General features: G+C 34.5%; 4 protein-coding genes across 5 annotated transcripts; 2 read left to right on the forward strand and 2 right to left on the reverse strand.

Moving 5' to 3' along the window:
• Window positions 1-115389: 115389 nt before the first annotated feature.
• On the forward strand, window positions 115390-115860 carry LOC142317553 (uncharacterized). The gene has a single exon (XM_075354112.1). The coding sequence runs from the start codon at window positions 115390-115392 to the stop codon at window positions 115858-115860; it is 471 nt and encodes a 156-aa protein (XP_075210227.1).
• Window positions 115861-127155: 11295 nt separating this feature from the next.
• Window positions 127156-127758, reverse strand: LOC142317554 (uncharacterized). Its single transcript, XM_075354113.1, has one exon. The coding sequence runs from the start codon at window positions 127756-127758 to the stop codon at window positions 127156-127158; it is 603 nt and encodes a 200-aa protein (XP_075210228.1).
• A 1517-nt stretch (window positions 127759-129275) lies between these two features.
• Window positions 129276-130739, reverse strand: LOC142317555 (uncharacterized). The gene is made up of 2 exons (XM_075354114.1): window positions 130105-130739; window positions 129276-129924 (listed from the first exon to the last, which is right to left on the reverse strand). The coding sequence occupies exons 1-2, from the start codon at window positions 130737-130739 to the stop codon at window positions 129276-129278; spliced, it is 1284 nt and encodes a 427-aa protein (XP_075210229.1).
• A 5943-nt stretch (window positions 130740-136682) lies between these two features.
• On the forward strand, window positions 136683-241482 carry EMC1 (ER membrane protein complex subunit 1). Of its 2 annotated transcripts, XM_075357308.1 has the most exons (17): window positions 136683-136844; window positions 149807-149922; window positions 160951-161119; window positions 166042-166209; window positions 169736-170090; window positions 177929-178124; window positions 183304-183420; window positions 188660-188683; window positions 195148-195326; window positions 199335-199499; window positions 200546-200600; window positions 209064-209296; window positions 213845-214031; window positions 221844-222041; window positions 231674-231799; window positions 234421-234645; window positions 241076-241482. In XM_075357308.1, the coding sequence occupies exons 1-17, from the start codon at window positions 136753-136755 to the stop codon at window positions 241234-241236; spliced, it is 2766 nt and encodes a 921-aa protein (XP_075213423.1). In that variant the 5' UTR covers window positions 136683-136752; the 3' UTR covers window positions 241237-241482. The 2 variants fall into 2 exon arrangements, with proteins under 2 accessions (XP_075213423.1, XP_075213432.1); XM_075357317.1 differs by lacking the exon at window positions 188660-188683.
• Window positions 241483-256648: the final 15166 nt, after the last annotated feature.

Below are 256648 nucleotides of genomic sequence, written 5' to 3' on the forward strand. Positions count from 1 at the left end.
AGAAACAGCCATACAAAACGCTTTCCTCAATCGGCAACACCTCGTCGCTATCTTCTTTGATATAAAAAAGGCGTATGACACAGCCTGGCGACGTGGTATTCTTAACACTCTCCAAAATGGGGAATCAAGGGCAATATGCTTGCTTTTATCCGGGGATTCTTAAATCACCGAACGGCTCGTGTTCGTGTGGATGATTCGCTCTCAGATAGTGTCATCTTGGAGAATGGAGTGCCCCAAGGTAGTGTATTAAGTGCCACCTTATTTTCTGTAGCCATAAATGATATTACCAAATGTGTTCAGGCTCCTGTCTCATGCTCTCTATTTGCTGACGACATTGCTATCTACATTGCAAGCCGTTCGGCACCTACAGCAGAGAGACTACTGCAGAATACTATATATCACTGGTTTCACATTTTCATCCGAAAAAACAAAATGTGTAGTTTTTTCTCGGCTACGAAACCCTTCTATTCCGCAAATTTTTCTGAACGGTGAGACTATTACTATCTCTAATTACGTTAAGTTTTTAGGTTTAATTTTTGATAGTCGTCTTACTTGGGTCAAACATTTAAAAGAATTGAAAACAAAATGTTCCAAAATTTTAGATATGATGCGAGTCCTTACTAACACCAACTGGGGAGCCGATAGATCATGTATGATACGTTTTTACTATTCCTTTGTTCGCTCCCGTTTAGATTACGGTTTTGTGGCCTACTCATCAGTTCGTCAAACCGTGCTTAAAATGCTGGATAGTGTACATCATGCTTTCCTTCGGCTTGCCACAGGCGCGTTTAGATCAAGTCCGTTCGCAAGCTTACTTGTAGACTTTGGTGAACCATCACTTTGGGATAGACGAGACCAGCTCTTATTATCTTATTTTGCTCGTCTCAGAGGACAGCCAAATCACCCGGTTCTTGAGTCAGTCTTTAAAAATCCTAATCTAGGAAAGTATGAGGATCATCCACGTCGTACTGCACCTGTAGGTGTCCGTACCTGGCGTCTGCTGCAGCATATAAATGTTGACACACCGTCATTCTTTCCTATGTACCCTTGCTCATATCCTCCATGGAGAATAAACCTCATAAATTTTAATTTTGAGCTGACTACATGTAATAAACAATCAACACCATCTATCGTCTTTCAGCAGATGTTTCAGTGTGTTCTCTCCAAGACGAAACCAAGGCTCTAAACATCATTAACCCTAAATATAGAAAAATTCTTATTTGCAGTGACTCGTGTAGTGCTCTCCAAGCCTTAAAGAACTTTTATTCCAAACATCCTATCGTCATTGAAATTTACAACGCAATCGCTGAGTTGAATAATCGCAACACAGAATTAAGTTTTTGCTGGGTCCCTAGCCACGTAGGGATTCCAGGTAATGAACATGCAGATTCCACTGCCATAGAAGCATGTAACCAGCCTCCTTTCACCACCCGAGTTGCTACTTCAGATTTCATTAACTATGTAAAACAATTATTAAGAACAAGGTGGCAAGGTGATTGGACAGCTACTGTTGATAATAAACTCCGTCAGATTAAAGATTCTGTGTTACCATGGAACTCCTCATACAGAAAACCCCGGCGTGAGGAAGTAGTTCTCTGTCGATTGCGGATAGGACACACGAGAGTCACACACGAGTACCTGTTTACAAGAGGACAACCACCTCTATGCGCAGGATGCAACTGCCGGGTGACTGTGCGCCACATACTCGTGGACTGCATATGTTATGCGGCATTGCGTCGTAAATTTAAATTACGTAGTAACATCCGTGGTATCTTGCGTGACGATAAGGAGGTTTTAAACCGGATGTTTATATTTTTACATAGTATAGGGTTAATGCAAAAAATTTAATAAGTATGTGTTCTTTCGTAATTGTATGTATTGTCCTATGTATTGTTTTTGTTATCCGAGTAGGGAGCCTGTTACACTCCCTATCGGATTTTTTTGTTTTTTTTGTTTGTTTTTTAAATTCGTCTGTGATATTACTTATAAGATTTTTGTGATATTAGTTTTAAGTTTTATCTCCTTTTTTAGTTTTAAGTTTTATTTATTTTTAATGTGATAGTTTTTAACATAGTTTTAAGTTTTATTTATTTTTAATGTGATAGTTTTTAACAGAGTTTTAAGTTACATATTAGTGTTTTTGTTATCCGAGAATGGGCCTTTTACACCCATTCCGGATTTTGTTTCTGTGATAGTAGTTTTAAGTTTTAATTTTACCTAAAAACCTAAAATTATTTTTATTTATTTATCTATTTATTTATTTTCCGGGCGATAACGTTCAACCGTTTTTCGCCCTTAAAAAAAAAAAAAAAAAAAAAAAAAAAAACATAAAATGGTAATTAAAAAACGTTAATATTTTTTTTGTAAATGTACTGTTTTTTTATTTTTTATTTTTTATAGTAGTCAATATGTACTAAAATTATTCTGTTTCTACAGGTACGTTGCAGCAAATGTTGAATTGATGAAGCGGACACAACTCGAAGACGAAGTAGAAACAACATATACCAATTTGTATTTGCATAGAAAAACTAGAACGGTGATAAATTTGGACGATAACACCGACGTTGTTGAAGAATCATGGATAGAATCAGTGGAGAAAATTATAGACACTGACCAAATTCATCAACAACGGCAGCGGATGGGTAATGAATAAAATAATTTATATTGATTTAAATATTATCCGTTACCGTCCGTTATATGGCGCCTCTAGTTCATTTATAAAAACACCAAAAAAACTTGTAAAAAGAGAGGCAATAGTTAATGTAAAAAATCCGCATGATGAAAAATGTTTCCTATGGTCCGTACTAGCATACCTGCATGACCAACCGGGTCGTCACTATCGTCAGAGTTGGTATGCACGCTTTGAACATGAAATTAACATGAACGGGATATCATATCCAGTAAAGGTAAAAGACATTGATCGCTTCGAGGTGTTGAACTCCACAATAAGCATCAATGTCTACGGCTATGAGGAAGATAACGATCGCGTGTACCCGGTACGTGTTACCGAAAACCGCGATCGTACCCACTGCATACACCTATTGCTGCTTGCAGGGGAGACGAGAGATAAATTTCACTACTGCCTTATAAATACCAAACCTGGTATGAACGGGCTATCTCGTCTCCTTTCAGGTCTTATAAAACATCGGTGTAGCAGCCAATATTGCCCTTACTGTTTGCACCGTTTCAGTTCATCAGACCCACTTGTCGCTACACAAAACCTAAACCAACATTTGATCGAGTGTAAGCGACACGGTGCACAAAGGATAAGAGTACCCGATGATATGCTGTCCCCCTATTTGAAGGACATAAAGAGATGTCCCGTAAAGAAATTATTGACTACATTGTACGACAAACAAAAATACGTTTTACATTACAGAAACCTAAAGTTGTACACTCGACTAGGACAGAAAGTGAAAAACATTCACAGAGTTCTGGAATTCTCCCAGTCGCCTTGGTTGAAACCGTACATCAACTTCAATACTGAAAAGCGTGCACAAGCACGAAACAGTTTTGAAAAGGACTTTTTTAAGTTGATGAACAACGCGGTGTACGGCAAGTCCTTAGAAAACGTACGAAACAGAATAGACTTCCAACTGGTCACTAACGAACGTAAATTGGATAAGGTGATTGCAAAACCGAGAGTTAAGGCTTGGTACATCTATAACAAGGATGTCGTTGGGGTAAGTCTGAAGAAAACGGAGATATTTCTTAATCGTCCGATCTACATCGGATTTACCGTATTGGACATTAGCAAAATGATCATGCACGAATTCCACTATGACTACATGGTGGAAAAGTACGGTCATAATATAAATCTTCTAATGACCGATACGGACAGTCTGATGTATCATATCGTGACCGATAACGTTTACAACGATATTCTTCACGATATCGATCGGTTCGATACTTCAGATTACCCTCGCGATCACGCATGTTTTAGTAATACCAATAAGAAACAACTTGGTAAATTCAAAGACGAAATGAATGGAAAAGCTATTCGTGAATTTGTCGGACTTCGTGCTAAGATGTATAGCATTCTCGAATTCGACAAGAAAGAGAAGAATGTAGCAAAGGGTATTCCTAGAGTATCCATTGCAAAGGATCTTAGACACGATCTGTACAAAAAAAGTCTTTTTAATGATTCCGTTACGTATACAAGCGCGTACGGAATCATAAGCACTTTGCACAATATATTTTCCATTAACAAGTCAAAGAAATCGCTTTCACCTTACGACGATAAACGTTACATATTAGAAAATAAAATCAACACAGTTCCATACGGACATTACAGTATAAACAAAAAGAAACGTAAACTCCCACTCAACAATAACGACAACACTCCGCAAAAAAGACCAAGAACCGTAAACGAAACCCTAATAGCCCACGACCATGACTATTGTTAATTTTTTTTATCATGCGGATATATATTGCCTTTCTTTAAAAAAAACTATTATGTATTATTATAACTAAAAAAATTATGTATGTAATATAAAATAAATTATTGTATTATATTATGTGTTATTTTTTTCTTAAGTAAAAAAAAACCCTACATACCTCCTCATTAAACTTCTGAGCATTAATACTTTGAATTCCATTGTGGTGTTTCTTGATAAAAAAAAATTTAAAATAAATTTGGTTAATACTCTAGTATTGTTATGCCGAAATTCTATTAATAATCTTCAGTAATCTTCTTTGAAGAAAACTGCTGCACCAGGTCGTGATTGTGACACCCTAAATAGAAAACGTAAATTTTCCAAGATTCTATTTGAAAAAAAAAACAACCTTAATCTAGAATTATAATTTAATGTACTTACTAGTAGCACCATCCATCGCTGATGGAATCATCCTTCCACCAGTTGCGTACCGTTATATTAACAGTAGATCCATTTTGTAATTTAAACTCGTGATTAATATAATCCATTTTACTAAGATGTGTGGTCAAATGTAAACTAGCATACGTTATGTTTGAAACATAACCGAATGGACTGTTCACATATGGACACACATCACTCAAATGTACTATATTTACCCCACGTAAAAATAAATATAAAATGGTATCTATCGGAAGATATTCGGTGAATAATCCGAAGAAATTATCTACTGTAACTCACAAACTAATACGCATATGGTGATCTTGTGAATTATGAAACATATGTTTCAAAAGTATCATCTCCTCTTTTGAGGGTTGTGATATTATCGACTGTTTTAGTATCACCACCCACGACATGTAAACCAGAGATGATGCTGATGGCATTTTGAATAACTAACTCACTTGGTACTCGATTATAAATGCTGTTTTAATTACTATACCCCCTCCACCCTATTCAATCCCCACCATACCCAATCAACACCTAATGTTTAAAAAAATACATAATTTAAAAATATTACATACCTTTCAATTCCACAGTATGATGATATTTCACGCCGACAGAGGGCACACCTTCCATCGTTTACGATCAACATTCCTGCACACCCGTCGCAGTACCTATGGTTGCATCCTTCAACCTGAACAGATACCGGTTCTGATAAACAGACCGGGCATCTGTTTAAGTTGTCAACAATTGATCCAGCGACGGATTGCAGACTTTCTTGTACCATAAATGATGCCGAAGATTGTGCTTCTGACGACGACGTAGGTAAGGTAATGTCAGTATTGCTGGAGGTGGTCTAATGTGTGGTCGTCTTGGTGGAGACGCTGTAGGTAATGTTAGTATTGCTGGAGGTGGTCGTCTTGGCGGAGACGCTGAAGGCGGTCGTCTTGGTGAAGACGCTGTTGGCAATGTTAGTATTGCTGGAGGCGGTCTAATTAGTGGTCGTCTTTGTTGAGGTGATGGTGGTGGAGACGCTGGTGACGGTAGCGGTGTTGACTGTTGAGATTGTTCTTCCTCCATCTCCCTCATTATTCTATAACACCTCCTTTTAATTCGGTTTGCTGAATTAACAATATCTTGACACACGAAGTATACCTCTTCACCGTCGTCAGTGTTTCTTAAGAGCCTCACACAGGCATGATTAATTGAGGCTCTTGCTGATGAAATTTCGCGGATGTTCTCCATCTTAACCCAGTGAAGTTTTAACAGCGAATGCTATACATAACGTTTACTTCAATAATGTAAACTTGTTATCTCTGTAGGCGTTTCCGTTAAAAGCACTAGTATATTATATGTTAAACTCATTATCAATTTCAGTAGTTTTAATTGCAACTGCATTTTTTTTATCGTATATAATTTATGCAGTTATTAAAACGCAATAACAAGGAAAATAATATTATTTTCCTTGTTCTTGATATTATTTTAAAATAATATTATTTTAGTATTTTTTTTCCTTGTTCTTTAAAATAATATTTTTTTAATAATTTTTCCTTGTTCTTTAAAATAATAATTTTTTAATATTTTTTCCTTGATCAGTTTTAATAATTTTTATCACTGTTGTTCCAACTAGTATTTACAATGGATGTGTTTTTTAGACTTAATACTTTTTACACTATTACAAGAATTGGTAATAAAAAGATTTTTGTTCCAAAGTGGTCAAGTAAATTATCTACTGTACCGATTCAAACGCCTAAAAAACTAGCCTTATTAGGCTTTATTTATGAAGGTGATGGTCTACGAGTAAGATGCGTAGATTGTGGTGTATGTGTAAATATGTGGGAACAATTTGATAACCACCAAACACATAAAACTTCTTGTAAATTTTATTAAGAAAAAAAAACACTTCTATAAATTTAAAACGGTCCTTTTCAGGACCACCCTAAACCCCCCGATTCGATACTTGAGAATAAATTATTAACTGATTTACAGTATTGTAAATCAATTAATGATTTAACTATTTTATCGATACGGCCGGTGCCAAGGCCGGGATATAAGAGTGGTGAGGTGGGTAAAAAAAAAAAAATAAAGAAATAAAGATCCTTTTTTTTTTCTTCCTATTCCTATCCAAATACACACACACACACGAAATACGGTCACAGTACAACAATGAACGTCAAGACGTCAATAGCTAAAGAGCTCCATCGACAGGCGCGTCGAAACTACCCCACAAGACGCGTTGAACTTAAAGGTATTTCAGACCTATATCAAGCTGACCTTGTTGAGATGATACCGTATGCTAAATCGAACAAAGGTTATCGTTACATACTGACGATAATAAATTGTTTTTCTAAACTAGCATTTGCCGTACCGATTAAAACCAAAACTGGTACGGAGATCGCTAAAGCCCTCAAACCCATATTGGATAAACACAAGATGCGACATTTTCAAACCGATTTGGGTAAAGAGTTCTACAATCCGTCGGTTAAACAACTCTTACAGTCGTACAATATAAATCACTATTCCACACATTCGGATAAAAAAACGTCGATAGTCGAACGATTTAATCGAACACTGAAAACGATGATGAGGACAAAATTTACCGAACAAGGAACCTACAGGCGGTTAGAATTACTACCGAAATTGATCGCAAAATACAACAACACCAGTCACCGCACTATCGGAATGAAACCGAAAGATGTAAATAAGCGAAACCAAGCCGCTGTTTTACAGCGGTTAAATACGGTACTCTATCGAAAACCTACTTTACTGAAATACAATGTCGGCGATCGAGTGCGTATAAGCAAATTTAAAAAGACATTCGCCAAAGGATATCTACCGAATTGGACGAATGAAATATTTATCGTACATAAGGTACATGATAATACGCGTCCGTGTACTTACACGTTGATCGATGATCACGGTGAGGTGGTGAGTGGTAAATCTTACGCTGAAGAGCTCACTAAAAGTAACGTTACAAATAATGTGTATTTAGTCGAGAAAGTCTTACGAAGAAAAGGCGATAGGCTATTTGTAAAGTGGCAAGGGTTTGATGGAAAACACAACAGTTGGATACATAAGGCGGATTTGGTGTAGTGAATCGATCAGTCATAAACATGAAGTTGGAACGTCAACAGGTCGGTAATATTACGCTAGAGAACTTCGACGATTATACAGGAGCCGGGTGTGGAGAGGGGAAAAAAGTCTCGTCATGGACCTCTTCTACCGAATACAATCAGATGTATTATCTGCGGACCGTCTAATTGCGGAAAAACAAATGTCCTATTCAACTTGCTGTTCTCACCGGTCGGTTTACGATTCAGTATATTTACGTGTTTTCCAAATCGCTGTACCAACCGAAATATAAGTTTCTAGAACATGTCATGACCGGTGTTCCGGAGATCGGCTATTTTGCCTATTCTGAAAACGATCATGTAATGGCACCTGACGAAGCGGAACCGAACTCGATAATGATTTTCGACGATGTAGCTTGCGAAAAGCAACATAATATTCGCAAGTACTTTGCAATGGGACGACACAACAACATCGATAGCTTTTATTTGACACAGACATATTCTAATGCCGGGAAGCACCTTGTACGGGACAACGCAAATCTGCTTCTTATATTCAAACAAGATGACCTCAACTTACATCACATATATCAAGATCATGTAAATACCGATATGAAATTTGATCGGTTTAAAAGTCTGTGCGGTGTTGCATGGGGAAAACGACATGGATTTTTGGTTATGGATAAGGAGAGTGATATCAACGGTGGACGGTATAGAGTAGGCTTCGATGTTTTTGTAAAAGAAATCAGTTGATAGTCGGTAACAATGGGAAGCATACACACTTACGAGGACGGTATACCGTACGCTAACGCGATACATTTTAGACAAAAGCCGCAAAACAACTTGTGTTCCAAATATTTTAGCGCCCGTCAGAAGTTTTGCGGCAACTACGTTTGTCGCAAAGTGAATTACTGTGAAAATAAAGACCGACGTTGTTGGCGACATGTAAAAAGAATGAATCGTGACTATCCGTTGGTCATTCTGTTGATGATTACTAGCGAAGGTAAGATTTTCAATAAGCGTATATGGTTAAAATTTTTAGAAGAATGCGACAAGTACGAGATGCCTATCGAACTGGTGGTTTACGATAAAAACATGTTCAACACAACAGTCCGACACGGATGGAACTTTATTTCAAGATTTAGACCCTCTCCGTTCGTGTACAAAAAGCCTTTATTGGAACTTCGAAACCGTCATGCGTCTATGGACTATACAAACGTTTACATGCACATGTTGGAATACGGTAGTCGCCTAGAAGGAGCGAGATGCTGTATAGTGATCACGGAACGAACTATTCCGATAAGATCGTCCAAGACGTTGTACCGCTTAGGGTTATCATACGGTAGAAAATGTTTTGTGGACACAGCTTACGGAGTACAATTTACCGACCAAGTACCGGAAACATTACCGATAAGAAGAGGAGGATTACCGTTTGACATCGTGAACAACAGGGCGCAGGCGCTCTTTTCTGGCGAATTTCTAAACGAAGCGCTACCTACGTTGCGATTATACGCAGATTCGTTCGGATTGAGGTACAACGAACGACGCGAACTGTTTGAAATCCAAAACGAAAACCTGCTGCGAAAGTGGTGCGAATATGCAGGAGCGAAACCGGACGAATTTTGGTTGTTGAATAGCTATCTGTTGCATTTACATTCGGAATGTGACCGTCATCCGATCAGACGACTTTCCACACGGTACTTGACAAAGGTACCACAACGCGATCACTCAACAGTTGTGGATATTCCGCTGTGGGTTGGAAATGTAAAAAGAGCAATCGTCTTTAGAGACATGTGCACGAAACTCATGATACCGTCTATTGATCAGGGTGTGACACAATATTACCGCGAATTGTGCAATACCAATCGTCGTCCGGTGAGAATGAATGTTTCGTTAATCGATGTTATACGTTTCCTACGCAGAACCAAAAAACATGCAGTGTTCTTTAGATCGGTGGAACTAGGATGGTGATGTGATCGACTGTTTTCCGATCATCCGTAACCACGATGTCGAACAAGAACGAGGTCGATATGCCATCCTCGTTGTCGTCGTCTGCGAAGTTGGTAATGGAAATCGATAGAATACGAGATTCGATTAAACGAAAACATCGCGCTATTACGCAAGGAATAACGGAATCGGAACAAGTTATTGAAAAGCAATTTAAGCCTATTGTCGAACCGCTCCGAGAACTTAATCAATCGTTTAAACAAAAGTACGATGTTAAAAAAGAACAAGAAGAGAATGCAAATGGAGTGGTTGAAAAAAAGGAGGAGGTGGTGGTGGAAGAGACACCGACAGTTATGAGAAGACTCTTAAAAACACCGACGTCGGAAAAACAGTTCGTGAAACCTGTAGACCCGTCGACACCGAAAACGATGGGATTTCGTGCAAAACATTTCTTGGATCTTACCGTAACGGATAAAGGTAAAAAAATAGACAACGTCTACGGAGTTAAAAACATTGACGATCAATGGATGATCGGTACAAAACCACTCCAGTTCAAAGGAAATAAAATAGTTATCGACAACAAAACGTATAGCGGTTCCAAAGGTTTATATCAATTGATTTTTTTGAATGAGCCTGCAGATTATACAAACAAAGATTTAAATAACTATAAGAAAATATTAGAAACTACTGAGGCGCATAAAAGTCAAAATACCGGTCGCATAATTTCCAGTCGATCGTTAAAGTACAAGAATATTATCAAAAGACTGTTTCCTCGTACGCACCTTTCGTCGGAAAGCGGTCATGACGACAAAAGTCCAATAACCGGATCGGGTCTGTTGATGAGAGCGAAGAAAACGGTTAGACCGGATTACGTTTACTGGGACGATCCGAACGAACTGTGCGATAGACTGCGACTTTTATTGGCTTCGAAACGTGCAGGTCATACTGGTCATAATAACGAAATCGTGTCCATTGTAGAAGAATTGCAAGAAAGTGGATACATAAAAGAGGGTAGAGGAAACATTTTATTTTAATCAGTCTAAAGATGAGTATCGACAAGTTCGGACGTTTTCGTGGAGGAGCGATCGGTAACCGACCACCACCTACGCGGGTTATCGAAACGTTTGATAAAACCACCGATGGAAATTACAATATTAGAAAACGGAGGTTGTGCAACGTGGGATGTCCGATAGAGGATGATGATGCTACCACTTTCGGTTTTACGAACAAGATTTACGTAAAGCAAAGTGATTTGGTAAATCGATACATACCTTCAATCAACAACAACAACGACGACGAAATTTCCTTTTCAAATAAGCGTTTGTGTGATGTTGGTGAACCTATCGAAAAAACCTCAAATATTTATATAACAACCTGTTTGGTGAAAAGAATATTATTGATATGAAAGGAAGCGTCCTGATGAATTCTGGTGAGGCGATAAGAGCAAAGGATCTTGTCACAAGGTGGTATGTTGATCAAAAGGAGTTTCGTGTAAAAAAAGATATCGATGATAGGTGTTTGTTTAGGAAAGATGGAATAGTAGATGTGAAAGGAAGTGTTGTTACCAACGCTAGAACTCCAGTAGAGTCATCAGATCTAACTACAAAAGAATACGTTGTGGAATGTCTGTTCAGATTTTACAGATTGATAATGGAGTATGTAGAGGATGAACTTCCTAATTATCCGAATTATCATAATGTTGATCGAGACGTCTTTATGCAACTTTTAGACAAAGTCAGTGTGCCAAGCAAACAACAGTCTAAACAAGTTTCAGATAATGTTAAAGTGGAGTTACAAAAAGACCAACCGAACACAGATCTAGAAAGACGCATTGAAGATAAGGAGAAGGAGGATCTGACTAAGAATGAGGTTCGTCTACCAATCACAGATACAACAAAGGAGGACGTGAATAAAAATATGATACACCCTCCGATCTTGGATTCAAAAACAGATACGACGAATGAAGATGTGTACAAAAATATGATACGCCCTCCGATCACGGATTCAGCAACGAAAGAAGATGTGTACAAAAATATGATACGCCCTCCGATCTCGGATTCAAACAAAGATGATGCGTCGAAGAAGAAGGAGGATGTTATTATAAGACCACCGATCACGGAACCAATGTAAGATGGTGGAACATTGTAAACGGGTTCATTGTCTATCCGACATGGCAAGAGTGAGGAGGTCAAAACGTTCTCCTGTTCGAAAGGGTAAGGTGAGAAGATCTAAACGAATAGCCAGTCTTAAACGAGGCGGAGGACTGTTAACATCTCTAACGACAGGAGCTGCTGGTGCGTTAGGATCTTATATCGGTGATAAGGCATTAAAAGGTGTCAAAAAGGTTGTGGGTAAAGTTTTAAACAAAGGAGTCGATTTATTGCCGGTAGAGTTACATATTCCAGACTATTAGTACTGCGGGCCGGGAACGAATTTAAAAAAACGATTAAAGTGAGGTGACCCTGGTGTAAACAAGTTGGACGCGGCTTGTAAAAAACACGATATCGCATACGCTACGTACAGTGACAACGAAAACAGAGCGGTTGCGGATCGTAGATTAGCCGATATTTAAATACGAATGGAGTGTTTAATTCACCAACCGAATCACCAATGTTTAACGATAATACTTCTATTTGTATCTTGTAACGTTGAAAATGGTTATTATATGATGAGGTGAGAGACACCGAGCGGAAAGATTTTGCTAGACTATTTGCCACTTCCGAGGATGATGAAAGGAGTTCTCCTTCATCAATAAGACCGCGAATAGATTGTTTCGGTGATCAGAAAATTGCACGAATTTTCTTCCATACAGTAGACGTGGGAGTACTGCGTGAGATAGTGCTCACGTATTTCATCCATGAATTTCTCTTAGCGTCCAAGAATACTCGACGGCACATCGCTCTAGCCCTACGGTATAAATTTAGATGTTCTGTTGTGGGCCTACGATTAAATTTACGTAGTGTCTGCCGTCGATTCCTAATAGCAATTTTGCAATCATCATTCCACCATGGAACGAAAGGACGTCTATGATTACCCGATGTTTGTGGGATATATCTGTTGGCATTCTCAAGTATCATGGACGTAAAAGAGGAATACTGGTCAAGGATGTTCGTTCCATCGTCATACTGCGATTGGAAAGCTTTATGGTATCCATTCCAATCCGCCTTTTCAACAATCCATCTCCGTGGCCTTCTTTTAATCTCGCAGTCTACATCAAAAACAATAATAATTGGTCTATGATCACTGCCGTGAAAGTTATCACAAACAGACCAATTAAAATGAGGGAGCACATTCGGTGAGCATATGGAAAGATCAAGGTTAGATACAGTACCAGTTGATAAGGACATGAATGTGTGTGATCCATTATTCAGTAGGCAAAGGTCAAAATCTTGTCTCAATCTGTTTATCATATTTCTTCGAGTGGAGCAGAAGGTTGAGCCCCAGGAAATATGATGGGCATTGAAGTCTCCTACTATTAACGATGGAGGTGGTATTTGCGTGAGGAGATTTGAGACATCTAAAGCACTGAACTCAGTGTTCGGTGAGAGATACAGATTGCAGATATGCAATTTGAAGGGAATAGAGACCTTCACTGCAATAGCAGGAATGACAGTGGTTAGTTGAATTCTTGTAGCTGACACCCCATTCTTCATGAAAATCGCTACTCCACCACTCTCCCTACTGTCTACTAGGCAGTCGTATGTCTCAGAGAAGTATCCTCTGAGTGTAATTGGGTCATGTTGTAGAAGGTGAGTTTCTTGGAAACACATGATTAGTAGATCATGTGCGTGCGCTAGTACTCTTAATATCTTCAATGCGAGACCGAATACCTCTAACATTCCACTGAATAATGTTCATAAGTGTAAAAAAATAAATAAAAAAATTAAATTTCGGAAATTATATAAAAATTAGTTGTACGTGATTCTGTTTTTCTTTTTTGTATTCTTTATTTTAAGAACTCCGATGCCCTAGGGTCGGGTGGTTCTTCAACCATATCCTCCAGTAAATGAGGTGATGGTGGAGGAGATTTATTTGATTGGGATGCTGCAGTTAACATCCCAGAGGTGGTGGTTATGTGGGTCCCTTTACGGGGAGCTTATTAGGTGGCTTACTGCCAGCTGTGATAGTCGCTACTCGTGCTGGTACGACTTTGGGAGCAGGAACTTTCGTGTGTATCACACGTTTCGACTCACTAACTGCGACGAAAGACGTTTTCTTCATCTTTGTCAGCTCTAAGATAGTGGCTGTAAGTGATGCTACTTGATCAGAAAGCATCTGAACAAGTTTTTTAAGCTCATTGCAGGATCCGCACTGCTGATTATTAGCATTTGTAGGAATTTCTTTAGATGTAGCGGTGGCAAAAGATCCATCTGGTTTAACCAGGTTCCGTGAATTATTTAACTTTTTGTATTCTCTTCGTGCGGCCGGGAAAGATAGCTTTTGCTCCGTACAGATTTTGAGAATTGCCTTTTCTTCTTTAAAGATTAGGCAATCTCGGGAGCGGGCTTATGTGGACCACTGCAGTTTGCGCATTTTTCACTTTCTTCGCAGTTAGTGTCATTGTGACCTTCTTTAGCACATCGAGCACAGATCTCAGTTTTTGTACAAGATGTTGTAGTGTGACCAAAACCTTGGCATCTGAAGCATCGCCGTGGGTTGGGTATGAATGGTCGTACCCGAACCGACAGGTAACCCACTTTAATCTTTTCTGGTGGAACCGGGAGATTAAATGTTATATAGAGACGGTGTCGGTTCTTCTGTTCCGTTCTGCCGTTTCATAATACGTTTCACTTCAACAACATCTTGGTGGCAGAGCTCGTCAACTATTTCATTGATATTTATATCTGAAAGGTTTCGACAAAAAATTACACCCCGGCTCGTATTTAAAGTTTTGTGGCTTTCAGCACTTATATTTGTACTACCCATATTACGGAGACGTCGACTCTGTTCGTCGTTGAATATTTCAACCAGAATCGATCTGCCGCGTAATTTCCTGATGTTCTTCGGGGAGCCACTTGCACCTGTTACAGTTTTGTTTATTAGGAAAGGTGAAACCTTTTGTCTAGTTTATATAGCATCAACATTCGATTCGTTATGTAAACACATATTTAATATTGTATCATTTGGTTTAATATTATCGTAAATTAACATGGAATTATATCCTACTTAAGTTAAAAATAAATAAATAGTTTCTTGGGAAATCGGTTCAAAGGTTTGACCTTTGATATTATTAACGGCAACCACAGCTTTAGCCGGTTGCTGCATAATCATTGATATTGGTAAATTTTTTGATATAGACGAAAACTTTAAACTGTGTATGAACTTATATCGTCGATAAAGAAGTGCTTCAATTCGAGAGGAGTGAAAAATAAATTAACATTTGGAACGTACGACATAAACTGTTTGCTATAGACGTCACCGATAATATAGAATCGTAAATATACAACAATATAAATGTATTTATTTGTTTCAACGATGAAACATCTTTTCGTTTTATATAAAAATTACTTAAATACATACCAAAAGCAACACGATATTCGTCTTTACCTTTTATATAATTTTTTTCATATCTACTCTCGCTTTATACTATATCAAACAATACGCCAAAATCAACTTGCAAAGATGTTATAGTTAACATGGCAGATGATAGATTTTCGCCCGCGTTTTTAATTTCTTTGGTGGAAATTGGAGATATAAAAAATAAATCATTATCCGTATATCTAATTTGATTAATATGTATACGTTTTGTATGAGAAACTCTACGAATCGTGTTTATAATATGCTTAATATTAATAATTTTATAAGATTCTATAGGATTATAGATACATTGGTATTTGTCGTTTTCGTAATTAAATTTATTATTATACATTGTAAAAGTCAAATTTCCAATTATGAATAAAGATTTTAATTTTTCAACATCTGAATGCTTTTTTTTCGAACAACGTTAAAACTCGTTTAAATATACTCAATTTGTTGCGTATTGTACTCAGTTTGTTGTATTTTAGCATTTTCTTCGTTGCTCTTGATTAGCATAAGATATGACAACCAAATTGGTATCTATATTTAATGTTTGTTCCATTTTATCATCTACAACGTTTCCTCGTGCAGTTTTTCTTGTTACCGTATTTATATTATTTATTGATTTTTCTGTTTCACACGCTAATAAATTAATACACCTATTCCAATTTGCATGGACATTTTCAAAATTTTCATCATTATTACTACAATCGATCTGTTTATTATCTATTTGGTGTTGAAGTGTATTTTTAGTGGTTTCGTTTTCAGTAGAAGCTACTAATTTACCATTACTATGTGGTGTGATATCATCAATATAAACTTGAGTTTGAATTGATATCAATTCTGAGTGTCGATATTATCTTTATGTTCAATGTGACATTCCACATTTTGGGTGTTCGCCTTTATCCGTTCTTGTTTTTTTTTTTTTTAAAATGAACCCTTGACTAAGGCGGCAAAATTTTTCTCCATCAGTATATTGTAATTTTTATGCCTAGTTTCATAATGATTTATTCCGGATAAATTAGTTTTTTCTATTTTTGAAAACATAACTATTCTTCATAACATTCGATGTATATTGATATATTATTATGACAATCTAAAACAGAAAAAATTTAGATTAGTAAATTTATAAAAGAAATTTAATTTAAATTTACAGATAAATTTGATTCATCATCATCATCACCGTCGTCTTCCTCTTCCTCTTCCTCGTCCTGTTCTATTTCATACTTATTTGCTACTGATGATGATGGTTTTGTATATATAATTTCATCATCATCTTTATTAAAAATTGAATTTTGCTACATTTTCAATATTAAATCGTTTATTTTCCAACGATTTAATATCTACTATAGGATTGATATTAATACCGTTTAATTTGTACAATTCTATTAAAATGTGCATATTACTTTTTGTCTTATTTGCTAGATTTTTATTTTTATTAAATAAATGATGAAATAGACTTCCTAAATTATTGGCTTGTATTCCGTTTTCTACCGTCATTAAATCTAACCGATATTCACCAATTTTAAGCTCGCGTCCCGCATAAATATTATGCACGTTATATCTTAATGGCGCTATAAATATTCGAGCATCGTCGGATATTGCTAATCTTTCGGACGTAAACATTTCATATATTTGACTAACCGTTAATCTACCCATCACGGAAATGGGACTAAACATAACTTGTGGATGACAAACCGTTCCATATCTATTTTTACATTTGTATTTGGATAAATCTTTAACCGCTGAAATTACAGATTTCTGACCTTGTAAATCTGCCTTCGTATATCCTTCTATATCGCCAAAAATCGTATATAATTGCAGTTGCGAGTGTTCTTTATACGAAGAATCCCATTGGTGGTTAACGTTTGTTGCAGATTGAAACGATTTAAAAATACAACTCGATATATTTTCAACGCCTATAAGATCGTCATACGAATAGGAAACAAACGATTTAAAATTAAAATTATCCAACACTTTAAAAATTTTACGCTGAACGTCGGTAAATTCGATTTTATCGGTTTCATGTTCCACTAATTGTAATTCATCATAACGGTTTACTTCTAATTCCTTTTGTCTAGTTTTTATAGAATCAACATTCGATTCGTTATGTAAACACACATTTAATATTGTATCATTTGGTTTAATATTATCGTAAATTAACATGGAATTATATCCTACTGAAGTTAAAAATAAATAAATCATTTTTTGGATAATCGGTTCAAGGTTTGACCTTTGATATTATTAACGGCAGCCACAGCTTTAGCCGGTTGCTGCATAAAAATTGTTTTTGGTAAATTTACAAACATTACCAAAAAGGAAGATATAATGTGACTAGGTTGTGAAAATAATAATGTGTGTTTTAAAAAAGTTTATTTCGAAAATCTAAAAAAAGACCTGTAAATAAAAAACTTAAAGGACTTAAAAGAAAATATAAACATTATATGCAACGAATAAAACTATCAATTCCTGCAAATATTTTTAATTATTCATTTAGAATATTTAAAATATATTATAGATAAAATGATAGGTCAGATGTTATTAAAAAAAATATTTGAATATATTTCTTATATTTTAATAGATAATAAGTATTGAATTAGAAAAGACGATATGTATGTTCAAAATGAATAATAAATTACTTTGTTATCTTAAGTACCACGTAATAACCTTGACTCTAAACTAAAAATAAGTGTTATCATTTCAATCGAAATGTTACAATGAATAAAGATAAAAGATTAAAATACAACGTACATTGAATAAAATACATATATATTTAATAATAAAACAGCATACGTCTGTAACAAATAAAACAAAACAATTAATATTCAAACAATTAAAATACATATAATAATTTGTAAAATTTTCTATAATACTATCTCTATTATAAGGGTTGTATTTATTAAAATAATCAAATACAACTGAAAAACAGATTGGATTCGGCTTTTTAGATTTGTATCCTTCTAAATTTGCCGTAAAAGACCAATTTTTTTTTTTATAACGTCTAGTAAAGTTTTCATCTCTTGGCAGTACATTATTATTGGACATAACTTTTACTGGGGCTGGGGTCTTCGTAACTGTCTCTGGCGACCTCATTTTTATGTTAGCAGAAAATGTGTCGCCGGCCAATAAAGCTAATATATCAGTATAATATGCCGGATCTAATCTCGCTTCATTTAATACAATTAACTTACGGCCTACACAATTTTGAAAAGGAAAACGTTTATTTCGAGTAGGGTTTTTTGCAGATGTCCAACGTTCCAAAGGAAACCTGACAGACAGTCTACAAAGAAGTTTTTACCGGAGTTGGGTGGTCCTTTTATCCATAATGTATTTAGTTTACCTGTTTTTTTATTTAAAAATGACGTTAAATAACACAAAAAAGATATACATTATAACGTGTTTTGCATTGATGTTTTAAAAGTTTAAAATAATCTCAATTGAATCAAACAATGTTAAATATGTATTTTCTACGGTCTCGTAGTCCGTATATTCAAAAAATGGGTTAGTTTTATGTAACTTACAAAAGTCATACGCAGTGTATTTAGCGATTTCTGATTTAACGCACGTAATAGCCATATATATGAGGGGGGACTGCTTATATATAGACAGCGATATCACTGCTATACCACAATTCGGTTTTGGTGATATTCTCCAACGGTAGACAGAAGGCCTACTTCAGGAGCGAGATTATCTCTTCGAACCGTGCTTTCTTTTTCATTTCTCGTCTCGAACGTGTTCTTTTATCCGCTTTTGACAGTATTGAAACATCAACCTCATCATGGGATCTTCTTTCGATACCGGAACCTTCGCTCTCAACGACGCTACACGCCACCAGTCCTGCGGTTTCATTGTTAATATTTCTCTGATCGGGTAGCACCTCAGATCTAACAGAAAGTCGCCACCACTCATTTCTCGTGTAGCCGAAAAGTATTTGTCGCCGTCCTCCAGATAGATAGTAGAGGATATTCCTCCTGAGTTGGAGGGATCCTGAGTTGTCTAATTCGCCGTACTTCTGTCATCTGAAGATGTGTCAATAAGCTCTCTTACCATGCTAGTACACTCGCTTGTGTTTCTAACTTTACATACGTCAAAGATAATTGTTTTAGCAGTGGTTCGTTTACACAGACCCTTAGCGGCCTCGTTGATCGTGTAGATTCGTTGGAGGCCAACGAGTCCGCAAACAAGGAGCCCCAGGACTTTATTATCGAAGCCAACACTTTGTAAACCGCCGACGTCGGGCTTAGCGTTGTATTGTTGGTGAATTTTCTCGCCGCTGTCGGGTAGTCGTCTATCCTCAACGGTGTCGATAGCATCGTTAATAATTGCAGACAGGTCAAAGTTGTACGATCGTCTAACAGAGTTTTCATCGTACGGGATCTCTTCTGCTGTACGCCTTCCAGACGCGCCAGCTCCGGCCTCTTGTCGAACAGTATGGACTTCCTTTTTCTCGTCTGAATCGGATTCGACGAGGAGGGGTCGTTCGTCGCCGCAGTCGTCGTCGTCATCGAAGGAGGAGGAGGGGCACGGTTGATCTCTTCCTCTAACGTCGTACTCTGTTCCTGACACTCGTCGTCTTTTTCCGTACATTCTTCTGTTTCCTTTACGGTAACCTCGTCGGACGACTTGGAATCATTATCGGATTCCTCTACGTTGAATACGGATGTATCGAGGTCGTTAAGGTCGTCTTGCGTACCGGGCGGTAGTTCGGTATTACGATCGAGATAACCGCGTTGAGATGACATAGTTATATACAGTATAACACGAAGTATGAATGAAAAATTCAATACGGGTCCTTATATACAACGCTGTGTACTGATAAAGTATTTGCGATTTATGTGTTAAATAAATAATCTGGTTTATAATTACAAAGAGTTCATTGTATCGCGTTATCATATACAAGTGGTTTTTAACGTTCAATAGGTCACGTAATTCATCTGCAGTAATTAAACAGAGTAAGTAGTATACAGTGTCTGTATAAATATTATCTCGTTTATTATAGCTATTTCACCACCTTCCACCAGACATGCCTATGTAGAGCATCCTGATTACTTGGTGCCCAGCTACGCTGGGTGACACCGTCACACTCCTACTGATCGCAGTACTTTTAGCTTACGATACTTTTCGCGATCGAACTTACCAAACCGCCTCCTCTTTTCTTACTCGTTACTGATTACTGGTTGATAGTTTTCGACTGTAAACGTGATACATATAACCTGTAACATCATCCGAGGATCATACGTAGCCTGAGAAGAAAGTCAGATAATTCACGAACTCTTTCCTAGCGTTGGACGCGGATATAAGATAGTCGAAGTTCCTCACAGCGTCATTTACCTGCCCTCCCCCCGACGGGGAGTCTTATTCTTTAAGACTTTGGGGGTTGGCGTCCCCACGGGCCTAGCCTCTGCAGCTATTCTTCCCATTATACAGTGAGCTGCAGAACACTTTACATTATACACATATACTACACCAAGAACACTACATAAATTACAACATACACACTCACATAATTACACAACAACATCCTACACTGATATTTCTTACATTAACACTCGGTCGTGTTGCGACATCTTCCGAAATGCAACCGTAACCCAAGGTGGGAACAAATCGTGCCGATGGGTGAATGGCTCTACGTAGTGAGTCTTGAACGATGTCCTCTGGGCACCATAGCGAACCCAGTTGTACTTAGCTCTAGCTCCAGTACGCGTGCGCTCTGCTGGAGTGGTCCATTTTTCGCCGGTACTCGTGGGACGAAAATTTCTGATCCTATATTAAATCCCAAGATGGTTGGTGGTCCATCTGAAAAAACCACCAAATACAGTCTTGTGAAGAGACCTCGGTCAGCTTTGTCTGACGAGGATAAAAGTCCTACTGAAGAGAACCACAACTTGTTAGAATCGAAATATAAAAATATTAGATTCGTTGTTCTCAGAAATGGTCAGGAAGGTGGCTCCCTTCAAAAGGTTTCACCTTTCTTAATTAACAAAACGATAACAGGTGCAAGTGGCTCCTCGAAGAATATCAGGAAATTACGCGACGGATCGATTCTGGTTGAAACATTCAACGATGAACAGAGTCGATCTATCTTACGTCTCCGTAATATGGGTGGTATAAATATAAGTGCAGAATGCCACAAAACGTTAAATACGAGCCGGGATGTAATTTTTTGTAGAGACCTTCTAGATATAGATATCTCGGAAATAGTTGATTAGCTTTGCCACCAAGACGTTGTTGAAGTGAAACGTATAATGAAACGGCAGAACGGAACAGAAGAACCAACACCGTCTCTTATATTAACATTCAATCTCCCTGTTCCACCAGAAAAGATTAAAGTTAGTTACCTCTCGGTTCGGGTACGACCATTCATACCCAATCCACGGCGATGTTTCAGATGCCAAGGTTTTGGTCATACTACAACATCTTGCACGAAAACTGAGATCTGTGCTCGATGTGGTAAAGAAGGTCACAACGACACTAACTGCAAAGAAAGTGAAAAATGTGCAAACTGCAGTGGTCCACGTACAGCCCGCTCCCGAGATTGCCCAACTTTTAAAGAAGAAAAGGCAATTCTCAAAATCTGTACGGAGCAAAAAATATCTTTTCCGGCTGCACGTAGAGAATATAAAAAGATAAACAACTCATGGAACCTGGTTAAACCAGACGTATCTTTTGCCACCGCTACAACTAAACAAATTCCTACAAATGCTAATAATCAGCAGTGCGGATCCTGCAATGAGCTTAAAAAACTTGTTCAGATGCTATCTGATCTAGTAGCTTCACTTACAGCCACTATCTCAGAGCTGACAAAAATGAATAAAAAGTCCTCCGTCGCAGCTAGTGAATCAAACAGTATGATACATGCGAAAGTTCCTATTCCCAAAATCGTACCGCCACGAATAGCGACTATCACAGCTGGCAGTAAGCCACCTAATAAGCTCCCCAGAAAGGGAACCCACATAACTATCTCTTCTGGGATGTCAACTACAGCATCCCATTCAAATAAATCTCCTCCACCATCACCTCATATACTGGAGGATATGGTTGAAGAACCACCAGACCCTAGGGCATCGGAGTTCTTTAAAATAAAAAATACAAAAAAGAAAAACCGAATCACGTACAACTAATTTTTATATAGTTTCCGAAATTTATTTTTTTATTTGTTTTTTACACTTATGAACATTATTCAGTGGAATGTTAGAGGTATTCGGTCCCGCATTGAAGATATTAGAGTACTGGCGCACACACATGATCCACTAATCATGTGTTTCCAGGAAACTCACCTTCTACAACATGACCGAATTACACTTAGAGGATACTTCTGCGAGAGATACGACTGCGTAGTAGACAGTAGGGAGAGTGGTGGAGTAGCGATTTTCATGAAGAATGGGGTGTCAGCTACTAGAATTCAACTAACCACTGTCATTCCTGCTATTGCAGTAAAGGTCACTATTCCCTTCAAATTGCATATCTGCAATCTGTATCTCTCACCGAACACTGTGTTCAGTGCTTTAGATGTCTCAAATCTCCTTACACAAATACCATCTCCATCGTTAATAGTAGGAGACTTCAATGCCCATCATATTTCCTGGGGCTCAACCTTCTGCTCCACTCGAGGAAATATGATAAACAGATTGAGACAAGATTTTGACCTTTGCCTACTGAATAATGGATCACACACATTTATGTCCTTATCAACTGGTGCTGCATCTAACCTTGATCTTTCCATATGCTCACCGAATGTACTCCCTCATTTTAATTGGTCGATTTGTGATGACTATCACGGCAGTGATCATAGACCAATTATTATTAGTTTCGGTGTAGACTGCGAGATTAGGAGAATGCCACGGAGATGGATTGTTGAAAAGGCAGATTGGAACGGATACTGTAAAGCATTCCAATCTCAGTATGACGATGGAGCGAACATCCTCGACCAATATTCTTCTTTTACGTCCATGATACTTAAGAATGCCAACAGATATATCCCACAAACATCGGGTAATCCTAGACGTCCTTTCGTTCCATGGTGGAACGATGAATGCAAAAATGCTATTAGGAATCGACGGCAGGCACTACGTAAATTTAATCGTAGGCCCACAACAGAACATCTAAATTTATACCGCAGGGCTAGAGCGGTGTGCCGTCGAGTATTCTTGGACGCTAAGAGGAATTCATGGACGAAATACGTGAGCACTATCTCACGCACTACTTCCACGTCTACTGTATGGAAGAAAATTCGTGCAATCTTCGGATCACCGAAACAATCTATTCTTGGTCTTATTGATGAAGGAGAACTCCTTTCATCATCCTCGGAAGTGGCAAATAGTCTAGCAAAATCTTTCCGCTCGGTGTCACTCACCTCATCATATAATAACGATTTTCAACGGTACAAGATACAAATGGAGGTGTTGTCGTTAAACATTGGTGATTCGGTTGGTGAATTAAACACTCCATTCGTATTTAAAGAATTGTTACATGCACTTAAAAATTCACGGGACACTTCCCCTGGACCGGACAACATTCGCCTTTCCATGCTTTCACACCTTCCTAATTCGGCACTACAACAACTTTTGAATATTTTCAACGGTTTATTCTCCGAACAAGTCTTCCCACCCGGCTGGTCAGAAGCATTTATTATACCAGTACTAAAACCTGGTAAAGACCAGACGAACCCCTCAAGCTATCGCCCTATTTCATTAACAAGCGTGTTGTGTAAAATAATAGAGAGAATGGTAAACCGCAGACTTACATGGTACTTGGAGAAACGTGGCTTTCTATCTCCAGAACAGTGTGGTTTTCGACAAGGACGATCTTCCATTGACCATTTAGTGTCACTAGAAACAGCCATACAAAACGCTTTCCTCAATCGGCAACACCTCGTCGCTATCTTCTTTGATATAAAAAAGGCGTATGACACAGCCTGGCGACGTGGTATTCTTTACACTCTCCAAAAATGGGGAATCAAGGGCAATATGCTTGCTTTTATCCGGGGATTCTTAAATCACCGAACGGCTCGTGTTCGTGTAGATGATTCGCTCTCAGATAGTGTCATCTTGGAGAATGGAGTGCCCCAAGGTAGTGTATTAAGTGCCACCTTATTTTCTGTAGATATAAATGATATTACCAAATGTGTTCAGGCTCCTGTCTCATGCTCTCTATTTGCTGACGACTTTGCTATCTACATTGCAAGCCGTTCGGCACCTACAGCAGAGCGACTACTGCAGAACACTATATATCACCTTGAAGCTTGGTCCAGGATTACTGGTTTCACATTTTCATCCGAAAAAACAAAATGTGTAGTTTTTTCTCGGCTACGAAACCCTTCTATTCCGCAAATTTTTCTGAACGGTGAGACTATTACTATCTCTAATTACGTTAAGTTTTTAGGTTTAATTTTTGATAGCCGTCTTACTTGTGTCAAACATTTAAAAGAATTGAAAACAAAATGTTCCAAAATTCTAGATATGATGCGAGTCCTTACTAACGCCAACTGGGGAGCCGATAGATCATGTATGATACGCTTTTACTATTCCTTTGTTCGCTCCCGTTTAGATTACGGTTGTGTGGCCTACTCATCAGCTCGTCAAACCGTGCTTAAAATGCTGGATAGTGTACATCATGCTTTCCTTCGGCTTGCCACAGGCGCGTTTAGATCTAGTCCTGTCGCAACCTTACTGGTAGACTGTGGTGAACCATCACTTTGGGATAGACGAGACCAGCTTTTATTATCGTATTTTGCTCGTCTCAGAGGACAACCGAATCACCCGGCTCTTGAGTCGGTCTTTGGAAATCCTAATCTAAGAAAGTATGAGGACCATCCACGTCGTACTGCACCTGTAGGTGTCCGTACCTGGCGTCTGCTGCAGCATATAAATGTTGACACACCGTCATTCTTTCCTATGTACCCTTGCTCATATCCTCCATGGAGAATAAACCTCATAAATTTTAATTTTGACCTGACTACATGTAATAAACAATCAACACCATCTATCGTCTTTCAGCAGATGTTTCAGTGTGTTCTCTCCAAGACGAAACCAGACGCGGTTGTATACACTGATGGATCGAAACAAAACGATACGGTTGGGTGTGCTTTTGTTGTCAATGAGAGAACTTATATGTTTGGTCTCCCCAGTATTACGAGTGTGTTTACCGCTGAACTATATGCTATAAATAAGGCTCTAAACATCATTAACCCTAAATATAGAAAAATTCTTATTTGCAGTGACTCGTGTAGTGCTCTCCAAGCCTTAAAGAACTTTTATTCCAAACATCCTATCGTCATTGAAATTTACAACGCAATCGCTGAGTTGAATAATCGCAACACAGAATTAAGTTTTTGCTGGGTCCCTAGCCACGTAGGGATTCCAGGTAATGAACATGCAGATTCCGCTGCCAAAGAAGCATGTAACCAGCCTCCTTTCACCACCCGAGTTGCTACTTCTGATTTCATTAACAATGTAAAACAATTATTAAGAACAAGGTGGCAAGGTGATTGGACAGCTACCGTTGATAATAAACTCCGTCACATTAAAGATTCTGTGTTACCATGGAACTCCTCATACAGAAAACCCCGGCGTGAGGAAGTAGTTCTCTGTCGATTGCGGATAGGACACACGAGAGTCACACACGAGTACCTCTTTACAAGAGGACAACCACCTCTATGCGCAAGATGCAACTGCCGCGTGACTGTGCGCCACATACTCGTGGACTGCATATGTTATGCGGCATTGCGTCGTAAATTTAAAATTCCTAGTAACATCCGTGGTATCTTGCGTAACGATAAGGAGGTTTTAAACCGCATGTTTATATTTTTACGTAGTATAGGGTTAATGCAAAAAATTTAATAAGTATGTATTCTTTCGTAATTGTATGTATTGTCCTATGTATTGTTTTTGTCATCCGAGTAGGGAGCCTTTTACACTCCCTATCGGATTTTTTTGTTTTTTTTGTTTGTTTTTTAAATTCGTCTGTGATATTACTTATAGGATTTTTGTGATTAGTTTTAAGTTTTATCTCCTTTTTTAGTTTTAAGTTTTATTTATTTTTAATGTGATAGTTTTTAACATAGTTTTAAGTTTTATTTATTTTTAATGTGATAGTTTTTAACATAGCTTTAAGTTTTATTTATTTTTAATGTGATAGTTTTTAACATAGTTTTAAGTTACATATTAGTGTTTTTATTATCCGAGAATGGGCCTTTTACACCCATTCCGGATTTTGTTTCTGTGATAGTAGTTTTAAGTTTTAATTTTATCTAAAAAACTTAAATTATTTTTATTTTTATTTTTTATTTTTATTTATTTATCTATTATCTATTTATCTATTTATCTATTTTCCGGGCGATGATAACGTTCAACCGTTTTTCGCCCCAAAAAAAAAAAAAAAAAAAAAAAAAACAAAGGATAAGAGTACCCGATGATATGCTGTCCCCCTATTTGAAGGACATAAAGAGATGTCCCGTAAAGAAATTATTGACTACATTGTACGACAAACAAAAATACGTTTTACATTACAGAAACCTAAAGTTGTACACTCGACTAGGACAGAAAGTGAAAAACATTCACAGAGTTCTGGAATTCTCCCAGTCGCCTTGGTTGAAACCGTACATCAACTTCAATACTGAAAAGCGTGCACAAGCACGAAACAGTTTTGAAAAGGACTTTTTTATGTTGATGAACAATGCGGTGTACGGCAAGTCCTTAGAAAACGTACGAAACAGAATAGACTTCCAACTGGTCACTAACGAACGTAAATTGGATAAGGTGATTGCAAAACCGAGAGTTAAGGCTTGGTACATCTATAACAAGGATGTCGTTGGGGTAAGTCTGAAGAAAACGGAGATATTTCTTAATCGTCCGATCTACATCGGATTTACCGTATTGGACATTAGCAAAATGATCATGTACGAATTCCACTATGACTACATGGTGGAAAAGTTCGGTCATAATATAAATCTTCTAATGACCGATACGGACAGTCTGATGTTTCATATCGTGACCGATAACGTTTACAACGATATTCTTCACGATATCGATCGGTTCGATACTTCAGATTACCCTCGCGATCACGCATGTTTTAGTAATACCAATAAGAAACAACTTGGTAAATTCAAAGACGAAATGAATGGAAAAGCTATTCGTGAATTTGTCGGACTTCGTGCTAAGATGTATAGCATTCTCGAATTCGACAAGAAAGAGAAGAATGTAGCAAAGGGTATTCCTAGAGTATCCATTGCAAAGGATCATAGACACGATCTGTACAAAAAAAGTCTTTTTAATGATTCCGTTACGTATACAAGCGCGTACGGAATCATAAGCACTTTGCACAATATATTTTCCATTAACAAGTCAAAGAAATCGCTTTCACCTTACGACGATAAACGTTACATATTAGAAAATAAAATCAACACATTTCCATACGGACATTACAGTATAAACAAAAAACGTAAACTCCCACCCAACAATGACGACAGCACTCCCCAAAAGAGGCCAAGAACTGTAAACGAAGTGCTCATAGCCCACGGTCATGACTATTGTAGACCATAACCGTAAACGAAACCCTAATAGCCCACGACCATGACTATTGTTAATTTTTTTTATCATGCGGATATATATTGCCTTTCTTTAAAAAAAACTATTATGTATTATTATAACTAAAAAAATTATGTATGTAATATAAAATAAATTATTGTATTATATTATGTGTTATTTTTTTTTTAAGTAAAAAAAAACCCTACATACCTCCTCATTAAACTTCTGAGCATTAATATTTTGAATTCCATTGTGGTGTTTCTTGATAAAAAAAATTTTAAATAAATTTGGTTAATACTCTAGTATTGTTATGCCGAAATTCTATTAATAATCTATAGTAATCTTCTTTGAAGAAAACTGCTGCACCAGGTCGTGATTGTGACACCCTAAATAGAAAACGTAAATTTTCCAAGATTCTATTTGAAAAAAAAACAACCTTAATCTAGAATTATAATTTAATGTACTTACTAGTAGCACCATCCATCGCTGATGGAATCATCCTTCCACCAGTTGCGTACCGTTATATTAACAGTAGATCCATTTTGTAATTTAAACTCGTGATTAATATAATCCATTTTACTAAGATGTGTGGTCAAATGTAAACTAGCATACGTTATGTTTGAAACATAACCGAATGGACTGTTCACATATGGACACACATCACTCAAATGTACTATATTTACCCCACGTAAAAATAAATATAAAATGGTATCTATCGGAAGATATTCGGTGAATAATCCGAAGAAATTATCTACTGTAACTCACAAACTAATACGCATATGGTGATCTTGTGAATTATGAAACATATGTTTCAAAAGTATCATCTCCTCTTTTGAGGGTTGTGATATTATCGACTGTTTTAGTATCACCACCCACGACATGTAAACCAGAGATGATGCTGATGGCATTTTGAATAACTAACTCACTTGGTACTCGATTATAAATGCTGTTTTAATTACTATACCCCCTCCACCCTATTCAATCCCCACCATACCCAATCAACACCTAATGTTTAAAAAAATACATAATTTAAAAATATTACATACCTTTCAATTCCACAGTATGATGATATTTCACGCCGACAGAGGGCACACCTTCCATCGTTTACGATCAACATTCCTGCACACCCGTCGCAGTACCTATGGTTGCATCCTTCAACCTGAACAGATACCGGTTCTGATAAACAGACCGGGCATCTGTTTAAGTTGTCAACAATTGATCCAGCGACGGATTGCAGACTTTCTTGTACCATAAATGATGCCGAAGATTGTGCTTCTGACGACGACGTAGGTAAGGTAATGTCAGTATTGCTGGAGGTGGTCTAATGTGTGGTCGTCTTGGTGGAGACGCTGTAGGTAATGTTAGTATTGCTGGAGGTGGTCGTCTTGGTGGAGACGCTGAAGGCGGTCGTCTTGGTGAAGACGCTGTTGGCAATGTTAGTATTGCTGGAGGCGGTCTAATTAGTGGTCGTCTTTGTTGAGGTGATGGTGGTGGAGACGCTGGTGACGGTAGCGGTGTTGACTGTTGAGATTGTTCTTCCTCCATCTCCCTCATTATTCTATAACACCTCCTTTTAATTCGGTTTGCTGAATTAACAATATCTTGACACACGAAGTATACCTCTTCAGCGTCGTCAGTGTTTCTTAAGAGCCTCACACAGGCATGATTAATTGAGGCTCTTGCTGATGAAATTTCGCGGATGTTCTCCATCTTAACCCAGTGAAGTTTTAACAGCGAATGCTATACATAACGTTTACTTCAATAATGTAAACTTGTTATCTCTGTAGGCGTTTCCGTTAAAAGCACTAGTATATTATATGTTAAACTCATTATCAATTTCAGTAGTTTTAATTGCAACTGCATTTTTTTTTATCGTATATAATTTATGCAGTTATTAAAACGCAATAACAAGGAAAATAATATTATTTTCCTTGTTCTTGATATTATTTTAAAATAATATTATTTTAGTATTTTTTTTCCTTGTTCTTTAAAATAATATTTTTTTAATATTTTTTCCTTGTTCTTTAAAATAATAATTTTTTAATATTTTTTCCTTGATCAGTTTTAATAATTTTTAGTGGTCAAGTAAATTATCTACTGTACCGATTCAAACGCCTAAAAAACTAGCCTTATTAGGCTTTATTTATGAAGGTGATGGTCTACGAGTAAGATGCGTAGATTGTGGTGTATGTGTAAATATGTAGGAACAATTTGATAACCACCAAACACATAAAACTTCTTGTAAATTTTATTAAGAAAAAAAAACACATCTATAAATTTAAAACGGTCCTTTTCAGGACCACCCTAAACCCCCCGATTCGATACTTGAGAATAAATTATTAACTGATTTACAGTATTGTAAATCAATTAATGATTTGACTATTTTATCGATACGGCCGGTGCCAAGGCCGGGATATAAGAGTGGTGAGGCGGGTAAAAAAAAAAAATAAAGAAATAAAGATCCTTTTTTTTTCTTCCTATTCCTATCCAAATACACACACACACACACGAAATACGGTCACAGTACAACAATGGACGTCAAGACGTCAATAGCTAAAGAGCTCCATCGACAGGCGCGTCGAAACTACCCCACAAGACGCGTTGAACTTAAAGGTATTTCAGACCTATATCAAGCTGACCTTGTTGAGATGATACCGTATGCTAAATCGAACAAAGGTTATCGTTACATACTGACGATAATAAATTGTTTTTCTAAACTAGCATTTGCCGTACCGATTAAAACCAAAACTGGTACGGAGATCGCCAAAGCCCTCAAACCCATATTGGATAAACACAAGATGCGACATTTTCAAACCGATTTGGGTAAAGAGTTCTACAATCCGTCGGTTAAACAACTCTTACAGTCGTACAATATAAATCACTATTCCACACATTCGGATAAAAAAACGTCGATAGTTGAACGATTTAATCGAACACTGAAAACGATGATGTGGACAAAATTTACCGAACAAGGAACCTACAGGTGGTTAGAATTACTACCGAAATTGATCGCAAAATACAACAACACCAGTCACCGCACTATCGGAATGAAACCGAAAGATGTAAATAAGCGAAACCAAGCCGCTGTTTTACAGCGGTTAAATACGGTACTCTATCGAAAACCTACTTTACTGAAATACAATGTCGGCGATCGAGTGCGTATAAGCAAATTTAAAAAGACATTCGCCAAAGGATATCTACCGAATTGGACGAATGAAATATTTATCGTACATAAGGTACATGATAATACGCGTCCGTGTACTTACACGTTGATCGATGATCACGGTGAGGTGGTGAGTGGTAAATCTTACGCTGAAGAGCTCACTAAAAGTAACGTTACAAATAATGTGTATTTAGTCGAGAAAGTCTTACGAAGAAAAGGCGATAGGCTATTTGTAAAGTGGCAAGGGTTTGATGGAAAACACAACAGTTGGATACATAAGGCGGATTTGGTGTAGTGAATCGATCAGTCATAAACATGAAGTTGGAACGTCAACAGGTCGGTAATATTACGCTAGAGAACTTCGACGATTATACAGGAGCCGGGTGTGGAGAGGGGAAAAAAGTCTCGTCATGGACCTCTTCTACCGAATACAATCAGATGTATTATCTGCGGACCGTCTAATTGCGGAAAAACAAATGTCCTATTCAACTTGCTGTTCTCACCGGTCGGTTTACGATTCAGTATATTTACGTGTTTTCCAAATCGCTGTACCAACCGAAATATAAGTTTCTAGAACATGTCATGACCGGTGTTCCGGAGATCGGCTATTTTGCCTATTCGCAAAGTGAATTACTGTGAAAATAAAGACCGACGTTGTTGGCGACATGTAAAAAGAATGAATCGTGACTATCCGTTGGTCATTCTGTTGATGATTACTAGCGAAGGTAAGATTTTCAATAAGCGTATATGGTTAAAATTTTTAGAAGAATGCGACAAGTACGAGATGCCTATCGAACTGGTGGTTTACGATAAAAACATGTTCAACACAACAGTCCGACACGGATGGAACTTTATTTCAAGATTTAGACCCTCTCCGTTCGTGTACAAAAAGCCTTTATTGGAACTTCGAAACCGTCATGCGTCTATGGACTATACAAACGTTTACATGCACATGTTGGAATACGGTAGTCGCCTAGAAGGAGAGAGATGCTGTATAGTGATCACGGAACGAACTATTCCGATAAGATCGTCCAAGACGTTGTACCGCTTAGGGTTATCATACGGTAGAAAATGTTTTGTGGACACGGCTTACGGAGTACAATTTACCGACCAAGTACCGGAAACATTACCGATAAGACGAGGAGGATTACCGTTTGACATCGTGAACAACAGGGCGCAGGCGCTCTTTTCTGGCGAATTTCTAAACGAAGCGCTACCTACGTTGCGATTATACGCAGATTCGTTCGGATTGAGGTACAACGAACGACGCGAACTGTTTGAAATCCAAAACGAAAACCTGCTGCGAAAGTGGTGCGAATATGCAGGAGCGAAACCGGACGAATTTTGGTTGTTGAATAGCTATCTGTTGCATTTACATTCGGAATGTGACCGTCATCCGATCAGACGACTTTCCACACGGTACTTGACAAAGGTACCACAACGCGATCACTCAACAGTTGTGGATATTCCGCTGTGGGTTGGAAATGTAAAAAGAGCAATCGTCTTTAAAGACACATGCACGAAACTCATGATACCGTCTATTGATCAGGGTGTGACACAATATTACCGCGAATTGTGCAATACCAATCGTCGTCCGGTGAGAATGAATGTTTCGTTAATCGATGTTATACGTTTCCTACGCAGAACCAAAAAACATGCAGTGTTCTTTAGATCGGTGGAACTAGGATGGTGATGTGATCGACTGTTTTCCGATCATTCGTAACCACGATGTCGAACAAGAACGAGGTCGATATGCCATCCTCGTTGTCGTCGTCTGCGAAGTTGGTAATGGAAATCGATAGAATACGAGATTCGATTAAACGAAAACATCGCGCTATTACGCAAGGAATAACGGAATCGGAACAAGTTATTGAAAAGCAATTTAAGCCTATTGTCGAACCGCTCCGAGAACTTAATCAATCGTTTAAACAAAAGTACGATGTTAAAAAAGAACAAGAAGAGAATGCAAATGGAGTGGTTGAAAAAAAGGAGGAGGTGGTGGTGGAAGAGACACCGACAGTTATGAGAAGACTCTTAAAAACACCGACGTCGGAAAAACAGTTCGTGAAACCTGTAGACCCGTCGACACCGAAAACGATGGGATTTCGTGCAAAACATTTCTTGGATCTTACCGTAACGGATAAAGGTAAAAAAATAGACAACGTCTACGGAGTTAAAAACATTGACGATCAATGGATGATCGGTACAAAACCACTCCAGTTCAAAGGAAATAAAATAGTTATCGACAACAAAACGTATAGCGGTTCCAAAGGATTATATCAATTGATTTTTTTGAATGAGCCTGCAGATTATACAAACAAAGATTTAAATAACTATAAGAAAATATTAGAAACTACTGAGGCGCATAAAAGTCAAAATACCGGTCGCATAATTTCCAGTCGATCGTTAAAGTACAAGAATATTATCAAAAGACTGTTTCCTCGTACGCACCTTTCGTCGGAAAGCGGTCATGACGACAAAAGTCCAATAACCGGATCGGGTCTGTTGATGAGAGCGAAGAAAACGGTTAGACCGGATTACGTTTACTGGGACGATCCGAACGAACTGTGCGATAGACTGCGACTTTTATTGGCTTCGAAACGTGCAGGTCATACTGGTCATAATAACGAAATCGTGTCCATTGTAGAAGAATTGCAAGAAAGTGGATACATAAAAGAGGGTAGAGGAAACATTTTATTTTAATCAGTCTAAAGATGAGTATCGACAAGTTCGGACGTTTTCGTGGAGGAGCGATCGGTAACCGACCACCACCTACGCGGGTTATCGAAACGTTTGATAAAACCACCGATGGAAATTACAATATTAGAAAACGGAGGTTGTGCAACGTGGGATGTCCGATAGAGGATGATGATGCTACCACTTTCGGTTTTACGAACAAGATTTACGTAAAGCAAAGTGATTTGGTAAATCGATACATACCTTCAATCAACAACAACAACGACGACGAAATTTCCTTTTCAAATAAGCGTTTGTGTGATGTTGGTGAACCTATCGAAAAAACCTCAAATATTTATATAACAACCTGTTTGGTGAAAAGAATATTATTGATATGAAAGGAAGCGTCCTGATGAATTCTGGTGAGGCGATAAGAGCAAAGGATCTTGTCACAAGGTGGTATGTTGATCAAAAGGAGTTTCGTGTAAAAAAAGATATCGATGATAGGTGTTTGTTTAGGAAAGATGGAATAGTAGATGTGAAAGGAAGTGTTGTTACCAACGCTAGAACTCCAGTAGAGTCATCAGATCTAACTACAAAAGAATACGTTGTGGAATGTCTGTTCAGATTTTACAGATTGATAATGGAGTATGTAGAGGATGAACTTCCTAATTATCCGAATTATCATAATGTTGATCGAGACGTCTTTATGCAACTTTTAGACAAAGTCAGTGTGCCAAGCAAACAACAGTCTAAACAAGTTTCAGATAATGTTAAAGTGGAGTTACAAAAAGACCAACCGAACACAGATCTAGAAAGACGCATTGAAGATAAGGAGAAGGAGGATCTGACTAAGAATGAGGTTCGTCTACCAATCACAGATACAACAAAGGAGGACGTGAATAAAAATATGATACACCCTCCGATCACGGATTCAGCAACGAAAGAAGATGTGTACAAAAATATGATACGCCCTCCGATCTCGGATTCAAACAAAGATGATGCGTCGAAGAAGAATATATCGTCGATAAAGAAGTGCTTCAATTCGAGAGGAGTGCAAAATAAATTAACATTTGGAACGTACGACATAAACTGTTTGCTACAGACGTCACTGATAATATAGAATCGTAAATATACAACAATATAAATGTATTTATTTGTTTCAACGATGAAACATCTTTTCGTTTTATATAAAAATTACTTAAATACATACCAAAAGCAACACGATATTCGTCTTTACCTTTTATATAATTTTTTTCATATCTACTCTCGCTTTATACTATATCAAACAATACGCCAAAATCAACTTGCAAAGATGTTATAGTTAACATGGCAGATGATAGATTTTCGCCCGCGTTTTTAATTTCTTTGGTGGAAATTGGAGATATAAAAAATAAATCATTATCCGTATATCTAATTTGATTAATATGTATACGTTTTGTATGAGAAACTCTACGAATCGTGTTTATAATATGCTTAATATTAATAATTTTATAAGATTCTATAGGATTATAGATACATTGGTATTTGTCGTTTTCGTAATTAAATTTATTATTATAAATTAATTAATATTATATTATTATACTCAATTTGTTGCGTATTGTACTCAGTTTGTTGTATTTTAGCATTTTCTTCGTTGCTCTTGATTAGCATAAGATATGACAACCAAATTGGTATCTATATTTAATGTTTGTTCCATTTTATCATCTACAACGTTTCCTCGTGCAGTTTTTCTTGTTACCGTATTTATATTATTTATTGATTTTTCTGTTTCACACGCTAATAAATTAATACACCTATTCCAATTTGCATGGACATTTTCAAAATTTTCATCATTATTACTACAATCGATCTGTTTATTATCTATTTGGTGTTGAAGTGTATTTTTAGTGGTTTCGTTTTCAGTAGAAGCTACTAATTTACCATTACTATGTGGTGTGATATCATCAATATAAACTTGAGTTTGAATTGATATCAATTCTGAGTGTCGATATTATCTTTATGTTCAATGTGACATTCCACATTTTGGGTGTTCGCCTTTATCCGTTCTTGTTTTTTTTTTTTTTAAAATGAACCCTTGACTAAGGCGGCAAAATTTTTCTCCATCAGTATATTGTAATTTTTATGCCTAGTTTCATAATGATTTATTCCGGATAAATTAGTTTTTTCTATTTTTGAAAACATAACTATTCTTCATAACATTCGATGTATATTGATATATTATTATGACAATCTAAAACAGAAAAAATTTAGATTAGTAAATTTATAAAAGAAATTTAATTTAAATTTACAGATAAATTTGATTCATCATCATCATCACCGTCGTCTTCCTCTTCCTCTTCCTCGTCCTGTTCTATTTCATACTTATTTGCTACTGATGATGATGGTTTTGTATATATAATTTCATCATCATCTTTATTAAAAATTGAATTTTGCTACATTTTCAATATTAAATCGTTTATTTTCCAACGATTTAATATCTACTATAGGATTGATATTAATACCGTTTAATTTGTACAATTCTATTAAAATGTGCATATTACTTTTTGTCTTATTTGCTAGATTTTTATTTTTATTAAATAAATGATGAAATAGACTTCCTAAATTATTGGCTTGTATTCCGTTTTCTACCGTCATTAAATCTAACCGAGATTCACCAATTTTAAGCTCGCGTCCCGCATAAATGTTATGCATGTTATATCTTAATGGCGCTATAAATATTCGAGCATCGTCGGATATTGCCAATCTTTCGGACGTAAACATTTCATATATTTGACTAACCGTTAATCTACCCATCACGGAAATGGGACTAAACATAACTTGTGGATGACAAACCGTTCCATATCTTTTTTTACATTTGTATTTGGATAAATCTTTAACCGCTGAAATTACAGATTTCTGACCTTGTAAATCTGCCAATTTTTTTCCTACGCATAACGGAGATAAAAATCGATAGTTGCATATTATTATATTATTGATAGAATCATAATAACTGAACACGCTAAAATCGGAATTTATAATCAACAACTCTAAATAAATATAATATTTAAATAATATTGATTTATTTTTTTTCTTCAATTCATCGCTTTTAATGGTGATATTTTTAGACGCTTTTATATACAATTTGTATTTTGATTCTATAATACCGAAAAATATTATATCATCTATTTTCTTATTGATTGCAATATATTTAATTTCGATTTTAGTGCTGTTTAATTTAAATTTCTTTCCTTGATAACAATATTTATCACCTTCTATAAAATTAGAACATCGTACATGAAAAGTGACAGATTCTAAAAATTTTGGACCACGATAAAATACAGATTCATCCAGTATAATACCGTCTTCATTCGTATATCCTTCTATATCGCCAAAAATCGTAAGTACTACGGAAATGGTGGTACGGCGTCAAAAATGACCTCATTCCAAGATGGCGGCCGTCCGCCATCTTGGAAACGTCACTTCTGACGTCACTAATTCAAGATGACTGTACTCAGCCATCTTGGATTGTGACGTCATTGACGCCGGTACCCCGTCAGTGTTGCCAACTTGATTTATTTTATGTCGACAACGAGTCAGTGTTGCCAACTTGATTTATTTTTTGTTGACATGTTTATATATTGAAGAAATTTTTCAAAGGTTGGTATCACTGTTGTGTGGCGGTCGATTTGAATTAAATAAATAATATTTAAAGTGAAAAAAATTCTGTCGGCTAGAGGATTCCAACCCGGTCATGACGGGACGCGACCGACTGACGCCTTAAACCAATCGGCTGCGGTGACTCCCTGATGTAATGAGTGAAAAATGTTCTACGTAAGCTGTGAATTTTAACGTAACATCAGTCTGTACACACACACACACACACACACACACACACACGCACACACATACATATACACACAAGTGAATATAGACGTACCTCGAGGATGATCCTGGTCGTTCAGGCGATGGCGTCGGGAGGCGTTACCGCGACGGAGAGAGGTTCTCGTCGTGGATCTTGCACCGGGAGGCGGTGGCGGTTGTGTTTGCGTGCGTGCGTCAGCGGAGTGACGTAGAGGTGTTTACCGTGCGAGATGCGGCTCTCGACTGAAGAATTGTGGGACCGACGTGGTCTGAAGTTGTCCGATTGACCAATCGCAGTGTTGGAATTCGAATCGGCGCATGCGCACTAGCCGGTAGTGCGTACGTGCGAACTCGAACGTCGTCTCTAATAAGAGCGGATGCGATAAGGAAAATGTTTATTTTAATAATTATCGGATCACTAATACAAAAGTGAATTGAGTTGTTGTAACTGGTTAAATCCGGTTGTGTCTGGATCTGTAAAAGGAAAAAAAAAAGTTATGAAATGAATTTATGTGTTGGAACACTCTCCTCACCATTCGCAAGTGTAATTCGACAACAGATGGTGAATCTGACATCGGATTACACCGCAGGCCTTGGAACCTTCATCCAGTAATGCCGATCGACTAAATTTTATTTCTAAAAAATAGTTTTACATTACTGTATGGGGGTTTAGAGTGTTGTTGCATTTCCACACCACCCCAGAGGTAGCAACCGCGGTGCGTTGTGATTTTTTTTAGAGTGATATCTCTCCTCAGTAGGCCTACAAAACACTCGACTATATATATCTTAAGAAACGTCTTCATGATACTTCTTTACAAGAAAGAACATCTATGTTAAACAAAAAAAAATCCCAAGATAACTCTAATTTATGTTGTAGTCATTAAAAGGACTTATTTAAACATCGTAGAAATTAAAAAATTCGTTTACGGTTTTCTTTATACTCTTCTTTGCGTTTCGTATTCTTGTATAAAATAAAATAAAGAGAAGCGATGTGACGTCCTTTCATATATCGATTGGTTTTAACGTAATCGAATTCTGAATTTTCATTTGTGTCGTACGCCACCAACAGCGGTTGGGTATCATCGTCACAACCATCGGCAGAACAATCTACCTCATCACGACCTCTGAAGAAAAGTCCTCCGTCCGTCGCTACATTAGCTGTTACTCTTCTTCTTTCGTTTGCAGCAAACACGTTTACAGCGAGTACGTTATTTTTTCGATGCGACGTATTGAGATTTTTTAACACGGACGCATTCAACTTCATATTCGACGAACGATTTAATTTGAACGCCTTTACGTTACCGTCGTCACCGTAGAATGTAGAAAACAGTACTTCTTTGCTGTGAATAAGTGCGATAGCTTGTTCACCGCATTCAAATTCGCAATAATATTTTCGTCCATATCCAAAATCATCATCATTGAAAACCACTCTTATGGTCAAGTTATCACCGTTTTTATCAAAATCATAATCAGATAAATCGACAATATATACGTAACTGTGTTTTAATTTGAAACACATAGTCGTCAGTTGTTGGTCACCAACGCGCACGCGTACATCTTCTTCACTAAACTGAATCATGTTTACAACTCGAACGTTTCTCAACAAATAAACTGCTTCACTCAGTTACACTGTATTTATAAGCTCCTCCCCACCACCACAATTACCACACCCTACTATCAACGAATCAGAATGTCACAACCTCCCCTCCACAATTCGAAAAAAATTCATCTGATAGGTATGGTGATATCCTGACAAGTGCATTTTGTATGATTTGAAGCTACAGTTTTTCAATTTATTGTTAAACACTCTCCTTACCATTTGATAAATGGTAAAAAGATGGTAAATAGATAAATAGAATGGTAAATAGATAAATCTATTACCAGATCGTGTCGCGGGCCTTGGAACCACTACATTCAATAAACGTAACTAAATATCGTTTTCTATCTTATTTACTTTAAAAGAAAACATTTTTTAAAAAACAATAATTAGTTACAAATTTATTGATGGGGGTTTAAAGTGTTTTTTGTTTTGTGTATGTATGTGTAATTTTGTGTTGTTTGTTTAATGTGTTGTTGTCCTGAAAAGGACAGTTTAAATAGCTACCTGGTATTACTCGAATGCTACATCGAAAGCTTTACCAATTAGTCCTTTATATACGAGTTTTAATTTCATAGATACCATTTTTTGTAATTCATCCTCATTAAGCATTTCGGTAAAACGTCTTGGTAAATAAACGTTAAATGGTTGTTCTTCTTCACCATCTCGTAAACGACATACTATGCTCTTCCCATAACGTGTAGCGATTTTCCTTAACCATACAATTTCATAAGGTTTACCGATAGTGAGATCACCAACGCTTTTTGTTTCGAAGTTGGTAGCAACAAGTCGCTTATTCAAATGATGAATAAAATCTTTTCTGTTACCGTCAGTCATGATGATGTTGTTTGTCCAAGAGTTAGCTTTAGAATGAGACTAGGGCGATTACAAATGGCTATTTATACCCACACATCTGCTTATCAACATCCGCAATCGGTATTCCAAGAATCGACAATTAATATTTATTTTAATTGCTTAACAACATCTGGTTGAGCCAATTATTTTTTCTTATCAAAGCCATAAATTATTTTTATTTTAAGTTCTTATCTACTAATCACATCCGGTCGAGCCAATTATTTCTTATCAACGCTATAAATAATTTTTTATTGTTATCGTCACGATAAATAATCCCACGTGCCAATTAAAATTATCGTCATGATAATTAATTCCACGAATTGAACCAATTATTTTTTTGTATCAAAGCCATAAATTATTCTTATCAATATTTATTTTAATTGCTTAACAACATCTGGTTGAGCCAATTATTTTTATTTTAAGTTCTTATCTACTAATCACATCCGGTCGAGCCAATTATTTCTTATCAACGCTATAAATAATTTTTTATTGTTATCGTCATGATAATTAATTCCACGAATTGAACCAATTATTTTTTTTTATCAAAGCCATAAATTATTCTTATCAATATTTATTTTAATTGCTTAACAACATCTGGTTGAGCCAATTATTTTTCTTATCAAAGCCATAAATTATTTTTATTTCTTATCAACGCTATAAATATTTTTTTTATTCTTATCGTCACGATAAATAATCCCACGTGCCAATTAAAAATTATATTTTCCTTATAAAACAGTAATCACAAATAAACAAACATTTACCACCACCAAAAAAAAAAAAAATACATTTGTTCGAGTTGCGTTTCCACACCACCCAAGAGGTAGCAACTGCAGCGCGTTGAGATTTTTTTTATGCGAGTGATATCTCTCCCCAATAGGCCTAAAAACACTCGTGCAAAATTTTACAAACTGATTTTTATATCCTCGTTGAACTCGTCAACGTCACCGTTGGCGAGTTTTTTCTTTCCATAATAAGTTAATTTCATCGAATGATTTTTTACAACGTTCAATTCATCGTCGGTAAATCTGTTTGTATACGTCTTTGGTAATAAGGTTTGAAAGCTGTCCGGTTCATCCGATTCGCTGTCGAACAATATTACGCAAATACGGAGTTCGCCGTATTGAGTAAATATCTTTCGCATTTCCAACAGTACGTAGCTCACACCGATATCAAGATCGGTCAACCTCCTGAACGGTACCTTCTTTAGAAAACAATATTCATCGTTGAAAACGTTAATAAATGCTACGGTGTCCATCTTAACATTCGCAGTGCTCACACTCGAATGGCAATTGCAAGTGTGATTTACCTTCTTACCCCCTATTTCCACGACAATTTTGCAAAACAACCGATAGAGTTCGTTACGATCGATAACTGTACAGGCGAACGGACTTCCCCATAACACTTCGTATTTATTTGCACGTACCATAGCGTGCATTCTTTTCACGTTTTCAATAATCAATTCGCATGAACATAAGTATTCTGGTAGACCACGACCGCAGTAGTCGAATTTCTTACAATCGAAAGCATGTATTTCATCATTAACATCGTAGTGGGTGGTAAGCATCATAAAACAATATTTGCAAATATACGATGCAATAAACCTCAATTCGTTTACCGAATCGCTAAACGTTTTCATCGCTGCTATATCGGGTCGTTACTATAGTGAATATAATGTCTACACAATCCGTCTACAGTATCTATTTTTAAACTGTCTAAATATTCTTGTAAACCGTCGTGAAGTTCAGCGTAAGTGGCGTCGTAATTGAAAACCACTCTAACCGTATTGAAACGGTGTATGTCTGCGGTAATACTTGTTGCGTGAGGAAACGCAGGAATTGTAAGTTTCATAAGATGACGCAACGTTCTTACGCGACGATTTGGAAAAAATCTAATCGTCCACACCGATGCGGCTATGTCAACGTCCATCGCTAAACTGCGGATGGAATTTTACATCGGAAGGTTTTTTAAGGGGAAAAAATAGGTTTACTATAAAACACTCCTCACCGTTTGTAACACAATTGATAGTGGATAAATCCAATATCATATCGTGTCACGGGCCTTGGAACCACTACATTCAATAAATGTAAATAAATATCGTTTTTTTTTAAATTAAAAAAACAATAATTAGTTACAATTTATTGTATGGGGGTTTAAAGTGTTTTTTGTTTTGTCTACGCGTGTAATTTTGTGTTGTTTGTGTAATGTGTTGTTGTCCTGAAAAGGACAGTTTGGGAAAGACGGTGAGATGACTAGTTGAAATAGATTTTTATATAGCCAGTCACCGCTTGTCTACACATCCCACATGGAAGGTTGTGTTGTATTAAATACCGTACACAATCTATGCAGAATGTGTGACCACACGATAGTATCGTTGCTCCTACACGTCCAATCAGACATATTTTACATCGCAGTGTACTGGTCAAATCTTCATCCCGTATAACACCTCGTTCTACTGCACATTTCACATTTCTTAATGCCTCACTAAGCGATTCTAAAAAGGGTACATCTGCACCCTTCACACTTGAGATACTACGCACCAAGTTTCTAATACTGGTAACCACTCTTGCTTTAGCAAGTTCGAATGATGTCGATGTTCTCTCACCCATGTTCGTCTGATGTGCAGCTGTGTTGTGAAATGAATGATGTAGTGAGCAGAGTGACAAATATATATACCTTATCAGTGCTATGGACCCTGTACTTCCTGTTATTTCCCGCTTGTTATTTTAAATTAAAAAAAAAAACGGTTACGTTTCCACACCACCCACGAGGTAGCAACCGTGGCGCGTTACATGAGTGAAATCTCTCCCCAATAGGCCTACTGTAAAACACTCGAATCTTTTTTTATATTTTTTTTTTATTTATTTTTTTTTTATTTTATTTTTTTTTTTTTTCATCAACATCTTGCAGCAGACTGAGCTCTACAGCGGTATTCGACGTGGAACAACATATTTAAACGAAAGCGGTACGTTTTCCTTGATGCAGTTTTGACAACGAGTTGAGTGGTGATGCACATCCATCCTTTCGTTACACCAACAACATTTTACACACAATTCGTTGAAGGAATAGTAATAACCGTTTTTTGCCAATTCCTCTTTGTTTTCCGCGTTTGTGTTCGCAAACGATCGCAATCGATCGGCTTCTCTCACCAGATCCAACGGCTTTTTACACATCTTCAACCACTCCATGTAGAAACAACCGGTTTGTAACGCACATTTTCCACTCTCCTTGTGCGTGTGGTATGGACAATTTACGATATAATTTGAATTCGGTTTCGGTGCGCCGTCCGGTATCTGACGAACATCGTTATGAAACCGTCGCAAAAATTCCACTTTCTCCAACCCTTTGGTGTGTATTGTGGCAAACTGCGAACATAACGCCTTCATGATATCGTCGTTGTATACGACTTCGCCGTAATTCCAATCGATTTTGTGAAAATTCCTCTCCAACCATCCGACCATCCGTTTGTATTTAGATGTCAACTCAGACTTTGGGTACGGTGATCGAAAGTGAAGAATCATATAGTTTCCATCACCGACAACAGCAAGTTCTTTAACTATAAACTCACCTCGTTTGCCGAGAAAGCCGTGATACTCGATAACTCCTTCCATGACGATCGCTCATCCGTGTATGAGGATGGCGATATGAGACCACCAACGATGTCTATGAAATCACAATGTTGGTGGGGGATATCCCTTCGTTCCCCTTATCCGCCTTCTTTTTGTCCTTCTTCTTCTGCTTCTTATTGGTCTTGGTCTTTGTGATCGTGTGTTCAACTGAAGAAGGTTTATCATAAGATTTTTTACGTGGATTTCTCCTTTTGCGGATCTTCGTTGGTTTCGATTTAACCTCCTTCTCAGTCGGTTTCGTAACTTCAGGATGGTGATTGATGTTATGCAAAGATTCGTTCATGAATAGAAACGATTGAACGTCGTCTGGCGAATATACACCACTTCCTTCCATGACGGATGCTCAACAACTTCTGATTTGTATGCGCGCAGTCGGATTAAGCCTTTTTATACTTTCAAAGTAGAAGTGGTGGGGGTTACCCCCTCCACATCTTCTTCTTCCTCGTTTAGAGGACCATCATAGTCATCATCACCATGTGCATGTAACGTTATGTTACGTAATGAGATTTTGGTAGCGTTTACCTTTGGTAACACTGTTGTCCTCGCTGAAGGTAATGATGTCGTTACATTCACTATGTTTTTCCTCTTCAATGCGGTTTTGTCGATGTTTACCTTTGGTAATACTGTCGTCTTCGCTGAAGGTAACGATGTAGTGATGTTGCTAACTACGTCAGCAGACAGGTTTTTTGAAGATGATGGTGGTGATACGGTAGCGTTGTAAAAAATGGACAACACCTCTACAGACGATGAATTACACCATACTAACGGTATGTTAACCGGTGATTGTGTAGAAAAAGTCACTCTACACCGTATCGGTTTGATCGTTATACAAGGTTCATGCGAAAAGTCGACCAGTAACAGTGTTACGATTATTCCAACTGCAATACCCGTTTTAAATATGCTAAATGTTATCAACCATTTCGTAAACTGTCGCCACGTAGCTAATATTTGCTTTTTACCTTCCTCTCCCCGTCCACCACCTAATTGACCCATCTCAAATACCACCGGCATTACATACGTTTTTTCACTATTCCACTGAGCGGAGTGTACGTGAGGATGCTATCATGTATAATGAGACAGTAGGCAGTCGTGTTGGCCGGTATATTGTTTTTAGTATCGAAATCGATACGTACATCTACTGTTCCTGTTTTAAGCGATTCGTTCTGACGGGAACAGTCGATAACTATTAACGGTACACTGGTCTTGAAATCCGCCAAACTGTAAGCAGGACATTCGTCCTGCGGTTTGTTATAATACCCGGACCGAAAACTGGCGAACATTTCATACATCATATTCACATCTCCCTGTAGATTGTCGTACGGATAGTACTGCGAATTCAAATACAGACGAACGTTTACCAACTCGCACATATCGAAGTTCGTCAATGATTTTGTAGCTTTATCTTTTCTGTCGGTCTGTAAACCGAATATCACGTATCTCGGTCTCTCCGTTTGCGCACAAGTTTTTACCGTCCATGAATGTATGTTTGTTTGTGGTAGAGCCGGATATTCGTGGATCTGCCATGTACGAAAAGCAATAGCTAACGGTCTATCTCGTTCTACTACCTTCAACAAATGCAATCGCATCGTATCTGCAACGTGAACATACGGAATTTTCCACGCTATCTTAGTCACTTTCAACTTGGAATCAGGCGCCTCTTTTGAAGACACTAATGCTTTCACGTCGTTGGAAGATCTAAGCAAAACCAATTCTTGTTTGACGTTCAATATTATGTGTCTGTAGTCTTCGGCGAAACCCATAAGCATACGCAGCGGTACGTAGAAGCAAAATCTTCCCGTGTTTTCTTCCAAATCGAACTTATCCGACGCTTTGAACTTCCACCCGAAATTTTCCAAAATATTTTCTTCGCTTTTACGCAACGAAAGAATATTATTCCATGAGATTTTCTCCATGCAACACCACACAGACTTTTAAACCGATCGAATTTCATATCGGTATTTACATGATCTTGATATATGTGATGTAAGTTGAGGTCATCTTGTTTGAATATAAGAAGCAGATTTGCGTTGTCCCGTACAAGGTGCGTCCCGACACTGGAATATGTCTGAGTCAAATAAAAGCTATCTATGTTGTTGTGTCGCCCCATCGCAAAGTACTTGCGAATATTATGTTGCTTTTCCGCAAGCTACATCGTCGAAAATCATTATCGAGTTCGGTTCCGCTTCGTCGGGTGCCATCACATGATCGTTTTCTGAGTATGCAAAAAAGCCGATCTCCGGGACACCAGTCATGACTTGTTCTAGAAACTTATATTTCGGTTGGTACAGCGATTTAGAAAACACGTAAATATTTCTGAATCGTAAACCGTCCGGTGAGAACAGCAAGTTGAATAGGACATTTGTTTTTCCGCAATTAGACGGTCCACAGATAATACATCTGATTGTATTCGGTAGAAGAGGTCCATGACGAGTCCTTTTTCCTTCTCCACACCCGGCTCCTGTATATTCGTCGAAGTTTTCTAGCGTAATATTACCGACCTGTAAACGTTCCAACTTCATGTTTATGACTGATCGATTCACTACACCAAATCCGCCTTATGTATCCAACTGTTGTGTTTTCCATCGAACCCTTGCCACTTTACAAATAGCCTATCGCCTTTTCTTCGTAAGACTTTCTCGACTAAATACACATTATTTGTAACGTTAGTTTTAGTGAGCTCTTCAGCGTAAAATTTACCGCTCACCACCTCACCGTGAACATCGATCAACGTGTAAGTACACGGACGCGTATTAACATGTACCTTATGTACGATAAATATTTCATTCGTCCAATTCGGTAGATATCCTTTGGCGAATGTCTTTTTAAATTTGCTTATACGCACTCGAACGCCGACATTGTATTTCGGTAAAGTAGGTTTTCGATAGAGTACCGTATTTAACCGCTGTAAAACAGCGGCTTGGTTTCGCTTATTTACATCTTTCGGTTTCATTCCGATAGTGTGGTGACTGGTGTTGTATTTTGCGATCAATTTCGGTAGTAATTCTAACCACCTGTAGGTTCCTTGTTCGGTAAATTTTCTCCACATCATCGTTTTCAGTGTTCGATTAAACCGTTCGACTATCGACGCTTTTTTATCCGAATGTGTGGAATAGTGATTTATATTGTACGACTGTAATAGTCGTTTAACCGACGGATTGTAAAACTCTTTACCCAAATCGGTTTGAAAATGTCGCATCTTGTGTTTATCCAATATGGGTTTGAGGGCTTTAGCGATCTCCGTACCAGTTTTGGTTTTAATCGGTACGGCAAATGCTAGTTTAGAAAAACAATTTATCATCGTCAGTATGTAACGATAACCTTTGTTCGATTTAGGATACGGTATCATCTCAACAAGGTCAGTTTGATATAGGTCTGAAATACCTTTAAGTTCAACGCGTCTTGTGGGGTAGTTTCGACGCGCCTGTCGATGGAGCTCTTTAGCTATTGACGCCTTGACGTTCATTGTTGTACTGACCGTATTTCGTGTGTGTTTGTTTGGATAGGAATAGGAAGAAAAAAAAAAGGATCTTTATTTCTTTATTTTTTTTTACCCGCCTCACCACTCTTATATCCCGGCCTTGGCACCGGCCGTATCGATAACAATGATAAATCATTAATCGATCTGCACATGTGCAGATCGGTTAAAGATTTAATGTGTGATCGATTTGGGGGGTTTAGGGTGGTCCTGAAAAGGACCGTTTTATATAAAGGGTCGTTTTACATTTTAAACGGTTACCGAAAAAACGGACAAGATGGCATACGCCGTGTATGTTCCACATACGGATTGTCTGTCTCTTCCCATTTAAACAAACGTATACGACAATAGTCACATCTGACCACATCATCGATACCTTCATACCTGAATCCATGCATAGCTAGGATCAGGGGGGAAAGTAACAGATTGTCCATATGTGGCCATAAGGGTGTATAAATCTTTTTGTTACCGTTTCTAGTAACCCTGTAAAATGTATGGACTCTATCATAAAAAGAACGTTCCATTATGATAGAGTGTTAACGCAAGAATGAATAAAGTTTCGAATAATATTTTTTATCTGTTATAAAATTAAATTGTTTTATTTTCCAATTATTTATTATCTGAATGCAACTTCCGCTGATAAGTTATATAAAATTTAGTTTATTTTCATAATTTGATTTATTGTTATGTGCAATAATTATTTCTTTATTATGAAATGCATTACGTCTCTCTCGATGATAATAATTATATTTGTTTGTTATAAGAAGTGTTATCAAAACCGCATAAATGTTATCGCTCACACTGCAGTTAAAATTGTATTTTAATCAAATTAATTGGTAACTGCGTACTTGTTATCGCTAACACTGCAATTAAAAACAGTACATAAACTAAATTGATAAGATTACAGTTTACTTAATATTTCTTTTTTGTATAAAATTAATTGGTAACTGCGTACTTGTAATCGTTGACACTGCAATTAAAAAATAGTACATAAACTAAATTGATAAGATTGCAGTTTACTTTTTGTATATATATAACTATCATTCTGCATTCAACGTTTCAAATGTCATCATTACATATTGAAGAAGTGTTCACAATGAGTTATTATACGGTACAGCACGAAATTGATGAGTTGATGAGCGCCTTACAAGATCTGCTTGTCATTAAAGACCGAATAGTCAGAAATATTTATGATCACTCGGAGGTCGAACACGCGTCGAATGACTTGACGAATGGGATATTGAGGGCAAGAAGACGGGCAATGCTTTTAGCCGCTCGTTTTGATGGTCCGCCTCCACCGTCATCACCATCTCAGCATCATCAACAAGAGGTTGCAGAATCCGATGGGTCCGCGACCGATTTGAATCCACACACTGACGACGATGACAACAATGATGACCAATCACTGTCATCGCAATTACCTGATAATGAATTACACATTATTCAGGAAATTGTCGAAGTTGAAGGTGATAACATTGAACATAGTGCCAATCACCGTGTTCAACGTGGTCATCAATGTCGTCGTCGACGTATTCGGGTATGTCGTCGTCCCGTGATCACAGACGTGGATAGTAGTTCAACACCACGACGACCTCATTGTAGTACTCTAAATAGAGTTCTACAACAGGTCGTCAACGCTAATTCAAGCCAGTCGGACGAGGTCGATGATGGTAACCCGACAACCGATAGATGTCCGATCTGTTTAACAGAATCGGTTACTGTTGAGTTGTCGGGTTGCGGTCATCGATACTGTGTGAGGAAATTAGCAAGATATAGCAGGAATTGTCCCGTCTGTCGACGGGATATGTGTGGATACCATCGGATTAGAGAGGGAGACGACGGCAGTAATTGATGTAAGTAATTATAATTTTTTTTTAAAGAAAAGTCATTTATATTATTTCATATTTTTTTTACATTAATTTTTTTGGAAAAAAGTGATTCATATAATTAGATACATACTTATTTTTTTACAAATATAATTTTTTTCACTTAAAATAAAAAAAAGGCATTTATATTATTAGATATATACTTTATTTCATATTTTTTTACATTAAATTTTTTTTGTTGAAAAAAGTGATTTATGTAATAATTTTTAAGAAGTCATTTATATTATTAGATATATACTTTATTTCATATTTTTTACATATAATTTTTTTTCACTTACAATAATTTATTACATAATGGTTTTTTTTAAATAAAAGAAAGGCAATATATATCCGCATGATAAAAAAAAATTAACAATAGTCATGACCGTGGGCTATGAGCACTTCGTTTACGGTTCTTGGTCTTTTTTGCGGAGTGTTGTCGTTATTGTTGAGTGGGAGTTTACGTTTCTTTTTGTTTATACTGTAATGTCCGTATGGAACTGTGTTGATTTTATTTTCTAATATGTAACGTTTATCGTCGTAAGGTGAAAGCGATTTCTTTGACTTGTTAATGGAAAATATATTGTGCAAAGTGCTTATGATTCCGTACGCGCTTGTATACGTAACGGAATCATTAAAAAGACTTTTTTTGTACAGATCGTGTCTAAGATCCTTTGCAATGGATACTCTGGAATACCCTTTGCTACATTCTTCTCTTTCTTGTCGAATTCGAGAATGCTATACATCTTAGCACGAAGTCCGACAAATTCACGAATAGCTTTTCCATTCATTTCGTCTTTGAATTTACCAAGTTGTTTCTTATTGGTATTACTAAAACATGCGTGATCGCGAGGGTAATCTGAAGTATCGAACCGATCGATATCGTGAAGAATATCGTTGTAAACGTTATCGGTCACGATATGATACATCAGACTGTCCGTATCGGTCATTAGAAGATTTATATTATGACCGTACTTTTCCACCATGTAGTCATAGTGGAATTCGTACATGATCATTTTGCTAATGTCCAATACGGTAAATCCGATGTAGATCGGACGATTGAGAAATATCTCCGTTTTCTTCAGACTTACCCCAACGACATCCTTGTTATAGATGTACCAAGCCTTAACTCTCGGTTTTGCAATCACCTTATCCAATTTACGTTCGTTAGTGACCAGTTGGAAGTCTATTCTGTTTCGTACGTTTTCTAAGGACTTGCCGTACACCGCGTTGTTCATCAACTTAAAAAAGTCCTTTTCAAAACTGTTTCGTGCTTGTGCACGGTTTTCAGTATTGAAGTTGATGTACGGTTTCAACCAAGGCGACTGGGAGAATTCCAGAACTCTGTGAATGTTTTTCACTTTCAGTCCTAGTCGAGTGTACAACTTTAGGTTTCTGTAATGTAAAACGTATTTTTGTTTGTCGTACAATGTAGTCATTAATTTCTTTACGGGACATCCCTTTATGTCCTTCAAATAGGGGGACAGCATATCATCGGTTGGTACTAATCGTTCTGGTGCAAGAGGGTAATCCTTGTGACGATCGTGCAATTCTTGTGGATACTCAAGATCCAAGGATCCACTTCTAAGATGTAGCCGTTTTCACCACGATCGCAAACGCTGTTAATATCGAGATTGTCAATCTCTTCAGTACTCAACCACCTAAAATTAGCACGTGGCAAGGGCTCAACTATGGCTGTCCCGTAAAGGTTGTTGCAATCGTAATATTGAACCCAGGATGTGGGTTCGGATGGGTCATACTGATCTGGAATGTTGGGATTGTTCGCCTTGGCGTACCTGTTTGAAATCATGGCTACACCACCTCGTGTTCCTTTTTCGACAAACAGATGCATATCTATGTCGGTCAACAGTTCCAATTTTTGTCGGGTAAATTTTAACATGGCATTCCACGTGAAATGGGGGGTGGAGTAAAAGTGACAGGGGTCCAAACCGTAATATTGCATAGACGTACTTCGGAAATTTTCAAAGACGTCTGCCAACAATAATACGTCGCTAAGAAGATAAAGGTCGTGGTAATCGCCTAACGTATTGCAGTCAAACGATTCCCACACGTTTTGAGCGTGGACGTAATCATCGTCCGTTATGTTCTCTCTTCTTAGCGTACTGTAAAATGCCGTCTGCGGTGGAAGTTGGGTTTCGAAAAACTTGTTTATATGGGTCATGTACTCGTACGGGTAAACGCCTTTACGGATTAAACAATCTCTTTTCTCGGGTAGCGGGTAACAGTTTGTGAGACGTTTAAATACGGTGTCTTTGTCCTGACAATCTTTTACAAGATTTTCCACAAGTTTTTCGAGCGATGACGAAAGAAATTGTAAAGAGTCCAAGAACCTCAACGGACCGACAGACAGTGACTGTAATCGCTCGGAGGTGTTGGCGATACAGTTTATTTTTACATCGTCCTTATATTTTCCCAGAGCTTGAACTAAATGATGACTATCGTAACCGCGGAAGTTATGAAAAAATACCGGAATATGCTCGGTGCGCTTACAATTTAAATTGCACTCGTTGTGACATGCACCGAGAAACCGTCCTGTGGTATGCGAGTGATGACGTACACGATCGTCGTTCAACTCACAATGACAAAGAAAACACTCGGTAGCCCTTTGAAATGTTTCAGTGTCTTCGGGTGTCATCACCATCGGTTTTTCGGTAATCATAATTTTGTGCAATCTATCGGCGTGATCGAGCAATTCATCCAGCATCTTTTCAACGATATTTTCACCATCGGTTCTCGTTCGGTAGACTACAGGACCTTCACAAATCTCCCCTTCCTCGTCGACGATTACATAGGCGTAATCGGACGGAAGATGATGGGCTACCTTATCGGTAAAACTAGTGTTGGGTTTAGGGGTGGCAGTGTCCATCGGATGTACAAATGATTCAAAGTCTGCATACACTGTATACGGAACGCGTATTGTGGACGAGTAGTCCCTGAACTTCATCACGCATTCCTTTTCTTTAGCGGGATCGGGTACTCTTATCCTTTGTGCACCGTGTCGCTTACACTCGATCAAATGTTGGTTTAGGTTTTGTGTAGCGACATGTGGGTCTGATGAACTGAAACGGTGCAAACAGTAAGGGCAATATTGGCTGCTTCCGCCATGTTTTGTAAGACCTGAAAGGAGACGAGATAGCCCATTTTTACCTGGTTTGGTATTTATAAGACAGTAGTGAAATTTATCTCTCGTCTCCCCTGCAAGCAGCAATAGGTGTATGCAGTGGGTACGATCGCGGTTTTCGGTAACACCCACCGGGTACACGCGATCGTTATCTTCCTCATAGCCGTAGACATTGATGCTTATTGTGGGATTCAACACCTCGAAGCGATCAATGTCTTTTACCTTTACTGGGTATGATATCCCGTTCATGTTAATTTCATGTTCAAAGCGTGCATACCAACTCTGACGATAGTTACGACCTGGTTGGTCATGCAGGTATGCTAGTACGGACCATAGGAAACATTTTTCATCATGCGGATTTTTTACATTAATTATTGCCTCTCTTTTTACAAGTTTTTTTGGTGTTTTTATAAATGAACTAGAGGCGCCATATAACGGACGGTAACGGATTATATTTAAATCAATATAAATTATTTTATTCATTACCCATCCGCTGCCGTTGTTGATGAATTTGGTCAGTGTCTCTATAATTTTCTCCACTGATTCTATCCATGATTCTTCAACAACGTCGGTGTTATCGTCCAAATTTATCAGCGTTCTAGTTTTTCCATGCAAGTACAAATTGATGAATGTTGTTTCTACTCCATCTTCGAGATGTGTCCGCTTCATCAATTCAACATTTGCTGCAACGTACCTGTAGAAACAGAATAATTTTAGTACATATTGACTACTTTAAAAAAAACAGTACATTTACAAAAAAAAATATTAACGTTTTTTTAATTACCATTTTATGTTGCCATCAAAGCGTCTGCCTTCTTCTTTCAAACAGTTCAGGATGTTCTTCTGATACCGTAGAAGGGTTAAAAGGAGATACATCTCCTCAGAGTCAGACAGGTCCCATCGAAGACGGATGACGTTGTTATTTATTGCATGGATAACTACCGGTGATACCATTTTTTTGTAATATCTGAAACAAATTAAAATAACATATATCGTAACATTGTTTTTTTTTGTGTGTTTCAGTGAATAACAGAAGAAGAAGAAGAAGACATTTTTTTCATTATATATATTATTTATTTTATTTGTTTAAAAGTATTTTTTGATTGTATTTATTTTAATTATATAAAGTATTTTTTAATTGTATTTATTTTAATTGTTTAAAAGTATTTATTTTTTTTAATTGTATTTATTTTAATTGTTTAAAAGTATTTTTTTTTAAATTTAATTAAATAATTTATTTGATTTGATTTGATTGAAAGTTATTTGATAATACCATACTGTTCCATTAGTAGTTATTTTTTTAATTAATTAAAGTAAAACTTACCTTTCTAATTAAGATGAAAATGTAATGATCTCTCTCCGATCGATGTATTCACTTTCAATAACAGATTGCGAATGATGAAATCACACAATTTTTTCACTTATTTACAAACACAACCGGATTTAACCGACGCAAGTTATAGGTAAGAAATTAAAATAAATACGATTCGTGGAATTATTTATCGTGTCGATAAGAACAAAAAAAAAATTGGCTTGTGGTTTTAATTATTTAAAAAAAAATATTTTCCTTATCGCATCCGCTCTTATTAGAGATGACGTTCGAGTTCGCACGTACGCACTAACGGCTAGTGCGCATGCGCCGATTCGAATTCCAACGCTGCGATTGGTCAATCGGACAACTTCAGACCACGTCGGTCCCGCAATTCTTCAGTCGAGCGCCGCATCTCGCACGGTAAACACCTCTACGTCACTCCGCTGACGCACGCACGCAAACACAGCCGCCACCGCCTGCCGGTGCACGATCCACGACGAGAACCTCTCTCCGTCGCGGTAACACCTCCCGACGCCATCGCCTGGACTACCAGGATCATCCTCGAGGTACGTCTATATTCACTTGTGTGTATATATATGTATGTGTGTGCGTGTGTGTTTGTGTGTTGCAGCAGACATCGCCGCCACCGCCTCCCGGTGCACGATCTACGACGAGAACCTCTCTCCTTCGAGGTAACGCCTCCCGACGTCATCGCCTGGACGACCAGGATCATCCTCGAGGTACGTCTATATTCACTTGTGTGTATATATATGTATGTGTGTGTGTGTGTGTTTGTGTGTGTGTGTATGTGTGTGTGTGTACAGACTGATGTTACGTTAAAATTCACAGCTTACGTAGAACATTTTTCACTCATTACATCAGGGAGTCACCGCAGCCGATTGGTTTAAGGCGTCAGTCGGTCGCGTCCCGTCATGACCGGGTTCGAATCCTCTAACCGACAGAATTTTTTTCACTTTAAATATATATTATTTATTTATTTAATTCAAATCGACCGCCACACAACAGTGATACCAACCTTTGAAATATTTCTTCAATATATAAACATGTCAACAAAAAATAAATCAAGTTGGTAACACTGACTCGTTGTCGACATAAAATAAATCAAGTTGGCAACACTGACGGGGTACCGGCGTCAATGACGTCACAATCCAAGATGGCGGACAGCCGCCATCTTGGAATGACGTCATTTTTGACGCCGTACCACCATTTCCGTACTACTATCGTATATAATTGCAGTTGCGAGTGTTCTTTATACGAGGAATCCCATTGGTGGTTAACGTTTGTTGCACATTGAAACAATTTAAAAATACAACTCGATATATTTTCAACGCCTATAAGATCGTCATACGAATAGGAAACAAACGATTTAAAATTAAAATTATCCAACACTTTAAAAATTTTACGCTGAACGTCGGTAAATTCGATTTTATCGGTTTCATGTTCCACTAATTGTAATTCATCATAACGGTTTACTTCTAATTCCTTTTGTCTAGTTTTTATCGTAAATTAACATGGAATTATATCCTACTGAAGTTAAAAATAAATAAATCATTTTTTGGAAAATCGGTTCAAGGTTCGACCTTTGATATTATTAACGGCAACCACAGCTTTAGCCGGTTGCTGCATAAAAATTGTTTTTGGTAAATTTACAAACATTACCAAAAAGGAAGATATAATGTGACTAGGTTGTGAAAATAATAATGTGTGTTTTAATAAAGTTTATTTCGAAAATCTAAAAAAGACCTGTAAATAAAAAACTTAAAGGACTTAAAAGAAAATAAAACATTATATTCAACGAATAAAACTGTCAATTCCTGCAAATATTTTTAATTATTCATTTAGAATATTTAAAATATATTATAGATAAAATGATAGGTCAGATGTTATTAAAAAAAATATTTGAATATATTTCTTATATTTTAATAGATAATAAGTATTGAATTAGAAAAGACGATATGTATGTTCAAAATGAATAATAAATTACTTTGTTATCTTAAGTACCACGTAATAACCTTGACTCTAAACTAAAAATAAGTGTTATCATTTCAATTGAAATGTTACAATGAATAAAGATAAAAGATTAAAATACAACGTACATTGAATAAAATACATATATATTTAATAATAAAACAGCATACGTCTGTAACAAATAAAACAAAACAATTAATATTCAAACAATTAAAATACGTATAATAATTTGTAAAATTTTCTATAATACTATCTCTATTATAAGGGTTGTATTTATTAAAATAATCAAATACAACTGAAAAACAGATTGGATTCGGCTTTTTAGATTTGTATCCTTCTAAATTTGCCGTAAAAGACCAATTTTTTTTTTATAACGTCTAGTAAAGTTTTCATCTCTTGGCAATACATTATTATTGGACATAACTTTTACTGGGGCTGGGGTCTTCGTAACTGTCTCTGGCGACCTCATTTTTATGTTAGCAGAAAATGTGTCGCCGGCCAATAAAGCTAATATATCAGTATAATATGCCGGATCTAATCTCGCTTCATTTAATATTCATTTAACTTACGGCCTACACAATTTTGAAAAGGAAAACGTTTATTTCGAGTAGGGTTTTTTGCAGATGTCCAACGTTCCAAAGGAAACCTGACAGACAGTCTACAAAGAAGTTTTTTCCGGAATTGGGTGGTCCTTTTATCCATCATGTATTTAGTTTACCTGTTTTTTTATTTAAAAATGACGTTAAATAACACAAAAAAGATATACATTATAACGTGTTTTGCATTGATGTTTTAAAAGTTTAAAATAATCTCAATTGAATCAAACAATGTTAAATATGTATTTTCTACGGTCTCGTAGTCCGTATATTCAAAAAATGGGTTAGTTTTATGTAACTTACAAAAGTCATACGCAGTGTATTTAGCGATTTAGCGACACTCGTCGTCTTTTTCCGTACATTCTTCTGTTTCCTTTACGGTAACCTCGTCGGACGACTTGGAATGATTATCGGATTCCTCTACGTTGAATACGGATGTATCGAGGTCGTTAAGGTCGTCTTGCGTACCGGGCGGTAGTTCGGTATTACAATCGAGATAACCGCGTTGAGATGACATAGTTATATACAGTATAACACGAAGTATGAATGAAAAATTCAATACGGGTCCTTATATACAACGCTGTGTACTGATAAAGTATTTGCGATTTATGTGTTAAATAAATAATCTGGTTTATAATTACAAAGAGTTCATTGTATCGCGTTATCATATACAAGTGGTTTTTAACGTTCAATAGGTCACGTAATTCATCTGCAGTAATTAAACAGAGTAAGTAGTATACAGTGTCTGTATAAATATTATCTCGTTTATTATAGCTATTTCACCACCTTCCACCAGACATGCCTATGTAGAGCATCCTGATTACTTGGTGCCCAGCTACGCTGGGTGACACCGTCACACTCCTACTGATCGCAGTACTTTTAGCTTACGATACTTTTCGCGATCGAACTTACCAAACCGCCTCCTCTTTTCTTACTCGTTACTGATTACTGGTTGATAGTTTTCGACTGTAAACGTGATACATATAACCTGTAACATCATCCGAGGATCATACGTAGCCTGAGAAGAAAGTCAGATAATTCACGAACTCTTTCCTAGCGTTGGACGCGGATATAAGATAGTCGAAGTTCCTCACAGCGTCATTTACCTGCCCTCCCCCCGACGGGGAGTCTTATTCTTTAAGACTTTGGGGGTTGGCGTCCCCACGGGCCTAGCCTCTGCAGCTATTCTTCCCATTATACAGTGAGCTGCAGAACACTTTACATTATACACATATACTACACCAAGAACACTACATAAATTACAACATACACACTCACATAATTACACAACAACATCCTACACTGATATTTCTTACATTAACACTCGGTCGTGTTGCGACATCTTCCGAAATGCAACCGTAACCCAAGGTGGGAACAAATCGTGCCGATGGGTGAATGGCTCTACGTAGTGAGTCTTGAACGATGTCCTCTGGGCACCAGAGCGAACCCAGTTGTACTTAGCTCTAGCTCCAGTACGCGTGCGCTCTGCTGGAGTGGTCCATTTTTCGCCGGTACTCGTGGGACGAAAATTTCTGATCCTATATTAAATCCCAAGATGGTTGGTGGTCCATCTGAAAAAACCACCAAATACAGTCTTGTGAAGAGACCTCGGTCAGCTTTGTCTGACGAGGATAAAAGTCCTACTGAAGAGAACCACAACTTGTTAGAATCGAAATATAAAAATATTAGATTCGTTATTCTCAGAAATGGTCAGGAAGGTGGCTCCCTTCAAAAGGTTTCACCTTTCTTAATTAACAAAACGATAACAGGTGCAAGTGGCTCCTCGAAGAATATCAGGAAATTACGCGACGGATCGATTCTGGTTGAAACATTCAACGATGAACAGAGTCGATCTATCTTACGTCTCCGTAATATGGGTGGTATAAATATAAGTGCAGAATGCCACAAAACGTTAAATACGAGCCGGGATGTAATTTTTTGTAGAGACCTTCTAGATATAGATATCTCGGAAATAGTTTATGAGCTTTGCCACCAAGATGTTGTTGAGGTGAAGCGTAGAATGAGACGGCAGAACGGAACAGAAGAACCGACTCCGTCTCTTATATTAACATTCAATCTCCCTGTTCCACCAGAGAAGATTAAAGTGGGTTACCTCTCGGTTCGGGTACGACCATTCATACCCAACCCACGGCGACGTTTCAGATGCCAAGGTTTTGGTCATACTACAACATCTTGCACGAAAACTGAGATCTGTGCTCGATGTGGTAAAGAAGGTCACAACGACACTAACTGCAAAGAAAGTGAAAAATGTGCAAACTGCAGTGGTCCACATACAGCCCGCTCCCGAGATTGCCCAACTTTTAAAGAAGAAAAGGCAATTCTCAAAATCTGTACGGAGCAAAAAATATCTTTTCCGGCTGCACGTAGAGAATATAAAAAGATAAACAACTCACGGAACCTGGTTAAACCAGACGTATCTTTTGCCACCGCTACAACTAAACAGATTCCTACAAATGCTAATAATCAGCAGTGCGGATCCTGCAATGAGCTTAAAAAACTTGTTCAGATGCTATCTGATCAAGTAGCTTCACTTACAGCCACTATCTCAGAGCTGACAAAAATGAATAAAAAGTCCTCCGTCGCAGCTAGTGAATCAAACAGTATGATACATACGAAAGTTCCTATTCCCAAAATCGTACCGCCACGAATAGCGACTATCACAGCTGGCAGTAAGCCACCTAATAAGCTCCCCATAAAGGGAACCCACATAACTATCTCTTCTGGGATGTCAACTACAGCATCCCATTCAAATAAATCTCCTCCACCATCACCTCATATACTGGAGGATATGGTTGAAGAACCACCCGACCCTAGGGCATCGGAGTTCTTTAAAATAAAAAATACAAAAAAGAAAAACCGAATCACGTACAACTAATTTTTATATAGTTTCCGAAATTTATTTTTTTATTTGTTTTTTACACTTATGAACATTATTCAGTGGAATGTTAGAGGTATTCGGTCCCGCATTGAAGATATTAGAGTACTGGCCCACTATCCTTATGCGGCTACAACATTTAATAACAACGATGAGATACGAATCCCCGTTCAGCAACAAGACGTGTACACGCTTCCGTGCGACAGTTACATACACATCTACGGATCGTATTGCGACGCTAATAGAGCGGCAGACACGACTCTAAAATTATGTAACAATTTCGGCGCGTTTCTTTTCGATGAAATCCGGTACGAAATAGCCGGGCAAGAAGTCGATAGAGTCAGAAATGTAGGCATAACATCTACAATGAAAAACGCTATTTCGCTTAGGAATTCGGAAAAAGACGAAATTTTGACGGCGGGTTGGTCATCGTCTTGTCTGGACAATATACGTTTATATTTAAATTCAATATACTATCCGTATGAAAATATTCAAGGAGATCCGCTAATATTTTATGAAATGTTTGAGAATTTTCATCGATCTTATTACAACAGGAAGTCTGAAGGCACGTTAATCGTTCCGTCCAAATACCCTTTTATACCGTTGATTTTTATAGATTGTTCAAAACAGAGCGACACCTTGAAAACTGGCGCAGTCGATATAAAAATCGAGATCCAAACATCTGTCAACATTCCTGAAAACACGACCGCTTATTGTTTAATGATAAGTGACCACGTCGTACAGTATACCCTTTTAACAGGAACAGTAAGAAGTGTTTCTTAATTAGTATAGATTAGCAATTCTTAGACTCGACATGTCTTTCTTTGTGATCGATTTTAGTTGTTTTCGGCTATCTGATACCGTCGTCGTCGTCGACGATGTGTATGTCAAAGAAATGGCTATTGTTTCATTGGACGGCAATCAATTCGAACAATATTTATTTAAGCCGCCTTTCGACTACTACGATATAATGTTTCAAGCTACAAGATCAAAAATACAAAAACTACAAAAAGAAATAGGACATAGTTGGAATTCGGGGTTCGTTTCATATTCAAGGCTGCCATTTATTCTAAAAAAATTAGCGCCTACGTTCACAGTATATGCAAAAGGCGAAGACAAAACGATTTTGCTAAAACATATACTAAATAATGATAAACGCTACAAAGTGATGGATCTTAACGGGTATGATTGTCCTCCGATCAACATGTTCACTTGTAAAACGAACAAAATCTGTCCTTTCGGTGAAAATCATGAATGCGCTATGAACAAAGTTATATGGCTACACATGTGGTGGTGCAAGCAAAGCAAATTCTATAATACCGTAGAAGCGGTGGGAAACGCTATGGAAAAAGTTAAGAAGTGCTGTTTAAACAGTCCCGGACCGGAAGTGTTACGCTATCTTCCTAAATCGTTCATCATCGACTATTAAGGACATTACGTACCTGCAAAGGTGTACGAAGATCTACCTAGATCTACCTGTCTACCTGCAGCAAGATCCAGAAATCGAGATCAGTCAACAGTTTCCTGAAGCCGGCAAAGATTGGAGTCAAGTTTAATTTTTTTTATTTTTGTAAAAATTATTGTATGTAAAAATTAACGTCAATCTGTTTGTACTTACTATTTGCAAATATATATATATATATATATGTAATTGTACATTGTAACGTCGTTCCAGCTGTATTTAGTTTTAGTTTTTGGGAAAAATAAATAAATTTATATAAAAAAGAAAAGGCTTGTTTTTTTTTCTAGATATCATTTAACCTTCCTTCCACTAAACTACTAGAAATATTTATATTTATAGGGTTGCGATCGAACCGGTATGATCAGTCTTCAAACGAAAACTGTGAAAGCATGTTCGTTCTAATTATCGGTTTCTTTGCTGTAGTGGTTAGTACTATCGCTGCAGAGAACTTCGATCCGAATCAGTTTCTGCTAAACTATAGTTACCTAAAAGGAGGAGATAACGCGAGTCTAGCCGATGAAGAAGCGATAGAAGACGCTGTGAAGCTGTTTCACGATTCTTTATATCTCCCTGTAAATTGCAACTTGAACAACGAGACTGAAGCCTTTATGCGCGCCCCCAGATGCGGCGTAGCAGACGTTTTTCCGTACGCGGTATCTAGAATCGCTTGGAGAAAACGGGAAATAAAATGGCACTACCAGCGGACATCGGCTGAAAAGATGCAATTAGCGAGAATGGCCTTCGAGGAATGGGCAAAACACACCCAACTGACTTTCACTCACAGTTACTACAAATATGATATTCTCATTTCAGACAAATACGGCAGCCACACGTATGCTAAATACGATAAAGTAAGGTGTCCGAATATACTTGACGGTCCTGGTGGTATCTTAGGACATGCGTTTTTCCCAATACAGCAAACACGCTCGTAGAGATCAATATAGATGAAGAGGAGAATTGTAGTTATGATCTTGACGATAAAGCGGACAAAGGCAAGACCAGTCTATTTCATACGTTGTTGCACGAGATCGGACATGCCTTAGGAATTCGTCATTCTTACAATAAGGATGCGGTCATGTATCCGTATCTAAATGGACGAGCAGCAAACTTGAGCGAAGACGACATTCTAGCCGTGCAGTCGCTTTACGGCAGCAGCATAGCTGCGACGAATACTACTCTAAAACCGTCATTACACCTTCCGCAACCCCCGCAATCACCGACGTATGTGCGATAAACGAAGATAGTAACTATAAAACTCACTACTTGTTAGTCAACGGTAAACTTTACGTAGTCTTCAAGAAACAGCTGTGGATAATAGACATCACTGACGGTGGTAAACTTGAAACCAAAAGCTACTACAGCCCTCTATCTATCATCGATCGGTTGAGGTTTCTTTCCGGTACATTCCAAGGAGTGGACGCGATTTATCAGCGACCGAATGGTGAAATAGTACTATTTTCAGATCAAATGTTGTACATGTTTAACCTTCACACGCAACAACTGATCGGAGGTTATCCTAAGAATGTTTGTTCGCACTTCAATATTGTCCAACCCTGTAAAATCAACGGGGTTGTAAACACAAATACTGGAAAAACGTATCTGATCTACAACGAGGACTACGTGTCAGTGATAGACGAATGCACCTTTACTGCAGCCAGAACAGATCTTGTTTCTAATCTATTTCCTGGAATACCGGCAGATATAGATGGAGTAGTTCGTTTCAACAACGGGATGCTTTATTTTTTTAAGAACGGAAACTACTATGAGTTTAACGAGTTCAACAAACAAGTTATTAGATTTGGAAAGAAAGAACATGAATTATTCGGCTTACTGTGTTATAACAATATCATTTTAAAACAATTCATCGAGTTCATCACCAAGTATCATGTTTATCCTAAAAACAAAATTTAACCGATGATTTTTTTGTTTTATTATTCTAAACATGTTATGTGATTGTAATACTTGAAATAAAAATAACATTCATAACTACCAGTGTCTATTATTTATTTACTTTCATCATTTTTTATCCAATTTTTTTTTTAGGAAAATAATTGAGAAAGGGAAAAAAAGATAAGACGGCAAATTTTATTTTATTTATTTCAATATATATGACATTTAGCTTTTATTTAAATAAATACATTTTTTTCAATATATCAAAGCAAATGTAATTTTAAAATACAATGAAATATATATATATATTATATCAACAAAATATTATAGTTTTAACTTTAACAAAGTATTTACATTAAAAATCAGTATATAATATAAAACAGTTATTTATTTTTTATATACACACACATAGTATTCAGTTTTTTTTTCTAAATCGATATAACATAGCGAATATAGTTTTAACTTTATTTTTTACACAATGAGATATATTAATTAAAAAAATAATAATATATATTCAAACAAAATATTATAGTTTTAACTTTTATTTCAAAAAAATAAAATAACATAATATATAACAAAGTAATTAGTTATTTAAAATTAACACAAACAGTATATAATATAATTATGACAACTTTTCGGTTTTTAGCAACTTTGATATTATTTCCATAATTAAACATAATTTTTTATACAATATATTAATTATAAGTAGACATACTTTCTATATAAAGCCCAGTTTACACGGGGTAGGAACATTTTTTTATATAAGCTGCATAATTGGAAGAGTTTATCGCTCCTTTTAGTCGCCTTTTACGACAGGCAGGAGTTACCGTAGGCGTATTCTACATATTGCCTCCCAGCCTACAGGGGGGAAAACGTTTAATTCGTTATAAAATAACTTTGTTTTTCAATCGTAAGCTGAATAAAGTACCTGGCTATATGATTCACTTGATAAATAATTAAACCACTCGTCGAAATGAATGCTAACGAAATAAACTTTAACCGCACTTACATATCTTGGATTAAGTAAAATTGATAGAATATTACTGAATTTGTCAGTCGATGACAACTTAAACACAACAGGTTCTTCGTTGTTAAATAATCCCGGAAGGTCGTCACAAAGGTAATAGTCTGCTAAATCTTTATTAGTAAGGGTAGAAAAATTAAAAAATATTTTAGTCAGACAATTTAAACATATAGTCGGATTTGGATCCATTTTAAAATCGTATTCAGCATAATAGTTTACATTAAAGTTCAATTTACTTCTATCTAATAATGATAATTGATGTTTTAACTCATCGAGATATAATGTCTCGTTTATAATATTTTTGACCACTGCTAAACTTGAATATGCTACTAGTGAAAAACAACTCCTGTGTCTTGGTAAAATATAAATCGATTTAAAATAAAACATTATAAACTGAAAAGAAACAAAACAGATGTTATGGAATGATTACATATTAAACTTTTTTTAGCATGTCATTTTCAAATAGATTGCTCAATTCCAATGGCGTATTTTTATGCCCGTAAGCTATTGTATTAATTTCATGAATTGCGATTCTTTTATCGTCATAATTACATAACGCTAATTTATTTACCGTAACCGTATGAATAATATGTTCTTTAGATCGAAACATTTTCATCTTTCGATAGAAAGTTGACGCGGGCTCTTTCAAACAGGCTTTATAATCATGTAAGGTAATTTCGTTTTAACAACATTTTTCTTAACGCCTTTCGCTTTCTTTTCTACCTTTCCGGCCGTCGTTCTAAATGTATAAAGTTTCGCTCTTAAACCTATGAATTCGACAATCGGCACGCTTTTACATTGTCCTTGAATTTACCAATAACCTTTTTATTAGCAAGCGAATGACAGGGGTGATTTATCGGATAATCAGACGTCAAAATACTGAATAAAATCTTCGTTTTGCATGTCGCGATAAAAATCAGAAGTTTCAATTTGATAAAAAAAACTGTCAGTATCCATATATAATAATTTAACTTGCGAACCATATTTCGATTTTATAACATCGTAATGAAATTGATACATTAGTATTTTGCTTAAATCTAAGACGGCTAAACCCACGTAAATCGGTTTATCTTAAGTATATTTTCACTTTAGAGCACTGTACAGCGCATAAATTTTCACCGTAAATTATTCTGTCTAAGAATGTAGGTTTACATATAAGTTTGGAAAGACGACGCGGACACGAAACTAATTCTAAATTTAATCGTTTTCTTACCTTTTCCATACATTTTCCAAATACCGCATTGTTCATTAATTTAAAGAAATCTTTTTCAAAATTATTCGATGCAGCCTGTCTATTAGACGTATTTAGATCAATATACGGTTTCAACCATCTTGCTTGTTCAAACTAGAGAATTCTGTGCACATTAATTACTTTTAATCCATGACAAACGGCTTGTTTCAAGACTTCATAATGACAAATATAATTTTTCTTCGTCTCTAAAGTAGCTAGTAATTTACATTGTTTAGAAAAAGGCGGCGGTTTATTCTCTATATTCTATATAGGTAAGATACTTCCGAGGGGAGTGAGAATCGAAACCATCTTTTACATAAGGATTATTTGCAGAAGCGTATTTCGTAACGCACATCGACATTCCGCCTCGAATTCCTTTCTCTTTGAAAAGAATCGTATCATAATCTGTCAATAGTTCAAGATTTACTTTCGTTTTATACAACATAGCTTCAAACGAAAAACCTGGCGCGGTAAGATAATGTGCACAATCCAGTCCATATTCCGTAAGACACAAGGTTCTAAAATTTTCAAATACGTCGGCTAACAACTAAACATCGCATTTAAGATATAGATCGCTATAATCTCCAAGGGTGAAAACGTCGTTATCGTGCCGGGATTTAAAATAATCCCACACAGTTTTTGCATGAGCATAATCTTTATCATCTACACTCGAGCCGGTTAAACTGCTGTAAAACTTTTCTTTAGACGGCAGTTTTGTTTCAATTGCAATAATGCAATATGCTAATAATTGCAATTGATCACCTCTAGTATTTTGATTAAATCTGACACGGTCGAAATTAGCCAAAGCGCAATAAAATACCGAATACTGTTGTCTTTCGCGAATACACACTTGAAGCAACCACCGTGCTATTACTTTTCGCTTTTCATCAAATATCATCATATCGGGTAAGATTTTATATCCTAATTGAAATTTCGTCAATAACGACGTTAACAAACATCTATCGCTATTTAAATCGTCGTTATCCACTATCGGTAGGGTTTGTTCCATCTGTAAAAAACAGGTTGATATATATATATCATATAAGGTTGATAAGGTGGGTGATATATCTGCGAAAACGGAATAGGATTATCTGCGATCACTCTAACAACATAAACCATATCCCAATCTTCTTCTAAATCGGATTCGTCTGAATCTATAACCATTTCTATTTCATATTCTGGGAAATATTCTTCTAAAGCATCAAATAAACTATCTAATTTTGTACTATCATCCGGAGTTAATTCCCCCGTGGTTTGGCACTGAGAACCAATACCGGCGCATTCAACACAAACTTCATCATCATCATCATCATCATCATCATCAACATCAACATCATCAACATCATCATCGTCATCAATATCATCATCGTCATCAACACCATCAAATGTAAACATATTTGTTAGTGTAAAATCATTTTTTTTCGGTATACACATTTCGATTTTAATCTAAAAAAGAAATAACGATAATATATTACTATTTCATAATATACAAGAGAAAACAAAAATATTAACTAATACCAATTATTCTATGGAATAGTAGTCGGTTGCGCGCTTACCTTTGTAATAAACCGATGAAAAAATAGCACGTCGTAAGGAGAATACAAGATGTCACACTACCGTAAAGACTATAGATTTAAATTTAAAAAAACGAAAAATAAAAAAAACGAATATATTAATTTAATCTGTAAAAGTAACAAATGTTGTGTTGATCTGCATTTGGAATTATTATATATTTGATATAAAATTAACACTATATAAAAAAAAACAATAACTAATACTATTTTTTCTTAAAGATGAAAGGATTATATTTACGTACATAATGTGAAAATTTGCTTATAATTATTTTTATTAAAGAAATAACGTTACTATTTCATAAAAAACAAAAAATATTAACTAATACCAAATGTTGAAAATTTTATCTGATATAAAATTACCCCTATATATAAGAATAAACAAAAAATAATACTAATACTATTTTTTCATAATGATGAAAGGTTTATATTTATAAAAAAGAATATAATGTAAAAATTTGCTTATAACTTTTTTTTATTAAAGAAATAACGTTACTATTTCATAAAAACAAAAAAAAAAATATTAACTAATACCAATTATTCTATGTAATAGTAGTCGATGGGGCGCTTACCTTTGTAAGAAGCCGATGAAGAATAGCACGCCGTAAAGGGTATACAAGATGTCACACTACCGTAAAGACTATAATTCTAAATTTAATCTGAAAAACAAAAAAACTAATATATTAATTTAATCTGTAAAAGTAACAAATATTGCATATGAAATTATTATATATTTGATATAAAATTACCTGTTTAAAAAGTTTTAATGCTTCACCTCCTCCGAATCGATAAGTAGATTCCTCGAATCGTATTAAACCGATTGATAATGATTTTAAGAAGATGATGTGATAACATAAAGGTCAGCGCGTAGGCTTTTTCATGCATTTGCAGCAGCTTTGTTATCAATCATCCCAATCGCTTTCTTCATCCTCCTCTCCAGCGGGGATGCGAATAATACCACCTCGCAACCCATCAAAATTGATCGCTAGGAATGGAGCATTAATCATCATCTCTATGATCTGCTCATAGTCCCCCGCATCTAGATAGGGGACGATAGATTCCTCAGCTTCATTTTCATACGCAGCAAGCCCTAAAACGCGCTCTACTGTTATCGGTTCACCACATCCGTTATGTTCACACGGACGGAGCACAAACGGTGACCCCCCGACGGGGAGTCTTATTCTTTAAGACTTTGGGGGTTGGCGTCCCTACGGACCTAGCCTCCGCAGCTTTCCTTCCCACTATACAATGAGCTGCGGAACACTTCACATTTTACACATATACTACACCAAGAACACTACATAAATTACAACATACACACATACACAATTACACAACAACAACCTACACTGATATTTCTTACATTTACACTCGGTGGTGTTGCGACATCTTACGAAACGCAACCGTAACCCAAGGTGGGAACAAATCGTGCCGATGGGTGTATGGCTCTACGTAGTGAGTCTCAAACGATGTCCTCTGGGCACCAGGGCGAACCCATTTGTATTTAGCTCTAGCTCCAGTACGCGTGTGCTCTGCTGGAGTGGTCGATTTTTCGCCGGTACTCGTGGGACCAAAATTTCAGTTCCAACAACAAACACAATGATGGTTGGTGGTCCATGTGAAAAACCCACCAAATTAAGTCTTGCGAACAGACCTCGATCAGCTTCGTCTGACGAGGATAAAAGTCCTACAAAAGAGAAAGAATCAAAATATAAAAATATTAGATTCGTTGTTCTCAGACATAGTCAGGAAGGTGGCTCCCTTCAAAAGGTCTCACCGTTTTTAATAAACAAAACCATAACAGGTGCAAGTGGCTCCCCGAAGAATATCAGGAAATTACGCGACGGATCGATTCTGGTTGAAACATTCAACGATGAGCAGAGTCGATCTATCTTACGTCTCCGTAATATGGGTGGCATAAATATAAGCGCAGAATGCCACAAAACGCTAAGTACGAGCCGGGGTGTAATTTTTTGTAGAGACCTTCTGGATATAGATATCTCTGAAATAGTTGACGAGCTGTGCCACCAAGATGTTGTTGAGGTGAAACGTATAATGAAACGGCAGAACGGAACAGAAGAACCGACACCGTCTCTTATATTAACATTCAGTCTCCCTGTTCCACCAGAAAAGATCAAAGTGGGTTACCTCTCGGTTCGGGTACGACCATTCATACCCAACCCACGGCGATGTTTCAGATGCCAAGGTTTTGGTCATACTACAACATCTTGCACGAAAACTGAGATCTGTGCTCGATGTGGTAAAGAAGGTCACAACGACACTAACTGCGAAGAAAGTGAAAAATGTGCAAACTGCAGTGGTCCACATACAGCCCGCTCCCGAGATTGCCCAACTTTTAAAGAAGAAAAGGCAATTCTCAAAATCTGTACGGAGCAAAAACTATCTTTTCCGGCTGCACGTAGAGAATATAAAAAGATAAACAACTCACACGGAACCTGGTTAAACCAGACGTATCTTTTGCCACCGCTACAACTAAACAAATTCCTACAAATGCTAATAATCAGCAGTGCGGATCCTGCAATGAGCTTAAAAAACTTGTTCAGATGCTATCTGATCAAGTAGCTTCACTTACAGCCACTATCTCAGAGCTGACAAAAATGAATAAAAAGTCCTCCATCGCAGCTAGTGAATCAAACAGTATGATACATACGAAAGTTCCTATTCCCAAAATCGTACCGCCACGAATAGCGACTATCACAGCTGGCAGTAAGCCACCTAATAAGCTCCCCATAAAGGGAACCCACGTAACTATCTCTTCTGGGATGTCAACTACAGCATCCCATTCAAATAAATCTCCTCCACCATCTCCTCATATACTGGAGGATATGGTTGAAGAACCACCCGACCCTAGGGCATCGGAGTTCTTTAAAATAAAAAATTCAAAAAAGAAAAACCGAATCACGTACAACTAATTTTTATATAGTTTCCGAAATTTATTTTTTTATTTGCTTTTTACACTTATGAACATTATTCAGTGGAATGTTAGAGGTATTCGGTCCCGCATTGAAGATATTAGAGTACTGGCGCACACACATGATCCACTAATCATGTGTTTCCAGGAAACTCACCTCCTACAACATGACCGAATTACATTTAGAGGATACTTCTGCGAGAGATACGACTGCCTAGTAGACATTAGGGAGAGTGGTGGAGTAGCGATTTTCATGAAGAATGGGGTGTCAGCTACAAGAATTCAACTAACCACTGTCATTCCTGCTATTGCAGTAAAGGTCACTATTCCCTTCAAATTGCATATCTGCAATCTGTATCTCTCACCGAACACTGTGTTCAGTGCTTTAGATGTCTCAAATCTCCTTACACAAATACCATCTCCATCGTTAATAGTAGGAGACTTCAATGCCCATCATATTTCCTGGGGCTCAACCTTCTGCTCCACTCGAGGAAATATGATAAACAGATTGAGACAAGATTTTGACCTTTGCCTACTGAATAATGGATCACACACATTTATGTCCTTATCAACTGGTGCTGTATCTAACCTTGATCTTTCCATATGCTCACCGAATGTACTCCCTCATTTTAATTGGTCGATTTGTGATGACTATCACGGCAGTGATCATAGACCAATTATTATTAGTTTCGGTGTAGACTGCGAGATTAAAAGAATGCCACGGAGATGGATTGTTGAAAAGGCAGATTGGAACGGATACTGTAAAGCATTCCAATCTCAGTATGACGATGGAGCGAACATCCTCGACCAATATTCTTCTTTTACGTCCATGATACTTAAGAATGCCAACAGATATATCCCACAAACATCGGGTAATCCTAGACGTCCTTTCGTTCCATGGTGGAACGATGAATGCAAAATTGCTATTAGGAATCGACGGCAGGCACTACGTAAATTTAATCGTAGGCCCACAACAGAACATCTAAATTTATACCGCAGGGCTAGAGCGGTGTGCCGTCGAGTATTCTTGGACGCTAAGAGGAATTCATGGACGAAATACGTGAGCACTATCTCACGCACTACTTCCACGTCTACTGTATGGAAGAAAATTCGTGCAATCTTCGGATCACCGAAACAATCTATTCTTGGTCTTATTGATGAAGGAGAACTCCTTTCATCATCCTCGGAAGTGGCAAATAGTCTAGCAAAATCTTTCCGCTCGGTGTCTCTCACCTCATCATATAATAACGATTTTCAACGGTACAAGATACAAATGGAGGTGTTGTCGTTAAACATTGGTGATTCGGTTGGTGAATTAAACACTCCATTCGTATTTAAAGAATTGTTACATGCACTTAAAAATTCACGGGACACTTCCCCTGGACCGGACAACATTCGCCTTTCCATGCTTTCACACCTTCCTAATTCGGCACTACAACAACTTTTGAATATTTTCAACGGTATATTCTCCGAACAAGTCTTCCCACCTGGCTGGTCAGAAGCATTTATTATACCAGTACTAAAACCTGGTAAAGACCAAACGAACCCCTCAAGCTATCGCCCTATTTCATTAACAAGCGTGTTGTGTAAAATAATGGAGAGAATGGTAAACCGCAGACTTACATGGTACTTGGAGAAACATGGCTTTCTATCTCCAGAACAGTGTGGTTTTCGACAAGGACGATCTTCCATTGACCATTTAGTGTCACTAGAAACAGCCATACAAAACGCTTTCCTCAATCGGCAACACCTCGTCGCTATCTTCTTTGATATAAAAAAGGCGTATGATACAGCCTGGCGACGTGGTATTCTTAACACTCTCCAAAAATGGGGAATCAAGGGCAATATGCTTGCTTTTATCCGGGGATTCATAAATCACCGAACGGCTCGTGTTCGTGTAGATGATTCGCTCTCAGATAGTGTCATCTTGGAGAATGGAGTGCCCCAAGGTAGTGTATTAAGTGCCACCTTATTTTCTGTAGCCATAAATGATATTACCAAATGTGTTCAGGCTCCTGTCTCATGCTCTCTATTCGCTGACGACTTTGCTATCTACATTGCAAGCCGTTCGGCACCTAGAGCAGAGAGACTACTGCAGAACACTATATATCACCTTGAAGCTTGGTCCAGGATTACTGGTTTCACATTTTCATCCGAAAAAACAAAATGTGTAGTTTTTTCTCAGCTGCGAAACCCTTCTATTCCGCAAATTTTTCTGAACGGTGAGACTATTACTATCTCTAATTACGTTAAGTTTTTAGGTTTAATTTTTGATAGTCGTCTTACTTGGGTCAAACATTTAAAAGAATTGAAAACAAAATGTTCCAAAATTTTAGATATGATGCGAGTCCTTACTAACACCAAGTGGGGAGCCGATAGATCATGTATGATACGTTTTTACTATTCCTTTGTTCGCTCCCGTTTAGATTACGGTTTTGTGGCCTACTCATCAGCTCGTCAAACCGTGCTTAAAATGCTGGATAGTGTACATCATGCTTTCCTTCGGCTTGCCACAGGCGCGTTTAGATCAAGTCCTGTCGCAAGCTTACTTGTAGACTGTGGTGAACCATCACTTTGGGATAGACGAGACCAGCTCTTATTATCTTATTTTGCTCGTCTCAGAGGACAGCCAAATCACCCGGTTCTTGAGTCAGTCTTTAAAAATCCTATTCTAGGAAAGTATGAGGATCATCCACGTCGTACTGCACCTGTAGGTATCCGTACCTGGCGTCTGCTGCAGCATATAAATGTTGACACACCGTCATTCTTTCCTATGTACCCTTGCTCATATCCTCCATGGAGAATAAACCTCATAAATTTTAATTTTGACCTGACTACATGTAATAAACAATCAACACCATCTATCGTCTTTCAGCAGATGTTTCAGTGTGTTCTCTCCAAGACGAAACCAGACGCGGTTGTATACACTGATGGATCGAAACAAAACGATACGGTTGGGTGTGCTTTTGTTGTCAATGAGAGAACTTATATGTTTGGTCTCCCCAGTATTACGAGTGTGTTTACCGCTGAACTATATGCTATAAATAAGGCTCTAAACATCATTAACCCTAAATATAGAAAAATTCTTATTTGCAGTGACTCGTGTAGTGCTCTCCAAGCCTTAAAGAACTTTTATTCCAAACATCCTATCGTCATTGATATTTACAACGCAATCGCTGAGTTGAATAATCGCAACACAGAATTAAGTTTTTGCTGGGTCCCTAGCCACGTAGGGATTCCAGGTAATGAACATGCAGATTCCGCTGCCAAAGAAGCATGTAACCAGCCTCCTTTCACCACCCGAGTTGCTACTTCTGATTTCATTAACTATGTAAAACAATTATTAAGAACAAGGTGGCAAGGTGATTGGACAGCTACTGTTTATAATAAACTCCGTCAGATTAAAGATTCTGTGTTACCATGGAACTCCTCATACAGAAAACCCCGGCGTGAGGAAGTAGTTCTCTGTCGATTGCGGATAGGACACACGAGAGTCACACACGAGTACCTGTTTACAAGAGGACAACCACCTCTATGCGCAAGATGCAACTGCCGCGTGACTGTGCGCCACATACTCGTGGACTGCATATGTTATGCGGCATTGCGTCGTAAATTTAAAATTCCTAGTAACATCCGTGGTATCTTGCGTGACGATAAGGAGGTTTTAAACCGCATGTTTATATTTTTACGTAGTATAGGGTTAATGCAAAAAATTTAATAAGTATGTATTCTTTCGTAATTGTATGTATTGTCCTATGTATTGTTTTTGTTATCCGAGTAGGGAGCCTTTTACACTCCCTATCGGATTTTTTTGTTTTTTTTGTATGTTTTTTAAATTCGTCTATGATATTAGTTATAAGATTTTTGTGATATTAGTTTTAAGTTTTATCTCCTTTTTTAGTTTTAAGTTTTATTTATTTTTAATGTGATAGTTTTTAACATAGTTTTAAGTTTTATTTATTTTTAATGTGATAGTTTTTAACATAGCTTTAAGTTTTATTTATTTTTAATGTGATAGTTTTTAACAGAGTTTTAAGTTACATATTAGTGTTTTTGTTATCCGAGAATGGGCCTTTTACACCCATTCCGGATTTTGTTTCTGTGATAGTAGTTTTAAGTTTTAATTTTATCTAAAAACCTAAAATTATTTTTATTTATTTATTTATTTATCTATTTATTTATTTTCCGGGCGATGATAACGTTCAACCGTTTTTCGCCCTTAAAAAAAAAAAAAAAAAAAAAAAACAGTAGATCCATTTTGTAATTTTTGAACTCGTGAATTATATAATCCATTTTGCTAAGATGTGTGGTCAAATGTAAACTAGCATACGTTATGTTTGAAACATAACCGAATGGACTGTTCACATATGGACACACATCACTCAAATGTACTATATTTACCCCACGTAAAAATAAATATAAAATGGTATCTATCGGAAGATATTCGGTGAATAATCCGAAGAAATTATCTACTGTAACTCACAAACTAATACGCATATGGTGATCTTGTGAATTATGAAACATATGTTTCAAAAGTATCATCTCCTCTTTTGAGGGTTGTGATATTATCGACTGTTTTAGTATCACCACCCACGACATGTAAACCAGAGATGATGCTGATGGCATTTTGAATAACTAACTCACTTGGTACTCGATTATAAATGCTGTTTTAATTACTATACCCCCTCCACCCTATTCAATCCCCACAATACCCAATCAACACCTAATGTTTAAAAAAATACATAATTTAAAAATATTACATACCTTTCAATTCCACAGTATGAAGATATTTCACGCCGACAGAGGGCACACCTTCCATCGTTTACGATCAGCATGCCTGCACACCCGTCGCAGTATCTATGGTTGCATCCTTCAACCTGAACAGATACCGGTTCTGATAAACAGACCGGGCATCTGTTTAAGTTGTCAACAACTGATCCAGCGACGGATTGCAGACTTTCTTGTTCCATAAACGATACCGAAGATTGTGCTTCTGACGACGACGTTGAAGGTAATGACAGTATTGCTGATAGTGATCTTATGTGTGGTCGTCTTGGTAGAGACGCTGTAGGTAATGTTAGTATTGCTGGAGGTTGATGTCTTGGTGGAGACGCTGAAGGCGGTCGTCTTGGTGAAGACGCTGTTGGCAATGTTAGTATTGCTGGAGGGCGTCTAATTAGTGGTCGTCTTTGTAGAGGTGATGGTGGTGGAGACGCTGGTGACGGTAGCGGTGTTGACTGTTGAGATGATGGTGAAGGAGACGCTGGTGACGGTAGCGGTGTTGACTGTTCTTCCTCCATCTCCCTCATTATTCTAAAACACCTCCTTTTTATTCTGTTTGCAGAATTAACAATATCTAGACACGCGAAGTATACCTCTTCAGCGTCATCCGTGTTTCTTAAGAGCCTCACACAGGCATGATTAAATGCGGCTCTTGCTGAAGAAATTTCACGTATGTTCTCCATCTTAACCAAGTGAAGTTTTAACAGCGAATGCTGTACATAACGTTTACTTCAATAATGTAAACTTGTTATCTCTGTAGGCGTTTCCGTTAAAAGCACTTGTATATTATATGTTAAACTCATTATCAATTTCCGTAGTTTTAATTGCAACTGCAGTTTTGTTATCGTATATAATTTATGCAGTTATTAAAACGCAATAACAAGGAAAATAATATTATTTTCCTTGTTCTTGATATTATTTTAAAATAATATTATTTTAGTATTTTTTTTCCTTGTTCTTTAAAATATATTTTTTTACTATTTTTTCCTTGTTCTTTAAAATAATATTTTTTTAATATTTTTTCCTTGATCAGTTTTAATAATTTTTATCACTGTTGTTCCAACTAGTATTTATAATGGATGTGTTTTTTAGACTTAATACTTTTTACACTATTACAAGAATCGGTAATAAAAAGATTTTTGTTCCAAACTGGTCAAGTAAATTATCTACTGTACCAATTCAAACGCCTAAAAAACTAGCCTTATTAGGCTTTATTTATGAAGGTGATGGTCTACGAGTAAGATGCGTAGATTGTGGTGTATGTGTAAATATGTGGGAACAATTTGATAACCACCAAACACATAAAACTTCTTGTAAATTTTATTAAGAAAAAAAAACACATCTATAAATTTAAAACGGTCCTTTTCAGGACCACCCTAAACCCCCCGATTCGATACTTGAGAATAAATTATTAAGTGATTTACAGTATTGTAAATCAATTATTGATTTAACTATTTTATCGAAACGGCCGGTGCCAAGGCCGGGATATAAGAGTGGTGAGGCGGGTAAAAAAAAAATAAAGAAATAAAGATCCTTTTTTTTCTTCCTATTCCTATCCAAATACACACACACACACACGAAATACGGTCACAGTACAACAATGAACGTCAAGACGTCAATAGCTAAAGAGCTCCATCGACAGGCGCGTCGAAACTACCCCACAAGACGCGTTGAACTTAAAGGTATTTCAGACCTATATCAAGCTGACCTTGTTGAGATGATACCGTATGCTAAATCGAACAAAGGTTATCGTTACATACTAACGATGATAAATTGTTTTTCTAAACTAGCATTTGCCGTACCGATTAAAACCAAAACTGGTACGGAGATCGCTAAAGCCCTCAAACCCATATTGGATAAACACAAGATGCGACATTTTCAAACCGATTTGGGTAAAGAGTTCTACAATCCGTCGGTTAAACGACTCTTACAGTCGTACAATATAAATCACTATTCCACACATTCGGATAAAAAAGCGTCGATAGTCGAACGATTTAATCGAACACTGAAAACGATGATGTGGACAAAATTTACCGAACAAGGAACCTACAGGTGGTTAGAATTACTACCGAAATTGATCGCAAAATACAACAACACCAGTCACCGCACTATCGGAATGAAACCGAAAGATGTAAATAAGCGAAACCAAGCCGCTCTTTTACAGCGGTTAAATACGGTACTCTATCGAAAACCTACTTTACCGAAATACAATGTCGGCGACCGAGTGCGTATAAGCAAATTTAAAAAGACATTCGCCAAAGGATATCTACCGAATTGGACGAATGAAATATTTATCGTACATAAGGTACATGATAATACGCGTCCGTGTACTTACACGTTGATCGATGATCACGGTGAGGTGGTGAGCGGTAAATTTTACGCTGAAGAGCTCACTAAAACCAACGTTACAAATAATGTGTATTTAGTCGAGAAAGTCTTACGAAGAAAAGGCGATAGGCTATTTGTAAAGTGGCAAGGGTTTGATGGAAAACACAACAGTTGGATACATAAGGCGGATTTGGTGTAGTGAATCGATCAGTCATAAACATGAAGTTGGAACGTCAACAGGTCGGTAATATCACGCTAGAAAACTTCGACGATTATACAGGAGCCGGGTGTGGAGAGGGAAAAAGTCTCGTCATGGACCTCTTCTACCGAATACAATCAGATGTATTATCTGCGGACCGTCTAATTGCGGAAAAACAAATGTCCTATTCAACTTGCTGTTCTCACCGGTCGGTTTACGATTCAGAAATATTTACGTGTTTTCCAAATCGCTGTACCAACCGAAATATAAGTTTCTAGAACATGTCATGCCCGGTGTTCCGGAGATCGGCTATTTTGCCCATTCTGAAAACGATCATGTAATGGCACCTGACGAAGCGGAACCGAACTCGATAATGATTTTCGACGATGTAGCTTGCGAAAAGCAACATAATATTCGCAAATACTTTGCAATGGGACGACACAAGAACATCGAACCCCGACGGGGAGTCTTATTCTTTAAGACTTTGGGGGTTGGCATCCCCACGGGCCTAGCCTCCGCAGCTTTTCTTCCCACTATACAATGAGCTGCGGAACACTTTACATTTTACACATATACTACACCAAGAACACTACATAAATTACAACATACACACATACACAATTACACAACAACAACCTACACTGATATTTCTTACATTTACACTCGGTGGTGTTGCGACATCTTACGAAACGCAACCGTAACCCAAGGTGGGAACAAATCGTGCCGATGGGTGAATGGCTCTACGTAGTGAGTCCCGAACGATGTCCTCTGGGCACCAGGGCGAACCCAGTTGTATTTAGCTCTAACTCCAGTACGCGTGCGCTCTGCTGGAGTGGTCCATTTTTCGCCGGTACTCGTGGGACCAAAATTTCAGTTCCAACAATTAACACAATGATGGTTGGTGGTCCATCTGAAAAAACCACCAATTCAAGTCTTGTGAAGAGACCTCGATCAGCTTCGTCTGACGAGGATAAAAGTCCTACAAAAGAGAAAGAATCAAAATATAAAAATATTAGATTCGTTGTTCTCAGACATAGTCAGGAAGGTGGCTCCCTTCAAAAGGTCTCACCGTTTTTAATAAACAAAACCATAACAGGTGCAAGTGGCTCCCCGAAGAATATCAGGAAATTACGCGACGGATCGATTCTGGTTGAAACATTCAACGATGAGCAGAGTCGATCTATCTTACGTCTCCGTAATATGGGTGGCATAAATATAAGCGCAGAATGCCACAAAACGCTAAATACGAGCCGGGGTGTAATTTTTTGTAGAGACCTTCTGGATATAGATATCTCTGAAATAGTTGACGAGCTGTGCCACCAAGATGTTGTTGAGGTGAAACGTATAATGAAACGGCAGAACGGAACAGAAGAACCGACACCGTCTCTTATATTAACATTCAGTCTCCCTGTTCCACCAGAAAAGATCAAAGTGGGTTACCTCTCGGTTCGGGTACGACCATTCATACCCAACCCACGGCGATGTTTCAGATGCCAAGGTTTTGGTCATACTACAACATCTTGCACGAAAACTGAGATCTGTGCTCGATGTGGTAAAGAAGGTCACAACGACACTAACTGCGAAGAAAGTGAAAAATGTGCAAACTGCAGTGGTCCACATACAGCCCGCTCCCGAGATTGCCCACTTTTAAAGAAGAAAAGGCAATTCTCAAAATCTGTACGGAGCAAAAACTATCTTTTCCGGCTGCACGTAGAGAATATAAAAAGATAAACAACTCACGGAACCTGGTTAAACCAGACGTATCTTTTGCCACCGCTACAACTAAACAAATTCCTACAAATGCTAATAATCAGCAGTGCGGATCCTGCAATGAGCTTAAAAAACTTGTTCAGATGCTATCTGATCAAGTAGCTTCACTTACAGCCACTATCTCAGAGCTGACAAAAATGAATAAAAAGTCCTCCATCGCAGCTAGTGAATCAAACAGTATGATACATACGAAAGTTCCTATTCCCAAAATCGTACCGCCACGAATAGCGACTATCACAGCTGGCAGTAAGCCACCTAATAAGCTCCCCATAAAGGGAACCCACGTAACTATCTCTTCTGGGATGTCAACTACAGCATCCCATTCAAATAAATCTCCTCCACCATCTCCTCATATACTGGAGGATATGGTTGAAGAACCACCCGACCCTAGGGCATCGGAGTTCTTTAAAATAAAAAATTCAAAAAAGAAAAACCGAATCACGTACAACTAATTTTTATATAGTTTCCGAAATTTATTTTTTTATTTGCTTTTTACACTTATGAACATTATTCAGTGGAATGTTAGCGGTATTCGGCCCGCATTGAAGATATTAGAGTACTGGCGCACACACATGATCCACTAATCATGTGTTTCCAGGAAACTCACCTCCTACAACATGACCGAATTACATTTAGAGGATACTTCTGCGAGAGATACGACTGCCTAGTAGACAGTAGGGAGAGTGGTGGAGTAGCGATTTTCATGAAGAATGGGGTGTCAGCTACAAGAATTCAACTAACCACTGTCATTCCTGCTATTGCAGTAAAGGTCACTATTCCCTTCAAATTGCATATCTGCAATCTGTATCTCTCACCGAACACTGTGTTCAGTGCTTTAGATGTCTCAAATCTCCTTACACAAATACCATCTCCATCGTTAATAGTAGGAGACTTCAATGCCCATCATATTTCCTGGGGCTCAACCTTCTGCTCCACTCGAGGAAATATGATAAACAGATTGAGACAAGATTTTGACCTTTGCCTACTGAATAATGGATCACACACATTTATGTCCTTATCAACTGGTGCTGTATCTAACCTTGATCTTTCCATATGCTCACCGAATGTACTCCCTCATTTTAATTGGTCGATTTGTGATGACTATCACGGCAGTGATCATAGACCAATTATTATTAGTTTCGGTGTAGACTGCGAGATTAAAAGAATGCCACGGAGATGGATTGTTGAAAAGGCAGATTGGAACGGATACTGTAAAGCATTCCAATCTCAGTATGACGATGGAGCGAACATCCTCGACCAATATTCTTCTTTTACGTCCATGATACTTAAGAATGCCAACAGATATATCCCACAAACATCGGGTAATCCTAGACGTCCTTTCGTTCCATGGTGGAACGATGAATGCAAAATTGCTATTAGGAATCGACGGCAGGCACTACGTAAATTTAATCGTAGGCCCACAACAGAACATCTAAATTTATACCGCAGGGCTAGAGCGGTGTGCCGTCGAGTATTCTTGGACGCTAAGAGGAATTCATGGACGAAATACGTGAGCACTATCTCACGCACTACTTCCACGTCTACTGTATGGAAGAAAATTCGTGCAATCTTCGGATCACCGAAACAATCTATTCTTGGTCTTATTGATGAAGGAGAACTCCTTTCATCATCCTCGGAAGTGGCAAATAGTCTAGCAAAATCTTTCCGCTCGGTGTCTCTCACCTCATCATATAATAACGATTTTCAACGGTACAAGATACAAATGGAGGTGTTGTCGTTAAACATTGGTGATTCGGTTGGTGAATTAAACACTCCATTCGTATTTAAAGAATTGTTACATGCACTTAAAAATTCACGGGACACTTCCCCTGGACCGGACAACATTCGCCTTTCCATGCTTTCACACCTTCCTAATTCGGCACTACAACAACTTTTGAATATTTTCAACGGTATATTCTCCGAACAAGTCTTCCCACCTGGCTGGTCAGAAGCATTTATTATACCAGTACTAAAACCTGGTAAAGACCAAACGAACCCCTCAAGCTATCGCCCTATTTCATTAACAAGCGTGTTGTGTAAAATAATGGAGAGAATGGTAAACCGCAGACTTACATGGTACTTGGAGAAACATGGCTTTCTATCTCCAGAACAGTGTGGTTTTCGACAAGGACGATCTTCCATTGACCATTTAGTGTCACTAGAAACAGCCATACAAAACGCTTTCCTCAATCGGCAACACCTCGTCGCTATCTTCTTTGATATAAAAAAGGCGTATGATACAGCCTGGCGACGTGGTATTCTTAACACTCTCCAAAAATGGGGAATCAAGGGCAATATGCTTGCTTTTATCCGGGGATTCATAAATCACCGAACGGCTCGTGTTCGTGTAGATGATTCGCTCTCAGATAGTGTCATCTTGGAGAATGGAGTGCCCCAAGGTAGTGTATTAAGTGCCACCTTATTTTCTGTAGCCATAAATGATATTACCAAATGTGTTCAGGCTCCTGTCTCATGCTCTCTATTCGCTGACGACTTTGCTATCTACATTGCAAGCCGTTCGGCACCTAGAGCAGAGAGACTACTGCAGAACACTATATATCACCTTGAAGCTTGGTCCAGGATTACTGGTTTCACATTTTCATCCGAAAAAACAAAATGTGTAGTTTTTTCTCAGCTGCGAAACCCTTCTATTCCGCAAATTTTTCTGAACGGTGAGACTATTACTATCTCTAATTACGTTAAGTTTTTAGGTTTAATTTTTGATAGTCGTCTTACTTGGGTCAAACATTTAAAAGAATTGAAAACAAAATGTTCCAAAATTTTAGATATGATGCGAGTCCTTACTAACACCAAGTGGGGAGCCGATAGATCATGTATGATACATTTTTACTATTCCTTTGTTCGCTCCCGTTTAGATTACGGTTGTGTGGCCTACTCATCAGCTCGTCAAACCGTGCTTAAAATGCTGGATAGTGTACATCATGCTTTCCTTCGGCTTGCTACAGGCGCGTTTAGATCAAGTCCTGTCGCAAGCTTACTTGTAGACTGTGGTGAACCATCACTTTGGGATAGACGAGACCAGCTCTTATTATCTTATTTTGCTCGTCTCAGAGGACAGCCAAATCACCCGGTTCTTGAGTCAGTCCTTAAAAATCCTAATCTAGGAAAGTATGAGGATCATCCACGTCGTACTGCACCTGTAGGTATCCGTACCTGGCGTCTGCTGCAGCATATAAATGTTGACACACCGTCACTCTTTCCTATGTACCCTTGCTCATATCCTCCATGGGGAATAAACCTCATAAATTTTAATTTTGACCTGACTACATGTAATAAACAATCAACACCATCTATCGTCTTTCAGCAGATGTTTCAGTGTGTTCTCTCCAAGGCGAAACCAGACGCGGTTGTATACACTGATGGATCGAAACAAAACGATACGGTTGGGTGTGCTTTTGTTGTCAATGAGAGAACTTATATGTTTGGTCTCCCCAGTATTACGAGTGTGTTTACCGCTGAACTATATGCTATAAATAAGGCTCTAAACATCATTAACCCTAAATATAGAAAAATTCTTATTTGCAGTGACTCGTGTAGTGCTCTCCAAGCCTTAAAGAACTTTTATTCCAAACATCCTATCGTCATTGAAATTTACAACGCAATCGCTGAGTTGAATAATCGCAACACAGAATTAAGTTTTTGCTGGGTCCCTAGCCACGTAGGGATTCCAGGTAATGAACATGCAGATTCCGCTGCCAAAGAAGCATGTAACCAGCCTCCTTTCACCACCCGAGTTGCTACTTCTGATTTCATTAACTATGTAAAACAATTATTAAGAACAAGGTGGCAAGGTGATTGGACAGCTACTGTTTATAATAAACTCCGTCAGATTAAAGATTCTGTGTTACCATGGAACTCCTCATACAGAAAACCCCCGCGTGAGGAAGTAGTTCTCTGTCGATTGCGGATAGGACACACGAGAGTCACACACGAGTACCTGTTTACAAGAGGACAACCACCTCTATGCGCAAGATGCAACTGCCGCGTGACTGTGCGCCACATACTCGTGGACTGCATATGTTATGCGGCATTGCGTCGTAAATTTAAAATTCCTAGTAACATCCGTGGTATCTTGCGTGACGATAAGGAGGTTTTAAACCGCATGTTTATATTTTTACGTAGTATAGGGTTAATGCAAAAAATTTAATAAGTATGTATTCTTTAGTAATTGTATGTATTGTCCTATGTAGTGTTTTGTTATCCGAGTAGGGAGCCTTTTACACTCCCTATCGGATTTTTTTTGTTTTTTTTTGTATGTTTTTTAAATTCGTCTGTGATATTAGTTATACGATTTTTGTGATATTAGTTTTAAGTTTTATCTCCTTTTTTAGTTTTAAGTTTTATTTATTTTTAATGATAGTTTTTAACATAGTTTTAAGTTTTATTTATTTTTAATATGATAGTTTTTAACATAGCTTTAAATTTTATTTATTTTTAATGTGATAGTTTTTAACATAGTTTTAAGTTACATATTAGTGTTTTTGTTATCCGAGAATGGGCCTTTTACACCCATTCCGGATTTTGTTTCTGTGATAGTAGTTTTAAGTTTTAATTTTATCTAAAAACCTATAATAATTTTTTTTTATTTATTTATTTTCCGGGCGATGATAACGTACTTCCGTTTTTCGCCCTAAAAAAAAAAAAAAAAAAAAAAAAAAAAAAAGTTACATGATAGTGTTTTTGTTATCCGAGAATGGGCCTTTTACACCCATTCCGGATTTTGCATACTGTGATAGTAGTTTTAAGTTGTAATTACTTTTACTTTTTTTTTTATTTATTTATTTTCCGGGCGATGATAACGATCAATCGTTTTTCGCCTTAAAAAAAAAAAAAAGTATTCTCTTTTACGTCCATGATACTTGAGAATGCCAACAGATATATCCCACAAACATCAGGTAATCCTAGACGTCCTTTCGTTCCATGGTGGAACGATGATTGCAAATATGCTATTAGGAATCGACGGCAGGCACTACGTAAATTTAATCGTAGGCCTACAACAGAACATCTAAATTTATACCGCAGGGCTAGAGCGGTGTGCCGTCAAGTATTCTTGGACGCTAAGAGGAATTCATGGACGTAATACGGGAGCACTATCTCACGCACTACTTCCACGTCTACTGTATGGAAGAAAATTCGTGCAATTTTCGGATCACCGAAACAATCTATTCTTGGTCTTATTGATGAAGGAGAATTCCTTTCATCATCCTCGGAAGTGGCAAATAGTCTAGCAAAATCTTTCCGTTCGGTGTCTCTCACCTCATCATATAATAAAGATTTTCAACGTTACAAGATACAAATAGAAGTATTATCGTTAAACATTGGTGACTCGGTTGGTGAATTAAACACTCCATTCGTATTTAAAGAATTGTTACATGCACTTAAAAACTCACGGGACACTTCCCCTGGACCGGACAACATTCGCATTTCCATGCTTTCACACCTTCCTAATTCGGCACTACAACAACTTTTCAATATTTTCAACGGTTTATTTTCCGAACAAGTCTTCCCACCCGGCTGGTCAGAAGCATTTATTATACCAGGACTAAAACCTGGTAAAGACCAAACGAACCCCTCGAGCTACCGCCCTATTTCATTAGCAATCGTTTTGTGTATAATAATGGAGAGAATGGTAAACCGCAGACTTACATCGTACTTGGAGAAACATGGCTTTCTATCTCCAGAATAGTGAGGTTTTCGACAAGGACGATCTTCTATTGACCATTTAGTGTCACTAGAAACAGCTATACAAAACGCTTTCCTAAATCGGCAGCACCTCGTCGCTATCTTCTTCGATATAAAAAGGCGTATGACACAGCCTGGCGACGTGGTATTCTTAACACTGTCAAAGAATGGGGAATCAAGGGCAATATGCTTGCTTTTATCCGGGGATTCTTAAATCACAGGAGGTTTTAAACCGGATGTTTATATTTTTACATAGTATCGGGTTAATGCAAAAAATTTAATAAGTATGTATTCTTTCGTAATTGTATGTATTGTCCTATGTATTGTTTTTGTTATCCGAGTAGGGAGCCTTTTACACTCCCTATCGGATTTTTTTTGTTTTGTTTTTTTTTCTTCGTCTATATATATATATATATATATATATATTCATTTTTTTTGTTTTTTTTAAACTCATCTGTGATATTAGTTGTAAGATTTTTGTGATATTAGTTTTAAGTTTTATCTCCTTTTTTAGTTTTAAGTTTTATTTATTTTTAATGTGATAGTTTTTAACATAGTTTTAAGTTACATATTAGTGTTTTTGTTATCCGAGAATGGGCCTTTTACACCCATTCCGGATTTTGATTCTGTGTTAGTAGTTTTAAGTTTTAATTTTATCTAAAAACCTTAAATTATTATTATTATTATTATTATTATTATTATTATTATTTTTATTTATTTATCTATTTATTTATTTTCCGGGCGATGATAACGCACTTCCGTTTTTCGCCCTAAAAAAAAAAAAAAATCTGTTTGCAAAATTGTTTCATTCATTTACCGATTTGTGATCAGTGAACACAGTATTATTGTAAAATTAAAAAAACTATTAAGTGTAGTTTTTTCACCTTAAGCAACTAGGTAAGTTATTTTATGTAATATGACTAAGGTAATATTAAATGACATAAATAATATAATTTAAAAAATGAATATATAAAATAAATAAATGACATAGATAATATAATTTTTAAAAAATATATATACAAATATATAAGATGATTTTATAAATTTAAAAAAATGTATATATATATCTTCTTCTTCTGTTACTGTCTGAAACACACAAAAAAAACAATTACCATTTTTAAAAAAACTAATGTTACGATATATGTTATTTTAATTTGTTTTAGATATTACAAAAAATTTGAAATGGCATCACCGGTAGTTATCCAAGCAATAAATAACAATGTCATCCGTCTTCGATGGGACCTGTCTGACTCTGAGGAGATGTATCTCCTTTCAGCCCTTCTACGGTATCAGAAGAACATCCTGAACTGTTTGAAGGAAGAAGGCAGACGCTTTGATGGCAACATAAAATGGTAATTAAAAAACGTTAATATTTTTTTTGTAAATGTACTGTTTTTTTTATTTTTTAAAGTAGTCAATATGTACTAAAATTATTCTGTTTCTACAGGTACGTTGCAGCAAATGTTGAATTGATGAAGCGGACAGAACTCGAAGACGGAGTAGAAACAACATATACCAATTTGTATTTGCATGGAAAAACTAGAACGGTGATAAATTTGGACGATAACACCGACGTTGTTGAAGAATCATGGATAGAATCAGTGGAGAAAATTATAGACACTGACCAAATTCATCAACAACGGCAGCGGATGGGTAATGAATAAAATAATTTATATTGATTTAAATATTATCCGTTACCGTCCGTTATATGGCGCCTCTAGTTCATTTATAAAAACACCAAAAAAACTTGTAAAACGAGAGGCAATAGTTAATGTAAAAAATCCGCATGATGAAAAATGTTTCCTATGGTCCGTACTAGCATACCTGCATGACCAACCGGGTCGTCACTATCGTCAGAGTTGGTATGCACGCTTTGAACATGAAATTAACATGAACGGGATATCATATCCAGTAAAGGTAAAAGACATTGATCGCTTCGAGGTGTTGAACTCCACAATAAGCATCAATGTCTACGGCTATGAGGAAGATAACGATCGCGTGTACCCGGTACGTGTTACCGAAAACCGCGATCGTACCCACTGCATACACCTATTGCTGCTTGCAGGGGAGACGAGAGATAAATTTCACTACTGCCTTATAAATACCAAACCTAGTATGAACGGGCTATCTCGTCTCCTTTCAGGTCTTACAAAACATCGGTGTAGCAGCCAATATTGCCCTTACTGTTTGCACCGTTTCAGTTCATCAGACCCACTTGTCGCTACACAAAACCTAAGCCAACATTTGATCGAGTGTAAGCGACACGGTGCACAAAGGATAAGAGTACCCGATGATATGCTGTCCCCCTATTTGAAGGACATAAAGAGATGTCCCGTAAAGAAATTATTGACTACATTGTACGACAAACAAAAATACGTTTTACATTACAGAAACCTAAAGTTGTACACTCGACTAGGACTGAAAGTGAAAAACATTCACAGAGTTCTGGAATTCTCCCAGTCGCCTTGGTTGAAACCGTACATCAACTTCAATACTGAAAACCGTGCACAAGCACGAAACAGTTTTGAAAAGGACTTTTTTAAGTTGATGAACAACGCGGTGTACGGCAAGTCCTTAGAAAACGTACGAAACAGAATAGACTTCCAACTGGTCACTAACGAACGTAAATTGGATAAGGTGATTGCAAAACCGAGAGTTAAGGCTTGGTACATCTATAACAAGGATGTCGTTGGGGTAAGTCTGAAGAAAACGGAGATATTTCTCAATCGTCCGATCTACATCGGATTTACCGTATTGGACATTAGCAAAATGATCATGTACGAATTCCACTATGACTACATGGTGGAAAAGTACGGTCATAATATAAATCTTCTAATGACCGATACGGACAGTCTGATGTATCATATCGTGACCGATAACGTTTACAACGATATTCTTCACGATATCGATCGGTTCGATACTTCAGATTACCCTCGCGATCACGCATGTTTTAGTAATACCAATAAGAAACAACTTGGTAAATTCAAAGACGAAATGAATGGAAAAGCTATTCGTGAATTTGTCGGACTTCGTGCTAAGATGTATAGCATTCTCGAATTCGACAAGAAAGAGAAGAATGTAGCAAAGGGTATTCCTAGAGTATCCATTGCAAAGGATCTTAGACACGATCTGTACAAAAAAAGTCTTTTTAATGATTCCGTTACGTATACAAGCGCGTACGGAATCATAAGCACTTTGCACAATATATTTTCCATTAACAAGTCAAAGAAATCGCTTTCACCTTACGACGATAAACGTTACATATTAGAAAATAAAATCAACACATTTCCATACGGACATTACAGTATAAACAAAAAACGTAAACTCCCACCCAACAATGACGACAGCACTTCCCAAAAGAGGCCAAGAACTGTAAACGAAGTGCTCATAGCCCACGGTCATGACTATTGTAGACCAAGAACCGTAAACGAAACCCTAATAGCCCACGACCATGACTATTGTTAATTTTTTTATCATGCGGATATATATTGCCTTTCTTTAAAAAAAACTATTATGTATTATTATAACTAAACAAATTATGTATGTAATATAAAATAAATTATTGTATTATATTATGTGTTATTTTTTTCTTAAGTAAAAAAAAAACCCTACATACCTCCTCATTAAACTTCTGAGCATTAATACTTTGAATTCCATTGTGGTGTTTCTTGATAAAAAAAAATTTAAAATAAATTTGGTTAATACTCTAGTATTGTTATGCCGAAATTCTATTAATAATCTATAGTAATCTTCTTTGAAGAAAACTGCTGCACCAGGTCGTGATTGTGACACCCTAAATAGAAAACGTAAATTTTCCAAGATTCTATTTGAAAAAAAAACAACCTTAATCTAGAATTATAATTTAATGTACTTACTAGTAGCACCATCCATCGCTGATGGAATCATCCTTCCACCAGTTGCGTACCGTTATATTAACAGTAGATCCATTTTGTAATTTAAACTCGTGATTAATATAATCCATTTTACTAAGATGTGTGGTCAAATGTAAACTAGCATACGTTATGTTTGAAACATAACCGAATGGACTGTTCACATATGGACACACATCACTCAAATGTACTATATTTACCCCACGTAAAAATAAATATAAAATGGTATCTATCGGAAGATATTCGGTGAATAATCCGAAGAAATTATCTACTGTAACTCACAAACTAATACGCATATGGTGATCTTGTGAATTATGAAACATATGTTTCAAAAGTATCATCTCCTCTTTTGAGGGTTGTGATATTATCGACTGTTTTAGTATCACCACCCACGACATGTAAACCAGAGATGATGCTGATGGCATTTTGAATAACTAACTCACTTGGTACTCGATTATAAATGCTGTTTTAATTACTATACCCCCTCCACCCTATTCAATCCCCACAATACCCAATCAACACCTAATGTTTAAAAAAATACATAATTTAAAAATATTACATACCTTTCAATTCCACAGTATGATGATATTTCACGCCGACAGAGGGCACACCTTCCATCGTTTACGATCAACATTCCTGCACACCCGTCGTAGTACCTATGGTTGCATCCTTCAACCTGAACAGATACCGGTTCTGATAAACAGAACGGGCATGTGTTTAAGTTGTCAACAATTGATCCAGCGACGGATTGCAGACTTTCTTGTACCATAAATGATGCCGAAGATTGTGCTTCTGACGACGACGTAGGTAATGTCAGTATTGCTGGAGGTGGTCTAATGTGTGGTCGTCTTGGTGGAGACGCTGTAGGTAATGTTAGTATTGCTGGAGGTGGTCGTCTTGGTGGAGACGCTGAAGGCGGTCGTCTTGGTGAAGACGCTGTTGGCAATGTTAGTATTGCTGGAGGCGGTCTAATTAGTGGTCGTCTTTGTTGAGGTGATGGTGGTGGAGACGCTGGTGACGGTAGCGGTGTTGACTGTTGAGATTGTTCTTCCTCCATCTCCCTCATTATTCTATAACACCTCCTTTTAATTCGGTTTGCTGAATTAACAATATCTTGACACACGAAGTATACCTCTTCAGCGTCGTCAGTGTTTCTTAAGAGCCTCACACAGGCATGATTAATTGAGGCTCTTGCTGATGAAATTTCGCGGATGTTCTCCATCTTAACCAAGTGAAGTTTTAACAGCGAATGCTATACATAACGTTTACTTCAATAATGTAAACTTGTTATCTCTGTAGGCGTTTCCGTTAAAAGCACTAGTATATTATATGTTAAACTCATTATCAATTTCAGTAGTTTTAATTGCAACTGCATTTTTTTTTATCGTATATAATTTATGCAGTTATTAAAACGCAATAACAAGGAAAATAATATTATTTTCCTTGTTCTTGATATTATTTTAAAATAATATTATTTTAGTATTTTTTTTCCTTGTTCTTTAAAATAATATTTTTTTAATATTTTTTCCTTGTTCTTTAAAATAATAATTTTTTAATATTTTTTCCTTGATCAGTTTTAATAATTTTTATCACTGTTGTTCCAACTAGTATTTACAATGGATGTGTTTTTTAGACTTAATACTTTTTACACTATTACAAGAATTGGTAATAAAAAGATTTTTGTTCCAAAGTGGTCAAGTAAATTATCTACTGTACCGATTCAAACGCCTAAAAAACTAGCCTTATTAGGCTTTATTTATGAAGGTGATGGTCTACGAGTAAGATGCGTAGATTGTGGTGTATGTGTAAATATGTGGGAACAATTTGATAACCACCAAACACATAAAACTTCTTGTAAATTTTATTAAGAAAAAAAAACATCTATAAATTTAAAACGGTCCTTTTCAGGACCACCCTAAACCCCCCCGATTCGATACTTGAGAATAAATTATTAAGTGATTTACAGTATTGTAAATCATTTAATGATTTGACTATTTTATCAATACGGCCGGTGCCAAGGCCGGGATATAAGAGTGGTGAGGCGGGTAAAAAAAAAAATAAAGAAATAAAGATCCTTTTTTTTTCTTCCTCTTCCTATCCAAATACACACACACACACACGAAATACGGTCACAGTACAACAATGAACGTCAAGACGTCAATAGCTAAAGAGCTCCATCGACAGGCGCGTCGAAACTACCCCACAAGACGCGTTGAACTTAAAGGTATTTCAGACCTATATCAAGCTGACCTTGTTGAGATGATACCGTATGCTAAATCGAACAAAGGTTATCGTTACATACTGACGATAATAAATTGTTTTTCTAAACTAGCATTTGCCGTACCGATTAAAACCAAAACTGGTACGGAGATCGCTAAAGCCCTCAAACCCATATTGGATAAACACAAGATGCGACATTTTCAAACCGATTTGGGTAAAGAGTTCTACAATCCGTCGGTTAAACAACTCTTACAGTCGTACAATAAAAATCACTGTTCCACACATTCGGATAAAAAAACGTCGATAGTCGAACGATTTAATCGAACACTGAAAACGATGATGTGGACAAAATTTACCGAACAAGGAACCTACAGGTGGTTAGAATTACTACCGAAATTGATCGCAAAATACAACAACACCAGTCACCGCACTATCGGAATGAAACCGAAAGATGTAAATAAGCGAAACCAAGCCGCTGTTTTACAGCGGTTAAATACGGTACTCTATCGAAAACCTACTTTACTGAAATACAATGTCGGCGATCGAGTGCGTATAAGCAAATTTAAAAAGACATTCGCCAAAGGATATCTACCGAATTGGACGAATGAAATATTTATCGTACATAAGGTACATGATAATACGCGTCCGTGTACTTACACGTTGATCGATGATCACGGTGAGGTGGTGAGTGGTAAATCTTACGCTGAAGAGCTCACTAAAAGTAACGTTACAAATAATGTGTATTTAGTCGAGAAAGTCTTACGAAGAAAAGGCGATAGGCTATTTGTAAAGTGGCAAGGGTTTGATGGAAAACACAACAGTTGGATACATAAGGCGGATTTGGTGTAGTGAATCGATCAGTCATAAACATGAAGTTGGAACGTCAACAGGTCGGTAATATTACGCTAGAGAACTTCGACGATTATACAGGAGCCGGGTGTGGAGAGGGAAAAAAGTCTCGTCATGGACCTCTTCTACCGAATACAATCAGATGTATTATCTGCGGACCGTCTAATTGCGGAAAAACAAATGTCCTATTCAACTTGCTGTTCTCACCGGTCGGTTTACGATTCAGAAATATTTACGTGTTTTCCAAATCGCTGTACCAACCGAAATATAAGTTTCTAGAACATGTCATGCCCGGTGTTCCGGAGATCGGCTATTTTGCCCATTCTGAAAACGATCATGTAATGGCACCTGACGAAGCGGAACCGAACTCGATAATGATTTTCGACGATGTAGCTTGCGAAAAGCAACATAATATTCGCAAGTACTTTGCAATGGGACGACACAACAACATCGATAGCTTTTATTTGACACAGACATATTCTAATGCCGGGAAGCACCTTGTACGGGACAACGCAAATCTGCTTCTTATATTCAAACAAGATGACCTCAACTTACATCACATATATCAAGATCATGTAAATACCGATATGAAATTCGATCGGTTTAAAAGTCTGTGCGGTGTTGCATGGGGAAAACGACATGGATTTTTGGTTATGGATAAGGAGAGTGATATCAACGGTGGACGGTATAGAGTAGGCTTCGATGTTTTTGTAAAAGAAATCAGTTGATAGTCGGTAACAATGGCAAGCATACACACTTACGAGGACGGTATACCGTACGCTAACGCGATACATTTTAGACAAAAGCCGCAAAACAACTTGTGTTCCAAATATTTTAGCGCCCGTCAGAAGTTTTGCGGCAACTACGTTTGTCGCAAAGTGAATTACTGTGAAAATAAAGACCGACGTTGTTGGCGACATGTAAAAAGAATGAATCGTGACTATCCGTTGGTCATTCTGTTGATGATTACTAGCGAAGGTAAGATTTTCAATAAGCGTATATGGTTAAAGTTTTTAGAAGAATGCGACAAGTACGAGATGCCTATCGAACTGGTGGTTTACGATAAAAATATGTTCAACACAACAGTCCGACACGGATGGAACTTTATTTCAAGATTTAGACCCTCTCCGTTCGTGTACAAAAAGCCTTTATTGGAACTTCGAAACCGTCATGCGTCTACGGACTATACAAACGTTTACATGCACATGTTGGAATACGGTAGTCACCTAGAAGGAGCGAGATGCTGTATAGTGATCACGGAACGAACTATTCCGATAAGATCGTCCAAGACGTTGTACCGCTTAGGGTTATCATACGGTAGAAAATGTTTTGTGGACACGGCTTACGGAGTACAATTTACCGACCAAGTACCGGAAACATTACCGATAAGACGAGGAGGATTACCGTTTGACATCGTGAACAACAGGGCGCAGGCGCTCTTTTCTGGCGAATTTCTAAACGAAGCGCTACCTACGTTGCGATTATACGCAGATTCGTTCGGATTGAGGTACAACGAACGACGCGAACTGTTTGAAATCCAAAACGAAAACCTGCTGCGAAAGTGGTGCGAATATGCAGGAGCGAAACCGGACGAATTTTGGTTGTTGAATAGCTATCTGTTGCATTTACATTCGGAAGGTGACCGTCATCCGATCAGACGACTTTCCACACGGTACTTGACAAAGATACCACAACGCGATCACTCAACAGTTGTGGATATTCCGCTGTGGGTTGGAAATGTAAAAAGAGCAATCGTCTTTAAAGACACATGCACGAAACTCATGATACCGTCTATTGATCAGGGTGTGACACAATATTACCGCGAATTGTGCAATACCAATCGTCGTCCGGTGAGAATGAATGTTTCGTTAATCGATGTTATACGTTTCCTACGCAGAACCAAAAAACATGCAGTGTTCTTTAGATCGGTGGAACTAGGATGGTGATGTGATCGACTGTTTTCCGATCATTCGTAACCACGATGTCGAACAAGAACGAGGTCGATATGCCATCCTCGTTGTCGTCGTCTGCGAAGTTGGTAATGGAAATCGATAGAATACGAGATTCGATTAAACGAAAACATCGCGCTATTACGCAAGGAATAACGGAATCGGAACAAGTTATTGAAAAGCAATTTAAGCCTATTGTCGAACCGCTCCGAGAACTTAATCAATCGTTTAAACAAAAGTACGATGTTAAAAAAGAACAAGAAGAGAATGCAAATGGAGTGGTTGAAAAAAAGGAGGAGGTGGTGGTGGAAGAGACACCGACAGTTATGAGAAGACTCTTAAAAACACCGACGTCGGAAAAACAGTTCGTGAAACCTGTAGACCCGTCGACACCGAAAACGATGGGATTTCGTGCAAAACATTTCTTGGATCTTACCGTAACGGATAAAGGTAAAAAAATAGACAACGTCTACGGAGTTAAAAACATTGACGATCAATGGATGATCGGTACAAAACCACTCCAGTTCAAAGGAAATAAAATAGTTATCGACAACAAAACGTATAGCGGTTCCAAAGGTTTATATCAATTGATTTTTTTGAATGAGCCTGCAGATTATACAAACAAAGATTTAAATAACTATAAGAAAATATTAGAAACTACTGAGGCGCATAAAAGTCAAAATACCGGTCGCATAATTTCCAGTCGATCGTTAAAGTACAAGAATATTATCAAAAGACTGTTTCCTCGTACGCACCTTTCGTCGGAAAGCGGTCATGACGACGAAAGTCTAATAACCGGATCGGGTCTGTTGATGAGAGCGAAGAAAACGGTTAGACCGGATTACGTTTACTGGGACGATCCGAACGAACTGTGCGATAGACTGCGACTTTTATTGGCTTCGAAACGTGCAGGTCATACTGGTCATAATAACGAAATCGTGTCCATTGTAGAAGAATTGCAAGAAAGTGGATACATAAAAGAGGGTAGAGGAAACATTTTAGTTTAATCAGTCTAAAGATGAGTATCGACAAGTTCGGACGTTTTCGTGGAGGAGCGATCGGTAACAGACCACCACCTACACGGGTTATCGAAACGTTTGATAAAACCACCGATGGAAATTACAATATTAGAAAACGGAGGTTGTGCAACGTGGGATGTCCGATAGAGGATGATGATGCTACCACTTTCGGTTTTACGAACAAGATTTACGTAAAGCAAAGAAATTTGGTAAATCGATACATACCTTCAATCAACAACAACAACGACGACGAAATTTCCTTTTCAAATAAGCGTTTGTGTGATGTTGGTGAACCTATCGAAAAAAGCGATGCCGTAAACCTCAAATATTTATATAACAACCTGTTTGGTGAAAAGAATATTATTGATATGAAAGGAAGCGTCCTGATGAATTCTGGTGAGGCGATAAGAGCAAAGGATCTTGTCACAAGGTGGTATGTTGATCAAAAGGAGTTTCGTGTAAAAAAAGATATCGATGATAGGTGTTTGTTTAGGAAAGATGGAATAGTAGATGTGAAAGGAAGTGTTGTTACCAACGCTAGAACTCCAGTAGAGTCATCAGATCTAACTACAAAAGAATACGTTGTGGAATGTCTGTTCAGATTTTACAGATTGATAATGGAGTATGTAGAGGGTGAACTTCCTAATTATCCGAATTATCATAATGTTGATCGAGACGTCTTTATGCAACTTTTAGACAAAGTCAGTGTGCCAAGCAAACAACAGTCTAAACAAGTTTCAGATAATGTTAAAGTGGAGTTACAAAAAGACCAACCGAACACAGATCTAGAAAGACGCATTGAAGATAAGGAGAAGGAGGATCTGACTAAGAATGAGGTTCGTCTACCAATCACAGATACAACAAAGGAGGACGTGAATAAAAATATGATACACCCTCCGATCTCGGATTCAAAAACAGATACGATGAAGAAGGATATGATACACCCTCCGATCTTGGATTCAAAAACAGATACGACGAATGAAGATGTGTACAAAAATATGATACGCCCTCCGATCACTGATTCAGCAACGAAAGAAGATGTGTACAAAAATATGATACGCCCTCCGATCTCGGATTCAAACAAAGATGCGTCGAAGAAGAAGGAGGATGTTATTATAAGACCACCGATCACGGAACCAATGTAAGATGGTGGAACATTGTAAACAGGTTCATTGTCTATCCGACATGGCAAGAGTGAGGAGGTCAAAACGTTCTCCTGTTCGAAAGGGTAAGGTGAGAAGATCTAAACGAATAGCCAGTCTTAAACGAGGCGGAGGACTGTTAACATCTCTAACGACAGGAGCTGCTGGTGCGTTAGGATCTTATATCGGTGATAAGGCATTAAAAGGTGTCAAAAAGGTTGTGGGTAAAGTTTTAAACAAAGGAGTCGATTTATTGCCGGTAGAGTTACATATTCCAGGCTATTAGTACTGCGGGCCGGGAACGAATTTAAAAAAACGATTAAAGAGAGCTGACCCTGGTGTAAACAAGTTGGACGCGGCTTGTAAAAAACACGATATCGCATACGCTACGTACAGTGACAACGAAAACAGAGCGGTTGCGGATCGTAGATTAGCCGATATTTAAATACGAATGGAGTGTTTAATTCACCAACCGAATCACCAATGTTTAACGATAATACTTCTATTTGTATCTTGTAACGTTGAAAATCGTTATTATATGATGAGTTGAGAGACACCGAGCGGAAAGATTTTGCTAGACTATTTGCCACTTCCGAGGATGATGAAAGGAGTTCTCCTTCATCAATAAGACCGCGAATAGATTGTTTCGGTGATCAGAAAATTGCACGAATTTTCTTCCATACAGTAGACGTGGGAGTACTGCGTGAGATAGTGCTCACGTATTTCATCCATGAATTCCTCTTAGCGTCCAAGAATACTCGACGGCACACCGCTCTAGCCCTACGGTATAAATTTAGATGTTCTGTTGTAGGCCTACGATTAAATTTTCGTAGTGCCTGCCGTCGATTCCTAATAGCATATTTGCAATCATCGTTCCACCATGGAACGAAAGGACGTCTATGATTACCCGAAGTTTGTGGGATATATCTGTTGGCATTCTCAAGTATCATGGACGTAAAAGAGGAATACTGGTCAAGGATGTTCGTTCCATCGTCATACTGCGATTGGAAAGCTTTATGGTATCCATTCCAATCCGCCTTTTCAACAATCCATCTCCGTGGCCTTCTTTTAATCTCGCAGTCTACATCAAAACCAATAATAATTGGTCTATGATCGCTGCCGTGAAAGTCATCACAAACAGACCAATTAAAATGAGGGAGCACATTCGGTGAGCATATGGAAAGATCAAGGTTAGATACAGTACCAGTTGATAAGGACATGAATGTGTGTGATCCATTATTCAGTAGGCAAAGGTCAAAATCTTGTCTCAATCTGTTTATCATATTTCTTCGAGTGGAGCAGAAGGTTGAGCCCCAGGAAATATGATGGGCATTGAAGTCTCCTACTATTAACGATGGAGGTGGTATTTGCGTGAGGAGATTTGAGACATCTAAAGCACTGAACTCAGTGTTCGGTGAGAGATACAGATTGCAGATATGCAATTTGAAGGGAATAGAGACCTTCACTGCAATAGCAGGAATGACAGTGGTTAGTTGAATTCTTGTAGCTGACACCCCATTCTTCATGAAAATCGCTACTCCACCACTCTCCCTACTGTCTACTAGGCAGTCGTATGTCTCAGAGAAGTATCCTCTGAGTGTAATTGGGTCATGTTGTAGAAGGTGAGTTTCTTGGAAACACATGATTAGTAGATCATGTGCGTGCGCTAGTACTCTAATATCTTCAATGCGAGACCGAATACCTCTAACATTCCACTGAATAATGTTCATAAGTGTAAAAAAATAAATAAAAAAATTAAATTTCGGATTTTATATAAAAATTAGTTGTACGTGATTCTGTTTTTCTTTTTTGTATTTTTTATTTTGAAGAACTCCGATGCCCTAGGGTCGGGTGGTTCTTCAACCATATCCTCCAGTAAATGAGGTGATGGTGGAGGAGATTTATTTGAATGGGATGCTGCAGTTACTATCCCAGAGGTGGTGGTTATGTGGGTTCCCTTTATGGGGAGCTTATTAGGTGGCTTACTGCCAGCTGTGATAGTCGCTACTCGTGCCGGTACGACTTTGGGAGCAGGAACTTTCGTGTGTATCACACGTTTCGACTCACTAACTGCGACGAAAGACGTTTTCTTCATCTTTGTCAGCTCTAAGATAGTGGCTGTAAGTGATGCTACTTGATCAGAAAGCATCTGAACAAGTTTTTTAAGCTCATTGCAGGATCCGCACTGCTGATTATTAGCATTTGTAGGAATTTCTTTAGATGTAGCGGTGGCAAAAGATACATCTGGTTTAACCAGGTTTCGTGAATTATTTAACTTTTTGTATTGTCTTCGTGCGGCCGGGAAAGATAGCTTTTGCTCCGTACAGATTTTGAGAATTGCCTTTTCTTCTTTAAAGATTAGGCAATCTCGGGAGCGGGCTTATGTGGACCACTGCAGTTTGCGCATTTTTCACTTTCTTCGCAGTTAGTGTCATTGTGACCTTCTTTAGCACATCGAGCACAGATCTCAGTTTTTGTACAAGATGTTGTAGTGTGACCAAAACCTTGGCATCTGAAGCATCGCCGTGGGTTGGGTATGAATGGTCGTACCCGAACCGAGAGGTAACCCACTTTAATCTTTTCTGGTGGAACCGGGAGATTAAATGTTATATAGAGACGGTGTCGGTTCTTCTGTTCCGTTCTGCCGTTTCATAATACGTTTCACTTCAACAACATCTTGGTGGCAGAGCTCGTCAACTATTTCATTGATATTTATATCTGAAAGGTTCGACAAAAAATTAAACCCCGGCTCGTATTTAAAGTTTTGTGGCTTTCAGCACTTATATTTATACTACCCATATTACGGAGACGTCGACTCTGTTCGTCGTTGAATATTTCAACCAGAATCGATCCATCGCGTAATTTCCTGATGTTCTTCGGGGAGCCACTTGCACCTGTTACAGTTTTGTTTATTAGGAAAGGTGAAACCTTTTGTCTAGTTTTTATAGCATCAACATTCGATTCGTTATGTAAACACACATTTAATATTGTATCATTTGGTTTAATATTATCGTAAATTAACATGGAATTATATCCTACTTAAGTTGAAAATAAATAAATAGTTTCTTGGGAAATCGGTTCAAAGGTTTGACCTTTGATATTATTAACGGCAACCACAGCTTTAGCCGGTTGCTGCATAATCCTTGATATTGGTAAATTTTTTGATATAGACGAAAACTTTAAACTGTGTATGAACTTATATCGTCGATAAAGAAGTGCTTCAATTCGAAAGGAGTGCAAAATAAATTAACATTTGGAACGTACGACATAAACTGTTTGCTACAGACGTCACCGATAATATAGAATCGTAAATATACAACAATATAAATGTATTTATTTGTTTCAACGATGAAACATCTTTTCGTTTTATATAAAAATTACTTAAATACATACCAAAAGCAACACGATATTCGTCTTTACCTTTTATATAATTTTTTTCATATCTACTCTCGCTTTTTACTATATCAAACAATACGTCAAAATCAACTTGCAAAGATGTTATAGTTAACATGGCAGATGATAGATTTTTGCCCGCGTTTTTAATTTCTTTGGTGGAAATTGGACATATAAAAAATAAATCATTATCCGTATATCTAATTTGATTAATATGTATACGTTTTGTATGAGAAACTCTACGAATCGTGTTTATAATATGCTTAATATTAATAATTTTATAAGATTCTATAGGATTATAGATACATTGGTATTTGTCGTTTTCGTAATTAAATTTATTATTATACATTGTAAAAGTCAAATTTCCAATTATGAATAAAGATTTTAATTTCTCAACATCTGAATGCTTTTGTTTCGTACAACGTTAAAACTCGTTTAAATATACTCAATTTGTTGCGTATTGTACTCAGTTTGTTGTATTTTAGCATTTTATTCGTTGCTCTTGATTAGCATAAGATATGACAACCAAATTGGTATCTATATTTAATGTTTGTTCCATTTTATCATCTACAACGTTTCCTCGTGCAGTTTCTCTTGTTACCGTATTTATATTATTTATTGATTTTTCTGTTTCACACGCTAATAAAATTAATACACCTATTCCAATTTGCATGGAAATTTTCAAAATTTTCATCATTATTACTACAATCGACCTGTTTATTATCTATTTGGTGTTGAAGTGTATTTTTAGTGGTTTCGTTTTCAGTAGAAGCTACTAATTTACCATTACTATGTGGTGTGATATCATCAATATAAACTTGAGTTTGAATTGATATCAATTCTGAGTGTCGATATTATCTTTATGTTCAATGTGACATTCCACATTTTGGGTGTTCGCCTTTATCCGTTCTTGTTTTTTTTTTTTTTTAAATGAACCCTTGACTAAGGCGGCAAAATTTTTCTCCATCAGTATATTGTAATTTTTATGCCTAGTTTCATAATCATTTATTCCGGATAAATTAGTTTTTTCTATTTTTGAAAACATAACTATTCTTCATAACATTCGATGTATATTGATATATTATTATGACAATCTAAAACAGAAAAAATTTAGATTAGTAAATTTATAAAAGAAATTTAATTTAAATTTACAGATAAATTTGATTCATCATCATCATCATCATCGTCGTCTTCCTCTTCCTCTTCCTCGTCCTGTTCTATTTCATACTTATTTGCTACTGATGATGATGGTTTTGTATATATAATTTCATCATCATCTTTATTAAAAATTGAATTTGCTACATTTTCAATATTAAATCATTTATTTTCCAACGATTTAATATCTACTATAGGATTGATATTAATACCATTTAATTTGTACAATTCTATTAAAATGTGCATATTATTTTTTGTCTTATTTGCTAGATTTTTATTTTTATTAAATAAATGATGAAATAGACTTCCTAAATTATTGGCTTGTATTCCGTTTTCTACCGTCATTAAATCTAACCGAGATTCACCAATTTTAAGCTCGCGTCCCGCATAAATATTATGCAGGTTATATCTTAATGGCGCTATAAATATTCGAGCATCGTCGGATATTGCCAATCTTTCGGACGTAAACATTTCATATATTTGACTAACCGTTAATCTACCCATCACGGAAATGGGACTAAACATAACTTGTGGATGACAAACCGTTCCATATCTTTTTTTACATTTGTATTTGGATAAATCTTTAACCGCTGAAATTACAGATTTCTGACCTTGTAAATCTGCCAATTTTTTTCCTACGCATAACGGAGATAAAAATCGATAGTTGCATATTATTATATTATTGATAGAATCATAATAACTGAACACGCTAAAATCGGAATTTATAATCAACAACTCTAAATAAATATAATATTTAAATAATATAGATTTTTTTTTTCTTCAATTCATAGCTTTTAATGGTGATATTTTTAGACGCTTTTATATTCAACTTGTATTTTGATTCTATAATACCGAAAAATATTATATCATCTATTTTCTTATTGATTGCAATATATTTAATTTCGATTTTAGTGCTGTTTAATTTAAATTTCTTTCCTTGATAACAATATTTATCACCTTCTATAAAATTAGAACATCGTACATGAAAAGTGACAGATTCTAAAAATTTTGGACCACGATAAAATACAGATTCATCCAGTATAATACCGTCTTCATTCGTATATCCTTCTATATCGCCAAAAATCGTATATAATTGCAGTTGCGAGTGTTCTTTATACGAAGAATCCCATTGGTGGTTAACGTTTGTTGCAGATTGAAACGATTTAAAAATACAACTCGATATATTTTCAACGCCTATAAGATCGTCATACGAATAGGAAACAAACGATTTAAAATTAAAATTATCCAACACTTTAAAAATTTTACGCTGAACGTCGGTAAATTCGATTTTATCGGTTTCATGTTCCACTAATTGTAATTCATCATAACGGTTTACTTCTAATTCCTTTTGTCTAGTTTTTATAGAATCAACATTCGATTCGTTATGTAAACACACATTTAATATTGTATCATTTGGTTTAATATTATCGTAAATTAACATGGAATTATATCCTACTGAAGTTAAAAATAAATAAATCATTTTTTGGATAATCGGTTCAAGGTTTGACCTTTGATATTATTAACGGCAACCACAGCTTTAGCCGGTTGCTGCATAAAAATTGTTTTTGGTAAATTTACAAACATTACCAAAAAGGAAGATATAATGTGACTAGGTTGTGAAAATAATAATGTGTGTTTTAAAAAAGTTTATTTCGAAAATCTAAAAAAGACCTGTAAATAAAAAACTTAAAGGACTTAAAAGAAAATATAAACATTATATTCAACGAATAAAACTATCAATTCCTGCAAATATTTTTAATTATTCATTTAGAATATTTAAAATATATTATAGATAAAATGATAGGTCAGATGTTATTAAAAAAAATATTTGAATATATTTCTTATATTTTAATAGATAATAAGTATTGAATTAGAAAAGACGATATGTATGTTCAAAATGAATAATAAATTACTTTGTTATCTTAAGTACCACGTAATAACCTTGACTCTAAACTAAAAATAAGTGTTAACATTTCAATTGAAATGTTACAATGAATAAAGATAAAAGATTAAAATACAACGTACATTGAATAAAATACATATATATTTAATAATAAAACAGCATACGTCTGTAACAAATAAAACAAAACAATTAATATTCAAACAATTAAAATACATATAATAATTTGTAAAATTTTCTATAATACTATCTCTATTCTAACCTCTATCTAAGGATCTAATCTCGCTTCATTTAATATTCATTTAACTTACGGCCTACACAATTTTGAAAAGGAAAACGTTTATTTCGAGTAGGGTTTTTTGCAGATGTCCAACGTTCCAAAGGAAACCTGACAGACAGTCTACAAAGAAGTTTTTTCCGGAATTGGGTGGTCCTTTTATCCATCATGTATTTAGTTTACCTGTTTTTTTATTTAAAAATGACGTTAAATAACACAAAAAAGATATACATTATAACGTGTTTTGCATTGATGTTTTAAAAGTTTAAAATAATCTCAATTGAATCAAACAATGTTAAATATGTATTTTCTACGGTCTCGTAGTCCGTATATTCAAAAAATGGGTTAGTTTTATGTAACTTACAAAAGTCATACGCAGTGTATTTAGCGATTTCTGATTTAACGCACGTAATAGCCATATATATGAGGGGGGACTGCTTATATATAGACAGCGATATCACTGCTATACCACAATTCGGTTTTGGTGATATTCTCCAACGGTAGACAGAAGGCCTACTTCAGGAGCGAGATTATCTCTTCGAACCGTGCTTTCTTTTTCATTTCTCGTCTCGAACGTGTTCTTTTATCCGCTTTTGACAGTATTGAAACATCAACCTCATCATGGGATCTTCTTTCGATACCGGAACCTTCGCTCTCAACGACGCTACACGCCACCAGTCCTGCGGTTTCATTGTTAATATTTCTCTGATCGGGTAGCACCTCAGATCTAACAGAAAGTCGCCACCACTCATTTCTCGTGTAGCCGAAAAGTATTTGTCGCCGTCCTCCAGATAGATAGTAGAGGATATTCCTTCTGAGTTGGAGGGACCCTGAGTTGTCTAATTCGCCGTACTTCTGTCATCTGAAGATGTGTCAATAAGCTCTCTTACCATGCTAGTACACTCGCTTGTGTTTCTAACTTTACATACGTCAAAAATAATTGTTTTAGCAGTGGTTCGTTTACACAGACCCTTAGCGGCCTCGTTGATCGTGTAGATTCGTTGGAGGCCAACGAGTCCGCAAACAAGGAGCCCCAGGACTTTATTATCGAAGCCAACACTTTGTAAACCGCCGACGTCGGGCTTAGCGTTGTATTGTTGGTGAATTTTCTCGCCGCTGTCGGGTAGTCGTCTATCCTCAACGGTGTCGATAGCATCGTTAATAATTGCAGACAGGTCAAAGTTGTACGATCGTCTAACAGGGTTTTCATCGTACGGGATCTATTCTGCTGTACGCCTTCCAGACGCGCCAGCTCCGGCCTCTTGTCGAACAGTATGGACTTCCTTTTTCTCGTCTGAATCGGATTCGACGAGGAGGGGTCGTTCGTCGCCGCAGTCGTCGTCGTCATCGAAGGAGGAGGAGGAGGGGCACGGTTGATCTCTTCCTCTAACGTCGTACTCTGTTCCTGACACTCGTCGTCTTTTTCCGTACATTCTTCTGTTTCCTTTACGGTAACCTCGTCGGACGACTTGGAATCATTATCGGATTCCTCTACGTTGAATACGGATGTATCGAGGTCGTTAAGGTCGTCTTGCGTACCGGGCGGTAGTTCGGTATTACAATCGAGATAACCGCGTTGAGATGACATAGTTATATACAGTATAACACGAAGTATGAATGAAAAATTCAATACGGGTCCTTATATACAACGCTGTGTACTGATAAAGTATTTGCGATTTATGTGTTAAATAAATAATCTGGTTTATAATTACAAAGAGTTCATTGTATCGCGTTATCATATACAAGTGGTTTTTAACGTTCAATAGGTCACGTAATTCATCTGCAGTAATTAAACAGAGTAAGTAGTATACAGTGTCTGTATAAATATTATCTCGTTTATTATAGCTATTTCACCACCTTCCACCAGACATGCCTATGTAGAGCATCCTGATTACTTGGTGCCCAGCTACGCTGGGTGACACCGTCACACTCCTACTGATCGCAGTACTTTTACCCCGACGGGGAGTCTTATTCTTTAAGACTTTGGGGGTTGGCATCCCCACGGGCCTAGCCTCCGCAGCTTTTCTTCCCACTATACAATGAGCTGCGGAACACTTTACATTTTACACATATACTACACCAAGAACACTACATAAATTACAACATACACACATACACAATTACACAACAACAACCTACACTGATATTTCTTACATTTACACTCGGTGGTGTTGCGACATCTTACGAAACGCAACCGTAACCCAAGGTGGGAACAAATCGTGCCGATGGGTGAATGGCTCTACGTAGTGAGTCCCGAACGATGTCCTCTGGGCACCAGGGCGAACCCAGTTGTATTTAGCTCTAACTCCAGTACGCGTGCGCTCTGCTGGAGTGGTCCATTTTTCGCCGGTACTCGTGGGACCAAAATTTCAGTTCCAACAATTAACACAATGATGGTTGGTGGCCCATCTGAAAAAACCACCAATTCAAGTCTTGCGAAGAGACCTCGATCAGCTTCGTCTGACGAGGATAAAAGTCCTACAAAAGAGAAAGAATCAAAATATAAAAATATTAGATTCGTTGTTCTCAAAAATAGTAAGGAAGGTGGCTCCCTTCAAAAGGTCTCACCGTTTTTAATAAACAAAACCATAACAGGTGCAAGTGGCTCCCCGAAGAATATCAGGAAATTACGCGACGGATCGATTCTGGTTGAAACATTCAACGATGAGCAGAGTCGATCTATCTTACGTCTCCGTAATATGGGTGGCATAAATATAAGCGCAGAATGCCACAAAACGCTAAATACGAGCCGGGGTGTAATTTTTTGTAGAGACCTTCTGGATATAGATATCTCGGAAATAGTTGATGAGCTTTGCCACCAAGATGTTGTTGAGGTGACGCGTATAATGAGACGGCAGAACGGAACAGAAGAACCGACACCGTCTCTTATATTAACATTCAATCTCCCTGTTCCACCAGAGAAGATTAAAGTGGGTTACCTCTCGGTTCGGGTACGACCATTCATACCCAACCCACGGCGATGTTTCAGATGCCAAGGTTTTGGTCATACTACAACATCTTGCACGAAAACTGAGATCTGTGCTCGATGTGGTAAAGAAGGTCACAACGACACTAACTGCGAAGAAAGTGAAAAATGTGCAAACTGCAGTGGTCCACATACAGCCCGCTCCCGAGATTGCCCAACTTTTAAAGAAGAAAAGGCAATTCTCAAAATCTGTACGGAGCAAAAAATATCTTTTCCGGCTGCACGTAGAGAATATAAAAAGATAAACAACTCACGGAACCTGGTTAAACCAGACGTATCTTTTGCCACCGCTACAACTAAACAAATTCCTACAAATGCTAATAATCAGCAGTGCGGATCCTGCAATGAGCTTAAAAAACTTGTTCAGATGCTATCTGATCAAGTAGCTTCACTTACAGCTACTATCTCAGAGCTGACAAAAATGAATCAAAAGTCCTCCATCGCAGCTAGTGAATCAAACAGTATGATACATACGAAAGTTCCTATTCCCAAAATCGTACCGCCACGAATAGCGACTATCACAGCTGGCAGTAAGCCACCTAATAAGCTCCCCGTAAAGGGAACCCACGTAACTATCTCTTCTGGGATGTCAACTACAGCATCCCATTCAAATAAATCTCCTCCACCATCTCCTCATATACTGGAGGATATGGTTGAAGAACCACCCGACCCTAGGGCATCGGAGTTCTTTAAAATAAAAAATTCAAAAAAGAAAAACCGAATCACGTACAACTAATTTTTATATAGTTTCCGAAAATTATTTTTTTATTTGCTTTTTACACTTATGAACATTATTCAGTGGAATGTTAGAGGTATTCGGTCCCGCATTGAAGATATTAGAGTACTGGCGCACACACATGATCCACTAATCATGTGTTTCCAGGAAACTCACCTCCTACAACATGACCGAATTACATTTAGAGGATACTTCTGCGAGAGATACGACTGCCTAGTAGACAGTAGGGAGAGTGGTGGAGTAGCGATTTTCATGAAGAATGGGGTGTCAGCTACAAGAATTCAACTAACCACTGTCATTCCTGCTATTGCAGTAAAGGTCACTATTCCCTTCAAATTGCATATCTGCAATCTGTATCTCTCACCGAACACTGTGTTCAGTGCTTTAGATGTCTCAAATCTCCTTACACAAATACCATCTCCATCGTTAATAGTAGGAGACTTCAATGCCCATCATATTTCCTGGGGCTCAACCTTCTGCTCCACTCGAGGAAATATGATAAACAGATTGAGACAAGATTTTGACCTTTGCCTACTGAATAATGGATCACACACATTTATGTCCTTATCAACTGGTGCTGTATCTAACCTTGATCTTTCCATATGCTCACCGAATGTACTCCCTCATTTTAATTGGTCGATTTGTGATGACTATCACGGCAGTGATCATAGACCAATTATTATTAGTTTCGGTGTAGACTGCGAGATTAAAAGAATGCCACGGAGATGGATTGTTGAAAAGGCAGATTGGAACGGATACTGTAAAGAATTCCAATCTCAGTATGACGATGGAGCGAACATCCTCGACCAATATTCTTCTTTTACGTCCATGATACTTAAGAACGCCAACAGATATATCCCACAAACATCGGGTAATCCTAGACGTCCTTTCGTTCCATGGTGGAACGATGAATGCAAAATTGCTATTAGGAATCGACGGCAGGCACTACGTAAATTTAATCGTAGGCCCACAACAGAACATCTAAATTTATACCGCAGGGCTAGAGCGGTGTGCCGTCGAGTATTCTTGGACGCTAAGAGGAATTCATGGACGAAATACGTGAGCACTATCTCACGCACTACTTCCACGTCTACTGTATGGAAGAAAATTCGTGCAATCTTCGGATCACCGAAACAATCTATTCTTGGTCTTATTGATGAAGGAGAACTCCTTTCATCATCCTCGGAAGTGGCAAATAGTCTAGCAAAATCTTTCCGCTCGGTGTCTCTCACCTCATCATATAATAACGATTTTCAACGGTACAAGATACAAATGGAGGTGTTGTCGTTAAACATTGGTGATTCGGTTGGTGAATTAAACACTCCATTCGTATTTAAAGAATTGTTACATGCACTTAAAAATTCACGGGACACTTCCCCTGGACCGGACAACATTCGCCTTTCCATGCTTTCACACCTTCCTAATTCGGCACTACAACAACTTTTGAATATTTTCAACGGTATATTCTCCGAACAAGTCTTCCCACCTGGCTGGTCAGAAGCATTTATTATACCAGTACTAAAACCTGGTAAAGACCAAACGAACCCCTCAAGCTATCGCCCTATTTCATTAACAAGCGTGTTGTGTAAAATAATGGAGAGAATGGTAAACCGCAGACTTACATGGTACTTGGAGAAACATGGCTTTCTATCTCCAGAACAGTGTGGTTTTCGACAAGGACGATCTTCCATTGACCATTTAGTGTCACTAGAAACAGCCATACAAAACGCTTTCCTCAATCGGCAACACCTCGTCGCTATCTTCTTTGATATAAAAAAGGCGTATGATACAGCCTGGCGACGTGGTATTCTTAACACTCTCCAAAAATGGGGAATCAAGGGCAATATGCTTGCTTTTATCCGGGGATTCATAAATCACCGAACGGCTCGTGTTCGTGTAGATGATTCGCTCTCAGATAGTGTCATCTTGGAGAATGGAGTGCCCCAAGGTAGTGTATTAAGTGCCACCTTATTTTCTGTAGCCATAAATGATATTACCAAATGTGTTCAGGCTCCTGTCTCATGCTCTCTATTCGCTGACGACTTTGCTATCTACATTGCAAGCCGTTCGGCACCTACAGCAGAGAGACTACTGCAGAACACTATATATCACCTTGAAGCTTGGTCCAGGATTACTGGTTTCACATTTTCATCCGAAAAAACAAAATGTGTAGTTTTTTCTCGGCTACGAAACCCTTCTATTCCGCAAATTTTTCTGAACGGTGAGACTATTACTATCTCTAATTACGTTAAGTTTTTAGGTTTAATTTTTGATAGTCGTCTTACTTGGGTCAAACATTTAAAAGAATTGAAAACAAAATGTTCCAAAATTTTAGATATGATGCGAGTCCTTACTAACACCAAGTGGGGAGCCGATAGATCATGTATGATACATTTTTACTATTCCTTTGTTCGCTCCCGTTTAGATTACGGTTGTGTGGCCTACTCATCAGCTCGTCAAACCGTGCTTAAAATGCTGGATAGTGTACATCATGCTTTCCTTCGGCTTGCTACAGGCGCGTTTAGATCAAGTCCTGTCGCAAGCTTACTTGTAGACTGTGGTGAACCATCACTTTGGGATAGACGAGACCAGCTCTTATTATCTTATTTTGCTCGTCTCAGAGGACAGCCAAATCACCCGGTTCTTGAGTCAGTCCTTAAAAATCCTAATCTAGGAAAGTATGAGGATCATCCACGTCGTACTGCACCTGTAGGTATCCGTACCTGGCGTCTGCTGCAGCATATAAATGTTGACACACCGTCATTCTTTCCTATGTACCCTTGCTCATATCCTCCATGGGGAATAAACCTCATAAATTTTAATTTTGACCTGACTACATGTAATAAACAATCAACACCATCTATCGTCTTTCAGCAGATGTTTCAGTGTGTTCTCTCCAAGGCGAAACCAGACGCGGTTGTATACACTGATGGATCGAAACAAAACGATACGGTTGGGTGTGCTTTTGTTGTCAATGAGAGAACTTATATGTTTGGTCTCCCCAGTATTACGAGTGTGTTTACCGCTGAACTATATGCTATAAATAAGGCTCTAAACATCATTAACCCTAAATATAGAAAAATTCTTATTTGCAGTGACTCGTGTAGTGCTCTCCAAGCCTTAAAGAACTTTTATTCCAAACATCCTATCGTCATTGAAATTTACAACGCAATCGCTGAGTTGAATAATCGCAACACAGAATTAAGTTTTTGCTGGGTCCCTAGCCACGTAGGGATTCCAGGTAATGAACATGCAGATTCCGCTGCCAAAGAAGCATGTAACCAGCCTCCTTTCACCACCCGAGTTGCTACTTCTGATTTCATTAACTATGTAAAACAATTATTAAGAACAAGGTGGCAAGGTGATTGGACAGCTACTGTTGATAATAAACTCCGTCAGATTAAAGATTCTGTGTTACCATGGAACTCCTCATACAGAAAACCCCGGCGTGAGGAAGTAGTACTCTGTCGATTGCGGATAGGACACACGAGAGTCACACACGAGTACCTGTTTACAAGAGGACAACCACCTCTATGCGCAAGATGCAACTGCCGCGTGACTGTGCGCCACATACTCGTGGACTGCATATGTTATGCGGCATTGCGTCGTAAATTTAAAATTCCTAGTAACATCCGTGGTATCTTGCGTGACGATAAGGAGGTTTTAAACCGCATGTTTATATTTTTACGTAGTATAGGGTTAATGCAAAAAATTTAATAAGTATGTATTCTTTAGTAATTGTATGTATTGTCAATTGTATGTATTGTATGTATAGTTTTAAGTTTTATTTATTTTTAATGATAGTTTTTAACATAGTTTTAAGTTTTATTTATTTTTAATGTGATAGTTTTTAACATAGCTTTAAGTTTTATTTATTTTTAATGTGATAGTTTTTAACAGAGTTTTAAGTTACATATTAGTGTTTTTGTTATCCGAGAATGGGCCTTTTACACCCATTCCGGATTTTGTTTCTGTGATAGTAGTTTTAAGTTTTAATTTTATCTAAAAACCTAAAATTATTTTTATTTATTTATTTATGTATCTATTTATTTATTTTCCGGGCGATGATAACGTTCAACCGTTTTTCGCCCTTAAAAAAAAAAAAAAAAAAAAAAAAAAAAAAAAGTACTTTTAGCTTACGATACTTTTCGCGATCGAACTTACCAAACCGCCTCCTCTTTTCTTACTCGTTACTGATTACTGGTTGATAGTTTTCGACTGTAAACGTGATACATATAACCTGTAACATCATCCGAGGATCATACGTAGCCTGAGAAGAAAGTCAGATAATTCACGAACTCTTTCCTAGCGTTGGACGCGGATATAAGATAGTCGAAGTTCCTCACAGCGTCATTTACATGCCCTCCCCCCGACGGGGAGTCTTATTCTTTAAGACTTTGGGGGTTGGCGTCCCCACGGGCCTAGCCTCTGCAGCTATTCTTCCCATTATACAGTGAGCTGCAGAACACTTTACATTATACACATATACTACACCAAGAACACTACATAAATTACAACATACACACTCACATAATTACACAACAACATCCTACACTGATATTTCTTACATTAACACTCGGTCGTGTTGCGACATCTTCCGAAATGCAACCGTAACCCAAGGTGGGAACAAATCGTGCCGATGGGTGAATGGCTCTACGTAGTGAGTCTTGAACGATGTCCTCTGGGCACCAGAGCGAACCCAGTTGTACTTAGCTCTAGCTCCAGTACGCGTGCGCTCTGCTGGAGTGGTCCATTTTTCGCCGGTACTCGTGGGACGAAAATTTCTGATCCTATATTAAATCCCAAGATGGTTGGTGGTCCATCTGAAAAAACCACCAAATACAGTCTTGTGAAGAGACCTCGGTCAGCTTTGTCTGACGAGGATAAAAGTCCTACTGAAGAGAACCACAACTTGTTAGAATCGAAATATAAAAATATTAGATTCGTTATTCTCAGAAATGGTCAGGAAGGTGGCTCCCTTCAAAAGGTTTCACCTTTCTTAATTAACAAAACGATAACAGGTGCAAGTGGCTCCTCGAAGAATATCAGGAAATTACGCGACGGATCGATTCTGGTTGAAACATTCAACGATGAACAGAGTCGATCTATCTTACGTCTCCGTAATATGGGTGGTATAAATATAAGTGCAGAATGCCACAAAACGTTAAATACGAGCCGGGATGTAATTTTTTGTCGAGACCTCTTAGATATACATATCAATGAAATAGTTGACGAGCTTTGCCACCAAGATGTTGTAGAAGTGAAACGTATAATGAGACGGCAGAACGGAACAGAAGAACCGACACCGTCTCTTATATTAACATTCAATCTCCCTGTTCCACCAGAGAAGATTAAAGTGGGTTACCTCTCGGTTCGGGTACGACCATTCATACCCAACCCACGGCGATGCTTCAGATGCCAAGGTTTTGGTCACACTACAACATCTTGTACAAAAACCGAGATCTGTGCTAAAGAAGGTCACAATGACACTAACTGCGAAGAAAGTGAAAAATGTGCAAACTGCAGTGGTCCACATACAGCCCGCTCCCGAGATTGCCCAACTTTTAAAGAAGAAAAGGCAATTCTCAAAATCTGTACGGAGCAAAAACTATCTTTTCCGGCTGCACGTAGAGAATATAAAAAGATAAACAATTCACGGAACCTGGTTAAACCAGACGTATCTTTTGCTACCGCTACATCTAAACAAATTCCTACAAATGTTAATAATCAGCAGTGCCGATCCTGCAATAAGCTTAAAAAACTTGTTCAGATGCTATCTGATCAACTAGCTTCACTTACAGCCACTATCTCAGAGCTGACAAAAATGAATAAAAAGTCCTCCGTCGCAGTTAGTGAATCAAACAGTATGATACATACGAAAGTTCCTATTCCCAAAGTCGTACCGGCACGAATAGCGACTACCACACCTGGCAGTAAGCCACCTAATAAGCTCCCCATAAAGGGAACCCACATAACTATCTCCTCTGGGATGTCAGCTACAGCATCCCATTCAAATAAATCTCCTCCACCATCACCTCATATACTGGAGGATATGGTTGAAGAACCACCTGACCCTAGGGCATCGGAGTTCTTTAAAATAAAAAATACAAAAAATAAAAACCGAATCACGTACAACTAATTTTTATATAATTTCCGAAATTTATTTTTTTATTTATTATTTACACTTATGAACATTATTCAGTGGAATGTTAGAGGTATTCGGTCTCGCATTGAAGATATTAGAGTACTAGCGCACACACATCATCCACTTATCATGTGTTTCCAAGAACTCACCTTCTACAACATGACCGAATTACACTCAGAGGATACTTCTGTGAGAGATACGACTGCATAGTAGACAGTAGGGAGAGTGGTGGAGTAGCGATTTTCATGAAGAATGGGGTGTCAGCTACAAGAATTCAACTAACCACTGTCATTCCTGGTATTACAGTGAAGGTCTCTATTCCCTTCAAATTGCATATCTGCAATCTGTATCTCTCACCGAACACTGAGTTCAGTGCTTTAGATGTCTCAAATCTCCTCACGCAAATACCACCTCCATCGTTAATAGTAGGAGACTTCAATGCCCATCATATTTCCTGGGGCTCAACCTTCTGCTCCACTCGAAGAAATATGATAAACATTGATGTCCTTATAATCTGGTACTGTATCTAACCTTGATCTTTCCATATGCTCACCGAATGTGCTCCCTCATTTTAATTGGTCGGTTTTTGATGACTTTCACGGCAGTGATCATAGACCAATTATTATTCGTTTCGGTGTAGTCTGCGAAATTAAAAGAAGGCCACGGAGATGGATTGTTGAAAAGGCAGATTGGAACGGATACCATAAAGCATTGCAATCTCAGTATGACGATGGAGCGAACATCCTCGACCAGTATTCTTCTTTTATGGATCCAAACAAAACGATACAGTTGGGTGTGCATTTGTTGTCAGTGAGAGAACTTATATGTTTGGTCTACCCGGTATTATGAGTTTGTTTACCGCTGAACTATACGCTATAAATAAGACTCTAAACATCATTAACCCTAAATATAGAAAAACTCTTATTTGCAGTGACTCGTGTAGTGCTCTCCAAGCCTTAAAAAACTTTTATTCCAAACATCCTATCGTCATTGAAATTTACCACACAATCGCTGAGTTGAATAATCGCAACACAGAATTAAGTTTTTGTTGGGTCCCTAGCCACGTAGGGATTCCAGGTAATGAACATGCAGATTCCGCTGCCAAAGAAGCATGTAACCAGCCTCCTTTCACCACCCGAGTTGCTACTTCTGATTTCATTAATTATGTAAAACAATTATTAAGAACAAGGTGGCAAGGTGATTGGACAGCTACCGTCGATAATAAACTCCGTCAGATTAAAGATTCTGTATTACCATGGAACTCCTCATACAGAAAACCCCGGCGTGATGAAGTAGTTCTCTGTCGATTGCGGATAGGACACACGAGAGTCACACACGAGTACCTCTTTACAAGAGGACAACCACCTCTATGCGCACGATGAAACTGCCGCGTGACTGTGCACCACATACTCGTGGACTGCATATGTTATGCGGCATTGCGTCGTAAATTAAAAATTCCTAGTAACATCCGTGGTATCTTGCGTGACGATAAGGAGGTTTTAAACCGCATGTTTATATTTTTACGTGGTATAGGGTTAATGCAAAAAATTTAATAAGTATGTATTCTTTCGTAATTGTATGTATTGTCCTATGTATTGTTTTTGTTATCCGAGTAGGGAGCCTTTTACACTCCCTATCGGATTTTTTTGTTTTTTTTGTTTGTTTTTTAAATTCGTCTGTGATATTAGTTATAAGATTTTTGTGATATTAGTTTTAAGTTTTATCTCCTTTTTTAGTTTTAAGTTTTATTTATTTTTAATGTGATAGTTTTTAACAGAGTTTTAAGTTACATATTAGTGTTTTTGTTATCCGAGAATGGGCCTTTTACACCCATTCCGGATTTTGTTTCTGTGATAGTAGTTTTAAGTTTTAATTTTATCTAAAAACCTAAAATTATTTTTATTTATTAATTTTCCGGGCGATGATAACGTTCAACCGTTTTTCGCCCTTAAAAAAAAAAAAAAAAAAAAAAAAAAAAAATCACTTTGGGATAGATGAGACCAGCTTTTATTATCTTATTTTGCTCGTCTCAGAGGACAGCCAAATCACCCGACTCTTGACTCGGTTTTTAGAAATCCTAATCTAAGAAAGTATGAGGACCATCCACGTCGTACTGCACCTGTAGGTGTCCATACCTGGCGTCTGCTGCAGCATATAAATGTTGACACACCGTCATTCTTTCCTATGTATCGTTGCTCATATCCTCCATATAGAATAAACCTTATAAATTTTAATTTTGTCCTGACTACATACCATAAACAATCAACACCATCTATTGTCCTTCAGCAAATGTTTCAGTGTGTTCTCTCCATGATGATACCAGACGCGGTTGTATACACTGATAGATCGAAGCAAAACGATACAGTTGGGTGTGCTTTTGTTGTCAATGAGAGAACTTATATGTTTGGTCTCCCCAGTATTACGAGTGTGTTTACCGCTGAACTGTACGCTATATATAAGGCTCTAAACATCATTAACCCTAAATATAGAAAAATTCTTATTTGCAGTGACTCGTGTAGTGCTCTCCAACCCTTAAAAAACTTTTATTCCAAACATCCTATCGTCATTGAAATTTACAACCCAATCGCTGAGTTGAATAATCGCAACACAGAATTAAGTTTTTGCTGGGTCCTAGCCACGTAGGGATTCCAGGTAGTGAACATGCAGATTCCGCTGCCAAAGAAGCATGTAACCAGCCTCCTTTCACCACCCGAGTTGCTACTTCTGATTTCATAAACTATGTAAAACAATTATTAAGAGCAAGGTGGCAAGGTGATTGGACGGCTACCGTTGATAATAAACTCCGTCAGATTAAAGATTCTGTGTTACCATGGGACTCCTCATACAGAAAACCGGCGTGAAGAAATAGTTCTCTGTCGATTGCGGATAGGACACACGAGGGTCACACACGAGTACCTATTTACAAGAGCACAACCACCTGTATGCGCACGATGCAACTGCCGCGTGACTGTGCGCCTCATACTCGTGGACTGCATATGTTATGCGGCATTGCGTCGTAAATTTAAACTACCCAGAAACATCCGTGGTATCTTGTGCAATGATTTTTTTTTTTTTTTTGTCTTCAGTCATTTGACTGGTTTGATGCAGCTCTCCAAGATTCCCTATCTAGTGCTAGTCGTTTCATTTCAGTAAAGAGGTTTTAAACCGGATGTTTCTGTTTTTGCGTAGTATAGGGTTAATACAAAAAATTTAATTACTCTAGTCCTATGTATTGTTTTTGTTATCCGAGTAGCGAGCCTTTTACACTCCCTGTCGGAATTTTGTTTTATATATATATATATTCATTTTTTGTTGTTTTTTTTTTTTTTATGTTTTTTAATTCGTCTGTGATATTAGTTGTAAGATTTTTGTGATATTAGTTGTAGTTTTATTTTTTTTTTTAGTTTTAAGTTTCATTTAGTTTTTATATGATAGTTTTTAACGTAGTTTTAAGTTACATGTTAGTGTTTCTGTTATCCGAGAATGGGCCTTTTACACCCATTCCGGATTTTGCATCCTGTGATAGTAGTTTTAAGTTTTAATTACTTTTACTTTTACTTTTATTTATTTATTTATTTTCCGGGCGATGATAACGACCAATCGTTTTTCGCCCTAAAAAAAAAAGAAGCATTATCGTGTTTAGCCATATTTCATGCTGTTTCAGTTAAATTATATGAAAATGAGCCCGAATTAATTAAAAACGTTAGTGTAGAAGTAGTATTTCGTGAGGATATGAAAGAATATTTTACCGGTATCACTGAAGGTCTTATTAATAAAGCTGGATATGAATTTGAAAAACACTCTGAATTAAGCAAATATGTTGAAATAGTACGGAAAGTCGAAAAATGTATGTAATGAAATCGTTAAACTATATAAACCTAAAGAAGGTGAATTTAATGCACTAAATCACGGTGATTTTTGGACGAATAATATGATGTTTAAATATGTCGATAATAAACCGGTTCATGTTATACCTATCGATTTACAAACATGTCGTTATGCAACTCCTGCTCTCGACATTGTCTACTTTATGTACGGAAGTTCAAAAGAAGAAGTTAGAACTGAAAAGTATGATGATCTGTTGAATATATATTTAGATAAATTAAATAAAAATCTTGAAATATTTGGTAGTGAAAAAAGACTTAACATAACGGAATTAAAAAAAGCTATCGATGAGTGTGGAATACTTGGTGTCCAAGTAACAATCGCTTTTTTGCCGTTTTTCCTGGTAAATGCAGATAAAACTGAAATCATAGAAATGAGGAAAATGTCCGTCGAAGAATTCAAAAATATGGGAAGTAGTAATAACATGGATGGTTATTTCAGTAATGATAAATATCTGAAAATAATAGAAATACGTTTTGAAGAATTTGAAAAGAAAGGATGGTATTTAAAAAATTAGTCAATTTTTTTTTTATAAAAAAATATTTTTTGTATAAAATCTTATTATAAAATTATAATTGTTTATTAAAAATCAAATTTTTTATAAATAGATAACTAAGCTATATATTAATAGAAAAAATTCTGTCTGTTGTGAATTTTCTACTGTGACTAATATACTTTTTTTTTGGAAACAACTAATGGCATACGTTTTTCTTTTTTTAACAGTGAAGTTTATTTCACAATCATCCTTCAGTTTAAATAATCCCTCTGTATAATGATTGATTACTGCAAACATGCTTTTCTCATTCTTCAAGCCTATTTAATTTTGATCTTAAAGATATTTAGATCTCAGTATAGAGTTTTCTGATCCAGTTTTAAACTGAAATAGAAGAAGTGCAATTTAGGAAACTAAATAAATATTCACAAATAATTCCTCTTTATGACACTCAAGAGACATGAATTTCAGAAATCATGAGAACACCAAATACGGAACAGGTAAAATAATAAAAATTTGGTAGCTCTATTGCAACGGAACAATATAATATTTAATTAACCAAAAGAATGAAAATTAAAAAAATACTATTATTTTTAACATTCAGCGGCTTTTTAGATACACGTTCAGTAAAAGGAGATTAAGAATTCATTTTTGTGTGAAAAGATTTCATAGAAACGCTGAACACGGATTTGTTTTAGTGAAAGATGAGCGGATACAAAATTTTCCAATTAGATGAAAGTCTTGTATTGATTTGAATAGAGTCCATAGCAATATTTAACAAATTAGGATGAATTAATTTATTGAACGTCGTTCAGTTTTGTGAAGGAGAAGAATCCTACATACACTGCATGAATGAGATATATAAGGAAATCTCCTTGCAGTTATCAGGGGTTTTCTCAATATTCGGTTCTTTCGAGATTGAATTGGAACGACGATATCCAAAAGTTTCACACAAGAAAACAGAATACCACAGGGAAGTGTCCTAAGTGTTACCTTGCTTTCCGTAGCCATAAATAGTATAACAAACTGCGCGCGAAACCCCGTCATTTGTTTTTTGTTGATAATTGATTTTTTTTTATTTACTTTGCAAATAAAACTTTAGCTACTGGTGAGTGGCTGCTCTAAAACACATTAATCTGTTTAGAATCCTGGTGTAAAACGAAAAAGATTCACGTTTTCCCCGGAAAAACGAAATGCATTTGCTTTTCCCGGTTGAGGGAAAAGCAAATTGCTATGTCGTGTACCGAAGTATACATCGGTCATGACCGATGTATACGTGAACCATGCACGCGGGTTAGATTTTTAGGATTGTGGTTTGACCAATGGCAAACGTGGATAACACATTTCAAGGAGCTGAAGGTAAAATATCTAAAAATGCTGGATATTCTCAGATTTCTATGTAATTCACATTGGGGAGTCGATCGTATGTGAATGTTGCGCTTCTATAGAGCTGTGGTCCGTTCCTGCTTAGGCTATGGCTGCGTGCCTTATTCGTCCGCACGGGCCACCGCTCTAAAGATGCTCGATGCAGTTCATCATTCTGCTACAAATGCGTTCCGTTTAAGGCCCGTGCTAAGTTTACTAGCGGACAATGGTCAGCCATATCTATAGAATAGACGAAATCAAATGATCTGCTCGTATTTAGCTCGCATTAATACACAACCAAATCATCAGACCTTTGATGCGGTGTTCTCTTACTAGAATTTTAATCGATATTAGGAACTGTCGAGATTACTCCGCTAGGCATCAGCGCTCAGTGTCTTTTCTTATCCCTAAACATACAATTACAAGTTTCTTACTATTACTCAATGTTATTACCCACCTGGCGGCCTTCTCCGGTAAATTAATGCTTTAGTCTTTGTCGATACCGAAAAAGTACATGAATCCGATTATCTTACAAGAAAAACATAATATTAAAAGCAATTTGGATCTTGATTCAGTCGTTTATACCAATGGCTCTAAACACGATAACTCTTGGATATCCTTCTGTGGTCAGCAATAGAACATACATGTTTGGCTTCCCACTATTGCCAGCTTTTTCCTTGCGAAGTTGTACTCTATTAATAAGGCCTTAAATATAATTAGCCCAACATATAGAAACGTCCTTGTCTGTTCAGATTCCATGAGTGCCTTGCAGGCGATTAGTGATATCTGCTCTCAACACCCTGTTGTCTGTGAAATGCAGTCCATTATTTCTAAAAATTACTTGGCGTAATACAAATTTTAGCTTCTACTGGATACCCGCCATATTGAAATTTCAGGTAATGAATGCGCTGATAGTGAGGCTAAAGAGGCTTGTTTGCAGCTTTCTTTCACTAATCGCGTTGTTCTGTCGTCTTATCTATTTTCTACCCCGACGGGGAGTCTTATTCTTTAAGACTTTGGGGGTTGGCGTCCCCACGGGCCTAGCCTCCGCAGCTTTCCTTCTCACTATACAATGAGCTGCGGAACACATTACATTTTACACATATACTACACCAAGAACACTACATAAATTACAACATACACACATACACAATTACACAACAACAACTTACACTGATATTTCTTACATTTACACTCGGTGGTGTTGCGACATCTTACGAAACGCAACCGTAACCCAAGGTGGGAACAAATCGTGCCGATGGGTGAATGGCTCTACGTAGTGAGTCTCGAACGATGTCCTCTGGGCACCAGGGCGAACCCAGTTGTATTTAGCTCTAGCTCCAGTACGCGTGCGCTCTGCTGGAGTGGTCCATTTTTCGCCGGTACTCGTGGGACGAAAATTTCTGATCCTATATTAAATCCCAAGATGGTTGGTGGTCCATCTGAAAAAACCACCAAATACAGTCTTGTGAAGAGACCTCGGTCAGCTTTGTCTGACGAGGATAAAAGTCCTACTGAAGAGAACCACAACTTGTTAGAATCGAAATATAAAAATATTAGATTCGTTATTCTCAGAAATGGTCAGGAAGGTGGCTCCCTTCAAAAGGTTTCACCTTTCTTAATTAACAAAACGATAACAGGTGCAAGTGGCTCCTCGAAGAATATCAGGAAATTACGCGACGGATCGATTCTGGTTGAAACATTCAACGATGAACAGAGTCGATCTATCTTACGTCTCCGTAATATGGGTGGTATAAATATAAGTGCAGAATGCCACAAAACGTTAAATACGAGCCGGGATGTAATTTTTTGTCGAGACCTCTTAGATATACATATCAATGAAATAGTTGACGAGCTTTGCCACCAAGATGTTGTAGAAGTGAAACGTATAATGAGACGGCAGAACGGAACAGAAGAACCGACACCGTCTCTTATATTAACATTCAATCTCCCTGTTCCACCAGAGAAGATTAAAGTGGGTTACCTCTCGGTTCGGGTACGACCATTCATACCCAACCCACGGCGATGCTTCAGATGCCAAGGTTTTGGTCACACTACAACATCTTGTACAAAAACCGAGATCTGTGCTAAAGAAGGTCACAATGACACTAACTGCGAAGAAAGTGAAAAATGTGCAAACTGCAGTGGTCCACATACAGCCCGCTCCCGAGATTGCCCAACTTTTAAAGAAGAAAAGGCAATTCTCAAAATCTGTACGGAGCAAAAACTATCTTTTCCGGCTGCACGTAGAGAATATAAAAAGATAAACAATTCACGGAACCTGGTTAAACCAGACGTATCTTTTGCCACCGCTACATCTAAACAAATTCCTACAAATGCTAATAATCAGCAGTGCGGATCCTGCAATGAACTTAAAAAACTTGTTCAGATGCTATCTGATCAAGTAGCTTCACTTACAGCCACTATCTCAGAGCTGACAAAAATAAATAAAAAGTCCTCCGTCGTAGCTAGTGAATCAAACAGTATGATACATACGAAAGTTCCTATTCCCAAAGTCGTACCACCACGAATAGCGACTATCACAGCTGGCAGTAAGCCACCTAATAAGCTACCCATAAAGGGAACCAATATAACTATCTCCTCTGGGATGTCAACTACAACATCCCATTCAAATAAATCTCCTCCACCATCACCTCATATACTGGAGGATATGATTGAAGAACCACCCGACCCTAGGGCATCAGAGTTCTTTAAAATAAAAAATACAAAAAATAAAAACCGAATCACGTACAACTAATTTTTATATAATTTGCGAAATTTATTTTTTTATTTATTTTTACACTTATGAACATTATTCAGTGGAATGTTAGAGGTATTCGGTCCCGCATTGAAGATATTAGAGTACTAGCGCACATGATCAGTGGATCATGTGTTTCCAAGAAACTCACCTTCTACAACATGACCGAATTACACTTAGAGGATACTTCTGCGAGAGATACGACTGCCTAGTAGACAGTAGGGAGAGTGGTGGAGTAGCGATTTTCATGAAGAATGAGGTGTCAGCTACAAGAATTCAACTAACCACTGTCATTCCTGCTATTGCAGTAAAGGTCTCTATTCCCTTCAAATTGCATATCTGTAATCTGTATCTCTCACCGAACACTGAGTTCAGTGCTTTAGATGTCTCAAATCTCCTCACACAAATACCATCTCCATCGTTAATAGTAGGAGACTTTAATGTCCATCATATTTCCTGGGGCTCAACCTTCTGCTCCACTCGAGGAAATATGATAAACAGATTGAGACAAGATTTTGACCTTTGCCTACTGAATAATGGATCACATACATTCATGTCCTTATCAACTGGTACTGTATCTAACCTTGATCTTTCCATATGCTCACCGAATGTGCTCCCTCATTTTAATTGGTCGGTTTGTGATGACTTTCACGGCAGTGATCATAGACCAATTATTATTGGTTTCGGTGTAGACTGCGAGATTAAAAGAAGGCCACGGAGATGGATTGTTGAAAAGGCAGATTGGAACAGATACCATACAGCATTCCAATCTCAGTATGACGATGGAGCGAACATCCTCGACCAATATTCTTGTTTTACGTCCATGATACTTGAGAATGCCAACAGATATATCCCACAAACATCGGGTAATCCTAGACGTCCTTTCGTTCCATGGTGGAACGATGATTGCAAAAATGCTATTAGGAATCGACGGCAGGCACTACGTAAATTTAATCGTAGGCCTACAACAGAACATCTAAATTTATACCGCAGGGCTAGAGCGGTGTGCCGTCGAGTATTCTTGGACGCTAAGAGGAATTCATGGACGAAATACGTGAGCACTATCTCACGCACTACTTCCACGTCTACTGTATGGAAGAAAATTCGTGCAATCTTCGGATCACCGAAACAATCTATTCTTGGTCTTATTGAGGAAGGAGAACTCCTTTCATCATCCTCGGAAGTGGCAAATAGTCTAGCAAAATCTTTCCGCTCGGTGTCTCTCACCTCATCATATAATAACGATTTCCAACGGTACAAGATACAAATAGAAGTATTATCGTGAATATTTTCAACGGTTTATTCTCTGAACAAGTCTTCCCACCCGGCTGGTCAGAAGCATTTATTATACCAGTACTAAAACCTGGTAAAGACCAGACGAACCCCTCAAGCTATCGCCCTATTTCATTAACAAGCGTTTTGTGTAAAATAATGGAGAGAATGGTAAACCGCAGACTTACATGGTACTTGGAGAAACATGGCTTTCTATCTCCAGAACAGTGTGGTTTTCGACAAGGACGATCTTCTATTGACCATTTAGTGTCACTGGAAACAGCCATTCAAAACGCTTTCCTAAATCGGCAGCACCTCGTCGCCATCTTCTTCGATATAAAAAAGGCGTACGACACAGCCTGGCGACGTGGTATTCTTAACACTCTCAAAAAATGGGGAATCAAGGGCAAAATACTTGCTTTTATCCGAGGATTCTTAAATCACCGAACGGCTCGTGTTCGGGTGGATGATTCACTCTCAGATAGTGTCATCTTGGAGAATGGAGTGCCCCAAGGTAGTGTATTAAGCGCCACCTTATTTTCTGTAGCCATAAATGATATTACCAAATGTGTTCAGGCTCCTGTCTCATGCTCTCTATTTGCTGACCACTTTGCTATCTACATTGCAAGCCGTTCGGCACCTACAGCAGAGAGACTACTGCAGAACACTATATCTCACCTTGAAGCTTGGTCCAGGATTACTGGTTTCACATTTTCATCCGAAAAAACAAAATGTGTAGTTTTTTCTCGGCTAAGAAACCCTTCTATTCCGCAAATTTTTCTGAACGGTGAGACTATTACTATCTCTACTTACGTTAAGTTTTTAGGTTTAATTTTTGATAGCCGTCTTACTTGGGTCAAACATTTAAAAGAATTGAAAACAAAATGTTCCAAAATTTTAGATATGATGCGAGTCCTTACTAACACCAACTGGGGAGCCGATAGATCATGTATGATACGTTTTTACTATTCCTTTGTTCGCTCCCGTTTAGATTATGGTTGTGTCGCCTACTCTTCAGCTCGTCAAACCGTGCTTAAAATGCTGGATAGTGTACATCATGCTTTCCTTCGGGTTGCCACAGGCGCGTTTAGATCAAGTCCTGTCGCAAGCTTACTTGTAGACTGTGGTGAACCATCACTTTGGGATAGACGAGACCAGCTCTTATTATCTTATTTTGCTCGTCTCAGAGGACAGCCAAATCATCCGATTCTTGAGTCTGTCTTTAAAAATCCTAATCTAGGAAAGTATGAGGATCATCCACGTCGTACTGCACCTGTAGGTGTCCGTACCTGGCGTCTGCTGCAGCATATAAATGTTGACACACCGTCATTCTTTCCTATGTACCCTTGCTCATATCCTCCATGGAGAATAAACCTCATAAATTTTAATTTTGACCTGACTACATATAATAAACAATCAACACCCTCTATGGTCTTTCAGCAGATGTTTCAGTGTGTTCTCTCCAAGACGAAACCAGACGCAGTTGTATACACTGATGGATCGAAACAAAACGATACAGTTGGGTGTGCTTTTGTTGTCAATGAGAGAACTTATATGTTTGGTCTCCCCAGTATTACGAGTGTGTTTACCGCTGAACTATATGCTATAAATAAGGCTCTAAACATCATTAACCCTAAATATAGAAAAATTCTTATTTGCAGTGACTCGTGTAGTGCTCTCCATGCCTTAAAAAATTTTTATTCTAAACATCCTATCGTCATTGAAATTTATAACGCAATCGCTGAGTTGAATAATCGCAACACAGAATTAAGTTTTTGCTGGGTTCCTAGCCACGTAGGGATTCCAGGTAATGAACATGCAGATTCTGCTGCCAAAGAAGCATGTAACCAGCCTCCTTTCACCACCCGAGTTGCTACTTCTGATTTCATAAACTATGTAAAACAATTATTAAGAGCTAGGTGGCAAGGTGATTGGACGGCTACCGTTGATAATAAACTCCGTCAGATTAAAGATTCTGTGTTACCATGGGACTCCTCATACAGAAAACCGGCGTGAAGAAATAGTTCTCTGTCGATTGCGGATAGGACACACGAGAGTCACACACGAGTACCTGTTTACAAGAGGACATCCACCTCTATGCGCAAGATGCAACTGCCGCGTGACTGTGCGCCACATACTCGTGGACTGCATATGTTATGCGGCATCGCGTCGTAAATTTAAATTACCTAGTAACAACCGTGGTATCTTGCGTGATGATAAGGAGGTTTTAAACCGGATGTTTATGTTTTTACGTAGTATAGGGTTAACACAAAAAATTTAATACTGTTGCTTATATTTTTTAATACTTTTAGTTTTTTAATAAGTTTATTTTTTTTATTATATATATATATTTTTTTTCTCTGAATGTTTGATATTTTTATCCGAGTAGGAGCCTTTTACACTCCTTATCGGAATTTGTTAAATTTTATAAGTTATTTTTTAATATTTTAAAGACTGACTGTGATATTAGTTGTAAGATTTTTGTGATATTAGTTGTAAGTTTTATCTCCTTTTTTAATTTTAAGTTTTATTTAGTTTTAATATGTTAGTTTTTAACATAGTAGTTAGTTTTAAGTTACATGTTAGTATTTTTGTTATCCGAGAATGGGCCTTTTACACCCATTCCGGATTTGATTTCCTGTGATAGTAGTTTTAAGTTTTAATTACTTTTATTTATTTATCGATTCTCCGGGCGATGATAACGACCATTCGTTTTTCGCCCAAAAAAAAAAAAAAAAAAAAAAAAAAAATTATCTGTTTTCTGAACTGGGTGGTTCGTGATGAGTGGCACAGTGAATGGAGTGCTACCATCGACAATAACCTTCGTCTATTTAAGAACACTATCACCGTGGGGTTCTTCATCCAGGAGTTGCCGTCGAGAGGATGTTTTTTGCTATTTGCGAATCGGGCACACTAGACTCACTCATGGACATTTCATGACTCGGACCGATGCACATATTTGTGTCGCTGCGACTGCTATCTAACGGTACACCACATCTTGTGGATTGTATCTGTTATGCGACATGGCGTCGGAAATTTAAATTAGGAACTAACATCCGTAATATTGTACGGAACAATATGGCGCTGTTTTCCAATGTCCTGTCGTTTCTAAAGGCTGTACATCTACTCGTATATTCCTATATTTGATTATTCCTACAAATTTTTTCCCATGCATGCCGTTTATACGCGTTTTAATATTGCCTTTATGTTGTATCTATCAAACCTCATAGATGTTTTAGATCAGTTTAATTTTTTAAGATAAATTTTAATTGTTAATTATTTAAACCATCATAGTTTTTTTATTTGGAACTGGGAACTGACATTTTGGTCCCACGAGTACTGGCGATAAAACGGACCACTCCAGCAGAGGCACGTGTACTGGTACTAGAGCTAAATACAACTGGGTTTGCCCTGGTGCCCAAAGGACATCGTTCGAGACTCACTATGTAGAGCTATTCACCCATCAGCACGATAGCTCCCATACGGTTGCGTTTCGTATGATGTCGCAACACCACCGAGTGTAATTGTAAGAAAAGTCAGTGTAGGATGTTGCTGTGTACGGGTATATGCTGTAATTTGTGTAGGGTTCCTGGTGTAGTATATGTGTATAGTGTAATGTATTCTGCAGCTGAGTGTGTATTGGGAAGAAAAGCTGCAGAGAGTAGGCCCATGGGGACGCCAACCCCCAAAGTCTTAAAGAATAAAACTCCCCGTTGGGGTTGTAGTCAATTGAAGAGCAAGATTTCTTACATGGGTCCCGAAGGATCCAGGTCAGTAACCTAAGTAACAGTTATAGTTTATCTACCTGCTTCAACAAGAGGTACTGTTTATTCTCTACATATTACTACTAACTTAGGTAACTAAAACCTAATCTAGGTTCCTATAGGATAATAAGCAATTAAATTTGGTTTTAGGTTATGATGTTACCTTAGTTTGTTTTTAGGTTAACCTTGATTTCCAATATCAGTAAATGTAATTAGAACAAAAAATGTGCGAAAATATCTGGTTTTAATTGTGTAAATATTAAATAAATAAAATGTTGTACTCTATTCTACTATGTTTTTCTTTCTTTTTGCTTCCATACCTAACAATTAAACACGAGTCCCTTCGGACCCAGGTCGGTACTTCAAGTCATTCTGTAGGTTGGTACTCGGAGTGATAATAGACGCCTGACGCAATTTCTTATAAACGCTACATCTACCTATAAATCTTGTATACCAGTGTTTTCCAAACTTTTCCGAGTCGCGCCGCCCTTTTCCAATTAAAATTTTTCCATGGCGCCCTACCCTAAGTAAAAGTATGACTACTAGTACGCAAGAGATAAAAATAAATAAAACTCGTGTATCTTCATTATTTTATTACTTTATTAACATTAAATTAATAATTATAAATGTCTTGGTTCAATTAATTATGAAGCTTTCACAATATTTCGCGGCGCCCCTGTTAAGAAGCCGCGGCTCCCCGGGGCGCCGTGGCGCACAGTTTGGGAATCACTGTTGTATACAATTAATTGTGTCTGAAAATTGGTATAAATGCATTCTATTTTCTCATTATTTTAGCGTTATATATTAATTTAAAAAAAAAAACATTAACAACTTTAGAAAGTTTCAATATTAAAAAAAAAACAAAAAAAACCGATACTCGTTTCATTTAAATTAAATTTTCTTAATTCTAAATTATACATGTATTGCAAAAGTATTTCTTTTTGCTTATTTGAATAACCATAGAAATAAATTACTGCTAATGTTTTAAATCAGTTTTATATAATAAGCGTAATACTTCCTTATCTTAAATCCTAGTCCCATTCTTGGTCAAAAAAAAAAAAATACTTGTAATTTATTTTATAAAATCATCATACATACAAAATCATACATCTTGCACCACAAAGATCAAATCACTAACACATCATAAAGATGTTGGGACCTCAAGAGCCTACTGGAACATTTTTTAACTGAGTTCCAACTTTTTTTCTCTAATATATGTAACTATATATATATATAAAATTAAGATTCACTAACTATAAAATTTACTTTCTCGTAAAAACTGTATACTTATCTCCACAACACGTATATTATTAATGGCGCGGCCATTAATAAAATCCTCAAGTTAGAAGTTAAGTACACAATTTTTCATAATCTATTTCAACTTGACCCACGAAATATCGATAGAACAGTGTTTCTAAATCTGAGTCCCAGCTGTTAGCAGGTAGATATTTAAATATATTCAGGGTTTCTTTGCTCGTCATTGTGATTCCCTTAATACAATAACGATAAAAAGGAAATTTGTCGAGTATAAGGTTGGTAAACATGGTCACTGATCACAATGAAAATGAAAAGACACTAATGTAGTGGACTGTATTGATTTATTGTTGCTTAATGATTTAGCAACTCTGCACTCTTTCACTGTTACTCATGCACTCGATCATAATTCAAAAGTACACAAACGCAATCATCCATAACCCCATCACCTACACACACAAACACGCACGCTCAAAAATTTCACATGTACACATTACATTATCCATGCTCACCACCTGGAAGGGCAATCTTCAACTACAAATTGAACAAATTAGAAGACATAAAACCTTAACCTAATAAACTGTTTATAGTAATAACTTAATCACCCCTTGAGAGGACTCCCCTTGAAGTCATTGTAACAACTCGCACTGTGCTGTCTTCTGTTGGATGAAGTTCGATGATTCGAGCCATTCTCCATTGCAAAGGTGGAACTGAATCTTCCTTGATGACAACCATATCTCCAATTTTTAAATTGGGTGAGGAATTGGTCCATTTTCTTCTGTGATGCAGGTGATTTAAATAGTCCAACGACCAACGAGACCAAAAATGTTGAAATAACTGCTGCAGTAGGATAGTTTATTGACTGGGAGACCAGAGACTGATAGTTCAGGATTGGTGGTGAGAACATCACCAATTAGGAAATGAGAAGGGGGTAAGAGCAGAAAGTCCATTAGGTTGATCTGAAAGAGGGATTAATGGATGTGAGTTAATGCATGCCTCTATCTGAGTTAATAAGGTCACGAACTGTGTATAGGTTAGAACTGATGTTCTCATTGTCCGCGTTAGGTGAAGTTTGACAGAGAACTCCCACAGTCCTCCAAAATATGGAGCCTTGGGTGGTATGAATTGCCATGTTACTCCATCTTGAGCTAAAAACGTTGATACAGTGTTTTTGAAATTTTCACCTTTTTGTAAATCACAAAGTTCTTGTTGTTCTAGTTGAGCACCAACAAATTTTCTTTCTTTATCAGAATACTTATCCTTGGGCTTTCCACGTCTTGACATGAATCTCTTCAGTGCTGCTATGAAAGACTCTGTGGTGAGATCTTCAACTAATTCTAAATGAAGTGCCTTAGTACTGAAGCAAACGAAGAGAGCAATATAGCATTTTGCTGGAACAGATCCTCTCCTTTTGTTTAATCTGACATTGAAGGGTCCACAATAATCTACCCCTGTGATGTAAAAAGGAAGGAGTGTTGCTTGTACTTTTGATTTTGGCAGATCACCCATGATTTGAGTTTGAAGTTTGGGATTTGCCATGAAGCAAGTGATACATTGTTGATATATTTTACTGAGTAAGTTTCTGCTATTAACTGGCCAGTATTTTTGACAAATAATATTTAACAATAGTTGTAGTTCTGATTTTATTTGAAAATGTTTAGCAATTAACTCTGTGAATATGTGACTCTTGGGGTAGAACTATTGAATTACTTTGATCTGGGGTTAAGCTTGAGTGTCGTAATCGCCCACCAACTCGTATTATATCATGCTGGTCCAAGAATGGAGTTAATGAGACAAGTTTACTTTCCTTGAAGTATTCCTAGTTTCAAGGCATAAATTTCAGTTGAAAATAATTTTCAACTCTGCATAATTTTTACCAGTGTGCGCTCTGCTATCTGAAGTTCAAGCACTGATAACTGACCGCTGAAATGAGGATTTCGCGACTGTGAGTTATGAATGAATCGAAGACAATAACTCATGAATCGTTGAACATTGATAAACGTGAGAATTTTCCAAAATCGATGAATTTTTTGTTGGTAGTAACACTCGACAATACTGAATGACGACGCTCAGGCATCTGGTACAATCAGGAAGGCAAATTGGTTCATCTGAAGGTACAGTTGATGAGTGTAAGAATGCTAGTCCCTTCCAATACAAATTGGCATCGATGATCTTAGATGGTAGTAGCCCTCTAGATAGATGGTCCGCTGGGTCATTTTCGCTCCTAATACGCTTCCACAATCTGACCTCAGTACTGGTTTGTATTTTGGAAACTCGATTTGCCACAAAGGTTGTACAATGAGAGAACGGAGCTTGAATCCAGGCCAATGTTATGGTGGAATCAGTATAATATGAGACAGAATCAATGTGGAGGTGCAATGCGTTTCTTGTTATTTTGCATAATTCAGTTAGTAGTACGGCTCCACACAACTTCAGTCTGGGTAGAGAAATTTTCTTTACTGGTGCAACCCGAGATTTTGAAGTGATTAGATGAACTGAGATGTTACCATCATGGTCAACACACTTAAGACAGACGCAAGCGCCATATGCAGCTTCAGACGCGTCAGAGAATCCATGTAATTCTATTCTTGAAATTGCCCCTTTTTTAGGAACTATGACTCTTTGAGTACGAATTTTTGATAATATATGCAATTCCCTTTGAAATTGAGTCCACATATGAAGCATTTCTCCTGGCATGACCTCTTCCCATCCAAGTTGGTAGGACCGTAGTTGTTGCATAATTAATTTGGCTTTTAAGATGACTGGTCCAATAATTCCTAGAGATCGAAAATCTTTCCTACAGCTGGTAATATTGTTCGTTTGGTTACATTGTTGATTTCGGTTTCTTCATGGATGGAAAACTGAAATACATCTTGTCTGAGTTCCATATAAGACCAAGAGTTTTCACTGTAGTGTCTTGATTAATTTCGAAAAAATCGCTGCTTCTATCCTCCGATGGAATGTCGTGATGATTTGAAGTCCATTTTCTTAGGTGGAATCCTCCTTGATAAGGCAATTCGATCAAGTCATGAAGCAGGTTTTTGGTGTTTTTTTACTGTGCTGACACCTGACATAACATCGTCTACATAAAAATCGTTCACGAGTACCTCGGATGCAGTTGGGAAGGAAGAATTTTCATCGAGCGCCAGCTGTTTTAGAGTCCTCGTGGCAAGGTAAGGAGCGCTAGCTGTGCAGTAGGTAATGGTTAGCAATTTGAAGGTCTTTATGGGGTCTACTTGTAGTTCTCTCCATAAAATTAATTGTAAATTTTGTTGTGCTAGATTAATGTTGACTTGACGATACATTTTTTCAATGTCTCCAGAAATAACAAATGGATGAGTTCTAAATCTCAAAGGTATGTAATACACCTTTGATGAATAAGCTTCAGAAGTTGTTATTTCTTTCGTATGTCCTAGAATTTTGTATTCCTTCATGAATTGAACGTACTGCGAATGCATGTCTGGTTTACTAGATAAGCGCCTCTCCATTGACACAAATCTTCTAAATGCAGCGTCCCTTGACTCTCCAAGTTCACAAACATCACCCTTTAGAGGAATATTCACACAGTATTTTCCGTGATAATTTCTGGTGGTTGTTTTTACAAATAGTTCTTCATAAAGTTTATCATGTCCAGTATGCTGCTTTTCAGAATCACAGTCTTCTATTTTCCAAAATCTGTGAACAATCTTATTAATGTCATTCTATGTAGATAGGCTACATGTTGTGGTAATGTGTGATGTAGTGAGTTGCCCCATGACCTTGCCAGAGATGGTCCAACCAAGCACAGTGTTTTGGAGTGTTGGCGACGAATTATAAAATTTGAATCTTCCATCTCGTAGCAAATCAAAGAATAACTCAGCTCCGACAAGTAAGTCAATCTCACTTGGTTGATTAAAATAAGGATCTGCTAGTTGGAAATTTTGAGGAATTTTCAAGTGTGAATGGCTAACTGATACGGTAGGTAACTCCTTTGTAATTGATGGAAAGACAACACAATCGATAGTGGCAGAAAATGAATTAAATTTTGTCTTGGTAACACAATGAACTACCTTTGACGTTCTAGTTTTTGATATTCCAAACCCATTCACTTCTACTGAAAGGTTTGCTGATGGTAAACCGAGCTTTTTGACAATTTTTTCAGTTGCAAAATTTGATTGTGACCCTGAATCTAACAGAACACAACAAAAATGCGGAATTCCTCTGTGATCTAGAATGGACACAAGAGCTGTAGACAATAGCACAGATGACGAAAAAATACCTTGCCTTAAAATGTGTGATATGGCTGTAACTACTACCCATCCATTTCTAATAGTGATTAGAAATGGATGGATTTGATTTAGTATGCACAGAGTTGTTGATGTTTTCTGAATAATGTAATTATGTATTTTACTGTTTACCGCAAATTTTGCATGAACCAGCACCACAAGATTTAGTTTTATGATCACCAGAAGAAAGACAATTGAAGCATAGTCCCAACTTCCGTACTTCATTTTCCCTATCACTAATAGGTAATGATTTGAATGTTTCACATAAATATAACGGGTGTGAAAAAGCACAGTGAACATCTTTTAACAGATGAAAAGCAATTAGGGGTACGAATGTGATTTTTTGTACTTTGCCTTGACCTCTATAGAGAATTTCCCATTTGCGGTTGGTTTAAAGCAGATGTTGATGGTTTGGACTCAACCGCTTCTAAAATTTGACACCTTTTTTGCAAAAATTTAGTTAAATCAGATAAGGTAGGAATTTCATTGGAATTTATTTTGGATTCCCATTGCCGGTGAGTTGTTTTTTCCAGTTTGGTGACAATTAAATAAATAATGTGTCCCAGGATTCTATGGGTTGACCTAATCCCTGAAGGACACGCATATGTTTCTGTAAATCATCAATCAACCTTCTCAACTGGGAACTAGATTCCTTGTCTAATAAATTTAAATTGAAAATGCCTGCAACATGTTTATTTACTAAATATTTTTTGTTTTGAAACCTTTCTACTAATAAATCCCAACCAATTTTGTAATTTTCAACCGAACCTTCCAACCACTGCAAAATATAAGCAGCATCGTCCTTCAAAGATAATTTTAAGTAATGGAATTATTGACATTCGGAAGGTTTGGATTTTCATGAATTAATGATTTAAAGCTATTATGAAATGATACTCATTCATCGTAATCATCCGAATGTGAGGACAATTTTATAATGGTAATTTAAAGCGGTGATGAGCCCAGCCCGATTAATTATTTTCGTCTGTTGTTTCGTATCTTAGACGCACATTTTCACCTTTCGTTAGAAGCTGGATTTTATTTTGAGTTTCTGTCGATAATTTGAAGTACATATCTTCAAATTCTTTCCAATCAGTATCATGGCTGCCTGAGTTATCTACAACGTCGATTTCTGTTTGTATTTTTTCGAATTCCGAATACACTTCTGGGAGTTTAGCTAACCTAATTTTCAACTAGTTTACATTTTTTTTCGATTTGCAAAAATCGAAAAAAAAAATCGAAATCGAAATATTTCTAAATCTAGTCAAGTCTCCCTTAATACATCTCTTTTTATGTTTAAAGCATTTAATTCTTCCTTGGACGACATTATAAATAATAATGTACTACTTAATTTTACTCTTGTAATTATCAGATAGTTTACAAATAAATATGTAAGTCGCGATAATGACCTTATTGCAATTATGAACGATCGCACAATTTTTTTTTTATCACAGGCACAACGATTGGATAGAAGCATGCACTAATTAGGAAAATATAATATATAGGCGCATAACATGGTATATAAAATAATAATATATAATATATGAAATAAATGATGAAGAGTAAGGTAAGAATGTAAGTGATTGACTGGTTAATGATTTGAAGGAAACATGAGGTATTACAATTATAATTAGGGATGGCCTGGAAAACATTAACTTGGCACATCACTAGTTATAATGGATTTGTTTATAGTATTGTGAAGTTGGGTTTTAACTTATCTAGTCCCAAAGCGATAAATCCACCGGGTTGGTCTAGTGGGAACGTGTCTTCCTAAATCAGCTGATTTGGAAGTCGAGAGTTCCAGCGTTCAAGTCCTAGTAAAGTCAGTTATTTTTACATGGATTTGAATACTAGATCATGGATACTGGTTTTCTTGGGTGGTTCGGTTTCAATTAACCACACATCTCAGGAATGGTCGAACTGAGACTGTACAAGACTACACTTCATTTACACTCATACATGTCACCCTTATTCATCCTCTGAAGTAATATCTGAACGGTAATTACCGGGGGCTAAACAGGAAAAAGAGAGAGGTCTTGAAGCAATAACTGTAGCTGACGTTATGTAGGCCCCAGCACAAAACAAGGTCAGTGGAACGGCCGACGTACTGAATACTAGACTGTTTAGTTACTACGTAATTTAATGTTGTATGCTCACTTTCACAATAAAGTAATGTAATAAGCACAGTACACCACTATGAAATGATGATTAATTTACATTTCACTACTGCATGATAAAATGATGATTGATTAAATTATTCACTGCTACACAATGATGCGGTCACACACAAATATCTGGCCCAGAGGACCAACATGGTAAACATGGTTACTGATCATAATGAAAATGAAAATACACTGATGTAGTGAACTGTATTGATTTATTGTTACTTAATGATTGCACATAAACGATCTGCACTCTTTCACTGTTATGAACTCGATCATAATTCAAAAATACACACACGCAACCATCCATACCACTATCATCTAACCATCTACTCATACAACACACCAAAGAACAGACAAGCACCTACATAACACACAAATTTCACACATACACATTATATTATCCAAAGGTGGAGAATGTAGTATTGTCTTTGTAATTGATCCAGTGTCAATTAAATCTTATCTTGCAGGGATCTTTTTCTGCAAAACTCCATGCAAAAAATTGTTATAGGAAAAGAAGTAAGGCATTATTTGGTACTTTGTTCACTAACTTATTTATTACTTATAACTTTTATGTTCCGAGGGTGGTATGATTACTTGCGTAAGAGGCTACCAGATCAAGATAACGACCCTTAACATCATCGTTTGTTAAAGCAAATACTAATTTATAAATGGCAATCAATAAAAAGTGTACCCTTATGAATAAATCCTTGAATATTTTTCCGATATCAGAGTTAATAAAATTAATTACTAGATCATCTGCTTTTCACCCTCTTGGACACTTATTAACAAATGAACTAGTTTTGTTAGAGAAGCACAATCTTTTTTTTTCAGAAATTATAGCTGTTAAAATTGATACAGACGATGTGAGGAGATTAAGGAAAACAATATTTTAATTCTTTTGCGATTAAATATAAATGTTAATAAAATTTAGCAAATATATCCTAGCATCAAAATATAATTTCTTCTTCTAATTGCTTCATGGATTAGGTTCCTAGTGAAATATGTTCAGATATCAAAAATTATTTCCATCCAATATATGCTCTTCCTTGGTCTCTCCTTGCATCGAGTTGACATTTCTGTGCATTCATTGGTAGTTTCCCATTTTCTGTAATTATTCTAAACATTTGTCTTGATAACGAATTCGAACCTCAGTGATGCTGATAATCTGCACTTTATTCCGGATCACCTCATTTCCAACCCTGTTCATCTTGATATATACGCTCTCTTGAAATATTTTGAAACAACTACTGGCATGAACCACATTTCTTCAGCTTTTATGAGCAGTATGAAATTTTTTTATTTAAAAATGATGCAAATTTACTGATTGGTAAACATAGTATAGTATAATATGCTTTTAAATTAAAAATTTGAGCACACCGTTTATTCGCCTGACGTCTAGTGAACTGAATTTTATAGTTAATTATCAACAGTTACCATAAAGCCTGATTGCGTTTAAATTCCATAATCATCTATCTACAGCAGATAAATTAACTTCGTATATCATGAACTTGTTAATTTATGCTATCTACAATTTTTCACAGCGAATAATATGGCACTTTCGTGAAGCAAACATATTTCTTAGGTAAGTGGGAAAGAAACAACGACAACCTATACCGAATTTCCTATGGAAATATTGATTTCTGTGGAATATTTGAATAAACCCCAGCATATATCATTCCACTTCACAAGGTGTTCAATACTCTTCGACATATCTTGTTACATGCCTACAAATCAAAGGAACGAGAGAACCAGGATACAAAGCAAGTATACAGATAATAAACGTATCCTTTAAAGCAGCACGGTTCACCACCATCTACATTATTGGTTTTGGTGTCGACCGGAAGGTGAAAAAAAGGCCACGAAGATGGACTGTTGATAAGACAGATTGGAACGGATACCATAATGCCTTCCAATCACAGTATGACGATGGTGCAAACATCCTTGACCACCTTTCCTTTTTTACGTCCATGGTACTTGAGAAAGCTAACAGATATATACCACAAACATCGAGTAGTCCTAGACGTCCTTCCGTTCCGTGGTGGCACTACACAAATTTAACCGCAGGCCTACAAGTGAACTTCTAAATTTATACCGCAGGGCTAGAGCGATATGCTGTCGAGTATTCTTGGACGCTAAGAGGAAATCATGGACGAAATACATGAACAGTATCTTACGCACTACTCCCACGTCTATTGTATGGAAAAAGATCCGTGCGATTTGCGGATCAGCGAAACAATCTATTCTCGGACTTATTGATGAAGGAGAACTCCTTTCATCATCCTCCGCAGTGCCAAATACCTTAGCAAATTCTTTCCACTCGGTGTCTCTCACTTCATCAAATAATAACGATTTTCAGACGTACAAGATAATACAGATGGAAGTATTGTCGCTAAATATTGGTGATTCGGTTGGTGAATTTAACGCCTCATTTGTATTTATTGAATTGTCACACGCACTTAAAAGCTCACGTGACACTTTCTCTGGACCGGACAACATTTTCCTCAGTATGCTGTCACATCTTCCTAATTCGGCGCTACAACATCTATTGAACATTTACAATGGTTTATTCTCCGAACTAGTCTTCCCACCCGGCTGGTCAGAAGCCTTTATCATACCAGTACTTCAATCTGGTAAAGACAGAGCCAACCCCTCAAGCTACCGCCCTATCTCCTTAGCAAGCGTTTTGTGCCAAGTAATGGAGAGAATGGTAAACCGCAGGCCTACATGGTACTTGGAGAGACATGGCCTTTTATCTCCAGAACATGTGGTTTCCGACAACTACGATCTTCCATTGACCATTTAGTGTCAATGGAAACAGCCATACAAAACGCTTCCCTACTTCACCAGCACCTCGTCGCTATCTTCTTTGATATAAAAAAGGCGTACGACACAGTATTCTAAACACCCTCAAAGAATGGTGAATCAAGGGCAGTATGCTTGCTTTTATTTGGGGTTTCTTAAATCACCTTGCATTCCATGTTCGTGTGGATAACTCTCTTTCAGGTAGCGTCATTTTAGAGAATGGAGTGCCTCAAGGTAGTGTATTAAGTGCTACTTTATTTTCTGTAGGTAACAGTATTACCAAATGTGCGCAGGCACCTGTCTAACTACAATCGTATTAATAATGTCTGTTTAGTTTTATTTTTTAACATTTTCTTTGCAAATCGGGAATTATAGACTGCATATCGGGACGCGGGATTAGAATTACTAAATCGGGATGTTACCGTCCAAATCGGGACGCCTAGCAACCCTGCCAGAAAGGTGTTGGAGAGAGGGAAAGAAAAAGCGTGTGAAGGAATTGTGTATTCTGCATTTTTTACAGGTTATATTAAGATTCGTGATAATTTTCACATAAAAAAAGATTGCTTTATTTCTTAAAGGAAAACTATTTTTGTGATTAATTTAACGTTTGTTTCATAATAATTTTAAAAATGCTAGACTTGACCAGACAGCTTCCAAAAAAAATCTGCTGGATTTAGCCAAAAAATGAAAACTTGGCAACACTGAATACTGTTGTGATCAGTTTCACCACGATTTCACTTCAATCATCCAAGAAAATAAAAAATAATTATTTGCCATAAAAAATTGGTTATACATTTAGGTAATCAGAAATCCTTTTTGTCTTTTTACTCAAACATAAAATAGAGTGGAACACTTTTACATTAGTACAATTTCTAAGGTTGAGTGTATGATTTTTACATAGGTAATTTTTGTTATCTTATATAATAAATTTTTCTGTATAATAATTTCTGTTTGTGTAAGAAGTAACATATGTACTCATTCCTAACGTGATCTATTTGATGTATTATTACGAAATGATCAGAATAAAATAAAATACTATAACTTGTACAAAGTTCAACCTTAATATAATGATTTTAATTAAAATAAAAATGACACCGTTAGTTACAAGGCAGTTAGTATACTCTTGTTAATTAAATTCTAATTTAGCTTGTTTTATTTTTTATTCGAATATAAATAATAACTCTTGTTTAGTAATTTGTTTGTATAGGTTGGCACAAACGTGTCGGCTTTTAAGCAAGTTTAGGTTATGTGTCAGTATTGTTTTTGCAGTAGTCATGTTTAATTTTTATTTGAAGTGGTTAATATTTATTATCTTGGTGGGTTTTAGTTTAGCTATATATGAAGATCAAATCGGGAAATTTGACTGGTGAGTCGTTTTCATTTGTAGTGTTTAGTTTTTATCAACCATTGTATTCTCATTCTTATCGACTGTTTTAACTGTCGTTTTGTGTTTGTTTTCAGTTTTTTGTTATTAAATGAGATAAATATTGGATTACTTTATTCCTTTTATGTTTTAACAACAGTATTTTCATATAAGTAAATCCTTTGTTTTAATATAAGTTGAAAAGTTCGATTATGTTACGATATTTTTGTATTTATTTGTGAACGTTTACCGAATTTTGTGTTTTCCGTTATATTTAATTTTAATCTATTGAATGCTTAATATTTATTTGAAATGTAGTTAAAGATTAAAACTTTTAGCCGGAGCGTTTTAGGATTATTTTTTGTAGGTTAATTAATTGCACATTATTTCTTAGAAATATTCATATTTTAACCTTAATTAAAATTAGTTTAAGATATACAATTGTAACTATTTTATGAACATAACTTTAGAATTCTTGTTCTCTTAAGAAGAATAGTCACAGTATTCTTTTTATCACTTTTCAACACCATGTATATCAATATGATATCCAGTGACAGATTCTACCAAACCAGCCATTAATTGTAAAATATTACCGTTGCATAAAATAATTAGGTAAATTCGACATTATTGTTTAATTTTTAAGAACACTGTAAAGACTACACTTCATTTACACTTATACATATCATCCTCATTCATCCACTGAAGTAATACCTGACAGTGATTCCTGGAGGCTAAAAAGGAAAAAAATTATGCAGATATATCAGTTGATATCATACTGTTGTTCATATCAGTTGTATCATATGATCGTATCATATCAGTTGTTTCATACAAAGTTTAGTAACCGAAATTAATTTAAATATTTTTCGCACTACCTTAGTGTACAGTATATCATAATCAAGAGATATTAAGTATCATTTTCCACCTAATTTATTGTAAAGTAATGTTATAAATTATATACAAATTTTGTATTATTTGTCTATTTATTGTTAATCAGACGAGGTTAGCAAACAATAGGTTAAGTTTTGTTCGGCAATGTTGCTTCCATGTACTGAACTTTGTACTATATCAACCAAAGTTAACCAAATTTAATCTAATGCTTGCAAACTTCATCTAATTAACATTAAATATAAAAATTATTACCCAATGGTACAGTTAACAACACATGATAATACTGAAAGACGTGAGAAATGTTTGATTAAAAACTGTGAACCATTACTAGACAGCTGATGCCATCTAGTAGAGACTCACAGAATTGAGATGTGATGTAGACTTACAATGTCTGCTTGCATATAATGGAGTTTAACCAAAATTTGCTATATTACACAGATACATGTATGAACATTACATTTGGGCCATTCCATTGTCACAGGTTGGACAAACAGTTGGACCATGTTTTTAGAGATTCTAAAGTAAATATCTTCATTAATTAAAAATTTATTTAAATATAAATTATACTTATATGTTCACAATTACTTCCTTAGACCTGTTCATACTCACAATTTTATATTATGATTAACATTCTGCTGCCCAGGTGAGAACTGGGTACCAGGTAGGGTCCACATGGACCCCACCAAAATTCCAAAATTTTATTGCTTTTTCCACTAGTGTTACATGAAATTGATTGATATCGGTGTTTAATCAAATTTTCACTATTCTTCAATAAAAGCCTCATTGTTTTAGAGACTTATGAAATTTAAAAACCTTACGAAAAGAAGAAAAGCCCCAAAAAAAAATTTTGTTACAAACATTATTTATATAATAGTTCCTAGCTTTCATTATAATTTTCAAATGATGATAATTTTCAAACTTAATTAGAAACTCTTACATTAAAACTTTTTATCACAGAAAAAAACATCAGTCCTCATATTCATACTCCGTGTCAACTCAAACTCAAACATAATCAAATGTGTTTTTCATGGTCTTTGCACACTGGTAGTTAGATTTTGAGTATGAGTTGATTGTTTTCCTCTCCATCTTTCTATTAAACATGTGGTATTTCATTTTTTCTTTGGTGCTTCACTTTTAGAAGTATGATCTTCAATTGCAAGAAGTAATTTTATTTCCAATCTTAGCTTTTTGTTGATCCTTACATTGGAAACCCTTCATTTTATGTAAGGTTCAGCTAGGCTGAAGGCCACTGACATAAAAAAATCTGCTTGAAGATATTTATTTACATCTAAGGTGGAGAGAACATAGCTGTTTTTACACTTATGTCAAGTGTACTGTAAAAGTATCTTTTATCATTTATTTTTTCTCCTTTATAGCATGTATCCTTTAAATCAAACCTCAAACACACAAGAAGAAATTTCAATCTGTTTTGTGACATTAGACATCTAAAAATCAGAAAAACAAATTTTCCAGGAGAAAAGATTGGAAAGGTGAAGTTCAGAGTTCTTGGTAACTGCACAAACCGCAGCTTCCCTTCCCACTATACAATGAGCTGCGGAACACTTTACATTTTACACATATACTACACCAAGAACACTACATTCACACACGATTACCTGATGATAAGAGGACAAGCACCCCTATGCGCACGATGCAACTGCCCCATGACTGTGCACCATATACTCGTGGATTGCATATGTTATGCAGCATTGCGTCGTAAATTTAATCTACCCAGAAACATCCGTGGTGTCTTGTGCAATGATAATGAAATTTTAACCTGGTTGTTTTTATTTCTTCGAAGTGCTGGGTTAATGCAAAAAATTTAATATCGTTGCGTATATTTTTTAATGCTGGAAGAGTTTTTAATAAGTTTCTTTTTTTCTGAGTTTTTGATTTTTTTTTTATCCGATTAGGAGCCTTTTACACTCCTTATCGGAATTTGTTAAATTTTATATAGTTATTTTTTTTTATATTTTAAAGACTCTCTGTGATATTGTTGTAAGATTTTAGTAATGTTAGTTTTATGCTTTATTTCTCCTTTTTAATTTTTATTTTTAACCTAGTTTTAATTATATAATTAGTGTTTTAAGTTTTACTTAATTTTGTTATTTTAGTTTTTAACCTAGTTTTAAGTTTTATATTAGACCCTTTATGGTTTTTAGTTATCCAAGAATGGGCCCTTTACACCCATCTTGGACTTTGTAAAATTCTATTTACTTTTGATTTTATATTAGTTTTTACCTGTGATATTAGTCGTAAGTTTTATTCATCTTTTAGAATAGTTTTAAATCCGTTTATTTTTTATATTAAAAAAAAGATTCCGGGTGATGATAACGCGCAAGCGTTTTTCACCCTAAGAAAAAAAAAAAAAAACCTCTATCAATTTGAATGTCGTTATGAATATGCATTGGAGCAAATGACATCAGCCTCTCTTAATTACCTATTAAGAAAAAATTTGTATTCATGTTAATTAAAGAGCTGCTGCTGGTTATTTTGACAATACAGTATTGGTAAAATGTTTCAATTCTTTTCAGCTGGGTTTTCAAATTAAGGCCTTATGGGCCTTTGAGGGTCATGGCCCAGCTGAAGTTGACTCGTGTGAGCTTCTGTTGGATAAGAAGCCATGTTGAGGTCCCAGGGAATAAACATGCTGACATCGCCACTAAGGAAGCATGTACTCAATCCACATTCACTACTCATATTCTTACCTCTTATTTTTCTAATTTTATAAAACAATGCGAATGGAATGGCAGAATGAGTGGAATCTGGCAGTGGATAACAAGCTATAACTTGTAAAGAACATGGTTTCGTCTTTGGTTTTCAACATCAAGTAGGAGAGATCAACATTTTTTATCATCTGCAATAGATCATACTGGACCTGCACATGGGTATCTGATATTGTCAGATGATATTCCTGTGTGTCCTCGATGTAACTGGGGCTTAACTGTTCACCATATTTTTGTGTATTGTGTACATTACATGGCCGTAAATCACAGGTTTAAAGTGCTTACCACAATGCGGTGTATTCTAGGTGATGATGCTAACATGATTGATAGTTTTTAAGTTCTTTTGTTCATAGGAATATATCATCAGTTGTGAATTTTTATTTCATTTCTTTTGCTATTTATATTTTTATTCTTTATATTTAGTGTTGTTTTCTGTTTGTTGTATTGTTTTATTTTGTCTGTCTTTCTGCATCCGAGAAGGAGCTCTTTACATCCCTCTTGGACTTTGTTATATGTATTTATTTTTAGTTTAATTTTAACTATATTTTTTATGTTTTGTCTTAAATTTCATGTTAGTGACTGATATTAATTTTAAAGGTGTTTTAAGAGATATTTTTAGCTGTGATATTTGTTGTAAGTTTTAATTACTTTTTTTGTCTTGTAGCCTTAGTTTCAGTTTTTCTTTTTATTAATATATTTTATCCCAGTCGATGATAATGTAAAGAGCGCTTTTCACCCTCAAAAAAAGAAAAAAAATTTAATGTATGTACCTGGTTTTTTAGGTTATTTAATTTTATTTGTTATCTGATGGACAGTTAAAATAGTTTTGTAACATGGAAAAAATAAAATTGTTATTTTTATTCGTTACTTTGTTATTGATTTTATTTTTATTTTGTTACCCCTTTACACGTCTGTTGGACTTCATTAAAGTTTACTTAGTTTTTATTTTTATGTTTGCTGTTAATTTTTAAATGAATTATACCCTTTTTTAAGATACTGACTATGATGTTAGCTTTAAGTAAGATTTTGGTACGTTAGCTATGATACTAGTTGTAAGTTTTTGTTTTTTAATATTATTTATGATATCTTTGTTCTGGGCAATGATAATACGAAAGCACTTTTTCGCCACAAAAAAATTCTTCATAGTCTGTGTAGATAGATGCATAAATATTTTAACCAAAAATCTCAACCTTATGCAGTTCTGGTCTTAAAAGTGTACAATCACATATTTGGTTGTGTTTATCATATCCCATAAAAAAATTTTTGCTCTGGACATCTGGTATTTTGAAAACAGGTTTCCAACATTCATCTAACATTTCTTTATTTTTCTATACATCTTGGGAAATAAAGACAATAAGTTTACTTCTGAAACCACTAATTTTGCACAGTCTGGAAATTCTTTAGCGGAGTAAATTATTTTTGGTAATTTAATTTGATACCTAACGCTGTGTTTGGTATCTTCACCCACCCAATCAACTTTACCTTTCCCATTGATGTAGCAAAGAAAAACTACTGTCCACTTAAATCTTCCATCATATTAGTCAGGTTAGAAATAGTATGTTTATTCTTAAATTGTCTAGAATATCAGTCAGAAAAATCTTTGATGTGTTCAAAGTGGGGAATGTTTTTTTCAACTCTTGAGTTACTAGCTTTAAACAGACAAAAACAGAATATTTATCATGAGTTGTCTCATCACTAACAATAGAATATGATAGTACACTTTCTCCTTTTGTTCAGGCACAAGCTGTAAGTACAATGATGTGCTTGTGGCTCCAGTAAGCCCTTAAGATTTCAACCCGTAATGTTGCCATATAGTTTTCAATATAGTCCAATGTACAATTTCATCATTTTTAGCTGAATCTTTTTCATATTCTTGAAAGTTTTAGCTTTTAGCCTCTTTGTAAAAAGTGCTTTTCAAACTTACTAAATTGATTTTATAGCTCATTCAATAGCTCCTTTTGTTTCAGATACTTTTTGTCAATCTAAATTATCATCCTTCCATTGTTTCCAGAAAATCTCAGATGACATGTTAACTTCTATATCAGTTAGAGTGTGCAAATCAAGTATACACTACTTAGTCACCTGTCTTGCATTTTCCTCTTCTAAATCACAAATAAAGCTCAGAAGGTCTGAATGGTTGGAAGGAAAGTAATTGTCTTTTCTATATGGATTTAATTAGGAAATAAAAATTGGCGTAATATTTTCAAACAAACATTCTGTTGCACTTTCACTAGGCAAAGCAATATTTTTAGGCATAAGTTCATAAAGTTTTGAACTTTTAATTGATTTTCAATGGTAGATTCTCAATTTTGAACAAGGTATATGCCTCTTGGATTTTCATGTTCATTTAATGCATCTAAACTTAAGTTTTCCGTTTTTTTTTTGTTGTTTTTTTTTAATCTTCGATAGACTTGACTCCTTTATTTCTGGCTTGTGATTACTAATATTATCTGAACTATAAAATTGTTGAACCTTAAAGATAGTATTTTGTGAACTAGAACTCTTTGAACCTTATCAATTATTTTTTCTGTAACAAAATTCACACACATATTGCTATTTATTAAGGCTGTGCATCTGTATTTGAGTAATTAATAATTATTGTTAGTTATACTAACTAACTAACTAATTATATTTTAGTTTTTACTATTTTGCCTGTGATATTGTGTGTTTTGATTGTTACTGTTATTTAGTTTATTTGTCTGTGGTCTGTAGTACTTAATGTTGTTGTTATTAAATTTTTATTTTGTTATAGAAGCGTTGCTTCTGGGTGCTAATTACAAATCTCTGTTGAACACTAAAAGTAAAAATTTCTTGCCTCTCCTCTCTGGCCTTCTCTTTTTCTTTGCACCTTTCGTATTTGTTTTTATCTTGCTTATGTTTTTCAACCAGCTTTTTCATCTATTCCACAGATGTAGACTTCAACATATTTCTGAAAAAAGGAAAAGTTAAGTGAAACCTAAGTCTTATAAAATGCAACAGGTGGATCAAAAAACTGTCTCAGGTGGGACAGCTTAACTACTGTTGAAATATCTTTGCCTTTAATTTGAATTACTTGTACTTTTATTATAAGTTTTCTTTCTCTCCTAGACACTACCACACTAAAATAAACAGTATACAAATTAATCTAGACAGAGTATTAGGATTAACTTTTTCCGTTTTATTGTTTTCTTCATATGTTGACCTACACTTGTTAAAAACATTAACACAGTATTTACCTGTATGTAGATGTTAATTTACCTTGAAAGTACCTATAAATAACATTATATAAAAGTTATTTAACGTTGTAATGTAATATGATAAACCCGATTATAAATCGTCTTGGGTGGGAAGAAAAATTGTAAAAATCTCTTAGCTTTATTTTCAGTTAATGTATCTTTATGATTAACAAGTTTATTTTACCAAGTAGTCAGTTTTACATTATAATAAACATAATGTACAAATGATTCTAAGCAGAAAATTAACTTTTTTTTAATACTAAAATGTCATTTCATTTAAAACTTGCCTAATTTAGAGCTTTTAACTCCAATGTGTAGACGAAGTTCTTGAGTATTCATTAATTAACAACCAGCTGCATATTTGTATTAAGATTATAATACAAACCTAAATTTAAAAAAAATTGTTTTATACGTAGTAAGTAAACCTGCCAACTTCAAAGTTTGCATTTCTCATGAAAAAAAAAATTATTTTTTCTGCATGTTGAATTTTAGTATGTTTAGACAATGAAACTAAAACCAATAATATTAATACATTTAAAAAATAATTTTTTATTGTTACTAGGTCTACTCTTTACGTAGAATGGCCCAAAACAAGATATTGTATCATTTGTAACAATTTCTGGAACTCAGTCTCCTAAATAATTTTAGGAGATCATAATTAAAAATAATTGGGTACTCTTCTACTATCTTGGTCCTCATATAAACCCCGACAGGGGAGGAATCTTATTCTTTAAGACTTTGGAGGTTGGCATTCCCACAGCCCTAGCCTGTGCAGTTTTTCTTTTCCCCTACAGCCAGAGCTGCAGAACAATTTACACTATACACATACACTACACAAATTACAAAATATACCCTTACAAAACTACACATCATCCTACACCGTTTTTCTTACATTTACAATCGGTGGTGTTGCGACATCTTATGAAACGCAACCCTAACTTAAGGAGGGAACTATCATGCCGATGAGTGAATGGCTCTATGTAGTGAGTCTCGAACAATGACCTCTGGGCACCGAGGCGAACCCAGTTGTAATTAGCTCTAGCTCAGTACGCGTGCACTCTGCTGGAGTAGTCTGTTATATCGCCGGTACTCGTGGGACCAAAATTTCAAGTCCACAAAAAAATCTTATGATGGCTGGTGGTCCGTCTGAAAAAAGCAGCTATTTTAGTCTTGTGAAGAGGCCATGGTCAGCTTTATCTGACGAGGATAAAAGTCCTACCGAAGAGAACTGCAAATCATCTTACATGAAATTTAAAAATATTCGATTCGTTATTCTTCGAAATAATCAGGAAGGTGGGTCCCTCCAGAAGGTTTTGCCTTTCTTGACAAACAAAGTTATAACTGCTGCAAGTGGTTTCCCGAAGAACATCAGAAAATTGTGTGACGGACCGATTCTGATTGAAATATTCAATGAAGAGCAGAGTCGATGTATCTTACATCTCCGTAATATAGGCAGTCAAATATAAGTGCGAAATGCTGCAAAACCCAAAATACGAGTCACAGGTTGATTTTTTTGCCGAGATCTTATGGATATAGATGTCACTGAAATAGCTGATGAGCTTCGTGCGCAAGATGTTGTAGAAGTAAAATGTGTAATGAAGAGGCAGAACGGATTGGAAGAACCAGCACCTTCTGTTATACTGAATTTCAACCTTCCAGTTCCACCGGAAAAAATACAAATTGTTTATCTTTCAGTTCAAGTACGACCTTTCATTCCCAACTGTCAACGATGTATTAAATGCCAAGGGTATGGTCACACTGCAGCATCTTGCGCGAAAACAAAAATCTGTGGTAGATGTGCTAAGGAAGGCCACAATGATAATAACTGCCAAGAAGATTAGAAAAATGTCCTAATTGCAGTGGTTCGCATATAGCTCGCTCCTGTGATTGCCTAAATTTTAAGGAAGAAAAGATAATTCTCAAAATCTCTACTGAGCAGAAACTATCTTCCGGGCAGCACGCAGAGATTATAAAAAACTATTAACTCAAGGAACCTGGTTAAACCAGATGTATCTTTTGCTGTCGCTCATCACAACAAGCTCCTACAGATTTAAGTAATCCCCCGTGCGGATCCTGCAATGAGCTAAAAAAACTTGTTCAGATAACATCTGAACATGCAGTTCAGTTTCGTCGCAGTTAGTGAATACAGCAGTGGGATCCCTATGATCCCAGTTCCTGTTCTCAAAGTTTTACCGGTACGGGCAGGAGTATTCACAGCTGGCGGTAAGCCATCTAATAAGCTCTCTGTTAAGGAAACCCACGTAACCACCCCCTCTCGGATGTATGTCAACTGCGGCATTCCATTTTACTAAATCTCCTCCACCATCACCTTGTATACTGGAGGACATGGTTGAAGAACCACCTGACCATAGAGCATCGGAGTTCTTTAAAATCGAAAATACAAAAAAGAAAAACCGAATCTCATACAAATAATTTTTATATACTTTCCTAAATTTATTTGTCTGTATTTATGAATATTATTCAGTGGAACGTTAGAGATCTTCGGTCCCGCATTGAATATAATAGAGTACTGGCGCGCGCACATGATCCACTAATCATGTGCTTCCAAAAAACACATCTTCTACAACAAGATCTAATAACACTCTGAGGGTATTTCTGTGAGAGATACGACTGTCTAGTAGACAGTAGGGAGAGTGGTGGAGTTGCTATTTTCATGAAGAATGAGGTGTCGGCTACAAGGATTAAAGTAGCCACCCTTATTCCTGCTGTTGCAGTAAAGATCTCTTATCTCCTTCAAATTGCATATCTGCAATTTGTATCTCACCGAATTCTGAGTTCAGTGCTCTAGAAATCTCAAATCTCCTCACGCAAATACCATCGCCATTGTTAGTAGTAGGAGACTTCTACCATATTTCCTGAGGCTCAAATTTCTGCTCCACTCGAGGAAATATGATAAACAGACTTGGAGCATTGTCTAATGAATGAATGATCACAGACATTCATGTCTCTATCATCTGGTACTGTATATAACATCGACTGTATCTCTGTATGCTCACCGAGTTTACTCCCTTATCTTAATTGTGTGTTTGTGATGACTTTCACGGCAGTGATCACAGGCCAATTATTATTGGTTTCGATGTTGACCGTGTGGTGAAAAGAAGGACACGGAGATGGATTGTTGAAATGGACACCATAGAGCCTTCCAATCACAGTATGACGATGGTGAAGACATCCTTGACCAACTTTCCTTTTTTACGTCCGTGATACTTGAGAAAGCTAACAGATATATACCACAAACATCGAGTAGACCTAGTTCCATGGTGGAATGATGATTGCCAAAACGCTATTAGGAATGGACGGTAGGCACTACACAAATTTAACCGCAGGCCTACAATTGAACTTCTAAATTTATACCGCAGGGCTAGAGCGGTATGCTGTCGAGTATTCTTGGACGCTAAGAGGAAATCATGGACGAAATACATGAACAGTATCTCACGCACTACTCCCACGTCTACTGTATGGAAAAAGATCCGTGCGATTTGCGGATCAGCGAAACCTATTCTCGGTCTTATTGATGAAGGAGAACTCCTTTCATCATCATCCTCCGCAGTGGCAAATACCTTAGTAAATTCTTTCCGCTCGGTGTCTCACACTTCATCAAATAATAACGATTTTCAGACGTACAAGATACAGATGGAAGTATTGTCGCTAAACATTGGTGATTCGGTTGGCAAATTAAACGCCTCATTTATATTCAATGAATTGTCACACGCACTTAAAAGCACACGGGACACTTTCTCTGGATCGGACAACATTTTCCTCAGTATGCTGTCACATCTTCCTAATTCGGCGCTACAACATCTATTGAACATTTACAATGGTTTATTCTCCGAACTAGTCTTCCCACCCGGCTGGTCAGAAGCCTTTCTCATACCAGTACTTCAACCTGGTAAAGACAGAGCCAACCCCCTCAAGCTACCGCCCTATCTCCTTAGCAAGCGTTTTGTGCCAAGTAATGGAGAGAATGGTAAACCGCAGGCCTACATGGTACTAAGAGAGACATGGCCTTTTGTCTCCAGAACGTGTGGTTTCCGACAACTACGATGTTTCCATTGACCATTTAGGGTCAATGGAAACAGCCATACAAAACGCTTCCCTACTTCACCAGCACCTCGTCGCTATCTTCTTTGATATAAAAAAGGCGTACGACACGGTATTCTAAACACCCTCAAAGAATGGTGAATCAAGGGCAGTATGCTTCCTTATTCGGGGTTTCTTAAATCACGATCATTCCGTGTTTGTGAGGACGATTTTCTTTCAGGTAGCGTTATCTTAGAGATTGGAGTGCTTCAAATTACTATATTAAATGCTATCATATTTTTTGTGTAGCCATAGACAGTATTACCAAATATGTACATGCACCTGTCTCATGTACTTATTTGTTGATGATTTTCTATTTACATTGTGACTTGTTTAACACCTACAGTCGAGAGACTACTACAGAGTACTATATCTCACCTTGAAGCTTGGTCCAGGGTTACCAGGCTTCATGTTTTCATCTGATAAAACAAAATGTGTAGGCTTTTCTCAGCTGCAGAACCCTTCTATTCTGCAAGTTTTTCTGAACAGGGAGCTTATTGGTACCTCTCCCCACATATGTTTGACACATATGATATGTTTGACCCGCCTTACTTGGGTCAAACATATCAATGAATTAAAAACAAAATGTTCCAAACTTTTAGGTATGATGTGAGCCCTTAGTAACATCAATTGGCGAGCCGATCGGTCATGTATTATACATTTTATTATTCCTTAGTTCGTACCCGTTTAGATTATGATTGTGTTGCTTACTCTTCAGCTCGTCATACCATGCTTAAAATGCTGTATGCAGTACATCATGCTTTCCTTTGGCTTGCCACAGGTGCGTTCAGATCAAACCCTGTCGCAAGCTTACTTCTAGACTGTGGTGAGCCATCACTTTGGGATAGATGGGATTAGCTTTTAGCATCTTATTTTGCTTGTCTCAAAGAACAGCCAAATCACCTGGCTTTTGACTCAGTCCTTAGGAATCTTAATTTAGGAAGGTATGAGGACCATCCACGTTGTACTGCACCTGTAGGTGTCTGTACCTGACGTCTATTGCACCATATAAATGTTGACACACCCTCATTCTTTCCAGCGTATCCATGCTCATATCCTCCGAGGTGAATAAACCTCATAGTTTTGACCTTACGATATACAATAAACAATTAACACCACCTACTGCCTTTAACCTAGTTTTAAATTCTGTGTTAGAGTTTTTATATTATTTTTTTTTTAATCTGTTATCTGAGAATGGGCCCTTTAAACCCATTTCGGGCTTTGTTAAATTCCTTTTACTTTTAGTTTTATTTTAGATTTTATCTGTGATATTAGTTGTAAGTTTTATTTATTTTTTAGGCTAGTCTTAGTTTCTTTTATTTTTTTATAAAAAAGCAAATTCCGGGCGTTGATAAAGCGTAGGCGTTTTTCGCCCACCAAAAAAAAAAAAATTACATAACATAGTTCATGTAACATGTTTTCATTATTTTATATTATCACTACAGAAAATTGGATGTTTTATGATTTGAAAAGCAATTGTGGACGATGATTTTGAATACTTTAATAATAATTGCAATTTATTCAGCAGTGTAACCAGAAATCAAGATAATAGACATGTGCGCCTAGACAGCAAGTTTATTATCTCCACCCCCACTACTGAAATGCTAATGTTACTGCAGTCTTGTAGAATTTCTATTAAAAAATCTTAGAGATTATTCCATCTCAACTTAGTTTACTTCCTGTAACTGTAAAAGTATCATATAAAATGTATGTTATTATATTTAGTTTTTGTGATTATTTTTAAAAATATTTGTATCAGAAATTAAAAGTTTAAATCTGAAATATTAAATTCGCTTAACTTATTCTTATTGTTAGAAATATTGCTTAAGTATTGTTTCATTTCTTGTTAATTTTATTAAGCAATTCACAGGTACAATGTTAATTATACGTAACATAATAAAAAATACCCAATTCTTAAGTCACAAATATATTTTGTAATATTTCATTATGTAATTTGGCTTGTACATCATTACATGAATTAGTTATTGGAAATGCATTACAAATCTTGTGAAAATATTTATTTTATTTCTTTCAGGAGACAAAAGTACATAGGAAAAATAAAATTTTCTTCAATAGACTCAAAGTCTGCAGTTAAAAAGGTATTTGTTGCTACTGAGGAAAATGTTATAGCAGCTTTGTTTTTGAAATCAGGTTTGTTCGTCTTTTTTTTTAATAATTGTACAGTGACTATTTAAGTAGTTCTTATTTTATGTTTTATATTTTTGAATATGAACCAAGAACTAGACTAAGGAGTATGCCCATCTTGATTTCTTATGAAAACAAACCCATACTACTGAAACCCCCAACAGAGAGTCTTATTCCTTAAGACTTGGGGGTTGGCATCCCCATGGCCCTAGTCTGCAGGCAGCTTTTCTTCCCACTACACCCAGAGCTGCAGAACTCATTATACTATACCAAGAACACTACACAAACAACAACAAGTACCCTTACAAAATTACAGCAACATACTACACTGTTTCTTCTCACAATTACATTCAGAGTTGTTGCGACATCTGATGAAACGCAACTGTAACCCAAGGTGGAAATTATCATGACGATAGGTGATTGGTTCTACATAGTGAGTCTTGAACGATGTCCTCTGGGCACCACAGCGAACCCAGTTGTAATTAGCTCTAGCTCCAGTACGCATGTGCTCTGCTGGAGTGGTTTGTTATATCACTGGTACTCGTGGGACCAAAATGTCATGTCTACAAAAATATCTTATGATGGTTGGTGGTTCATCTGAAAAAACCACCAATTTTAGTCTTGTGAAGAGACCCCAATCAGCCTTATCTGACGTGGTTAACTGCGTAGTAGATGAAACTGGTAAATATAAAAACATTCGATATGTTATTCTCCGCAATAATCAGGTTGGTGGCTCTCTCCAAAAGGTCTCGCCTTTCTTGATAATCAAAGTTATAACAAATTCTAGTGGTTCCTCGAAGAATATTAGAAAATTGCAAGACGGATCGATTCTGGTTGAAAAAATTAATGAGGAACAGAGTCAATCTATCTTATGTCTACGTAATATGGGTGGCATAAGTATCAGTGCAGAATGCCATAAAACCCTAAATACAAGCCAGGGAGTAATTTTTGCAGAGACCTTTTAGATATCGATATTGCTGAAATAGCTGCTGAGATTTGTTCTGCTACAAGATGTTGTAGAATTTAAGCGTATAATGAAACAACAGAGCGGAATGGAAGAACCGACACCATCTCTTATAATGACATTCAATCTCCCTGTTCCACCAGAGAAGATTAAAGTGGGTTACCTGTTGGTTCGGGTATGATCATTCATACCCAACCCATGGCGATGTTTCAGATGCCAAGGATATGGTCACACTACATCTTGCTCGAAAACTGAGATCTGTGCTCAATGTGCTAAGGAAGGTTACAATGATACAAACTACCAAGAAGATGAGATATGTGCAAATTGCAATGGTTCACATACAGCTCATTTCCAAGATTGCCCAACTTTTAAAGAAGAAAAGGCAATTCTCAAAATCTCTACAGTGCAGAAGCTATCTTTCCCGGCTGCACACAGAGAATATAAAAAGACAATTAACTCATGGAACCGGGTTAAACCAGATGTATCTTTTCCTACTGTTACACCAAAACAAGCTCCTACAGATGTTGGTAATCAGCAGTGCGGATCCTGCAATGAGCCAATAAAACTTGTTCAGATGTTATCTGACCAAGTTGCTTCACTTACAGCCACTACTTCTGAGCTGACTAAAACGGACAGAAAGTTGGTAGCTGCAGCAAGTGAAACCAACAGTGGGGTCCCTTTAAAAGTTCCTAAAGCTTTACCTGTATGGGCAGAAGTAAACACAGGTGATGGTAAGCCATTTAATATGCTCCCTGTTAAGGGAGCTTTCATAACTACCTCTTCTGAGATGTCATCTACGACATCCCAACCTTCCAAATCTCCTTCTCCATCACCTCATTTAATGGAGGATATGATCCGCCCGACCCAAGGGCATTGGAATACTTTAAAATTAAAAATATGAAAAAGAAAAACCAGATCACGTACAACTAATTTTCCATATATTTATGTGTGTTTCCGTATCTAACTACTTTTATGAACATTATTCAGTGGAACGATAGAGGTCTTTGGTTCCGCATTGAAGATATTAAAGTATTGGCGCATGCCCTCGGACTTATTCATGAAGAACTCCTTACATCACCTTCTGCAGTGGCAAATAACTTGGCAGATTCTTTCCGTTTGGTGTCTCTCACCTCATCATACAGCAACGAATTTCAGAGGTACAAAATACAGACAGAAATACTACCATTAAACATTAGTGATTCGGTCAGTGAATTTAAACGCTCCATTTTCATTTAAGGAGTTGTCACATGCACCTAAAAACTCATGTGACACCTCCCCTGGACCTGACAACATTCATCTCAGTATGATCTCGCACCTTCCAAATTCAGCGCTATAGCACCTATTGTGTATTTATAATGGTTTATTCTCTTCACAAGTTTTCCCTTCAGTCTGGTCAGAAGCCACTGTCATACCAGTGCTAAAGTCTGGTAAGACAAAGAAAGCCTCACAAGCTATCGCCCTATCTCCTTGACAATGATCTTATGCAAAGTAATGGAGAGAATGGTGAACCGCAGGCTTACATGGTACTTAGAAAGAAATGGCCTTTCATCTCCAGGGCAGTGTGGTTTCCGCCAAGGACGATCATCCAGTTAGTGTCATTGATTGACTACTTAGTGTCATTGGAAGCAGCTATTCAGAACGCTTTCCTGCTATGCCAACGCCTCGTCGCTATCTTCTTTGATATCAGGAGGGTGTTAAACACGGCCTAGCGACGTGGTATTCTAAACACCCTCAAAGAATGGGGGGTGAAGAGCAACATGCTGGCTTTTATCAGAGGTTTCTTAAATGATCAAACTTTCCGTTTCTGTGTTGGAAATTATCTATCGGGTTAGCGTTGCTTTGGAGAATGGAGTCCCCCAAGGAAGTGTATTAACTACCACCTTGTTTGCTATAGCCATCAACAATATCACTGATTGTTTGCACCCATCTGTTTCATGCTGATGATTTTGCCGTATATATTATGTCCCATTCAACCGCCACAACAGAAAAACTACTACAGAACACAATATCTCGCTTTGAAGCTTGGTCTAAGGTGACTGGCGTGACATTTTCACCTGAGAAAACAAAATGTGTAGTCTCTTCTTGCTTGTGGGACCCATCTACTCCACAAGTTTTTCTCAATGGGGAGCAGATTGCAATCATTCCTGATATCAAGTTTTTAGGTTTAATTTTTGACAACAACGTGGGTAAAACACATCAAAGAACTAAAAATAAAATATCCAAAATTTTAGATATGATGCAAGTTCTTAGCTACACCAATTTGGGAAGCCGATAGATGATGAATGTTGTGATTTTATTGTTCCTTAGTTTGTTCCCACTTAGATTACAGTTGTATCGCCCTGATCAAGCCCTGTAATTAGCATACTTGTTGAGTGCGGTGAACCATCACTTTGGGATAGATGTGACCTACTTCTAGCATTTTACTTTGCCCGTCTGAAAGGGCAATCGAATCACCTGGCTTTTACCGCAGTTTTTGTGAATTCTAATTTACAAAAATATGAAAACCATCCACGTTTCACTGTACCTATGGGTGTATGTTTTCGGCGGTTACTGCAGCCTTTAAACATAGTCATACCTTCTATACTTCCAACATATCACTGTTATCCTTCGTGGAGAATCAACTTTATAAATTTTATTTTTGATCTTACCACATAAAAGAAACAATCAATACCACCTATCATCTTTCAACAAATATTTCACCATATTCTCTTCAAAATAAACCCAGATATAATAGTATACACAGATGGTTCGAAACAGAATGATACCATTGGAAGCGCATTTATTCTTAATAGCAGAATCTACATGTTTGGTCTGCCTAATATTACAGGTATATTTACTGCTGAACTGTATGCTATTAATAAAATATTGAATATCGGTAACCCAAAATATCATCATGTCCTTATTTGTAGCGACTCGTGTAGTGCACTCCAAGCGTTAGAAGATTTTTACTCCTGACATTCTTTGGTCACTAAAATCTATAACACAGTTACTGAGTTGAACCATCGGAACACACAAGTGAGTTTCTGTTGGATTTCTAGCCACATGGGAATTGTAGGTAATGAACATGGAAATTTTGCTGCTAAAGACGCATGCAGTCAACCTCCTTTCACCACTTGTGTTGCTGCTTCTGACTTTGTTAATTGTATAAAACAGTCACTTCGAGCAAAGTGGCAAGGGGATTGGATGGCTACGGTTGATAACAAACTCCGGCACATTAAAGATTCTGTGTTGCCATGGGAATCTTCATTCAAAAAACTCATCGTGATGAAGTGGTCCTATGCCAATTGCAGATAGAACATATGAGAGCCACTCACGGTTATTTAATGTCAGCAGTAAATGCATCAATATGCATACAATGCAACTGCCTCTTGATGGTGCGCCACATCCTTGTGTATTGTGTGCATTATGCAGCCTTGCCTTGTAAATTAAAATTTCCCAGGAACCCAAAAATTGCCCAGATTTCTCAAAAACTGCTGCAGATACAGTTATAGAACCTATTTTATTCAATTTTTCAGATAAAAAACCATAAGAAATCACTAATTGTGACCCTTAATTAATGTTCTAAAAATTTCAGTACAACCTCATTTCAACGAGGTAGTTGAAATCATAGTAAAATCTTTACAAACTGTAACTCGCAAACGAAGCATTTTAGATCTTATGTTTATTATAAACTTTTTCCATTATTTTCACGAGTAGAATAAGTTATAAAAGTCCCAGGAGAACTTGATGACACACCCTATATAGTGTGAAACATCTGACTGGACTAAGAGTAAATTGGTACATGAGTTCTGTTATACAGATGGCGTGGCACATGCCACAAGACTTTTTTAGGTTGTTATTTTTGAATTACAAAGATGAAAGGAATAAGTTATAAATCAAAACACACAATGCAGTACTTGAATTTACTTCCTGCTATAAGGGCAGTGTCTCAAGGTGAGTACTTATCTGTACCACATCCTCCAACAAAACTAACTTTAGAAGATGAATCAGAATATGAGAGAGCTACTTAAGATTGACATGAAGAGCAAGATAAACCTACTTTTGAAGCAGAATCCTCTTCTCATGAACCTCATCTCATAATTTAAGTGATTTAAACATCTGTATTTAGGATTTGAACTTAAAGAAACAAGCAGAACTTTCAGATCTAGGCTAAAAGGGTGGAATCTTCTTCATACCTACAATAAAGTATGTTTGTTTTGCAACTGTCAGGAAGAGTTTCAAGATTTTTTAATGTTCAAAATTTATCAACCAGTATGTATGGAATTTATTACAGTATTGTTAGCTAAGCTGTAATTTCTGGGGGTCAGCTAATAAGAATATGCTGAGGCACACTTACAAGGCCCCATCAGTACCAGTGACAATGGTGTGGAAGAATCCTCACATATTACTGTTGGACACTAAAGATTAGGATCACATATTTTGTTTCTTATGCAAAAAAAAAAAGAAGTAATTTTGTTCATTAGCGTAATCTGTAATTGTAAGTTTGTAACATTGATAAAGTAAAACTTTATAAAAAAAATTTAATTCAAATCCTGATAAATTATATCTTATTATTAAAACTGAAATTATCACATAGTTAGAACAATGTGTAATACATTATTTATGTGAAACAAATTACATGAAAGATATATTGCTCAGTTTCAGTAATATTTTTTTTCTTTTTTTTTGGGGCGAAAAACATTTACATGTTATCATCGCCTGGCAAACAAAGATAAAATGTAATAAAACAAAATGTAAAATCTAACAACAAAACTTAAACTAAGAATTTAATAAAATATTAAACATAAAAACATACAACTACTATCACAGCTAACATACTAAAACATTAATTAAAACTACTATCACAGGTAAAAAACAACTACATATATATCTATATTTATTTATTTACTATATATTTAAACTGTTATCTAGCATCACACAATGCTGATTGAGATCTTTTCACATGACAGTATTTGGTGTTTTTACAGATTAATAATTTTTGTCTCATGAATACCAAGGAAAGATAGGACAACTCCTGCAGAGCCCATGTGTACACAGGCTATAGCTAAATACAACTGGGTTCGCCCAGGTACCCAAACATTATTTGAGACTCACTATTTAGAGACATCTACATCTCAGACTGCAATTTGAAGGGAACAGAGATTTTCACAGTAACAGCAGGAATGAGGGTAGCTAGTGGTACCTCATTCCACATGAAAATAGCAACTTCACCAATCTCTCTACTGTCCATTAGACACCACTTGAACCCGTTATAATTTTGTTACGTCACCTTCCTGACTATTTCGAAGAACAATAAATCTGCTGTTTTTGTATAGCAGACTTGATTTGTCACAATTTAAATTAACACTACCTTCCAAACTGTTATTCTCATCAGTCAACACTTACCAAGGCCTTTTCAGTAGACTATTTTTGGTGGTTTTTCAGATGGACCACAAACTATAATGAGATTTTTTTGTGGCCTAATAATTTTGGTCCCACAAGTAACGGCAATATTACAGACCACTCCAGCAGAGTGCACACGTACTGGAGCTAGAAATAAATACAACTGGGTTTGCCCTGGTGCCCAGAAGCCATCTCGTTTGAGACTCACTACGTAGAGCCATTCACCCATCAGCATGATAGTTTCCACCTTAGGTTACGGTTGCATTTCATAAGATGTCGCAACACCACCAATTGTAAATATAAGAAAAAGGGTGTAGGATGTTGTTGTGTAGTTGAGTAAGGGTATATGTTGTAATTTGTGTAGTGTATGTGTATAGTGTAAAGTTTGAAAATTTCAAATGTCAAGCATATGATCACACTATAACATCTTGCCCAAAAACTGAGATATGTGCAATATGTACTAAGGAAGACAACAGTGACATTAACTGCTAAGAAAATGAAAAATGTGCAACCTGCAGTGGATCACTTACAGCTCGCTCCCAAGATTGCCCAACTTTTAAAGATGAGAAGGCAATTCTCAAAATCTGTACAGAGCAGAAAATATCTTTCTCAGCCGCACGAAGAGAATATAAAAAGATACAGAACTCAAGAGAGTTCTATATCTCCTGGTTAAACCAGATGTTTCCTTCGCCGCCACTACATCAAGTAAAGTCCTACAGATGCAGGTAACCAGCAGTGAGGATCCTGCAATGAGCTGAAAAACTTCTTTAGATATTATCTGATGAGGTTGCTTCACTTACTGCAATTATTTCTGAGTTAACAAAGATGAATAAAAAGTCAGTATTTGCAGCTAGTGATAACACTAGTGAGATGCCAATACCAGCTGATAAATTCCCTGTTAATTGAGGCCACACAACCACTCACTCTGGGATGTCTTCGGCTTCCCATTTTTCAATATTTCTCCCTTCATCACCTCATACACTAGAGGATATGAACTGAAGAACTGCTTGACCCCAGAGTATCGGAGTTTATTAAAATCAAAAATTAAAACTGGCTCCCCTATTTATTTTTTATATATTTATTTATATTTCTATGTAACTACCTTTTTTTTTATGAACTAATTATTCAGTGGAACATTATAGGTGTTCAGTCTCTCATTGAAGATTAGTCTTGACATGCGCATATGAATCATTAATACAGTGGTACCTTGAGATACGAATTTAATTCATTCTGTGATCATCGTTGTATGGCAAAAAAATCGTATCTCAAAGCAATTTTTCCCATTTAAAATAATGTAATATATATTAATGCGTTCTAGCGATATGAAACTAACCCAAAACACAGTTAAATTACATATAATATACACAATTTGTATATAAATAAACGAGTAATAACACACATAATGTTTATTAATTTATTTATTAATATATTAATAACACACAATGTTTATTAATCATCACTTTAACGTCGGGCCTTTTTGGCCTCACTTTCCTGACTTTCACTGTGTGAGACCTTCACAAGGTAACGATCAAGAGAGGTCTGTTTCTGCCTTCTTTTTAAAATGTTACGAAAGAATGTGAGACACCTATCATCAAATAAGGCACTCGCTCTCCCTGTAGACAATTTCTCTGGGTGTCTTTTTTCCACAAAATCAGACACTTCCTGCCACTTGCCAAGGATATCACTAATTTCACGTGAAGTAAGTTTCTCCTCTGGCTCGACCTCCTCCTCACTGCTGAGTTCCATCATTACCCCTGAGTGGGAAATCTTCTGTAACTCCTTCAGCTCCTTCGTTGTGAGTTCTTTAGCATACTTCTCAATGAGATCAGCAACATCTGCCTCGTCTACCTCTAGGCCCATGGAGCGACCAATGGATACGATCTCCTCCTCAATAGGTTTGAATCCCTCAAATACCTCTCGTTTTAAAACAACATCTGGCCATAATTTTCTCCAAGCTGAGTTCAATGTTCTTTTGGTAACACCTTGCCAGGCAATATCTATAAGCTTAAGACAGATCACAATGTTGTAATGATTCTTCCAAAACTCCCTCAATGTTAGGTTCGTATTTTCGGTAACTTCGAAGCAACGCTTGAAAAGATGCTTTGTGAAAAGTTTCTTAAAATTGGAGATAACTTGTTGATCCATGGACTGAAGGGTAGAAGTTGTATTGGGTGGCAGATAGACAATTTTAATAAATTTAAATTCATCTAAAAGGTCATCCTCAAGGCCAGAAGGGTGAGCGGGAGCATTATCCAACAGAAGGACACACTTAAGCGGTAGACCATTTTCGATTAAGTATTTTTTCACTGAAGGCCCAAAATCTATGTTCATCCCTCAATAAAAAACTGACGGGTCACCCATGCTTTACTGTTTGCACGCCACAGAACTTGTAATTTTTCTTTCATAACTTTATAAGCTTTGAAAGCCCTTGGGTTTTCCGAGTGGTAGACTAGCAACAGTTTTATTTTGAAGTCACCAATAGCGTTAGCGCAAATGGCAAGCGTTAGCCTATCTTTTATAGCCTTTTGGCCGGGTAGACTCGGCCACAAGCCGAGTCTACCTTCATAGCCTTCTTCAGGCGTGATAAACATGCACATAGGCATTTTTTTCCAAAATAACCCTGTTTCGTCACAATTGAACACTTGTTGCAGTAGGTATCCTTCTTCACTAATGAGTTTTCAAAAACCTTAATGAAATTTTCAGCCGCCTTAATATCTGCACTAGATGCTTCTCCATGACGAATAACTGAATGAATGCCACTTCGTTTCTTAAAATTGTCAAACCAGCCACGACTAGCTTTGAACCCCTCACCGCCTTGCGATGATTCTCCCTCCGTCTTGGTTACATCATGCTTGAGGTCTTGGAAGATGGCGGCAGCCTTCTCACAAATAATCGCTTCAGAAACAGAGTCACCTGCCAGTTGCTACTCCTTAATCCATAATAAAAGTAGCTGTTCCATCTCATCATGTATATTAGTTAGTAGCTTTAAAATAATGGTGACGCCTTTGGAAGGTTGAAGCTTCTTTATCGCTTCCTTCTGCTTGATGATCCTGGATATTGTAGAAGGATTGCGGCCATACTCATTTGCCAAGTTGATGATACGAACGCCACGCTCATGCTTTGCAATAATTTCATGTTTCGCTTCCATTGAGATCATTTTCTTAGGCTTTTTCTTTTCACCAGTTTTGTCTTTAACTTTGGGAACCATGGTTAAAATAACAAAATATGCAGAGTACAGTATATATACTATCCAAAATGACACGAAAAACAGGCACAAACAAAGCGAATAACACGTCGTGGCGGCCATACAGAGGACTCTGGTCTCAACAACCAAACAGAGCGACATAGCGGGCAGAAGCGGCGGGAGGAAAGCTGAGCGAATGCTCTGCCATCTAGGGATCACCTATGCAATTATCGCACATCGCAAATTCGTATCTCAAATTTTTCGTTGTATGTCGAGGTATAAATTTTAGAATGTTTCATGTTGTATGAATATTTCAAAACATTCGTATCTCAAGGTACCACTGTACTGTGCTTTCAAGAAATGCATCTACTACAGCAAGATGTGTTAACACTGAGAGGCTGTTTCTGAGAGAGATATGACTGACTCGTGGACAATAGAGATACTGGTGAAGTTGCTATTTTCATGTGGAATGAAGTACCACTAGCTACCCTCATTCCTGCTGTTACAATGAAAATCTTTGTCCCCTTCAAATTGCATATCTGCAATTTGTATCTGTCACCGAACTTTGAGATGTGGATGTCTCTTCATAGTGAGTCTCAAATGATGTCTGGGTACCTGGGCGAACCCAGTTGTATTTAGCTGTAGCCTGTGTAGACATGAGCTGTGTAGGGGTTGTCCTGTCTTTCCTTGGTATTCATGAGACAAAAATTATTAGTCTAAAAAAACACCAAATGCTGTCATGTGAAAAGATCTCACTCAGCATTGTGTGACAAGGATAAGAGCTCTATGAAAGATAACAGTTTAAATTTATAGTAAAAGTCTTTTCTTGGTTTTTTTTTGTAAAGTATTTTCATCCCCATCCTCCCAAAAAAGAATCTATTACTTTCTGTTTTACACTAATATTTTAGTTAAAATAATAATTACATTGAGGTTACTAAATGTAATAATTATTACTTTCAGTCTCCTCAGGTATCTATTTTTTTAAAACTAATTCCATACAGTTATTATTCCAAGTGATAAAACCAGATAGTGTATATGCAAATAAAAATAAAAGAAAACAAAGTAAGTAAATGATATTCATTTATTTATGTTTTTTTTTTTCAGGACAGTCAATCTCAGCATTTCTTTTACTGTGTTGAGTTGATTTGTTCCATTAGTTTTTTTGTTAAGATTTACCTTAAATTACACAAGTATATAAATAATAATTTCCTACACATACTCGTAACTATGTTTTGAGAGCAATTAGTAGTATTTATTTCTATTTAAACAATAGTATTAATTGGTTTTTCTATGACAGCCTCTCAGTATTATATATCTATATATAATATATCTATATATATATATATAATATATCTATATATATATATATATCTGTTGCAGCTTCTTATTAAGCAGTTGAGAATAACTACATCTTTCATTATCTTATGTGAAAAAGGATCAGTTAAATAGTTAATAACTCTTGTTATTGATTATAATTCTTCTCTGTTTTCTTTGTGCTCTGAAGGTGATATAGCATGGCGACATGTTTTAGAACGTGGTTCATCAGGCCAGTTACAGTTGATGCAAGTGGACACAGATGTGATCACTGTGAGTGGTAATGGACCATTTATTGTCAGAGGATGGAATCCATCATCTGGTTATCTTCACTATGAATGGCTTATTCTTTCAGAAAAGTATGTAATTTTGTTTATTATAAAAATATATAAATTTTGTATTTTGAAATTGGTCTCTAAATAATAGTTTTTTTTCTTCTTCTTGCTGGAAAGTAAAAATTGTTAAATTATATATATATATATATATCCAAGAGAACAATCACTGGTGAGGGCAATATTTTATTTATACAGGAGTTTTCATGGTTGGAATCTTTTCTTTCCTTGTTTCACGCTTGAATAAAATTTTCTTACTTAAGTTTGCTGAATTCAATTTTTCCATACATTTCAATTAATAGTGTACTGCCTTCTCATGAGAGCAACTATGGCAGAAATAGTTGGAGTGAACAAATGATTAAACCTCATGAATAAAAAAGGTTTGAATGAGTGTACATTTTAATTGAGGTAATAAAATTTCAACCATAGTTTGCTTTCTAAGTCACCATTATCAACGTAATAATTTAAATAAAATTGTTTATTGATGTTCATTATAGAATGTGTAAATTTGTATTTTATATTCATGATTATTATACTTGTATAACCATTGTGGGGTGTTATGTTCAGAAGAATACTATATATGTAAAAAAGATTCATTCGATTCAAAAAACTATTTTTTAAATAAATGAATGTATAAATTTACATTGAATTATAAATATATGTTTGAATATGAAATTTTGCTTACAGTTTTCACAAATACTCAATGTCATCAGAAGACTTTTGGAGAGTCTCTCCCATGCTTGGCTGTGCCATGTGGCAGTTCACCACTTAGTTGATACATAGCCTCACTGCTGATTACTTAACATAAACGTAAAGTGTTATCTTCTTCCTTTTTGTCAAGAATGAGTTTACAAAACTTTATATGTATTTGGTTACCTTTATATATATTTTGTTTTACCTTTATGGAGAACTTATACTAATTGAATCCTGTACAGTTTGAGTAACAAATGTCGTCACAGCAGACAGTTATATGAGGATGGCTAGCTCTCAGCTGGCATGATAAGTGGACTTTCCTGGGCTTAGTATAAAATTCTCTTGGATGTATTCAACATCTTTGTACGACACAGGGCAACCTCCAGATTTCCCTTTACACAAACATCCTGTTTCTTGAAACTATTGGTAGATGCTCTGAGCAATAGGAGATGCAGTGCTGGGATATTATCAACAGAAATCATGCCTGTGAGTCGTCACAGACTCACATTTGTTGATGCAAAGAACACAGAATACTTTTTGTTGTGGGATCACTATCTTGATGCAGACTGAAGGAAGCACATCACAAGGGAGACACCTGCTGGTAACCAAGTAAACTTAAGAACCTCTTTTCTTGTATACTATGTGGTTTGTTCATTACTGGTTAATTGTTGTAAAGTTAATGCCTTTTTAAATTGGATGAATCTTTTTGATACACCTTGTAATTTTGTTTAAAATTAAGCCTAAATTATCCAGGACATTTTACATTCTCCATGTTACATATGCTATTTTAAGATGTTTCCTTACATTTCTTTAAAATTTTCAGATTTAATTAATATAGGAGATTTCTTGTGAGGTGTTAAAACAAAAAATGCTTTCATTTTATGGAGTTAGTTTTGATAAACATTCTTTGAGATATTAAGGTTTATCTTGGTGTTATTTTGTATATCATGTAGAACACTTTTCAAGGAAATAAAACTATCTAAAACTGGTATCCATCCCTCAAATTCTATGACTCAGTCCTCTCCTCCAAACTGTGCCTGTACTAAGTGAAAGTAAATTCTCCACTTCCGTATTACCTTGGAAGGTATTTCCACTGTTCTTGTAACCTTATTGAAGGATCCTTATGACTTTTTTTATTTCCTTTAGTCTTTGCTGGTATCAAAAATGTACACGAATCTCATTATCTTGCGAGCAAAATATTATAATATTGTAAATAGTACGAATCCTGATGCTATTGTTTATACAGACAACTCTGAAAATGATAATTCTGTTGTTTGTGCTTTTGTAGTTGGCCTACAACATAGTTGTAGTTAACATACATATTAACAACTTTTAGTTGAAAATACATATTTGGCCTTCTCAACATCATTGGTCTTTTCATTGTGGAATTGTTGCTATTAAAAAGGCCTTAAATATAATTAGCCTAACATTTTGACATGCACTTGCCTGTTCAAATTCCATGAGTGCCTTGCAGCCGATTAGTGATTTGTAATCCAGACACCCTGTTGTCTGTGGTATACAGTAAATTATTTCTGAAATGATTCAGCATAATTCAACTGTGAGCTTCTGCTGGATTCCCAGCAATATTAGAATTTCAGGCAATGAGTGTGCTAATCGTGTGGCAAAACAGGCTTGTTTGCAGCTTTCTTCCACTAATTGCATTGTGTAGGACAAACTTGTCTGTTTTATGAAGAGGGTAGTTCTTGATGAATTGAAAGTGAATGGATTGCTGCTATCAACAATAAACTTTGCCCTGTTAAGAACACTGTGTTGCATTTTATGCAGGAATAACCATAGAGAGGAGGTTATTATTTTCTTTTTGCAAATTGAAATACAAAATTCATTCATGGACACCTCATGGATCGAACAATGCACCCATTTGTGTTCACTGCGACTGCCAACTAATGGTATACCTTCTCCTTGCGAATTATATTTGTTATGCGGCATTGCATCAGAAAAATAAATTAGGGGCTAACGTCCAAAATATTTTAGGAATAATATTAGGATGTTATTGAATGTATTGTTATTTCTTAAGGTTGTGTGTGCATCTCTATACGAATATTTAATAATTACTATATGTTTTAGAATTTTACTATTTTTCCTGTGATATTGTTCATTTTGAATCTTAATTATGTATTTTTCATTTATTTATGCCATGTGGCATTTACCAAATAGGTAGTTTTGTTGACTTATTTCAGATTGTTACTAATATTATTTTATAGATGTTATTGCGCATTTTAATTGTTAATTTTATGTGTTTACTGTTATTTAATGTTTAAGTTTGGTATTGTTCACTTAAATTGTTTATTATAGTAATATTACGTTGCTGATAACAACACTTTGTTATGCTCCCAGGAAAAGAAAAAAAAATTTATTTCCATATCATTTTTATCCATTTACACTTTCATTTAACTCTATTAAAAATTTATTTCTAAAAATTATTTAAAAAAAATAAAAAACCATCTGTTTTGTTGTCAGATAGTTGTATCTAACTTTTCAAAGTAAAAATTAATGAATTTTTATAGGTCAGCTAAATGTATAAAATTTAATGGAAAATATGAATTAAAAATCATCTTATTTAGTTGAAATAATTGTAGCTTATTATCCAAATGTATTGTTTCTATAAGGGTGAAATGAATCACTCTTACATGATCTTAATCTGTTTTTTACTATTTAATATTGTACTCATGTTCTTTTTGTAGAGCAACTTGTGACTGCTAAATTAAAGATGTATAAACAACCTTAAGTACACTTAACCCAGACAAATTATTGAGTATTGATATCGTTTCAAAAATGTTTGGATACCCATAAACAATTAACTTTTTGTTTTTTATCTTTATCCTTATTAACATCTTCATCATATTCCACATTATGAACACCAGCCTAACTTCTCTTTGTTTTTTAATATTGATTTTTTAATTTTAAAAAATTCACATATTCCCATACTCTGCCTCTACTGTGCTCTTTTCTTCTCTTTACATATTTGGTAAAGTATTCTACATGTTTGTTTTTATATTTTACAAAAATCTCTAAAAGAATAATTGTAAATCCTATCAAAAACACATCACTGGTGAAGATTGGTACTAATGGTTTATACAAGATAACTCATGAAAAGAAAATTATGAGTTTATTCAGTGTCTGGTCGTTAATAACATCTTCCTAGACAACACATTTGTCAGAGCATGATTCTCTAACTACAGGAGCTGTGAACCTAATCTTTGATCTTAGGCTTTGAATTTAATATTTTTTTTGTTGTTACTACAAAATCATGCTTTGTAAAAGTTAGTTATAGTTTCCTTCATTATATGTTATGTGGCAGAGATTTAAATTAAATTATTTATTTGGTAGTAGTTAGATAATTTTATGACCAAAATTGGATATACTGTTTTAGTTCTAGAAAGCTACAATTCTGTATTTGCTCTTTCTCAATTTAGGAAGCCTCATTTGGGTTACCTTCAATTTGTGGGGTTATTTGAGTACATTATGGCATATTTAATTTTTTTAAATATTTTATTTTTTTAATGATGCATGCATGGTTTGTTCATTCATTTAGGATTATTTTTTCCAGTTTTGGTTGTGCCCTTTTACAATCCCTTTACATTAGTAAGCTTGAAATATTTCTTCTCTGTATTTTCCAGCTGTCTTGTTTTGGTGTTTCTACAAAATTACATTCAGTACAACTCTTTTTATCAATCATCCATTTATTATCCATTTCTGTATACCATTAGTGCAAAGAAATTAATCTTTTACATGCAAATTAACTGCTTATTTCTGCATGTTGACTCTAATACTAATTTGAGTTACTGTACACTAGAATATTATTTTCTCTTTATTCTAGTTGCTTAATAAACTGTTTTATAATTATATGAGTAGTATAAAATCTAGGATGATCTTTCCTCTGTAATCACTTTTCTTTTAACCAGTGCAATTTCAGTGTTGAGATAGTTTTTTGGAAAAATGCAGAGAAATTAGCAAAAAAAAAATACCACTTTTTAATGGTAAATTTCTCATGGGGTGAATGCTGCTAAATAGGGAAGGGGGTGTGTATCCCAGTTACAAATAGTAGAAGCAGCTCATTGATTTATTTATTGCTTTACTTCAAGAAAATGGTCAGTCTGAATTTCATTTAAATAAAAATAAAAAATTCATCACTCTTTTAGTTGTAAATTTGAAATAAACTTGTATTTTTTCTTTTTGTTTTTTTTTCTTTTTGTTTAACTAATCCATGTATTTTTTGTCTCTTAATGTTTAAAAAGAAGTCAGAAACAAACTGAAACATTGTGGACTTATCATCAAGGGAAGTTATATCAAGTATCTTTAAAAGAAGTGACTGCAGGAAAAGCTGAAGTTACTACATATAATGTTCGATCTGGAACACAATTATTTAACTATTCTTTCCGCATTCCTGATGTCAAAAATAAGGTGTAAGTTATTTCATTATATTGTTTTTTTTTTGTTTTTTTTTTTTTATGTGATATAATTATTTGTATAATCATTATAAGGAATATGAATAATGAATATATGTCATATGATTATGAATATATTTTATTCTTTGATTGTTGTTATCATTTACTTGTTAATATTCTTTTTAAGTGAGTGTTTGATTAGAATAGCTCTTAATTCAACTTTCTGGTAACCTTAATTTTTATTTTTTTATGAATTGGTCATTTTTTTAACTCAGTAGCAATGCCTCCCAATTTTAGGCTTTTTGTGCATTCCCACATGCTGAGATTGGCCACAGTTTTAAGAGATTGGTATGAATTTTTGTAATAGATAATTTAAAATTGAAGAGTAATGAAGATGTTATATAGCACAATAGTTGTATTAGAAAATTTACCTTTATACTCGCTTTATATAATTATCTTGTAGTTATTGTTTTGCTGCAAGGATATCTTCGTAATCCCTTTAAAAAATTATTTATTTGACTGTTAAATTCTGGTGTGCATAAATAATTTTGTATTATTTATTTTTTGTCACTTTGTATTTTGTACTTTTTATATAAGGAAGTCATAACTATTTTTTAACTAATTTTTTTAATCTATCTGCTTATAGTATGGACAGGTATAAATACCTGCAAATGCTGTATGCAGGTCAATTGAATTACTAAGAGCATTGGTCATTAGTATATGTACTTTGTACCAAATGCTTTCAATTCGTAATTAAAAATAAGCCATTAGTATTAAAAATAAGCCATAAAACATAAAGGATAACCCTTACTCTATTCACACGTTATTTCTACAAAGTATGACATAATTAAAGCTTATTATATTCTTATTATGTAGCCATTTGAATAACAACAGCATTCATTTGAGTAAATTCCTAAGCAGAAATAAAAACAATGTGTTTTAATTTAGAAATTTTTAATTTTAAATCTGGGAATTACTTTCTGGTAATGTATTTATTATGTACATTATAAAACTTTTTTACTATTTAGTGAACTACTTACCTTGTAATAAATAAAAAAGAAGCATACCAAGGTTATTCAGTGACCGATAGTGATTCTGAAAAATTTTATTAAATCAATAAATTAATGATTACAAATTACTTAATGAAGAATCACGTGTATTAATGTAATCATACTTGTGATTTTTATATATGGAATAATGCAGCTCTAAAAATATACAGTCCCATATTCAGTTTGCAATGTAATTATTGTTTGGGAGGTACCACCAAATGGTATCAGTTTTAAGAGATTGGTATGAATTTTTGTAGTAGCTAATTTAAAATTGAAGAGTGATATGTTATATAGCACAATGGTTGTATTAGAAAATTTACCTTTATACTCACTTCATGCAATAACTGAGCTTAAACTTCCCTACTCACCCTCCTTTTTTTATTGTAAGATAATATATTTGATAAATTGCTTTTAAGGCTACAGCTTTTTGTACCCTGCAATTAATTATAATATATTTTGAATTTTTGTGTATATATAACTTTTATTCATGAAATGTCATGTTCTTGTTATTGTTTTCATAGCAGATATTATGTCAAGACAAATGAACACAGTTCTGCTTTGTCACAGTAGACAATAGTTATGTGAGTAGTTAAGTTATTAAAAGAAAAATGTTTTAATTATTCTATTCTATTATATTATTTTCCCCCTAAATATGTCAACTCATGTGTCAATAGAAGTTTCTAATTATTTAAATTGTACCCATCACACAGCTTGTGCAGATACAGAGGGCCCATGACACTTTATATAGTGTACACTTTATATAGTGTAATATGAATAATATTTAAAAGAGAAAAATTACATTCGTAGGTAAAAAATTTTGCTTGACTCCATGTGTAACAGTATTGAATGTTACATTATAGTCATTATGAAACAAAATGGGGCAGAGAAATTTTCATTTAAAGGTTACAATGTTGCAAAAATTTAGGTTGTAAAAATTTATACTAAACAATTACAGTTATCACTGAAGAATGAAAGTGTATTTGGGACTTGCTGAAGGACGTCAGATCAATTGACTCCCTTGAAATACTATCGTATTGGCAACTACACACGATTTTCACTTTGAAGTTTCTGTATATTAATCACACATTCAAGAGACCAAAAGCTGTTAAATTTATATGTTGGATTTAGATGAGTGTGCTACCATATTTGTGAAAGACTGGACATTACTTAGTTGTGAAAAACTAGATAATTTCAGTAGAAACTTAGAGTTATTCTGTAAGCCGTGATTGAATTTAAACAAATGTTGGTTTCAGCCAATCAGAATGTAGAACAAGCTAGATAGTATTCTGAATTATTCAAACAAGATACAGAAAAACTAAGTAATAAAATTAAGCAAGATTCTATGGCATTATCACTTTGTTTGCAACAAAATAATCTGCTTCACTTGATGCTTAAATTGAATAATGATGGTTGTGAGCAAAAGTGGCATTCACTGAACAAAGGCAAAAGAAATTATGGGATAAAAGCCCAAAAACTAGAAAATTGTACAAGACCAGTTACATGCCGAATAGCATGAATATTTTAAATTGTATAAAAGAAAGTTTAAAAAACACCGGGGTCAATTATTCAGCCAGAGATAATGTTACAAAGATTGTGGGTGATAGTGATCAAAATGATAGTAGTTGTTAATGTTACAAGATAAGGATTTATGTATTCTTACCGTATGAAAGAATTAGGGATTGTTCATTCTGGCCTCAGTAGGTCATTCTACCTTTATTTGGGCTACCTAAGCTTGTCTACCCGTGGGGTGGCAATAGCTTACCAACTGGAGTCTAATCACTTTCCTTGTGTTTAAATTTATTACTCCATTCCTCTTTCTACTGGACAATCCATTCCTATTAATTTTTGGGTCTTTTATGTTATACAACTACTAATTTCCACTCCATGGTTTTTTGTTTTTTTTTACTCTCCTTGCCTGGAAACACCATCAAACATCATCATTCATATATTTCTTCCAATATTCAGCAAGATTAATGGTTTTCAGTCACAAAGCAGAACCCAAAACAGAAGCTGTATTACCTAAATTCTGCCATGTATGAATAAACATCTTTGTTTGCCTGTGCAACATTTTGTATATTTCTGTGACAGATTTCTGCAGACAGATACATAATTTCAAAGCTGTAAACTAATTTGATTTTTCATATTTGACTGCTGAACACTCGAACATTGTCAGTGCACTGCTGTGAGAAAAATGTGGATTTCAAAAGAAGTTCAGTTCAACATTTTTCATTTCTGCCACTGTATTCAAGTTCATTGTTTGCTACAAAATGAATTCATTCTCACTCTTTCTTTGTTAGCCCTCAGATTAATAAAATAAAAATGTGTTAAAAACTGAGCCCATCTTGTTAATGTATACAGTATACTATTTGCTTGTTAATATACAATATTGAGAATTAATAAGATTATTAAAAATGAATGAATTCTGACCTTAATAAAGTAAGTATGTTGTATTTAAATAGATTATTATATTGCTGATTATTTGTTACAATTTTCAGTTGCAGACTGGTTGGATTGACTTTAGTATGCTTGTTAGATGAAGGTAAACTGAGAGGTGTATCAGTTATTGCTAGTGATGATTCTAAAGTTTTGAAATTAGATGCTCCTCACCCAGCATTTAATAATGAAAACTCAAAAGTTAGTCAAGAATTATCATGTTCATTAGATTCCATTGAAAGTACTGTAGATTTTCCTGCTGTAGCAGTTGTTTGTGGTAACATTAAAAGTGTAGTTACTGTTGTACAGAATGAATTTGTTCAAGATTCAGAACAGCTTTCACTTTTTTCTGGTGTTGCAATTGTCCCTTACTCAGGTGGCAGTCACATTAAACTGGTCACATCTCATTCTGATGGTGTAAGTATTTTTTTATTATTTTAAATCTTAACAGTTTATTCTTGAGAAAAAAAAATTACATCATTGAATTAATTTCTGCCATACAAATAACATTTTTAATTAAAAACAAATGTCTAATTTACAGAAATATTTGTCAAAACACATGCTGTTTGAATATAACTGAATGATAAATACTGAGTTAATATTATCATCAAAACACTCATGAGATGCTTTACATGCCCTCTCTCCCTGTATAACTAACGTTTATTTTTTTTTTATCTCATCCTTTTTATTTGTGCACTAGAAAAAAGGCAGGCATACGGCCTGCCGTATGCCATAATATTATGCCGTATGCCAAACATAAAAATATTACGTGGTTTATATTTCATTACACATGATTTTTTAAAAATGTTTTTGCCAATTGTAACTAAATAACATTCTTTAATTTAGCCTACTAACAACAAAAACATTTACCACAAAAAGCTTCAAAATCCTGACATTTTTAGATTTTTCTTGAGGGATGAATTCTAACCCAATCTTTTCCTTTTCTATCCCCAAAAAAAAACGAATATCATTTTAAATAAATATTTATAAACAAAAATTAAACAGTAAAATCATTACAATACCAAAAAATCAAAATTAAGAAAAATAATGACGATCTTAAATTTGATCCATTTTTTGATGATAATTGAATTACATTTGCAGATTATTGACATTATTATTTAAAGATAAATAACATAATTATTGAAGATTAATTACAGTTGAAGAAAATTCTTCAACCATATAATAAATTGTATTGTACACTATAAACAGTATGTTGTTCACATTAACATTTATTGTATACTTATTTATTTTAATAAAATTTCTTTTTTCAATTTTGTGTAGATTCAGCGACCGCATTATTGCGTTCTGTGAATGAGCAGAGAACACTCTTGCTGCTCAAGACATCTTCTCTCAACCCAGATGGTGCCTCAAGCATTGAAACAGAGAGTCATTATGTCTACTGCCGTATCTATTAGTTTGTATGCTGTTCCAGTTTGGGGCTTAACATTGCTAATTAAAAGGAACCTTACCAGCCTTCAGAGTGTGCACAGACGTTCGTTGCTGGGGATCATTGCCGCATATTGGACCACCTCATATGTTGCTGCCTGTGTACTAATGGGTGTTCTCCCCATAAATCTGTTGGTAAAGGAACAAACGGATAGGCATGCCGGGATATCGGCTACATTGGTACAGGACTCGACTTTTAACGTCTGGCAAGATCAGTGGCTGGCCAGGGAAACGGCAGCCTGGATGAGAGTCTTAATACCGGACCTGTGATTGTGGTGTTTGAGAAAACACAGTGACCTTGACTATTACACCACGCAAATGTTCACAGGCCATGTCGTTTTGGCAGTTATCTTCATTGTATTGGGAGATATGTTACTGCCAATTTTATGTACTGCACAGAATATGACACGTGGAACACACCCTATTTCAGTGCCCTGAATGGGAGGAATAAAGCGCTCGTGCGGAGATTACTGGCTTATCACCTGTGCCCCTGCTACCTTACATCATCGCTTCTGCAGCTTGCTGGGATGTGTTCAGCCCCTTATCTCGGGCGGTGCTTCGAGCCAAAGATGATGAGGAATGGAGGAGGAGTTTCTAGTGGGAGGTGTAGGACAGCCCCAGCTATGAGGGTCGATATGTCCTGGTGTGCTGGTTCCGATGATCAGCTGGGGACTTCATATACGAAGTGTGATGCTTTCTGCTGTGACAACAATCATCTGAACCTGACATCTTTTAGCGGGGAGTCAATACCAAAGTCCTAGTGGGTGATTCCCTTGGGGACTTCTCATTTTAGGCATAAGGCACTCAAAAGACCAAGACGTGGTCCCTGTGGTGGGGGATGAAGGTTACGGCATTGCTGGATCTGAGAGTCTCCTTACTGGGGGTTAGAGGCAGGTATAAAGTAAAAGATCCAACCGGCAGGCCGACCTGCGTTGCTGGATGTTCAGCTGGTGAGTAGGAAGACCCATTATTGTTAAAGGGCACACTCTTGGACTGCATTATACTTAACTGTGGGTCTGGTTCAGTGGAGGGGGTTTAAAAAGAGAAATAAAAAAGGTGTTTGACAAACTGGTAGTCCTTGAAGTGGAGATTCAGAACTCCTTTCATTGCTGTCATCACCTAGTGGGTATATTCTTCAACATCAAGAAGGCATACAGTACTACCTTGTGAAGAGGTATTCTGAACACACTACAGGTTTGGGGTCTGGGAGAGTCCATGCTGGCCTTTGTTCAGAATATCCTTAGTGAACAATCCTTCTGTGTATATGTAATACAGTAGCTAATAATTTCCTATTGGAAAATGGAGTACCAAAAGTCTGTTATTCTGTTCACTGTAGCTATAAATAGCATAGGTCATTGTGTACACAAACCTGTTAGATGTTCATTCTATGTTGATGATTTCCCAAAATTTATTTCATGTGTGTCTTCCACTATAGAATGGCTTCTACAGAATACTCTATCTCAGTTACAAGAGTGATCAAACACAACTGATTTCTCTTCCCTGGAGAAAACCATATGTGAATCCTTTTCACACTTAAGAGAGGTTTACAAAACCTATATTTTGCTAAAAGGTGAATGAATTAAGGTTGCCAGTGAAGTGAAATTTTTAGGACTGTATTTCTATGAACGACTATCCTGGATTAAACATCTAAAGGAACTGCATTTGAAATGTCTAAAAGCATTCGATTTTCTGCAGGTGCTTACCAACAAAAAATGGGTTGCAGACAGGATTTTTATGTTTTGATTAGATTACGGCACTTTGGTATACTCTTCCGCCTGATCTTCTGCATTGAAGATGCTGGATATTGTGCATAACTCATCTCTCTATATCTCTACAGGTGCCTTCCATTCAAGTCCCTTTTTGTTGATTCTGGTGAGCCATCCATCTCTCTGAAACAGACAAGACCAATTGATATTGTCCTATGTAGCCCCATCAAAGCCCAGCCGGACCATCCCAACCCCGTAAGGGGAAGACACCCACCTTGTGACATTACTGGTCGCCACACCACCCCCTCTGTTCCGAGCCCTGAGAGTCTTCACCGGAGGTCGTCTCTAGACCCTCTAACTGATTGCATCTCACAGTCATTAGCCAGGCCTCGGTCGGGATGCCACCGATGTAAATGCCTCAGCAGACATTTGCATCAGTAAAATACAAATCAAATTTTGCCTTCACATAGGCCTCAAACGAACATCTTCACATCCAACCCTAACATGATTCCCTCAAATCAAGTAACTGAAACCGTGGAAGCACAGTTCCCATGCCTAGTCCAAATTTGACAGCACCATTCGTGACTGTGAATGCCTCAGAAAACAAATGAGTTGAAAGTTAAATTAGTGCTACACTTGTACCAATCAAAATATGTTTTATGAAACATAGAAATTCAGACCTACACCCAAATAAGTCGACCAAATTAAGTCACCTAACAAGGGGAACGTAACCTCATTCCAGTCCGCACAGGAGCTGGGGACAAATCCTGCACCTCCACCTGGTCCCATTATGGAATCTTGCACAGCATTACCAAGTCACAATCAGGACCAGCACAGGGAGAATGAAGCCACGTCCCTGGTCGCATGGGCTACCATACCCTGGCAGCACGGCCAGCCCCGCCAACAAGAGCCCCAAATCGAATCATAAACAATACCAATATAACTGTGACATGATGCCAATGTTCCTACCTCCAACCAATCCAAGCCAAGCCAGACCACCCAAACTTTGACATTTTTTTTCTAATTCCGATGTTCATCAGTACAAAAACTCTCCTTGGCCTCCTGTAACGTTGGGTGTTAGAGCGGTTTGCCTATTTTCTTTATTGAATATTGAACTCCGTTCATTCTTCTCCCTTGGAGACTACATTCTTATCCACCTTGGAGACTGTCATATATATGTGTATGTATATATATATATATATATATATATATTTTGATTTGACCTTGAGTTGGTTGGTATGACCAATTAAAAACAAACCCTATTATTCTTTGTCAAAAATTCTCACAAATCCTGCCTGATTTAAATCCAGATGCAACTGTTTATGCAGATGGCTCCAGATAAATAATTTAATCTGTTCTAAGTGTCTACTGCTGAGCTTTATGCTATTAATGAACATCGTGAATCCTAGATATCATCAATTTTTATCTGAAGTGATTCATTTTGGAAATACATGAAGCACTCTCCAACCCTTCATAATACACATGTCTGCTTTTGCTGGAATCCAAATCACATCGGGATTCCAGGGAATGAGCATACTGACTTGTACTCTTGCTAAGGAAGCATGTACTCAACCTGTATTCACTACTTGTATTCTTGCTTCTGATTTTTCCAATTTTATAAAACAACTGCAAATGGAATTGCAAAGTGAGTGGAATGTGGTGGTAGATAACAAAGCTATGACTTGTAAAGAACTTGGTATGTGCTTTGTTTCCATTCAGTAGAGCAAACAGAAGTCGAGAGATGAAATTTTTCTTTGTCGTCTGCAGATAGTTCGTATCAGACTGATTCACGACTTTTTATGTTGTCAGATGATATTCCTTTGTCACCTTGATATAACTGCCATCTAACTGTTCCTCATATTCTTTTGGACTGTGTATATTACGCAGCCTTACATCATAGGTTTAAATTGTCTATCATAGTGCGGCGTACTTTGGGTGATTATACTAGCATGATTAATAAAGTGGTTGATTTCATTCGTTATATTCGGTATATCAACAGTTGTGATACTTTTATTATTTCTGTATGTTATTCATATTTTGTTATTTTAATTTATGTTATTTCTATCTTTATCATTTATACATTGTTGTTTTTTTTTTGGTTTTTTATGTAGTTATACTTTTTTTTAAGCTTTTAATTTTATTGTTATCGGAGAAGGGGAAAATGCAATTTCAAAAATATTACAATATATTATTGAAGGTTTAGATGGGAAAGAATTGGTTGTTGTTGTATTTATTGATCTCGCTAATACCATTGATACAGCCAATCATTCACTTTTACTTAAAAAAGCACTATAAAATTGTAGTAGGTGAATTTACTCTATAATTGATAAAGGATTATTTAAAAAGTAGACAAAATGTAGTAAAAATAAAAAATACAGAATGTATTTTTTATTACAAACCTATTATAACAAACTTTGGAGTATCCTTTGAGTTATCTTTAAATGTAAATAAAACAGTTTACATAACTTTTTCCAATCAAAGTATTTAGGTGGTGGATCAACATCTGAGATAGGATTTTCAAATAGTAAGTTTATTACAAAGGACAAAATATATAACTTATATATTGTATAGACTAAAAAAAAAAATATTAATACCAATAGTTTGTTTATGGTCATGTACGAACTTTAATGTAGCATTGTGACATGTGGGATAATTGCATGGGGAAGTGATAACAAATCACTTTTAAAAATTTTATCTAATGGTTACATCAAGTCAAGTCACATCAGTTATCAAAATAATATCTAAAATAAATACTGTCAATAGGATTATTTGTTTGAATCTTAAACAAAAATCTGCTGTTGAATCTTTATATCTTCATTATAATTGTTTGTCTAACTTATATCTAAAAAATGTTTTGATTACAAGATGTAAATCTTTAAAGGTACCAAAAGTCTACTGAAAAAAGCAAAAAAGAAACCATGTGTTCGCATCTGTTATATATTTTAATAAACTTCTGAATTTTTATAAAATAGTATTGATTTTGAGAAATGTTAAAAAGAAGATTAGAAAATTGATTCAGAATAAATCAAGTACTTGAAGAATAGTTGTATTATCAAATACAAGTCAAACGCATAGATTTAGTTTATTTTATATTTACTGGTGTTGCCAGAATGGAATATTTCCTTTTTAGGTTGAGATTTTGCTTTATTCTGTATAATCTTTTGATCATGACTGCTTAGTTTTGCACAAGGTGATTGAATGATTGAAGTTATCTGGATTACCATTTGGCACAGTAAGGTTTACAGTTGCCTGAGGATAAGTTATAATAGGATGAAATGTACATTGTTAACTGCTTGGCTAACTTTTTGCAGCATTTTAAGTTACTGGATTACAATCTCCATTTTGTAAATTATGACAGATTCCAGATTGGCATGTGTGTTGTCCCTTAGAATTTGCATAGATTGGTGGATCTGAATATGGCTTGCTTTTATTTTCTTCTTCACCACATATGCATATTTGTTGTATCTTGCATCTTGCTGTGATATGTCCAAAGCATTGGTATACAAAATACCAAATTGGTTATGGAATGAAATCACACATATCCAAATGGTTCATGCCACTTTGCACTTAATTAGGCAACAAAGATCTGTTAAATGTTAGTTCTTCTTCTAAGCCTTTAGCATGCAAATACACCTTGCATTCACAGCTCATCAATAATGATTGCTTGTGAGGTTAATAACCTCACAAAAAAAATTTGGGACCAAAATGCTTCTATCCATTCATTTTTCACAAGCAATCAAAAAAGGGCTCATTTTTAAAAAATTGTCTTTTTCTCTGGTAATTACTAAGTACTTGGGTTTGAATGGACTAATATTGAAAAAGGATTGACATTGACTTTAGCTCATTACAGATTCTTTCTGGCTGAATGCTTTTATTCCATTTTGCTTCTGGTGAACGAGATGATTCTGAATGAGGATACTGATACTAAATAACTAATAATGATAATTTCTCTCTTATCATTTTTTTTTCATAGGTTCCAATTGGAAGTTAGTAGAACAATAAAAGGTTATCTTATCTCCTTTACCAATGAATCAACATAAATTAATAAGCACAATAAAGTGCATACTGAACAGCCGAAACCTTTCTTCCATTCATTTCTTTTTAACTGTACTATTGGCAAGTAGCTCAATGTATTTGAAGGGAAAATTTTGCTTGTACTCCCCTCTTAAATAAATCCCTGCTTCTATCCAAGACTTACATCAGATTTTTGTACCATCATACTTTTGATGGTACATAGGCTAAAAACTGTGTGCAAAACTGGCTGCTGTCTCTTCTGGTTAAGTTGCTTTTTTTTACAATCTTTAATAACAGCCATCTATCCATGAGTACAATATTAAAGGTCTCTGTATCTTTCTGTGTCCAGTATTTTTCAGAAATTCAGAGGAAGAATCCTTTTGATGTTCTTAGTTCCTGCAGGTTTCATTAAACCTTTGTTACTTGCCGAGTTGGTCTAGTGATAAAACTCGTGTTTGTAACAATGGAAATAGATTTTCAGAAAATTTTTTGGTTTTTAATTTATTAAATTAATTTTATGTTCTGGTTTGGTTCACTTCAAATGTTTTTAATGCAGAAATAAGATTTGAATCTATCTTAGAGATTTTTTTTTTATTTGTATTGGATATTTGGGTTAAATTCTTTTTGGCGGTTCATTTTCAGTATAATCCTTGAGGGATGCATTACAGTGAAATATTTCAATGGTTAAAAATTAAAGCAAATAGATTTACAAACAACATGATTGAGAATTAAAAAAAATATATTATAATACATCTTTGTTATTTACTCATTTTGTACCTGTTTTAGTATAAAATTTTCTGGTTAAAAAAATTGAAGTGCATTTAAAAATAATAAATATAAAATTTTTCAGAATGTTTCATTAGGTAGATTCCAATGTGTTACATACTTTTTGGGGTAGTAGTCAATATTGAGTTATTTGTGTGTAACTTTTAAAAGTAAAAAATTGTATTATTGTAATTTGAAAGTACAAAAAATATAACCGACAATAATATGTCTAAAATTGATTTTGAATATTTCAGGATGCATTTAAGTATTCTTTTTATTACTATTGTTTTATGCTAATAATAATTAATGTATTTTGGCTTTTAGGTAATTAAATTAAGTGGCACTGTAATAGAGACTGGGGAAAGTGTGCCAGAAGTTGATTCAAATTTTCATCAAATGTTCTCTCTTTCTGATGTTGATATATCAAGTACATTATGCACTTTAAGACGAGATCGTACAATTTCTTGTCAGCTGCTTCTGTCTGGTGTTGATTATAGTATAATCTTCATTCAAACTCCAAGTAATTTTTTTCTTTTTTAAATTTCGATTTGTTATGATACGAAGACAGGTGTGAAAGAATATTGATTTTTTTATCATTAATTTAAAGCTCAGAGATTTCTTTTAAATGATTAGTATATAGATAATTCAAAATGATGTACTTAATCTCATAACTCTGTATTCAAAATTAAGAACTAATGATAAATATGAAGTAAATGACACTGATAATACTCACAATAAAAGTTACAGATAAATTCATAATTGTTCAATGTGGTTCCCTCTGGCTGCACGGCACATATCTAAGCTGTAGCTAAACTTATTCCACACACAAGGAAGCATACCTTGTGTTATTGAGTTTATCGCAGCTGTAATATGGTTCCGCAGGTCAGCCAGATTTGTTGGTAGAGGTGATACATAAACTGTCCCTTTCACAAACACTCACAAGTAAAAGTCACATGGCGTGAGATAAAGTGGAGGCCAGAACTGAAGAGCCAGGTCTTCATTCCTGATGTGTCTTATCCAACCTTGAGGTAGAGATTCATTCAGATAGTGATGAACATCTAGGTGCGAATGGGGTGGAGATCCATCTCCTTTTGAAAAATGAAGTCTTGTGAATCTTCATTTAGTTGAGGTAAAAGCCCATTTTCCAGCCTGTTATCTCAGTAACCATGTGTTCCGCAAAAGAATGGTTCATAAACCTTTGTTTGCAATAGGACGCAATTAATGTTGGAGGAGTCTCATGTTTCTGTGTGTCATGGGGATTTTGTAGATCACATATGCAAACATTGTGTCTGTTCACTTTTCCACTGAGATGGAACATCACTTCATCGCTAAAAATTAAATGTGGAAGAAAGTGTCATCTTCCAAGTTTTTAAGTATTTGATTATAAAATTCAACACACGTTTGTTTGTCATCTCTGTGAAGAGGCTGTAGGCTGATGGCTTGAAAAGTAAATGATGCCTTAAAACACACCAGACAGTTGGTTGAGAAATTCCAAGTTCTCTGTTCGCTCTATAGGTTGACTTTTTTAAGGCTTTGTACAAAACTTTCTTCAATTTGTCTCACATTTTCCTCTGCCACATGTGGTCAGCCTGTGCTCTAGCTGTTACAGTCACCTCTTAGTTCAAACTAGTGAAACCGACGTATGCATGCTCTTTCTTGTTGGAGGGTCAATGTTAAATCGGAGATGAAACGCATGCTTCACTACACTTGCCCCTGAAATTTGCTGCACTCAAGAACACAGAAAACTGTAGCCATCTTATAACTGACATATAAAGGCAGTGCAAGCACTCTAGCAGTCATTTATGCAACTCTTTGCGCTCTAGTGATGTTATTCAAAACTTTCAGAGCTCCTTTCTCAACTACTACATAGTTCAGTCAGATACAATGTATAGTTCAGGAAATATAGAGTTGTTAGATAAAGTCCACCATTTAGAATTGCCCTATGTTATACAAGGCATGTTTGTAAAGTAAGCCTGTTTTGAATTTTCCAGCTATGTACAAATAAAAACAGGTAGCATTTGCATAGCTCAGTTTTTTCAATTATTAATCTGTTAGCAACAATAGTTTAGTCATTTTGAGGTTAGTTCTTTATATTCAACCATTTATAAGAATGCTACAATTTGTGATCCCGCCAAGTGTGAAGCACAAGGAGTAATCCAATTTTTTAAGGCAAAAAACAATTCTGTGGCTGAAATTCCCGGGCAGATTTGTGACATTTATTGGCTGAATATTATGATTGGCAGTAAAGTAAGAAAGTGGTGCCATTCATTTTGAGAAGGGAAAATACAATGAATGTAGCAGTCAGCCATTGCTGATAACAGACGATTTGATTGAAAAAACCAGCACTTTACTGTATCACAATTGTCTTTGATGTTTCATGATCTTTGATTTATGAGTTTTGACTGAAAAATTGTGCTATAAATAATTGCATGCCAGATGGTTGCCAAAGATGTTAACCGACACTCACAAGGAAAGGTGTCTTACTGCAATGTATGAATTTTTGCAGTGTTACGAAAATAAAGGTGATGAATAATTTGATCACATTGTTACTAGAGATGAAATCTGGATTTCTTATTAGAATATCAAAGACAAAGCAGCAATCAATGCAATGGCGGCATTCATTATCTCATAGACCAAAGAAGTTCAAACAAGAACATGTGATAAATAAGCTTATGGCTACTATTTCTTTTGCTAAATTTTTTATGGCTGCTGTTTCTGTCTTGCCTGTTGAATTTAGTAATTGCAGAGCTACTATGAATGTTGATAGATATTGCAAAAAGTTAAAAAATCTTAGAAGAGCTGTAAAAATCAAATGATATGGGATGCTATCCTGCAGGATTCTTTTGCATGATAAAATTAGATTGTGGCAAATCACACAGTGAGACACATCAGACAGTGAGGCAATTGGAAAAATGTTGTTGGAAAATCTTCACCATCCACCTTATAGTCCTGACGTAGCTTCCAGCAATTATTTTCTTTTTTCATCTTCAACACTGGTTTGCAAAAAAGTTTGACAATAACAACAAATTGAAAAATAGTGTTACTATCTGGTTAAGTCGCTTTTGATGGAATTTCTTGAAGAGAGCTGAAGAAGCTAGTGAGATGCTATGAAAAATGTGTTTATGTTTAAGGTGGTTATGTAAAAAAGTTGTAAATATATGTAGTTCATTATGTTTAAGTAATAAAGTTTATTCATATTTTATTTTTAGTTTATTCGTATTTTTTAAAGTTTTATTATTTTTTATTCATATTTTATTTTTTTATAAAGTTTATTCGTAATTAAGTTTATTCATATTTGTTTTCTGTTTCAAAATAGACCTTATTTTAAAAATATAATATTGTATTATTCTTAATAAATTCAAAAACCTTTTATTTAGCATAGAATGTAAGAATGTATTGTTTTCTTATAAAATTTGACTATTTTATTCCTTTATTCAGTAACAACATAAAAATTACCTAAAGCACTTCATTTACACAGATTAGAAAGTTATGCCATTAACTTTTTAATTTCTAAAACCTTCTATCAGGCAATTTAGCTGTAAATGTTTTTATTATTCTAAGTTAGCAGCAAGCATATTAGCTTTTTTGCTATGAGAGAATCATCAATGGAATCTACGTATTGTGTGCTTGATTAAACTGTTTCAATGTGTTATGCATAAAATCAATGTAAAAATTGTTCAGCCTTCTTGCTCTAATTTATAAGTTCCTGCCTATTGATCCCAATTTTTTAAATCATTTTCTTTGTCTTAACAAATACAGAAAGCATTTGCTTAGGAATGTATGGATTTTTCATAAGTTCATTTGCCACATAATTATATAAGTTACTGCCATCATCATTATGGCAGTTTATACGTAATAAATATATCCACATTAATATTTGATAAAACTGAACTGACTCATTTGACTTATGCAAGAAGAGTACATTAAGCCCACAATCAAATGTAATTGTGGTTATTGTATGTTGCCTACTTACACTTATTAATCAGTTTATGGTTTTACTCTTTTATAAATTTAATATTTTCTTTTAACTTTCACATTTTATTGTGAATGATGGCCTGTCACATCCTCATTCATGTATTAAGTTTGCAGGATTTTTTTTTATAGTTCTGAACTTAATATGTTATTACCAATAAATTTTGTACTCTTGAGTGATAATAAGCATTCATTTGATAAACTTTAAATTGAACTTCTCACTTTGAGAATATTTGAATACAGTGCCTGTGATCTTTTATTCTTGAAAACTGCATTACTAGGTTTTTTGGCAAAATAAGCACAAAAGAAACATTACAATAAATTGATTTTATGTACTTTTTTGAATATTATTGGATATTCATTTAAAAGATAATAACAACAATAATGTACCATATTAAAAATAATTTGTAGTTCTTTACAAATAATTTGTAGTAGAACAAGACATGAGCAACTTATCAGATGCTGTAAGAAAGATATTTGTTTTTTGTTGTCCTTATTCTCTTTTATAGACTTTTTTCTCTACTTAGGTATTTATATTTTTACAAAACTGTAGAAATCTTTTTTTAAAAGTTGCTACCAATCATTTATCTATAGGAAGTACTTCAGAGTAATATTTCTCTATCAATACCCCACTTAGAAGTGTATTGTAGATTTTATCTTATGTTGCTTCCCATATATTTGGAGCACTACCACCAAGTTCAAATTTGTTAGGAAGATTAATAAATTTAGAAAAGAATTAATGCAATGGCTGTTAAAAAAAGATAATGTGGAACTCTTATAACTAGTAGTTATGTCTGTTATTTTGAAAGAAACTACAGAGTAAATATTAATGTTCTCTAATCTTTATTTCAAGTAGAAGCCTCATGGAGCAGCTGTTTAAGGGCCAGTTGTTTACAATTTAAGGAAAGTGGAAAACCTTATCAACATTTAAGTACAGAGAGATTTTGAATTTTTAGATAATTAATCTTGTTTTTTCTCAAAGTACCTAATTTTCAGCTTTTTCTTTTTGTTTTTTCTTTTTGTTTTTTCTGTATATACATTTGCAAGAATTTTCTTTCCCTCTTTTTTTAATATGTTCTGTTCAGTTTAGTTCTGCCACATGTGGCAGAGGAATTATTATTTTTTCATATAGTATACACAATAAATTTATTTATTTTGCTTGAACTACATAAAAAGGAAAACATTGTATTCAGTGACTTTTGTTATACATATAAGGTTTAACTTTTTTTATTTATTAAATGTGAGTTTTACAACAAATAAATTATTACTACTTTTTGTTACTGGAATGTACATTATTTGAAATTTTATTAAAATCTTATTCACTACACACTTTACTAATAATATTTAAAATATTTAAGTCAAACCCTTCCCAATCTAACAATGATCTATAAAGTACCTTTATTTCGCTGAAAGTGCTGCTGTCCATGACCTTAATTTTGTCGTTCAAAATTCAGATGCAAAGAAATTGAAATTAAATTTTATTGACATGCAAGATAAATATTAAGAGTTAAGAGGAAAAATCATTATTTATAAAGAGCATCAGGAAACATTCTTTCATTCAGATATCCTGAAAGTAAAATTTTGTTTTTATTAAAGCAGTCTTTATCAAAATAACATAGCATCTTTAAATAAAAATATAATACCATTTTTAAATTTAATTTGTTAATTCACAATTTATTTCTCTACATATCTTGTAAAATATATTTTTATCTTGAATATTATTTCAGGTAAAATTGTCTGGACAAGAGAAGAAGCTCTTACTAGTATAGTAGCTGTAGAATTAATTGATTTGCCTGTGTCAGATGTAGATGCAGCTATTGAAAAAGAATTTGACAATAAAGAAGGTATTTAGTCAGTTTATTTATATAATTTTTTTAATTTTTTGATAATTATTTATTATTATAAATAATAAATTATTTATTTTTATTTTTTAATTTATAGTTTTTTATTTATTATTTTAAATTCTATCGATTTTTGTTAAGTCTTGAAATGTTTAAAATAAAAAAAAAATTCATTATGAATTTAAATACCATACTTTTTTTTGTCATAAACAAGTAGTTTAAAAAATCACTGCTATATTGTCATGAAATACTTTATACTTCAAATTTCAAAACAAACTACAAATTCTGGACGTAATATTACATGTTAGTTTGTTCCCTAAGACTGTTTTGAAGTGTGAGTGTAGGTATATTTTATATTTGATAAATATAATAGTTATAAAATTAGAAACTGTAAAAGTGACATACACACACACACACACATTATATATATATATATGCTAGGTCTGTTCAAGAAATATGTAGACTTTGAATTGCTCGGGTCCAGTTGGTTCCAGTCAAATCCGCTTGGCGTCCCCATGTTCATACAGATCAACTGATTACAACATGGTTTTTTGATTGTTTGCTTAGGTACGTAGTTGTTTGTGAAGTGTCTTTTTTCATTTGGCGATTTTTAGAATGAGTGACTTGAATGAGCAAAGAGTTGCTGTGAAATTTTGTGTTAAACTCAGAAAATCTGCTAGTGAAACTCTTGATACGCTCAAGACAGCTTATGGCGACATTGCTATGAATCGTGTGACATGTTTTAAGTGTAATGGATGTTTTAAAAATGGTTCTCAGTTGATTGAAGACGATGAGCATCCTGGATGTCCTTCCATATCAACTGACAACTCACATGTAAACAAAATCAACACCCTAGTTTGGGCAAATTGACGTCTGACCATCAGAGAGCTTGATGAAGAGTGTGGGATATCAGTTGGATCATGTTACAAGATTTTGACTGAAAAATTGAAGATACACTGCGTTGCTGCAAAATTTGTTCCACGCCTGATGACGGACGACCAAAAAGCCCATCGTGTCCAGGCTTGTCAAGAATTGCTTGAACGTTCAGAAGAAGATGAAAAGTTCTTGTCAAGGATCATAACAGGTGATGAATCTTGGGTGTATGGTATGACATCAAAACAAAGGTTCAATTGTCCCAGTGAGTGGGTGAAACATCTCCCAGACCAAAAATAGTTCGCCAGGTTCATTCCAATGTGAAGGTGATGTTGACAGTTTTTTTTTATTCTCAGGGTGTAGTCCACTATGAGTACCTCCCCCAAGGCTTCACAGTGAACCAGACTTGCTACATTGAAGTTCTCAAATGTCTGCGGGCCACGCTATCCAGCAGAAAAGCCCAGAAATGTGGAAGAGTGGTGACTGGTTTTTTCATCACGACAACACTCTAGCCCATTCAGCCCTCAGAACTTGTGAGATTTTGGCCAAACACTTGATCACTGTTCTTCCCCACCCACCTCGCTCCTTGAGACTTCTTCGTCTTCTCCAAACTCAAAAGACAATGGTCTTTTGAGTTTGAAAGGAGAGAAGATTTGAGACAATTCCCGAGTTTGAAGCAAAGCAGTGAAGGAACTGAAGAACATCACAAGAACTGTTCCAGGACTGTTTCCAAAAGTGGAAATATCGTTGGGTGTGTTGGTGTATTGGGGGTGTGTTCCAAAAGTGTGTGTGTTGGGGAGGAGAGTACTTTGAATGGGATCCAGACAAGTAATTTCTAAATAAAGAACATTTTGTTTTATGATGTTAGTTTATGTATTTTTTGAACAGATCTCAAATATATTGTGTGTGGATGATAATGGTGTATATGTATATAATTAATTTACACAATATGTCTAAAAAGTTCCCAAATTAAATTAAATAGAAATACAGATTTAAAGATAAACAAATTTATTCACATCAGCCGTCTACATAGAATCCTTTTCTAGTTACACACTTGCAGCGCTGGTAGAGCCCATCAAACGTTCTGGAGAAATCACTTTGTAGGATTGTCTTTAACTGTTTGTTGCAAGCCCTTTGGATGGCTGGAATGTCGTCGAAAAAGCAGCCTTTGATCTTCAACTTGAGTTTCAGGAACAGAAAATAGTCTGCTGGAGCCAGGTTGGTTGGTATAAGACGGTGATTTGATTTGCAGTGTAATAATGTGTTAAAAACTGTTGCCATGTGTGCAGGGCATTGTTATGCACAAGAGTTCAACTGCCCAGATCCTGGTGGGCCGGATTCGATGAATGCAGCCCACCTTTTTTTTTTTTTTTGTCTTCAGTCATTATTTGACTGGTTTGATGCAGCTCTCCAAGATTCCTTATCTAGTCCTTGTCGTTTCATTTCAGTATACCCTCTACATCCTACATCCCTAACAATCTTTTCTTCAGGTTTTTAAACCCCAATCTACATTTCATTATCACCAAATTATGGTCGCTATCAATGTCTGCTCCAGGGTAAGTTTTGCAGTCAACGAGTAAATCTTTCCTTAACCATGATATAATCTATCTGATACCTTGCAGTATCGCCTGGCTTTTTCCAAGTGTATATTCTTCTATTATGATTTTTAAATTGGGTGTTGGCAATTACTAAATTATACTTTGTGCAAAACTCTATAATTTGGTCATCCCCTCTTTCATTCCTTTTGCCCAGCCTGTATTCACCCACTATATTTCCTTCCTTGCCTTTTCTAATGCTTGCATTCCAATCTCCAACTATTATTAAATTTTCATCTCCTTTTACGTGTTTAATTGCTTCATCAATCTCTTCGTATACACACTCTACCTCATCATCATTATGGGCGCTTGTAGGCATATAGACGTTAACAATCGTTGTCTGTTTAGGTTTTGATTTTATCCTTATTACAATGATTCTATCGCTATGCGTCTTGAAATACTCCACTCTCCTCCCTATCTTCTTGTTCATGCAGCCCACCAGGAATGCAATTTTTTATTTTAATTTACAATTTTTGAATTTAAAAATTTTAGTTTTATTTCTGTTTTGATTTAATTAGAAAAGGATCTTTTAACAATTTTAAATCTCATGTATAGTATAGGGCTTTTAATTTTAATGTATAATTTGCAACGAACAATTTGAAAAATTGTTTAGCAACTGATGACGTGAGGTACTCTTGAAAGCACTCTTGCTTGGATTATGGAATAAGGTAGGTGTCATCCTATTTTATTAATTCTCTGCTTGGGTTGATCGGATTTATATAATTTATATAGTGCAGAGGAATATGATTCCAAAAGGATCAATATATATATATATATATATATATCATTATCCTCCTGTCTCCTTTACCAGTACCCTGTGCAAGGTAATGGAACAAATGGTATACCATTATCTAGTGTGGTACATTGAAAGAAACACCCTAATGGGCCTTGAAAAATGCAATTTCCACCAAGGTAGATCATCGGTCAATCATGCAGTTGCCCTGGAATTTGTTATTTGAAATGCATTCCTACTTTGCCAATGCCTGGTTGCTGTATTTTTCAATTTACAGAAGGCATACAACTTTGATTGAAAGAGAGAAATCCTAAATACATCTGTCTGTCTTAAATCTGGTATAATAGGGAATTATCTTTATCAGGGGTTTCCTCAATAGAGCTGGTCCTTTTCAAGTTCAAGTTGGAATAACAGTATCTGAAGTTTTCACACTAGAAAATGGATTACCCCAGGGAAGTATCCTGAGTGTTCCTTTGTTTGCTGTAGCCATAAATAGTAAAACAAACTGGATGTGAAATTTTTCCTGATGTTTCTTGCTGCTTCTCCTTTACTATTATCCTTAAATGTTACATTATGATCAAATAAGATTCTTTGTTGGCTGTTTGATCTTGCAGTACCAATTCTCACTGTACAAAATGCAATCAACTTGACATTGACGTATTGTTTTCATGCTTTTCTTGATGTGGGGTGTAATTTTTCTGCACATGCAGCGATTATAGTACTTTGGCTCCACTTTGTAACTGCACATCCACGTCTCATCAACCATTATGACAATTTTAAAAACATTTTAATCATTTGAGCAATAGAATATTTCCTGACAAATTGTTTTTTTTTATCAGCAGCTGTGATTACAGAAAAATCAGTAACAATCCTGCTGTTCTGATGCATGTTTAGTAATAGTCTACAATTGCCATAATTACTAAACATGAGATTGAAGCTGTTATTTAACATAAACATAATAAAGGATTTTTGAGCACCAAAAGGTGAACAATATCATCCTATTTCATTTTATTTATTTTTAAAAATTGTTTTTTTTTAAGTTTTGGTACTTTATGGAAAGGACATATGTGTTGTAATTTGGTGTTTTTATTGTAAATAGTCTTTTAAAGATGGAGATTATAATTTATTATTACTAATTTCCAATATTAACGTTGCCTTTTTTTTTAGAAGGTGTTTTATTTACATTAATATTACTGACGATGTTAGAATTCCATTGATCATATTTTTAAGCTTGTATATGTACTTTAAATCATTTTTTTTAAAACATTTCAAACATTTTTATTAAAAAAAAAACTTAAATTTTTATTTTATATTTTTCTATTTGTTTGTAATTATAATTAGCCAGAAGTAATTTTCTAAGTTAACTTTCTTGCATAAATATTAAAATAAAGGTATGTAAATTCATTAGTATTTTTAATAGTTTCTTATTAGATTTTAATGATCGTTAAGATTCAAAGGAATATTCTTGATTGGTTGAGCCCTTGAAGTAAAATTAGTCAAATTTAGTTGAGAATTAGATTTAAATGTATGTAGTGATTAATTATTAATATCCATGAAATACCTCAACCTTTTGTATAGTTGCTATATACTGATTGACAAGAGAATAAATTCAACAGTCTTAATAAGAAACTGCTCCCAGAATTGCTTTTTAAATACTGTGATTCCATGAATAATGAATGGTCACATTATTTTTCTCAAGAAAAAACTGCTTGAGATTTTGCAGATGTTATAGAATTAGGTGATTATAATTGGATTTTTTTTTTAATCATATTGCATAATATTACTTGTTTAATTTTTGAAATTGATTGTTAAAGTTTTTTTTTTTTTTTAATTTAATGTATTAAATAACTTGAACCTTTGGAATTAGCCTTTTTGAGAGTGATTTATTTCTTTATGAATCCTATTTTTTAATGTATAAGAATGTAGTAAAATATTATTTTATTATTATTAATCAGTATTAAATAGTGAATTTTATCTTTATTTCTATCAGAGTAGAAATTTATTTCAAACCATAGCATAATATTTGTTGTTTCTTTTTAAGCTGCTGTGGACTTAGGGGTGCCAAGTAAGTAGGGATTGTAAATAATGAGTGCTTGGCATGCTGTTTTAATAGTTTAAAAAATACAATTTTACAGTTACTGTAATCATTATGCATTTTTTTGTTTGAATAATGCATTTTAGTGTTCTGTTATAATAATAATGAGCTAATTAGTTTTCATTTGAGATATTTTATAAAGAAGCAGTTGAAATATATGGTATTGTTCAGACAGATTTTCTTGCATCTTGGGTTTTTTCTTTTGCTATTTAAAGTTATTTTAATTATCTGTAATGCATGTAATGATGCTGTATTACCTCCTTGAAATAAGGCTACTTTTATTTTTGCATAGTTTTTGTTTGGAAATTGGTTGTTATTAATTAACAGTTACTAAATAATATGTGCCTGCCTTATAAAAATAAATTGTGCTATTTAAGATAAAAGAATTAGGTAGTGGAAATTGGAGTTATTTGTGCATAAACTTAAAATGAATAGTAAATAGTAATTACACTATTACCGTTTTTTACTTGCCGTCTTTATGTTGAAGGCTTGTTTTCTGTTTCCACTGAGTAAAGTAGGCATCATATATTCATACATTATGATAAATTTAATCACTTGTTTACCTGTAAAAATTGTGGTACAGTTTAAATTGCTGATTTATTAAGGACAGCTTACTTGATTTTGATAAAATAAAATTCAGCATTTTTTTTATAAATTTAACTCCATACACATGTCTCTCTTGTTAAACTTCATTTTATCAGCAATCCCGAATATACTAAATGAAAAACGATACCAAAAATATTGAAACATTTTCTATTCTACTATCATGACTCGCCTATAATAATTTATTTGAATGAATTTATGCTTAAAATCATCCTAAAAAATCAATAAAAATCATAGCAGTGTTATGAGAATCCCAGATGTATAATGTTTTTTTTTAGTTTTCTAGAACATTGGTGTGTAAACATGTATGTGAAGTTTCTAATTGATTATTTGTAACGAAAACTAAAAGAATACATTTTTATTTTGTGGTATATCATAATATTATTTTAATTGTTTATATGAAACCTCTCCTCTTCTTTGACCCCCGCCCTTTCCCACTCAGCAGTTTGCAGAAATACTCACTCCTTCTTCTGACAATCTCCTCTATTCCTCTTATCAAATTCCTTTTTTATCCTTATAAAAAGTTGTTCCAGGCTGAAATCCAGCTTTCCCTTCCCGTACTCTCACAAACAATTTCCATTGATTTCCTGTTAAATTAAGTTTCTTTTATAATGAAACTTTGTGAATGTAAATAACAGTGCATGTCCTCTTAATTTTTCTGTTCATGAAATATCATTTTTCATCAGTGAAATAACATTTTATTTGTTCTAAACCTTCACTGTGTTGAATATTTTTTATAGAATTTAAGTGATAAAAAACCTGCTTGATCATTTACCCATGAAAATTAAATAAAAGTATTGTAGTTTTTACTTGTTGATTTTTTTTTCCATTTCTGTTAAGACATTTTAACTATTGGTTATTATTTTGCCCAACTTATTTTCTTTTGAGACTGTAGTCAGTACTGAATAATCTCCTGTACATTGTTTTGTTAGTTGCCTTTTTTCATTATTTAAATAACTTTGTGTAATTTTTATTGACTAATTTATTTAATGTAATATAACATTATAGTACCTAGTTTTGATACACTTCAAGGTATTATTTACATACTAAAACTGAGTGAATATCATTTTTCAGGTTTAAAATTGATAAAAGGGAAAACATGATAAAATAATATACTCATAAAAAAAAAGTAATAGTATAATTATTTTTAACTAGTGTTTGTTAACATGGGTATTCTTATGGTGCTAAAACTGAAAGTTGTTTTTATCCTGGCTTCATAAAAAGTACAATGAGTATTAAGCAAATTACATTAGTCTCACTAATTCAATTTAATGTAAAATGTAGACTCCCACATAATAGAAAAACTCTGATTATTAGAAGTTTAAAAAAGTAATGTGATCGTTATTTATATTATGAATGATAGGTTTAAATAACTCATGTAGTACTAAGTGATATTTAAGTGATAGTTTTTTAAAATATATTTAACAATAGTAGGCTATTCTAACTCAAATTAAAGTAGTAAACTTAAAACCTTAGTTTTTTAAATTAGTCTACTGTTTTTGTCTTTTTTTTAATTAAACTATTTTTACTCTGTCTCTTAAGAAATGTGATGTCATTTCAAGTTACTATTCTATTTAGTGTAGTGCATTTTTTTTAAAAATATTAGTCCGTCTGTATCACTTGTTATTATAGACAATATCAATTTTGATCTTCCTCACCACTAAATTCAACATTTGTTGCTTGTTGGTTCATCATTCTTTTTATGTTGTCACTAATTTCTTCTTTTATATCATCACAAAATTAGACATAACAATAGAAATATTTTCAAAAATATATGCTGTTAAAATAAATGCTTGCTCAAACTATTTTTTTTTTTATACTCTGTTAATTGTTAGAAAACATCATTATGTGTTTGTGTGTATATATATTTATATATAATTTTTTATATTTTTTTGACAGCGCCCATCTTGAATTTATTTTTCAGTTGAGTTTTCACAACCTGGTATTTTTTATATTAAACCACTCAAATAATGACTGATAAATGCTTTCAAGATAACTGTTATCAGTAGAACCACCTTGACCAACAGATAGATTTAACTGTCAACAGTTAGATTTAACTGTTGACTCTTCAGAAGAAATAATTTTTTTTTCCACAATTTTTTTTAAGTTTCTATTTTAATTTCATATCAAGCATCCGCTATCCAATAAATAGCTTTTATGTTTTTTTTTTTTTTTTTTTTATAGTTTATTTGCTGTGTTTACTCTTATATACATAAGTATCTTTCATTTGTAGGTCTTCTTAAGTGCTGCAATGCCTTTTATTGGTTCATAGGTTAAATAAGAGCAGTGATGGCAGAAATACTGCTTTAATGTCTTCACTGCACAAGCTTCTTCATCTGGGTGTAATGAAGCATTATCAGTTAAAAGTAACACCTTCTGAGGTACTTTTCTTTCAGTTTGAACATTTTCAACTTCCAGAACAAATCCATAGAAAAACCAAACTTTAAAATATTTTGATGCATCCAGGTACTTTTTTGACCAAAATAAGAATCCAGCACCCCTTTAAGTACAATATTTTTGAAAGCTCTGAACTTTTAGGTTAACTTATTTAAGAAGAATAATTTAATCATTAAAATTAAGTAAAACAAGTTGTAATTTGTGATTTCTAGATGTGTTTAAGCATGGTAAAACTGTCATTGTTTTTTTTCTTCAGCAAAATAGCACTTTCTGAAAATCACTTCTTCAAATTCTATGATTCTGATTATATTTTTGATTGTGTCTACAGTCCCTTAAGTTACAGGACTTATTCCAAGATCTTGGGCAATGCTTTAAGTGTTTCATCTTTATTTATCCATTTGAGTGTATCAAATTTTACACTTAATAGCAATAAAACATTCTCACCTTGAATTAATTTTACATTAAATTACAACATGGAAAAAAAAAGTTGACCATACAGTTGTAGGATGGTGGGAAATGTTTATTATATATTTAAAATATTTATCATTTCATTCAAATATAATATTTCTTAATATTAGTTTATTTAATTCAGTGATTCCAACTAAGTGCATGCGCATACCATATTTAATTTGTGCAGGTACTGGCAGCGATGGTCAGCACTAACTAAACTAATGTAATTTCACAACTTACGTAGAACAAATTTCGCTTGTATGGTTAGCAAGTGGTGTAGCCATAAGGCTTAACGCACCAGGTACCGAGTCAACCAGGGGATCAAGTTTGAGACCCAACCAGACCAAGTTACTTTTTTACGCTTTAAATATTATTCATATATTTAATTGTACCAGTCGCCTGTGATGTCACAACATAGCAGATAACTGCAACAGCATTTTTTGTGGTGAGGGGGTGCGATTTGCAAAATATTTTTTGAAAATATTGTTATTTCTTAATTGTTAACAAATGTGCCTAAGAAAAATATGACCTTAATTAGGCAAATCTCAAGACACTGAGGGTGATCTTGTTCTACAGCCTCACCTCCTTGATCTTTTATGTCGAAAATTTAATGACATCAATGCCCCATGTATAGAACCAAGGTTGTTCAAAATCAGTTCAGTAGTACTGGTGATATAAGGTGAGGCAAACACTGAACACACACAAGTACATACGAACATTAACATCTGGAAAAATTCCATCTGGTTTTATTTTTTAGTTTCTTAGGTATCAAAAGTCAAGATCTGGTGAAAACTGCATAAGCCCAAATTGGACTAATTACGGTATAGCTCTGCTATAACCCTATCTAGATGGGAAAGTAAAAAATTGAATTAAAATTCACTATAATATTGGTATGGTTAACAGTAAAACTAAATTATGTTATTCACTGAATGATGTACAGTATAGCACTGATATGGTAAAGAACAATTGAACATTCTCATGTTATTTACTGGATACTATAGTTGAGTCAATCACTTTACAGAAGATTTTGGTTTTAGTTAATTCCTTTATTGTAACATATATATATATATGTATAATATATATATATATATACAGACACTGAGATAAAGGTTTAATAACAGAATATTCTGACTTAGTTTTGCAATAAAATTCAGATTTAGTTAGGCCTATACAGCAAAACGTATGTGAATCAAAATACAGTTGGAAAGTAGGCCTATCAAATATATGTTGTATGATATTGAAAAAAATAATTTGTTAATAGCATGCATTTGTAATTTTTAAGACCTTTGGCTCAGATTATTGTGACTATCCGTTAATTGCAAGCAATGGCAAGTTAATTACCATTGAGTTGAGGGAATCCTCCATCACTAGAATAACTTTTCCTTTACAGCTGTTTCTAAGATTTTAAAGTAATAATTAATATTATTAACTAATAATCAGAATCTACTAAAATAAAAAAGATACTTTTCAAATAGTAACAATTAAAGATCAGACAATTAAGAGAATGTTATTAGGCGTAACTATTGTTATGCCCGGTACTGATGTAGGTTCATCAATGAAATAGGTGCTTTTAAAAACATAACAAGCAGTAAATTCTTTACATTATTTAATTTTAAAAACTTTTCAAACAAATTCTATGTGTAGAAGCATTTAAAATTACTTTGAAAATAACTCATTTCAGATGAACACCATCTGGTTATGGATACCTGGTTGTACTGTTAGTTCAAGTAATCACTCTTTGTAGCTTCACTACCAGAATTCTGTTAATGTCAAGGTGATATAATTACTGCTCTTGAATTTTGTTGGGCAATGGTACATTGAACAATTCCAGATACTCCTAGTGGAAGGTATCACGTGCTGAAAGGCCAGGTACACTGGCTGGTTTCATAATAATCTTTTATCAGAAGATAACATGGTCAGGAAACAAAATCACTATGGAAGCTTATGTAGTATGGCTGAAAGATTCCACGTTGCTGAAAGATTATTTCTTATTTTTGGGTGATGAGCCAGTTCAGGAACTATAAAATTCTCTTAATACATAAACATAATTAATTTTGCTCACAGCCCTTTCTTTATCTTATAAAAAAAGGTCTGATAGATCTAAAGTAAAAGATAAAACAAAATACCATAAGTGGTAGAACTCTGAAGTATCTCATGAAGTGCCATGGAATTTGTGAAATATAAGTAATGGAAGGTTTTTTATACTGAAAGCTGATAAATGAAATTGAGCTTCATCATTTATTAATAAGTTACCAGTTTTTTTTTAAATTCATCTATTCTAAAAATGTGTGATGGAAATTAGCTCTTTTTTCCTACTCTTGTGCATGTAGTGCATTAGTAACTTGAATTTTGTAGGAATAGAAGAAGTGCGCATACATGAAATCATTCAAATCTGGGTTTCAGACAATTTTTAATGACAAAGTGGCAACATGCAAAGTAGTCTTTGTTTAATGGCTTCTCTGCTGCTCCGTCTTGGGTATATGTTTATTTTTACACTGTCACCTTTCTTTTTAATATATATCCAGTGGCTTCAAAGAATTGAACCCCAGGGTTGATAGCGCAGAGTAATTGTATTGAATACTTAATCATCTTAATTTACACTAAGAGATCATAAAACTGACACAATCTCCAATCCATGACTCCATTGCAGAATTTGACTCCATTGACTCTCTTACACTGAATTTCATAATGGTTGTTACAGTACCATAATACTTTAATATGTATCCATAGATAGTTTCTTGTCACAACAGTTTTGAATCATTGAATTAATTTTGTGAATTGAGATGTATTAGTTACGGATTATGTTTAATTTGAAAAAAATATATATAACAGACATACAAATAAAAATGTAGACTTTTTAAGCTTGTAATTTCAGAAATTAGATTTTGATTGCAGTTTTTTTATTTATGAAATAACACTTTTAGTGTTTGATTTTTCATCTCAATTCAGTTATTTTATAATGGACTGTAAATTTTTTTTTTAAGGTGGATTTGTTGGTATGTTCTTCCGTCGTATTATGAGCCAAATATTACAAGTACGTTCTTTGTTATTAACCATTCTATCTCTTGGTGAATCAACTCCCTCAAAAGGACTTCTTGCTGATCTTGTTCGAGACCAATTCGGCTTACATAAAATGATTGTTGCTGTTACATCTGTAGGCAAAGTATGTTTGCTATGTATTAATGTTTTTATGATACATATAATGTCAGTATTTTTTAGACATATATTCAGTATAAGTTTTTGTCTTTTTATCATAAAAGAATTTGCACATAAAATCTTTTCCTATTCTTTGAGAAATTTTTTGTACTTATTTTATCAATTTTTTGTTATTGAAGTAATTTAAATAAAATTGTATACATTATTCTGTGCAATATAGAAAAAAATATTAATACAAAAGTAATTATAATCTGTTGTAGCAGGTGCCATATTGCTGTGCATATAGGCTGATTGCTGGCTTACTGCACTATTAACTATCCTGAACAACACTGACAATTTACTGCATACTATGTAAATATACAGAGCTATAGTTTTCATAAAGGAATGACTATCTAACTGTTCCACCTGTCCTATCAGTCAATCTCTCTCGCATGCAGTGCACAGCTATATATCGCCTGCTATAGCCGCAATGAAGAACATATTTTTAAAAAATCACATAAATATTACTAAAAAATTTAAAGGTTTTTTTTAATGTTATGTTATGGATACAGATAAGAGTGGTTGAAAAATAGTGTTCACAGTAGGTTATCTTAAGAACTACAAAAGATATTCTGCAAAACAAAAATTATAAGAATATTTATATTTAGGGTTACGTATGTATTTTTTCATATAGTCACCATTTAATTTTATATATTATTCTGACCATTGTATTCTTAATACATAACTGCTTTTCTTACTTCTTTTTTCATTTGTAGTGAAACAAGTACCCTTGATTTCAGGTTAGCAAAAAGGTGGAAATTGCTGGTGTAAGATTAGGGCTATTTACACCCACCGGATTGGTCTAGTGGTGAACGCGTCTTCGCAAATCAGCTGATTTCGAAGTAGAGAGTTCCAACATTCAAATCCTTGTAAAGGCAGTTAATTTTGTACGGATTTGAATATTAGATCATGGATCTGGTGTTCTTTGGTGGTTGGGTTTCAATTAACTACACCTCAGAAATGATTGACCTGAGACTGTACAAGACTACACTCATACATATCATCCTCTGAAGTAATACCTGACAATGATTCCCGGAGGCTAAACAGGAAAAAAAAACTAGGGCTATTTGGAAGTATAGATGAAAATCAAAATTCATTTTTTCAAAGTATATACATAGTTGCTTTCTCCATATGTGTTGGGTGTAAAAAAAAAAGTCAAAAGAATTTTCTATGCAAAAGGAGATATTTTAAATATTTCCAACCTAGATGATGGCATTTTATGCTGTCATTTTTTTTTGAACTGTTATGTTACACCCAATTCTCATCATTTGTCACAATTTTAAATAGAAATTCACTCTCTTTTTGAGGTACTGATATAAGATTTGTTACAACATTGCATCTTTATCTTTTTTGCTTTCTTCCTCAATGTTCATAGTACCTTTTAAGCACAATCTTTTAATAACAAGCTGGTTAATAATATGATGAACTCATTCTTTGAATATTGTTACATCATTCTGTTATGTTGACAAAAAATAATTAATTAATAATGAATAATTAATTGCACTGGTAATAACAATGTCACTGATTAAGACTTCAGTCATTGTACGATTGTTTTAATTTTGTTAGTATAACATTTACGCCTTTCTCCATTTTGTAGCATATTGATCAAGAAAACCTGCAGTAAACAAAACAGTACATGATATATTTTTAATGAAGAAATGTAACTATGTAGAGGTACATTATTCTGCTTTCATCTTTCTTCGGTTAACTGGTTGTGTGGTTTTCTTTTTGGCTCATCATCTTACTTTTTTTTTAATAAGGCACTTATTGCCATTATTATTAGCCAGTTATTTTCTATTTGTTCTCAGGTTACTGGTTTAATTAAATTTGTTTTTGTAATCTTTATGTTACCTTTATGTTGTTTTAAGTAAGCCCACTTGTATGTATTACAGTGGTGGTAGAAGAATTGTACAGTGGCTTGATTCTATAAAGTTTTAGACCTTATCCACTCAAGAAAAAAAAATTATCTGTAAGAAATGCAATAGAGGTTGAATAAGAAATGAACTATATAAAGCATTTTAAAATTAGATTGAAAAATTTTTTATTTATCTAGGATTAAACAATGATTTCTTGGTGTTCGTAGAGATAAAAAGAATGTAATTTTATTAATGTATTTTTTGTGTTTTGTGAAAAAACCATGAGTTAAGTATTAAATAATATACAAAACACACAAAATAATATACATATATTATTTTGTAAAATATTATACAGAATAGTATACATGTATATTGAAATAATATAGATGTGAGTTATTCTTAAATTTTCTTCTAAGCTGGTGTTAAAAATAAATCTGGAATCAAGAGAAAGATTTTATATATTTACATTCTTCTTATTTACTTCTCACATGTATTTATTGTACAGAGACCAGTATTTGCTGATCCTCATTGAAAAAATCGCTGTCAAGATATTAATCCTTCCCGTGAGCAGTTATTTGCTCTAAAAGAGGGGTCAGTTTCAAAGTGCTGGTTTGTCTGCAGTACCTTCACCTTTAATGAAATGGTAGTTGATAATGCCAAGTCTAGGCAGTGCAGAGGGAGTTGAAAATGCCCCACTGTTTAAATAATCTATTTGTGCAGTGACACTGCACGTTGCCATACAAAAGGACAGCTACCTGAACTGTTTGTTTAGGAGTAACTTCTAAAGCTTCTTTGATATTGATAAAATATTTAGTCCTTTCTTAACATAATTTTTCAGTTTGTTTGGGCAGTGCTGTATGTTTTCACTTGCAAAACATAAATCATATGTCATGTACTACACATAGGCACATCAGCTATTTCAAGTTAAATTTGCTAATTAAAAAAATATATATATATACTGACATGACATAGCTTGTTTACTATTACAATTGTCAGTTACAGTGATGATTTGTAATGTGTATGTGTGTGTGTGTTTCAAATAACAACAAAATAACCACCAAACACAGTAACAGAAAACCTAAAGAACAAATATCAAAAGTCAATTTTCACAGGATCCCGCATCATCATTCTGTATAAAATTCTACAATTACATCAAACAAAAACAAAAAAAAATTCTTTTTTTGAATGATTGTAGAATTTTATACCAACTGATGATGTGGAATCCCGCAAAAGTTGATTTTTGGTATTAGTTTTTTAGGTTTTCTGTTGCTGTGTTTGTTGGTTATTTTGTTGTTATTTGAAGTTAACTGGCAAAGTGGTCAGTATGTTTATGAATTATTTGAATTTTCAGAAGTTATATATATATTGTTTCCATATATATGCTTAGCTTAATATCAGCAGACATAACGCTAGCAGCTCAGATATCAGCAGGAGTACAGTATACATACGTACTTGCACAAGCATCACTACCACCACATAGCTGACCATGCAGATCTCCCACCATAGCGGCGCTGCAGCCCTTGCAGGCACCAATAAACGAGCATACACCAGAGTGAATTTGTAATTCGTCATCGACCACTGTCTGGAGAAGACCAAGAAGAAGAAGATGGAAGAAGACAGAAGAAGTTCCCTGGCTGGCTCAACGTGGGACCTCCTGGCGGATGCCAACATTTCCTGCAGAGCAGCAGGCCTGGCCTGCTGCTCCAGCCCTTTTGAGGGCTACCATAAGGTTTTAAAATGCTACGTGCTGTTGAAGCCATTCAGCTGCAATATATACAAGTATACTAAGAGTATGTCAGTTTGGTTAGCTAAATATTTAAATCACTCCAGTTTGAAAGTTTGCTCTTATTTGATTCTAGATTTCAAGGCAGATGATTACAAATTATATAAATGAAATTATAAATTTCTAGTTACTGCCATACTAAGATAATATGAATATGTCTACTTCAACTCTTTTGTTACAGTTACGAACATCCCAATTTCCTAGTAACTTTTGCCAGCACTGAACAGAATGGATTACCCAGAGCAATTGTGCTTAAGTTTTGAATTTTTTTTTCTTCTATTAGGTTTTTCTATAAAACTAAAAAATATGTATGATTCTGTATTTTTAACTGTTTCAGCTGTTTGGTATAGATAATTTGAGTGGGGAAATAGTATGGCAGAAATATTTAAAAGATATTAAGCCTTTTCATTCTCTTGGTAAGCCGTTGATACCATTATATATACAGCGGACAGCAAGGCATCTTCCTCACCCTGCACAATGTTTTCTGCTTTTTAAACATCAGGTATGATCAAGCTAAATTTTTTAAATATTTATTTCAAGTTTATTCATAGATGATTATAAGCAGTATTTTTTTAAAAGTAATAGTTTATTAAGTGCAGAAGATCTCATTACTCATTTTTTTAATATTATTATGACACGTTTCGTATCATTTTTTTTATTGTTATCTGACACAGGGCATACACGTACTCTAATGAGTAAGATGAGATAAATGAAGTGGTACAGTAAAATATCCTAAATGTGGACTGGCTATCAATAAACATGGATTGGTTGCCAAAACATTAGGTAGAACTAATATAAATAAAATACTAGAATTTTTAATTCTTGAATATCATTTTACATTTCTCTCAGGTAAAAAACATGTTGGAGTCTTGCCTTTAAAATTCCATGAAAATTACTGGTTCATATTAGTAATTAGATGATTCCTTTGCAGATCAGCACCTTTAACTCCTCCTTGAAGAGATGAGTTTGTAACAAAGTTGTATTATCAGTATGTGTGTGTATGTGTGCACACATGCATGCACACACATTCACGCATATATTTTAATTTTTCATTATTATTTTTTTTAATACAAGGCTCAGCTGAAAAATTTTGCACATATATGCATAGCATGGCAATGAAAAGATATATTGGAATGAAATAAAAGATGAATAAAAGTTGTCTTGTCTTCTATTATATAAGAAAAATGTAAACAATTTTTAACATATGATCATTCATTCCATATAAAATTATTTATTTGACTAGAAGTCAATTATATTGTAATAAATCTTGATGTTTGATTTTTATTTAAAATTATTTAAAAATAAGCCTACATTATATACATGTTTGTGCATCACTTGGCTGTTTTGAAGCACTCTTCATTACGTTCCATTAATTTATTTTTTCTTGTCATATATTGCTTATTCATAAAGTGTTACAGTAGATAATTTAATTAAAAAGCCTATAATTTATTTAATACTATTTTTGGATCCATACAACAGCTTGATAAAATATACAGTTTACGTTAAATGATATGCAGTTGAGTTTTAATTAAGCTTTTTTTTCTCCAGAAAACTGAGGAAAGTGTCATTTACACCTTTAATCCTATCAATGGACAACCTTTAGGTAAGAATTATAAATTGTAATTATTATGAATTAAATAATTTTAATGCTTTTTCTTTTTTAGTTGTATCCCTGCTCTAGAATATTCTTGGTCAGACGTCAACAAAATACAGTTTTCATGTTTCCCTCTAAAGAAACTACTAAAATTCTTTTAAGTTTACATCTTTTATCTCTTTCTTCTTTGATTGGTCATCTTCTTTTCAGAAATAGTTATCAAGGGGTGACCATTTCTATTGTCCTGCTCTTATTCTAACTCTGGGATTTTACTTTTTTCTCCGGTGATTTTCATTTCATTTTTCTTTCTAGACACATTTTTTTTTTGTCTTCAGTCATTTGACTGGTTTGATGCAGCTCTCCAAGATTCCCTATCTAGTGCTAGTCGTTTCATTTCAGTATACCCTCTACATCCTACATCCCTAACAATTTGTTTTACATATTCCAAACGTGGCCTGCCTACACAATTTTTCCCTTCTACCTGTCCTTCCAATATTAAAGCGACTATTCCAGGATGCCTTAGTATGTGGCCTATAAGTCTGTCTCTTCTTTTAACTATATTTTTCCAAATGCTTCTTTCTTCATCTATTTGCTGCAATACCTCTTCATTTGTCACTATCCACCCATCTGATTTTTAACCTATAGCACCACATTTCAAAAGCTTCTAATCTTTTCTTCTCAGATACTCCGATTGTCCAAGTTTCACTTCCATATAAAGCGACACTCCAAACATATACTTTCAAAAATCTTTTCCTGACATTTAAATTAATTTTTGATGTAAACAAATTATTTTTCTTACTGAAGGCTCGTTTCGCTTGTGCTATTCGGCATTTTATATCGCTCCTGCTTCGTCCATTTTTAGTAATTCTACTTCCCAAATAACAAAATTCTTCTACCTTCATAATCTTTTCTCCTCCTATTTTTACATTCAGTGGTCCATCTTTGTTATTTCTACTACATTTCATTACTTTTGTTTTGTTCTTGTTTATTTTCATGCGATAGTTCTTGCGTAGGACTTCATCTATGCCGTTCATTGTTTCTTTTAAATCCTTTTTACTCTCGGCTAGAATTACTATATCATCAGCAAATCGTAGCATCTTTATCTTTTCACCTAGTATTGTTACTCCGAATCTAAATTGTTCTTTAACATCATTAACTGCTAGTTCCATGTAAAGATTAAAAAGTAACGGAGATAGGGAACATCCTTGTCGGACTCCCTTTCTTATTACGGCTTCTTTCTTATGTTCTTCAATTATTACTGTTGCTGTTTGGTTCCTGTACATGTTAGCAATTGTTCTTCTATCTCTGTATTTGAACCCTAGTTTTTTTTAAATTTTGAACATTTTAATCCAGTCTACGTTATCGAATGCCTTTTCTAGGTCTATAAACGCCAAGTATGTTGGTTTGTTTTTCTTTAATCTTCCTTCTACTATTAATCTGAGGCCTAAAATTGCTTCCCTTGTCGCTATACTTTTCCTGAAAACAAATTGGTCTTCTCCTAACACTTCTTCCACTCTCCTCTCAATTCTTCTGTATAGAATTCTAGTTAAGATTTTTGATGCAAAACTAGTTAAACTAATTGTTCTGTATTCTTCACATTTATCTGCCCCTGCTTTCTTTGGTATCATGACTATAACACTTTTTTTGAAGTCTGATGGAAATTCCTCTTTTTCATGAATATTACACACCAGTTTGTATAATCTATCAATTGCTTCTTCACCTGCACTGCGCAGTAATTCTACAGGTATTCCGTCTATTCCAGGAGCCTTTCTGCCATTTAAATCTATTAATGCTCTCTTAAATTCAGATCTCAATATTGTTTCTCCCATTTCATCCTCCTCAACTTCCTCTTCTTCATCTGTAACACCATTTTCTAATTAATTTCCTCCGTATAACTCTTCAATATATTCTACCCATCTATCGACTTTACCTTTCGTATTATATATCGGTGTACCATCTTTGTTTAACATATTATTAGATTTTAATTTATTTACCCCAAAATTTTCCGTAACTTTCCTGTATGCTCCGTCTATTTTACCAATGTTCATTTCTCTTTCCACTTCTGAACACTTTTCTTTAATCCACTTTTCTTTCGCCAGTTTGCACTTCCTGTTTATAGCATTTCTTAATTGCCGATAGTTCCTTTTACTTTCTTCATCACTAGCATTCTTATATTTTGTACGTTCATCCATCAGCTGCAATATATCGTCTGAAACCCAAGGTTTTCTACCAGTTCTCTTTATTTCGCCTAAGTTTGTTTCTGCTGATTTAAGAATTTCCTTTTTAATATTCTCCCATTCTTCTTCTACATTTTCTACCTTATCTTTTTTACTCATACCTCTTGCGATGTCCTCCTCAAAAATCTTCTTTACCTCCTCTTCCTCAAGCTTCTCTAAATTCCACCGATTCATCTGACACCTTTTCTTCAGGTTTTTAAACCCCAATCTACATTTCATTATCACCAAATTATGGTCGCTTTCAATGTCTGCTCCAGGGTAAGTTTTGCAGTCAACGAGTAAATCTTTCCTTAACCATGATATAATCTATCTGATACCTTGCAATATCGCCTGGCTTTTTCCAAGTGTATATTCTTCTATTATGATTTTTAAATTGGGTGTTGGCAATTACTAAATTATACTTTGTGCAAAACTCTATAAGTCTGTCCCCTCTTTCATTCCTTTTGCCCAGCCCGTATTCACCCACTATATTTCCTTCCTTGCCTTTTCCAATGCTTGCATTCCAATCTCCAACTATTATTAAATTTTCATCTCCTTTTACGTGTTTAATTGCTTCATCAATCTCTTCTTATACACACACTACCTCATCATCATCATGGGCGCTTGTAGGCATATAGACGTTAACAATCGTTGTCGGTTTAGGTTTTGAGTTTATCCCTATTACAATGATTCTATTGCTATGCGTTTTGAAATACTTTACTCTCTTCCCTACCTTCTTGTTCATTATGAAACCTACTCCTGCCCGCCCATTACTTGAAGCTGAGTGAATTATTCTAAAATCACCTGACCAAAAGTCGCCTTCCACTTCCCACCGAACCTCACTAATTCCTACTACATCCACATTTATCCTATCCATTTCCCTTTTTAAATTTTCTAGCCTACCAACCTTTTTGAAACTTCTAACATTTCACGCTCTTACTCGTAGAATGTTATTTTTTAATTTTCTGGTGACCCCTTCCTTTAGTAGTCCCCACCCGGAGATCCGAACGGGGGACTAGTTTACCTCCGGAATATTTTACCAAGGAAGGCGCCTCCATCATTGCTATATGAAAATGCAGAGAGCCACATTTTCTTGGAAAATAAGTAGCTGTAGTTTTCCATTGCTTTCAGCTACGCAGTACTCAGAGGACTGAGTGATGTTGATATGGCCGTTTAAATCATTCTGACTCACGCCCCTAACAACTACTGAAAGAGCTGCTGCCCTCTTTCAGGAATCATTCCTTAGTCTGGCTCTCAACAGATACCTCTCCGATATGGTTGCACCTTCGGTCCAGCTACTCTGTATCCCTGAGCACTCAAGCCCCCTCACCAACGGCAAGGTCTCATGATTCATAGAGGAGGTCTAGACACCTAAGTTTCTTTAAATTTTCTTTTGGTATGCTTCTTTATACATCTTTATTTCACTTAAATGTACAAAGCTAAGCCAGTTTGTTCTCCAGGATGTGGTTGAAATTAATGGAGAATTTTTTGTTTTTTCTAAAATTATTAATAAATATTTATTGGACTCTATATTTTTAACTATCTGTTAGCTGAAGTTAAGCACTTATCTGCAGTAATAGTACTATTTAAATTATCAATTGGACTTGAAAGATGTGCTGTTTATGTTAATTTACAAACTCTTTTCTCAAATTCCAAAAGCCTACTCCTGTCTGACTCCTTATTACCAATAGCGTGAGGCACATTATGTTTACTCTCTGTTTAATTGGCTTTTTCAACATATAAACTTTAAAGGGATAGTCACACCTAATTGTACTAACAATGGTTCTGGGTTCAAATGCCAGTTGGATTTGGTATTTTTCATGTAATGTTAATTTTTCACAAACTTTGTATTTAAATTGAAAAATTCATTTTTTCATTAAAAAAAAAAAGTGAGTTGGTAATTCTAATGGGGTGTAAGCATATTGCAGTTAGATGGTGAAATTAAATTGACCTTTCATCAGAATATGCACTTTCACTGGGAATGAACAGTTTTTGGCAGTTTGAGATATATTTTGATAATACAAAAAATACACAAATTATTTTCTCATGTTTACTGTAGTTGTTAAGTCTCAGAGAGAGTAAGAGAAATTTAACTGATTTTAATTAATCACTTAAATATTTATTTTCTGCTGGTCTTGAAGGACAGTAGAAAATAGCAAACTAAAGTCTTTCTTCTTTGACTTTAATGTTTAATGGCATTTAACTAATTAATCCCCGACGGGGAGTCTTATTCTTTAAGACTTTGGGGGTTGGCGTCCCCACGGGCCTAGCCTCCGCAGCTTTCCTTCCCACTATACAATGAGCTGCGGAACACTTTACATTATACACATATACTACACCAAGAACACTGCATAAATTACAACATACACAATTACACAACAACAACCTACACTGATATTTCTTACATTTACACTCGGTGGTGTTGCGACATCTTACGAAACGCAACCGTAACCCAAGGTGGGAACAAATCGTGCCGATGGGTGAATGGCTCTACGTAGTGAGTCTCGAACGATGTCCTCTGGGCACCAGGGCGAACCCAGTTGTATTTAGCTCTAGCTCCAGTACGCGTGCGCTCTGCTGGAGTGGTCCATTTTTCGCTGGTACTCGTGGGAACAAAATTTCAGTTCCAACAATAAACACAATGATGGTTGGTGGTCCATCTGAAAAAACCACCAAATACAATCTTGTGAAGAGACCTAGGTCAGCTTTGTCTGACGAGGATAAAAGTCCTACTGAAGAGAACCACAACTTGTTACAATCGAAATATAAAAATATTAGATTCGTTGTTCTCAGAAATGGTCAGGAAGGTGGCTCCCTTCAAAAGGTTTCACCTTTCTTAATTAACAAAACGATAACTGGTGCAAGTGGCTCCCCGAAGAATATCAGGAAATTACGCGACTGATCGATTGTGGTTGAAACATTCAACGATGAACAGAGTCGATCTATCTTACGTCTCCGTAATATGGGTGGTATAAATATAAGTGCAGAATGCCACAAAACGTTAAATACGAGCCGGGGTGTAATTTTTTGTAGAGACCTTCTAGATATAGATATCTCGGAAATAGTGGATGAGCTTTGCCACCAAGACGTTGTTAAAGTGAAACGTATAATGAAACGGCAGAACGGAACAGAAGAACCGACACCGTCTCTTATATTAACATTCAATCTCCCTGTTCCACCAGAAAAGATTAAAGTGGGTTACCTCTCGGTTCGGGTACGATCATTCATACCCAACCCACGGCGATGTTTCAGATGCCAAGGTTTTGGTCACACTACAACATCTTGCACGAAAACAGAGATCTGAGCTCGATGTGGTAAAGAAGGTCACAATGACACTAACTGCGAAGAAAGTGAAAAATGTGCAAACTGCAGTGGTCCACATACAGCTCGCTCCCGAGATTGCCCAACTTTTAAAGAAGAAAAGGCAATTCTCAAAATCTGTACAGAGCAAAAACTATCTTTTTCGGCTGCACGTAGAGAATATAAAAAGATAAACAATTCACGGAACCTGGTTAAACCAGACGTATCTTTTGCCACCGCTACATCTAAACAAATTCCTACAAATGTTAATAATCAGCAGTGCGGATCCTGCAATGAGCTTAAACAACTTGTTCAGATGCTATCTGATCAAGTAGCTTCACTTACAGCCACTATCTCAGAGCTGACAAAAATGAATAAAAAGTCCTCCGTCGTTGTTAGTGAATCAAACAGTATGATACATACGAAAGTTCCTATTCACAAAGTCGTACCGCCACGAATAGCGACTATCACAGCTGGCAGTAAGCCACCTAATAAGCTCCCCATAAAGGGAACCCACATAACTATCTCCTCTGGGATGTCAACTACAGCATCACATTCAAATAAATCTCCTCCACCATCACCTCATATTCTGGAGGATATGGTTGAAGAACCACCCGACCCTAGGGCATCGGATTTCTTTAAAATAAAAAATTCAAAAAAGAAAAACCGAATCACGTACAACTAATTTTTATATAATTTCCGAAATTTATTTTTTTATTTTCTTTTTTACACTTATGAACATTATTCATTGGAATGTTAGAGGTATTCGGTCCCGCATTGAAGATATTAGAGTACTAGCGCACACACATGATCCACTAATCATGTGTTTCCAAGAAACTCACCTTCTACAACATGACCGAATTACACTCAGAGGATACTTCTGTGAGAGATACGACTGCCTAATAGACAGTAGGGAGAGTGGTGGAGTAGCGATTTTCATGAAGAATGGGGTGTCAGCTACAAGAATTCAACTAACCACTGTCATTCCTGCTATTGCAGTGAAGGTCTCTATTCCCTTCAAATTGCATATCTGCAATCTGTATCCCTCACCGAACACTGAGTTCAGTGCTTTAGAAATCTCCTCACACAAATACCATCTCCATCGTTAGTAGGAGACTTCAATGCCCATCATATTTCCTGGGGCTCAACCTTCTGCTCCACTCGAGGAAATATGATAAACAGATTGAGACAAGATTTTGACCTTTGCCTACTGAATAATGGATCACATACATTCATGTCGTTATCAACTGGTACTGAATCTAACCTTGATCTTTCCATATGCTCACCGAATGTGCTCCCTCATTTTAATTGGTCGGTTTGTGATGACTTTCACGGCAGTGATCATAGACCAATTATTATTGGTTTCGGTGTAGACTGCGAGATTAAAAGAAGGCCACGGGGATGGATTGTTGAAAAGGCAGATTGGAACGGATACCATAAAGCATTCCAATCTCAGTATGACGATGGAGCGAACATCCTTGACCAGTATTCTTCTTTTACGTCCATGATACTTGAGAATACCAACAGATATATCCCACAAACATCGGGTAATCCTAGACGTCCTTTCGTTCCATGGTGGAACGATGATTGCAAAAATGCTATTAGGAATCGACGACAAGCACTACGTAAATTTAATCGTAGGCCTACAACAGAACATCTAAATTTATACCGCAGGGCTAGAGCGGTGTGCCGTCGAGTATTCTTGGACGCTAAGAGGAATTCATGGACGAAATACGTGAGCACTATCTCACGCATTACTCCCATGTCTACTGTATGGAATAAAATTCATGCAATTTTCGGATCGCCGAAACAATCTATTCTCGGTCTTATTGATGAAGGAGAACTCCTTTCATCATCCTCGGAAGTGGCAAATAGTCTAGCAAAATCTTTCCGCTCGGTGTCTCTCACCTCATCATATAATAACGATTTTCAACGGTACAAGATACAAATAGAAGTATTATCGTTAAACATTGATGATTCGGTTGGTGAATTAAACACTCCATTCGTATTTAAAGAATTGTTACAAGGACTTAAAAATTCACGGGACACTTCCCCTGGACCGGACAACATTCGCCTTTCCATGCTTTCACACCTTCCTAATTCGGCACTACAACAACTGTTGAATATTTTCAACGGTTTATTCTCCGAACAGGTCTTCCTACCCGGCTGGTCAGAAGCATTTATTATACCAGTACTAAAACCTGGTAAAGACCAAACGACCCCCTCAAGCTACCGCCCTATTTCATTAACAAGCGTTTTGTGTAAAATAATGGAGAGAATGGTAAACCGCAGACTTACAAGGTACCATTGTAAACATGCTTCTAGTCTTTTGTTGATGGCTTCTTCATAAGTTGAAAAGATTAAGAAGGTGAAAAGGTCATGGAAGATAAACAAATGAATTAATATATCAAAAACTAAAGGAAGTGAAATAATGGATCTAATTTTACAGTTGAACATAGCATATATATGTTTGCATATATAAATACATTTTTTCCTACATAGTAGGCTGTATTTAGATGGCTCTAAATATCATTCTCATTGAGCACTACATTATCTTTGTACACTATAATTTAACTAAATTAATTTAACAATAACCTAACTTAGTTTATTGTGAAGTCTGACAAGTATGTGATGCATCCCATAATTTCTGATAAATATTTGTTTTTATATGGGCTGTGATATATTTGTTTTTATTGGGTTATTAGTTGTGTTATATAGAAATTCTAGACAGTGACCACAATCAGCCAACCTTCACTATACATATGATTACATCTGATAACAAATGTTTTGCAAGACATTTGAAAGAAATTTGGTGAAATTATAGTAGTAATCACTAAAATATAACATCAGTAATAAACATGTTCTATTTATTGATTTTATTTTTATTTTTAAAGTTCTTTGAATTAGTTTATAAATTCATTATAAATTTTATTATTGTTATTGGCTATGTTTTCAGGTGAGGGGTTGGTACCATTAGGTTATCAAGTTATTCAGACATCTTTATTACATGCTACTGATGAAGAATTTCTTAAAGCAGTATTGTTATTAGATAGTAATGGAAAAATTCATGTGTATCCTAAGCATATAGATTCAGTGGTATTACAGCATGCCAAATCAACATTCCTGTTTACTGCAAATTCAGATACTGGTCTAATTAAGGGTTATACCTTAGCCTACAGTTATAAGCAGGTAAGATCTCTGCCAAAAGATTATGTTTCTTTGAATACATACATCTCACTCCCGTTTAGTTTCTCATACTTATATATACATTTTTTGGTCACCACATTGTTTTTGTTCACTGCAGACAAAGTTCAATTTGTTTATAATGAAACTTGGATCCTAGCCCAAGTAGACAACACATTGTCATCATCAAATCTATCATCCTGATTTTTAAATGCTTATATATAACAAAGATTTTTTTTTTTTATTAATTACTTTTTTCATGTAGTTAACATATTGGCAACAAGAAAGGTCCCCAGGGATTCATTTCCAATAGTCACCAAGTACACCTTCTTTGATAAGAAACCTAGCATGGTAGTGATTGTTTTTTTTACCAGTTTCTTGAATATAGTGTTTTTTAAATTATCTACTAGTGGACCTATGCTGCTTCACACCGTTATTATACAAAGTAATGTTATATATATGTAAAAAATCTGCTAAAAATATATTTCATTTACAGTCTCATCCCCAACCCCCGTTGTTTTTGTCTTTCCTTTCCTATTACAAGTAAAATATGTGTTTAATGCCTATTTCCAGTCCATCCAGATGTTCTATGGGGCGGATCAGGCTGATTTTTTTATTCAGCTCAGAATGGGTCGCAGATATGTCATCAAGCATCAACAGACTTTCAGAATGACTTTCCTGTGAGTAATAACCTCAAAAAGTTCTTCAATTAAGTAATAAATGATGATTTTCTCGAATTCTCAGAGAAGACTCAAGTCTGGGTACAATGATACTTGATGAAATATCTGTGGGTCATTCCAAGCTGAATAAAGAAAAAATCGGCCCAATCCATCCAGTAAAATTCCCACAGAAACTAGGAATAGGTTTTCAGTACAACTGTTTTAATATACAAGATGTATATTGTATACTAAATATCCATTTTAAAAGGCTTATAATTAAGTGGAATGCCACAGTAGTATTAATAAAACATATCAGTAAAATACAATTAAAAAATATAGTCAATGATAAATACTGGGAAATGTCATGCTTATTTGCCTTTGTTTGATTCTACTGGAAGAAATAGGATATTTCAATTAATAAACAATTAACTAACTTACTGATTCTGTACTCAAAGGAGTTAAATCATAACATTGGCTTGATCAGTTCATGAAGCCATTCATTTATTTTACTTAGTAGTATGTAACTAATATATCATTAACATTAAAAACAGCATGTTTGAACTATTTATGATGAATGCAATCATATTGATCATTCCAGTAGTGTAGCTGAAGTGCAGAGTTTGTACACCAAGTAGTCAACATTTTTATTTTTTTTTATTTTAATCTTGTACTTCAATCATTCTGTTTTTTGTATGTAATTGTCGGATATGAGTAGCATAGAAAAAACTTGGTAGAAGTTTCTCACAAACTTGTTTATAATAATGGTAGAGATTCAGACAGTTAACAAAAGACTTGTTCAGTAATAGTGATGAATCGATTGAAAGGAGTATGACCTTCTTCAGATGTAATAATTAAATATTTTGAATTTATAAACCCCCACCAGTGAAGGTGCATCTGATACTCACTCTGAAAATCAGGGTTATAGTGACCCAGAAATAATGTATAAGTTTGGAAAAATATTTTTAGTACCCACCAGTATGTATAGACTGCTTTCAAACCAACAATTTAATAAATTTTTCTGTTTGTGATGACACTGGTATATTATACTGCTACAAACAATTGGTTGATGAAATTCTTGATGTAATCATTACAAATAGCAAGAAAGTTTTAAATAAACTTATGATTGAACTTTCTGTTAACTTATGTTTATTGAAATTGTGACTACAACATTTACAGAATATGAACTGAAAAGATTTCTTTCATACATTTTTATCATGATTTTTAATTAGAACAAATTTGATGAATTCATTAATATTTGTAACATATTATTTTATTTACTTTTTTGATATGTATATATTGAAATTGTATACGTTGATACATATATATATATATATACGTTGATACATATATATATATATATATTTTGAAGTTATTTAAGTTGGTATACGTTTATTGAAGTAGCATTCAACTCCCAAATGTTTTCTAATGAAAGCTAACTTTAAGTAGGGCAATGCATCAAGTTAACTCCTTACAATAATGCATATGTTTGGGGTAAACTTATACTGATTAAACAGCAGTTAATTTTAAAATTAGTGGCAAATGTTGTATGTTTCCATCTTTTGATTGATTGGCGTGAAATAATGTTTTAATAAGTAAGACCCTCAAGGGACTAGTGCCACACCAGAGGTAAGTAGACAATAGGTTGCTAGTAATCCCTGATGCATAGTAATCCAAACAAAAATTATGGCAGCTGTGATAAGCATACTAAGTACTTTATCACAAATCACTCTTGAGTCAAAATTTATTTGTTGTTGTTGGACATCAAACTATTTTAGTACAATTTCTTAATGTTAATCAGTCTCATGGGAGATTTTTTAAGCCATTTACTAAAGCCTAACATATCTTTAAGTCAGCAACTAAAAAACGTGTTATCCACATCAAGCATACAAATTACAAACAGAACATCATTCTAAATAAACCAACATAACATAACCAACAGTGCATGTTTGTATTTTACTTGTTCAGTTTTAAACACACCTGTTTTAGTCATGCCATTTATTATTGGTCTATTTCATCACGTAGGTTACTTTTTGATTATATATCATACATTTTTTGATTACTTAGTTTGTAAATTGTAAATTAGAAACTTGTAATTATTGAATCAGATATATTATTATTTTTTTTTTTATCTTGATCATACATTTGAACTATTAGCAGTCTACATTTTATTAGTGGTAATAAAATAGAAGGTGTTTATAAAATTAATTTAGTCTGAAATTTAACAGTGCAGTTATTTTTCAAAATAGAGCAAATTTGTACTTCCTCTTGTACTGATGGAATTGATAATATTTTTGGTGGTTCATCTGAGATCTTTGTAGACTCTTATATAAACAATTCAAAATATAAGATAAAATAAAAAGATAATTAAGATGTAAAGTTATAACAAATAATTATATCTATAGATTAATACATTAAAAATTAGTATTAGTACATCTTAATGTGTAACCGAAGTGTTGCACAGACAACCAGATGCTTACTAAAACCCTACTGTAAACTATGATGAGCAGCAGAAAGCTATGGCTAATGTCTATGCTAAGCTATGGTAAATGACGCCATTAATCACCATTTCCCTGAAATGGTCATTAATGGCGTGATTAATCACCATTCAGGGAAATGGTGATTAATGGCGTCATTCTAATTTAGTAAACAAATTCAGTCTTTTCCAGATATGTTTTCAGCCATGTTATTCATTTCTGACCTATAACAATAGTTGCAGTAGTTTTTCAGCACACCTCGAAAATCCACAAAAGCAACGAATAAATTTTTAAGAAATAGGCAATAATAATTATGTGTTTAATTAAGAACATAAATTATTTAAAAACAGATTGTTAAAGATATAAATTATGAATAAAAGTGCTCATGTTAATGTAAACAAGAAAGATAAACCATGAAGCTGTAAGTGAAATGAAATAACAAATGCATTGTGCAGACATGGGCCACTAACTTTTCCTTCATTCCTAACATGTAAAATTGAGCCATAATATAATATTATTAGATCATAATATGGTATGTCAAATATATTTTATTACAGAAGATCTTTAAATTGATAAAGTATGTTCGTAATTTTTATTTCTTCAACTTGCTGCAAGTAGAGTTGAGATCTGGCTCTTAACAACTAAAAATTGTTTTAAGTATGAGTGTGTACTCTTCCTTTGGATGTTCAAATTTTGAAAATTTAAAATGTTTATTCAATATTTATTACTCAATATTTATACATTTTCAGACAAACAGTTAATTCCTGAAATGCTAATTTTTTTTTTCATTTTTTTTGTGTATTTTATATATTTGCAATATAATGAGTGATTCATTACTCATTAAATTATTTGCTTGTTGTTCAAGATCTTATATCCCCAATTTAAGCTATTCATGTTTAACAAGTTATTTACATTGTCTCATTCCATTGAAAAAGTAAAAAATTATGAACATCCTGAAATAGTGTTATTAACCAATGAAGAATTTAATATTAACCAAAGAATTTAGTTTGGGACACTTCATTCAGCCGTTGTTCATCTTGTCCAGTATTACTTCATTATATGGACCTGACAAAAAAGTTTCCTTCAACTTTAAGATAATGTGTCAATTGGAATATTATTTCACTCCAGCAAGCAATGGAATTGCATCTTTAATTATGAATCATCTCGAGTATTTCCTAATTTGAAATTTAACATTCTTCTCTAGATGAAAAATTATACAACGTGATGAGTTATTAAAATTTTCTTATTAGTGTCTGTTTAAATTTTATTAACAAAGAATGTTTACATTAATCAATTTTATTGTTACAAAATAGAAAGGAGTAATCTAATCTAAATTAATTCATTTTTTCTTGATGATAATATTGTATTTAATAATCTTTTTCCATTTAGTTATTGGGTTTGTATTTTGCTGTCTTTTTCAGAATCTAGTTGCTAAAGTTGTTTGGCAAATTAAATTTGCTCATAAAATAACTGGTATAATAAGTAAATGTCCTTTAGAGAAAGTCCATAGTCAAGGTCGTGTTTTAGGTGACAGAAGTGTGTTATATAAATATATTAATCCAAATCTGGTTGCTGTTATTACTCAGGCTGAAGATCCACTACACAAAAGTCAGTATCATTGTAAAAATAATTCTACTTTAAATGAATCTTGTATTCTTTAAAACTTAATGATTTCCTTAATATGTCTTTAGCATTTTGATTTAAGGTACTAGTATATTAACATAGTTCATATAAGTAATTGTGTAAAAACTTTCAATGTGGTTGCGTAAATCGTTAACGACCACGATTGTTTTACTGTTTTTCTGGTTAGATAATCTGACACAATCTCTACCTGTATGAATTTAGTTTGATGTTACTGAATGTTTTGTCATCACCTTGAAAGATATTTATTCATCGAGATGAAATTATATTCCAAAATATTTTTTAATTATTTCCCATATATAAACAATGATTTTTATAGTTTATTATAAAGTAAATTATAATTTGTTTCTACGTTTATTATTTATTGTCTATTAAGTAAAAAGTTATAAATTTTATTCTCTTGCTATCATCTATGATATTTCAGATATTAATTTTATGCACTGATGTATTTTTTCAGAATGATAATGACTTTTTCATTTAAGTAATTAAATAATAAAAATACTTTTCATAATTTAGAGTTAAACAAATTTTTGGGAGAGAATAGATATAAAATATTGTATTAAAAATAAGAAAATGAGTTAGAAAAAACTAAAGGCTTCATCCTAATATAAGTAATCATCCTAATTCAGAGTAATCTAAAGAAATAATAATAATAAAACAATTGGTATCAATTATTATCAATTGTTTATAATAAAACAATTATATGTGATAAAAAATTTATTACATTCATAAACTTAATGTATTATGTTTTATGTTAGCATGGAAAAAGTAATTAATGGAAATTAATAAAAACTATAAAAATATTATGTAATTAAAAAAAAAAGTATTCACTGAAATAAAAAATATTATAAAAACACACCACATACAAGGGTTGTCAGAAAAGTTTTGAACCTCAACATGAAGATGGCAGCACTCGTCAAAAAAAGTTAGGGAGTGTGTTCACGCATGCATTAAAAGGTCTTGCTAAAATTTCAGTCATTTTGAACGCTCAGTTGTTGCTTGATAATTGTTTGAGTAAGTCATTGTGAGTGTTTTTGTGAAAATGTAAAAAATCGAATATCGTGCCATGATTAAATACTTGCATTTGAAAGCCAATATGCCTATGCAAATTAAAACCGAGTTCGATGCTGTTTATGAGAACTCTGTCCCATTTGCCACCATGAAAAGATGGACAGCTGAATTTAAATGTGGTTATACCAGCTTGGTTGTTGATGAGTATTTGGGACAACCAAAAACTGCAACCACCACTGATATTGAAAAAGTTCACCAAATTGTATTGGACTACCAATGAATTAAAGTTAGAGAGATAGCAGAGACTATGGGCATATTATCGAAAGAACGTGTTTGTCATATATTAACTGAAGAATTGGATATGCTTAAGCTATCCGTGCATTGGGTTCAATTTTTGCTCACTTTGGACCAAAAACACATTCAAATGAACATTTCCAAGACCCTGCTGGAGCAGTTTAAGCAAAATGAGTTAGATTTTTTGTGTCGATTAATAATTATAGATGAAATGTGGATCCACCACGAGATGAAGCAGTGGACTGTAAAGGGTGAACCTGCTGAAAAAGGCAAAGACCATCAGCCGGGTAGGTGATGGCGACTGTTTTTTGGAATAGAAATGGAATTTTGTTTACCGATTATCTACAAAAAGGTAAAGCAATAATGGGACAGTATTATTATACATCATTACTGACAAGCTGAAGGTAGAAATTGCAAAAAAAGACCACATTTGAAGAAGAAAAAGAAAGTGCTTTCCTTCAGGACAATATGCCTACTCACACTTAAGACGGTCACCATGGCTAAAATTCACGAATTGCAGTTTGCACTTACCGTATTCACCAGATCTGGCCGTAAGTGACTTTTTCTTGTTTCTTAACCTTAAAGTTTTGCTTGGAGGAAAGAGATTTTCATTGCAGAAGGAGGTTATCGCATATGTAAATGTCTTTTTTGCAGAGAAAGACACCAGCTATTATTTAGAATGGTTAAAGAGGTTAGAGCATTGCTGGAAAGAGTGTATCTACTTGAAAGGAGACTGTTGAAAAATAAAAACTATATTTGACAGAAAAATATGTCTTTTTACGTTAGGCTCAAAACTTTCAGACAACCCTCGTACTATGAAAAATAAATAAAACAATGTTTTTTATGAAATGTTTCTTTTAAACATTCACCTAACATAGAGGTTGACTTGTACACTGGGGATAGTAATATGAAGTAAATTTTCTTTTTATGTCTCATTGTGTATACTCGAGCACTTCCTTTAAGAATATTGAGACTTTTCTTCTTTCTTGTCATATCATTTAATGTATGTTCCCCAGTCTAGAAAAGGCCGCAAGTAGGGAAGTATAAATAGGTTTAAGTTAATGATTAATTCATATTTTTAAGAGAAAGATCAATGAATACTTTCACAATCAAATTTAAAAAAAATAATGAATTTCAATGGATTTTAAGTATAAAATGTTGATGTTCACCAAACATAAATGAATGGCTAACATAAAATGAATTGAATAAGTTTCTTATACCATTTTAAAATTCTTTTTAAAATCAGTATAACATCATTTGATTCAAATGATCAATGCCACTCATTGATTCATTGTATTTCATAACTCTCCTAGCCCAACAGGGCATGGAACAGAGAGGGGGTGATGACTGGAACGTCACTAAGCGGGTGTCTTCCCCCTACAGGGTTGGAATGTATTTCATAACTGTTTGAGATTTTGAAACTGCTGTGCCTTGCAAGTGGTGATATCTACCATATCTGTTCCAAATTCAGAACTGATCATCAGTATTTCTTCCTTCTATCTTTCCTCTACAGATACATATCCCATTATTTGTAAAAAGCTTAGCTACTTCGCATAGTTTCATTTTTTTTTTTAATAATTTTTAGAATTCCTTTATGGTTTGTATACATTGTACAAACCACATGCTAGTCTTCCTTTCTACAAGTTTTTGAACTTTTCCAGGCAAGGGTTATACTGTTGTAATGCTTCTGCATAAATAGAAAGTAGCTGCTATTCAGCTTCCCATTTATTAATTTATGAACCACTTTTTAAGCATGCCCTTGACCAAAAGGTTCTGGATCAGAACCCAGAACCTGTGTAAACAGTTAAATGGAGTACAAAGTCAAAGGATTCAATCAATATTTATAGCTTATTGCCAAATTTATGGCATTTTGCTTTCAAATAAACATGAAATGTTAATAGTCCCCTTCTCCTTAGAAAAAACTGATGATTCCACTGAAACATTGATTCATCAGTGCAGTGTTCTCTAATTAGTGTAGTGATTAGTGTCCAATGACCTGTAAAATATGTCAATTTTAGGCTGCAATTTAAAAAGTTAATTTTTACTTAGGTTATTTCTTAAGTAAAGACTGTTTCATTGTAAAAAAATTTATTCTGAAAACTTTATAAATATTTTTTATTTCTCTTAAACTACATACCCTATACTACTACTCTACATAATCGCCATGAATTAAGCCATTTTTCGTAGCAGTATACCACCTTCAATATACTTTTGTATTCTTCTGCCACCAGTCCATTTAACCACTGATTAACAGCATTTTTAATTCATTGTCGGCTATGAATTGCTTACCACTTAAAACTTCTTTCAATTTCCCAAATAAATAGTAATCAGAAGCAGCTAAGTCTGGACTATATGGTGGGTGATCGTAAATTTCCCACCCAATTATTTTCAGTAAATAACATGTCAGACCCGCAGTATGTGGACATGCATTATCTTGCAGCAGGATGATGCCATCAGTCAGCCACCCATGTCGCCAGTTTTGAATGGCACGCCATAACTTATGTAGAGTTTAGCAGTAGGATTCTTCTGCATTTATAGTCATTTCATGTGGCATGAAAGCAATCAGCAGTATTCCAAACCGATCCCAAAAGACTATGGGCATCAGTTAGCATGCAAATGGCTGTCGCTTGACCTTTGTTGGTAATTGAGGATGACGCCATTCACTTGACTGCCGTTTTCTCTCTGGCGTGTCAGAAAATAAATCCGTGTTTCATCACTGGTAACAATTGAATTAAGGAACTCATCACCTTTTCCTGTGTAGGGCATCAAAAATTCCAAAGTAGATTCCCATTTGGATTTTTTTGTGACGTTCCATTAAGATGTACAGCACCCAACGTGCACAAACCTTTCTGAAGCCTAAATGGGCTTGAACAATGACCAATAACAGCTCTTGAAACACCAGGAAAAAGAAGGGCCAGGTTGGAAATCATTGAGCAACGATCTTTTCTGATTTGATCATCGATGCGTTTCAACAAGTCCTCGGTGATTATGGAGAGCCTCCCCGAACATTCTTCATCATGCACATTAATTCTGTTATCGCTAAACCTTTCACACCATGTTTGAACCTTTTTTCATTCATTACATTATCATTGTACACAGCAACCAACTGTCTATGAATTTCAGCTGGCTAACGTTTTGATGGTTTAAAAAACATATGACTCCATGTATTTCACAGTGGCAATGCACACGTATTCAAAGTTACTACTATGCAAGAACTTACAGACAACAATGCAGTGTATACATTACTAGCATGGCCATGAACGACACAGGTTCGCCAACCTTAAGGAGAGAAATTTCCCAGCAGTCTTTACTTTAGAGATATCCCTCATAGTTGTGATCTATTGGTTTTTGGATTTTTTGGGAAATGCAAGGCTTTCAAAATATTGCTAGAACCTGTCTGGACTCATACAACAACAAAAGATTGAAGTGTTGCAAGTTATATTTGTAAACCAGTAGTTAGAAATAGTGTAGTTGAATGGTTAACCGATTAGCAGCCAGTGGTGAATAAATGAACCTTTTTTTAAACATTCTTTTTCTTTTTTATTTGTACAAAATTTTTCGCGCTTTCTGCAATTTTCCTTTATTTTCTTAGATTTTGTAATCACAAAAAAAAATTATATGGTAATAGGTGTTTAAATTAGCAAGTTTTTTTTTGCATATCAACTTATGTATTTTACTACATCATGTAATCCCTTCCATGTAAGGTATATAATGAACATGATATGCTTGTTAATAATAGTATTTATATTTCATTGGCTTATTTAAAGGATGCTTTCATTCATCAGTTCATGAAAATTATTTATTTTGAAAACTGATAATGAATACTAGTTGTTAAAAATAACAGTGCAGTGATGCACCTTTGGCTTAATGGAGTGATGAATCTTGTGCTAGGCGTGCAACATATTATTCTTGCATCACAAATAATAAGTTCACAATCCTGCATTGTATTATTTTTATATTTGATTTTTAAAATTTTTGTTTGCCTATCATTTTATCGCATTGATATATATACAGCATTTTCTTTAGTCATTACATTTTGTTTTGATTTTACTATTTTTAATTTCTCAAAATGGTACCGCTGATATGTTAAATGAATAAATTAGCAATTAATGTAATCCACCTTACCAGCACATTGATATGTACTCTAGATCTTTCAGCTTACTTGGAAGCCAACATAAGGAGTTAAAATTAATACATTTAAAGGTGGATTATATTAATTGTTAATTTATTTACTATTTTTTATAGAAATCATTACTTTATAAAATGTTCAGTTTCTATGACTATGTGCTCAGTCAATTTCATATGTTAGTGAAATACTGTTTACTTTATGATACCCATGCAGTGTATTTAAAAGCATTAACCTTGTTTTATTGAAATGTAAGAATTTGTTAAAGTGTAAAATTTTGCAAAACCATTGACACTTGAAGAATTGCATTGCATTTTAGAAAATGATAATATTTCACAAGCAATTGCCATCGATGCAAGTTGTATTCCACCTAAAGTTGATGAACATACTGACAGAGAAGATATTGATGAAAATTTGCTAAAAGAGACCCCTTCGACAGGTATGACCGATATATCAGATACATTTGAAATTGATTTGCATACTGAAAAAGACATTGATGTTCAAAAATCCAGTTGTAAATAATTAAGAACTGTAAACCTAAAAGCTTGTGGCATCATCTGGCACTATCAGAGAAAATAGGCTTCCTAATTGTCCATTAAACAGTTCTAAGGAATTGCAGAAAATGAATACAGATACATTAGATAAAAAACAAATTTTACAGTTGCTAGATGGAATGCTAATGCACTGATGACAGTTGCCAGTAACTACAGTGGCATATATCCATTATCAAATATGAAAAGTTACAGCTGAAAAGAAAGAAAAGACACCATTGTTGCCCAGCCATTAATGATAGCAGAATATACTAAATGTATGGGTGGTGTTGATTTCCATGACAATGGTATTAGAAATTATAGAATTTCAGTGCATGGAAAAAATTGGTGGTGGCCATTGTTTACAAATAGCCTTCTATATCTTGTAAATTTGAAAATGTATGTTTGTTGCATTTTATGTAATTGCGTTATTTGATTTTGTTTTTTATATTTAAATGCTTATAAGTAAGTATTCCTTAGAAAAAAAAAGATTTAAGGAACACTCAGAGAAGTATTAGAAATTAAAAACACAATTCTTGAAAAAAATACATATAATAAAACACAAAAATATTAATATTATAAATGAACAAACAAAATTAGAATATGATGAATGGATTCAGCAAATAGTAGAATTTGTATAATTTAAAATTCATCCAATAGATAGCTTTATGAATTATTATGAATAAAAACCTCTTTATGTTATCAGTTTACAACCTAACCAGAAAAACACAACATTCTTCTCTTAAATTTTTGTAATTTATTTTAATTTTTACATCTGATGAAGCAATGTGCATCATGAAAATGGTAATGTTAAATATTTTAAAAAGAAGCAGTAAATGAATATTTTCATTTTTATTATTATTGATAATTTTTTTTTAATATGTATAATTTAAATTTGTTGCTATTGATTTCTAATAATGAACAACTTAAAAGATAATCATTTTACCACAATATTTTAAAATTATTATTAATAATTCAAATAGTATCAAGAAATTATAATGAAAAGAGTATAATATGTGTGCTTCAGTTTTTTTAATTTTTCAGAAATGTCTCAAAGTGTATTTTTCTGATTATTTAAGCGATACTGAAAATAAAAATAATGAAAATATTTGCAAAAATCTTAAAAAATTCTTTAGTACTGTAAAAAACAGTGTTATAAACAGCGTTATGTATGTTGTAGTAAATAGCCCTCTTATTTTGGGCTTATATTGTTATATATTATTTCTACAATATAATAATTTTTATCCCTCTTTCACTTTTTTCAAAAATTGAAGTTGGAAATTTATTATTGTTTATTGTATGTTCTTTAAATGGTTTAGCTGATACATACTCTTGGCAACACAATAATCAATTTACTTCTGCCAAAGTCATATTGTGGGGCCGGTTTTTGGGTAGAATAGAAAAATATGGGTTTTCTGAAATTAACTTTATAACAAAGATGTTTTTTTCTTATACCAATGAGCACTTTTATGAAGAGAACAATAATAAGAGAGTTATCCTATCAATATCATATAAATATCATATTTTTCTGAAAATTTATGATCCTTAAATTTTGCATTGCAAATCTACACGGTAAGTCACTGATAAAGATATTTGCTCAATAAAAAAAAAAACAATTACAGATTTGTTTTAAATAAATATGTAATTTACTGAGATATTTTGAAGTTTAACTTATGAAAAATACTTATCACCCCTTTTTTAGTGTTTTAAAAAAAATGTGGATTGATTTAATTTAGTGTGCAAAGAAATATATAAAAATATTTATATGAAAAAAGTAATTAAAAATTGTTTTTAAAGTTATTCCTTAATCATTTTCAGATGTATTAAGTATTCATCTAATTGATATTGTAAGTGGCTCAATAATATTTTCAGTGGCTCATAAGAGAGCTACTGAACCTGTGCATTTGGTTCATTCTGAAAATTGGGTTGTATATAGTTACTTCAGTGATAAGAGTCGTCGTACTGAGATTGCAACATTAGAGCTTTATGAGGGCAAAACTCAAAGCAATACTACAGGTATACTATAATAATTATAATAGTAATTTGTGTTCATTGCTATTATAGTCAGAACATCAACTTGATTAATTAAATTACTTAATTTCATCAATTTGTAACCATGATCAAAAAACTCAACTTGCATGCATGATTTTTTATTTTGGAGAGGGAGTTACTTTGGTGGTATTATGGTAATTCTTTCAGATAATTCAAGTGGAAGTTCGTTTTCTTGTTTCATTAAGATTCATGTTTTTCACCTTTACATTTCATGCGTGCAATATTTTTTTATTAGGCTGTTATCTATATTTTAAATGTAACTAATAAATGAAAAATAACATAATTTTTTTCTCAATAATAAATAAAATAAAATTTTAAAAAATTAAAAAGATAAATAATACCGTTCAATTATTTCATAACTTTTAACATTTTGAAGTCAGCAGCAAATTAAGAGTTAGTAAAAAAAAAACCCCTATACTCTCAGTATTTTATCTGTTTTTTGAGACATTCATAATAGATTCAAGTATTTAACATTTTATTATTAATTTTATCATCAGACACAAAAATGAAACTGTTAGTGTATGATGTAGTGAGTTATTCAAATAAATTCCTTCTGTACATCATTAAGAAACCAAATGTTAGTAGTGAAGCAAAAGCAGAACCATTATAATAAACCATTAAATTTTCTCTTTTATACATTGAATTTTTTTTTACTGTCTGTTATTACTGTTTTTACTATCTGTTATTACTGAATGATATTTAAGTATGGAAACGGCTTTATACTACATATCTGAAGGGTATTTGGAGGCAAAGATATGGGGTTTTACATAGTTTTATGGTTGGTTTTTAATTTTTATCTGCCATCTTGAATCAAAATTAATTTTATTAAATAGGAAGGTGGACATATGACACATGATTTCAATTTAAAATTATACAAGAAAAACAACAGTGAAATCCGTTTTTTTGTTAATGCTTTCATTATCAAGTTACAAGCATTCAAAGTTGCAGTGATGGAAAAATCGTGTTAGCAATAAAATGAGGTAAAATGCACTGCATGGAACAATTTTATTGCATTTTACATTCATAATTCATACAATAACAAACTTTAAACAGTGCTATAATGTTGATGATGATAATAATAAACAATAACAAATAATTAACAACAACAACTGACATTATTTACTTTAAATATTACAATATATATTTTAAAATTTTAGGTTAATGTTTTCTATCATAAATTTCGAATAAAATAAATTTTGAAAACATACAATTTTATAATAAATGTTCAAAATGCTTCCCTTCTACAGTTTGATAGTGTGCTAATCTCAAGTAATATCTGTTTACAACTTGTATCATGACTGGTGGTACATGAGTAGATTCATCAATTATTCTTTTCAGTTCATCTATGTTTGCAGGTTATTTTTTGCAAGCATTATGTCTCAGCTACCCCCAAATAAAGCAATCCAGAGGAGACAGGTCTGGGAACTTGACAGGCCATTCTACGGCTCCTCTACAACCTATCCAATGATTTGGAAATTGTTCATTTAAAATTTGCCTTGTCATTAGATAATAACAAGGTTGAATTCTTGTCCAATATTTTCCCGGATATTTGGTAAAATCCTATTGGCTAACAAGTTGCAGTAAGCCTCTTCTGTAAGATTGTCATCTAAATAAAAGGCCCTACAATATGATGACCAACAATTCCCGCCCAAACGTTCACTTTCTGAAGATGCTGTGTATGAACTTCCAACATCCATCTGACATTATTATTGCTCCAATATTGATAGTTTTGCTTATTCACATGGCAGTTTAACATAAAAATCACTTCATCAGTAAATATTGAAGTAGAAAATTTGCGTCTTTGTTTAATTTTTGAATATTACTTTTTTTGTCTTCAGTCATTTGACTGGTTTGATGCAGCTTCCAAGTTTCCCTATCTAGAGCTAATCATTTCATTTTGGTGTACCCCCTACACCCTACATCCCTAACAATTTGTTTTACATATTCCAAACGTTGCCTGCCTGCACAATTTTTCCCATCTATCTGTCCCTACTATATCAAAGCAACTATTCCAGGATGCCTTAAGATGTGCCTATTTTTGTTGTCTGTCTCTTCTTTTAGCTATATTTTTCCAAGTGTTTCTTTCTTCATCAATTTACTGTAACATTTCTTCATTTACCACTTATCCACCCATCTGATTTTTAACATTCACCTATAGCACCACATTTCAAAAGATTCTTATCTTTTCTTCTCAGGTATTCCGATCATCCAAGTTTCACTTCCATATAAAGCTACACTTCAAACATATACTTCCAAACATTTTTTCCTGACGTTTAAATTAATTTTTATGTAAACAAATTATATTTACAACTGAAGACTTGTTTCACCTGTGCTATTTGGCATTTTATATCGCTTCTGCTTTGTCCATCTTTAGTAATTCTACTTCCTAAATAACAAAATTTTCTGTCTCCATAATCTTTTCTATTTCTATTTTTACATTCAGTGGTCCATTTTTGTTATTTGTATTACATTTCATTACTTTTGTTTTGTTCTTGTTTATTTTCATGAGTTAGTTCTAGCGTAGGACTTCGTCCATACCGTTCATTGTTCTTTCTTAATCTTTTTTTACTCTCAGCTAGAATTACTATATCATCAGTAAACCATCTTTATCTTTTCACCTTGCACTGTTACTCTGGATCTAAATTGTTCTTTAACATCATTAACTGCTAGTTCTATGTAAAGATTAAAAAGTAACGGGGATAGGGATCATCCTTGTCAGACTCCCTTTCTTATTATGGCTTCTTTCTTATGTTTTTCAAATATTACTGTTTCTGTCTGGTTCCTGTAAATGTTAGTAATCATTCTTCTATCTCTGTATTTGAACCCTAGTTTTTTTAAAATGCTGAATTTTATTCAGTCTACATTGTCAAATGCCTTTTCTAAGTCTATAAGTGGCATGTGTGTTGGTTTTTTTTCTTTAATGTTCCTTCGGCTATTAATGTGAGTGCTAAAATTGCTTTCCTTGCCCCTGTATTTTTCCTGAAATCAAACTGGAAGAATTGAGAGGAGAGTGGAAGAAGTGTTTTCTTCCACTCTCTTCTCAGTTCTTCTGTACAAAATTCTAGTTAAAATTCTTTATGCATGAGTAGTTAAGCTAATTGTTCTATATTCTTCACATTTATCTGCTCCTGCTTTCTTTGGTATCATGACAATAACACTCTTTTTGAAGTCTGATAGAACTTCCTCTTTTTCATAAATATTACTCACCAGTTTGTATAGTCTATCTATAGCTTCCTTACCTGCACTGCTTAGTATATATATCAGCTCCAATAGACTCATCAGCTGCAGTATATCCTCTGATATCCAAGGTTTTCTACCATTTCTGTTTGTTCTGCCTAAGTTTTCTTCTGCTGATTTAAGAATTTTCTTTTTAATATTCTTCCATTCTTATTCTATATTTTCTACCTTATCTTTTTTACTCAGACCTCTTGCAATGTCCACCTCAAAAATCTTCTTTACCACCTCCTCTTTCTCAAGCTTCTCTAAATTCCATCGATTCATCTGACACCTTTTTTTCAGGTTTTTAAACCCCAATTTACATTTCATTATCACTAAATTATAGTCTAATTCAATGTCTGCTTGGATATGGTTTGCAATCAACGAGTTGATTTCTAAATCTTTGCTTAACCATGATGTAATCTATCTGACACCTTACAGTATCACTCAGTTACTAAATTATACTTCATCCCATACTCAATAAGTCGGTCCCCTCTTTCATTTCTTTTGCCCAGCTCGTATTCACCTACAATATTTCCTTCCTTGCCTTTTCCGATGCTTTCATTCCAATCTCCAACCATTATTAAATTTTCATCCCCTTTTAAGTGTTTAATTGCTTTGTCAGTTTCTTCATTTACACACACCTCATCGTCATCATCATGGGCATTTGCAGGCATATAGGCATTAACAGTTGTCAGCTTAGGTTTTTATTTTATCCTGATTACAATGATTCTATTGCTAAGCTTTTTGAAATGTTATTTTTTAATTTTCTGGTGACCTCTCCTTAGCAGTCTCCACCTGGAGATCCGAATGGGGGACTAGTTTACCTCCAGAATATTTTACCAAAGAAGGCGCTAACATCTTTGTTATATGAAAATATAGAGAGCTGCATTTTCTTGGGAAAAAAACCGCAGTAGTTTTCCATTGCTTTCAGCTTTGCATTACTCAGAAGATTGAGTGGCTGTGAGATTGATATGGCCGTTTAAGTCTTCCTAACCTACATTCTTGACAGTTACTTTAAGAACTGCTGCCCTCCTTCAGGAATCCTTCCTTAGTCTGGTTCTCAACAGATACCACTCCGATATGGTTTGCACTTTCAATCCAGCTTCATTTTTTAAGAATTTCCAGTCGATTTGTTTGATTTATGATAAAACAAATATCAGCTGATATTAATGCTGGAAGTTATTTAGAAAATAATATCAGTTGATGTAGCTGTTCAGTCTGTTGTTAATTATTAGTTATTTATTATGAATATTATAACACTGTTTAAAACTCATTATTGCATGCATTGTGAATGTAAAATGCAATAAAATTGTTCTTGCAGCGCATTTTACCTCATTTTGTTGTTAACGCAATTATTCCACCATTGCAACTTTCATGCTTGTAACTTGATGATGAAGGCATTAACAGAAAAATGGGTTTCACCATTGTTTTTATTGTATAATTTTAAATTGAAATCATGTGTCATATGTCCACCTTCCTATTTAAAAAAATTCAATTTGATTCAAAATTGTAGACAAAATTTAAAAACCCACCATAATGTAGGTATTGTTTAACTTTGTAGAGTCATTTCTTTCTACCTACAACCACCTCTCAGTTATGCAGTATAAAGCTGTTTTCATACTTAAATATCACACTGCTTAGTTAGTTATTTCTTGTAAACACTTGGGTATTATTGAAATAAAATTTATTTTTAAAATTCTGAATTATATTACATGCAATTTCTTAATCTGAAGGAGCCAAAAAAAATTGAGTTATCAGTAACTTTGGGTTATTGAAGTATGGGTACTGGTAACACAAACAGAACAGAACAGAGCAGAGGAGGATAACTTCAACAATATTTAATACAATTTTTTCCCAATATTTAGCATATATGGTAAAATAGATGTGAGGAGGAGGAGATTGTGATGATTTAGTATATGTATTATACAGCAAATCAGTTTTTATCAGTTTCTGATGTTCACTAAAAGGTCAGATTTTAAATTTCAAGTGAACCCTACATTTGTTGAATTGTACCTCAACCAAGGTGTACGTTTCAGTGGGGTGTGGAGTACCTTTCAACAAGTAATTAAGAATAACTTATTTTACTTCAAAAAGAAAATAAATTTTATTGAAATGTAATATATGTACAGAAAAATAAAGTAAAATTGAATTAACACATTGCAAATGGATGAAATACTACAGTTATATTCAACCTATTCACTTAAAACATAATTTTAAAGATATACTGTTATTTAAATTTTACATTATTTTATTTTTAACCGAGGAAAAATTCACAGGAAGTACCAGTGAAAAACTAGTTTGAGAAATTTCTCCACATATGTGTGGTTGAAGAAGTTTCATTTTAACTTTTTTCCTTTCAGTACAACTAACATCTTTTTTCAGAGAACAAAAATTTCCAAGATTCTCCCTTCCTTCACATGAATTTCACTCTGTAATTTTCTTCTTCTTTGTCTCATCTACTTGTCCTTAAAAAATAACTACTTTTCTTTCTTGCAAACTCTACAACTACAAAATCATTTTTGTATGTGAAATCATCTCTTTCATAGCTCATATTTTCTTCAAATTCTGATGTCATAGAAATCAAAAGATGATCTTAATCTTCACATTCAAATTCATCTTTAAGGCACTTTTCCACTCTCTCTACCAGAAGATTCATCGAATAAAACTTTTTTTTATAGGTTTGCATTTCATTTTCTTGCATATTTTCTCAGATTCGATCCTTACAATTAAATTTGACTTTTTTTCATAATCTTTTCAGGGTTTCCTTTTAATTTGATTTTTCTGAAGTTTCAATCAGAATTTTTGATTTCTTTTTTCTCTTCCCCGTTTTTAGTTCTTTCAATTGCTTCAAGAAAAGGCCAGATATCTTCAGGTGTTAAAATTTCTTTATGTTAAGGCTTACTTGTTTTTGAGATGTTTAACTCAATAAGTCTGCAGCAGGGGCTTCGTTGCTTGTTGTAGGGTGAGTTTTAGTTGTGTAATGTGCTACAAGTGAAAAATCAACTGTAGGGGATAGATCCTGTTGTAAGACGGATGGAGTAACTAGAGAGCGTGCAAGGATCAATGGTGTTATAGGACTGGTGGTTTATAAGTAGGTGCAGTATTAGGCTTAACATTAGACATTTCAAAATTTCATCTGTAAAAATTAAAGAGAAAGTGGCCAAGTACCAGTTACTTTAAAAGCATTAGTAAATTTTTTTCACTGTAAATGAAGAAATGTAAGCTGTGTTCATTAATACAGCTAGATTGTGAATGGTAATTGCTTTTACAAGATTTGATACTACCCAGTCATTCTGTGCTACTTTCAGTTTTGATTTAAGTGACTCCATTATTCCAACATTCAAGGGCGTGAGGCAGTGAGTGCAATGAGGAGGAAATGTTACTAACACTTTTAAAGATTTTAATTTACTGTAACTAATGTACGTAATTTAATTATTATATTGGCATTGAATGAACCACAAAAGTAATCATACAATTAATGCCTTATTGCTTACTGCATTTTGCAGTATTTTATCTTTATTTTTCTGCTATCTCCTATTTCTGCTTAATCTTCTTTCTACAAAGATTACTCTTTCGGTCTGTATTATTCAGAATTAAGAAAAATATGCAAGATACTCTTAATAAAACAGCTTAAAATTAGTAGAAACAGAAGGATGTCATTAATCTGGTCTCATCTGTATCTGAAAATTAACAGAGAAAAAATTTTAATTTACAGGAAATACCTAAATTCAGAATAGCTTAATGAAAAGGAGGACAGTCAGATAAACTCAAGAATATTAAATTGAGATTGTTATCTTTTTTAGCAAATTTTTTTGACCCTTCAAATACCATAATTTAATTAAAGAAAATTTCTAAATTATTAGATAATTGAAACAAATTATAATTGAAATTTTCTTAATCCTACCAAGATTATTGTAAAAACACTGCAACATATATACACAAGACTGGAAATCAAGTACATATTTTTCCTTGTTTATGATTGTTTTTCTAGAAGATATAAATAACTGTATACAATATGTAACTGTATGTAAAATCTTTGTATGAAAATTATATCCTCTAATCTTGACAAAGAAAATTAAATACTTTAAATTGAGAAGATGAATTCAATTTATTTGTCATATTTTTTATGTTGTGTTAACAATGAAAATTAGAATTAAGTTGTATACAAAATTTAGGAATTGAAGAAAATGAAGAGACTTTCTTTTTAGGTGAAGAAGTTATAAAAAAATTTTATTTATTGGTCCCAAAGCCGTCTGAATTACTATTTATTACTTAGATCATAATAGCAGTAGAACATAAAAAAAAATAAAGAAATGGAATTTTATTTTAAAGAAATTTGTTGATTGTATTAAATTTAGAATTGTTTAATTGTGTTTATTGATTCTGAATGAATACTAGAATAATGGTAGCAATAGTAATAAATAATAGCAGTTTATTTATAATATATCTACATAAATCTTAAATAATATTGTATTATTTAAGATATTCTAAGAGCAAGCAGTTTAATGTCAATATTTATTTATCTCTTTCATCTGCAAAGTTTCCAGTTTTCATTTTAAGGATTAATATTATTAAATTACCATTCTTAGGCATTTACCTGAATCATCATTTTTCCAAATACCCATTTTCATGAAAGACAAATTATCAAATATATTTTCCCATGCACATCTGTAAGCAACAGAAACATTAGTATTAAGAATAATATTATTATTCTTAATATGTTATTTTTTATTAAAAATAGTTAAAAAGATTTCAAAATAATACAAATGATAATAAACAATTACAGAATATTTTAATACAGCTTGTGCTATAGACAAAAAATTCCAAATAATGTTTTTCATTTGTATGTATGTCATAGTTCAAGGTTATTGTTCTTAATCTCTTTTGAAAATTGATTCATTTCTCCATTGACTCTAATATTTCAACCCAAACTGAGTTCTGTAATAATAATTTCAATATCTTCCAGTCCTTTTTGAAACTTTTTATAGCATACTTTAAATCTGGATGGTATTTTGTTATCACAATCTGAAGATGATTGTGCACTCTGCTTACATTATTTATTCTGAAGACCTTCCAGAGTAGATTCCTTTTGCTTACAAATGTCATGGATAATGTGGAGGAATGTCCTCTTTCTTCTTCATTCGTTCTTCCTCTCCCTGGTTTGTTGATGACAGTATTCTTCAGAGTAATCTAAAACAAATTATTCAGGAATGAACTTTTGTGAAATTTTACATTTGGTCTTTCAAAAGACCAAGACAAAGACAAGCTTTGAAAAACCTTGTTCAGAAGAAATACTAGGAACCTTAAATTAAACATGAAGTTGTAAAAAATTATATAAATAATTTTTTTAATCTTGTTCAAGTACAAAAAAAATTGGAAGTGGTGCCCATAGAAATAAATGCCAAAAAGTTTTATATAAAATAAAATGTCCCAAAAATTTGGATGGTGCAATCAAATTAGCGATTAAAAGATGAGTTTTTACAATATTCATGTCTAAAATATCTTCATCTATGATGGCTGTTTCTTTTTCAACCTCTGTTTGTGCATTTAAGTAAACAAGAAATAGGTGGGAGCCAGGTCTGCATGTCGTGCAATTGCACTGTCCATCCCACAACCTCTATCATTGCCGACTTCATTGCATCAGTCTGAGGCGAACTATGGGCAATTGAACAGGGCCGCTACAATTGATGCTCCCGTCAGGTGTGAGTTGCGAAGTGTGATATGTTTTCTGCAAGTCGAAGGATGTAGCACTGCTGAAATCTATCACTGAATGAGCCTAGTGTATGGTAAAATCTTTCTGAGTGATGGTAGTGTATGGATATGCTGTAGGAAATTCCAGGAATATTCCATTGGAATCACCAAGGGTCGAACATGACTGAATGGCAATGATTAAATATCAAAAAATTTGATTTTTTGATATTTAATATTATATGAAATATAAACCACCAAAACACAGTAATTAGATAAGTTAACCTTATCATATTAATTATCAGTAACTACTTTTTACAGTATTTCACATCTCACATCTTTAGTTGGTACATAAATATTATTCAAAATATAAAATAAAATTTTGAATAAAATGACAAAAAATTAAAAGAATATGATTTAATGTAACAGATATAGAATTTAATACAAACTAAAGATGTGGGATTCTACAAAATCTTGATTTTGGAAATTAATATGGTAAGTTTTTAACTTATCAAATTACTGTGTTTTGGTAGTTTATATTTCATATAATATTAAATTTTATTAACACAGTAGTCAGTATGTTAATAAATTATTTGAATATTAAAAAATTATTATATTTGTTATAGTAATTAGTATATATATATATATATATATATATATGTAAATAAATTAACTTTTTTTCCCTTTAGCATTCTCATCATTAGCAAATGTTATATTTCCAATTGTCGAAAGGCAGTCCTATATACTCCCATCTGGTATTGATGCTATGAAAGAAACAATTACTGAAAAGGGTATTACAAGTAAACATATTTTAGGTGAGTTAATATATGTGTAAGGATTTAAGTTACCTTTTGGGCTTCATTACAAATTAGATTCACTCTGAATTTAATTTTCTTTAATTAAAATTTAATTAATTTAATTTAGTATGAACTTTGATTTATTGCTTTGAAATAATAGTGCTTAATTTTCAGGTTATTAATTACAAAAATGGAAAAATCATGCTTCAGGTTTATGTGAGAACGTGCTTTAAAAATTAATTTGTTTGGAAAGCACTTAAGCCAAAAACAATCCTTTTTTATTACAGTCAGGTTACTTTATTTCCTTTTTTATCCAGTCATGGATTTTAACGAAGTTCTTCAGACCATATCCTTGGTATCTGATAATGTCATCTACAAGTTAAATGTGGTTTTCTGATAGACTCATGATCTTATCTTTCATCATTTATTTTTATCATCGGTGAGGGACTCTTTCATGTTATGTAAATTTTTGCTGTAAGGTAAAATTCTTATAGTTGGCATCAGGTCCCAATGTAGATTTTGTAATAAGCCTGCAGGTCTGTTATCCTTCTCGTGGTGCAAACAAACTGAGCAATACATTGTATGCCTTGTGACCTTATTTCTCACAAGGTGATTTAATTTTTCTATGGTTGTACTAATACGTAATGAGCCAATAAGCTGGCCTTTCCTAGTTTTAAAGATACTAACACAACTGAAACGTTAGCTCAGTTGAAAAATGTCATGTATTTATTTTAAAAGCTTTGGCTCCTAGCATTTACCAGTTTTTTATTTTTCTTATCTGGGCAGTTTATTATTGCAATTGGTTGGTTAGCAGTTTGATACCGGATACCAAGATTAGATAACAACCATTAAACATTGTAAAATTACGTGCCATAATTATGTGGCAGTCTACTCTCAATTACCATTTTCTAAAGAAGTCAGTGAAGTTTTACTAGGGATATTATGCTAGTTGTCTCAGAATGTCACTGTAGCTATTATTTTAAGAAATGCCATAAAATTTGGCTGCCAATGTATCTTTCTTTTACAACAAGAATTCCACCTACTCGTAATGTGGTAATTACCCACTTGGCCAATTGTTTCCAACACCGTCGACTTAAACCAACCCAGGCTAATCCTGATGACCATTCGCTTTGGCCAGCCAGGATCAGTTTAATAAAACATTTTCATTACATGCAGAGAACCATATCCTGGTTCCCTTGACCAGTGTGAAACTGGGGAAGGGTCTGTAAATAACTCTGCTTCTAATTGATTAAGTTTTCTTTAACACTGTTTTAATAGGTAATTAGTTGTATGAAAAATCAGATTGCTTCCTGTAGGTGTTGTTTTTTGGTTACTTTAGGCAGCATACTCAGTGGCTGGCTGGCATTGTGTCAGTGAAATTTGAAATTATTTTTCTATTTTTTTTCTTTCTACTATGCTGTATGAAGTAAAGGAAGTATTGTGATCACGAAAAATTTCAGATTTCAACAGAAATATCCATTTTGACTAGTTTTGGTATGACGTCTGTATGTACATAATACGTATGTATCTCTCATAACTCAAAAACAATTAGCCGTAGGATGCTAAAATTTTGGATTTAGGACTGTTGTAACATCTAGTTGTGCACCTCTCTTTTTGATTGCAATCAACTGAATCAAAAGTATCCAAAAAAGCCCAAAATTCAAAAGAATTTGGATTTTGGACTTTTTCTTAACTGCAGTAATAAGCCCTCATTGAGAACTTTTCAACATTATATCATAAGTGGTACTTATTCTCATTGATTCCAGAGTTATAGTCAAATGAAATATTTGAATCTTAGAAGGGAAAGGCACGTCGATTCGAATCAGACTTTATGCCTTTTTTTTTTAATTTAAATATATTGATTTATTAATAATTATTAACTCTGATTGTAAAAAAGGTTTTATGATAAATAGTAATTCAATAATAATAATAATAAAACAAAAAAATATCAGAAGTTATTAAAGAAATAAAATTTTATGTACTTTTCACTTTAAAAAAAATATGTATTTATAATTTAATAGGCATAGAAGGAAGTTATGTGGTGCCTACATCAGATTTTTTTCATGTATTACCTTCAAAAATATCTGTTAATCCTTAATTATTTTTCTTCTAACACTTTTTGAGGTGTTAAATTGCATTTGAAAAGAATATCTGTCCTGGTTATAAGTATAAGATAATGTGTAACCTATCATCATTAATTACACTTTTATATCACTTTGTATATGAAGAGCACATTATTTATCTGCAGTGAGGTGATGTGTAGATGTTCATATTCATAAGTCAGATTGCTTGCCAAGGATTTCTGTAATTTTATTTTTTAAATCTCTGAATGATCTCAGTTTTCTTAATGCTCAATGTAGAATTGCATAAGATGATATGTTATTGTGTATAATTATACAATGTTCTAAGGTGGACCAACCATGATCTTACATACCTTCAGACTACTGGTAATGATATAATCAATGTACCAGCTTATACAGAACTAACTGCTTCTCCTTCCAAGTCTCAAAAGTTTGTAATTTGTATAAAAATTAATATCCTTTTTTGTTTTAAGTTATGAATAATAAAATGGATATAATATTTTTAATAGATCAGTATGTATATTTTTTTAACAAATTTTTTTCTTTTTGATTACCTAGTTGCATTAAATAGTGGTGGGATACTTGAAATCCCGTGGATATTTTTAGATCCAAGACGACCTCTTGGTGATATAAGAGAGGAAGGTGTCATCCCATACATTCCAGAGCTGCCTATACCAGCAGAAGCAATAATAAATTATAATCAAACACTCTCTAGGGTAAAATCAATTCATACTGCACCTAGTGGCCTTGAATCAACTTGTTTAGTCTTTGTATATGGTCTTGGTAAGTTGTTTAATTATTTTTGTGATGTTTATTTTTAAATTTATTTAACTTATTATTGCTTACTTAACCTGCTGCTGCTGTACTTGCTACAGCACGCATAATAATAGTTTTATAGTCTGCGTCAGAGATAAACATGGTAATGTCCAGAAAACCCCAAACTATGCTTGAATAGCTAAGTTAAATGTGATAAGTTGCTTTAACAACATTAAAACAAATTTAATGTTTATTACGTTTGAAAAGGATAAATCTTCTACTTACAAGTATAAGATATTCTGTAACCTACTGCCTTCAAGTACACTTCTATACCACCTTGTTTAAGAAGAGTACATTATTTACTCATATGTGCTCACTGTTGATTACAGTGAGGCAATGTATAAATATTCATATTCATAGATTGCTTACCAAGGGCTGTCTGTCATAATCTGTTTTTTAAATATGTGAATGATCTAATTTTCTTAATGCTGTAAGCACCATTATGGCTAGATGATATGTCATAATTATGTATAATAAAACAGTGTTCTAAGGTGGTCAAGCCATGAACTTACACACCCCCACAAGATAGTACTGTTAATAATATAATCAAAGAACCAAATTATATAGAAGATCTGGGAATGATGCATTGAAATTGTATTGATACAAATTTCAGCTTAACAGCCAGTTACACCCAAATTGTACATTATCCAGTACTTTAATAATCTTGGTAACAAAAGACAGAAACACATTAAAGTTAGTGGTTGTAGATTTCTAGATTATAAATCATTGCTTCTATTCATTGAGAGCTTTATTTAACAAGTTTTCTAAATATCCTTGGATTATACTTTCAAAAACCACATTCAGGAAGAAAGAGCCAAAAATCACAGGGAGTCATGTCTGATGAGTAAGAAGCCTGCTGAAGTTTTCCAATTTCTTGTTTTGAGAAGAATTTCTGGATAAGTTTTGATGTATGGGGTGGAGAGTTGACAAATTTTCCAAGTGTAGGTACAGATCTACACTTGGGAATGTTGTGCGAGTTTCCTTTCTAGAGAATAGGTCAAACTAATGCCTGTTTCCAACTCACAGAGAATTCAGCTGATTTCAATTGGAATCCTCCCTAAAGGAGAACCCATAATAAAAATTTTCACCTGTGAATAGTGTTCATCATTAAAGGTAAAATAATTTTTAATTAAGTTTTATTACTTTGGTTATTAACTTTAATTAAATTAACTTTGTTACTTGATTTGTCTTTATACCATGATTAGTTAAGTAATTTTGTATTAGGTTTTATATTTTTGTAATCAGGATTTTCATGTACTTTTCTTTATGCTATTTGAAGTGGAAAAATCATTTTCTAGTTTATTTATGTTAATTTTTTTCATTAATTATATATTAGATGTGATCAAAAGGTATCCGACCTTGGCTCATAAAAATAAAAATACTTGATCTATTTATTTCAGTGACTTGTCACCTTCAAAGTAGAGGCCTGATGTAACACACATATCCCAGTGATGTTTCCTGGGTTGGAAGCATTTTTCAAAGTCATTTTTAGTGAGCACCATAAGCCCTCTAGTTGCATTTCTTTTGATCTCTACTCTTTCTTCAAATCTCTCTCCTTTAAGTGTAATTTTAAGCTTAGGAAAGAGCCAAAAATCTCAGGGAGTCATTTCCGATGAGTAAGAAGCTTGCTGAAGTTGTTCATTTCCTTGTTTTGAGCAGAATCTGTGGATAAGTTGTGATATATGGAGTGAAGAGTTGTCATGTTGAATTTTCCATTCCCCATTTTATCAAAGCTGTGTTTTCTTGGGTCGAGCAGCATCTCAGCGGATGAACAGCAGGTTACTCTTACTGTCAGTTTGTCCTTCAGGAATACACTTGTGATGAGCAATGCTTGATAATCAGAAAAAAATATTAGCATTACCTTCACATTGCTTTGAGATTGCCTGGTTTTGTTTTGCTATGGAGAACTCAAGTTTTGCAATGAGATGACTGTGCCTTTGTCTCAGGGTCATAGCCATAGACCCATGTTTCATCTCCAGAAATTATTCTCTTCATAAAATCAGTATTACTATTAGCACATTCCAGCATGTTTTGTGCAACTTCAGTCAGTTTTCCTTTTGTTCATGAGTGAGAAGTTTTGAGATAAATTTTTTTACTACACGCCGCATCCCAAAATGTTTTAAAGTCAATTCCACTGAGCCAGATAAAATTCCTACTTCATCTTCAGGTACTCTAATTGTTATTTGATGATTGTTCATCATCTCTCGAAGTTGGTCGATTTTTTCTGAATTTTTGCTAGTGGAATGTCCACCAGAGCATTTTTCACTTTTAATAGATATTCAGTCATCTTGGAAACAGCGATACCACATGTTAGTTTGTGTAACACCCAAAACTTGTTCATCAAAAGCTGTTTAAATCTTCCTTATTGTCTCTACTTGTATGTTGCCAAGTTTCTAACAAAATTTAATGCAGAATCTCTGCTCAACCTATTTAGTAATTTTTAATGGCAACAAAAACAACCACTACTTGCACGTTTTACTTTCATGGCTGCTAAATAGTTACTGGCTGCAGTGCCAGCAAAACATTGAATCATATACAGTCTGTATAGGTTGAAGTCACATTCTATGACAAACTCCCTTCGTGTTACAACTGATTTCCATAATAAAAATAAGGTCAGATACTTTCTGATAACACCAATGTTCTTTTTGTTTTGTGTGTATGTATGTGTAGATTCTTTTTCAAACATTATATCTACCACTGCATCAGTTAAAATAATTTAAACAGTTATTATATTATAACCCCTAGATACAGTTACACTAAAAGGTAAGAACGCTTACTTTTACATTTACACTTAGCATTTTCGAGTGTCACTCCATCTTCAGCAGTCAAAATGATAGATTACACAATAATTAAAATAAATTTCATCAGTACTCGTATACTATGTCAATAAATCAAACCTGTATTATCTGCCATGCCATGATAATGAGGAGTAGTATTTTATATCAAATCATTTAGTTATTGTACCAGTTCTACCAATGGGCACTATCGTATTCAATTGCTTATTTATAAATCTACATTTATTTTTATATTTACTAATATAATATTTTTCCAGCACATCAATTTCTTTATTGTTATTATTTATCTCTAAATTAATATAAATATGAGAAAATCTTATGTGTATTCTTTAAAAGATGTTCAGTTACATTTGGAAAATACAATGTTTCCTTTTTATAATTGTTAAAAGTATTCTGAAAACTTTTTGGGAAGAATCTGGTGGTTTTACCTATGTATATATGATCAGAATTGTTACATCTGATTTTTATAAATCCACAAAGTTCAAATTTGTTAATATCTTTGTTATTTTGTAATTCATACTTTATTGGTTTACCCGTGTATGAGAAATGCTATCCATTTTTATGAAATATGTGTATTGTATTTATCTGATCAACCTTAATACAGAATTTAATAAATAAAATAAGTTGGATGACACTTACCTTATTCCATTACGCATGCAAGAGCGCTTTCACGAATTACTCGCATCAGTTGCTCCACATAACTTTTTACAAATATTCGTATCAAATTACTTATTTATTAAAATCACTATTAAAATTGAAATTAAAAATCATTTTATATTATACTTAAGATACATAACTTTGGCTAGCTAGCCACATGAATTTCTATTTTGTTAAATTATTTTTTTTATTTTATTTTTTATTTAATTTTAGTTAATGACTTCATATTTCTATTCTATATATGCAATCTTTAATTTTAATTTCAATTTAAAATTTTTTTAAAATCTTTATTATTTATTTTTGATTTTAATTTCAATTTGGAAGAAGAAATTTTAAGAATTTTTAAATCTTAAGTGTGATATAAAATGATTTTTAATTTCAATTTTAATTGTGATTTTAATATGTAATTTAATATGAATATTTGTAAAATGTTATGTGTAGCAACTGATGTGAGTAATTCATGAAAGTGCTCTTGCATGCATAATGGAATAAAGTAAGTTGTCATCCTACCTATTTTATTTTGTTGATCAGATAAATACAATTTGTATAGTACAGAGGAATATGATTACCAAAGGAATTGACTTTAGAAAAATATGTATATTAGATAAGTTTAAATTTTTATTTTTTAATATTCAAGAGAGCTTTAAAATTTTTTTAGCAGATGCGGTTGTATAATAAATGCATACATGCACCCTCACACACATATATCGGTCAGTCATGAAAGTGGAAGTGATTTGTTATGTGTTGTTTTGTCTCTAGAAAAATTAACATAGATTACTGATTATTTGAAGTTTTTTTATCAATGTTATACATCAAAGAGTCCACCTAAATGTGAAGAATATTTGTGTGAAAGGACTGAGATCAGAAGGTTTAATTATTATATTAAATCTATTTCAGAAGATTTAAAGGTGCTAATATTAATTGAAAAGAGAATATTTATTTTATTTATAAAAAATACCTGAATTTTCAAAACATAATTTATCATCCATTTTCTATTTGCATTTGTTTATTTAAATATTTTGTTATACATTTATTATTTCTGTTATTTAATCTTTTGCATTTTATTTTAATATTGTAGTTTATTAAGGAAATATTAAAAGTCACCTTATAAATTTTATCTGTTACTTTTTTTTGTTATTTTAAATGATATATTTTGTTACACAATTTAAAATTTATAATAGTAATTTGGTTTTTTCAAAATATTGATAAAAAGAAGCATATATAAATACTAAAACAACTTAGAAATCATACTGCTTTGGACATAAAAAACACTCTATCAACAGAAGTAGCCAGTTTAATAAAGACTGCACTACTTAGCAAACTAAAAAAATTGAAAGCTTACTGAAAGAAAATGATGTACCTAGAAAAACCATCTCTGATAAACTAGGCAAACAAACAAATGATTGCATTATGTATATGTATTTTATTAACAGCAAAAACAAACTAAAATGCTATGTAGTAAGTAAATAAAAGTTTTTAAAAAGTCAGCAAAGAAAGGATTTTATTAATTCATGTGAGGAATTCACAAAATAAGTTTAGAATGTCCACCACTGTCATAAAAGCATGATCCAGTGCTCTCCCATCGATATCATTCAAAGCCTTAAGTATTACAGTAGATTCTCTACAGTTTCCAGTATTCCAGTCATCATTCCTTTTATTAATTCATTGCAGATTTGATACAGTTTATTCTTCAATAATACTTCATGCTAGTGTTGATGATGGTTATCATGGTTTGAATTTTGCAGCTGGGTAACTAAAGAGGCTTTAATGATCACCATTTTCTGGTTGTTATCTGGACAAAAGAAACCAACTTTTTTTATAATAGGATATCTTACAGAAAAAAATTGTCCATTGCCCAACATAAAATCCTGTAGTTATCAGAGAATACCATGACCAAGTAAACATTTCTGTTAATTGTTGGTCCCCATTGTTAAACATTTAGGATTAGCAGTAAATTTCTAACATGGAAATTTAAAAGAAGCACGGTATCTTGAATATTTTGCTGAAATCTATTACAAATTACCCAATAAACATGAGGTTGAAATTTCTGTTTCAGCAAAATGGAAGTAATTTCATTTTAAATACTAAATTCACTGACAAGTGGACCATATGCTACATGGCCAACAGTCCCATATGCTGTATCCCCATGTGGGTGTTTTATTTCCTGTGAACTTGTCATTTTCACCTTATTTATGACAAAAACTTAGCTCGACATTTTAAGGGTAAAAGATACTCAAAAAATATAATATACTATGATATGTATTCATTGTTAAAGCTATCACTAATATTCTCTCCATGTATTAATTGAGTAATGAATTTTACAGCCTTAGTCAGTTATATGATTGGATTTAGAAAGAAATAGAAAGAGTAACAAATTCCTAAAGTGATATGTTATACCCAAAGTTTAAATTAAGCAAATAGGAATTGCAATTTTTTTTAATTTTGGCCACTTCTGTATTTTAAAAAATGGATGGGACATCAGAAGTGTGAATATCATATTTTCAATATCCTAAAAAATTAGGAAAGGGAGATTTAAAACAGATCCCTTAAAGATTAATGTAATCTTAATATACAATAATGACATCATTCTAATTATATTATGACATATATTAAATATTACTATGTATATACTCAAGTATACTCCATACAAAATACAGATATACATACAGTAAAAATTTATAGATAGCAACTTCATTAAATCAAGTAATAATATTCAAATATATTATACAAACGTGAATGTAATAATCTAAGTTTAGTATAATTTAGAGTCAGTAACTTTGCTAAAAATGAATTAATAATTAAGAGAACAGTAATAATAATAATAATTATTATAATTATAATAATGTTCATTTGAGAAAGTCTTACTAGACATTTCATTGATATGGTTTTTTATTAATTTATTTTTTATGTATAGTTCTATATCAAAATGAACTTATTTTTTTCAGATCTGTTTTACACTAGGGTTGCTCCATCTAAAACATTTGATGTTTTAAAAGAAGATTTTGATCATATGTTAATAAGTGCTGTACTAGTAGGTCTTAGTGTTGCTGCGTATGCTACAAAACGACTAGCTTCAAGGAAGGCCTTAAAACAGGCTTGGAAATGAATAATTTTTGTAATTTTATTGTAATATTATGTATTATATTGCCGATCTTTTGTTCACTTGCAAAATGCACTTCTTTAGATTTACTAAGTGTCGTGTTTCTTTTGGTTTTTTCTTTTGTTGTTGTTGAAAGTAAAAATTCTTTAATATATTGAACAGTATATTTAATTAAGATAATTTATAAATTATGTTGATTATTTTATGTTATGTACATTTTTGGTAAATAAAGTTTATAATATTACTTGATAATGTTCGTATCCATTCTAGCTATCCAACTTGTTATGAAAGAAAAAGAATATATATATATATATACACTATATTACATTGATTCTTTTTATGTAAGTTAAAATTACCAAATTAATGTTTGTCTGAACATCAGCCACTTCACATAGAAATCAATTTGTTTGATTACCCACTACCATTACTACAAAAGTACTACAACTCACTACTACAAAAGTTGTTTGTAGTAGTGGGTTGAATTTTATCCGCTACTGCAAACAACATTTAATTGCAATATTTTGTTACTGATTGTGATGGGTTCCTAAAAACCTGCTCTGCACACCAAATTGTCCACACTGAAGTGAAAAATCAAAGAATAAATATAGGCAGTACTTGCTGGGCCCAAAATTAACAAAAGAAATCAGAACTAATATTTAGTTACTAAGTTACTTCATAAATCTTATATAGTATTACATTTAGTGTTTTGAAGAAAGATTTATAAAAATTATATTATAATTATTGAATAAATTAAATTAAAAATATTAATTTAATCGTGTCAAAGTTAACTTCATAAACATATAAATTTGAAAAAAATTATTTTAACAAATTATTTAAAAAAACGTTATTTTAAAAATTATAATAAATTGAAAGTGTAAAACTTACCAATCCCCACAAATCTTGATTAAGCACATCAACCTTGTGGAATTTATCTGTGTGCCACATTCAGTTCATGGTTGTGCTTTAGTTGAAGATTTTGATCTGTTTTACATTATAGTGATACAAAATAATTTTTTAGAACTACGAAAAAAATTAGTTTATGAATTGATTAGAATTAATAAATGCATTACTTTTAATAATTACACTATTGATTTTATTTTGGTTTCAAATATTATTATGCATAATTTTAAAATGCTGAAAATTCATGCAGAAAATCTGCCTGGCCATTCCCAACAGGAGAAGAAGATATCAGCTGACCAGTTTTTATACAGTATGCAATAGTGATAATACAATTTTAGCATCATACAACATTACTTAAGAAATTATCTAAAGCTTAAACATTTTATATATATACATATATATATATTATTTTACTGAAATGAATCTTTTTAAAATTCGTATTATTCCTCTGTACTGTTAAATTATATTTAAATTCTATTAAATAAACTGTCTAGTACAGAATATTGAGATAAGAGACTTATCTTATCTTAATTTTTCATTAAAATACTTTCTTAGGATTTCGCATCCTCAGTCATAATTGAAATAATTCTGTTATTGTATAATAAAAATTTAAAAACAAAAATAATCAAATAATGAGAGTTCCGTTTTAATTTACGCAAGTGCTGTTACCAGTTGCAGTTTTTATAAGACTGTCCTCAAACACTGTCTGATGGTTTATCAAATTGAAATTTTGTTTGTGTTTATATATGTAATATTTTTTTAATTTTATGACATCTTTATTGATTTCTAATATTTGTAAATTTGAGTTTATTTCAGAAATAGAATTTTATTATTAGATGGTCTGCCATGTTAAATAATCCTAGTTTATTATTTTTGTAATTTCTATAATGTTTAAGAAATCTAGTTTTAAGGATCTATTTGTTTTTTTTTCTGTATAATTACCATCACAGTCATTACATTTAATTTTATGAATTAATGGTACAGAGATTTGTTTATTTTATTATTATTAATAGTTTGTCTTTTTAAATATTTTATTTTGTGGTTAATAGGTTTGTTTTCTGGTTTAAATATTCATTTTTTTGAAAGTTTTTGGTATTGTTTTAAATTATATTATTATTGTATAAATTTTTGATGTTTATTTTTTCACTCTTTTATGTCTTATTATATTTTTGTTGTAAGGTAGTTATTTTGTATTGTTTTGTTGATAGTTATTTTTTATAAATATTATTAGTATTTTTTATAAACAAATTAATAGTATATCCATTTTCAACTGCTATATTCTTTATTATATTTATTTCATTATTTAATTTTTCTGTGTTATTATGTGTGTATTTGATTTCTCTATTAATCATATTTGTTTATGAGGTTTGTTCAAAAAAAGACCCAGCATTTTAAATTGGCGCGCCAGCGTCTGCAGATGGCGTGCTCCAGCCATCATGCACACCTGGCGGCATATCTTGGTAACGTATCGTTTTTTACTGGGTTCCATTCTTTGCATTATTTATAGAGTAACTTTTGATTGAGTGAGGTCGTGCATAAGCTGCTCATTGGATTAGTGAAAAGCAAAAGTGAAGAAGTTGAAGGAACAACATGTTTATGTGTAATTTTGCATAAAACTGTTTGATGTTCTTGTGGAAGTTGTTGTCCATATTTGCATTTGCAAACAGCTTCTCACAGATTTCAACTCAATTCTGTTTCTGGTCATCTGTCAACAAACGCAGCACAAATTTTGCTGTTAAAGGAATATTAAACCAGCGTACAGACCTAAACTAATAATGAAATGATAAAATATTTAAAAAATAAAACTAATAATAAAATAAAAAATTTGTGTGGAATTTATAAAATAAAATGTAATGATTGTATGGCATTAATTTAACATCATTCCCATAGGCAGGAAAAATTGAAAAAAATTCCAGAGATTTGCATTTTTGTTACCAAACTAAGATTATGTTAGTTATTATTAAAGTATTTTTTTTAAATAATGCCAAAATATATTTTATATACTTCCCTGGTGTCAGGAAGTGGCAACCCATTCGCCAAGCAAATTGCAATTATGTGCATCAAGCAACCCTGTTCTTACTTACATTCACTAATTCTTTTATATTAAAGGAGTATTCCAAATTGCAGTTAATTTTTCACTAGTGAAATTTTAAAAAAGTTACCATTGAAAAATTTAAAGGTTGATAACTGTTTTCTTGGAATTTCTCTCAAACCACCATGATTTTTTTTTTATTTTAGGTAATTAATTGCGTTTAAATGGCATCTAAAAAGACTTTGTTTAATGAACTGTGATTAGATATAAACTTCCACCCAGAATTCGATCGGTTGAGAAGAGGTAGAGAGATATGTATCATGCTTTTTGTGATGAGCATAAAAAACATTTTGGACTTAGCAATATGGACTGAAAGGTAGTGAAAGAAAGCAGCATAATGAAATAATTAAGATAAGAAATTCTCAGACTTCACTAAAAACATTTTTATCTCCCACTGGTACTTCAACTAAGCAGATTAAACCTTTCAATAGTTATAAGAATGGTGGTTGTGATACATCTGTGTGTTCTTTGCTTGGATCTTCTGGTCAGAGTAATAGCATTTCAGCAGCAAATGATACATTTGAATCCTAGACTTCATTTACCCACAACACAATTAGTTTTTTTTGTTATAAAGACAATGTTTCTAAGGAAAGATTATATGGGTTGTCAGTATTGAACAAAATAAAATAAGTTATCCTTAAGTTCATGTGAAGATATTGGTGTAACTTTTAAAATTATGTTTGCTGATAGTTGTATAGCATCAAAATTCCAGCTTGGAGCTACTAAATGCTCTTATATCATTAATCATGGACTTGCACCATACTTTGATGGCATTCTGCAAATACACTAGAATAATAATGGCAAAATATTTTTCACTTAAATGTTAATATGATTCATTTTGTGTACAAAATAAAATGTTCTCTTCTAGTCTTCCTTAAAGTTGTGATCATACATATATTCTTTGTTAAATTGAAATCTGTGTTTCTTTGCACTTTATGCAAACCAAGTTATTAAATATTGTTTTTTGTTGACTTTGCAAAATAATGTAGGTTAGTTTTGTGAAAAATATTTAAGCATTCTTAGTTGGGAGCCAATTATTTTTAAAAATTGCTTTAGTTAGTTTTTATTTCTTATCTGTGTTACTTTTAGTTACCATGATGTTCATTTTTATGCAAGAAGCAATTAAATATTGTTTTTTAGCAATGTAATTTACTAAAAAAAAAAAATTATTACAAAAAATAACCTAATTTTAAATGTGTATTGTAAAAAAATAGTTAAAAAATGAATGTAATAATAAAAAATAAGGGCCCGAGTTCAAATAATAGTAATATTAAGGTCTCGCGTTCAAATCTTGGTCAGGCATGGCATTTTCACACGCTACAAAAATTATCATTCATCTCATCCTCTGAAGCAATACCTAACGGTAATCCCAGAGGTTTAAAAAAAAGAAAGGAAAATTAAATAGTAAAAAAGGTGTGAGTTGGGCAGCTATGTTGTTAAAAATGGATCCATTTATTGGTGCAAAACTTGCTTGCTGTGTTTTGGTTTTATGATTGCAGTCAGCAACTACAGTTCAATGTAAAAATTTTCATAGAGTATGGTAGGAAGCCTCCTAATAGGCATACAATTTACTCTTTGTACCAAACTTTTGTTGAGACAGGTTGTTCTCTTAAACATACAAAATCACCAGGACACTCTCACACATCCCTGAAGCTGCTGTGAACAACTCAGAGAAAGTTTTGCATGTAGTCCGAAGAAATCAACTCGACATGTGTCACAAGAATGGCATTCCACAATAGTTTCACATTAGTGGTAAGGGGAACACTCATAACTGCCAAATATGGGGTGGTGAAAACCTTCATAAAACTTTACAGTAAATTCATGATAGCCCTTAGTTCAATGTGTTTTTTACTTTAAGGAAACAAAGACTGTATAGCCCATTTTCCCAGGAAGCAACTGTAAATAGTATCATTTATCTGGACATGTTTCAAAATTTTTTAATTCCTCAGTTAAATGATGACAAAGATGGATGCCATTACTATCAGCAAGACAGTGCACCATCTCATACCACCTAGACATCAGAGATTTTCTTGATACTTGATTCTAAGGTCGATGGATTGGTCATGAAGGTCCAATTGCATGGCCCCTTGCTTCTCAGTTTTAACCTGCTAGATTTTTTCTTGTGGGGTTTGATAAACATTGCATTTACGTAGTACCTTTGCCTGCTTATCTTGTTAAGCTAAGACTTCAAATTAATGCTGCCGCTGCTGAGGTAATGCCCAACTATCTGGTTACAGACTAGAGTGAAATCAACTTTAGTAGGATGCATGTTGCATTACAAATGGAAGCCATATCGAATCAAAGTGAATGTTGGGTGACAAACTTGATGTGTTTTTCTATGAAATGAGAAATTAATCAAAATTTGTAAGTTATCTCAATAAATTTTTATATGTTTTTAAAGTTGTGAATTCCTTTTTTAATCACCCAGTATAAATACAAACAAAATTTCACAAACCATCAGACAGTGTTTGAGGGAGACGGTCTTATAAAAACTGCAACAGATAGCAGCCCACATATAAGTTCATATGTAATTTTCATTATTTTACTATTTTAACTGAACTTTTTTACTAATTTTAAACTATTTTACTTCACCTATAACTGAAGATGCAGGACTTCGTGAAAGTACCTTATTGATAAATTAAAGTAAAATATGTCTTATCTCCATATTCTGTATTAGGTGAAATATATATAATAATAATATACAATATATAGATATATATTTTGTTTGTGGGACAGTTTTTCTTTGTTGGACTGTATATATATATATATATATATACATATTTATAAAAAATTTAAATAAAAAATAACACAAAAATTGGCAATGTATATTTAAAATAAGTGTATACTGATAAAGTAGTCGAACACATTACAAAGGTTTATGATAATAATAAGTTCAAACCTGTATACCAAACAAATAACCACATAATAATACACTTAATGTGTAATATATGTAATAGTACTTCTGATGTATATAATATGAGTGGTATTTATAAAATCATAAGTAATGATTGTGACATATTGATAAGACCACTAGATCCTTTAAAACCAGATCCAACGAACATTTTAGAAGTTATAAAAAAGGTAAAAGGTTCGGTGGGAAGAGGAAGGCGACTTTTTATCAGGTGATTTTAGAATAATAAACTCAGCCTCAAATAATGGGCAGGCAGGAGTAGGTTTCATAATGAACAAGAAGATAGGGAAGAGAGTAGAATATTTCAAAACGCATAGCAGTAGAATCATTGTAATAAGGATAAAATCAAAACCTAAACCGACAACGATTGTTAATGTCTATATGCCTACAAGCGCCCATGATGATGATGATGAGATAGAGTGTGTATACGAAGAGATTGATGAAGCAAATAAACATGTAAAAGGAGATGAAAATTTAATAATAGTTTGAGATTGGAATGCAAGCATTGGAAAGGGCAAGGAAGGAAATATAGTAGGTGAATACGGGCTGGGCAAAAGGAATGAAAGAGGGGACAGACTTATAGAGTTTTGCACAAAGTATAATTTAGTAATTGCCAACACCCAATTTAAAAATCATAATAGAAGAATATACACTTGGAAAAAGCCAGGCGATACTGCAAGGTATCATATAGATTATATCATGGTTAAGCAAAGATTTAGGAATCAACTCGTTGACTGCAAAACTTACCCTGGAGCAGACATTGATAGCGACCATAATTTGGTGATAATGAAATGTAAATTGGGATCTAAAAACCTAAAGAAAAGGTGTCAGATGAATCGGTGGAATTTAGAGAAACTTGAGGAAGAGAAGCTAAAGAAGATTTTTGAGGAGGACATCGCAAGAGGTCTGAGTAAAAAAGATAAGGTAGAGAAAGAATGGAAGAATGTTAAAAAGGAAATTATTAAATCAGCAGAAGCGAACTTAGGTGGAACAAAGAGAACTGGTAGAAAACCTTGGGTTTTAGACGATATATTGCAGCTGATTGATGAACGTAGAAAATATAAGAATGCTAGTGATGAAGAAAGTAAAAGGAACTACCGACAATTAAGCTATAATCAGGAAGTGCAAAGTAGCGAAAGAAGAGTGGATTAAAGAAAAGTATTCAGAAGTGGAAAGAGAAATGAACATTGGTAAAATAGACGGAGCATACAGGAAAGTTAAGGAAAATTTTGGGGTACATAAATTAAAATCTAATAATGTGTTAAACAAAGATGGTAAACCAATATGTAATACGAAAGGTAAAGTCGATAGATGGGTGGAATATATTGAAGAGTTATACGGAGGAAATTAATTAGAAAATGGTGTTATAGAGGAAGAAGAGGAAGTTGAGGAGGATGAAATGGGAGAAACAATACTGAGATCTGAATTTAAGAGAGCATTAATAGATTTAAATGGCAGAAAGGCTCCTGGAATAGACGGAATACCTGTAGAATTACTGCGCAGTGCAGCTGAAGAAGCGATTGATAGATTATACAAACTGGTGTGTAATATTTATGAAAAAGAGGAATTTCCGTCAGACTTCAAAATAAGTGTTATAGTCATGATACCAAAGAAAGCAGAAGCAGATAAATGTGAAGAATACAGAACAATTAGTTTAACTAGTCATGCATCAAAAATCTTAACTAGAATTCTATACAGAAGAATTGAGAGTAGAGTGGAAGAAGTGTTAGGAGAAGACCAATTTGGTTTCAGGAAAAGTATAGGGACAAGGGAAGCAATTCTAGGCCTCAGATTAATAGTAGAAGGAAGAGTAAAGAAAAACAAATCAACATACTTGGCGTTTATAGACCTAGAAAAGGCATTCGATAACGTAGACTGAAATAAAATGTTCAGCATTTTAAAAAAATTAGGGTTCAAATACAGAGATAGAAGAACAATTGCTAACATGTACAGGAACCAAACAGCAACAGTAATAATCGAAGAACATAAGAAAGAAAGGGATAAGAAAGAACATAATAAGAAAGGGAGTCTGACAAGGATGTTCCCTATCCCTGTTACTTTTTAATCTTTACATGGAACTAGCAGTTAATGATGTTAAAGAACAATTTAGATTCGGAGTAACAGTACAAGGTGAAAAGATAAAGATGCTATGATTTGCTGATGATATAGTAATTCTAGCCGAGAGTAAAAAGGATTTAGAAGAAACAATGAATGGCATAGATGAAGTCGTACGCAAGAACTATCGCATGAAAATAAACAAATACAAAACAAAAGTAATGAAATGTATTAGAAATAACATAGATGGACCAATGAATGTGAAAATAGGAGGAGAAAAGATCATGGAGGTAGAAGAATTGGTCTTGAACCATTTTGTTTGAATTGGTCATTGAACCAAGAATTTTGTTATCTGGGTATCTGAAATGAAACGACTAGCACTAGATAGGGAATCTTGGAGAGCTGCATCAACCCAGTCAAATGACTGAAGACAAAAAAAGGTAAACTGGGTTTTTTGAATGCATCAGATCATTTGATTAAAAATAAACACGCAATAAAAAATATTCAGACAAACTTAAAAATATTAGAAATTAAAAAATGCATTATGGGTAGGAATAATGAGGGTTTTAATATTTTAGAAAGGTATTATATATATAAACATAAGAATAAATCTAATATGATCAATCTTCAGACAGAATACAAGGATGACTATTATATAGGCTGCAGTAGATAGTAACACTATCTGTTTAGAAACAAAATTGGTCTTTCAATATGGTTAATAAGAAAATCAGTGAAATGGCTAACACATGATTTTGCTTTGCTTAAGTTTTTTGTTTTATTTTAAAAGTTTTAACTTTTAATTATGCAGCTTTTAACTTGTTAATTACATTTTTACATTTTAATTTTGACTGTTAATTTTAATTAACTGATCTTTGTAATTTTAAATAATTTTTTTAAATTTTTATATTTTACATTTTCAATTTTGTTTATTAACGTAACCACGTAAGTGGAAATGTGATTTAATACTTATTAACATATTGTAAATAATGTCTTAATTACCAGTTGTCAGATTCAAAAGTTGGTGGGAAAAGGTTATAATTAAGTCCATCAGCAACATTTAATTCCTCTACTACTTGATTTTTTATGTACACATGTGTATATCTTTATAAAGAATCCTTTAAGCACTGGTGTTTGACAAGCAAAGTGAAACTGAATGACAGGGCAGAACATTTGAGACAGTATCGTTACAGCTTTATTAGCCTGTATTTTTCAGTTGTGTGTACATTCTTTTGTTTACCTGGAAGTTTTTTTTTTAACACAACCAATTTTTTCTGAATTGTCTAGCACAATTTGAATGGAATGGGATGGTAGCTTTCCATCATTTGAATATATATTCAAGTGGCATCAAAACTACATTGTAGAGCCTTAAAAATACCACCATTTCTATAGAAAGTTTTTATTGCAGTTGCTTAAATTCAACCATACAATGTTACATTATAAATAAATGATATGAAAAGAAAAATTTAACTACTCAACATACCTGAATGTTACTGAGAAAATATGTTTCACCTGTTTCTATGATTTTTGATTACTGAATTTTAAAAAAATATATACATTTCATACCTTAATGCTTTTTATGTTAATCTACCATCATCAGAGGTATAATTTCAGAATAAACATAAAACATAAAATTTTTAAAAGAGAATAGTTTTCTCTTGTCATAAATTAAAATTTAATTTTAGTTCTGGTAGTGGATCTACTGAAAAGAATAAAAGGTACTAGTAGTACCAAATTTTAGCAATGGTGTAAATGCGTATACTTCTGTAATTCATTTTAATTAATATGTAGAAAAAGAAAAGGCTTGATGCATTATAAGGATTTATATAACAACAATATTCATTCAAAATAAGACTTAACATCTATTTAAATTTACCCAACTTTGCATTCATTACTTCAATCATCCAACCTAGCTGATTTATATGAAAATGATCACAAACTTACACTAGTGTCATTCAGCTAAAATGCTAGTGCTTGAGTGAGTGTCTGAGACATCAAAATATGAAGAATGCTAACTGGGATCAGTACTGCAAATTTATGGACCATACCCACAAAAATGAAGATATTAGTCATTCAGCTAACAACAGTATTGTAGCTAAATATTCAACATGGGTGAGTTCCCATCCTGTGTCACATAGAAACCCTTTTGTACCTTGGTGTTATGACAATTTATGGTCAGAGTGTGTTTCAAAATCTACAGGCTCTACAAAATTTCTGTAAACCCACTTTTGAGTTTTTACTTAGAGAATTTATCTTAAGGCAAAAACAGCATATTATCAGGCATTCCAAGATGAACACAGATTAAAGATTTGTAGTCTGTTTGAAAGGAATTTGTTCAGTCTATTTGTAGAACCATTACTACATCCCTTGTCAGGAGGAGATTTAGAAATATCTGTATAAACCTTTGCTTCAAAATCTATCTTAGGACTATTGGACTGCTAATATTTCAGCAAATTCCTGTAGTTCTATCTCTTGTGCAATTTCATATTATCTTTAGTTCAAAGATACAAGTTATAGAACAAAATTCGTAGCTTTTCTTTTGGGGCATCATTTAATTATTAACTTAGAGAAATTTTTTTATCACATTCCATTGTTCAATGGAAAGTGATAACAATTTGTCTGATAACAACATTGTCTGTTGTCCGATTTCATAATTCATCATTATTGTAACTTTTTTCTAATATCGATAAAGCTATTGTAATTACTTTATTAACATGTTCAGCATGATGTGGGAAAACTATTTCACAAAGTGGAGTCAATTTCATTTCCTGTAATTTTCTGCAAGTTACAGCTGCAGTATAGGGCTGAGCATTGTCATGGAGAATAACGTCTTGAATCGGTTGTCACATCTTTTGAAATGATAAGCAACCTTTACCTCATTCAAAAGCTCATAGTAGTCGAGCAGCATTTATTGTATGATGCTCATGCAAGAAATCAATGTTCAAAATGCCTCACCAGTTGAAAAAACAGTTGCTAGTACCTTGCCAGCTGACAGCCGAGTCTTGGCTTTCACAGGAGCTGCCTCCCCCTTCCACCACCACATCATGCTGGCTTGTTTGGATTCAGACGTGTAATGTACCGAAGTTTAGATGTGTAGTGTACCAAGTTTCATTGCTGGTGACAATTCGATTCAAAAATGCATTCCCTTCTTCTGCAAATCATGCTGAAAGACCTGCAAACATCTCAACTTGTGTTTTGCTCTCAAAAGGCAAGTGCTTTTATTCACTGGCACATACTTTATGGAACCCTAAGTCTTTGCTCATGATTGTTTGACAACTTCCATAACTTATTCCAACCGGTGATGCAATGTTGGAAACTGTCAGATGTTGATCCACCTTCAATAAGGTCATGAATCATGTGAATGTGTTCTCCTCCATATTGTTGGTCCAAGGACAGCGATCATGTTCCTCATTTTCAACCTTTTGATGTCCTTCCTTGAACTCCTTATGCCAGGCAAACATATGAGCCCCTGACAGTGTTTGATCCTGAACTGTGTAGTCAATATTTCTAGAATCTCCACTTGGTTTACGCCTTCATGAGCAAGAAGTTTGATGATAATGCATTATGCAGTGGAAGGATGCGCCTTTTGCTCTGTCATCGCTAGCGATACTGCCAAACTGGTCTGAACCAAACATCACTTGGTCTCCCCACTCCTGACATGCCCACCAATACATTCTAGAAGCGGCTGCCTGCTCCCTTCAAACTTACATGCTCAGAATGAAAAATGTCATTTATATTTGATCCATCTTTTTTTTTAGGCCATCATCTGATCAGCACAGTCAAAATAATATTTTATATTATATTATTTTACTATTTTTTTTTATAAAAGAAACAAAGATAAACTTTAAATAATGACGAGAAATAAGTTAACCACAAGGATAAAATGAGTGCTTTGAAAAAATTAAAAATTGCTGGAGTGAGGTATCCATGAATTCTTTAAGAATAGCATTAAAAAACCTTCTTGAGTGACAGCATGACAACTACTTCTAATCAGGTGCCTGAGCCTGAATAACAGCAGTAAAAATTATCATTCTCATTTAATGCACCAGAGTGTCATCAGTCTCTTGGCAGAGTTCAGTATAATGCATTCAACATGTTAAGAACATATCCACCTCAACACTTTACCACTCTCTATCCTTTACAAGTTTATATACAAGCTAATGCAGTGAATGGGAGATTACATAATATTATGGTACCCTAAGGAAAATTTATCACACCAGAGCAATTTGGAGTTTGAGGCAGATCTAATAATAATAATACTTGAAACGGCTGTGTAGAACTTTTTCATTTTTATATTACCCTTCATATTTTTTTTTATCAAACATCAGTTTGGAAAAGATATGTATGTACATGATGTGATTGAGTGTAGTGGGAAATTTATCTATCTAAAGTATTGAGGCCAAGGAAGGATATAAGCTGGCTTTATTCAGATATCTTGCAAAGGAAAGATTTTGTGGATGATCTAGAACAGCATTATTGAAACTCATTATTTCGGAAAATAGAGTACCAAAAATAATTTATTAAGCATTATGTTATTAATTATATTAAAATGTTTGAATACACTTGTTTGATGTTTTCTGTTTGTTGATGATTAGAATCTATTTATTCTTGCACATTACATCTACACTGATCTCTTACATAAAGTGTACATAATTTAGGAAATTGGACAAAGCAGTAGGTTAAATTTTGTACTACTGAAATTAATTTCTCTCCTTGTAGATCAAAAATAGACTCGCCTTGGTAATTGGTCAATATTCTCAAGTATTTTTTTAATTATTTTAAACGCCCAATGATCAAACATTTATGTCATATGTTATATTAATAGTGATTGTGGTTGCGACATAGAAAATACATATTGCTCAGATTTATTGTGCTCTATTTCAGTTTCACTTAGATTACAGTATGATTGTCTTCTCTTCAGGCCACATCTGAGCAATGAAAGAATTAGATTCTGTAACTCATTCATTCCCAGTAACCAGAATACTGGAAAGAAATGCCTTCATTATAAAAATGCACAATATCAATCCATATTTATTAATTCCCATATTTTTTGTTTATTTGGAATATATATATTTATATATGATGTATCTTTTGATGGTTGGTTAAGTTATAATCATGGTTAACAACAAAAATTATCTAGTTTTTACAGAATGGAATTTTTCATTGTCTGAATAAGTTTTTAATAAACAGATCTACATTAAAGTCTGATGTAAATAAAAGACATACTATATTATTTTCTATAATATTAATTTGTTTTACAATACTTTAAAAATAAAGCATGTTAGATATAATGGTAATAAATCCCATTTTAGCCTCCCTTTGTAAAGTACCTTCTTTTATTAGACAAATTGTAGTTCGTAGAAATCAATTAAGTATAGTCATTATCAAGAACAATCTCATTGCTTGAAGATTAAGAAAAATATACATTTTTTTCATCCCAATCATTAATGATGTTAAAGCTTCTCGGAAATAGTCACTGTGATTTTAAAAATACAAACTTACAGGTTTACTGTAAAATACTGATATTTGGTGGCTAAGAAAAGAGAAAAATTAATAATGGTATTAAATGTGACCTTAAATGCGCAATAATATAATTTATAATTTACGGTAGTATTTAAGAACATAGGTTGTGTGTCAAAAATACTTGATATTTTTAATGTAGTCTTGATTGCTTGTATTGCTTTTTACAATGAGAATTGAAGAAAATTATATGAAGTATATATTTTTAAGAGGAGTTGCAGGAGGGAAAGTCTTTGGAAGATTAATTTAGCGAATCGCGTAAAGAGTTGTCCAATGCTACTTAACTTGGTCATAGAAGGAATTGTAAATACTTTAAACAGCAAATAAAAACAAAAATTATATTAATAGATACAGATAAGGGAATCCTGTTTAAGCTAAAAGATAAGAGGTGGTGCAGAAGTTTTAAACAGTTGGTAAGAGAGTACAAATACAATAAATTATTTTCCACATCATAATATTATGAGAGCATGGGTAAAATGGAGACTGATAAATTATAAATTAAGAAAAATGTATAATTTTATACATTTTTCTTAATGTATCAGTCTAGTTTTGTATCCCACACCTACCTAAGACTAATTTTAAATTCAGTTTTGTATTAAGTATAACGTGTTTATTTTAGAAATCTTGATATCTAAACAAATACAAAGGTGAGAGCCCTCACTCACTTAATAATCATTAATTATTAATTTATTTCCAGGAGATAGAAATGTGAAATTTGTCATAATTATTACTAATGAAGTTTGAAGCAAAAGTTATTTTAATTAACAATCTCTGTAAGGTAAAATTACACAGGAGTTGAAAAGGGATGTGCAGACCAAAGAGCACATATATTTATTTTAGGGAGTAAACTAAAGCTATGAAGGAATTTTTTCAGTCGCCCATAAAGTGCTGGCAACAATTACAAAAAACCTATATGACAGACTCATCACTGTTGCTTTCTACATCCAGATAGAAATCTGAAATTTAATGTAGCTTTTCTACCCAAATAGATATTTAGGAAATATAGAGAAAAGTATGGTGATTGACAACCCCAAGGGAGTTAAACTAAATCAGATTAGAAAAGAGGTTGAAACCCAGCAGGTAGTTTAGCATAAGCTATTTCTACAAAGGGATTTTTTACTTTTTGCAACTAGGAGGGTGTAGAAGGATACAAACTGATCCATATGTTTAAGTGGAAATGGCAGAATCATCCATAAATAATTATTCCAGAATAATTATAAACATTGCAGAAACAAAGCTGAATATGGTATATTTTTTCCAAAGGGATCTAAGTTAGCAAAAGATTTATACATCATTAAAGCAAAAATGTGCTGTGTGCATTTTAATAACTCAATGGTAACCAAGGTTGAAAAAGGAACACATTATAGAATCATATTATAATAGTGGTAAACTTATTTTCCATAGCCTTCTAATGTGAAGTTAACTATGAAGCACCATAACTAAGCAGCCAAAGATGCCACATAGAACATAAGAAGTAAGGTATGGAGAAAGAGGAAATGAGGCATCCACATGATTATTTAAAGGAAAAATAGAAAAAGGTTGCAAAAGATTCTTTGACATCTGTGGATATATTGTTTATTGAATAGAAAGTAAAATTTCTCACAGACTGCATCTGTGAGATAATATGAAAAATTATAACAGGATTTCCTTTAAATCTTTGTTAATAGGATAAAGCTGGGAAAAGTGATTTTATATTAAGAGTTTGTATTTTGGAAAATCTACAGATATTAAAACTGTAATGAGAAGACAATATCTTAACTTCAGAGTCATTCACATATCTAATTTCACATTGATTAACTATGCAAATGCATATTTAAAATTCTTAATGTTTTGTACAACTTGAAAGGCCAAAAAAATACAAAAAATAAAGATTTATGCATTTGCTCTTATGAAATCTGTTATTATAAGATACTGCAAAGTACTGTATAACATACACCTGACTG

The sequence above is a fragment of the Lycorma delicatula genome, chromosome 1 (genome assembly GCF_047948215.1).
Source record: "Lycorma delicatula isolate Av1 chromosome 1, ASM4794821v1, whole genome shotgun sequence".
In the NCBI taxonomy this organism is placed as follows: Eukaryota; Metazoa; Arthropoda; class Insecta; order Hemiptera; family Fulgoridae; genus Lycorma; species Lycorma delicatula.

What these genes read in the sequence shown, in the direction of transcription:
- LOC142317553 (XM_075354112.1), top strand. Translation starts at nt 115,390, where the DNA reads ATGATGTTTAAATATGTCGATAATAAACCGGTTCATGTTATACCTATC.
- LOC142317554 (XM_075354113.1), bottom strand. Translation starts at nt 127,758, where the DNA reads ATGGGTGATCTGCCAAAATCAAAAGTACAAGCAACACTCCTTCCTTTT.
- LOC142317555 (XM_075354114.1), bottom strand. Translation starts at nt 130,739, where the DNA reads ATGAAGTACGGAAGTTGGGACTATGCTTCAATTGTCTTTCTTCTGGTG. An exon ending in GACTTACTTGTCGGAGCTGA is followed by an intron (nt 129,925 to 130,104) that starts GTTATTCTTTGA and finishes GATTGTTCACAG; the next exon opens with ATTTTGGAAAATAGAAGACT.
- EMC1 (XM_075357308.1), top strand. Translation starts at nt 136,753, where the DNA reads ATGTTTAATTTTTATTTGAAGTGGTTAATATTTATTATCTTGGTGGGT. An exon ending in TGGCTTATTCTTTCAGAAAA is followed by an intron (nt 161,120 to 166,041) that starts GTATGTAATTTT and finishes ATGTTTAAAAAG; the next exon opens with AAGTCAGAAACAAACTGAAA. An exon ending in TAGCCTACAGTTATAAGCAG is followed by an intron (nt 209,297 to 213,844) that starts GTAAGATCTCTG and finishes TGTCTTTTTCAG; the next exon opens with AATCTAGTTGCTAAAGTTGT.